This window comes from Leuciscus leuciscus (assembly GCF_965113295.1).
Source record: "Leuciscus leuciscus genome assembly, chromosome: 2".
Classification (NCBI taxonomy): Eukaryota; Metazoa; Chordata; class Actinopteri; order Cypriniformes; family Leuciscidae; genus Leuciscus; species Leuciscus leuciscus.
This window is the reverse complement of record NC_138726.1, coordinates 12,772,162-13,015,954: the sequence shown is the minus strand read 5'-3', so window position 1 is coordinate 13,015,954 and position 243,793 is coordinate 12,772,162. Positions and strand designations below refer to the sequence as shown.

Here is a 243,793-nt window from a genome sequence, read left to right as displayed (position 1 = left end):
AAGAATATTTGTACCAAATTTCATGATAGCAGCACCATTTGAAAAAAAGATGTAAGGATTCAAGAGAAATGGCGGCCATCTTGAAAACTGGTAGCCATCTTGAATTTTTGAGGGACAAGCACTGTTTTCCAAAAAAACATTCTGAAGAGAGTATTTTCACAAAATGTTATGCCTACATCACTGTTTTAACAATTGACATAATGAACATTTTACAGAAATAGCGGCCATCTTGAAAAAATGGCCGCCATGTTGAATTTTTCGGTGGCCAACGCCTTTTTCCCAAAAAGTGACCCTTAGAGAGTATCTGTGCCAAATTTCATGCTTCTATACCAATTTGAACGATTCTCTTGAAATATGCCATTAATCTGCTGCACTAATGGAACGTTTCACGTTTTCACCATGAACGAAACTGTGAAATGATCTTCTTTAAGTGCTATTTTAAATAAACCCGTAAATAAATAGCATATCATTACTAATTTCGGCAAATACATTTTAAAAATGCCAACAACAGAGCAAAAAACATTAATAAAAAAAAGTGATAGGCCTATAACATTTGTTTAAAAAAACTGACATGATTATTACAAAATCACACTGCCTGGGGCCTCTGGAGAGCTGTTTTAAAGGTGCAAGGCTACTGTGTGAAAAGTTTCCTGATTGTGACGGATAGCCGAATTCACACGATGACACATTAAATTAGCATTATACGTGCCATAGATAGCCTCTGCAGTGTCTGATGACGGGAAGAAGAAGATTCGAGGAAAAAAGGGGATAGGCCTAGAGAAAGTGATGTAATTAATGAATAGTAGCCTATATCTAATTGCATAGAATGGTAAAATAGCCTACAAGTGATGTTCGCTAATTATGTCAGTTATTTTGACCCTAAACTTAAACGAAAGCAATGATGTCTACATTGGATGTGACGAGAGGCGACGCGACGCGACACAATTTTTTTAATTGCACGTTCTTAAAAAAAATTGTCAAAAAAAAACTGAACGCGTTCTATTTCTGAGTGACGCATTTCAAGCACTCGCTGGGAGGAGGACGATTGATGCGGCGGACCGGGATGATTTTTTTTTTTTATATATATATATATATATTTCTAATTAGTATTAAAATAGAAAAAAAAAAAAAAAAAAACTTGTCGCTGGCCGACCCTTTCAGAAACTGCTCTAGTCGGGGACAGAACAGCAAAAAAGAACTGTCCCGTGGAAAACAGGGATGTGGTCACTCTGTATGGTTATCTGTTCTCACTATCATTGAGTCTATCTGATTAGATGAAGAAACAAAAACTGAGACAGACTAAATCCACAAGAACTGTGGCAATATCTCCAAGACACTCGGTACTTTGATGGCATATAGGCTATGTCACAGTCTCAAGTCGGACAAAAATTATAACCGGCATGCACTGCCAAGTCAGACACTGATCGGTCTACGCACTATACGAAGTGCCGCATCAAGATGAACACAACTACAGGGCAGGATTTGATTTTGTCCATGGGGAATTTATTGGATGGTTGGAAATTTGTGGCTTGCTGGTTGCTTAAAGGTGAACTAAGTAACTTTTTTTACCTTAACTGAACAGCTTCGGAGTCATTGGAATGGTTACATTACTTATTTCGGGTTGAATGGTGGTCGTTTCGCACCCCCCTGGTGCCCGTGAGCGGAAAATACCTATATACGCACTTGCAACTTTGAGCCGGCGGGCCGCCGGCCGCTGCGTCAGGAAGTCTCGCGTGATATCAGGTCTCGCGATGTAAACAATTGCTTTACGGCCAAAAGAAATCTTCTAAAATGCTGTCATTATTGCGCTCCCTCACGCTGTCCGAACCCGAATGAAGAAGACGTTTTAAAGAACGTCCCATCTGCTTTGATGTCGTTGATCTATAGCCTCTGGTGTCTGAGAATCACCAACGAGTTTTTACGACAGTGTTGTCAAATATCTATTCCGAAGCTGTGGGGGGAGCTCTAGAGAGAAACCTGCGAGCAAAAAGCGAGAATACAGCGAAGAAAGTGCCATAGCTGAGTGCTGCTTTAATTTGAGTGACAGGTTGTCCCACCCTCGTGCCAGTAAACACGTCATCAGAGAAGAGAAGAGAAGAGAAGAGAAGAGAAGAGAAGAGAAGAGAAGAGAAGAGAAGAGAAGAGAAGTCGCTGCAAGATGGACGGGAAGTTATTTTGATTAAAGATTATGAGGCTCATAAAAAAAAAAAAAAAATGAATGAACAATGACATATTTGATAATATTTTAATGAACACTGAAATATTTAATAATAGCCTATATATTAAAAAAACAAAACAAGAATTGTCAAATACAACAATACAGCCAAAACTTTGCAAGTTTCTGCAGGATTAGGCTACATAGTCATGTAGAACTAGTGTCAAAGAACGTCAGAGAAAAACGATGGACCCTTTAGGCTTTCATTGTATGAACAAGAATAAAAACCCATAGTTACTATTCAAATGATCTTTTTTTAAAGAAGATCACAAAGGAAAAAGTCATACAGAACGACATGAGGATGAGTAAATGATGATAGAACCTACATATTTGGTTGCCTTGACTAAATACAGTAGGCCTACCCACACAGCAAAAGGACTCCACGGCGGAACCTCCGCGGAGGTATCGCGGCTTCCGGAACGGACTCGTATCAGCGTCTACTTCGCTCAGTGACGGATCCGCAACGAAGGCGGATCGCGGACGCGGACCCGTCGTGGCTCCGCGCTGCATCCGCGATTAAAACTTTATCTCCGCAGCGAGTTCGCGGACCTGCAACGGACTCATACAAATCCTGGCTCATCTGGCCCGGCTCCGCTTTGTACCCGTTTATCTCATTTTCAAAATTCCTTCTGTTCTTGCTGTGGGATAAAATAGGATAAACTAAACTATAGGATACAACTAAAACTAGGCTCTAGACGCTAGGCTACAGCAATAAAGGCCTAAGCTTAAATCTGCATTGCCTTGTATTTTTAAATAATTTACCTTATTAATATTTCGTGTTTTCTTAACAGTCTTTTTTAAAACACTAAGTATTGAACAGAAAAACCAGTTTAACACCAGTTTCACTCAGTATCAGCCAGGGCTGGACTGGCCCATTCGTTTTGTTTTGCTTAATTGGCGGCGCTGGGTTTGTGCCGGTGTAATGCAGTGGTCAAAAAAGTCAGTGTTAGTTTTTTTTTTTTTCCTGACAGACCAGCCCATGAAACACTTAGTTCAGCGGCCCATTGGTTCTTTTCTTGATTGACACTGGGCTGGCCCAATCACAACTTTAAACGAGTGAGCGAGCGTGCAGCAGTGTCAGTTGTATCTGTCTAAATAGTCTGCGAGATGGAGAAGAAACGCAAGGATTGTGCAGCGAAATAGCGTGAAAAAATAGAACCAGGCCCTTAAAGCAGACACTGTAAAATGTGTCAAAATATATGTTTTCTGATGATTGATGATAGTGAGGAGGATCAGGAGAGAGATGAGAAAGTGTAGAGCCTGCGGTAAGCAGAACTACTTTCAAAACACTTAAGCTATGTCATGATCGAGTGTAGGAACCCATAACCCAGTTACCGATTATTTCCACATTGCATACTTGACGATTACATAGACAGTATAAAGACGATTACCGCAATTCACTAGAAATTTAATGAGAGGCGTTTGTAAACCATGTTTTCCGCCAAAATAAAAGCTTGATGCAGTTAGCGTCAAAATAAAAGATAATGTGCTTATCTCTTTCAAGTATAGAAATTGGAACAAAACTAATTATGAAAGTTTCCTTTATTTTTTAGTGCATTTGTTTTACAAAATATGGCTATTACTGTCATTGGATTAATATTATAACTATTACTATGTAGTAGGTATAATGTAAATAGACACTGTAACTAAAAGAGGTTTGAATTTTTCGTTTAATTTGCACACTGAATATGGGTTGGAGCTTTTAATTTTGAACTCTCAAAGTGCACCAGATTGATGAATTTAACATTAAAAGGCTCAATTTTCGCATGCCCCCGGACCCCCCTAGAGAAACCAAGGTACACCCACCACAGTTTTACCAAAAATCCTGTGAGAAACACTGGTATTGCTATGCCATTGCAGCTTATAGCTTGTTTTAGGATTAATCACTGTGGAGTAGTTCAACTGTATTAATTAATAGGCCTAAATGTCAAATTTTCACTCGTTCCTATACTCACTCATTACATGGCATTAGTGGTTTTAAGGAATAGGAGTTGGTATGCATATAATTAAGGGCGTGCAAAGATGGGTGGTGTTTATGATCATATAGTGGGCCAGTCTGGGCCAAAATGCCCGGGCCGATTTTTTGTCCCAGTCCAGCCCTGCTCAGTATCTGGCTCTGAAATTCACAGCATGTGTGTGCAAAATAACTCCTGTGTCATAAAGGTTCTAAATTGGCATCGATGGTTCCACGATGAAACTTTAAAGACCCCCTGTGGTGAAAATTAAGTTTTTAATGTGTTTATAGGCATCTGTGTGTTTTTCTAATGCTTTAAGACACACCATGTTCAAATTTATAAGTCAACACTATTTCAGAGTATTTTCTCCTTAAAACTATTCGGACGGGATTAATTTACAAGGGTAGATGGAGTAATGTAATTTTACCACAGGACGTCTGTAATATTAATGGCCAATTCGTACGGGATAAGATATTTTGGGATAGATTGGATTGTGTTGGTAAAGGGCACTTACCTAACGCTAAAAGATGTTTCGTGGCTCTAACAAGTGCTTTCGATCTGCATGGTATGTGGAAAACACTTGTGTTTTGCCACAGACTTGTCCCAGCGTCTAGAACGCAACTGAATGCTTTTTCAAGCGTCTCCGTACTTAAAAAAACACGGAAAACTACTTTTAAGCAGGAAATGACGAAATATTTACATACATATTTACAGCAGGTCTATTCGCACGGCATTAGTATACTTGAGGTAATTTTTCCGGACCTTTTTACTGAAGGTAAAAGTTGCTGTAATCTTTACTGACATTGTCCGTATGATTACTGAGATGGCACATTCGGACGGGACTAAAATCACAGAGAAGCTCTGGTAATTATTACTTTACCCCACCTCTCCATGTTAATCTAGTTCCGTCCGAATAGGGCTAAAGACAGTATCAAAAACACGGTTTGAAATCGCACCTGTTCTCTACGTCACAAACATGTTGTAACCAATCACATCAACGTGCGGGCAGGCTTTATATCATTCATTACTGCGATAATCATTTGCTGCTATAAGCAGGGGAGTCTCGAGAAGCCAGGTTATCCTGGTATATTTTAACTGGCAATATAACCGGTGAATTATTACGATGAACTATATGCTTTCTCCACTGACGTGCTAAGTTGTTCAAAGCGTTTCTAAGGATGCTGAGTTTTAGAAGGCAGATGTCTGACTCAGAGATGGAGAATGGGGAACATGGTTTGTGTAACATTAGCAACACATTATTAGCTGTTTGATAAAGTAGTCAAGCAAAAGGCTAATCATATATTAATTACCGTTATGTGTCCTACATAGAGAGAGATACATAAAACGCATTACCATTCTGATACATTGACTTGTAGACAACCTTGTATAATTTCCACTTCCATTGTGCAGCGTTTACTAGTACTACAGCTCATTTGCATATTCATGATTCCAATACTAGGGTGTAGTGTTACATTCAATCTGTTTTAAAGCATGAATAAATTATTTTCAGAGGAAAAAACATTTCAATATGTAATTTTTGTGATCAAAGATGAGTTTTAAGGGGTAAAATGATTGACTAGGCTACAGGGGGACTTTAACATCCATGGAATATTTCCATTCCACAAAAGGTTCTTTATAGTGAAAAAAGGTTCCTCAGATTATTAATGTTCTTCACACTAAGAACAAAAAAGGTTATTTTAAGAACTGTTCACTGAAAGGTTCTAAAGGTTCCAATATTCTGTGACATCAATGCAAAAGAAAAGAGTGTTTTTAAGAGTGTAGTCAGTGTTTCACTATATGGCCCACTTTCTTATTATTTGTAGATATTTACACTTTTTCTTTGGTTTCTCTTCGTATGTTACTGTTTGGCATTGGAGAGAGGTATTGAATTGGCTGCACCCACCCACTCATACACAAATCTCTCAAACACTGAGAGAGAGAGAGAGAGAGAGAGATGGGGGATGGGCGACTTTGAAAACAAGAGGAGGAGAGATGTTGTGAAATACACTCCTGCTATTGGATCGTCTGCATGATTATTATGTATAAGCAGAAGGACACTGTCATGCATCATCTCTATCAGCGCTGACTCTGCAAGAGCTTTTATTTTGCCATTTCTGCTTTATTTTATTTTTTGTCTCCTGTTGTAGATCGTACAGTCAGGATGCAGGTAAACACATGAACAAGGGCAGAGAGATACAGTGAGAAAAATGCAGCATTCATCAAGGCGTCATCATTATACACTGGACATAACAGTGAATGGAGAATACTGGAGCTGCATGTGCTGCTGTCATTGAATTCAGTCTAAACTGACTTCAAATACAGCGGCTCGAATGGCAGGCACTGAAATATGAAGAGAGCTTTGACCAGATGTAAACACAATCCCATGCTGCACTGCTCTCAGAATGGACTCAAACGGTGATGGCAAAGAAGAATGGACGGAGGAGCAATGGGAGAAATGGTATGAGCTTATTTTTCTCTATAATAAGCAAAATTTGTTGTGCTAGGAAAAAATACTGCTTTGTTAGTATACATGTGTTTTGATGAGCAGCAGATACAGCACACATAGTAGATTGTTATTTTTGTTGCATAGCAACATTCATTATGTCAGGGATCATCTATTATTTTTTATGCAATATGTTTTACAGTATTGAAATGGGATTTTTGACATTTGCCATTTTTTTATTCATAGATTGAAAATTATATAAATCTGTAAGGGCATCATACTATTGTCTTCACCTACTGTTTTATTTTTATTTTTAAATAGTCGACTTTGCAATGCAGGTTTTATTTATTTCAGTGTCAGACTGATGCCGTGACAAAAGACTTTTATTTTGAAAGGGAATGAGAATGTGCATGTGCACAGCATGAATCTCACATACAGACACAAGCTGCTTCTGTAATCCTGTCGGTACTATTTTTGATGAAGAGCTGTTAGTAAAATATGACTGTGTGTAGTATTAATACAGTGCACGCATAGATCCACCATGGTGACATTGTCATGTGACCTATGACGTGAGCCATGTCACTGTTCCTGAAAATATTCACCCCTTTTTTCACATTTTATGCTTCACTTCACCCTTATGCTAAAATGCTTAAAATTATTTATTTTTGCACTTCAATCTACAATCCAAATCCTATCATGACAAAGCAAAAAACAGATTTGTAATAACTTTGCAAATTTATTTAAAAAAAATCACATTGGCATAAGTATTTACACCCTTAACGCAGTACTTAGTTGAAGCACCTTTGGCAGCTATTATAGAGTTTTTGGGTATAATTCGATTGGGTCATCTTTAGGCCGGTGCGAGTGGCACAAATGCATCAGGTCCTGTGCTTTAGGGGCCTCTTTCTTGCAGAGTTTTGTTCTAACCCAAATTAAAAGCATGAACCAGCTAATCAAAAGGTGTGTTCGACTTTGGCTTGCGGCTGGATTCGCTCAGCGGGATTTGCAGCTTGCAGTCGAGGGAGGAGTTGAAAACAGAGGCTGTATTCGAAATCCCTCATTCAATACCCTCATTCACTATTCCCTATACTACAAATAATATAGTCCACTTGAAGGAGTGAATGAAAATGACTGAGTGAATTCGGACACTAATTGCACCTGAAGGGCTGTCACTTTTGCATAGTTTGTGCATACAAGTGCCTGGATGTACTGAAAAGCATTTAACTAAAATGTACTTTGTAATTTCTTTTGAAACTTGTATGTCATGCATTTAAATATATTTGAAATGACACATTTGTAATGATGAAGCTGCCATTTAGTACATTTAAAAGATATCAATAATGATTTCAAATTTGAAGTAAAACTTTTTAATTTGACATAATTTGCACTTTTAAAAAGTGCACTTAAGTGTGTTTAGTAACAATCATGAAAGTGCACTCTCTTTAAGTACACTCAAGTGGCCTTTTATTTCATTAATATTATATTATATACAAGTAGTTTTTTAAATAGACTTTTAAGATTTGAAGTACACTACAAATGCTATTCAATAAATCAAGCACACTTCTTTTTCACAAGGGCATATTGTGCAGTACATTTAAAAACAATTAAACAAACTGCCCACTAGTGCCCCTGACCAATAACTTTGGTGGTTCTTTCTATAGGCTGACCCATGACATAGGGTTGGATGGATTTGAAGATGAGGACCTGTCTGAAATCACAGAAATGACTGATGAATTTGAATTCAGGGCCAGGCGACACAACTCTGACATCAAGGTGAGAACAGGTCTTGCCTAATGTGTAAAATATTACAGAACAATTTCAAACAACCACTGGGAATTACAATGCATCTAGCCTTTGTGTACTTTTGTTCTGATTTTGTACAGTCTCTTGTTGTTTTGTGTTTTTTTTCTGTTGTCATGTGCACTACATCATTAGACTTGTAGGTGGCAGTAATCACTGCCAGGTTTATGTCTGTTAGAAATTACACTTTTTTCAAGTTTCAGTTGTTGTACTTGCTGACACATCCAGTTTTTTTAAAATATTTTTTTCAGAGTCAGGCACCACAGAGAAAGCAAGCCGGTGCTTAAATATTGCAGCGATCAGAGAAAATGACTCACTTAACAGTTTTAATGCTCTTTTATTAATGTGAGCACCTGTGTGGCCGATGCTCTTGCCTCACACAGTCCAGCGAACCTAAAACTTCTGGAACTCCTTTTTCCTAGCCCCCGCCAACACTTAACTGTGCAGGCTCGTTCTTCAGAAGAACAGCCCACGCCTTAAAGCCCCACACAACCAGAACACATAACATGCATCTAGATCGCACCTGATATTGAAGTCTTTAGACTTGCTACATGTTATCATTTTTATGTTTTTATTCCAGATTCCACAAATGATCCTCTTTACCGATGTTTACATCACTAGATGAATTGTTAACCATATAACTAAAATAAAATAACTGTCAACTATAGCATTTAAAGTTGAAAAGACTATAGTCAAAAAAAAAAAAAAAAAACCCATGAATTAAATGGAAATGTGCATAAATACATGCATAATGTCAGGATTTTGTTTTCTTCATTGTATTTTGGTTTGGTTCTGTTTCCCTGCCATCCTGTGTCCTAGTGTGTGCCAGTTTGTTCCCTTACTACATTCAGACTGTCAGTCCAAATCAGATTTAGCAAGTGTGAACGGCAAAAAATGAAATGAAATGTGATTTTTACTAATCCTTTTCGAGCTACATTCATATGATGACAATTGTCATGTTGTAAATGAGACAACATGTTATAAACTAGTTATAATTAATAATCAATATTTAGATCAGATGTAAGAATTAACTTGATGAAGCAGAATTAATACCACATTTAACTAACCTGTTTGTCTAGTGAACACTCAGTGTTAATTTTTTATTAATTCTAAGAAATTTTAGAGAAATAACTTTCTTGTACAGTACTACTCAGAGCATATAGCCAAAATCGGCATTATTAGGGACATGGGGGCATCTATTTCAGCACAAGGGCTGACCGACCGGGCATGCACACGAGGAACTCGATTCAGGGTTCGCCGAGAGAAGAACTCAACTGAAGAGCAAAGTAGGTGCTCGTATCCCCCCTTAGAGTGGAATGGGGCTGCAAGTGAGCTAGCCTTCCCGCACATTACCTGTTTGTACCCAACACACAGGAAGAAACTGGCTCCACCCACAGATTGTAGAACCTCGCAAAGGTATTAGGTTTCGCCGAGGATGCAGCTCTGCAGATGTCTGTCAGAGAGGCGCCAATGCCCAGGAGGAAACAACACCCCAACCTCTGTTTGGAGACAGCCTCTCCCTTTTGCTGACCTCCAAAGTAGACAAAGAGCTGCTCCGAGCTATTGAAGCTCTGCATGCAGTCCACGTAAACACGCAGTGTGCAAATGGGACACAGCAAAGCAAAGGGCTGGGGAATTCGACATAGAGGGGCTGTTGCGAGGAGCATAAGGTCCGAAAATCAGGTCCGGGTTGGCCAGTAAGGCGCAACCATCAAGACCTGCTCCTCATCCTCCCTGAACTTGCACAGTGTCTGTGCCAGCAGGCTCACTGGGGAAGAGGCATACATGCATAGGTACTGGGGCCAGCTGTGTGCTAGTGCATCCGTGCCGAGGGTGCCCTCAGTCAGGGAATAGAACAACTCCTGGGAGGCAAACGGGTCTACCTGTGTGTCCCCGAATCAACTCCAGATCAGCTGGACAATCTGGGGATGGAGTTTCCATTCTCCCTGAAGCATTAGCTGTTGTGACAGCGTGTCAGCAGCACGATTGAGCTTGCCTGGAATGTGAATGCCGCAAAGCAACTTGAGCCGCTTCTGACTCCAGAGGTGGAGATGGTGGGCGAGTTGTGACATGCAACGTGAGCATACCCCGCCTTGGTGGTTGATGTACGCAACCATCGCAGTGTTGTTCTTGCAGATCAGCACGTGCTTGACATGAAGCAATGGTCAAAACCAGCTCATGGCGAGCAGCACTGCCAGTCTGCCACTGCACTGTAACTCTAGGCAATTGGTTTGCCAATGTAGTTGAGGTCCTGTCCAGGAGCCCGAAGCTGCATGCCTGTTGCACACAGCCCGTTCTGGAGGCATCTGTTGTAACAACAACATTCCTGGACAATTGTTCTAAGGGCACTCTGGTCCATAGAAAGGCAGGGTGTGACCAGAGGCTGAATGTTCAGTGTGATGACCACACGGAATGTGCCGCGGCACCATGCCCATCTGATGCCTGATGGCCCAGCAGCCTGTGTTCACATAACAGATCTGGAGAGTGAGACTGTCGTCGAGATAGTTCAAGATGCGAATGCCCCCCTCCCTCAGCGGGGTAAGGGCAGCCTCAACGACTTTGGTAAAGTGAGGGGAGACAGGGACAGTGGGAAGACAGGGACAGCCCAAAGGGGAGGGCCTTGTACTGATATGCCCAACCGCCAAAAGCAAACCGCAGAAACGGTCAGTAAAAGCAGGGCACTGCTCACTGCCTGACCAAGCCCTATATGGCCCAGAGACTGAGGAAACTGATCTTTTATTGAAAAAGTGGGTAACAGAAATAAACTATTTTAACTGAAACTGAAGATTCTCCACCTGGCCCTCCTTCAGGGGAAGGAGGGGTGAAATCACCACCTCCTGGTTAAAAGCAGCTCCCTCCATCTCTGGGATGCTTGTCTCAAAGCTGCTTTAATGGATGCTTCAAGGGTTTAGCATGGCTTGAGGGATGGGCCATGTCGCCCTTCCTGCAGGGGCTCAACTGGGCGGCCGGGTTGACGTCTCCGGTCGCGCCTGAACTGATGTAGACACCACAGGGGAACGCCCTAGGCAATGAGAAGACTGCGGGCCAGCCCATGGTTGCCTGGTGGCGGTGGTATAACGCCGGGGCAGGATATGCTTTATTGCCTCACTCTGTATCTGGACAGCTGAGAATTGTTGGGCAAGGACCTCGACAGTCTCATCAAAGAGGATGGCCTGGGAGATGGGGGCCTCAAGAAAGCAAACTTTGTTGGCATCCTTCATCTATGCCAGGTACAGCCAGAGATGGTGCTCCTGCACCACCAATGTGGACATTGTCTGGTCAAGGGCCCGGGCTTTGACTTTCGTTGCCCAGAATGCAAGGTCAGTCGCCGTGCGCAGTTCCTGCATCAACCCCGGCTCAGAACTACCCCCATGCAGCTCTTTGAGAGCTTTTGCCTGATGGACCTGCAGGATGGCCATGGCATGCAAGGCGGAGGGCGGCCTGCCCAGCGGCACTGTAAGCCTTAGCAGTCAGGGCTGATGTCGTCTTACAGCCCCTGGACAGGAGGCCGGGTTATTCTGCCAGGTGGCAGCACTTTGCAGACATAAATGCACCGCAATTGAACACTCCACCTGTGGAATCTCCATGTAACCCTTGGCAACCCCACCATTGAGGGTAGTGAGAAAGGAGGAAGCTGCAGAGCGGTTTCGGGCAGTAAAAGGTGCCTTCTGTGACTTGTGATCCTCCATACATCTCCGGGAAGAAAGGCACTGGGACGGAATGTGGCTGTGAACCGTGTTCTGCACCCAGGAACCCGTCAACCAACTGCAAGCGCTCCGGACAAGGTGGAGGGTTCCACTTGAGTCCGATGCCCGTGGTGGCCCGGACAAGCATGGCCGTCAACTCTGAATCTGATTCAGCATGAGCAATTACCCCTGAGGGGGGAAATGAGAGCATGAACCATCCACAAATGCTTTCCCAGCATGCTCTCGGCCCAGACATGTGAGACAGCAATAGTTGGCCGTCAGAGGAAGCCAGGAAACGACCGCATCCAGAAACACACGGACAGAAAGGCATCTTTAAAAAAACGCTTGCCGTCCGTGCTTGCTCTTTTAGGAAAATCTGCTATTTTGCGGCGAAGCACCAAGGGGTGAATCGCTGCACTTAAAGCGTATGTAACCAAGGTTACCAGGGAGTAACAGAGAACAAATGTACTGTTATTAATATAATGATATAATGATGGGAGAATTATTGAAAACTAATCAAAAGTAGTAACTTTATGAAAGAAAAATATTAATTTCATACTAATGTACATTTTCATTTGGGTAATACTGTGACCAATGGTGATGAGTTTTGAACTTGAGACGAGCCAATGCGAGCGCAGTATCTGGCGCAGCGGAAAAATTAATTTCCGGGTTTTGCACGAGGTTAATGCGTGAAGTTAGAGGCAGCTCTCTCTCTCTCGTGCACGGATGCCTGATGAGCACGGTGTCACGACGCTCCGGGAAACAGAAATAAAGAAAATAATCGTCTAGATGAGTTCTGTCTATGGATATATGGTAAAGAGAACGATTTTAACGAGACGTGCTGTGCCTGCACCACTCTGGAATTTTCTGTGAGTTTGACGATCTCCTTGGTCAGGTTTTTTTTCTGTGGTTCTGTCTTCCAAATTCGCTGTGTATACTGGATTTGTCCTGGCCTTCTTCCAGTGGTTCTGAGGAGGGTTTGGACTGGCGAGCCTCCCTTGAGTTTGTTCTTGGATCTTTCAATTGAGGAAATCAAGTATTTGCACTGATTTGAACTGCGAATGGTAGGAAAAAGAATACCTTTCCTCATCTTTTGTTTTTCTCGGATGGACATTGTTTCATTACCAACAGATAAAGGACACTTACGTTTTCTACAGATTTTTTTTTAAAGAAACTCTCTTCACAAAGACTGAACATTCTGAATTGAATTGAAAAAATATTGTTGTCCAATTGGGTTACACATTGTTTATTTGGGGTTTACTTGTTGAAATCCAAAGAGAAAAATGGAGATCTAAAGAAACACATCTACATTTTATTTTGTTTATTTTATTTCATTTTATTTGTTTATCAACCAATGTAATTCACCTGTTGTCATTCACTTGAAAATACAGTGTGTGTTCAAACGAGTATTCACTGTTGTTGTGGCATCTTTCTCAGTAGCGAATCTGATTCTTCTGAAACGCTGGTCCATAAATTGCATTAGGTAAATAGCCAGAGAGTAAGCGCTACAAAAAGTTGGCGAGCCAGTCCAGGAGATTGATTGCCTGACAACAACAGTGACTTCTCAGTACGACAAAACAAATCAAATTCTTACTGAGAAACAAGATATCCAAGTGTTAACAATATGGATATAGTGGAACGAGAAAATGTGAATGTTTCCAATGCTGTTATAGTGGGTGGCATAACACTGAGTGATTCTGACCAAAACCTGGAATCATGGCTTGTACGGTATGGCAGCATTAGTCGTACTCTACTTATTGATGACCCCACATCTGAATTTCATCGGCAGGCTATAATAGAGTTTGCACATAGCTCTGCAATGACAACCCTGAAGCTTCTGTTGCCTTTGAGTATTGTTAGCACTTCAGATGCAGATGTCATATTCACTGTGCGTGCCCTAAGCAGTGTATATACCCCTGTTGTTAAAGATAATTCTACAAAGGGTTATTTGGCAGAATTGAAAGCCATTGCCAATGCTACTGGCAAATCTTTTGAAGAAGTGCTTCAAGAGGAGCTGGTAAAAATGAGGTCAGTTGGCCCTACCACTGAGCAGTTGCCCGGCAGTCATGTAGCAGACTCCCAAACTCGGGGACTCAGCACTGCTAGTTCTTTCAATGGCTGTGGGTCACCTGCCACATCACAGAGAATGGGAGAAAGTAGAGATGCAGCTTTCTCACCAAACGTATCTCCATTGCCGGGTGTTGAATGCCAGAAAACTCAAAACCTGTCCAAGGAAAATGAGGAGAATACTGTACCTAATGCTGGTGGAATTAACAGTCCTTCAACCACAGGGATGTCGCAACCAGTTCTGACTATGGATATGATAGATCCTCCTGCTGTGCAAAGAGTCGTGGTTGAGCATGTGGTGAGGACAAGTGACGTGACAGCCCAGCATACTTCATTACGTCTTAGATCTTTTTCAGGGAAAATTCTACGTCCACCCAATGAGCCAGACTTTGAAACATGGCGAGCAAGTGTGAAATTTCTGCTGGACGATCCATCTGTTTCAGACTTGTCCCGCACTAGAAGAATCTTAGACAGCTTGCTTCCACCTGCTGCTGACGTAATCAAACACGTTAGCCCGCAATCAACGCCCTCTGTATATTTAGAGTTGCTAGAATCAGTGTATGGATCAGTGGAGGATGGGGAAGAGCTGCTGGCAAAGTTCATGACGATGTTGCAGAATCAGGGAGAGAAGCCTTCCAGCTACCTGCATCGATTACAAGTGATGTTAAGTGCAACGGTGAGGAGAGGTGGCATTGCAGAGAAGGAGCGTGACCGCAGTTTGCTGAAGCAGTTCTGTCGTGGGTGCTGGGATCAGGACTTAATTGTCAATCTTCAGCTGGAAAGGAAAACAAATAACCCACCTACCTACGCTGAACTAGTAGTGTCTGTCAGAACGGAGGAAGATAGGAGAGCTTCAAAGGAGGATCGGATGAGGAGTCATTTTGGGATGACTAAACCAGGTCTAGCCCCTTCCAAGTCACGAGCTGCAGCTCATCAGTTGTCTGCTCACTCACATGAGGTAGCCAGCGGAGCAGCCACTGAAACAGACTCCATGAGAAAGCAAATATCAGAAATTCACGCTCAACTTGCCTCCATGCGACCATTAACTCACCAGAAGTGCCAGCCCGCTTGTTCCAAAGTGATCGATGTGACTTCGCTAAAAAAAGAACTGACTGAACTACGAGCCCAGGTTCAAGCTATGGAATCTGCAGTCCCTCCAAAAGTCCAGAACAGAAGCTCCGAGGCTGAGGAAATTGCTGAACTTACAAGACAGGTTGCAGAATTGAAAGCTCAACTAACCATCTCAGATTCACAGAAGCATCAGCCAGGAAGAACATCTGGGTTCAGGATTCCTTCCACGGTTTCACAGCCCAAGCGAACTAGACAAGAAAGTGACTCAGTCAGTAGTAGCGGATTGACCTCAACTAGACCCCGTCCAAGCTACTGTTTTCGTTGCGGAGAAGACGGTCATATCGCCGTAAACTGTGAAAATGATCCAGATCCTGCCAAAGTAGAAAGCAAACGACATCAGTTGAGGGAGAAACAGGCTCAGTGGGACCTGAAAAACAGAGTTGCATCCCAGAGGTTAAACTCCAATCAGTCTCTGTAGCAGGGCGTACGGAAACTGAGGGAAGACCCACGTGCCCTAACAAACCTAGAAAAGCATTCAACAAGTGTCATGAAGTAATTCAGAGAAATCTACCGAGAGGATTGGTTGGAATGAAATGTACTGCTCAGTTGGTTGTTGAAGGAACTCCAGTGAATTGTTTGATAGACACAGGTTCCCAAGTAACCACCATTCCGCTTTCCTTTTACCAAAATCATCTGTCGAAACATCCTATGAAGTCACTTGAGTCTTTACTTGTAGAGGGAGCAAATGGACAGTCAGTCCCCTACTTGGGCTATGTAGAGCTCACTCTGACATTCCCTTCAGAGTTCTTGGGAGTAAAATCAGAAGTTACCACATTAGCCCTAGTGGTCCCTGATTTGATGCACATGCCCCAGGTCCTAGTGGGAACGAACTCCCTTGATGCTCTTTATGCAAACCATGCTCAAGAAGGTCCAGCAAACCTCAATCCAGCTTTTAATGGATATCGAGCAGTTCTCAAAATTCTTGATGTCAGACATAAACAAATGAGCACTGAAGTTCTGGGATGTGTAACGTTGGCGGGGACGACTCCAAAAGTTGTGTCAGCAGGGAGTGTAGCTGTTCTTGATGGAGTTATTAATCTGAGTCGCTGTTCTCCTGAGAGCTTGACAACATTAGGGCAGCCAGAAATGTCTTCTATGCCAGGTGGATTATTAGTGGCTAGTGGACTGTACACTTTGCCTGCTAAGCGCTTCTTTACTTTACCTGTAGTGGTGAGAAATGACACCCAGACTGACATAGCTGTTCCACCAAAAGCTGTGATCGCCGAAATGTACACTGTTCACCACGTGATGGAGACGCAGCCAAGACATGATGCTTCTCATATGCAAGTGAACTCTGGCAGCTCACCGATAAAATTTGATTTTGGTGATTCCCCTTTACCAGCAGAGTGGAGAACCCGAATATCAGCATTACTGAACACAATGCCTGAGGTGTTTGCCTTACATGACATGGACTATGGACATACGGATAAAGTGAGACATCACATCAAACTCAGTGATGAGACTCCTTTTAAACATCGACCTAGGCCCATTCACCCACAGGATGTCGACGCTGTTCGCAAGCACCTGCAAGACTTGTTGGCTGCTGGAATTATTAGAGAATCTGAGTCTCCCTTTGCCTCCCCTATTGTGGTGGTGAGGAAGAAGGATAATTCAGTACGCCTTTGTATTGACTTCAGAAAACTCAACTCCCAGACAATAAAGGACGCCTATGCGCTTCCCAACTTGGAAGAGGTGTTTTCCGTTTTAACCGGCTCAAAGTGGTTCTCTGTTCTGGATCTGAAGTCGGGGTACTACCAAATCGAGATGGAGGAAGCGGAAAAACACAAGACAGCCTTCGTGTGCCCGCAAGGATTCTGGGAGTTTAACCGAATGCCGCAAGGGATTACAAATGCTCCCAGTACCTTTCAACGGCTCATGGAGCGCTGTATGGGTGATCTGAATCGAAAAGAGGTACTTGTTTTCATAGACGACCTTATCATTTTTTCAGAATCCCTTGAAGAGCATGAACATCGACTAGTGCAGGTCCTTACCCGTCTGAAGGAATATGGCTTGAAACTCTCGCCTGAAAAATGTAAATTTTTTCAGACTTCAGTGCGATATTTGGGACATATTGTTTCTCAGCACGGTGTAGAAACAGACCCGGTGAAAATTGAGGCCATCAAGACCTGGCCAAGGCCACAAACACTCAAGGAACTAAAATCATTCTTGGGATTCGCCGGGTATTACAGGAGGTTCGTTCAAGACTTTTCTAAAATAGTCAAGCCACTCAACAACCTCACGGCTGGATACCCCCCAATTCGAAAAGGAAGGAAATGTAAAGACACTAATCGTCATTACTATGATCCAAAGGAAAAGCTGGGAGACAGGTGGGATGCTTCTTGTCAGCAGGCATTTGAGACAATTGTGGAGAAATTAACAACTGCTCCAGTTTTGGGATATGCTGACCCTAGATTGCCGTATGTATTACATACTGATGCCAGCACCATAGGCTTAGGTGCCGCTTTATATCAAGAACAAGGAGGCCATTTGAGGGTCCTTGCTTATGCTAGTCGAGGACTAACTAAGAGTGAAGCCAGATATCCTGCTCATAAACTGGAGTTTCTGGCCCTCAAGTGGGCGGTTACCTCAAAGTTCAGCGACTATTTGTACGGGGCTGAGTTTACTGTTGTAACCGACAGTAACCCCTTAACTTATATCCTGACTTCGGCCAAATTGGACTCTACCAGTTATAGATGGCTGTCTGGGTTATCAACCTATAATTTCAAGATCCACTACAGAGCAGGAACCCAAAACCAGGATGCTGATGGGCTGTCCAGGCGTCCAAATGGTCAACTGTTGAATGATCTGGAGTCTCAAAAAGAACAGGAGAGAATTAAACAATTCGCTCTAAATCATCTAGCTGAAATCGACGAAAATCTGTCTTTGATCCTTCCAGAAGCAATGAAGGCGGTGTGTGAAAAACATCAGGTTAACCATGCACAGGATGAGCATCACCCTGTCTTGATGACATTAGTGGAGTCCTTGACGATGGATGCTGGTGCATTGCCTCAAGAATTCCAAGAAGAATATGAAAATGGCTTACCTGTGATCCCTCACCTCTCTGAGGAAGATTTAGCAGCCCAGCAACGAGCGGATCCAGAGTTGAAGGTGGTCCTTGAGTACCTAGAGTCTGGTGAAAAACCCCTTGGTAGGAAGTCCCAGTCACCTACTATGGCAATGTGGATGAGAGAGTGGAGTAAGCTTGAAGTCAAGAATGGAGTGTTGTATCGGAAAAGAATGGATCAAGGTAGAGCGTTGAGCCAACTAGTGTTACCCAAGGATCTGCGAGAGATGGTACTCACCAGTTTACATGATGACATGGGCCATCTAGGGCTCGAGCGAACTCTTGACCTCCTTCGCTACCGGTTCTATTGGCCTAAAATGGCTGATGCTGTGGCGAGAAAAATCAAAACCTGTGAGCGTTGTATTCGGAGGAAATCTCCACCACAGAGAGCAGCTCCTTTAGTGAACATACAGACCAGCAGGCCCATGGAGCTGGTCTGTATGGACTTCTTGTCGGTAGAGCCAGACAGTAGCAACGCAAAGGATATATTGGTCATTACAGACCATTTTACGAAGTATGCCCTTGCGATACCTACAAAAGATCAGAAGGCTCGGACCGTGGCCAGATGTCTCTGGGATCATTTCTTAATGCACTATGGCTTTCCTGAAAAATTGCATAGTGATCAGGGCCCAGATTTCGAATCACGAACCATTCAAGAGCTGTGCAAAGTCGCGGGTATCCGTAAAGTGAGGACGACCCCCTATCATCCAAGGGGAAACCCAGTGGAGCGGTTCAACAGGACCTTGCTGCAAATGTTGGGAACCCTGGAGAATGCCAAGAAGGCCCACTGGAAAGAATTTGTTAAACCGCTTGTGCATGCATACAACTGCACAAGGAACGATGTTACGGGGTACTCACCTTATGAAATGATGTTCGGACGCCAGCCTCGATTGCCCGTGGATCTTGCTTTTGGACTTCCAGTCAATGACTCCTTCCAGTCTCACTCACAGTATGTAAAATCTCTGAAAAATCGGTTGGAGGAGAGTTACCAGCTTGCAACTCGCAACGCTATGAAGGTAGCGGAGAGAAACAAAAGGAGATTTGATAGGAATGTAGTTGCCTCCGTTCTGGACATAGGTGATCGAGTCCTAGTAAGGAATGTCCGGCTAAGAGGAAAACACAAGATAGCGGACAAATGGGAACCTGACATCTATGTTGTGTTAAAGAAAAGCAGTGGTATTCCTGTGTATACAGTTCGCCCAGAAGGAAAGGAAAGTCCAGTGCGTACTTTGCATCGCGATTTACTTCTGCCCTGTGGGTTCTTGCCCAGTACTGCTGTTGAAGAATCTGTCCAGCAAAAAGAACATCGTAGGCCTAGGACAAGAGCCCAGTCTGGAGTTAAGGACGTTGCTGAAGCAGAGACGTTGTATAGTTATTCTGAATCTGAGAGCGAATCTGTTCACTTTGATATACCTGAAGAGTCTTTGGAGTTCACTACTAGAGTTGTTTCTGAAGCAAGACCAATTCATGACTCAGAGAATTCATTGGTCACAAGGAACGTACCTCAAGTTGAGTCAGAGAGTTCATCATCTGTCGTCCTGGATCCGTTAAGTGATGATTCACCTGTTGAACAAAATTCAATCAGTGATGGAGTAGAGAGAAGCTCACCTGTGATGCATCACATAGAACCGCACACCTCTGGGGTTGAATCTGAAAGAAATAGTGGAGACGGATTTGTGAAAGTAACTTCAGAAAAAGAATGTTACCAATCAAATGAGCTACCTGAATTATTTGAAGTGGTGAATGAAATCGGACCTGATGCACATGTAGAGAACACCACTTTTCATCCTGATTTTCCCCCGGTCAGACAATTTCTAGATATTCCAACTGTGGACGATGATGCAGGAGACATGGGTCCAAGACGTTCAAAAAGACAGAGTAGACCACCAAACAAGCTGCAATATGCACGGCTGGGAAATCCATTGATTTCAGTCATTCAGTCTTTATTGCAAGGATTGAGCTCTGCACTTTCTGAGTCAGTGGAGGAATCAGATTATAATAAATACAGCAACTCTGGATCCAATGCAGCTTCACTTGTGTGACTTAACCACTCCCAAGCACAGGGACGTGCTTTGATTCAGGAGGGGAAAGTGTAACCAAGGTTACCAGGGAGTAACAGAGAACAAATGTACTGTTATTAATATAATGATATAATGATGGGAGAATTATTGAAAACTAATCAAAAGTAGTAACTTTATGAAAGAAAAATATTAATTTCATACTAATGTACATTTTCATTTGGGTAATACTGTGACCAATGGTGATGAGTTTTGAACTTGAGACGAGCCAATGCGAGCGCAGTATCTGGCGCAGCGGAAAAATTAATTTCCGGGTTTTGCACGAGGTTAATGCGTGAAGTTAGAGGCAGCTCTCTCTCTCTCGTGCACGGATGCCTGATGAGCACGGTGTCACGACGCTCCGGGAAACAGAAATAAAGAAAATAATCGTCTAGATGAGTTCTGTCTATGGATATATGGTAAAGAGAACGATTTTAACGAGACGTGCTGTGCCTGCACCACTCTGGAATTTTCTGTGAGTTTGACGATCTCCTTGGTCAGGTTTTTTTTCTGTGGTTCTGTCTTCCAAATTCGCTGTGTATACTGGATTTGTCCTGGCCTTCTTCCAGTGGTTCTGAGGAGGGTTTGGACTGGCGAGCCTCCCTTGAGTTTGTTCTTGGATCTTTCAATTGAGGAAATCAAGTATTTGCACTGATTTGAACTGCGAATGGTAGGAAAAAGAATACCTTTCCTCATCTTTTGTTTTTCTCGGATGGACATTGTTTCATTACCAACAGATAAAGGACACTTACGTTTTCTACAGATTTTTTTTTAAAGAAACTCTCTTCACAAAGACTGAACATTCTGAATTGAATTGAAAAAATATTGTTGTCCAATTGGGTTACACATTGTTTATTTGGGGTTTACTTGTTGAAATCCAAAGAGAAAAATGGAGATCTAAAGAAACACATCTACATTTTATTTTGTTTATTTTATTTCATTTTATTTGTTTATCAACCAATGTAATTCACCTGTTGTCATTCACTTGAAAATACAGTGTGTGTTCAAACGAGTATTCACTGTTGTTGTGGCATCTTTCTCAGTAGCGAATCTGATTCTTCTGAAACGCTGGTCCATAAATTGCATTAGGTAAATAGCCAGAGAGTAAGCGCTACACGTAACTCTTGCCAAAATGCAACCTAGGGTCTTTTTGTGTATCAACCCGAGGCAAACTTTCATTTTAAAGCATAATTAGGATGGAAATGCCATTTTCAAGATTGACCGTATTTTCGTTTTCGGTCAAATTGCCTTTTGAATGGGAGTGCTGGGGGCACGACTATGATAGCATCAAAACCGCTATTTTTAAAACACTAAGAAGGCTCGACACAACATGAAACTTTGCTCGAAGTATCACCAGGGGCTCTCTACACATGAACTCGAGCATTGAGAACATTGTTTGTGTACACAGAGTTTACTAAAAAGAAAGGTTTTGAACAACTCACTGTAGCTGTTGTTGTTTCCAGCCAACGGCATTTTGTCAGTCAAAAATAGTCGATCTCCGAATCGAATGAACTGACTCTGAATTTTAGTATTGTTTCTTATATGAGGTAGGGATGGGCATTCGATTACATTTTCTTAGTCGATCGTCGGGAGAATTAACGATCGACTATCGATTAATCATTAATATTTTTATATTGAAATTCATTATTTCTTTAACTTTTTATAAATTAAAAATGCAATGAAAATACAAAAATACAGTTTGTTTGTCCTCGATGAGATCTTTATTACAAGAAGATCAACTTGTGGCAGTGAAACTGGACGTTCGGTAGACTTGAAGATTCCTGCGGTGCTCTAAACCAGCGGAACCTGCAGCTGCGAGCCGGCGTTCTTAAACAGAGACCCATGGCCACTTCATCCGTTTTCTGTGATCGGATAGCTATCCGGTCGTGAAAAGACCAAATCTAAATGCCCTCCGAAACGCATTCGAGACGGATTTAAATCCGATCGCTCAAACCACTTCAGGAGGAGATCTGAGACGCATTCCAGACGAAACTGGACAAGAGTAAATGCATCTGGTTGTTGAAACCACATATGTAAATTTGACTTATCCCAAAAATGATAAGAAATAAACGTGTGAGAGCGTGTTATAGGCTATATGTCATGTTATATCCAGATATGACGACGCTACTTCAACACGCATCACCACAGACGAGCATCTATTCATCAAGCCAACGTGCAAACTATCGCAAATCAAAGTGAAAGTCATTCATCAACACACAATCATCTTCATTAAAAGTAAAGAACCGAAATGATCTTACCAGGGCTGTTGCCGCAATATCTTGTTGCGGTCTTTGATTTAGACATTTTCGCTGATGATCAATAAAATGCAGCTCATATCAGTTGCTTTCGATGACGTGCAACAATTTAAATATGCATATAGCGCGGGAATTCAAGATCGGATTTATATCCGTTTTGCAAAAACACATTTATGTGACCAGTTGTAAATGGAATCGTTTTGATAAATCAGATAGCTATCCGATCTGAGAAAACGCATGAAGTTCCCATAGAACTTCTGCACCAGTCTACTGATTTCTGTTGAGAAAGATAAGCATTATGTTATAAAGACTGTGCATGATGTTGACATGATCTGGGATCAGACGCGACCGCAACCTGGTGACAGCCAGTCCAGCCGCCGAAAACACCCGCTCTGAGGGGACTGACGTGACCGGGATGCACAGGTACCTCCGCGCTAAAATTAATTCCATTGCTTCAAGACTCACACTACGCAACGCAACCTGCATTAGTTTAATCGATAACAAATAAACGTGATCGACGAAATTCTTAACGATCAATTATCGATCGTCGATTAATCATGCCCATCCCTAATATGAGGATCCTTTTTCAAATACAAGGTTAATATTGATTTTCACTAACAACAAAACAACAAATTATCCGTGAATTTATATGGAACTAAGCTTTAGGAGCTTTCCATCTTTACTCTCCTCCCTGTTACGTTGCATTCGGAGATCGACTATTTTGATGCTATCGTGCCCCTAGCACTCCCATTCAAAAGGCAATTTGACCGAAAACGAAAATACGGTCAATCTTAAAAGTGCCGTTTCCATCCTAATTATGCTTTTAAACGAAAGTTTGCCTTGGGTAGATTCACAAAAAGACCCTAGGTTGCATTTTGGCGAGAGTTACGCTTTAACCGTGCAAAAGCTCTTTTAAGATGGCGAAACACCACTGGATGCGCTCTCACACCAGCAGTGAGACTTCCTTTCGAACAAGCTCTCTTAGATTGGAAATTCAGCTCTTTCAATCAGGAAACAAGCTCTTTGTCAAGATAGGATATTGAAAGAGAGCGATCACTGTACGCAACCGCTCGGCTGCGAAGCAAAAATGAGCGAGCTGGCCTTATATACCCTTATGTCCGGGTAGGAGTGAATCGGTATGCAAATCTCACTGGTCAATATCCATTGGCTCATTTTGTTACCACTTAAAGGTGATTGGGCTCCCAAGTGAGACCTCAATATATCAGTATCGACATAACGTCGAACATGACTGACTGAATGGGAACAGGGAATCACATGACAAAAACAGAAAGTATGACAAATTCCCCAAAAAAGTCAAGAAAAAAATTTACTGGAAAAATTAAACAAGAACAAACGTGACAACATGCAGTTTTTTTTTTTTTTTTTTTTTTTAAATACTAGTGCGATGTAAAAACATATGAACACAATAAGTGCATTGAATCAAATTATTAATTGAAATGTTAGTACATAGTAGTTAAATACACTTAATATAAAGTGGGACCCTGATAAAAGCTGTATATTATTATGTCTTTGTTGAAGGTACACTTTTCATATTTTCACTCCACATGATTTTTTTCACAGCACTTACTTTTATAATATCATCTCTAAATCAAAATCTGTACAAATCTTGTGAACTTTTGCATATAACTGGAGCTGAAAGCATGTGTCTCATTGTAATGCAGTGAGTAAACACCAACATGAATAGTCTTTGTCCGAAACCCCTCCCCCTGTCTCTTGTTCTCGTGGCTTAGCCGGCACCAAAAATGCCAAAGTCTGATGTCATTGCTTGCTCTAATGGTTGGGTCAGTGGCCCTCATCTCCCCTCTTGCTTTTTCATTCACTCTCTTCTCTGATTGACAGTCTATCTTTCCAATCCCTGCAGGACCATGTGATTCAAGCACCCAATAGTGGCTTGGACAAGGTGGAGGCAGGCGCAGTGGGTCAGATCCAGGCAGAGACACATCCTTTACATCTTACTGATGCTGTCGATAGGAGCCAAAGAGTGGCTTGTCGATACGACAGCAAAGCATCTATGGATTCTGCTGTTCCTTTCACCATGGATACCTACCGTCCAAAAAGACCAACCACTCTCAACTTATTCCCACAGGTGCCCAGGACTCAGGTAATAAACAGTATGTAAAGATATGACTGTAGGTACACTGCAGGTGCATTTTCTCTGACGAGGCAAGGGAAGCAGTGCCTCCTAAACAATTTAAGAAAATAAAATAATTGACAGTGATAGCATCCAATAGCGATGTCAATCGATAAAGTTTCAGATGGAGGTAGCGTCTCTTTTGAGCTCATCATGTTCTAATACAGCAAATTGAGCTGATAGAGCGTGGTGTGATAATACACTTTCAAAAAGTCAAGTGAGAAGAGGTGATGCCTGAGTGCATTGCGATATGATTGACTCATTACACTCTCAATGCAATAGCGCTCGCCTATCAATCTTGCAACAGGTCAGCACAAATTGGTCAAAGGTGTCTAAATGGATTGACTAATTTAACACATCAGTTCTGTCATCATCACGTTCTTTCACATTTGAATCTAAATTAACTTGAAATGATTATGCTTTTAGTAATTAATCAGTTCAGTTAATTTAAAACTGCACCTCTGTGTCTGATCATCATGACATTTTGCAGAATTTACCAAGGATTTGTTCACTAATGATCAGAACTGAATTTTAAAACGTGTGTGTGTCCTGGTAAACACTACATTATGGGGACAAAATATTACTGGCAATATCCTAAATTCTTGTTCTTGTGGGGAAATGTTTTGGTCCCCATAAAACATGAAAACACAACACAACTTTGGGCTTGTTTTCCATTAATGTCCTCTTTCTAGAATACAGTCATGTGTTTGGGCTTGTTAGTGCTTGGCCCCCATTGAACAAAGTATTACCACTTCATTGTTATTTAGAGGGGTTGATGACGTTCCTTTGTTATTATCTGTTTGAATAAACACTGAGTGAGCACTCTCATCAGAACACAAGCAGGAATGCTGAAAGAGAAACAGTGTTTGCCTCTGACATTTGCTTATTTTGTTTTGTCAGAACCAGTTGGTTATTTTTTTAGGAAAATAAGTAGTGAACACAGTTAGAGCAAAAACGGCAAAGTAAAAGTACAGCGTTTTAAATAAATACTAAACAAAGTACAACTCCTGAGAAAAGCGACTTAATTACCCTCTTAAAAAAGTTCTTCATTGGCTTTGATAGTTCCATGAAGAGCCTTTAACATCCATAGAACCTTTTCAATCCACAATTTTCTTTATTGTAGGGTTGTCACGATACCACAAAAATATCTTACGATACTACACCAGCTGAAGTATCACGATACCAAGTATTATCACGATAACATGCAATATTGTGTTAAGTCATAATTCAACTCTACAAAATGGACCAAATTTTCATAAATACATAGGTGTAAATGAAAACTATTAGACTAGATTTTCCTCTGAATACTTTATTACTGAGAATGATTAACTGACTGTTACCAATTAAATGAAATCAGTGTAAACAAAATCCATTTTAACACTGCAGAAGTGGCACAGAAACTGCATCTGAAGGTACATTTACAGTAGATGTATTTACACTGACAGTTGACTGCTCAGAGTTGGTAATAATGCATCTATACTGCAATTACTATTGCATAAATATGTTATGAGATTAATGTTTTAAATATAAAATTCTGGATATAGAAATATGAAATGTTGAAAAAGGGCCTACTTTTAAATGGGAAACTAAACCTGCCAGTAGGTGGCAGCAAGTCTTAATGATTGAGTCACTGAATCACTCATTTTAAACACTTCATTCAAAATGGCTTATTCATTTAGGAACGAATGACTCAAAAACACAAAAACATTTGCTCAAAAACACGGATGCATTGAGAAACGAAAAACTGTTCTGCTTTGTTTAGAACTTTTCATTGGCGAAATAAGCGAAAACAACAATATTGACAATGTTGTGTCTTAACTGTCATTTAATAATAACTTTTTGCTTATTGAACTGTTGTGTAAAATCACATTTGCAATCCTGTTGATATTCAGGAAAACAGCACTCTGTCATATTGTCAAATAGCACACATACATCACAGAGACATCTATTTGATGTGTGTGTTTACATCTGAAAGACGTATTTTTTTAGAGTGTTTGCTCATCTGCAATACGTCTGTAGGACGTTTCCTGTCAGCTGTCAAATAGACATTTAGAAAATGTCTTTAAGATGTTTAAATCTTAAAGACGTCTATCAGATGTTAGTAAACAGCAGATGCTTTCCAGATGAAGTGATCTTTAACAGACATCTTGCAGATATACATGTGCTATATGTTATAAATAAAAATAAATAAAAAACAAGAACTCACAGTAGCATGTTTTGCCCCCATATATTGATATCTTGAAATATCCGACTCTAACTGGAGGAGAGTATATTATAGCATATAGATTCATTGATAATGTTAAAATCACATTATAAGTACTCAAATGATTGATAAGAACTGAGTGCAAATGCTGTAATGAAAGGAATTAATTGCATTCGTCATTGCAAAAATAATTCTAGAAACAAACCATTACACCTGTTCCAGAAGTGATCAAATGAGCGATATAGGTTACTCAAATAGAGTAACCTCAGCTCATACAACATTACTTATGGTACTACCGTGGCTCTACCATTTTAAAACTACAGTGGCATTGCCAGTATTTTGACGTTTTAGTATCATGACACTACTGTAGTATTGGTATACCGTACAACCCTACTTTATGGTGGAAAAGTTTATTTTTAAAGTGGTTCTCTGAGGAATCAAAATGGTTCTTCTATGGCTTTGCTGCAAAAAATAAATAAAATTAAAACCTTTATTTTTAATTGTGTATTGTAATGAGTATATGTAATCTGTTACTTAGTTTACACCTCTGCTTTTATTAATGGTGGAGAAATGATTTAAAGCTCATGGTCTGTGTGGCGAATGTTAATATGGGTCCGTATGGACAAAAAGAGTGGGCATTATTGTAAGAAGTGTAAGAGGTATTGAGAGTGAGAAAGAATCTGAGAAAGAGAGGGAGTCTTTTGGAGTCCATTAGTAACCAAAGACTTGGTTTTAAATGCAACACATTAACAGAACGCTCTTGTATTATTTAACTTCATTCAGGTGTTTTATTTAGCTTTAAGTGTTCAGGGTACAGTACCCAGTGCATCTGGTTGTTCGATGCATACAAAAACATTTGCATGCTATGAACAGTTTACATACACTATATTGCAAGACCACTATGAAAGTATGCTATAGCTTATCTGTTGCATCTCATCAACAGGACACTTTAAACAACAACTCATTTGCGAAGAAGTACAGCTGGCAGCAGAAAATCTCTCAGACCTTGCCGCCGCTTAAAACAGGTGAGTGTAGAGACCTTTGTTTACGGTGTACGCACTTATTAGCCTAAGTCTTAGTTGGGAAGTTGGCGTGACATCATTACAGTGACAACAATGTTCTCCACTTAAAACGAGCCTGCGTCCGAAATCACATACTTCCCTACTATATAGTAGGTGAAAAACAGTATGTGACAAAAGAAGTAGGCCTGTGTCCGAATTCACAGTACTCATAAATGAGTTGGCAAAAAGTACCCGGATGATTTACTTCTTCCGGCGAGATTCTGAAATGTGCAGACACTTTACTATCCCATGAGGCCAAGGGAGAGGATTTGTGAATGGCAGTGAAGCGATGTAACTGATGCTGGTAGGTCACATGATAATGACAGCATGGCCAATGCAGTACGTCCGGATTACATTCATACTAAACACATTCATACTATATATAACTTACTTTTTTTAGCGGTTGTGAAGTAGTTACTTATTGAAAATAAGTACCTACTCAAGAAAGTATATGATTTCGGACGCAGCCCAAGTTATTTTATGCACTTGTAGTGTACTTCAAATCTTTAAAGTATATATTTTTAAAAACTGTATAGCAGATAATGTAATATTAATTCAATTAAATTAACACACTTATGCACACTTTTAAAAAGTGCACTTTGTAATATGAAATTTAAATCATAAATCATACATTTTAAATCATAATGTTTTAATTATCCTGTGTTGTGATTTGAAAGACCTTATTTTGATGTGTTGACTAACATACTAAAGCACATGTAAAGTACTTGATTATAATTTTAACTATAGTGTGTTATTTGATTTATTTTGATTTACACTATTTGATAGTTAATATATTTTAAATATACTACATTGCAACTTCATCATTACAAATGTGTAATTACAAATATATTTAAATACATGACAAGTTTCAATAGAAATGTCACTTATGAAATTACATATACTAAAGATGTTTAAAAAAACAAAAAACACTTTAAGGTTCAGCTAGCTGCATATAAATTTAAACAGTAATACATTTTAATTTAGTTGGTATTAACATGCAAATAAGTGTCTAAAACATTAGATTTAGTTACCACTTAAGTATATTATTTTAAAATATATAATTTCAGTAATAAGTCAATTTTGTGAGTAATTTGACAGATTATGAGCTAGCTCATTTTATGCCAAACTTCCCTAGCTCTGTTGTCTCAGTGACAAAAGGGCATCAGTGGTTTGCTGCCAACTATGGTCATGTGAATTTGATTTAGTCTAGTCATCTACAAAAACATGTTTGCATGTGCAGTCTCGCCAAACAATGGGTCTCACAGCACAGGCGTACCTAACTTGTTGGTCCATCTTTCCGTTTCAAGAACAAAACAAGCCATCCATCAGAATGTTAGTAGCCTACACTTTTATCACTGACCTCAAATTATATTTTTACTAATTAAAGTGCACTGCCATATATTTGTGTGTGTGTGTGTGTCTGTGTGTCTTATATATGGTTTATAAGGACACAAATGTGTATAATGACAAGAAGTGTCCTCTTAAACCAAATGAATTAAAAACATACTAAACAGTTTTTTTAATTAACAGTATAAAAATCATTACACCTATATGGAGAGTCCCCATAAACCACATACAAGTGTGTGTGTGTGTGTGTGTGTGTGTGTGTGTGTGTGTGTGTGTGTGTGTGTGTGTGTGTGTGGATGCATTATATGGAAGCTCGTTTCTGCCTCGAATTAGAAAAAAAGGTAATAACTTTTTATTTAACAATTCAGACACAATTCTCACAATTGTAAGTTTATATCTCGCAATTTCCAGTTATAGCTAAATACGTAATTGCAAGTTCACATCTCGCAAATTCGTAATTCTGCGTTTATATCTCGCAATTCTGTTGGTGTTGTTGCCCTTGTTCTCACCACAGAACAAAAAAATTTCTGCGGAATTCTGAGAAAACAAGTCTGAATTGTGAGATAAGTCACAATTACCTTTTTTATTTGTTATATACCATAGCAGAAGCAAGCTTCCATAGGATTGACTCTATTGGTAATCTGTCAATTAACTTTTCTTGTGTTTGATCCTGCTGCAACCAGGTGAACTGACTCCATCTCGTGAGCACACGTGTCTAAGCGATGAGGAGAAGCACCAACCAGGCGGCGGTCGGAAAGACTGTGGCACATCTACTGACAAGCCCAAACACACTCAAGCTCCTGCTCCTTCTGCTGTACTATCTGTCCAATGTAAAGCCAGAGAACTGGGTCACTGCGAGAAGATCCGTTATCATACGGACGTTCGGCTCGAGCCTACAGAGGAGATCTATCTGACACCAATACAGCGTTGCACCGAGGCTCTGCAGAGTGAGAAACCGCCAGCGCTTTCCCAGGTCACCGCAGTCAGCTCTGACAATGAAGCCCCCCCTCCATACCATGAGCAGGATCTGCAACCCCCTTCCTATTTTTCTTGTGTGAATGCTTTGGCCGCTGACAGTAGCGGTGAAGAAGTAACTGGAGCAGAAGATCTGTGTTTTAGAGACTGCGGTGCTGGCGAGGATCATGCCCATCGCGAGAGCTTGTCGGGAACTCTGAAAACGTCCATGAGCAACTCAGACGCAAGTGGACTTTCGTACGATTCGGTCAAATACACACTGGTCGTGGATGAGCACGATCAGCTGGAACTCGTCAGTTTAAGAGAGTGTTATCGTGGCTACAGCGATGACAGTGATTCGGCCACCATCTATGATAATTGTGTTTCCTCTCCATATGAGTCGGCTCTCGAGAAAGAGTACGAGGAGGATGAGAATGAAGACAAAGGAAGAAAACGAAGCGGGATCAAAGCTTCAACGTGTCTGTCAGAGGACTCTACCCCTGAGGCTGACATGCCATTTTCTCGAAAATTTGTTAATGTTTTCATGAATGGCTGCTCACGCTCCTCCAGTAAGTGCTATGCTTTTATATTGTTTTTTAAAATAATTTTTACACTATTGGTCCAAATTTTTGAATAATTAAGATGATCACATTAAAAAAGATTTTTATTTTAAATACATCAAATATTCCTGAAAAAAATAAATGTTTCCACAAACATGTTAAGCAAAAAAAAAAGTATAATATTAATACCTGAGCACTAATAATATGATTAATAATAGGACCAAAAGTAATGAAAAAGAGTAATGATGCCGAAAATTCTACTTTGCATCATGTATACATTTTAAAATGTATGCAAATAGAAACAGTTATTTTAAATGGTAATAATATTTCACAATATTACTGTTTACTGTATTTTGATCAAGTAAATGCAGCCTTGGTGAGCATAAGAGACTTCTTTCAAAAACAAAAAATCTGAATTATTCCAAACTTTTGACCAGTTGTGTATATTTTTCTGTTTCAATCAAATCTAGATAAATAAAAGAAATAACAAAAACGATTTTCTTATCTACATTTGACAGTTTTTGCATGTTTTGCTGATTGAATGATGATGTTAATTTTTGTTCATGTTTGTAACATATTAACAGTAGACTTCATTAATCTATGTTGGTCCTATTATTACTCCTATTATTAATGCTCAGGTATTATGGTTAAAATTGCTACACATTCAAAATCATTGTATTGATTTTGTGAACGGGTTTGTATCATAGGCGTTTTGCTTATGTCTTTAGGTACAGAATCTTTTGGCTTGTTTTCCTGCATGATTAATGGAGAGGAGAGGGACCAGACACACAGATCCGTCTACAGGTGAAACTGATCGGACACCACTGTCAAAAATTACACACATGTGTAACTGTTGAATGCATTTGTATTTTTAGATGATCATGCTATAGATCAAAGTCCTCAATGAATGCATGGCCAGTGGATACTGGGTCATTCTCAGAAAATGGCTCCATTTGTGACTCATCATTTTCAGGAGTTTTTTAAAATATAAGATCATTTGAAAAGGCAATGAACTAAATTTTCAAGAATGCAAATTCCTAAATATGAATTGAGTAAAGCTTTGCAAAGTATGAGCAGTTGGTTATGTTTTATGATGTGCGTTATTTCAGCCCCATCAGTCTGTTATTTCATATACAAAAATAAATAAATAATAATAATTCTATTTATTTCTAAATTTATATTGGAGGAAATTCTGATCATAAGATACACTTACATCTGTTTAAACCACATCTGTTTGTCACTCTTAAATTTGATTTTCAAAAGATAAAACCATTATTTTTAAACATGTAAATGGGGAAATTATTCAATTATGCTTCCTTGCAACCCAAATGTATCAGTGATTAGTGGGGGCATGCAGATTGGTTGATAGGACAAAATAAATATCTAGAAATTATATATATTTGCACTACACCTATATATGCAAACAAGATTAGTCTAATCTAGTTAATTATATCAGTAGTAAGTCAATGGGACACAAACAAGACACACATCTGACCATCTGAGAACTGACCAAAGATTCCTCACCTCATGGATGTGTTTTTCCCAGATTTGTCCCTCGTCACGACGATGAGCTGGAGCTGGAGGTCAACGACCCTCTGCTGGTGGAGGTGCAGGATGAGGATTACTGGTATGAGGGATACAACATGAGAACAGGAGAACGGGGGATCTTTCCTGCCTATTACGCCACTGAGGTCTTTAAGGAGCAACAACTTTCTTTAAATGGTAAGAGTTGGAGATTAAGATGGCATATCTATGAAAATATTTCACTTTTCAAAGGGCTGGAATTAAGAGTACAATATCAGTCAAAAGTTTGTAAAAAAAGTTATATATATATATATATATATATATATTTTTTTTTTATGAATGAATGAAGTCTCATCTGCTCGCTAAGGCTGCATTTATTTGATCAAAATTACAGTCAAATAGTAATATTGTGAAATATAATTATAATTTAAAAGTTAATTGAACATATTTCAATATTCCTGTGACCCAAAGCTGAATTTTTATGGAATTTCCTTTGTGTCTTTTTTATGCAATCAAACATACTGCGTTTGAGAGTAAAACTAATTATTTTGTAATTTTTTTTTTTTAAAGATTGCAAAAAAGTCTTCATAAGGCTCAAAAATAAAGAAGTTGATCAAATTATTTGCAGTGCATGTACATTTTTTAAAACCTTTATTTTCTTTTTTTTTTTATCTAAATCCTGTCTTGCTAGATAAGTGCATGTAAAACAATTTAATCTATATATTATTAACGAAAGAAAACGTGAAGTAATTTATATTTATATTATGTATATACTGTATTATGTACATTATAAATGTCTTTAATGCCACTTTTAAAAAACAAATCTTGTTTCACTGTTTCCCAAAAAAACAAACAAAAAAACAGCACAACTTTTCAACACTGATAATAATAAGAAATGTTTCTTGAGCAACAAATCAGCATAATAAAATTAAGGATCATGTGACACTGGAGTAATGATGCTGAAAATTCAGCTTTGAATCACAGGAATAAATTACATTTTAAAAGATATCCCAATAGAGAAGAGTTTATTTTTATTTATTTTATTTCACAATATTATTGTTTTTATTGTATTTTTATTAAATAAATGCAGCCTTTTAAAAACATGAGAAACATCATCTTAATTATTACAAACTTTTGACCAGTAGTGTTTGAATCCACAGTGTTTTAATTGCTTAACAATCCTAACTGTTTATATGCTCTTTATATCTCTGTTCTCATTAGCAAAAAGTACTGAATGGATGGACAAATATACAATGAAATTCCTTGGCTCGGTTCAAGTGCAGAATCATAAAGGCAGTGATGTTCTCTGTGCAGCTATGCAAAAGGTTTGTATAAGATTACATTTTATACTCTTTAAATTTTAATCTTTTGCGTTTTTTAACGTACAGACGACAACGTTGTCAAAACGATGTCACATTGTAAAGAAACATTATGTGCCTATAGACTGAACACGTAATACGCATGCGCATGACGTCACCATTTTCACAGATTCTCGTTTTTGTAGTTTACATGGAGATGATAAAGGTATCATTTTCAAAAACTTGCACTTTGAAACCCGTTTTCAAAAGATTGCTAAATGTTCTTTATAAAGGTCCTAGCACACTGAATCCGAAATTTTCACATGCGTTTTTTCGTATCCGTCATTTTGTGGCTCTAAACTGTCAAAACACCATTCAAACGCTTGTTACGGATGCGAAAAACGCAGAAAATCGAACCCGATCCGAATTTTGGTGCAAGTGTGATTGACATAACGTGAGGTCGTATTTATTTTTTAACGTGCGAAAATTTCGGACGCGAATTTCGGACTTTAGGGGCCGTTTACATGACACTGTTTTCAACTAAAATATTTGAATGCGTTTTGGCCTTTCTTTTACTCGACAACGGCATTTTAGGAGCCTGAAAACAGGTTGCAAAGTGCAATTTTCTTAAAACGATACCTTTATCATCTCCGCGTGAACTTTATAAACGCGAATTTGTGAAAACCGTGACGTCATGTGCATGCGTATTATGTGTTCAGTGCGTAGTGTTTCTTTGCAAAGTGACGTCGCCAACTACTGGTCTGGGATGAAGAATACACCGAGTGTTTGTTTTGTTTTTTGTCGTTTTTGCGGATCCGTGTGAACGGAGCTCATTTTGACAACGTCGTCTGAACACGAAAAACGCAAACGTTTTTAGTCCATCGTAGTTGTTTATAAATGTCCCATTGCTTCTTCTTGATTGATTCCAGATTGCGATGAACAGGAGACTGACTGTACATTACAATCCACCGTCATCCTGCATCCTGGAGATAAACGTGAAGGGACTGAAACTCACAGTGCAGGATGATTTCGACATGGTAAAACCACAAGCAAGAACATTTGTTTTATGATCGCCTTTAAGCGCATTTTTGTAAACATCTTAACATTCTGCTTTTTAAATTTCAAGACTTTCCAAGAAAGTGAGTAATGAAGAGTAATACTGTTTATTTGTTGACTGTTTAGTCGATGAAATGCACAGTAACAGTAGGCTACCCATGGACTGGAAAAACAGAACCAAACGGATTAGAATTTTATTCCATATAATTACGTGTAGCTAGAAAACACATGGGAATTCATTGGTGAAAAGGCGTGAGAACCATATAGAACCGAAGCCATTTCAGCATGTGTGTAGGGTTATAGGTTTGTGGACATGCAATATAATCGTTTTATAAATTTGTTTCCACAGAGTAGCCAATATAGTCACTTTTTCCATTTGAAAAATGTCTCATTCTGTGGCTACCATCCCAGGAACAAGAAGTAAGTCAATCATTTAATCTACATCCTTTGAATTCTCACTGACAATGATGATGGTTTTCATATTAATATATTGTACACTACTGTTCAAAAGTTTGGGGTCAGTAAGGTTTTTCTTCAATTCACAGGAATAAATTGCATTATACAATATATTCACATAGAAAACAGTTCTTTTAAATTGTAATATTTTACTATTTTTACTGTATTTTTGATCACATAAATGCAGCCTTGGTGAGCATAAGAGGTTTCTTTCAAAAAACTAAAAATCTTACCGAACTCCAACATTTGACCAGTAGTTAATGCATTTGCTCTGTGTGTTTTATTTACCAGTGAGTCTATTAACATATGGTACGGTATCTCTGCAGGTATTTTGGCTTTATTACAAAACATCCCGCCGATGAGAGATTCGCCTGTCACGTCTTTGTGTCTGAGAACTCCACTAAACCCCTTGCAGAGTCCGTGAGGTCAGTTTTATTTCCCTTTTCTTTATGTTCCTTCTTCTACGACTCGATTTGTTTAATAGTCAGTATATTCTCTGTCTTCACTCACAGGAAAGCATTCCAGGTGTACTATAAAGAGTTTGTGGAGGTCTCGTGTCCAACAGAAGACATTTACTTGGAATAATCTCTGATTAAAATGAGCTGCACAGCAATGTATGAAACAGCTATGCTAAATGAATATATGAGAAATAATAATGTGTATATAAACAAAGACTAATATATCTGACAAAAAGGACCAAACAAGACGAAGAGACTGACGGTTGTAAGGTGATGCACACGACTTGATTTTGTGTTGGAATTCGTCAGACGACGAAATATTGTACAGGATAAAAGGCTGAAATTATTTTCATGGATGTTGAGGATTTTGGATGCTTTGGATGAGTGTTTCCCAGCTAACCGGGAACGTTCTCAGAACGTTCTGGCAAGGTTCTCTCAAAGTTATGAACAAACGTCCTTTCAGTAACATTAATAGAATGTTCGTTCAAAGTTATCTGGTCTTTAATAATGTTCTCAAAATGGCAACATAAAAACATTAGCTATACATCATTCACGAAACAATCTTTTTAGTTGGGCCTTCGTCTAACATTTATTTTAAAAGTTACTACTGTTCAGGGAACATTCAAAAGTAACGTTCCCATGTTTGCAAAATGGAATGTTCCCTTAACGTTAGCATAACCAAGAAAAAATGTTTTCAAACTCAGAATGTTCAGAAATACCGTTTTCATAGCTTAATGTGAACGTTAGCAAAAGGTTCTTGGAACATATTTTTGTTAGCTGGGTTTCATCCGTTGCTCTGCTCTTGCTGCTGCGCTGTGGTTCTGTGTTTGCTTCAGGCTAAATAGAGAATATTTTTTCATAGCACAAAATACAGACTATACATTCAAAGTATAACAAATCTTCCATTTCAGCTGTTTGTGATGTCTTGATGTCTGCTGCGTTTTACAGGTATACCAGCATTATTCCTTCCTAAAATCTGCCTGTAAAGTGGTTCATAATTTGAAATGGCAAAATAGGGCTCATCAACTTGTTACCTAGTTAGTCACCAAATAATAGGCATATCCATGAACAGTATATGGCAATGTGATCATATTAACAGAAGTCATTAACAGTTTTAGAAAAAAGTTTTAGGAGATTCAGTATTCTTTTTTGATCATCCACTCATAAATATATTAATAATAAACTACAGTGCCATGGGGTTCCTGTTAAAGCTTGGGTGACTATGAAGGTAATTGACGTTGGAAGAGATATTTTGGCTTGCCTTCTGTTTGAGGTCGACACATGCCCTTTATTTGAAAAAAACGTATGAGGTATTTCTTGTTAAAGCAAGACCTTGTTACATTAATATGAACAAATTATGTACGAATGATGTGCTCATTAAAGACTTGTTCAACAAGATACGCTTGTATATCACTGGTTTTATTTAGATATACCATGAACTACTGCTAAATATATTTAATGAAAACAATACAATTATAAATAAATATATACATTTGTTGTTAATATAATCTCCTAATTCTGTGTACATTTCTGTGCAAGCCTGACTGGCTCAAACACTGCTTATTTTTTTTTTTATATTTTAAACAAAAAAACATGGTGAATTGATCTTTATGTTGGGTTAATAAAGATATTTTTAAATAAAACAACAACAAAAAAAAACTACTAATAAATAATTTTAAATTAAACATCCCAAAAAAATCCACAGTAGAAAGATTTCAAAAAATATTTACAAAATATTATTTTAATTTAATAAAATAAATACAAATGGCAAAAGAATCCCCAAATACAAAAAAAATATATAAAAAAATTAACGACAATAGTGAAACTAATTTCCGCCCCTAGGTTTACCGATAAATGACAAAAAGTCCCCAGTGAATAGTGTAAAATTAAATGTGGCATCGATCACATTTGAATAAATCTGTTCACTCCTTCAGAAAGCTTCATTTAGCCATCACTAGTGATCATCGAATACACACGGTTAACACACGTCTGAACCGCTCAACAGACTCAAGGACCAATGCTATGACACGGAAACATTTATTGTGACATACAATAGATACAACCATAGGCAGCAACTCACTGCTCAAGACAAAATTGGAAAACTTTATTTACATGGTCTTAAGCGTGAAACCTGAACAATCATTCCTGATTCACAGAAATGGCATGTTTTTACAGTCTTGGTAAAACATCAATGGTGTTGATCCTAAGTACGGTCTGGGGTTGAATAATGACTGTAAAAGATAAGAGAAAAGTTGAATTAATGCACTGGTGAAAATATCAAACTATAATACACAAAACATTTATTTGAGTGAATATTTTGCAATTAAATTCCTGCATACTTCTCTTTTTTTGGAATCGATGCCTCTTCCAGAATCTCATGTGAACCATCGGCCAAGACTCAGTCTTCTCAAGGACTGTAGCGTGAACTTGAACTAAATCACAGCTGAGGACCAAAAGAACAGAGTAGACTGTGACAAGTGTAGACATCTGATGTGATCAAACTGGACATTACTTAAATATTCCTCAGGGTTTCATAGAGGTAGATTTAAGAGCTTTTAAAGAGCTTTTTAAGACCGAGTAATGAAAATCTAACGGCCAATTCACGCCGCACCGACAGAGGGCAACAGACACTTCGACAAACCTGTATGAATTTCTTTCTTCTGCTGAACACATACGAAGACTCTATTGACTTCCATATTATGGGGGAAAACTCTGGTTACCGACATTCTTCAAAAAAATATTATTTATTCAGCAGTAGAAAGAAATTCATACAGGTTTGGAACAACTTGAGGGTGAGTAAATGATGAGTAAATGATGACAGCTCTATCCCTTGAAGGGAACACAAGATGTCAAAATGTACAAGTTGTACAATGTTGAAAACAGTTGTGCGGCTTCATATTTGTGTCAAAACCATACAGAGCCCCTAATGGGACATAGTGGTTTAAAAAAATATGGGATGGGAGGAAAAAATATTTTTCAAAGCTTTTGCGTTCTTGTGAGTTTGGAGAAACACTTCCTGTTTGATGCCCCGCTGGCAGCGTTTCAGAGAGCTCTGTACGTTAACAATGGAGCGGTTCAAAGAGTTTTATTTTGAACTTGGACTTCAGAACGCAAAAGCTTTGAACAATATTTTTTCCACCCCTCACATATTTTTTCCCACCACCATGTCCCTTTAAATGGCTCTGTAAAAGCACAACCCCCCCCCCAGGAATCTTTAATGAAAAGAATGTAAAAAAATAAAACAGTGTTTATTTGATATAGAATATTTTTTGTTATTGTCACTTTTGATTAGTTTATTGTGTTCCTTCTGAATAAAATAATTAATTATAAAAAAATAAAAAAACGGATCCCAAACTTTTGAACAGCAGAGTACAATTGTTTCTATTACAGTAGTTTATAAATACCCAGTGTCCCTGTGTGAAGTAATATTATAAGGACTATATTAGGCAGGTTTATCAAAGCACTAAAAAAAGATCAACACAAGAAAATGAAAAATGCACCAAACTCTGTCCATTCTACCATATCTGCATACACCCACAATACAAAATAACATTAACAATGTCAAAAATGTGTAAAACTCTGAAAACCAGATACCTCTAAAATAAAACGTTATTTCTAGCAAGAATTCAATGATTCTTCAACAGACATTCATGATTTCTGCAAAAAAAAATGTGTTTGTTTATATGCTGTATACACTTTTAATTTCTTAGAAGATGACAGTTTGAAACAAATATGAAGTTTGTACAATCAATGTAGAAATACATTTTATTTGATATCTTACCTAAGAAGTGGCTTTCCAATAAGAGTGAAATCACTTCCTCCAACTAATAACACCTGGAAAAAAGAAGCATTAGCACTATGAAAACATCCGATTATCATAGAAATATTGAATTCTGTGTTGCATGTAAGTGAAAGTTAACAAAAACAAAATGAAGGAAAGAAATACATTTAGCCTAGGTGTGATGGCATTTTGTCTTGCATAAAATGTGGGGGTCTCAACTGAGAAATGCTAGTAAAAGAATTGTCAAAGTTTGATTTTATAGCTAGGCTACTGTAGATTTAAAGAGGACATATTATGCCCTGTCACGAAGTCTTGATTTTGTTTTTAGGGACTACTAGAATAGGTTTTTATCCAAAGAATGTCCAACGGAAGACTAATAATAATAATCTGTGCATCTCTAGTTCAATAAGCTGCACAGGAATCCATGTAAATCTGTAAGAATATCTGAATGCAGTGCATGAATGTATGAGAAAACATGAAGCCGAAGTCGAACCTTTTCCATTCTTATCCTGTCGCCACATGCTGCATCGATGTGGTTTTCGATGAGGATCAGGTCTTCATTCGTCACCTTCCACTGATGGCCAGCAAAATGAACTACAGCAAACAAACGTCCATACTCACCCTTCTCAATCAGGCCCTTCACCTTTTCTACAACCACTGTGAAAACAAGGTGGAAGAGGAAATTAATGGAAATCATAAAAACTATCCCATTCCATCTTAATCCCGGTCTCTGAAATGAATCGTTGTATTCATTAAAGATGCTGTAAATTGATCAAAGGTGACAGTAAAGACATTTATAATGATTTACAACTATTTCAAATTAATGCTGTTCTTTTGGACAGTCTTATTCATTTATCATTCCTGGAATTTTTTTTATCATGGTGTTAAATGTATAATGGTATACATATGAATTTAGTGGTTTAGTTAGAATTTTCAGAAGAGACACGATCACTTTCTATGATGAACAGATTGAATTTAGGCTTTTATTCACATGTAAACATTCCTCAACTCGCACATCAGTAAACAGAAGCTCAAGCATGAGAACCACAGCATGTTTGAGCTTCTGCAAGAACCAATGAGGTTTGTTCTCGCGTGTCAAGCATGTACGGTTGAACTTCTGTCTGGTCAATGTTTATATGAGAACAAAAGCCTAAATTCAATCTGTTCCTCATATAAAGCGATCGAGCCTCTTTAGAAAATTTGGAATAAACCGCTCAGTTCACATGGGTTACATAGATTTACGATCTTAATGATCTAAAGTTTCAGTTGCGTAGCTGTCGATGGAGGGACAGAAATCTCTCAGATTTCATAAAAAATAAAATAAAAAAAATTGCGTTCTGAAGATTGAACGAAAGTCTTACGGATTTGGAACGACACAAGGGTGAATTTTTTATTTTTGGGTGAACTAACCCTTTAAGGACATTTTAAAGGGTCCATTTTCAGACTTGAGATGCATCACTGAACTTCTGAATATAAATGAGAAGAATCCATCATTTTTTGTCGATTTTGATCATTTTTTAAAGTTAACAACCAAGTGTTAAGTGCATCAACAATCAACAAATTCAGCTTTCACTGTTCAGCTCAGACCAGCCCACTTGCCTTGATGCTTTTTTGCCTCTTCTTCAGGATCAAACACTGGTAGCTCAGGCCACGGCGGTCTGGATAGTGATGTCGGAGGTACATAACTGAAAGCACAATCCATTAAGTTAGGCCTCCTGATGTCACTGTAGTGCACATACTGTACAGCATCATTCAAAACACAACCACAAAACACGGGCGAGTACAAAAGATACATAACATGAATTACACTCGAATAAGATACATGTCAACCTGAAGAATATTACGCTACTTATGAAAATATCTCAAGTCAACTTCATCAACAAGTCAAACAAAATGAAAATATTCTTTGTGTAATGCAGAACCAACCAGACTTTTTTGTCAATGAAAAGCTGCCATTAACAGATAACAGGATCATTTAGGGTGATATTATATATATATATATATTATTATTATAATATATATATTAAAACCATTACAAAGAAATCAATTTGGCAGAAAGAGGCTACAGTGGGTACTGATGGTACATTTGACTAATAATTTTCTAATGCATCATTTCAAATGGGTCATATTTGACCTTCCAGTTCAATAGGCCTGTGTTTTATATAAATTTAAATTATATATTTTTTATATGCACACTGGAAGATGTTTACCTTGCAGGATAAATGATGCTTGCCGAGCTTTGAAAGCGGGTCAGTGCAGGAACCAAACCACCTGTAAGTTACAGTGACTATTTAGCCAGTTATACAGCTTGAAAACATTGACACAGGATGTAGATACACACTTTAACCTCACATGCTATATACACATCTATACATATGCATGTTTTTTTAACTAGAAATGTCTCCGGTTTTCTTCAATGATACCATATTAGTGATATTGATACCCTTTTAGAGTAAATATATGAGTGTGTGTGTACTGTACATATAACAGTATGAATCGCATCTGATAATAACACTGCATGCATGGTACCAAGCTTTAAATCTCCTAAAATGAGCTGAAGCCTGCATTTATTTGATCAAAAATATAGAAAACAGTAATATTGTGAAATATTATTACAATTGAAAATAATGGTTTTCTATTTGAATATACTTTAAAATTTAATAAATTTCTGTGATGCAAAGCTGAATTTTCATCAGCCATTACTCCAGTCTCACATTATCCTTCAGAAATCATTCTGATTTGATACTCAGTTACTATCAATGTTGGAAACAGTTGTGCTGCCTAATATTTTTTTTTTTGGAAACTGATACTTTTTTCAGGATCACTGATGAATAAAAAGTTAAAAAGAACAGCATTTATTCAAATACAAATCTTTTCTAACAATATAAACCTAACTATCACTTTTTATCAATTTAGCACATCCTTGCTGCATAAAAGTACTAATTTCTTTCAAAAAAAAAAAAAAAGAAAGAAAAAAAATTATACTGACCCCAAAGTTTTGAACAGAAGTGTATATTGTTACAAAAGTTGTATTTTTTTAACGTTTTATTTATCAAAGAATCCCGGGGGGAAAAAAAGTATCACAGGTTATAAAAACATCAAGCAGCACAATGTTTCCAACATTGATATAATTTTTTTTGTTTTAAATCAGCATATTAGAATGAATGATCATGAGACACTGAAGACAGGAGAAATGGCTGATGAAAATTCAGCTTTGAATCACAGAAATAAATTATATTTTAAAGTACATTAAAATAGAAAACGATTATTTTAAATTGTGATAATATTTGCCAATATTAGGCTACTGTTTTTTCCTCTCTATTTTTTATCAAATAAATGCAGGCTTGATGAGCATAATACTTTTTTCAAAACAATAACAAAAATAGTAATGTTTCCAAACTTTTGACCAGTACTATATATATATATATATATATATATATATATATATATATATATATATATATATATATATATGTGTGTGTGTGTGTGTGTGTGTGTGTGTGTGTGTGTGTGTGTGTGTGTGTGTGTGTGTGTGTGTGTGTGTGTGTGTGTGTGTGTGTGTGTGTGTGTGTGTGTGTGTGTGTGGTGTTATCAGATGCAAATCATACTGTTGTACAGAAATATTACTGTTGTTGACATTTGTCCATAATAATTCTGAAAGATTACAATAAGCTCTTGAGCTCAACATCAGAAAAAGTCCACATTCGCTTTTAATAAAATACGTTTAAATGTTTTTACTCCCACAAAAAAAAGTTGAAACTGACAACGAACAGAAGAAACAACACATCACATGGCACATTGCATGGACATTAATAACAACAAAAAAGATTTGTGCAGACAATTTATCTTGATGTATAAAAGCATACAGACGCTCGGTCGTGGCTCGTGATAAATGCGCTCCAGCGGTCCTGAGAAGCCGCAGCATCCCCGCGATATTCCCTCGATTCAAAGTCATCGCCATGGCGAGAAACTAAGTGCCGGAAGCACAATGTGAGGGCTGAAAATACCTTCCTCCAGACACATAATCAGGACACAAAGGTTCCTAGCTACAAACCAAAGAGGAGCGTTCCCGCCACCCACAGGACCGGAGTGTGAGGCGCTCGAAGAGACATCCAGTCCAGGTTCTTTCAGATAAGCCTAATTTATCCGTATTTTCACAGTTGCTTTCAAGTATGTGCACATAATGGTTTAAACATACAGTGGTAACAAACTTATGTTAACATTTAACTAATGTTAACTAATGAACCTTAACTAACATTAACTAACCATGAGTAATACATTTGTTATATGTTTATGTTTATCTTTCTCTTTTTCATGTATGTTGTATGTCATGTCTCTGCCTTCTGAATGGACCATGAGTCTGGAATAAAAGTTGATGAGTTACTGATAATCTTTGTTAACGCTAGTTAATAAAAATACAGCTGTTCATTGTTTGTTCACAGTGCATTAACTAATGTTTACAAGATTTTAATAAAGTATTAGTAAATGTTGAAATTAACATTACCATAGATTAATAAAGGCTGTATAAGTGCAGTTCATTATTAGTTCATGCTCACTAAAGTCGTTCACTAATGGACCTTATTGTAAAGTGTTACCTATTAAATATTAATAATAGTCATAGACTAATAATTAAGAACCTTTGCTTTACAAATAGAGAATGAAAACTTCTAAGAGACTGATCATTTTCCCAGATATGTAGCAAATACGTTGAATGAAATAACTAAATATCATAACTTCAGGGAAGCTTGTTTCTGCCACTGAAAAAAAGAAGGTAATTGTGACTTTTATACCACAACTGACATTGTAACTCGCAATCGTAAAAAAAATAAAAATAAAATAAAAAGGTAAAAACTGTGAGATAAAAAGTCGCAATCAGCTTTTTATTTTTTATTCCGTGGCGGAAATAAGCTGCCATATTACACGGTCATGTAAAAGTAGAAAAATAAAATAAATCATTCTATTTAAACCATTTATATCAACCAAGATAAATGTTTGATAGAGGTGATAAACTGAAACACAGCACAGTTTGACATAAGACAGAGGAAACCACTGTTCTGTAATACATCAATATTTTATTTTTGTGACACAGAAACTCCTGAACTTCAACACCTCTGCAGATTCATTCACTCATCAGTGTTACGTTCCATACGCACAGAGGTAAGACTGGATAAAGTTAATGCAGTCATAAATAATTGTAATAAATATCAAGTAAATGTACAACACATATTTCACTGCATTCAGCTTTTTGTGCGGATGTCTTTTCATAGACTTCACCTACTCCTCTCCAAAAAGACAGCAAGAAAAATGAAGAGACTACCTTTGATAGCAGCAGTTAACCATTTCAAAATTAATATAATAATAAAAATAAAAATAATATACACGCACACCCACAAAACCCTATTATAGTGCTGAAATGCTGATATTTTCAATGAAGTACATCTATAGTAGCATCAAGTGTGTTTGTAATGATGGCTATATATTACAGAACTCATAACGCAATTAAATGGTTCACTAGAAATGTTACAACTGATTTCCAAGAAAGAATAGGAAATCCTATAAAGAACATCCAATTTATATTTCAATTTCCAAACGGTATTATCTTTTAAAGACACAGAAAAGAGATTAAAAAAAAATTAAAACGGCTTTTTAAAAAAACATTTTCTCTTTGGGAGGGGAGGGGGTAAAATATAGACCTTCAACAAAAAACCCCCCGCCAAACTAAAGCAACTCGACTGTAAATGTTGGCTATCTTCAATAGACATTTCCATGCACTAGAGTATTGGGTGCAAAATCATCCCTCAAAAGCAATAAAACTGACTGCAACAGTGCCATTGGGTAATGTAGTTGGCAACCTAAAAGTATGTAAGGAATGAATGTCGTTTTGGCAAACAAGACCATAAACATAGCACCACTCCAAACCAAAGAGCATGGCAGGTAGGATCTTGCATTCAGTTTACAGCAATCCGCATCGGAAACCACTTGAAAATGAAAATGGATACAATTCACTGCTCTTTATATTACTATATAGCTTGTTTCTGAACATGACTTACCTCAGATACAGACTTGAACAGCATATGCACCTTTAATAATATAGGCAGATATTTGTGTCGTAAAGCAATCTTGCCATTTATAGTTCAGATTCTTAAATATGCTCGACCACATGCGTACTTTTAGTCCCTGGACAGAGCCTGTAGCATCAATATTTCCATGAAATATTTTAATCTTCGGGGGCATAAACCCTTTCAAGCCTCTAAATGGGTTAATCTCACAAAATCTGTCAAGAACATTTTCTGGCATAAAGAAAATGAAGCATAATTTAAGACCATTGTTGTTGTTGTTTTTTTGCCATTACATTCATGAGGATTGATTAATTGCAAAACCAAAGTGTCTGGTGCATTGCCTGGTCAATGCTTTTAATTTAAAACAACAACAAAAAACTAATTTGCTTATGGTAATGGAAATACATATAATAATAATAATAAATATATATATATATATATATATATATATATATATAAAATTATTTATATATATATATATATATATATATATATATATATATATATATATATATATATATATATATATATATATATCTAATGTGCATTAGATTAATGAGAATGGGGGACAACGAAAAATGAAAGGAAAAATTCTCAGGTGCATTAGGTTAATGAGAATTGGGGGTTGATGTGGAGTGGGACAAATGCAAAAAAATAAAACATCTTTATGCAAATAAAAATTTTGACCTGGATATGTTCTTGACCATTTTCATGAGATGCACCCAAAATGTTGTTATCGAAAGTTGCAAGTATAACTTTGATCCGCATGTTAAAGTCCTTTGCAAGGCTAAAATCAGCATCTCTCTAAATGAATGTGCGTCAACAATCACTGTCACTAACAGAGAGAAGGCAGTGGTTGAGGCACACAGGGAATGCTAAGATGACAGACTGGTTAAATGAGAGGAAGAAAGAGATTAAATGTTTAAAAAGGGAGAAAAGCAGTTGCAGTGCCACTTCCTTTAAATTTGTTGATGGACAGCATATGTACATCATTTTATAAAAGTGTGGCTTACTCTCTGCCACCACGAGCTGCTGTCAAACTCACTGCCCTCCACAAGAAAGCGCTAGTCTTTGTAAAGGCAAATTGGTCTGGGCTGTTCAAGTTCCTTCATGACTGTTTGTTTTTCCTTTCTTGAAAAAGAACTGAGGACTGATGTAATCACTTAAGGTTGCGTGGTGACAGTCTCAGACGTGGCCGACGGGGATTCTGAGAAATCACAGCAGGGTTGACTAGCAGGTGAAGTTTAACCGCTGAGAGGATCTTCGCGATAGTGGATAGCATAACGCAACTTCTCCAGCATCACGTCAAGGGAAGAGTACTGGGGCAGCTTGACCATGAACATGCAGGTCTCCACACGAATGTAACGCAAATCCGGTGAGCCTACGACAGATTGAAAAGAAAACAGTTAAAACACTTCATTACATGACTTTTCATACATGGGGAAATACTGTGATATTAATCAGGGTGAGGGACCACTGGCTTGAGCAAACACTTCCTTTGCTATCACTGCAAATCCTTCAAAAACAGTTGGTCAAAAGTAACTTTTGTGCAGGGTTTGAAGCATTTCATATTCCTTTGACCATTTCTTTATTTAAATAGTCGAGACCAATAGCGTTTTAAGGGAAGATGTTGTTTTAGAGCAGATTCTTTATGGCCAGTTTGTCATTTCAAAGCCGACTTTACGCAATGGTTGATACACTTTTTAGTTATACAAATAGTCAACCATCTATATAACTTTTTTTATTTTTTTTAATCATAAAACAGTAAACAATGTTTTGTTTTAAGTGAAACTCTTTAACACTTTAAGTGCCCCTATTATGCTATTTTAATGGTTCCTAATTAGTTTTTGAGGTCTCCTACAATAGGTTTACAAGCATCCAAGGTCAAAAACGGTTTAATTTTCTCATAATATACATTGAACATCATTTCTCGGAGTCTGAAAACAGTTAATTCAAAGATTCAGTCGTATCAACTGACAAATACACAGAACAATAAGTCAAAATGTCCTCGTAAACAGTCGGTTATGTCTTTAGTGAACGTAAACAGTTGACAAAGAAAACACATGTGTAACAGTATATTGGATCCGTGCAGATCTTAAAGTGACAGCAGCCTAATATCCCTGTTGCCGTCTCTATAATAACATTAATCAAACTACAAAAGACAGAGAAAATTCACTCGCTGTTCTTGACTGAATAACTTTTGTAACTATATTTGCAATGTATATTTTAATCATAAAGTGCAAAGTTATTTCTGTACCCGAATACCTGAAAATGTTATAACACTGTTTATTTCAATCGTATCTTTGTTCAGTTGTATTTATAAGTGCAATTGCTCATTTATTTCTTTTTTTAATTACTGAGTGTTTTCTTGTCTGTAATAACGCTTTAAATTTATATTAGTTAGGCTAGTTGTTTTTGCCGAGGTATTTCTAAATCATAGACAAAAGTTCCTTGTGTAAGTCTTTCTTTAGCCTGTTACTTTTTGGTATTCAGCTAAAATGAAATGTTTTGCAATAAGACTTACAATAAATGTGAATGATATCTATGTTTTTTAAACCTAATTTTGGAATCGAAGCAGATTCAGAATCGTTAAAATTCAACCGATACCCAACCCTACTTACCACCAGCCTACTCTGTCGGCCCAGTTTGTTCTGATTGGTCTAAGACTAAAAGTGCGTGTTGGAAACTAGAATGAATTCTTTCTTTTAGGAGACAATACATTTATTTGTCCTGCACTTTGATCTTTAAATCTTTGCAGACCTTTTACATTCACAGACAGCTATATTACACACGGACACTGCATGAAATGTAATATTGGAAAAAGCTGCAAGTAGATTGAACACTCCTAGAGTGCTTTTATAAATATTTTTGCTTTTTGGGAGTGAAACCACATACCTGAGGCTTGGCTACACCCGATACCCATTTAAATCAACAATCTTTATTAATGAAAAAAAAAAAAAAAAAAAACACGTCTGTGCAGCTTACAAGAATATGGCGTGCCTTAATTTCAACAGACTAAACAAGTTGAGAACCATTCATGAATTAGAATAGCATTTTTACGTATTACAAATCAAGATTTCAGCTTGGTTATCTTAGCAGTATGAAAAACAAAATGATAATTTAAACTGTGAATAAATTATATACAAAAATAGAGCAAATAACATTCCCCATCTCCCATTCTCATCACTGAAGCTGAATAAACTGCAAATACTTGCATAGAATCTGCACTTTGTTGTTCATGATGATAGAATTCGAGAGAGTGCAACATTCATGCTTTACTGGTGACTAATGTAAATGCCTCTGACTGACCATTGCATTCATATGCTCAACAGAAAAGTGTGATTGGTTTTAATGCTCGATACTGTAAAAAACAATGTGTAAAAAGAAATCTCAGATAGATCTGTGAATTCAGGGTGATTGGGACACTTTTTGCCATTGAGATGACTTGGGAAAAAGTGTCCGAATCAACCTGAATTCACCCTAATGCTACAATCTTTTCATTCATTTTCACATTTCAGTTTAATCCCAAAAAGTCATTTTTGTTGAATTGTGTTTTTTACAATTTTGTTTAATCTCATTTATTTTTTTGCACCCGTATCTTGAATTTGGGGGGCATTTTGAAGGCAAGCCTTTTTCCCAAAGCCCGTTAATTTCTGACCCTGATCTGCACTGATCTCATACATGTCTCTGAACAATTAAACTCAGGGGTTAAAGTTGTATGAGGCATTTCTTGCCCCCATATCTTAGATTTTGGAGGAAACTTTTGTTCATTATGACACCATTTGTGCCCCAAGCCTTTGTTTATTTCTCACACATGACCTCTCTGCAATCCAACTGATGGACATCCGTCACAGCAATGGAAAACTTTAATCCCTTTTTGGGACACTTACCCACGGCCCCATCTGGAGGGGCGATCTTCATGGGATAGGGGGGCACGTGAGCGGTGTCCGGGCCACCATCTTTACAGGGGCAGGTGAAGGGTATACGCTCCTGGTTGCAAGCAAACTTGATGAACTTGCTGAGCTCCTCCTGCGTGAACATCTCGAGTGCGGACCAGAAGAACTCAATGTGCTGGTCAGTCTCCATCAGTCCTACCTGGTACATAGTGTGAGCCTAGATGAACGTGATGAGGAGAATGGGTTTGGTGAGTAAAGTAGTCACAGGTGTTTGTATAAATTACACAGTTGTTTATAAATTACACAGTTGTAAACTTCTGTTTAATGAGTGCAAGTGACCATCCCAGTGATTTTCTATATAGCTGGGTTAGTTTGGTCTCTGCACTCTCTCTTCTAACACGATTGATGCACAAATCAATATTTCATGTCTAATGTTTATTTGGTGAGCCACCATGTAATTTGTGGGATAATGTACCGTAAATTGGTCGCAAAATAAACCCCTTCAGGGTGACACAAGACTAGGTTCATTTCATGATAATTACCACTGAATTGTCAAAAAAGGGAAACTGATCATAGTAAAAATGGTGTAAAGGCTTTTTACGTTTTTTATTTTAAGTGTGACTGTCATTTAATTGAACGTTGAACTGCATTGCAATGTGAAAACAGTTTAAAAGATATGTTAAGGGTGTGAGATGAATATATCTCTACACATAAGCTACTCCTTCTGAAAGAAAAATACACTTTAGCATACTAGCGAAAGAGTACTTATTACGGAAATAATATACTTAAAAAGAAGTTACCTTTTTTAGGTAAAGAATTAACTTGAAATTAAGTGTAAATTGAATGTAATGTTTTTGGACACTTAAATGAAAATGTGTAATAGTTTAAATTTATATTAAATGCAATTAGCTGAACTTTAGAGTGCTTTTTGATGCACTTATCTAAAACTTAAGTACATCTTTATATGTAATTTCATAATTACTTTTATTGTCTTTGAAATAAAGTTCAAATATCCTGTCGAATGTAAAGACAATAATTTTATGGTAAACTAAAATAACGCAATAAGCCCCGCGAAGCCGTGATTTACAGTGAATTTAGAACAGCTGAAGGGCGTTGTTAAGCACGACGCGGAGCGAAGAAAGCTTTTCTGGCTTTTTTTTTTAGAAACGCTAACCTCCTTAGCTGTTCTAAATTCACTGTAAAACACGGCTTCAAGGGGCTTATTGGTTTTATAAAACGGTTACTCAATAAAAATATTCTTAAAATTATGTTATTCATAAAATAAACACCAGCAACAAAAAAATATAACATTATAACACATTTATTCCTCCGCCAAGCAATGTAGTTCCAAAGAGGTTACAGATACAAAGAATCACAAACGGCAGTTGTGCAGTAATACTAATATGATGCGGTCACAGGTGTATGTTTGTTGAGTAATTTACAATGGCTTTGAACACGGCTCAACCAATCAGAATCAAGGACCGGAACTATCAATTTTATAATATACTCTTTTCCATTTTCTATTGACATTTCAATAGAAATGCCATTTCTATTAAAACTTGTATCAAGTATTTAAATATATATTTGTAATTACATAGTTGTAATGAAGTTGGAATTTAGTAAATTTTAAATATATTAAATAATAATAAATGTAATTTCAAATAACACACTACAGTTAAAATTATAATCAAGTCCTTTAGGTCACGTCTGTTTTTGGTTTGATTTCATGGAAATGTTTTCATGTCTTTTATTTTTGAAATGTGTTCATGTCATGCGTTTCCCTGTTCCCCTCATGTGATCTTGTCATTTGGTTCCTTAGTATACTGTATGCGTCATGTTCTAAATGGCTTATTTTCTTGTTATCAGTTCGGTCTTTTCATTGGTTCATGTTCTTTAGATCCAACTTGCCATTGGTTGTTAATGTCTTGTGTTTCCCATTGTCCATGTATTTAAGCCCTCATGTTTCCTCGTCAAGTGTTGTTGTTTGTGTATTCTACTGTCGATGAGTCAAGTCAAGTTCACATTTATATTCATGTTTATGTTATATTCAAAGTCTTCTTTAGTTATAAGTCATCGTCTTGTTTTGTTCACTTTGGTTTATGCAAATAAACTGCACATGGGTTCATCTCAACTCGCCTTCAGTGGACTAATGTTTCACTTTACATGTGCTTTGGAGTGTTAGATAGTCAACACATCAAATTAAGTGTACTTCTTTAAAGCATCCCAAAAGATTATTAAAACATAATGGTTTAAATCTACTTTTACTTTAAACTTTTAATTTGACAATATGCACTTTTTAACAGTCTATTCAAGTGTGTTAAGTAACAGAGTCAAGAAAGTGTAATCTCTTTAAGTGGCCTTTTAATTAGTTAATATTATATTATCGGTGAGAACAGCTTTTTAAAAATAAAATTAAGATTTGATGTACACTACAAGTGCACATTCACTACAATTAAGCACACTTCTCAAGTCTAAGATAAAGGCAAGAGCGTTAAATAAAAGACCGATCTGAGCAAGAGTTCAGTGGTTCACCTTGAGGAACTCCAGGTTGATGTCGGGCAGGCCGCAGGTGCGCAGCTCCACCTCTGCAGGGCTCAGTAAGGTCAGCAGCTGCAGGGGTATGATGGAGCCCAGACCAGCACGCACAGCCGACATGCACTCCACATTCTGCAGCTCTCGCAGGCGTAACTCACGCACCGCCCGCACGTACACCTCTTTATTCTCCCAGCTGAACAAACACACATATCGTATATGAATGACATATTTTGCTCAATCTGTTAACTTTCCATCGCATTCAAGAAGCATTTAACATTTCTTGATTAGGCAATCCCTACAATAAAGCATGCAGTTGTTGAATCTAATACAATATAAATGTAAGCTTCATGAACAGTATTATAGAAATCGGTCAATGGCTCCTACCTGACAGCGATGTCACGACCACCATGGCACAGCTCTACCTCCTCTCCAGTCATAGTGATGTAGGTGAAAGTGCAGCAGGGGCGGCTTGGTGAATCAGGACTCTCACCCAAGTGGCTCTGCGACGATACATCAGCACATAGCACTTCCAGCTCCGCCTCATCAGCCAACTGTGAGGACGAGAGATCAAGGCAAAGGGTTCAGCGTTAAAGCGGAAGATGAAAAGAAGTACTTATTACAGAAACAATCTTTAAAAGAATAAAGTAAGGTAAAAACTAAATGTAATGTTTTCAGACAATTAACTGCATGTTAAGTGCAATTAAATGAAAATGTATTATAAGCCCTATCCAGGCGGTAATTGTTTCTCATAGGGACATAAGGTATTTTAAACATTTACAGGGGCTAGTCTGTGATTTTTATTGCCATCCGAATTCACAATGTCAGTGTTTTTCTCCCACCACCCGCGTAAAAATCCCCGGCTGAATTTCCTACTGTTATTTTTACAGACATCCAAGTAGGAAAACAATTATCCTCTGAATAGGGCTATAGTTTACATTAATATAGACTTTGGTAAAAACTTTACTTTTTTTTTTGCATGTAAATTGTATTTAAATTAAAACTAATTTTAGTCTAATTGCATATTAAATGCAATTAGCTGAAAATTAAGTGTACTTTAATTAACATATTATCTGCAAGTAGTTTTTTAAACATATACTTTTAATATATGAAGTGCACTAAAATGCACATTCAATACAATTAAGCTCACTTTTTTTTTTTAAGGGTATTGCTATGGATAAATGCAGAAACCATGATATTGGGATAGTAAAACCAATGACATAATTGTGGTCAATGTCCATGTCACATCACACTCGCTCCAGAGACGAAAAATAAAGAAATCACATTTCATTTAAAGAAATTAAAGGCTATTCATTGTATAATATATGAATTATAATTTACATTCTCAAACTTCTTAATGTGGCTGTATGTGAGCAGGTCCGCTTCTCGAAAGTCAGATTCTGGGTCCAGCGCCTCACCGACCAGACCCTTCCAGAAGGAGCCGAGCAGATCCAAAGGCAGAGGAACATCTGCCCGGATAGCAATACCAAGCAGCTGGCCAAAGAAATTCAGTAGCTGCTCTTCAGCATAAGTGATGGGGCACGGTGTCAGAATGTACTTCCCCTGAAACACACCCACAACAAAAGTCAAGCTGTGTTCACATGTACCACAGGATGTAGCACAAAGGAAGGTCAGGAACAGATCAAACATGCAAGCAAACCTTATTGCGATTTGCTGCAGCACTGGGGCAAGGGAGGAGCAGTGAGAGCGCTGAACTTTGCAGCTCCTTACAGACTTGCCACAAGAAATGCCTGAATGATCCACCTAAGCAAATATGACATGTAAGAAGCATCTAAACTTTTGTTTTCGTAAATGGAAATAAAGCTGAAATAGAATAAAATATAAATATTAGATGAAAAACTGAAACGAGTTAAGCTTGAGTTGAAGTAATCAAATTACTAAAACTAAACTGAAATGAAATAAAATAGAAATATTAGATTAAAAAACAAACAAAAAATTGAAAAGTTGCCTTTGCAACTAACTGATTTGAAATAAGTTAAAGGCAGGGTAGGTAGGATTTTTCTAAAAAAAAAAAACATTCCAAATTTGTTTAAACTGTCTTTATATACCAATATTAAAATGTAAGTACTCTGAAAAAGAGAGTATAAAAATCGAGTCTCTGTAGACCTTTTAATCTGCAATAAACACAGCTCATTATTTCCATTCACTCCACCCCCTCCCTTCTGAGCTCCTTCCAAAGCCACGCCCCCAAAACACATGAACGCGCGACGCCAAACGCTCAGGATCAGCTGGAAGACGCATTTATTTACATACTTATTTATTTACCTGAGACGAGTGGAGAGGAAGGAGCGCAGTGCATGTAGTGACATCATGTCAGAATCACATGTAATAAAATACCTAACTTTATCACTATAAATATAAACAAATAAGATGGCTTTTAGTACTCACTATCAAGCTAGCATATTGATACTGGTAAAGTTTAAAATATATTTTGTTTGATTCGGTAACGAGCTATATTTAGGCTATAGGTAACGAGCTATATTTATAAGGCAAAACTAAAAACAGGTTGCATTGATACACTTTTTTTCCATTACCATCAGTTACACTGTGATGAAGGTGAATTTCGTGTAAGATTCATAACATATACGGTGTTTTGCATGTAAGAGTTTCCATGATGAAAACATTGTTGACTCTGATGAGGACTAACGTTACACTCCGGAGACAAGCCTACCGCATCGTCGGTTTGAGGACAGGTCCGGGGTCGAGGGCGAAGCAGAGGAGGTCGTTCAAGAGTGCGGGCAAACAGGGTCAGAGGAAGTAGTTTTTGCCTTGTTTGCCTTCGCTGACTGCATATGCAGGTGCTTTGAATTTTGAATGCTCTTTCTCTGCCATAATTTTACTCTTCGTAGGTTCCGCGCCTCTCTTGCACTCCTCAAATCAAACGGGTGCGCGTGCATATGGGCAGATCTTGTAGCAACAGGGGTGGTAGCCATGGTTGCGAGAGTGAGTGACAGTCGCCCAAACCAATCAATTGTTTCGTCCCGGATGGAAATAATGAGCTGTGTTTATTGCAGATTAAAAGGTCTACAGTCACTCGATTTTTATACTCTCTTTTTCAGAGCACTTACATTTTAATGATTTATTGGTATATAAAGACAGTTTAAACAAATTTGAAAAATTTTTTTTTAGAAAAATCCTACCTACCCTACCTTTAAAGTACTAAAATTATGATTATAAACTAAAACAATAATTGAAATAAAGCTGAAATAAAATAATATTAGATAAAACAAAAAATGTACCTTTGCAACTAACTGAAATACTAAAACTGAATTAAAATAAAGACATAAATATTTAAAAAATAAAAGCAATAAATCACATAATATTTATGAAAATAAAAAGGTAATTTAAAATATTTATAAATACTACAATAGTATATTAATACTAAAATAAGACTCTCCAACACTAGTTATGCCCATGTAAGAAAAAAAGAAAGAAAAATACATCACACAAGGAACATTTGTTATGTTGGGACAGTGATTCGGATTTAGTGTTTTGCATGAAAGCAGTTTGTAACACTGACTGGTGCCATGGACCTCCTCCCCGGTGAAGCGGATGTTGAAAGCATAGGTGGGGTCTCCTCCACTGGCTATCCGGACACACAGCTGAGACGACGGGACACATGACAGCTGGCGTGCAGCCTGGCAGAAGTATGTGTTCTCTGCTGCGCGCATCTCACCTGTAATACACAGGTGTAAGTGTGAAGAACTGATAGCACAAACCATCTTCTGTGTGAGTGATGCTTCATTCAGTTTACCTCCCACTATCTCCAGTGGATCGAGTGTGATCTCAGGGGCAGCGTGGTCCGCAGTCCGCTGTACTGTTGCATTCAGAACCCGGTTCATAACTGTCACTTTGGTGTCGTAAAAAATCAGGCCTACAAATGAAATAAAGAGGAAAAAAAGAAGCCTTGGGAAAAAGAAGTGCGCTCAATCGTTTTGAATGTGCAATTGTAGTGTACTTCAAATCTTAACAGTACGCAAGTCTAGTTCCAGCGGAAGAGTGACCTCCGTAAAAGATGTAAATTTCAGTACTGTGTTGGTAACAGCACAGCGATAGTATCATATGGTAATACCATGTTATGACTGCATGATATATCGTTTTGGCATTGACATTGCGAAGTGCGCATCCATGATAGCCACATCGCAGGATGTGCTTAACCATCATAGAGTAAAAGTTCAAAGAGTGAGAGATTAAAGCATTCAAGCGCAAGACATTGCTTAAAAAAACTCAATTCAGATCTTGCGCGCTGTTTTCTGTGCGAGCACAAAGAGCTGTGCAGACAGCATGCACCGAATTCAGTTCTCTTTCTCATCTTTTTGTGCTTGAAGACACATACACGCAAAATTATGTCAAAAAGCACATCTCGGCAAATATCCTCATAAACAAACAGTCACTTGTGTCGAAAGAAAGAAAGAAAGAAAGAAAGAAAGAAAGAAAGAAAGAAAGAAAGGAAGAAAGAAAGAAAGAAAGAAAGAAAGAAAGAAAGAGAAAGAAAGAAAGAAAGAAAGAGAGAAAGAGAGAAAGAGAGAAAGAGAAAGAAAGAGAGAGAGAAAGAAAGAGAAAGAAAGAAAGAGAAAAAGAGAGAGAAAGAAAGAAAGAAAGAAAGAGAAAGAAAGAGAGAAAGAAAGAAAGAAAGAAAGAAAGAAAGAAAGAAAGAAAGAAAGAAAGAAAGAAAGAAAGGGAGAAAGAAAGAAAGGAATGAAAGAAAGAGAGAAAAAGAGAGAGAGAAAGAAAGCGAGAAAGAAAGAAAGAGAAAAAGAGAGAGAGAAAGAGAGAAAGAAAGCGAGAAAGAAAGAAAGAGAAAAAGAGAGAGAGAAAGAGAGAAAGAAAGCGAGAAAGAAAGAAAGAAAGAGAGAGAGAGAGAGAGAGAGAGAGAGAGAGAGAGAAAGAGAGAAAGAAAGAAAGAGAGAAAGAAAGAAAGAGAGAAAGAAAGGAATGAAAGAAAGAAAGAAAGAAATGAAAGAAAGAAAGGAATGAAAGAAAGAAAGAAAGAAAGAAAGAAAGAAAGAGAGAAAAAGAGAGAGAAAGCGAGAAAGAAAGAAAGAAAGAAAGAAAGAGAGAAAGAAAGAAAGAAAGAAAGAGATAAAGAAAGAAAGAAAGAAAGAAAGAGATAAAGAAAGAAAGAAAGAAAGAAAGAAAGAAAGAGAGAAAGAAAGAAAGAAAGAAAGAAAGAAAGAAAGAAAGAAAGAAAGAAAGAAAGAAAGAAAGAAAGAGAGAAAGAGAGAAAGAGAGAAAGAAAGAAAGAGAGAAAGAAAGAAAGAAAGAAAGAAAGAAAGAAAGAAAGAAAGAAAGAAAGAAAGAAAAAGAGAAAGAAAGAAAGAAAATGGAATTATATTGGATCTGTGCATTGTCTTAAAGTGACAGTAGCCTAATAAATCTACTGACGTCTATGTCATTATGTTTATCAAACAACAAAGGGAAAACAACAACAACAAAAAAATCACATCTGTAGCTTTAACAAAGATTAATGCAGTGTTATTTTACATTTGATTATTTAACTTCAGTACCTGAATACTGTTAGACTTAAAAACAAAGCACTGTTTATTTCCTTTCTATCTTTGTTCTAGTGTTGTCAAAAATATCGATATTTCGATAAATATCGATACTGAAATATCTGAACGGTACCAATACTAATGTCCCGAAGTATCGATACTCCCATACTAGCCGAGCTGTCACTTTAACTTCTCTCCAAAGGCGCGTTGACAAACACCACACGTCACCGCACTCGTCTCATTCGCTCTGGTTAAATAGCAAAAGTGAAGTGAATGGAAAGATGGCGAGTGCGGCGCCCTCGCGACCGGCTTTGGTTGATAAAGAACACCGCGAGCGGACATGTCGGAGAATAGCGCGGACACGCGCTTCACACTGCAAGCGGGCTGCAGGCACCCAAAAGATTGTTTGGCTATCAATATCCCTCACATCACTCATTTTTTTAAATTCTGAAAACAGACTTGACGAACAAGCTCCAGGGGGACCATTTAGCAACATGTACCTGCTACTCACCATCAATGGGTCACCTCTTTCTGAATTCCCCTATAACTAACTGTAACTTCCCATGTAACTTCTCATTTTAACTTTTCTGAAACATTAACCAAGATGGCCTAGTATTGTTGTTATTAGTGTGTTGTCTCGTTTTTCCACTGTAATTCTTAAAGTTAAAATAATCTGATTGAGGAATATATTATTTTATATAAAATATAAAACATAAAACATAAAAAAATATTATTTAATTCTGCAATTTGCCTTCATTAGCGATTATCATCAATTTGATTACACACATATAATTAAACTAAACTGAGCTAGACAATGACATCTCTGAATTCAATAATGAAATGCCTTTAACTGAAAATTGAATGTTTAATCTTATTATTATACATTACTGACACTCTATCCTCCAATTTGATACTGTTAAGTGCTTTGACTCAATCTTTATAGTTAAAAGCACTATATAAATAAAGGTGACTTGACTTGACTTCATGTCGATCGAGTGAGCATTGTTTTTGCGTGTGATGCACACACGTTTGTGTTTAAATCTATTCATCAAATAACGTTAATGTATTAACCAGAATTTATGACCGATAAACAATGCATTTGTTACAGTATATTTTAATCTTTGATAACAGTAGGTAATAAAAATACAATGGCTCATATAGCTCATATAGAAAAAATATGAACAGATAGAACTCAGGACATTTTTGTAAAATATACCTCATTGTCATGTTCTAGACTTGTTATATTCAGCTTTAAATAAAAAAAATACCCCCTTAATATTGTGGCAGTTTTTTTCTCCGTGGTATCGAAAATGGTATCGAATATCGATATTTTTTAAGGTATCGTATCGAAGTTAGAAATTCTAGTATCGTGACAACACTACTTTGTTCTATTGTATTTATCTATGCATCTTGTAATTTGTTTATTTTTTATGCAGATTCACTCCCCTTCAAAGTCACCCCAATCATTCTAGGATGATTAATTCATTCCAAATAGAGCTATTCAAGTCATCTGGTGAATTTTCATATATTTGTTTTCATATTACAATATATCGCAATGTTCGTTTTCCAATATCGTGTTGCCGTAATTTGATAATATACTATGGTACTTGACACTTGACATTTATAAACATGGTTCTCCAAAGGACTTCAAAGAATACTATGGTACTAGAGCATGTAAAATGCCACACAAGGACTTCCATGAACATTTTCGAATGATGCAAACAAATTGGTGAACCGATTTATAGAAATGAATGGAACTCTTTTGCTACTGAGGTGTAAGACAACACACGAGTTATAAGCGGGCATGACACTTCTCTAATGAAGTAGTCTTGAAGTAGGGAAACTTAAAGGCCAAATAAAAAGCACATGGAAATCATTACATGTATATTTACAATGGTGCTTCATTTCATACTGCCAAGAAAATAATAATCAATATAGTGTATTCCTCAGCCTGTTCAAAAACACAGTACTTTTTGGCACTTTTCTATTTAGGTACTAAAGAAACAATCCCGTAGAAAAAGGCCTGTGTGAATGTTTATGTGATGACTGACCTTTGGCCTCACACAGAAGGGTTGCTATGCTGTTTTGATAGGTTTGCGTCAGCCTTAACTCCACTAATGGCAGGAAGAAGCTCTCCAATGTGCTGTTGAGTGACTGCAGTAAAGCAAACCGCAGTCGCAAACTCTCGACTGGAACACCTGTGTGATCAGAATTACATTCAATGTATATCCGGGCTAAAAACTTGGTGACTGTATAATCTGCAATTGCATGAAAACATCTCATAATCCAAATCTAACAGCATAACATAATATGGAGATGGACTTGCCTAACAAGCATGCGACTTGGGGATCAATGGCATCCCTGGCGTCGACGTAAACTTCATGTGGATGTAGCCGGGCAGGTGTGATGGCCAGATGTCGGCAGAGACGGTTCACAAACTGGACCAACGCAAAGTCCATCTCGAAGGTCCATTTTCTACTGGCTTTTTGAGCATGACGGGAGTCGATGCATGTGCATCTAAAACAGGAAGTGTTTTTACTTTATAATGACACCACTGAGAACTTTAAAGAGTTACATTCATTATTCTAGTCATTTTAAAAGACTATTCCAAAATTCCATCCATTTATTCAGAAACTAGACCAAGTGAGACCTGCAGAAACATGTACGTAGTAGTATGGAAGCAGTTTTGAGGCGGGATTCACACAAAAAAATTCGGACATTATTTAATATAGTGTACAGCGGTTTGTGATTGTAAAAGGTCTGCAAAGTTTCTAATATCAAAGTCCAAGACGAATGTTCTTGTCTCCCAAAAGAAAGAACCGATTCTGAACTGCTTGAAAGAGTCGTCAGTAGTTAGTCTTTCCTGCAAGAACCAACTTAAGTTTGTAACAAATTTGCACAATGCCAGCCTATGGTCTACATTGGCTCCCCGCAAACAATGTCTACTTTGATCCGCCCTCAAACACTGTAGTTGTAGCTGAGGCCTAGAAGAGTTTGGTTTGTGTTGTCGACATGTCGAGAAGACGCTGACATGCACTTTTAAAGATTGAGGACTGAGTTGCCAGGCTCGCATTGATTTGGTAAAACAGACAGCATTGTTACTGTTTGTATCACTGTCTATACAAGTGCTGAGGAAGCTCCAGAGATGAAATTCAGATATGGTAATGAGCTTATCTTATCTTAAGAAATTACTTAACTTCTTTCTTAAGAAAATGATCATGAATCTGGCCCATTTTCTATAAAAGAGAAGGTACAAACCTTTCAAAGTGCAGGTCATAACCGCATGCCAGGATTGCACGCCAAACACTGCGAATATCCTGCTTGGCTCTGTCTAGAGTAAACTTATGGAAACCTTCCAGGGTCAAAAACTTCTCTTCTGGCACTACTGGGATAGAGGAAAGGTGAAATGTTAAGATACATGAGAGATAATCAAAGAGCTTAAAATATATTAAAGTTTACATTTATATTAAATGAAAATAGCAGATTTTTTTTAACAACTTAAGTAGGACTTAAGTACATCTTTATATGATATTTTATAGTAACCTCTGTTGTCTTTGAAATATGGTTAAAGTGAACTGCTGAATGTACTGGCAAACATTTACAATAAACTAAAATATACTTTAATGTTATTTCTAGTGAAACTTGTATTTCATACATTTACATATATATTTTTAAATTACAAATGGTTTAATGGTGAAGTCGCAATTTAGCATATTTAAAATATATAAAGTTAAATAATATTGAATAAGACGCAACAGTAAAATTATAATCAATTACAGTACATGTGCTTTACATGTTCGTTAGTATGTTAGTCAACACTTCAAAATAAAACAATGATTTTAAAGTGCACTTTAGTGCCTCTCTTTAAATACAATTAAGTGGCCTTTAATTTCATTAATATTATATTATCTGCAAGTACAGTTTATTAAAAATATACTTTTAAGATTTGAAGCACACTACAAGTGCACAATCAATACAATTAAGTTCAGTTATTTTTCCTAAGGTAATCATGTACTAGGTTTATGTTCATTTGTACAGACACAAACTCAGAAACCAAGAATGTTATAGTAGTAACCTTCAAGCTTTTTGGCAGGAGACTTTTCAGGGTCTTTTTCATCAGGCTTGGTCTTCTCTGGAGATTTTGGCTTGAGGACTGTTTTTTTCTCACTTAGCACAGTTCTGGAGAAACAACATTTACCATGTTGTGAGAACCATTAAGAAGTTTAATCATAACTTTATTATGCATTTTATGGTAAGGGATGCTAGCATTAGACAAAACATTAAACATTTTAAACAATTTAAATAACTGTTTAGCTTTTAGTGGTTTACCAAGTTAACGGAAACTGACTGGATGAGCCTAATGTTAGTACTCACCTAACACTGTTAAGCATGGACTTCTCTTTGGTCGGGGGTTTGGTGATGGGTCTTTTTGTGCTGACCACTTTGCCCTGGTGCTGCTCTTTGCCTGCCTTGCTGTGCTTGTTCTTGTTGGGCTTTACTGTGCCATATTTACGGAGAATCTGCAGACACAATTACCAAGGTTTTAATAATTTCTACTTTGGCCCAGTCAAGAATTTTGTCTGTTCAACTGTTTCCTAAAACGGATGTAATGGTATAACACAAAGGTGTGGATTACAAGTGCATGTAACAGACTTTTTAATTATTAATATGTTTTATGTGTTCATGCATCTTAAAATTAAAATTAAGAAAGTACCCATATATGTGATACTATATGTGTAGATTACATCTAGGTAAGTCAATTTTCAGTAATCGTAATGACATTAATCAATCATCATTCAAATTTAGCAAAATGCATGTGGAAAGACTAACCATATGCATTTAGCAGACTTTATAATTATAATAAAAAATACTAAATATGTTCAGGATAAATTAATAATTTAATATGATTAAATGAATGACTATTCTGAGGACATCACCTGAGTGAGCTGGTCATCAAGCACCTTCTTGGGAGGCCGTACGTGTGTAAAAAACACATGGAGCAGGTTGCCTGGTGTCTGAGAGTTGATCTGCTCTTTGCTGAGATAAATGTCCGATACTTTCACAGGTTTTGTTGGAATGGGGCTCAGCACCTGCTCTGCATATACGCAGCTCTTAAAGATGTCCGTTAGCACATCACGTGCCCCAGGAACCAGTTTGTCTCCTACAAGCACAAAAACTAATAAAACATCTAACAAACTTGATACATTTAAAGCAAAACCTTGCAAAAAGAAACAGAATGAAAGTCTAAAATAACACACAATTCTAAGATAAAGAAAGAAACCAACCTCTGATAGATTTATCAAGGAAGTACTCTTCAAGGGCAGAACTCCCTTGAGTGTCAAATAAACTCTGATTTACACTTGAGGCGGTGAGGATCTCCTCATTGGTCATCTCCATTAGCTCCTCCTCCCTTTCAAGATTGGAAAGGCCAATGAGATCACTGCTGTTGAAAAGACTGGCCCGAATCTTCTCAACCTGGGCCCGTGCCCTTACCTGTACAACAAAAGCAAAAACAGTAACATTATTGGATATCTAATTTCTTTTTAGAAAGGCTGCAAGCAAGATTTAGCATAACACAGGAAATGAAGCACATCTCTGTCTTAAAAGTGGCCTCAGGATAGTAAGTGCACTAGAGTTGTCAAAAGTACTGACTTCTGTACCAAGTCGGTACTGAAATTTAAAAAATGTGACGATACCAGCATTTCCCTCTTGCATTTTAAGCGCTGTTGAACGGATTCTTAAACACCTCTGATAGGCCACTGCTCAACATATATGTCTCTGATTGGCCATTGTGTTGATTTTTAAACTTCAGTACCGACTTGGTACCGAAGTCATACAGTACACTGTGCAAATGGAACAGCCCATGAAATAAATGAATTTGAAACATGAACTAATTTAACCCTAACTATGAAAAATAGTAATAATGATGCTTGCAAGCGACTCATATTATTGTTTCTGGTGTTTTATAAGAGCAAATGTCCCACCCACCTCTATGACAGCATAGCCTTTGATCGGTCGTGTCACGCTGGCATGGATGTCTGGCGAGGCAACAGTGTACATGGAGCTCCCATCTGAGACTGACGTTGCACCACTATCCAGCTGCTCCCCAAGGCTGCCGAGACTACCTTGACTCCCTGTGCTACAAAGAGACACATCCAGACTCTCCTGACTGGACACCGTGTGGGGATCCAGGGGTGCTTGTGGCAGGGAAGGTGCTGTTTGAGAGGTCACCAACTCTTGGTTTACCAACAGCTCCCCAGCAGCCCTGGAGGCTCCCTGTAAAGACGCCTGGCTCGCTGAAGCTGAGGCGCTCATTGCTGGCGTTGTACTGTTGCTATTTGGGCTTCCTGCAGTGCAATCTCTCTTTGCATCTTGGGGAATACATGCTAGAGTTTCAGCTTTGGCTTTTTTAGGGTCTTCCTCCTGAACTGGAATAAAGATCTCGTCCTTGAAGAGACCACCGTGCGCATTGCAAGCCCTTCGGATTGCATTGCGAACCACGGATTCCTCCAAGTGAGTTGGGATTCCTGAGAGCACGAGCAATCGGCTGTGAGCAGTGGAGCCGACCAAGGCTTGGCAAGCATCTGCAACGGCATCTCCAGTGACGCCCAGACCTTGTGGGTCTTTGTTAGCAAGGTGGCGTAAAATCAAGAGTAATGTCAACCCACGGTGAAACCACAACATGTCTTCTGGCTTCCCTCCAGCCATGTTTAGTAGTTTAGTAAAGCATTATCACATTCTGACGGTCTTGCACCACTTCCGGAACCATGTTTCCCTGAGATGGCAGTTGCTGAAGCAACAGTGACTGCTGCCCGTTCTCGCTTTAGCTTCACTTTTTTGCGCTTCGAAAGCAAACTCGGACTTTGTGGCGTCTGGCCAGGGGATGATGACGAAGAAGACGAGGAATCACTACAGTTTGCGGTGCTCGTAGACGAAGGGGCGCCTACTACCGACGTCCCTGCACCCGTACTGAGTGGCAGAGTCACTTCAGCGACTGCCAGGCACACCTCCATCAGAGCATGGAAGTACGTCGAGAAGCGGCTCCGCTCGGCAGAGAGCGCGATTGCTCCACCGCTACCCGTTGCGGAAGTGCAGGAACCGCCGCTAACTAAACCCCAACTTTGGGTCTCATGGTCGTAAAGCTTTCGTAGTTCCGTTTGAAGAACCATAAGGACTGTTAGGCAGGGGTTGAGAAGCAGTGTAATGTGGCTGGACAGGCCCGAAGGGGTCTTGCGCCGCTCAAAGGCATGGATCTTGCGAAGAAGCTCTGCAAGCAGGTGGAAGATCAGCTCCTTGATGCACGGAGCAAGATCAGTGGTCCACAAAAGGCCACCTAAACAAAGATAAAACAAGTGTGACACACAAGCAGCTTAAGTTATTATTTTTTTTACATAAAAAAACCTACAAAAAAAAAACTGTATAGCTAGGACACATTTCTCAATCTTCTTCAAAACTCTTCACACAGTTCTCCTAACCAGCTTTCAGGTTGGCACAGCAGTAAATTTTACATTCAAAATGTCTGTAATAGTATGTTTCCTGGGATCCTCGGAGCAAAATGAACATTTCTCACCCAGCAACTCCACAACCTGCATAAGCACAGAAGTGGGCACAGTGTCCAGCTCATCCTCAGAGCGGTCAATCGTTTCTCCTACTGTGTAGGTTAGCAGCTGTTCAGCAAAGGCCATAGCCAAGGGAAACTCAAGAGGCAACGAGTGCAATACCAGCACTGCACCAGGAGGGGGAGATACACCTGCTGACAGGACCAAAATATAAATTAAAGTCGGCATTAAAACGAAAATTCACCCTCTGTTTTTTAGAAGTGTTTCTGATTGATCTCATCCCACCGTCACAATAGACATCAATAGATTAGACTTCTACAGACACTGCAGCGGTTGAAATATTGTGTCACACTCTGAGGAGTGTAGAGGAATAACTTTTTAAAAAACATTAAATATTTTGAAATTTTGGACATACAGTATTATATCTACACCACTTTACTGCAACACTGCAATCCTGCAGATTTAAAGTTTGCGTTCTTTTAATTCGGCTAAGAGGTGAGTCACGAAAGTCAGAGTTCACCAAACTTGAACTTTGGAATGCAGCGAAATTTGCACGAGCTTGCATTTGCATTCATATTATTAGAAATCAAAGGAATGAAAAGTGTAGTGTAACCATTCCTTTATTGTGCTTTATTGCTCCTTTATTGTGAACAATTAACAATTAATTTGTGTATGTTTTAGTTAAAGAAAAAAAAAATTGAGCTAGTAATTTTTAATCAATATGTCATAACTCTTCAGTGAAACGTCAAACTTCTCTCTGGTGCAAACCAATTGCAAAGATCATATACAGAATATATAATTGATTATAATGTGTTTTCCAGGTATGTGGTATATAGCATCCCTTGTGAAAAATGAAATAGTTAGCATACTTTTCAAAAAGAGTACTTATTATGGAAATATTATACTTCAAAAGAATATACTTAAGTGTGCACTGAATGCAATTTTGTAGACACTTAACTGCAGGTTAACTGCAATAAAGTGAAAATGTATTATAGTTCACTTTTATATTCAACTATAGACTGAATTTTGACCCACTGAAGTAGGACTAAAGTACTTCTTTATATGTAATTTCATAATTACTTCTATTGTCTTTGAAATATGGTTAAAATATACTGCTAAATTTACTTGAAGATTTCATGGTAAACTAAAATATACTTTAATGCCATTTCTATTGAAACTTTTATGATATGCATTTTAATATATTTGTAATTACATATTTGTAATGATGAAGTTACAATTTACTACTTAAAATATATTTATGTTAAAATGTAATATTGAACGACACTACAGTTAAAATTATAATCAAGTATTTTACATGTGCTTTAGTATTTTAGTCAACACATCAAAATAAGTGTACTTCTTTAAAGGATGACAAAATGTTAATAAAACAATGATTTAAAATGTACTTTTAAGTTAAACTTTTAATATCAAATGCACTTTATAAATGTGTACTAAGGTTAAAAGTTAAGATACACTACAAGTGCATTTTAATAGACTTAAGTATAATTTTTTTTTTCACAAGGAATACCCCTGATGCTGATTTAAGTGGCCTCTTTGCTTACTTTTGTACATTAGCAAAGACATTTTTATGTTTATTGAACATACTGAGTACAACCTTACGAGTAGCTGAAATACGAAAATGTACAGTATGTAAGAATGTAACACGTTTTTGACATGCCTAGTTTGACATGCACTTTGTCAGTGGGGATGATGATGCTGGGATACTGGTTGGCTGTGGGTGGAGGAGTGAGTCCTGTGTTAGACGGGGAGGCGTCTAGTGGGTAGCACACTGCTTCCATCAGATTCAACTGGCCGTTTCTTCGCACCTTGTGACCAAGTCCATACACCATTACACGAGTCCAAGGGGCTTTGTATAGAGAGGAACTAAGAACAAAATACAAACATGAGCATATAGAATATTTAACAGAAAACTGAGATTTTACTTGTTCTTTTGAAAATAAGTAGTTTTAGACTTTTACTTTGCAAAGCTCCCTGCTTAGTGCAACTAGACTAATGAAAGTAAGAGGCAAAAACAGGTAATTCAGAAATAATATTATATACTATATAATGAATCAATATGAACTCACTCTTTGCGGCAGCTGGCTTGGCTCTCTTTGCAAGAGACGAGCACAAAGGCAGCACCGGGGAAGTTCACATCCATGCTGACCTTGGACTCAGTGATGGGAAACTCTTCCAGTGTAAACTGTTCAGGTGCACTCTGAATTTTCAGCAAACATTAAAGAATATAACTAAAATTGTAACAACCAATACTAATTTAACATGTTTGGTTGCACTTTATTTTATAGTATGTGTATTTACAGTGTACTTGCCCAAGAAAGTACTGGGTAATATAAGGTTATTACCCAGTTATTGCAATTGATATAATAAGTAGTACATAGCATGTACATGTGGATCAGGAATGTATAATAAAGTGGAATGTTACTTAACACACTTAAGTACACTTCTAAGTCCACTTTGTAATAATGTCAAATTAAAAGGTTAACACTTTATTTTAAGGTGTCCTTGTTACAGTGTAATTACACATTTAACATTTAAATATCACAGATTATAATGGTGGATTTGCAGTGAATAATGTAATTAGCTGCCTGATTCAAAATGCATTCAGTAATGTTCTAAATATCAAAATTATAGATGTCTTTCTGATCACAAAAAAGAAAATAATATTAAGAGTAAAATATAGTAAATTTCCACTATTTCTAATTTTCAAAAAAGTTCTATTTTTGTTGCAGAATTTTGTTCTCTTATTTATTTCTACTTTCTGCCTATGACTTTTATCATATACAAACCAAGGGGTCAGTTGTTCAAAAAGTTGAATCTGGATCAGAATGATCTGGATTTGGAAATCCCATGTTTTGCTATCCAGGATCAGGTAATCCATCTTACTTTTGTGCCGGTTTTTCAAAGCAAAATTGGATTGGATCACCCTGATCTGGATGTAAACTTTTTCCGATTACCAAATCTGGATTACTGGTGCGCTACGGAACCCCCAAAGGGACATGGTCATGTAAAAAATATGAGATAGAAAAAAATATATATATATTTCAATGCTTTTGCGTTCTCATTTTATTCTTTTTCTCAAAAGTTTCATATAGCGTTCAACAAAAACGTTGTGCTCGCTTGCAAAGATCTTTTGACTGGTTCATCTCTTATGATTGTGCCAATGTAGTTTAGAAACATTGATAAAACACTTTGAATTAAATATAATATTTTTGTTTGATTTTTACAGCTGTTTGGGGATTATTTAATGGCGCCTCAAAATCTCTTTTTTACAGTAGGCTACCGAAAGGCTTAATATGTAGCCTAATGTCTACTTCTAATGTATTACTTTAACAGTTAAGCTAATCAAAAGCAAAATAAAAATATGAGTGTGTGTGTATATTACATGATACAAATGTTGTATTTTTGACCAATTTTAAAGTTTTACTACATTTTCTTCCAGAAATCCACCTTGAAATCCTACCCCCTGTTGGGATCAGGATAATCCTGTTTTTTTGGATCAAAGTTATCCAAATCCTAGCTTTGAACAACACAAACTGAAGGTTTGATCCAGATTAAAACTAGGATTGGATTCCATGATCTAATCTGATTTCAGATTCCTTCTTTCCCTTTTGAACAACCCATTTTCAAGATTTGATCCAATCCGATAACCAAAATCCGATCAGCTTACCTTTGAACAACTGGCCCATGGTGTTCAGAATAATACACTGCTATACTGATATAATGGGCACAAATAAGTTGTGAGGCACTAGTACCTGAAGGAAACAGCAGATCTGTTTAGTGAGTTCGAGAAGGCTGTCTTCGCCCTGGTGCAGAGCTCTGCTGATGGCCACCGTCAGCCATTCACGGATGGCCTGGGCGTTTCCCTGATAGAAGAGCTCAGTCGGAGAACAGCTCTTTCCCTGGAGCTCGTGGAGAACAGACTGAGCCAGCAGGATAGAGTTAGAACTGATTCTGCCATCTACAGAAGCCAAAGGGGAATGAACAAATACACAAGAGTTTAATGAAAAAATGTTTTACTAGTATATATTAGGTAACACTTTACAATAAGGTTGCATTAGTTAACATGAGCTAATATAAGAAAAAAAAAAAAAGTAATCTGATTACATAATGCATGTTACTTGTAATGCGCTACCCCCAACACTGTAAGTAGTTACTTATGCAAGTTCAAATCTAAACCTGTGTTCCTCAAAATATTTGTATCACATCACCTGGCAAAGGTGGAGCCAGCAGCTGATTGGACAAGAGCTGCAGGTGCTCAAGTGTGATGTCTCGTACAGCGGGAATGTGGAAGAGACGTGTGAATGTGTGAGGGCTCTTGGGAGCAAAGATGTTGAGCAATGCCATGCGGCAGTACAGGCGCGCGAGAGCACTTTCACAACGCAGCAGCTCCCTGAAACACACAAGCACAGAGTACTGAACATTCGGCTTTAGTGTTGCCTTTGAAATATGATGCTTGAAAGGTGAACTCTTTCAGTAAAATTCTGACATTTTTTAATCTACAATAGGAAAAATGTCTTAAAAAAATGCATTACCGATGAATTTGGATGTTGCTGCTGTCCAGAGACACCAGGCCATTTGCTGCAGCCCTGCGGGACCCTGCTGGCGGCCTCTCTAGCATCTCAATGGGGTACCAGTACCGGACTAACACACCCTCACTTCGGAGATACGTCTCCACCTGGACCAGTTCATTGGCCTGAATACACACAAATGAAGACATTTCAGCGAAGTTTCAGATTTGTTGCATTTTGAAACAAGTGCATTTAGAAGAGGTTCAAATGCTAGTGTGTATATAGAATGAATATCACATAGCCTGTCAAAATATGTATGGGCTATTTTAATTTTACGAACAAAATAATGCAATGCGGGACAAATATTTACATTTATATGTTTAAAATGTGAAGCATTTCACATTATTATCCCTCAATCATGAGAGTATTATGCTGCTTTATGCTGATTTCATTAGGGATTTTTTTTTTCTTGGATCCGGATGATTCTCCTTACGTCATAAAGTTATCAAAGTTAAAATGGGCAAAGTAATAAATCTAAATAAATAAATATGAATAAAATATATATATTATTTTTTTCACATGAAATGTGTCCTTTTTTGATTTTTGCTGATTTTGATCCCTTTAAACAGAGTGATTTGGAAACTGAAATTTGACTATTGTGGATACCCACCGAGTCTACATCGAGCACGACACCATGCAAGCCAAAAGTCTTCAGCATGCCCCGGATGGCAAACTTTGGTAAGGCTGTTCCACCTGTGCTGCTACAGGTGTTGTTTCCCTCTGGGCAGCGGATGCCCACTGTTAAGCCTGTGGGGAAAATGGTTAAATTTTTAACCTGTTATTGTAATAATAAAATAGTACTTATCGGTGCAGTCTCATCAATGCAATTCTGACTGGTGCAATTATAAAATTCTGTATATATGCATGTACAGTATATGTATGTATAGAACCAACGTGTGATCTTCACAATAGACCAAACAAAATTAAGTGCATAGATCCTAGGACAAATATTCATGTTAACATGCGCTTTCACACAGACCTTTGCGGACTTTGTCGATGGTGAACTTATTAGCTTCATCTTTTATGTCCTCGATGGTTGGAAGGTAGAGGTCACGAGGAATACCTCCATTCTCTTCATATAGGAACTCAACAGTCTGACGTGCAATGTCCACCATTCCTGCCAGGAATAACAGCATTATTCATACTAAACTCATGCAACTAAATTTTAAAAGCATAAATAAATATCTAGTTCAGTCATCAAGAGGCCGCAGGGTGATAGGTCCTTTACATGCAATCTACAAGCAATCACATCATCACCGCATGGAACAAGCTGATTGGTCTCTGTTGATCCTGCAGCCAATGAGATTGCTTGCTCAAGGTTGCAAGCAATCTCATTGGCTGCTACAGTGATTAAACCTTATGAGGCGACGAGAAGTTTTTTGCACACAAAAATAAGACTTTATTCAACAACTTATTCAACTTTATTCTCTTCTGTGTCAGTCTCTGAGGCTGTTGCTATTTTTATTTTTGCATTTTTTTGCACACAAAAAGTATTCTCGTCGCTTCATAACATTAAGGTTGAACCACTGTAGGCACAGACTATTTTACCGATGTCTTTACTACCTTTCTGGGCCTTGAAAGTGGTAATAATGTCGCAGTCAGTCTATAGGGGGGTCAGAAAGCTCTCAGATTTCATCAAAAATATCTTAATATGTGTTTTGAAGATGAAGGAAGGTCTTAAAGGTTTGAAATGACATTTTTGGGTAAACTAACTCTTTAAACTATAAAACATCTTCATTCAATTGCAATTAATATGCTATTAAGTGTCCCAAAACATAACATTTATTTCACACTTAAGTATATTCTTTTAAAGTATATGATTTCTGTAATAAGTACTATTTTTAAAAAGTATGCTAAAGTTACTTCTTTTTCACGAGGAAATGTCTACCCAGCTGGACATACTGACCACACTGATTGAATAAATGAACAGGCTGAGAGGGACTCTTCTAGCCATTGTAAATAAATAAAAGAGACATTCACCGAGCTGAAGTGCTCCTTTGATCTGATCCAGACCAGACTTCCTCTCTGCTTCATTCCTGAAACGACGCCGAATGGTTGGAAAAACCTTGGTTTCCCACGCTTTCACTAGCAAGGCATAGTGATCCTCCTTTACAAAGAGACAGCAAGAGAAAAACATACAAGATTTCTTTGAAAAGACAGTTTGCTTACACTATGTTAGGGGTGTAACTTTCAAATTGCTTTAGAGAAAATTAAGGGCCTAGTTATGAGCTCTCCATACCCTAGGAATGTCTTCATCATCTTCATCATCACTCTCATCATCAGCAATTAGTGGCGGGTGGGCGTTTGGCCCTGAGACGACCAGATTCTCATAGCTAAGTTCTACCTTGTAGTGACAAGAGGCATCACTATTGTATTCTGTAAATAAAATCAGACCACAAGAACCAAAGTTTAACCCACATGAATCTGATATTCATTACTGATTCAGTCAGATAGCAAGTTTTATTTAGAAGAGGGAGAGACGACATTCAAAAGCAATCTAACCTCATGTACAGTACATGCATACAACTTTTCAAGCTAAAAGTATTAATATTAGTTAATGTTTAAGTCGACACTCACGTTGCTGTGCTGTGACGACCGCCGCAATGCGACACGGAGGACCATGAGAACCAGAATCAGACGCCACACTAGTGCCGGCATCATTGTCGCTGTCGGAGGCCATGGCAAAGGGCAGAGCCTCAAAGTTGGCACTGATCTCCTCTGAGAGGTCCATGCAAAGGTCGGCAGCGTTTCGGTGAGCCTGTCCCTCTGCGTACGCAAACAACCGGCAGCCAAAGTTTGCGTGGATCTTTGTATTCTGAAATTACACAATGACGAATCATCATTAAACATTTTTATTATTTATAAAACAAGGCTAAGGGGCGAATAAGGAACCCAGTGTACAAAAAAGACATTTATAACTAACAATTACATAAGCAACAGTCTCCTCAAATAAGTGTTTGGATGCTTAAACCATACATACATAAAACTTAATAGAAAAAAAAAAGTCAACTTAAAAAAAAAAAATACTTAAACTGAAATAGATATAAATAGAATAAAGCTAAATAGAAATATAAACAAACTTTACTAAATTGTAAACTAAAATTTAAATGAAAACTAAAAATATATCTCAACTAATAATAATAAAAAAATGTATTCAAAATATTAATGAAAACTATAGTATTAAAATATTCCTAAAATAACACCATTTCCTTTTTCATTAGCATATTATTAGTATGCTTTCTGCAAAACCTCTTGCAGGGATTTGTTTCCCCTCACAAATGTATCCAGTAAACCTATAAATGGACTGAAACCATTATGAATCATGTTGAACTTTATGTGCACCATTGATATGCTTTTTATTTATCTTTTGTTTGCAAACCTTCTTCTGAATGTGGACTACAGGCCACATCCCTCCAGCCACATCCTCCAGATAAGGGGCGAGACGTTGACCACAGTAAGTGAAGTAAACCCTCCCTTTAGGAGGCTGACCGGGTGGAGGTGGAGTGCCTTCCAAACGCTCCCAACCTATACCAGCAACATCACCTGTGTCAAAACATACAAGACAAATCATCACTGGGGAAGCTTGAGAAATTTTCATCAAACCAAAAAAATGTCATTAAACTTTGTGAGTGATGACAAATAGTGGCATTTATAATGTTTTAAAATGGTTGCCTACCAGCGTTGGGGAGTAACTAAACATAGCAACCCTACTAACAAGCATTGGTCTGGTCAAAACACTACATTGTTGGTTTTTACAGTATACTTTTTTTTATCTTACTCAGTATTTTTCATAATTTAAGCATAAAACCATGAAAACAATGTTATTTTGCTTCTCAAGTAAATGTGTCTTGATTTATTTATTTTGTTGTTTTTGATATTTGCATTGGAAAACAAGCTAAAAATACAGAGTGAGAATCTTTTTTTTTCAGACTCAGAGTATGTGATATTTCATTAGGCACACAACTTTACAGATGAGAAAGTTGAGTCAATATCAGTCAATAACAATAATCATCATGCTCCTACAGTATTAACACTCAATTTCAGATCTTTAAACACAAATTTTAGTTTGAAGTTCGACTGCGTTCAATAATAATCACCCAAGTTCAGGGAAAAAAAATGACAATGGGAAAATACAAGTGAAATAAAGAGTAATTAGGGAGCGCAATAGGAGCAAACAGAAAGCATTAGTTATAGGAGTTAGGGAATAGCATGCCCGACTCGCCTTACATTTTAAACCATTGTGTTTTAATAATCTTTTGTTGTGCTTTAAAGAAGTGCACTTATTATGACGTGTTAACTAACACACTACAGCACATGTAAAGTACTGGATTATACAGTAATTGTATGTAACGTGTCATTTGATATATTAATATATTTTAGTTCATATATTTTAAAATGTACTAAATTGCAACTTCATCATTCCAGATGACAAACAATTCCTACTAGGGGTGGCTCGATACCACTTTTTCATGTCCGATACCGATACCGATACCACACAATTGAGTATCTGTCGATACCGATACCGATACAATACCATATATTTTTTTCTTAATTAAGCTGTTAATAACACATTTGTCAGGAGGATGCACTGTGCTTAACCTAGCCAGCTTAAAAGCATCATCATGCTCAAACAGTGCAATAAATGTTCTACTTTCCTAAAGGATGAAATAAGTAGGCCACAACATGACTCAGTTGTGCAATACTGCTGCTTAATTTTTAGGAAAACAATTTTTAAACAGAACTTGTAGCAGCATTTTTAATTATTCAGCACCATTCAATTAATGAAATTTAAAGTGCAACTGTGCAAATAAAACAAAAATTATAATTCCAGTGCCTCTTATGTAGTCATAATAATAGGGCTGTACCCGACTATTCGAATATTCGTTCGGTGGGTTGGTATTCGATTTGAGAATTTCACATTCGAATATTCGTTTTTTTTTTTTTTTTTTGCACACCTGGCATCTCCCTCGAAATGGTTCTCATTCGCGCTTGCATATGTTCAACACTATAAAATCTGACGAAATATAGATAGACACACAAGACGAGACACGTTCAGAATGAATAAACTTTTAATAAACTACAGAACAGCGGGAGTGGGAAGCGGCGCGCCTCACGCGGGCAGGGCTTATATGCTCCGATAACTCTTTTTTACAACTATCTTATAAAGCCTAGCCATTTTTAATAGGATGGACAGTTGAAGGAACCCAACCTCGTTATTTGATGCTTCTTGGCCAGTTGGCCTAAAGTGTTCCTGCAACGGGAGTATTCTCTGGCTAGAGCGCAGAACAGTGGAGTTTGTAAGGACAGAAGTGCATGCCTGCGAGCTTGTATTTTGGGTTAAGCTGCGTTGCTTTGACATTGAGGAAAATAGAATAATAGAAACAAAATGTATTAGACTTTTTACCCCTTATTATCAATCTAAATTAATCTCGTTTTTAATTTAATTTAATTTAGTTTTTCTTTATTTAAATTCGTTTTTTTTCTTTAATTAAATTTCGTTTTTCTTTATTTAAATTTCGTTTCTTTATTTAAATTTCGTTTTTCTTTAATTAAATTTCGTATTATTCTTTATTTAAATTTCGTTTTTCTTTATTTAAATTTCGTTTTTTTCTTTAATTAAATTTCGTTTTTCTTTATTTAAATTTCGTTTCTTCTTTATTTAAATTTCGTTTTTCTTTATTTAAATTTCGTTTTTATTTATTTAAATCTACCCTTTACTGTGTCAGTAATTTGTTAGTCAGAAAAATATTAGACTACCTTATTAAGTATTGCTTAAGTTAACAGACGTGTGTGTGTGTGTTACGTGCGAGTGTATTTGCTTTGTGTTGTTCATGGGGAAGATGCGTTTTATATAACTAGTGCAGTAATCCGTTTTCGGAGCATAAGCCGTGCCGCTTCCTGCTCGCGCTGTTCTGTAGTTTATTAATTATGAACATATCGCGTCTTATTTGAAATAACTCCACACAGCTGACATGATAACTTAATTGCTGAGAGGGCTTGCCTCACTCACCTCTAGCTACCGTTCACGTGATGCCAGTGTTGCCAAGTCCGCGGTCTCTCCCACCCCGAAACGCGATTGGCTATTTTTAAGAAGCAATTGGACGGGATTTGTATGTGAAAATCTGGTAACCCTGCGTGACGCGTGTTGCTCATCTCTCTTTATGGCATGTCTCTCAGGTGTTGTTAAGCATTTGTATGACAATTTAGGACTAAGGGACGTGATCGTATCGGATCGGGTTATACTCCCGCGATTCATGCAATATCCGATCCAGTGATTTTGGCCAGTATCGGACTAATACCGATACCGAATATCGGATCGGCGCACCCCTAATTCCTACAAGTTTCAACGGAGTATAAACGGAGTTAAAGTCTATTTTAAAGGTGCGGTGTGTAAATATTAGCGGCATCTAATGGTGAGGTTGTGAATTGCAACCAATAGAAGTTACGGTGGCCGACAGGAAAGATGTCGTCGTCTGAGACAGCACAGAAAAGCCAGTAAAGCAATGAGGTTTCTTTACAAAGATAAATTAAGAAATTAGATTTACTTAATTATTCAGTAAAACGATATGGTATTGTGAATATTATTGTTACTTCATCATTGTGTCAGTTTTTTATTCGCTGACTTAAGCTAGCTTCTTTGCACGAAGAACAATATAGTGACAAAACGCGCAGTGTAGTAGTTTGTCCATTTAGGTCAACTGTAGAAACATGGTGTCGCAAAATGGCCATTTCAATGTAAGGGGACCCACGGTGTATGTAGATAGAAATTGCTCATTCTAAGGTAATAAAAACATATTGTTCATTATGTAAAGTCTTTATACAACACTGAAAACATTGTTATGTATATTATATTGCATTTCTGTCAACAGATCCTCCTAAATAGTACACAATGCACCTTTAAGTTACAGCAGTAAATTTGAAGTAATTATGAAAGGACATAAAGATGTACTTACTAAAGTCCTCCTTAAGTTCAAAAAAGCACTCTACAGTTCAATTTTGAACTATTATACAATTTTATTTAATTGCAATTAAGTGTCCGAAAACATTACACTCAGTTCACACTCACAGTTAAGTATATTATTTCAGTAATAAGTACTATTTTTATAAGTATGCTAAAAGGTAGGGTAGACAAATTGTTTTATAAACACTTTTTGTTAAACTGTTTGAAACTCTCTTCACATCCTAATAGCAATCAATAATAGAAGTGGTCTAAATATTAAAACATGTACAGATATTCTGTGGAAGCCTCAGGACCAATAAATGTCCCGTCAACATATGTATTTCCATACCTCCGCGCACCCGGCTTGCACAGACATCACACGTCATAAGATGTGCAGAGTTGTAGACTGTAAGCCACCGAGAGCCAAAAACAAAGAGCAGCCACCTTTTACAGTTCCTCCTGAACCAAAACAACGATCTTATGCTGCGTTCACACGCCATGTCATAACCGTAATTACGAGATGGCGACCCGGAGCTGTTCAAGTCCTCAGACACCGATTTATGCGTTTCTGTCATCACTATCAATGCCGAAACAAATCTCGAGCAGTCAAGTGGAACAACTAGAGCTCGGTAAGTTGTTTACGTTCATTATAATGTTATGTGCTTTGAGACATGAGGAAATTGAACGGCCTCATTCATAACACTTTACAGACTCTGCTGTGCTAGAGTTCATGCGTTCATGTGTTTTGGAGGAGGCGTGGCTTTGGAGTTTCCCTGCGCTTGAATACTTAAATAAATTAAGAAAGAATTTGGTATGAAATGAGAGTGAGTAAATGATGACAGAATTTTCATTTTTGAGTTCAATAATTAACTGAGGTTGTAGCTTGGGAAGCTGCAGTTTCCAAAGTAGCTTCCCCAACACTGTTGCCCATAAAGGCAGTCGGCTTGAACAACATAATGTGCTTGTGGTTAATGTCTGAATGCTCAAATGAATAAAGGCCACGGATGGAACAAGGTCCTGTCTCACCAGGAAGTAGAGCCACGTCTAGTCTCACACTCTTCCACTGCAGCAAACTGGAGCCATTATAGTGTACTGCCCTCCCATTACTGAGCGGGAGAGAAACAACAACAAGGACGACATGTAAAAAGAAAGGGGTTAGGATGGGAAGCAGAGAGGAACAGAAAGAACAGGTTGATAGTCAGTATGAGTGAAAGACTATTAAATGAGAGGATAAAAAGACTGGGTCAGTACTTGTGGAATAGACAGGTGCCGACAGGATTCGTCCAGGCACCGTCTCTCTTCTCGGCCTCCGGGGAAAAACCAAACGACACTATAGGACCGCTATCATCCTCCGAATCTCCAAAAGAAACAATCTCTATTTCCCAGTAAAAAGATGGAGCCTGGAAACCAAAAAAGAGAGAGAAAATAAGAAAAAGATACAGACAACTCTTATTGGCCTTACACTACTGTGGTCATGTTTTTTAAAGAAGTTCTTTATGCTCACCAAAGCTGCATTTCTAAAATACAGTAAAAACAGTAAAATAATAGTATAATTTAAAATATCTCCATATTTCTCTACTGTAATACATGTTAAAATGTCATTTATTCCTGTGATGCAAAGCAGAATTTTCAGCATCATTACTCTAGTCTTCAGTGTCACATGATCCTTCAGAAATCATTCTAATATGCTGATCTGATGCTCAAGAAACATTTCTTACTATTAACAATGTTGAAAACAGTTAATATTTTTGTGGAAACCTTGTCATTTTTTCCCCAGGATGAATAGAAAGTTCAAAAGAACAGCATTTATTAGAAATAGAAATATTTTGTAACATTATCAATGCCTTTACTGTCACTTTTGATCAAATGAATGTGTCTTTGCAGAATCAAAGTATCTTTTTTGAAGTGCATGTGCCAGTAACAGGCTGTAGTTACCTGAACAGGCACAGGTGAAGTGGCATAGATGAAAGTTCCTCTGGGAAGGCCTCCACCCGCGCTTGGATCTGCCAGAAAGGTCACAGAAGTCAAGTGTGAAGAAAACATGCAGGCCCGAACCGGAGGGAAGACGCGTGACGGACACCATGTGATTTCTTTAGGCTGTGGAGAGAGAGAGAGAAAAAAAAGTGTTGTGTTTGCAAAGCAAGGTATTCACAAATCATAAAAAAACGGTCATATTATCTGTTCATCCAATCAGAAGGCTTTGAGGAGCTTTGTGTCTGCCAATCGTTTTGTGTTTACAGGGCAGCCCATAATTCAAGCAGAAAGCTGAGAGAATGGTATAGATAAATGATAATATCACACTTCAATCAATCAATCTTTTAAAAAAACAAAACAAAGGCTCAACTAATGAGGCTCAACTCACCTGTCTTTGATCAGTTTGTACTGGAGGTGGTGGAGGACGAGCACAGTCTCGATAAAGCATCCTAACCCTCTCACACTGCACCTCAACCATCACTAAACGCTCTCCTACAAACACATACAGAATTACATTTCATAACTGAATACTGTCACTTTCGACTTGTTCATTAGGGTGTTAGAAAGGTTGTTCATTTTTATACAGTGGTCTGGGTGAATACTCGATTCTGATTGGCTGCAGGGTGTTCATTAAAAAGTGATAGAGGACACCTAGTAAAGGAGTTCTGGTGAAACTGACTGTTTACCGTTCAAAATTAATAAATAAATGCGCTGGCTAAATCAGCTGTGAGTAACCATAGCAACAGGCAGTCAAAGTATCTATACGGATTATAAATCGAGCGGACTATAAATATCTCCGGTTGCTAAATAAACCGTCAGGCGTAACCAGGGAAACCAAGTTATTGTTTGTAAAAACTTTAGATTTCGATTGTAAAACTAATTAAAATATAAACTAATCTTTTAAAAATGTGTTATTTGGCAAGTGACCATGGTATAAAGCGGGTTAATGCCCTTCGAGGTGTCCATTGTCAGGTATTAATGGACCTCTGTTGCGCGTCGGACGGTTCACGCCTCGCCGTCGTCCATTAATACCTGACGATGGACACCTCGTCGGGCATTAACCCTTACTTAGAAGGCAGCTGTCTGACTCTGAGATGGAGAATGGGAACATGGTTTGTGTAACATTAGCAACACATTATTAGCTGTTTGATAACATAGTCAAGCAAAAGGCTAATCATATTAATTACCAATGTTGTAAAGAGCGATACCATTGTGCAGCGTTTACTACAGTAACTTGAGTCCAGTTGATAGAGTGGATCTCTGAGCTGGTGTGAGTGAGTGGAGGCGGGGCTAATTTACTAAATGAAGCAAGGGTGTAGAGTTAAATTCAAGCTATTTTAAGGAATGAGTTTTTTTTTTTTTTTACAGGAATGTACACATGTGTGTGTAATTATTTTAGGTTCTTGGGTGTGCATACATTTATGAATTATAAAGACTCCTTATACCATTTGGTTATTTGGTGTCCTTTCGGAGTCTCCAAGTGTCCTTTTTTAGAAAGACACCTACATTTACTTGCAAAAAATACAGTTTTATGAGAATCGTCCTTCAATCTGATGGTTTACTTTGGTGGATATAACCAATGATGAGAATAAACAAGATAAATGGTGTATGCTTAATTTCACGATAAGTGTGGGATTAATCACTATTAAAAAATGTCATCTTACATAATTAAATATATAAAAATATATATTTTATTTAAACTTTTTGGGTGTAGAGGAAGTGTATCTCTATTGTTGTCAGCACTCACCAGGACTGCACTCCTGAGCTATCAGGTTAAGCACCTCCACTGCTGCTGGACACTGCTGAATAAACTCTTCACAAAATGAGCTGTCCTCAAGCAGCTGCGCCATCACCAAACACGCTCTGACAAAGACACGCACAATAAATATCCCATATGGGTTCATAGCACTACTGTACAATGACACATTCTTCCACATTCTTGTTTTGGCTGTGCTATGTCACAATATAAGATGCACTGAGGTTCTGACCTAGTTCTGATCTCGGCCAGAAGACGCACCACAGCCATCACAGGACTGGCTCCGTCTCCAGACGCAGGGAGGGACGTGTGGATGGACAGACTGCCCTCCTGTGGCAGTAACATGGACTGCACTGCTTGAACAACCTTCTCTGTGATGGACAGCTTATGCAGCGGCAGAGCCTTTCAACAAACACACAGAGCTCCAAGATTAAGACAGGACATCAAATACCTGAGCTGCTTTAGAAATGAACAAGCTTGATAAGTCCTGAGGCAAAGGCAAGACATGGCAAGGGAAGTTTAATCATATGTCAACATGGTATTTAAAAGCATCTGTTTTTCTGGCTTTACATTTGTTAAGTTTACCTTTTGGTAAGTAAACATTGAGTTGTTACTCAATATATACGAACTGGGGCATGTTTGTTAAAATCACTGTGGAAAAGTTCTAAGATGATTCCACATCATTAATAACAGTAACTATTAAAGATGTTTTTTTGAAAACTGAAATAAAATTAAACAAATATAACATGAAAAACTTAAACTTAAAAAAATTAAAGTACTAAAATGAAATAAATAGCAAATCTAAAAAAATAACTAATAAAAAAAAAGATTACAAAAGTACTAAAAACAAACTCAAATTTAAATGAAAACTGAAAATATAAAAATGAATGCTAATGTAAAACATTAATAAACGCTACAGTAGTATAAAAAATAATAATACTAAATTACCAATGAGACAGTGATCGATCACTGTGTTCAAAGTTTTAAGTGATCAGAGACAGAAGACAACCAGTCACAATTAAGATTACCCACAACATTTACACTAAATTGTAATTAACATGCAAAGAAATGTCCGAAAACATTACATTCAGTTCACAATAAGTATATTATTTTCAAGTATATTATTTATGATATTATGAGAAGAAATATTTTTTAAAGTCTGCAAAATTTTTAAAAGGAAATAACAATGAGAAAAAAAAGGCCCTCTATGTCATACAGTTGAATAGAACGGTAGATTATAATGGGCTGTGAATGATACTGTAAGCTGACATTTTTTTATTGTTTAATGCAAAAAATAAGAGCATAGTATATGTGACATCGCTAACTATATGACATCAAAATTACAATTGTGCAGTTTTACAGTTATTTGAGAGGTGCTTACCTCAGAGCGGGGGGTGCAGAGGCGGGATATGGGTACAGTGAGGATATCAGAAGCCTTGCTTGTGCGGCGGTAATCGCAGGAAGGAAACTTGACAGTGGCGATGCCCTCTTGTTCATTAATGGATATAACCACACCAACACTATCCGATACACCTTTACCCACCACCTGACACAGAGAACAGACATGGACAGAGGCAAATACTTCAGCTTGCAACGTAAGCCATTGAGATTATTCATCTGCTAAATTGTGTGTGTACCTGTTAACTGTCAGTTTCATGGTAGCATGACACTTGGCACGCTTTTTTTGGCCCAAGCCAACCAATAATCAATTAATTAACCAATAGTTTTAAAAATAGATTTTGAATGAAAACAAACATAACACATAAAACAGTGCTGAACTTTATTACAAAGATTTAAAAACAGTACTGAACCATTAATATGTACTGTAATTTTTACATATAAAAAATATGAATATTAAGTATACCTTGATAATTCATGTTAGTTCATTAACTAATGTTAAGAGAAACAACTTTAAAATGAAAAAATGTAGGCCTATTAGTAAATGTTGAAATTAACAATGACCAATACTTTTATTAACCTCAGTAAGTTAATGTTACTAATGGACTCTAATTGTAAAGTTTTATCATTTCATATAAACCAAACAGTCATGCTTAAAGGGATAGTTCACCCAAAAATGAAAATGCTAATTTTTATCTTTCTATCTTTCAATATCTACATATAGCATTGAAATTAGACATATGTATATTGTGTTTACTTTGATACATTTGCTTCTATTTTAGAACACTTGATTATCTTATCAAAATAACATAATATGTATTACAGTGAAAAGAAAAAAGAACAGAACTCGGATGCATTTCAGATGTGTGTGTGTTTCGGTCTGCAGCATGACGATACAGTTTGCTTTTCTCATGTCGCTGGCTTTAAATATGCAACTGTGCTGCAAAAAAAAAAAAAAGCTTAAAAGCGAACAAATGGATATAAACTAATTCAAATAGATGGTAACAATCCTGACATTAAACATTTGGGTCGTGTGTTTTTGTCACATTGTTTTAACCACTACTAATGTTAGCATCCTCAGCCTCAACATACTGCTGTTCTCCACTAATGCAGCATCTAGTCGACAACTTAATGAATTTAAAATGATTTGAATTTGAAACCATGCATGTTAGTTCCAGCAATCGGTTATCGGTGCTGATTAAACAGCAAAACCAATCAATCGGTTGACCTCCACTTGGTATGATATAAAGCATGTATAATTGAGTTAATTTGCTCTACAGTAAACTTAAACATCTATAACATTTTAACGTAAAGTGCTTTCACTTCGGCAATAATCTGAAAGCATTCATGAATTACAACTATTTAAGTTTGGATAATGCATTTTCAGGTCTGTGCTCAAAATAGGGGGAAGGGGGGGGTGACAGGTTAGATTAATAGGTCACCTGGACTTCAGAACCAATCTTGATGGTCTCCTTGAATCCACCTAGAGCACAGAGAGCCGCCACAGCCTGTCGGCCAATCGCCTGCAGCTTGGATAACTTCCTGCCACTGCTGTTACCGCTCTCCAGAATACTCTCAGCATATTTGCCTAACTGAGGGATGAACATCAAGGCCCTGGACAACACCTGAGGAGCAGATGGAAGATTTCAACACTGTTGTGCGTTTCATTGAGCACTGAAACTCAAGTAAAATTTTAATAGGCCAGTTGTAATGGTACCCTTGTTAGAGCAGGGCAAGAATCAAGAAGGGCAGCTCACCTTTTCTGCTGTGCTGGTCCATATTTGAGCAGTGTTGGATTCAGGTGCAGTCAGAAGACTGTGGAGCAGAGCGATAACCTCAGCAGCCATGCTGTTAGCCACGTGACCGCTGATGAAGGGCCGCACTGGATCTGATCTGTGTTTCGGAAAATTCTGATATTAGAAAAGAACTACAGTGATGGTCAAAAAAAAAAGTTTGGGATAATTAAGATGTTTTATTGTATTTGAAAGAAGTCTCTTCTGCTCACAAAAAGACTCACAAATAAATGTAAAATAACTTTTCTATTGTGAAATATTTTAAAATGAAATTTATTTTAATATGTCCTTGCTTGATAAAAGCAATCCTTTATTTATTTAAATCTTACTAACCCCAAAGTTTTGGATGGCAGTGTATCACACAGCAAAGTCAACACTGATAATAATAAGACATTTTTCTTGAGCAGCAAATCCGCATATTAGAATGATTTCTGATGGATCATGTGACACTGAAGACTGGAGTAATGATGCTGAAAATTCAGCTTTGCAACAGGAATTTTAAACTTTTAAAAAATAGATTCAAATAGAAAAGTTATTTTAAATTGTAATAATATTTCACAATATTACTGTTTTAACTGTATTTTTGAACAAATAAATGCAGCCTTGAGCAGAAGAGATGTTTTTCAAAATGTTTTAAAAAACAACAACATAATTTCACACTTTTGAAAATGGTAGTGTTGTTTAGGTAGCAAAGTTTTTGTAAACAACGTCAATGTCTAATGTTATCTATCTAATGTTCAATGAACATTCGTTAAATATCTAATGTTCAGTAAAATGACTGTAAGAACTATTATTTAAATAAATAAATACGGCAGTTACCCCTGAACACAAAGCAGCTGCACTTATAGACACTACTTTATTATGCATCCAATGCAAAATTCCAACAAAACTTTCCTGAAGACAGTCAGTTTCCTTTCAGATATTCAAAAGGTAGCGAAGTATATTTTCTTACCGAGCCAATTCACCATTCCTCTCTCGGCACACAGTAGACTGGGCAGTTTTCTTCTTGTCACCTGTATTGGATACCCCAGAGTTCTCCTGGCCAGTGTTCTCTATTGGTGGCCCCACACTAACAATAAGCCCAGATTGAGCCCACTTATTGGCTTTCCGCAAAGCAGAGGATGCCTCTTCTGTGATCACCTCACAGCAGCCACTCTGCAAAAAGGTGAACAGATTTTACACATTCAGCAAGACTGATTTTTGCTCTCCAAAAGAGTGAACAGCCACTAAACCAGAGCTGACCTTTGTCATATCTCGATCCATCTTTACCACCTTCTCCATGTTCGCTCCAGTGCCGAGACGGAAAGGACGACCCTCTGAGCTGCTGCAAGGTGCGAATACTGACATCAATCATAACTTTTATAAAATGGGTTTAATTTACTTTTTTAAAAATGGGTTTCTTTTCTTTCTTTTTTTCAGAATCAAAGAATACAATGAGTGTGATGTGTTTTGTAGTGTGGCCGCCCAGTGTTATTACCTGAGTAATGGCTGAAGCACCTCATGTGATGACTGGTCTTCTCTCTTATGGATGAAAATGGACAGCTTGCCATCCACTGCTTCACCCTCCTCACTAGCGTCTTTATCAGTCTTAGCACTGCTCTTAGGACAGGCCCGTGTCAGACTAGTGTCAGGCTCAGAAGCACTTGGGGAGAGCAAAGTCTGGCAACCTAAGTGAGGAGATAAAATAAAAGTAAACTTGCTGATAAAGCAGGAAAGAAAGAAACAGATTTAAAAAAATCATATATATATGAAGACCTCTGATGCAAAAGCCTCTAAAAGCCACCTCTGTCAAAAATGAGATAATAATATTGAGTGAATGCTCTCCGCACATAGTATACGTTCATCAAATACTTTCACTTCAAACTCACTAAATCCCATAGCCTGGGAAAACCCAGACAACTTCCGGCAAATTTAGATTTGCTCTGCAAGTAGTCTGGCAAAGAGCTCATTCAAGCCCATTTCTAATCCGTCGAAATCGCGGCACCAATCAGAAACGTTGAGGCGGGCTTTACACGATGACGATCGCTCTGATTGGTTTTAGGTCTATCCAATTGCGCCCAGAGGCATTTGAGCGACGTCTGTTGGTGAAGCGCACTAACTTTTAAATGCATTATTATATTCAAATTGCAAACACATGAGGACAGTCTCCATGAAAGACCCACTGGCAGATGAAAGTGCTACTACATTTCTCTCTGAAACGGTAGGAAATTAAATTAGATTTAATAGAGGATTTTAACTGTGACAAGATGATTGACAGGGCAGTTTACGTGACAGGATGCACGCGACAGATCCGTCCGATAAAGATGACGAAGTAGTATGTCCCAAAGCTTGCCTACTTTTTTGCTACACATTCAAAAGTAAATACCTTTTCTTCACAAAAAGAGTACATACTTTTATGGCGTAGTGTAACTTAGGCGAATTTGGACGCAGCATATGGCTTTACACGATGACGATCGCTCTGATTGGTTTTAGGTCTATCCAATTGTGCCCAGAGGCATTTGAGCGACATTCGTTGGTGACGCCCCTTTGGAAATGAGTTATTAATGAAACTTTGCCAGACCATAACTCAGTTACTACTGAGAATGGTCTGGTTTTAACCAGGCTATTAATCCCAGCCTCAGCCTATTCAGAAACGCCGGTACTTGGGTAGAAACCTATACATAGGAGCCTGATAAAAATGTTAATAATAAACACAAACTTTAGACGGACTTAGAGGCTTTTGCATCTGAAGTCTTCATATTTTTACCTGTGCCCTTCCTTCCTGTCTAACAGGTAGGACATATACAGAAATAGAATAAAGTTATCAAACAGCATAAATTATAAATTAAATATAGACTAATCCTTATTAAAGCTACAAAAGTTATTTAGTCAGGAGCAGTGAGTACTTTTCTCTGTTCCCTTTGTTCTTTGATGAACTTTACTGACAGGCAGCATTATTGGCTGCTGTCCCTTTAAAACCAGCCGCTGCTGAACATGACACGGATCTCACACGCGCCTCATTCTCTCACAACTCTTTACGTTCATTTAAGACTTTAACTAATGTAAGACTGCTCTTGAGCTCTGAGGATACTCAACAAAACGGACATTTTGGCATAAATGTGTGTTGACGCTGTCTGTGCACACGATATTGGTGCACGTCTTTCTGTGCGCCCCGTGTGTGTGTCTGTGTTAGGACATTCACAGGCAGCGCGTTCTCTTTTGTCTTGTCTTGCTTGAATGGTTTGAAAACATTTTCATGAAGAAGAGCGTGATCATATAATATAACGCTAGCCAAAGGATGACCGAAAAAAAAGATGCTGCATTAATTGTGTTAAATCTTAACATGCGTTAACACGTTAACATTGACAGCCCTAATATATATATATTTTTTTTATTTTTTTTTGGGACCAAAAAAACACTCTCTCATACCTGGCACCACATAGTCTGCCAGCTTGGCCAGTAGCAATGATGCGATGCGGAAGGCAGGATCATTGGCGTCTTGCTGCTCTGCATCCAGTGCATTTGTTGAGTAGCTCCAGGAAGGAAGTGCTACATTCCCACAGTCCTCCACACTCATAAGTGGAAGCGCAGCACGGCATAATTGCAGGATAATCAGCACCAGTTTGGGCGAGGGCCGCTGGTCCAGGAGCAGTGACAGAAGCTTGGACACACAGGCAGGCTGGCTCAGGATGGTCTTGCCTATGTGGCTCCTTGGAAGAGGAGAAAGGGCCATGCAACAGTTGAAATGAGTTCAAATCAACTAAATCCATTTACTCCATTTTCCATAATGTGTAACTAGTTGAAAGTAAGGCACAGTTTAATTGATGGACTTGTTTTTTCACACATATGAAACCTGTATTGTGTCGTGTAGTATGAATCATGAATGAGCAGACTCAATCAATCAAAAATATTTACAAACTGAATTGACATCTTACTCGTCTAAGCTTTTATTTATGTCACACTCAAATTGAACAGATAACAGTTACCATTTTCATGTGTACTCAACCCTCTATGGACCACACTTTAGGAAATGAAACTTAATTACAATTAGTGACTGGTAGGGATGCTCCAAAATGAAAATTTTCAGCTAAAACAGCAATTGTCATATTAAAGCACATGTACTATAATTTTAACTGTAGTGTATTATGCGATATTAATACATTTAAAGGTAATATACAAATGAGTGAAGTTAAATGAGAGAAAACCGGGAATTACCTGGACAGATCGTTGAGCAAACTGAGCACATCCTGCAGGGCATCATTCCCTGCCGCTTGGTTACCGCAGCAATCTGTCGCCCGAGCCAGGTGATTGGTTAATAAGCTAGACACCTGTCGTGCCAGTCCAGAATGCACTGCGTCTGTGGAGCCTCCTATTAGACAAAAATGTTAGCGTCTGTTGTAATTAAACAGGTTTGTAGTGGTTTGATCGGTAAACTTTCCTCACCTTCGACTTTCTCCCACTCAATGCAGCGGTTGGCCAGCACCTGAAAAGCAGCCCAGGCCATCGTGGCTACTTTCTGTTTTTTGGTTTGTTTCTCATTGGAGCTGCAGTCCCTCTGACTGCTCAGGCTACACAGCCTGTCCATAAGCTGAACCAAACCGCTGCGAACGAGACACTGCTCCTCACTCCTGTGGACACCATCAGATAACACTTTAGATGAAGGATTCTTATCTTAGATCGACTTCAGATGTAACTCCAAGTCATCTGTCATTATTATGTTTCTAGCATGTGTTTGGGAACAGTTCATCTAACTCTAATTGATGGAGTGTGTAGCTTTTCATTTCTTAAACAACCATGTAGGAAGACACAATTATGTGATTTAATTTCCATCAAGAGGTGCATACATTTTTGGTCAAGATCTTGTATTGTCAATGCAAGAGTCCAGCACTCTGTAAAGTCTCCTCCAGCACATCCCAAACACTTTCACTGAATTTAAGGTCTGGACTCAATTTTATGGGAAAATGATTCTTCATGCTCCCTCCAAACCATTCTTTCACAATTTGAGCCTGATGAATCTTGACATTTTCATCCTGGAATATGGCCATACTCGTGTCTTCCTACATGGTTGTTTAAGAAATGAAAAGCTATACACTCCATCAGATAGGGTTAGAAGAACTGTTGGCAAACATATAACATGCTAGAAACATAATAATCACTGCACTAATGATCCAGCATAGACTCTTAAGTATTTGCCTATTTAAATCCAAACAGCAACTTTTTTTTTGGCTGGGCAGTGTATTTTAGTGAACATGAACTAATGGAACCTTATAGTAAAGTGTTACTATGTTATTTTATGTCTAGTGTTGACGTATTTCCCACTGTACAGTGTTGTTATCGTTAACTAAAACTATTAAAAATAATTTTGGTTGATTGGAATAAAGCTGAAATAAAATAAAACACAAATAAATATTAGATGGGAAAATTAGAAATGTAGCCTTGCCAACTAACTGAAATAAAATGAGTTTCCGCTGAAGTACTAAAATTATTAAAACAAAAACTGAAATAAAGAAATAAATAATAAAATAAAATAAATAAATTAGCTAGATCGAAATACTGGAAATAAAAATTACAAAAGGACATAAAATTACTACAACTGAAATAAAAATGAAAAATGAAAACTGAAAATATGAATATTGTAATTTATAAATAATACTAAAATAACATTGCTACTGTAACAGTAGCTTTTTAGGATTTTAAATTTAACAAATCAAAATTAGCACCATTTACTTTTTTAATACACTTTTTTACCGTCGCTGTGCATGACTAATTGGTGCACACCCTTTTCTAAAGGTGATGTAATTTACTGTTGTATAGCATGCAGTCGATTTAATAGGAACTTGCACTACTGGGAGTTTAGTGTGAGGGCAAAAGATTTCCACACACAGATTTTGTATCGGGTTCAAGCTGGTCAAACCACCACACTACTGACAATAGATTTTGTCACACTACCCTCAAAATTTCACTACTGTGACTAAGAAAAAATATACCTCTGAAACAACCTTTCCTTTGCGGTCACCTAGGTTAAATAACATGGTCTGCAAACCACAAAAAACATGTGAAATCATGAGGCTAAAGTTGCTTGCCTGGTGTAAGGGATGGTGCACAGCAGGCCGATGCTGTTGGCACAGGCTATGGGGTAACGGGCACAGAGAGACACCACTGATGTCATGGTCTCTCCAAAGGCCTCCTGGACCTGCTCCATCATGCCTCCGCAGGTCAGTTCCTCGACTCTACACACACGCACATTCATATGGACAACTTAAGCTTCATGGTAGAGATGCAATCCATCTAGCAATATTAAATTAAAGACTGCATTTATTTGATCAATAATACAGTAAAACAATATTATTGAGACATATTATTGACATTTAAAATAACTTTTATATTTTAAAATGTAATTCTGTGATGCAAAGCTGAAATTTCAGCATCGTTACTCCAGTTTTCAGTGTCAAATGATCCTTCAGAAACCATTCTAACATGCTGATTTGCTGCTCAGCTGCAATTGTTGCTTAATATAACCGTGGTAAAAAAAAACAAAAAAAAACAAAAACTGGATTCTGTGATTCATAAAAAGTTTAAAAGAACATATTTTTTAAAAACTGAAGAATATAAATGTCTTTACTGTTAGTCGTGATTAATTTGAATGCGCCCTTGCTAAATAAAAACATTAATTTCTAAACATTCTTACCCCAAATTTTTTAATGTCAGTGTATCACAGTTTCCACAAAAATATGAAGCAACACAACTCTTTTCAACATTGATAATAATAAGAAATTATTCTTGAGCAGCAAATCAGCATATTAGAATGATGTTCAAAAGAACAGCATTTATTTTACTAAAAATATTTTATAACAGTATTTACAATTTAATGCATCATTGCTGAATTAAAGTACTTATTTCTTAGAAAATTCTTACTGACCCCAAAGTTTGAACAGTAGTTTGGCAGCAACCTGAGGTTAAACCAGTTTAGAACGTACCTTGGTCCACCCTGCAGCACCATGGTAACTGGGCCGACCAGATGTGTGACCCCTCCCACCCGAACAGCAGCGGTGAGCAGCTCTCTCATGTGAACCAGAGCCTGCTTCCTCGTGCGACCTCTCCTCCAGCGGGTCTGAGCTGCTGACAGGAAGCTGGTGCTGGAAACCTGCAGGCATAAGACTCAGTTTAGAAACATTGCAAGTGAAGAGCACTGAATGGCTACAGTTGATGTTTGACAAGTGTCCTGCTGCATGTGTCTGATCTTACAGTTTGATCAGGTGTTGTTCCTATGAAGGCAAACAGCTGTCCCAGGAGCACGCTGTACGTGGGCTTGTCCTTGCTGTCTTCAATGACCAATGACTGTAGCAGAGTAAAAGAGCTGCTCCGGTGACTGGATGGGTTGATGCGCCTCCTAGACAGACAATTAGTTACTACAATTTGTACAACTTTTACCATAATATAAACTTTAACCATATATACATACATATATACATATACACGTACACATATATAAGAATATTTAGGGGTGTAACGGTTCTCTGTAAAAAAAAAAGTCAAATCGTACCGTTCTCCACCCACGATTCGGCACGCACTTGCACCACGGTTCATCTCAAATTTGATGAACAAAACGCTCACTCTTTGTAAACTTTTTATTCAATTCAGGTGTTGATAGCGCACAAGCACAAGCAAGACCTGAACAGCACATGTTGCTATCTATGTTTAAACTAAACTCATTTAAGCCATGCCAATTTAAACATTCAAGAGCAAGACACGAAAGTGAACTCACAGGTGCTGTGAGAAGATTTGTGTCTGGGCACTCATCCAAAGCGCGCGCACGTCTCAGATAGCGCACAAATATTGAGCCGTCTTTTAAGTCTAGCGCTTCAATGGATAAATTCACACAAAAATTGTGTCAACATGCCCGTCTTAATGAGTATCCTAGCAGACATAGTCTGTCAGTGAACTTGTACAGTCGAGAAAGATGTAATCGTATCAGTATTTTGGATCTGTGCATTATGTCTTAAAGTGACAGCAGCCTAATATTCCTGCTGCGCTGTGTGTTTTTAATGTTAATCAAACAACAAAAGACATGGAAATCACTCACAGTTCTTGATTGAATAGCTTTTGTAACTTAAAGGATAAATCTTTAATTTATACAGTCAAATTTGCAATGTTATTTTACAATTCATTACTTTTTTCAATTACTGTACCTGAAAACTAATGTTAGACCTACTTGAAAAACCTGAAAAGCACTGTTTATTTTATTTGTATCTTTGCTCTCTTGTATTTATTGTGCGGTTGCTGGTAGTTAGATCATTTGTTCCTTTTTTCTTAATTTTTATTTGACAGTGGTCCTTTTTTTCCCTGAACATAGCACATACCGAACTGTAACGAAACCGTGAACCTAAAACCATGATACAAACCGAGCAATTTGAACCATTACCCCCCAAATAAATAAATAAACAAACAAACAAACACACACATTTACATATATATATATATTAAAAAAAAAAAAATGTTTTTTTACCAAGAAACGTCACCAAATTGACTTTTAAGCTTTTTGAGAAATCAAATTTTGAATGACTTTTAAAGGACCAATTAAGCTGGCATAGGAGAAAGTATTTTAACATAAAAAAAATGTATGCATAAATAAATATTTGGAAATGTATAAATAAATAAATGCATGAAGATAAAAATAATGAAATAATTAAAATTAATAAATAAATGATTAATAAATAAATTAATGAAACTGTAATGTGGTTTATTATTCTGAATGTAGGCTGTCTGTGGTTGTTATATAAACATTTATATAAAAATTCAACTGATATGTGCTTACAGGTGTGCGCATATTGGAAATTTTACAAATCAGAGAGTTGAACCTATTCGTTTTATAACTGTTATTTGATGCTTCTGCTGTCACAGAGGTACCTTTGTGCTCCATGTGTAAACTCCACATCGTTGTTGGCAATCATTTCCAAATCTGAGGGAGCGGACATACTGCGCAGGAACACAGGCTGCTTCACTATAGGAGCCATCGATTTAGCGTCCGATACTGACTTACAGGCTGTAAGAAGGACAAGTTAAAAGGGCTGTTAAGCGCATTTGTAAGCTTATGCAAGTGTGTGCATGTGTAAATGCGTGCACAAATAACCTGGTGTGCATGTTGGTGTTGTAGACAGACTCTTGCATTGTGGTGCTATAGTAACATGTAGCAGCAGTTCTGAGCGGTTTATCAAGCTCTTCACAAGCGCTTTGGTTTTAGCCAGTGGAACGGAGCTTCTTTGCTGCTGCACGGCATTAACCTCATGGAAAAACTTCTCTCTGTCCAAAACAAAACACAGGCAATAGTTTCATAAGTACACTATTGTTCAAAATGTTGGGGTTGGAAAGTTGGTTTAATTTGTTGTTTACAAATACATTTTTCTATTTGAAAATGTAATTTAATCCTGTGATTTTCACCATCGTTACTCTAGTCTTTAGTGTCACATGATCCTTCAGAAATCACTCTAATTTGCTGCTCAAGAAACATTTCTTATTATTATCAATGTTGAAAACAGTTGTGCTGCTTCATATTTTTGTGGGAACAGGATTCTCTGATGAATGGGTGTAACCGACAGCTTTGAGAACAATTTAGATTCACTACAGGGAGTCAGAATTGGTTTCATGTCATACCTCAAAGCCATCACTGCATTTTCTGGATCTGTGCAGTCCAGAGGAACCTCCTTGAGCGAACACAGAAGTTCCAGCTCCTTCATTTTGTTCTGTGAGCCACAAGACACACCAAATTAAGCAATTTTCTACTTAATCTGGCTACAATATAAGCGGAAACAAACCACTGCATACAGTTTGTCAATGCCTACACTTCCTGCAGCTGTTCCAGTACAAATGATTGTATTATTCTTTAAAGAAACTAGCGATTCTGGAAGATTACACTTAATAATCATTGGTGATGATCAGATCAAATAAAAACCAAATGCAGTGGAACAAAGAACTTTAAGGACACACTACAACCAGAAGCTTTCTTATTTGTCATGCAAAGAATACCTTTTATTTCAGAAATGTTCTTCTAGCTAGGTTGCTCTTGTAATGGTGAATTTTGAGCTAATTATGCCAATTTAACATTTGTTGAAATATCATGGTATTATCTGAAGTACCCTGGTGTACCAAGTAAATACAGCAGTGGGTAAAAGAGATGTTTGACCTAGGAAAATTTGCTTCTCCTCACTTTATATTAAATATTTATTACATATTTTGTATGCCTGATGTGAAGTTGTGCCTGGAGTGCAAAACTAACGTAAGAGGAAAAGAAAATTACATTGAAAGTTCAGTTCCCTTCCGAGATACATTTATATAAACCCCGCTCACAATGCAATATTTATATTTTTCTTCTAATATTTCGAGCATCGCGAAGAGTTTCTGCGCCTGGTACAGTATTTTCTCTGCTGATGCAATCTCTGTTCTCTGTGTCCCAGAGCTACTTGTCCTGTCTCTGTCTGGCCTGTGTTAACGTCCTATTCACAGACTTGACATTTTGGGAAAATATTGCAATGCAGTTTGTGTGCAAGTCTGGAATATAGGTCAGACAAAATAAAACAAATATTTGGTTGACGATCGTGTGTTTGGAGCAAAACCGATTTATGGCCGGTCAACCGGTGCATCTCTAGACCACACTTTCACTTTTATGTAAGGTCATAACATTTTTATTTATCACGCACAACCATATTTCAGACAAATAGAGAAATGATGAAATTACATATAAAGAAGTACTTATGTGATAATTTTTTTAAAAAAATTCTAAAGTTCATTTAATAAAATGTTATGTAAACTATACAAAAATTGAATTTAATTGCAATTAAGTGTCTGAAAACATTACATTCAGTTCACACTACATTGCACATTACTTACCTCAAAGAAGTGATAGTCGTGGAAGAAGGGCGAGTTGTTCTCAAGTTTTCCCTGTTGAGCTTCATCTACTTCATTCTGCCACTTCTGCTCCAATTCAGCTACACTCTGAAACAAACACAGACACAGAATATAGTGTTACTCTTCAACAGCATCACACAATACGTTTATGAAAAGCCCTACATCTGTGGCTACTTGTAACACATACTTGTAACTGTCTTTCCATTGCATTGATCTTCTTGAATGTCTCGGCCATGATTTTGCAGAGCAGATTGTGTTCCTCTCTGTGCACTTCTCTGTACTGGAAGTTCACCAGCGACTGCAGCGCATCTACCAGACCCAAGTGCTTTATTACACACGACACAATCACTTCCTCCATCACATCAGGACGGATCACCTCTCTGAGAACAGAATAAACATACGATCAATCAACTATTATTCTATATTTCTGATGCAAGAAGTCATAATGTTGTGGTTTGCTGCCAAAAAGGTCAAACCTTTATGGAAGTGTGAATAAAAAAAATATCATAAACTAAAATAAAATACAAATTATTTGAAACCAAAAACGCAAATAAATCATGACACAAATAGACTCATAACATTAGTTAAACACTGTGAATTAACATGTACAAACATGAACAATTGTATTTTTTAGCTAACATTAATCAATGCTGTAAAAAAAAAAAATGGTCACTGTTAGTTCATTTTAGCTTAAAGCATGAACTAATCTTAGCAAATGGAACAAATGTACCAACATATTTAAAATGATTAATTCATTATCAATTCATAATATATACATTTATATATATGAATTCAATCATTTTAAATACGTTGGTACATTTGTTCCATTTGCATTTGTTCCAATTAAGTATATATATTTTGTAATTGTATAAGTACATTTTTAAACAAAATAAATGAAACCTTTAAATATGTCCATGTATTAGTCAATTTGTAAAGTGTTTTGTTTGTATTTTTATGCATTTATGATTAAGGTTAAATGTTCTTCTAACGTAATTGCATTCCACTAATAGGTAAACTCCCTATCACATGCTTACTTGATGCTGGGGCGAAACTGAGGCCGGGCTCTTCCAGACAGCTCCCTCAGGCGGCCCATAATGCCCTGAGGTAAGTGGATGCGGGGCAGCTCACAGCAAGCCCCAGGCATTGGGCCTGGAGGTGGGACGAGGATGTCTGAAGGATAGGTGAACTCTCTCTCCTCATCAATGGTTAACGGCAGGGGAGACGGAGATGGCGTGAGAGCAGGAGATATCGCACCATTAGCCTCCACTTGCCACTGACACCTTAGAGAGAGCAGGAACAAGAAGCAAAAAATATAAGAACCAAATACACTATGATTTAAGTTAAGAGTGCAATATTCTCTTAACTCAGGTGATATTTATATTTATATTATTCATACTACTCAAAATACTGTAAATATGTTCATAATCTGTAACATGCACTAGACTCCCACTGTCTAGTGTAATATTCTCTAACTCAGGTGATATTTATATTTATATTATTCATACTTCTCAAAATACTGTAAATATGTTCATAATCTATAAATGTTTATTCAGACTAAACCCAACTGTGACCCCTTTTTTTACTTTTTATACTATTTATTTTTTATTTTTTATATATTTTATTCTTAGAATTTGTATTACTATGTTTCTTGTTGTATTTGTATTTGTATATGTGCACTGGAAGCTTCAGTACCAAGAAAAAATCCTTGTGGGTGCAAGCACACTTGGCAATAAAGCTCTTTCTGATTCTGATTACAGTTATGACAACATGTTTTACATTGCTTTAACTCGTCAAAATAAGTTAAGCAATTTTCAACTTTTTTTATACAAGTTATACAAGATTTTTTTTTTTTAAATCAGTTGAATGTAATTCAAGTTGAAATGACTTAAACATCCAAGTTGGTTGTACTTAAAAATAAGGCAGAAACTTTTTTTTGTGTATAAGAAGGCTTTTTAAAAAGAAATTACACATTCATTTGTTCAAAAGTGACAGTAAAGACATTGATAATTAATGTTACAGAAGATTTATATTTCAAATAAATGCTGTTCTTTTGAATTTTCTAATCAAAGATTTTTTTTTAAATTTTTTTTTTAAATGCATTCAAATAGGAAAATTTGTTATTTTACACTGTGCTTTTTGTTTAATTTTCTATGTAAATAAAGATAAATAAGGATTGCTGAAGTGCATCTCAGCATTTTGGGCCTCACGTCCTGCACCAAACCTGACATGATCAGCACACCTCTGCAGTAGTTTGGAGCAGAGAAGGTCATGGCAGGCCTCCTCCTCTCGTGTGATATCAGGGCCATTATAGAGGATGCGTAGCATAGCGCAGGCCAGCACTGATAAACCCAGAGCTAGATCAGCCAGGAAGGGCAGCCCGCCGGACACATCCTCGGACGACTCCTGAAATCAACATAATTAGAAGTAAAGCCAAGAAAGGTAATTCAAGTTTTGCCATTTCAGTTCCTTTAGACTTCAGGTTAGCATTAGTTGGTGTCTGCAATGCTTTTGCTCCACATTGTGTGTCTTTATTGTCCACCAAGGTGGAAAATTGTCTTTGGCTCACCAGCACATAAAATAACTATACAGGCAATGGTATAAAAACAAAACAAAAACACAGACAGATTCACATTACATAGATATAAAAAATGCAGTTCATACCACTGTCATTTGGTTTATCAATCACTTGCGGAGTTGAGAATTTTACAAAATTATGAGAATGTCCACAAAATTAACTCAAGTCTGTGCATTCAATATCAGTAACACTTTTGTTGAGTATTAAATTTCCGTTCCGTTCCGTTCGTAAACGGAACAAAATATTTAGAGCAATGTAAATTATATGTTTGCTGCTTTTTTAAATACATGTTAGTGCTTTTTTTATTGATATGGACCTGTGTCTGAAATAATGTATAAAGTAAATAGTTTTAATCTACGTTTTAGTATACAACTATAACCCTGCATCCAAGACATTTGTAGGAAAACACATTTGATGAGCAAAGTCAATGAACATCTAATAAGTATTTAAAATTTTCTCTGTGAATTTTATGATTGGGATCTATTTAAAGGCTTATGTAAAGTTTTAAGTTAGTACCTGTGCTCGGACAGTGCATGAGAAACCCCACATGGCTTTATCTGGGGTATTGTGCTCACGTCCACTTCTCATCTCAAAAGAGAATGTCACAGTATCTCCTTCCACCTGAAAAAAAACATACGGTTAAAAGTGTATTAAAGGCGCATACAGAACTTTAATATCTGTAGATTGTTTGTGAGTATTGAATGTGCACTCTTGTGTCTTAATATATTTTAAGCACACCATTTTATCCATCTATTGGACCTTTAGGCAAAATTTGTTAAAAAAAACGAAATGTATGTACCACATTTGATGCGTCATGCTTTTATAGTCATAAATAAATAGTTTTTCTAAAAAAAACATAAAAAAAACTTTTCATTGCATTTACCATTGTTGAAGCATTTCTATTGATTCAAATCTTAAAAGTGTTAAAAATCTTAATTAAAAGTGTGTGTTTTTTGTTTTTTTGTCTTTAAATACCATTACTTTATCAAAATCGGCTAAGACATTTTAGCAAACAGATCTGTGTATGGAAGTTTGAATTTTAAATTGACAACATTAAAATTATATTTCCTTCATAAAGAGCACAGATAATCACACATGAATTAGATTATATACCAGTTTTGCCATGTATCAAGAAAAAAATTATTTTAAAATATGTTATTACAAGTTAACACATTATTTTATGTTTTTATCCAGCTCATCTTTATTCTTGAACACTGTCTGATGTTATGGAGAGTGCTTTTCCTCACCTTGACAAGATCTTTGGGCCATCCAGTTCCCAAGACACTACGGCTCCCATAACCCATGGTGTTGCCTCCATACTCGCTCACTTTTCGGCTATTTGTGTTGGGCCCGGCATAAATCACCAGCTGAATAAAGAGAGTTTATGAGTATGCATATTCAATTTCATTCCACTATGAATGAGAACAGAAGTTTCACAGAATCGAAAGTTCAAACCTTGTCATAGTCATATTGGGAGGAGCAGCGAGGGTCAAAACGGAGGTAGAGACAGCGCGCACCAGGTATGTGGACTGTATCTTTAAATTTGTAGTTGTCTCGCACTGGATGAACAGTTTCCACTGTTTTCCCAGCGGCCCATGGGGCAGGGATCTTCAGGCCGGTCAAAAAACCTGGCTCCTCTCTCTCTTCCAGAATCTGGAAACTGAATTAAATACAACATAATTTTGTGATTGAGTAATCAAAAGGTTTTTGTCCAATAGTTTCAAGGATAGATAGAAAAAAGCATTTTTACCCATCACTTAATGAGGGTGGATTAGGGCCTTGATTTAGTGAGGAATCCTCAGAAAATAATGGTGAATGTGTCTTCAGCAGCAAAGCGGTCTGTTGGATAGACAGATTCAGAGCAGTCAATGTTAACAATACCAACGGTTTATGATTTATTATTTTGATCTACAAATGTACTTAACCCTCTACTGCATGAATTTTGATGACACATGATAAAAATTATTTCACATCATTTCCTGGCTCATTTGGGAACATTTTATTGATTTATTGAAAAATGTCCCTCCCCCAACCCCCCCACCCCAAAATATTTTTTTGTTGCCTGAGGGCAACGTTATGCAACAATGGTAAAGAATCATAGAGAAAATGATCATTATACAATTCTCAGAGAGCAATACAAAAATACAAAAAATTATTAAAAAATGTCAAGAAATCATTTAAGTAAAAAGGGAAAAACACTTGAAACACATCAATATACTTGATTTGATACAGACATAGGTTTGTATCATGTAGTGCGTCATGTCATATCATGTACTTCATGTATCCTAATCAACCCCATATACACTACTGTATAATGACAAAAGTATTGGGACCCCTCCAAATCATTGAATTCAGGTGTTCCAATCACTTCCATGGCCACAGTTGTTTAAAATCAAGAACCTAGGCATACAGATGCTTCAACAAACACTCTCAGGAGCTCAGTGAATTCAAGCGCGGTGATAGGTTGCCACCTGTGCAATAAGTCCATTCGTGATATTTCCTCACTACAAAATATTCCACGGTCAACTGTTAGTGGTATTATAACAAAGTGGAAGCAATTGGGAACAACAGCAACTAGGCCACAGAGTGGGGTCAGTACATGCTGAGGCGCACAGAAGTCGCCAACTTTCTGCAGAGTCAATAGCTACAGACCTCCAAACTTTGTAGAGAGCTTCATGGAATGGGTTTCCATGGCTGAGCAGCTGCTTCCAAGCCTTACATCACCAAGTGCAATGCAAAGTGTGGGATGCAGTGGTGTAAAGCACGCCGCCACTGGACTCTGGAGTGACCAATCACGCTTCTCTGACTAGCAATCCAATGGACGAGTCTGGGTTTGGCAGGAAAACGGTACTTGCCTGACTGCATTGTGCCAAGTGTAAAGTTTTGTAGAGGGGGGATTATGGTGTGGGGTTGTTTGGTGGAGGGGGGATTATGGTGTGGGGTTGTTTTTCAGGGGTTGGGCTTTGCCCCTTAGGTCCAGTGAAAGGAACTCCTAATGCTTTAGCATACCAAGACAATTTGGACAATTTCATGCTCCCAACTTTGTGGGAACAGTTTGTAGATGGCCCCTTTCTGTTCTAACATGACTGTGGATGCTGCACATTAGTGTCACTTTGGTGACTTTGGGTGTTCCTGTGCACCCAGGAACCCTACATCTTCCCTACTTGTAACACATTATTTGCCATTGTGAGGTATTGTCCAAGACATCCTTGAAAAGTACCCCTTATCGCATAACGTTGCCCTGAGGCAACAAAAAGAAAAACTGAATTTGTGAACATGCAAAATAAAAAGAAATTCACAAAACCTGCCAAAAGGCTTCTCTACACCTTCATACACACACATATTTTTTATGTACAGTTCATGTCATTTTAAATATGATTACTAAAGCAAATAATCTTGCTTTCATCTCACACCATGTGCTCCTGTGACCATGTGTCAGAAAAGGACGTCCCGCCTTCAAATGGTGCTTGATAGTGACTCCCAAACCTTATTGGACTGTTCTTTGATACTTTTTCAAAAATTCTAATTGGTTGCAATCATTTAAAGAAAAATGTACTGAACACAGGGCTTAAGAAAACTTTCCGTTGCCTGGGGGCAACGCTATGCACACACACATTAATGGAAAATCTGACATTTTTCATCATATTTTAATTTAAAATAATCTCAATGTACACTACCGTTTGGGGTCAGTACGATTTATTTATTCATTTTTTGTGAAATTTTATTCAACAAGGATGCATTTAATTGATCAAAAGTGAGTCATGACATTAATAATGTTACAAAAATGTCCAATAATGCTGTTTTTTTACTTTCTATTCATCAAAGAATCCTGAATATTTCCACAAAAATATGTAGCAGCTGTTTTCAAACTGTTTTCAACATTGATAATAATAAGAAATGTTTTTTGAGCAGCAAATAAGCATATTAGAATGATTTCTGAAAAATCATGTGAAAGTAAAGACTGGAGTAATGATGCTGAAAATTCATCTTTGCAGCACAGAAACAAATTACATTTTATATATATATTTATAGAAAACGATTTCACAATATTACTGCATTTTGATCAATAAATGCAGCCTTGGTGGTAGTATAAAATATTGACATTTATGTGCATCGATTAGAGCTGGTTAATATATTTAATATTTACAATATATTCACTATTATTTGGGCTGGTGTTATAACGTTAACCAACTCTGCAAATTTTTTTTGATTATTAGCTTTTTATTTGTCCATTACATTTCTTAAAGCCTGTATGAGAATGCTAAAATATTTTGTCTGATACTAGCAATAGAGTTTAGATTTCTATGCTATTTGAGAGCAAATACATAAATACTGAGATGCTTTCTATTTCAAATATTGTCCAAATGAAGAAAAATACATGTTTTTAGCTACATCACCTTGCTCTTCCATCCAACAATCACATATACACACCTGACTAGTATAGAGGACCAGTTGGACTAGCTGTGGCATGAGAGCATCAGCTAGTGTGAGGGTTTGTAGGTTTGGGTGCATCAGTGAGGTCAACAGAACCGGCAGCAAGTGACCCAACATTGTGGCCTTCGTTACCTGTTCCAGTCCTCTCAGTCTTCACATTAAAAAAAATTGAAAAGATAAGTAAAATAAAGCGTTTAATTACATGTACAACATACAAATATAGAATCATCAAAAATATCTAATATAGTAATGCACCTGGTCTCTCGATCACTGATGTTGCTGTTGATAAGGGAGCTGGTGACTTGCTGAAGGGTCTCCAGAACCTCATCACACCCAACCAGGATCTTCGAGGCAAGTGATAAGATGCTCGTCTGCAACTCCTGAGGGGAACACGCACATTCAACACACACATTTCTTTGAGAACATCTAAAGCTGGTACAGAACCCTTGCGAAAAAGTAGTACACTTCAGCATACTTTTACGTATTACAGAAATAATATACTTAAAAAGAATATACGTTCACACAGAACACGTTTTTCCATTCCAATGCGCTATTTTTCCATTGTTTTTCTATGTAATCACGCGCTAGATGGACGTGTATAACCGCTGCGCTCCCGTCTTGCGTCTTTTGCAACGTCTCGAGCAACATCTCGAGCATGACACGACATTCTAAAAATGCGTTAAGTTAAAATCAGTTCAACTTTTGAAAAACGCATCTGCGTTTTTCCCCCATTCGACTGCCCACGTCTTGCATTTTTCAAAGCAAAAACGCATTCTGTGTGAACGTGCCCTTAAGTGTTAACTGAATGTAATTAAAATACATTCATAAAATTTATTAAAATTAAATAAAAAAGTATTATAGATAATAAATAATACATTTATAATAATAAATGCAATTAGCTGAACTTTAGAGTGCTTTAGTAATTTCATATTTACTTATATTGTCTTTGAAATATATTCTGCTGAATGTACTTACAAGCACTTTAATGTCATTTCTATTGAAATGTCGTGAATTGAAATATATTTGTAATTACACATTTGTACTTTCAATGGAGTAAATCATGGTATAGTTTTAATTTTGGGTGAACTACCCCTATAAGAAACTTGGGGCCAGATTTACTAAAGACGGCAAATTAGCGTGAGCGCAATTCCATAAAAGCACTGATGGGATTCGAAAGTTCAGTGCATGATCTACTGACAACGTGGAAATTAAAAATGTTTGTTTAAGAAATCAAAAGCTACACACACCATCGATTAGGGTTAGAAGAACTGTTGCCAAACATATAACATACTAGAAACATAATTACTGCAATAATGATGTTTCTAGCATAGCATGTTATATGTTTGGCAACAGTTCGTCTAACCCTACTTGATACACACACACACACACTTTGAGCTACAGAACAGAGCACAGTATATTGAACTGTTTTAATTCCTGTTTGTTTCATCTTTCATGAATGCAGCAGCTGTCGTCATCAGTCCACACTAACCAATCAGAGATCATAGGGTTTTTAAAGGGGATGTTTACCTGTACCTTCATTGTTTCCCCTTGTAGGGAGCTGTCACTATCATCAATGTCATCAGGGTGGAGCAGGATGGTGTTGCTGAGCAAATGGTTCTGCACAGCCATTAAGTAACGCAAGCTTGGTGACACTACCTGTTGATGTGGAAGTGCTGTGGGTTAATTGGTGATTCAATACATTTGTGAAATTATACAGACAACTATTTCAAATTATGATTGAATGTATACATTTAGATACACCATATAAACAAGGTCCAAAATAACACTCGGCAAACCAAACATGTAAAATTGGCTTTGCAAGAAAATGATCCTGTTACTAGCAAGATGGCTTTGTTAAGAACTTCAATGTAAACATACAACAGAATAGTAAGAACAACATTGTGTGTGCAGTTAATTGGCCTTAAAACATCATGTGCTTGAAAAAAACACAGACACCACCAATGCGAACAATCACCAGATTACATTACGTCACTTCTCAGACATTCCATGACCTGACAAATTCTGATTCAACATGTTCAATCGGCAAAAACAAGTGCCGACCAATGCCAACAGACACTGACAGAGGGAATACACTGATCCAACAAAACACAACAACGTGTCTGTTGCCATGGGTCGGCGGAAGGGAAAATGTTAAATAATTGGTTTGTTATGGTAAAATGTTTCATAGAAAAAATAAAAAAATAAATCTAAAGTTATCCCAAGAAAATTAATGAACAGCACAATCTTTTTTTCATTAATTCATTTAGTTTGATTTCCCTTGTAAAAAAGAAGTGCACTTAATTGCATTGAATGTGCACTTGTACTTAAAAAAAAACCAGTACTTCCAGATAATGTAATATTAATGAAATAAAAGGCCACTTAAAGAGAGTGGACTTTCATGACTGTTTCTTAACACACTTAAATAGACTTTTAAAAAGTACACTTTGTAATAATGACTAATTAAATGTTTTACTTTAAAGTACATTTTAAATCATTGTTTTATTACTTGTTGTAGTGCTTTAAAAAAAGTCAAATTATTTTGATGTGTTGACTAACATACTAAAGCACACAGTACTTGATTATAATTTAAATTGCAGTGTGTAAAATTGAACTTAATTTGTACTCAATTTTGTACTCAAACTTCATCATTACAAATGTGTAATTACAAATAAAAACAGAAATAATATATTTTAGTTTACCATAAATACTTGTCAAGCGATACTAGTAATTAAGAAATTACTTAAAGGTATAGCGGAGGATCTTTCCAAATTTTAGATAAGACCCGCCCTCTCCACTTTTTGAAAAGTTTGATTGATTCACCAGAATGATTGACAATTAGGAGGACCAATAGTTTAGACTACCCACCAGGAAGTAAAACATCCTCCGCTATACCTTTAAAGATAAAAAAAAAGAAAAAAATCACTCTAAAGTTCCGCTAATTGCATTTACTATAATTGCAATTAAATGTATGAGAACATTACATTCAGTTTGCACTTAATTATAAAGTATATTTCTGTAATAATTGCTCTTTTTAAAAGTATGCTAAAGTGTACTTCTATTTCACAAGGGATATGAAAACAAATGGCTTGTAGAGCTCTTTTAAGATTAATTCAGTTAAAAACTACATACAGAGTAACCAGTCACAACGCGAAAAGTTTCTTTACAAAGAAATGTTTAAATGCATGTATGTGGAAGTCACATACAGGTACAGTGGAGAGAAGCTTCTGAAGGTCTTCCTTGGAAACGGTTTGACATTTGGTGACGAGGAGACATGACTCTCGCACTACAGTCTTCAAGATACACTGCAACAGTTCATCTTTCAGTCTGCAGGGGAAGACGAGAGATACATTTTTGTTGAGATAAGGGAGAAACTTGTATGTTGCGATCACAAAAGAATTATGTCGATTTTTTGTGTTATGCATGACTAGTAGAGTATACAGTATTGAACAGATCTAAAGAGCCGTGAAACTTGTTACCTGTAGTGGTCATCCTCCTCACTACCAAAGCGGTTCTTCTGTAACTGGTTAGCGAGGTTGTTTAATATAACATCACGTAATTGAGACAAACCACTGTTCTTCTCCCCTGCAGAGAAATTTTTTTTTTGTTATTACTGGCACTATTGCTTATCCATTATGCAATTGTGCAATTACAGTGAGCCAGTGATAACTCACATTATAGTTAAACTTGATTTCTGTACGATGTGTATTTATTTTCAATTCTTACCCTCAGTGAAAACAAATTTTAGCAGGTTGTTCAACTCAGATTCGCTCTGGTACAAGGTGTTTAAACCTGAGCTAATAAGAAATAAAGAATGGAAAAATGGTTTGTAGTTATTGCAGATATTGAGGCCAGTTGCATAAAAACTTTTTGAAGAGAAATGAAGATTCCCTTTGTCCCTTTGCAGTCAAAAATGATATCCCTTAAATCCCATTTTTGATAATCAAAATGACATATTTAAATATTTTTGCAACGTGAAAGTATTTTCTTAATGCCTTAAAATAGCTTGAATGTAACTTGAATGTAGACCTTTGCTTCATTTAGTATATGTGAATGCATGAATACGCAAATAATTTTTTTTTTTTTTGGAGATTCACCTGATGGCAAGACACACTTCTCTTTGTATCTCCGGTTCTATCTGATCAGGAGGAGCCATAAGTAACTGCCACAGCAACAATCCAGAACGCTTAACACAGTCCCGGTTCTGCTCTGAATTTGGATTAAAAAACTGGAACACCACCTGGAAAACACAAGAGAGAATATTCCTCCTTCAAGTGGGTGTCAACCTATTCACTGCGGATGAACAAACTCAATCTCCAATTGCAAAAAGGCCATCACTTACATTGTTTTAAGTTAAGTCATATGTATTACATACAATTCTGGTATGACACTTTTCACAATACACATTATTTCAAAGCAGCTTTGCAGGAAGTTATATTGTAACAAAGTCATACTGTAGTGTTTATAATGTAATTCAAATGTAAATCTTAAATATTTTAGCAAAACCCCACCAATTATATCCACACCTGAAAGACGACCAGAATGCATCGGATGATGCACGTGTCACCATTGACCATGGCCTTCTCCATGACGTCACATATAGAACTAAAGTGGCAAGCCTCCATGGGTTGTTTTCCTATGAAGGTTCCCAGGTGTAAACTACTGCTGGCTGCTAACAGATTGAGCTGGTGGATGCACATAGCGCCAACATGATGGAGCAGCTGGTTTATCACTTTGCCTGTGTCTATCATTTCTTCTGTAATAGAGTCAAAAACATGATGGGGAAAACGATGAGCACATCTAAAAAACAACTTTGCATAGTAAGCGTCCTATACACAAAGTCCTTGCTAAAATATTTGCACAGGTATAGACCTTATGTAGCCCCGCCCCTTTTCAGCGCTGCGCTCGTTTTCTTTTGACTTCCGGTCTGTATTTTCACAGCGATTTTGCGTGTTTATTAATGAACGGCTCGTTTTAAAATCTTCCCGGTCGACTGACATTTAAGTCATCTGCTTTAAACATTACAGTCCTCATGATAACTTTCGTTAACTTTACATTAAGTAAATCCACTTCAAAAGCTAATTACTCCTGGACAGCAATGCCATAGAAATATACAGAGCGACCGCAAAAACGGAAGTTAAAAGACAATATTCTAAAGATGGCGGCGCACTCGTTTCTCTGGCGCATAAGGTCTATAGCAATGAAAAGTGACCCCTTGTAAAAAAGAAAAGAAAAAAAAGTGCTTTATTGTAATGAATGTGTTCTTCAAATCATAAAAGTATAGTTTTTAAAACTGTGCAAGCCTTGCAGATAATGTTAACAAAAAAAGGCCACTTAAGTGTACTTAAAGAGAGAACACATTCATGACTATTTTGTAATAATGTAAAATTCAAAGTTGTACTATAAATCATTGTTTAAAAAAAAATTGTGTGCTTTAAAGTACACTTATTTTGATGTGTTGACTGTTGACTAACATACTAAAGAACATGTAAAGTGCTTGATTATAATTTGAACTGTAGTGTTAATTAATAATACATTTAAACTTAATATTTTTTGTATTTAATTATTGTATGTATTAAATTGCAACGTCATCAGTAAAACTGTGCAATTATAAATATTTAAGTTTACAACATACAAGTTTCAATAGAAATCACATTAAAGTATTTTTTAGTTTACCATAAATGCTTGTCAGTACATTCAGCAGTTCACTTTAACCATATTTCAGCAGTACACTTTAACCATATTTCAGCAGTACACTTTAACCATATTTCAGCAGTACACTTTAACCATATTTCAGCAGTACACTTTAACCATATTTCAGCAGTACACTTTAACCATATTTCAAAGACAAAAGAAGTAATTACAAAAATTATATATAAAGATGTACTTAAGTCCAACAGCACTCTAAAGTTCAGCTAATTGCATTTAATATCAATTTAAACAACATTTAATTTTCATTTAATTGCAAATAACATGAAAACATTGTATTCAGTTGACACAAGTATTATCTTTTAAAAGTATATTATTTCTTAAAGGGGACATATCATGCTAAATCCACTTTTTTAGCCCTTAAATGCATTTTGTTGTATATTTGGAGTGTTTAGATGTACAGAAAAGTTGAAATTATTCTCTTCAGGTGCTTCGTTGATATCTTTATATTCTGTTTTGGTCATATTTTTCAACCTGTTCCGATTTTTCTGTTCTCTATGACGTTTTTTGAACTAATACGTCACAGTATTTGCAGCGGAACTGCCAAATAAGGACATTGACTCCCGGCCCAACACTTCCAGCAATCCGCCATTTTTATTTCTCGCTGCAATTTTGTAGTCCAAGCTAAAGGATGCAGAAGTTACGAGAGGGTAGCACTAAGTTAAAATGTTCGGTTGTTGGATGTAGTAACCCACACGCTTCATTACACCGTCTAATGTAGATGAACTGCCGCGCTTGTGACAGGGTGCATGTTTAACTGAAAGAACGAGCAGAACGATTAGAGAGAGAGACCCGGTCGCGCGCGCGCGCGCACTCTCTCTCTTCGGAGCCAGGCGAAAGTGTAAACAAGACTTCACCGTCTCCAAACTAGACGCTGTCTTGCTCTCTCTCCCTCGCACATATTAATCAAAATAAATCGACACGGTGGTAAAAGGTCGGAAGACCAAAGTTTCATGTGTAAATACAGTAACACACCATTGCGATACATACATCCATATGAAGACGTTGTTCTGCAGGTTCGTCGTCTTCATTTTCATCTCCCTCCGGCTCTGACTCTGGCCCGAACATGTAAGGCTGGCTGGACAAGTCTTCCGTTGTTGACATTTTGTTAATAACGTGTGAATAAAACGTTTCTGTGCCGCTAGATAATCGTATCTCTGCTATCAAACTACAAAAATGGCCGAACGGGGTGGAGTTGAACCGAGTGTCACCTCTGCAACCTGGAGAGGGGGCGGGGTATGAAGTGTCTCAATTGCATTTAAAGAGACCACACCAAAACGAGTTGCTCTCAGACGCACATCAGAAAAGGGGCAGAAAAGGGGCCTGTGGAGCTATAATAATGAGGAATTCAGACCCAAGCATTGCAGTTCCGCTTTATATAGACTACAAATGTATGATTTATACGTAAAAAGGAACGATTTAAAAGCATGATATGTCTCCTTTAAGTACTCTTTTTAAAAGGTATGCTAAGTACACTTCTTTTACACAAGGGAAATTTGAGCAAAATCAGCTATTGTCACTATAATAGCTAAAGACTGTGCCTGGTTGGGTCGTGGTGTAATGAATGCAACCTTTTGAAATGTTTTGTTGTGCAATATGAAAATCATCCAAAAAAAATCAACTCGAGTATACTTTTTGTTGCATATGTTAGAGCTCCAGTTTCAATACCTTTAGGCTGACTGATGACGTGACTGACGCCAAGTCGTTGGCACACATGATGGAAGGCCTGGTTTCCAGGGTTACACCATTGGTCCATGTAGTCACTGGAGCACGTCCAGATTAAGTTGTTAAGTGCATCATAGCAGGCCCCTAGAACAGTCATTATACAATCAATTATATGTGACACAGTGTTTTTTGTTAATAGTTTGAATTAGCTTTTATTTTTATATTTTAGCTTTTATATATATTTTCACATTAAATGTAGTTAAAATTTTAGTAGTTGTGTTATGTGATTTTTATTAGGTTCTTTTAAATTTGTATTTAGATTCATTTTAGTACTTCAACTTTTAGTTTTCTGCTAAGGCAACATTTCTAATTTTTGTTTAAATTTAAGGTATTCATTTAATATTATTTTATTTCAGCTTTATTTCAATTAACAAAAAATAGTTTTAATAGTTTTAGTTAAAAATAACAACATTGATATGATGTGCTCCATCAGAATCAGTCACAAACTTAGACTTTTCTGTTGATTTTGATAAAAGAAATGTCAATGTTGCAGTGAAAATATATATATATTTAAATATTGTTTTGTTTGTTAGTGTTGTTTTTTTCTCTTAAATGTGGTGTTAAATTGCAGCAAAAAAACAACAACAACACCACATGAATGGACATCAGAAGGTGTGTTGAAAGATACAGTACAACCTATTGAAATGCATCTCTCTCATGTAATCGCCCAATCAGCGTTTCAACCGCAGAAAGACGTCAAAGTAACAGCTTGAGAACATGACGTTACATTTATCTCAGGAAAGTCATTTAATGCTCACAGCCTGTTAGTTAGTTACAAAAAAGAACTTTAGAGAAGAGCATATCACTAAAATTGTAAATATATTGTTAAATATCTTTTTATTTATTTAACCTGTTATTGGTGTCTTAATTATGTAATGTTTGTTTGAATAAATCTGTTAATTCTGTTTTAAATGAGCTGAAAATTGTATAGAATCCTTTTTAACAAAGTTTTTTAACATCTAATATTTAAAGGGGTACTTTATCGCTGGAAAAATGGGCTTTCAATAAAACTTGGCTGGCTATAAAGTAGAAAGATAAAAATAAATAGGTTCTACCTTACTAGAGAAAACAGAAAAAAAGGCTGTTGACTTCCCTTTGCCAAATAGGTAGGAAAACTTAACACCCATAATGCACTGGGCATGTTGCCATCCAAGGCCACTCCCACCATTCTGCTATGGATACGCTTGACCAGAGTCAAATCCGCCTTGCTTTAGCAGGAAACACTTCTTAGCAGACTTTTAGTCATAATGGTGTGGACTTGTATTGTTCTCAGGTGCCGGATTTTAAAGAGTAAACGTTTAGCGGGAGTGGGTTACTTTCAGTTTCCAGTGAAGGAACTAGCGTGTGGCTAAAGGCTGCAAAGAATCGTAAATACAGAGACAAATCTGTTCTGCATCATCCGGCAGACTTTTGCTCACAAATAAACGTACATTTCTCGGTACAGGTTACACGGAGAACGAGTAAACATTGTTCATTTACATATACTACATTGTAACAATACAAAGCGAAGTTGAACAATGGCTCCATTGATCCATTTTCCAAAAGGGAAAGACTGAACATTTTAAATGTGTGTATGTGCTAGGTTTAATTTTATTTAAGGAGTAAGAAAATAGTCAACAACAATGTATTAAAATTCCTTAAGTCCAATGCATATTCATTTCGCTCTTGGAGAATACAGTCCATTATGTCTGAGATCTGTTTTGATTTATACAGTACATCAAGTTTAGTGTGAAAGGGGCTTGATGTGTGGAAATGTCTGATTCTTACCCAGTCCTGCAACCTGAGCCCCACGACCCAGAGAACTTCCTGGAGCATCTACGAGGTCTGCACGATTGCTAAACTGACCATCAGTCAGGTTAAACACCAAACTAGATGCCAAGACTAGGAAAAAACACATGGGATTGACTGAAAATGTTAAGAAGACTTTGAGAATGTCAAATAAAAGTACTTTTTCGCTGCCACTCTCGGTTGCTTTTTTAACAAGAGGTTACTAAATGATTTTCATATTTGTTCCACAGAAGTAAGAAAGTCATATGGGTTTGGAACAACATGAGGGTGAAATAGATGATGAAAGACTTTTCATTTTAGGGTGAACTATCCCTTTAATTGTTATATGTTTGATTTTAGGTAACAGTGGCAGCAAAAATAGATAACGTTAAATGATAAATCACTATTCGGACACTATCCATGATAGAGATTATGTTAAAATGTTTGATTAGGGTATAAAGATCTTTCCCCTCAGAATAAGAGATGATGACTTACTCTTGAGTGAAGAAAGGCCACTGGCACCACCAAACAGCGAGCGGGTGGCAGAGCTCCCAGCTACACCTGGAGTGGGTGCCAGCATCACTAGGTACGTTCCACACACATACATCGGCGTTTTCCTCAGAGTTTTTATAGACAAGCCACAACTTGTGTTGACTACTGGGACAAGAAAAAACAAACAAAACAAGAGACCAAGATCAACACTGCGAGTTATACTATATTGAAGAAATACGACCAGAATTATCATTTGTTTATCCAATATATATTTTTCTAGCATAAGTTCCGCTTTCATCAGAATTATCAACACACACACACACACACACACACACACACACACACACACACAAGATTTGGCACAGGTGTTACACCGGATGCCCTTCCGACTCACACACACACTCTGACAGCCAATATGTCAATATGTCCAATCCATCTAATCTAACCCAAAGCACCCAGAGGACACCCATGCTGACACGAGAACATGCAAACTCCACACAGAAAGGACTCCTGGCTCATCTGGGGCTGGAACCGGGCAACCTTCTTGCCTTCTCGCCCCATTTGTTAATCCAATATTATCAATTAAACATATATTCTATTATACAGATATTTGTGAAATAAATTTAAATTACTTTTTCAAAACTTTCTGGGTCATTTATTTTTTCAAAACTTTTCCAAGCCTGGAAAAATTGCCATTTTTAAATTCCATGACTTTTCAAGGTTTTTCATGGCCGTACGAACCATGTCTTTAATACAGCACCAGGTATGCTTTCCAAACATCTTGAAGTTGGTATGGATTATGGTATATGATATTAAGTATGGATTTCTATTGAAAATTGTATGTCATACATTTAAATATATTTGTAATTAATTATGAAGTTGCAATTTAGTATATGTAATATATCAACTTTCAATGTAATATTGAATAACACACTAGAGTTAAAATTATAATCAAGTACTTTACTGTTTTGTTAGTCAACACATCAAAATGAGTGTACTTCTTTAAAGCACAACAAAATATTATTAAAACATAATGATTTAAAATGTACTTTAAAGTAAAACTTTTAATTTGGCATTATTACTAAGTGCGCTTTTAATCAGTGTACTTAAGCGTGTTAAAGGGTTAGTTCACCCAAAAAGTGAAAATTCTGTCACCCTCATGTCGCTCCAAACCCATAAGACTTTCGTTCATCTTCGGAACATAAATGAAGAAATTTTTTAATGAAATTTGAGAGGTTTCTGTCCCTCCATTGACAATCTACGCAACTACCACTTTGACAATTTAAAAAATGTTATAAACAGATAGTAAAACTTATCCTTATGAATAGAGCGGTTCAGTCCTAATCTTATGACGAGACTCGATCGCTTTATATGATGAACAACAGATTTAATTTAGGCTTATATTCACCAACTCACACATCAGTTGTGGTAAACCTAAGCTCAAGCATGATCGCTTGACATATGCGAGAATCAATGAGGTTCATTCTCGTGTTACGCAGCACGTTTGAGCTTCTGCAAGAGGTTTGTTCTCGCGTGTCAAGCATGTATGGTTGAGCTTCTGTTTATGTCCGCTGATCAATGTTTATATGTGAATAAAAGCCTAAATTCAATCTGTTCATCATATAAAGCGATCAAGTCTCTTCAGAAAATTTGGACTAAACCGCTCAATTCATATGAATTAGTTTTACGATCTCTTTATGAACGCTTTGAAGCGTCAAAGTTGTAGTTGTGTGGACTGTCAATGGAGGGACAGAAATCTCTCAGATTTAATCAAAAATATCTTCATTTGTGTTCCGAAGATGAACGAAAGTCTTACGGGTTTGGAACACCATTGAAAGTGAGTAAATGATGACAGAATTTTCACTTTTGGGTGAACTAACCCTTTAAGAAAGAGCCATAAGAGTGTACTCTCGTTTATTTAATTAATATTATATTATCTGCAAGTACAGTTGTTTAATACTATACTTTTAAGACTTGAAATACACTACAAGTGCACACTTAATACAATGAAGTGCACTTCTTTTTCATAAAGGCGCCCATTAATATAGGAACCAAGCCAAAAAAAATTGTCTTTTGGAACAGCCGAGGCACAAACAACATACAGCAGTATTACCCGACTGCTCCTCTTTGACGGGGTTGGTGATGGCAGAGCCGGTGAGGGCAGCCAGTGTGGAGGAGTGGGAAGCACGGAAGCGAGACATGCGGCTCAGGAGCAGCTCATTCAAACACTTAGATGACTCGCCTTCCTTTCGCGACAGAATTACCCGATCTTGTATAGGACTGGCCACACACAGACCAGACTCAGTCTGCAAAAAAAAAAAAAAAAAGAGATAATGGGAGCTTGTGAAGTGAGTGTTCAGGGAAGACTGAAAGAAAATTATTACATTTATAATAATTCCCTTGTGAAAAAGAAGTGTACTTAATTGTACTGAAGAGCACTAGTAGTATAATTAAAATAACTGTGCAGAAAATATAATATTAAAAACATTAAAGGCCACTGTACTTTACACTTTCATGACTATTTTTAAAACTATTTTTTACACATTTAAGTACACTTAAAAGTGCACTGTGAAATAGTCAAATTAAAAGTTTTACAGTACATTTTAAATCATTATGTTTTTACAATAGCACAAGTACTTGATTACAATTTTAACTAATGTATTTTTCTATGTTACATTTAAAAGTTAATATATTTTATATGTACTGAAATGCAACTTCTTTACAAATATGTAATTACAAATATATTTAAATACATGACATACAAGTCCTACTTAATTGGGTAAAAAAAAAAAACAATGTAAAGTTTGACTAATTGATTTAAATATAAATTCAAAACAATGCATTTTCATGTAATTGCAATTAACATGTAATTAAGTGTCCAAAAACATTAAAAGAATATACTTAAGTGTAACAAGGTAAAGTATATTTTTTCCATAAGTGCTTTTTAAAAGTCTGCTAAGATGTACTTCTTTTTCACAAGGGTTACCAGTCAATGCATGCAATAAAAAAAACTTTAACTACAAAACTCCACTGAGAACATAATGAAATTAACAAGTATGATATTACAAAAATCTTCACATAGAAAGAGGGTTTTTTCTGCATTGAAAATATTTTGGTGGGCACCAAAATTAATCTTTGTCTTGCCATTCATTTAATGTTACCTGCAGTTTTACAGTACTGATACCCACTGACAGCTGGCTGCTTTAAAACGCTCCCGTGTTTGTGTAAGCATGTAAGCTCTGCGAAGAGCGTCAAAGGTTTCTATTTACAATGCGTTTTTGCAGCACTGAACTTTGTACCCAATCAGAGACATAGCTGTTGAGCATGTGAATGCATGGCCAATCATATGTGTTTAAGTTAGTCAGAATCTGCTCAACACCGCTTAAAATGGCGCGAGTTCTGCACGAATCCTTTCATTATAACCAACAAAGTATAAGCACAATGTTAATAAGAGATTCATTGCACAGTGTAGACAGCTTCATTGATTATAAGGGGAGCGCAGCTTTGTGTATGTGTACCTCGCGTTGTAATTGAGAGCTTCATAATGGTCATAATGGCAGCGATCTTTGCTTGTTTTCTGTGTATAATATATATTTTTCATGCTGCACATTGCAAAGTGTCTGGATTGACACTCATATTTAAATGCATGATTGAATCCGATTGACAGTGATAACCATAGGAATGGACGGAACAAAACAATCTGATACTGTATGTCAAATGATCTCAGAGTATAAATGCAAAATAATAGACCTACCACTTTTTCTGTGTAATATGTTACTTTGCCATTCATTTTATTACTAACTTTTCAGTCACACTTTAGTTTAAGGTCCAATTCTCACTATTAACTAACTATTAACTCAGACTTTTGCCTCAATAAACTCCTAATCGCTGCTTGTTAATAGTTAGTAAGGTAGTTGTTAAGGTATGGGGTAGGATTAAGGGATGTAGAATATGGTCATGCAGAATAAGGCATTAACATGTGCTTTATAAGTACTAATAAACAGCCAATCTCCTAATAATATGCATGCTAATAAGCAACTAGTTAATAGTGAGAATTGCACCCTAAACTAAAGTGTTACCAACTTTTCAAATGAGTCACTTACAGAATTTTAAATATAAAATAGTTCTAAGCACTTTGTTTTATGATCCGTCCAGACAGTGATTATTTTTATTTCATTAATAAATAGGATATGTTAATATTATAAAATGTTTCTTTGCATTTACTTTGGATTTATTGTCAGTACTTGGCTCGCAGTTCATATGGGAAGGGTACTGTACTGTGTGTGAATGACCGTGTTTGCCCGCCACCACCGAAAAATCCTGACACATTCTTAAGTTAATACCGTTAGCTGGAAGACATCCATGAAGACAGAGTGGCCTTTTTGTGTTTTCTCATTGATGCTGACAGGTGACCAAACCCAGTAGAGGTAGGTACCATCAGAACACAGACGCAGGGTGGTCAGGCAGCTGCCCACTGGGAAATGATGATGGGGCATTGCTACTACTTGATAAACCTGCAATAGAGAAAGGAGAATTAGAAGCATCCACAAATAAAGCATTTGAAAGGGCGAAGTTAATATACAAGAACTTATCATAGATTTATTAAAAATATTACACATTTGATATGATTCAATAAGGGAACCAGAACATGTCATATATAAATATAATTATTTAAAAAAATAAAAATAAAAAATAATAAGATTTTCTTCTTCATTAAGATGCCAATGACATTTTTTGGGGATAATTGACAACTAAATGTTACAAACCGAGGTACACATAGGGCCAAATTTCCACCATTTGGAACTCCAAAACTGCCTGTCCAAGTCATAACAAGCCTCCAAACAAAAGGCAAAATAATTTTAATTCGTCAAAATGTTTTGTCGATATATACACCAATGAAATTGTAAGGCATAACCTATAATAACGAATTGACGTAGGCTATGTTGTGAAAGTCCAAAATTAACAAACTTAGTTGACATTCAGCATTTTCTTTTGCCAAAATGATGAAAAATCAAGAGGAGTCATATTCCAAAATTCATATTGCATCAGTAATATGACAATCATGTCCACAGCTGATACAACTCTTTCATTTTACAACATACTTAGAAATTAGACACCTACTAAGAATTCTGATTAGAAATATCAGAATACATACTCAAAGCACTGATACCTGTAATACTTGTAACCAGCGGCCGGTTGCATGAACATAGCCATAATGTTAGTGTCTTAAGTTCTAGTATGACCTACTAGCAATTAGTCAGGGGCAGTCAGTCTTAGTTTTCGGTATCAAAGTAGGCTTATCTACGTTTTTATGTAACTGCTTTAAAAAAGCTATGAACCGTCTTAAAGAAAATAAATTGATGTCTAACTTGTAAGACTAGTCTTAGAGGTTTATGCAACCGGGCCCAGGGCCTAAAAATAACATTTGCCAAGTGCCAAATGCGATAAAAAAAAAAATCGGTGTTGGCGAGTATATGAAACGGTATCAGTCGCCAGTTGGCCAGTAACAATTTGTTTAATTCTAACAATGCAATGTTGTGACTTTTAACATGAACGTGAACAAACGTGAACAACGCTCTGTACAGTTGACGGGTCAGTGCTTCTGCTACTGTCTGCATTTTTAATGTTAACTAGACAACAAAGGACAAAGAAAAAACATCACTGCTCTTGAGCTTAAAAAAAAAAAGATATGAAGACTATGCAGTGTTATTTATTTGATTAGACTTGCTTTTAATTTGATTGTTTGTTCATATTTTATTATGACTGTTTACTTGTCTTTAAAAATGTAGGCTATTAAATTTATATTAGTTAAGCTAGTAGTTATAGCTGTGGTATCAAATTGAAATAGAGGAATGTGAATTTTCACTGGTACCTAACATTTTGGCACCATAACTACCTGATTTTTGTGTCACGGCTAGTAAAAATATATATTTTTGGCAGGTAAATTTCAGCCATTGGCAGGTCTTTGAAAAAAATTTGTTTGAACAAAAGTTTTAGGCCCTGCTTGTAACACTTCATAGCAGAGTTCATACCTGCAGTGTGAAGGGGTCGATGACCTGGCACAGCTGATGAGGTTTTGTGTCAAAAGAGGCAGGACGGTGGAGCAAAAAGCCACTACTGTGCGCCACCCACCCTGCTTCCATTTCCTCATTCCGACAATAAACAAAACCCCTGTGAGGAAGACCAAAAAAAAGTTTTAGCTATTAAAGTCTTGAATGTAACTCTACATCCTTGCTCCAATTAGTAAACACGGAGCCATGAATATGCAAATTAGCCCCACCTCCACTCAATCACACCAGCTCAGGGGTCTCATTTATAAAACTGTGCGTAGGATCCTTACTAAAAGTGTACGTGCACCCGAAAGTCAAAAATGACTTATAAAACAATGCGTACGCAAGAACCTGCGCATAATTCCCTTTATAAATCCCAGTCAGCGGAAGATTGTGCCTACATTGCATCCACAACAAATATTTCTATTTATTAGAATTTTTTTTTTTTTTTACTTCTCGGTAATGATTTCATGTAATTTAAGTGCTTAACTCCATTAATGAGAATGACATATTTCATCTAAATGTGTATATCAGATGTAAAACATAGTTTAAATCATTCTTTTATTTATTTAAACTGTTATTGTGAACATGCACTGTATTTCAGCCTTAAGTATAAATCAGCCTCAAGTCTAGCGTGACCGTGGCTTTAGACACAATTAAGTTTTGCATTTCTAGTCATTTCTATTATCTTCTAATTACTTAACTTATACTACTTATATCAAATTAAACAAGAGAATATGTTGTTTCAGGTGATACACAATTTGCCATTCATCATGAATTAGTCTGATCACAAATCAAATTATAATTCAGATACATTAGAATAGTTTTTGTCCTCTAAATCCTAATAAACTATATCTTTACATAGAAACTAACAACCTCCACTGTGACTTCAGAAGGACGGTGTTCATGTACGATAGTGATTTTAACCCTGCAAATAAAAGAAGTGGTTAAACTGGCGTTACAATTACAAACATCCCCAGTTTTCGCTATTATGTTAAAAATTCTTAATGCAAAATGGGATTTCTTATTTTTTACATTTTGGTTGAAGTGTCCAAGATGTTTCTTCATGAGACTGCAAGTAGTTGACATTTATGAGAGGAATGAAACAAAGTCCAATGACACAGCAACATTTCACAGGGTTCAAAAGTCCAACAAATATAGTTGCTCACAGAGCAGAAATGAGAAAGACAGCAGGACAAAGCAAGAGCTGTAGAAAGAGCACAATGGTAGCCTGGAGGTTACTGGTACAAACAGAAAAGCAGGGTAGGAGGTTAAGTGGTAGTTATGTAGTTTTAGAGTTACCTCAGCGTCCCATGCTGCCCTGAACCCAGCTTGCTTAAGCCCTTTCCAAAAGAGTTTGTTGTGTAGAGATAGAAACCATCTGTGGCAAGGCTGCGTCCCAGGTCTGTGTCTGAGAGAAAAAGATGTTTTAGCGCCTGATGAAATATATTTTTTTATTTTTCACAAATTCAATTTTATAGTGTCCTAAATTCTGTGTTTTCCGTTTAAATATTTACGGATTCCATTTTAATAGCTTGATCGAATTTTAATAATTAAAAAGGATGTCTAATCAGTTGAATACATAAACCTTTAACAATTTCATAATTTTCAAATGCCCTATGAAAAAAGGTGGTAATCAACATAACTTTTAAAATGTTATCAATATGTAATTTAAACAATTCCTTCAATTTTTGGTCAAACAAAGTGCAGCACAAATTGAGATTTACTTATGTAGAAAAGAAATGTTGAAAAAAAAACATTGTGTGATATTCATAAAAAAAAAAAGTATGTATTATGTAAACTGTATTTTTATTACTATTATTGATTAGAGAAGCACATTCTACTATATATTTTTGCCATTTTTTTTTAAGTTAAACAACGGGTTGTAGTGAAGACTATAGAGTATCTGTGTTTATCTGACGATAGTTCTCAAATGGAATGGTAAAATGCTCTCAGAGCAGCTCTGGAGATGAAGATCATGTGTTCATGTCCTCATATAGTGAGACAGCAGACACTGCCGAAGACACCATGAGAGTCACACGGGCATGATTTTGTGTAGTAGGCCAAACTGGGACAAGCGGACTTCAGATTTCAATAGCAGTCTTTAATATTCACAGACACTAATGTCGCTATTTGATTAAGGGTGCTTTCACACTGGCAATTTAGTTTGAAATGTGGCACAGTTCGCATGAAAATTAAAAAAAAATTCACAAAGCAACACGGACAACATAGCGAGTGTAATCAGGGCAGCAAATGGATGGCAATCAGCAGTCTCCTCTTTTTACAAAGAATCCATTTGCAAGCAGCAGAAATCCACCTTCATGCGACACACATACAGTAAACCCAAGTGTTGTGTACTCTGCTGCGCATAATAGCACCAAATTAATAAAAAAAAAACAATATATTGACCGCACACTGTTTTTTATCATGTGGCGCGCCCGTTTGTGATGATGTAAGATGCGCAAATGCACCTGGGTTCGAGAGAATCAAGTTAAGTGTGAAACCAGACCAACGCTTCGGGGAGCACGGGGAACAATCGCGGAAACGTGGCAGTGTAAAAGCACCCGAAGTATACAACTCTACTTTTGATTTATTCATTAAAAAAATTGCCAAATTCCGAGACGTTCCGCGTTATACAGTAAATTCAATTTTTATCAATGGATTTCTGTGATTCCATCTGCATTTTCAACACCATGGAAATCATAGGGCACTAGTGTATGAAGAGGCAAAAGACAGCAACGCTGAGTTGCAAAAGAGCAGGGATTAGTGTGTTATACTGATATATGTTGTAGCATTTTGAAACTGAAAAAAAAAAAAAATCTCTTAAATGCTGTGTTTTGTGTCAGTTGTTTTGAGTGTTGAGGTTGACAGACCTATAAAAAAATATTTGATTAATTTCCAAGCAGAATTGTATGCTTTCAACTTTGTTACAACAATCTTTCTTTATGCATGTAGAAACATTTGCCAGCCATCATAGACACACCTTTACTCTCTGGACCAGTGACGCTGCTCTCTGGAGTGGGCAGCATGTCCTCGAAGCCCCACGACACACTGTGTTTCCCCCCTAGCAAACAGGAGGGTGAGCCTGGACCTCCCTCAAGAAGCAGCAGTCTGCAATTGAGTGAATTAAATTGAACATCTTAAAGTTTCAAACTCTTTTAATCCTATACGGGTTACATTTGTGAAGAGTATAAGAGAGTTGTTATAATATTCTGAATTGGTGCATTAATTGGTGAATAATAATTCCCACCGCAGTTGAATATGAAATTTGATAGTGGGGATGCACAATGTATCGCCACCAGAATGGTATTAGCCGATATATGTTCATTTTAATGTTATCATTAACGGCCTAATAAGAAAATTTGGCCGATATATTAAAGCCAATAAATAATGGATTATTTCCTTCAGCTGAGACACTTCAGATGCACACTGTTTGCCATGAGGGTATTGAATCGCTTGAAATATGATTGGAATCACTTCAAAAAAGGATAATACAGTTAAAGGGATAGTTCACTTTGAAATTAATTTTTGGTATGTTTTAGCTTACCTCAAAGGCATCCAAGATGTAGGTGTCTTTTTTTCCGGAGTAGTTTCAATTTTGATATTTTTAGGTCAAACCGTTCTTGTCTGTCAGTCATATAATGCAGGTCTATGGTCACTGTCTCAAAACAGCATGCACAAAGTCCAAATTAAACAATTCCCCATCGTCCAAATTAAACAATTCCCCGTCGTAAGTACACATTGATGGCTTAAGACACGAAACGAGCGGTTTGTGTGAGAAAACGAACAGTATTTATATAGTTTTTGTCCTCTTGTAAACACACACACCCAAATGATCAGAGGACGCGGGTGCTTCGGTCTGCGCAAGCGCCGGAAAGCGCCGGAAAAGGTCAGAGGGCGCGGGCGCTTCGATCTGCGCAAGCGCCGGAAATAATCTCTCGCGCGTGTACGTCACTCATGGTTTACACAGAACATAGATTGTAGGTAAGACGGCTAATCGAAATGGTTCTAATTTGCGCTTATCCAGGATGTTTAAACCGACGTAAAAGGAAACAATTTCGTATGCTCGCGCAAACTCATCCGGGAGTGGTGAGTTTTCACGAATTCCCAATTTATAATCCTTCCCTCTTGAAGTTATGGTTGATCGCTCTTCGGCTGGATATCAACACACCCATAAACGTACTAAAGTTGAGGAGGGTCTGCAGCGATCATTTTTCCCCTGATGATTTTATAAACCAAGGAGAGGATCGCATAGTACTGACATCATCAGCTGTGCCTATGGTGTTTTCTCATCCAACGGAGGTATGTGAACAACGTCTTTGTATGTGTCCTTTGTATTTGTAAAGCTGGCATTACATGAAATGAGCAATAAAATGTATTTCTGCACCATATATTTGGTAAGAATGGTTTTACATGAGAGAGTTATAAGATATGTTATAAGAAGAGAAGATATGTGTAGCCTATACTAAGCAGCTGCTAGTCAAACCAATGTGAAACTATGTGTACTACTCATAAGGGTGCAGTCAATGATACTACTACTACTACTAGCCTAATAATAATAATAATAGTAATAGACAGTGTGGATTCACGAGAGATAATTTCCGGCGCTTGCGCAGATCGAAGCGCCCGCGCCCTCTGACGCTTTCCGGCGCTTGCGCAGACCGAAGCACCCGCGTCCTCTGATCATTTGGGTGTGTGTGTTTACAAGAGGACAAAAACTATATAAATACTGTTCGTTTTCTCACACAAACCGCTCGTTTCGTGTCTTAAGCCATCAATGTGTACTTACGATGGGGAATTGTTTAATTTGGACGATGGGGAATTGTTTAATTTGGACTTTGTGCATGCTGTTTTGAGACAGTGACCATAGACCTGCATTATATGACTGACAGACAAGAACGGTTTGACCTAAAAATATCAAAATTGAAACTACTCCGAAAAAAAAGACACCTACATCTTGGATGCCTTTGAGGTAAGCTAAAACATACCAAAAATTAATTTCAAAGTGAACTATCCCTTTAACATGCAACATGTGCAGCGCAAGTCTGTCATAAAGGCTACATAAAATTATAATGAGAACATTATAAACAGGATCTCAATGTATATACAAATTTTAATTTAGATTTATCGGCCAATATTTCGGTCATCGGCTTTCAAATATAAAGAATAATCGGTATCAGCCAAAATGTTCATATTGGTACACTATTTGGTCCCTATTTGATAGTTAACAGAAGTAGTTTAACGCTGTATCAGGGCTTGAATTTCGCCGTGGGATTACGGGTATTGCGCATGATTTTAATCTCACGCAGGAAATTCCCGCAAACATTTATTCACTTTAGCATGTAGGTTGTATGAGTAAATTAATCCACACAGATTATAAAATCAAATCAGTCATTAAAAAAAAAAAAGTACATTTTTTAGCACAGGCCCTGTCCTGTGTATGTCTTCAAATATTAATTGTATGACACATCTCACCTATAGAGAACATCAGCCACTGGAAGTTGACCCAAGTCTGTCTGTTTCTGCAGCAGGTGGACAGTATGAATGAACGTTTTGAGGGAGCCCCTGCAAGCAGACACAATAGAAATTGTTTTGAGTTTCCTTTGTTATTTTTCATTTTTTTGACTGACATAGAGATGTATGTACTGATGACATCAAGAGATACTCTCCCCTAGACATATCAGATGAAAAGTGGTCGAAGGAGATGCATTAAGACACTTTAGTACGAATTGTAAAGAGCAATGTGTCTCAGCTTACAACTCGTGACTGATTCGGAGACAAGGCCAGAAATACATTGAGAGAACCATACTTAGCAATTGGGGCAATTGTGCTGAGAGAAAAAAAAAAAATTAACTAACGTAAATCACCGTAATGTGCCCAGTTGATTAATCTCAGTACATAAAGACAATTGTTTTGTATTACAAGTGTTCAGAAATATTCAAAAGTTCAATATGCAAATGATGCATGTACATATATTTCCAGAACTGAAATCTGAACACTGGATAAAGCCAGGTTCAAAATTCTAGTTGAACTTTTCCTAGTTTAATTTTGGATATCTCTTCTTATCACTCCATAAATCAGAAAATATCATCATCTTCTACTATGATATAAATTTGAATTGTGTAAATTTGAATTATTGACAAGTGTAATTAACAAAATTGAATTTTATGTGGAATTTTAAATAGTTCTGAATTTGATTTCTTTAAACGAATATTGAACATTTGAAATTTTACGAATTTAAATGTTTTTATGGCTGAATTTTATAGACGTATTTTCAAAGAGCTGTTTTTTTGTTCTGAATTCTAAGACTGCAAATAGTCAGTTTAAAAAAAAAAAATACAGATTCAAGTTTTCAAGATGAAGAAGAAATTTGGAAATTCAAATTCAGTTTTCTAAAATTCAAACCGTGGAAAATTCAGATCGTACAGAAAGTAGGTCACAGATCATCCACAGGGAAGAGTAGAGGATCTCAGAAAAGTCGAACGGAGCATTTTGGCTGCACTGCAGTAGTTTTCTGGCGCAAATGTCGTTTTTTGATTTAATAAGAGTAGAACAATTTGAAAACAGCTTGAATATTAGATTTCTAATATTCTAATAATAGTCCTCCGCTGCTGCAGTTGCACGGAGCTTTTATTGCAACTAGGCTACATTTCATTTTCTCATAAAAAAACTAGACTAAAGAATGGCACAACGGAAGAGCCTAGACAGGGCTTTCTTCTGTGTAGACCAGCAGTTCTTAAGTGCCAGGGGGTCCGTGAAATAATTTGCTATAGCCTAACCTACAGTAGCCTATTTTCCAGACTGTAACAAGTTTTTTATCATGAAACACGCTGTTATTTATTCCAAAGTGACTCAGGCATATATAATGCATTTAACATCAAATAATCTAAATGTTGACTTTCAAAAGTAGGCGCGCCAAGAAGGCTATTTGTTGTATTTTGGTTCATTTTTGGTGTGCGCCAGAAAAATCTTCCAAGGAGACCGAGACGCGCTAAAGCAGCGCATCATGTTGTTTTATGTATTTTTTATGCCAAGACATGACATTTTGTAGTCATTTTGAATGTACACAAATAAAAATATACATTTTACTGTTTCGAATGATGTCATATTATCTGTATGACTAAATTATGGAGTATTAAGTTATTTCCCTGATGAACAAATCCAAGTGATGGCGCCGGCGCATCGCACACTCACACAACATAGTATCAGTTCTGGCATTGCTAACTTGACATCGCAGACTGTTCATTATCAAAATAAAACACAGTCAACCAAACATATAAAAACTTATTCTGCTTCATTTAATTGGTCTGTTGTACAATATAAATAGCAAGGCTGTGCCGCACAGTCCAACTTGTTATTCCAAACATTTCCCTTGCTGTGAAGATGCTGATTTAGCCTATACGTGTATATTGGGACTCGACTGAAGTATGAAGCCTTCTTTATATTAATAGTTAACATTCAAATGTTACATTGCAAATATGAAAACTTTGGACCGAATGAGAGATGCGCAAACTCAACATCGGTACAGTTTCAGTTTCGATTAAAATACATTTGTTTAGGCTTGTGTTTAAAATAGGCTAAATGTTGTTTGTAATAAAGGGCACAATAGGCTGTTTTTATAGGCTAGGCTACTCTGTATATATTATTTTATTATACATGGCTACTTATTTTTCATTTTTGTTGTTTTCTGCATTCATTTAGGGATTTGTCATACGGCGAGTAAGGGAAAGTAAAATACACATAGCCTACATGTTAGGCTTAATCACTGTTATTATTAGGGGGTCCTTGGAAATTTATTTTGGTGTAGACAAATTCTCTTATGGCTAACTCATGTAAGAGAAATATAGGCTAGGCTATAAGTGTTTATTTCATAAATATGAATGTACCTCTCCCGGACACTAGCCATTAGCCTACTTCTTTGGCCTATTTTGTTTAGCTGGCCAATTCTCAAAAACTGTGTGGAAAAGCTGCGGGACGCAGAGAGAACGCACAATGGCTTTGGAAGTTTTTATTTGATTTTTTTATTATTATAATTTTTTGGAAGTTTAGTTGGGAGAGAAAATAACACACAGTCTTGCTTGACATCAACTGATACTCAATATTAATGAAATAAATAAATGTAATGTCAGAGAATGCACAAAGCGCATCCTTTTGAAATATAAATTAGCATAAATTTGAATAAAAATGAAACAAGGGCTACATCATAAAACTCAGAAGATTATGTATTTTAATATCTCTGATAGTCAGTCTGAATGAAAGTTCATGCGTGAACGTTATGCCTATTATATACCCAAGTCAATGCATTATTCTTTCCTTTTTGTATTAGTGTTTAAAATATTGAACTTACTACTAATTATATTGATTTATATCTTAATTTCTTTTTTTTTTACTTACTGGGTGACTATGCAGGCTATGACAGCTGTCATTTAGCCCACCCTGCCATACTCAGCTGATGCAAAGCGTAGATGAATTTATATCTACACAGAAGAAAGCCCTGTCTAGGCTCTTCCCCGGTACGGGTTGTGTTGAGCCATTGGTTAGTCTGGTTGTTTGATGAGAAAAAGATTAAATGTAGCCTATACATTTTTACTACGTAGTTGCAATAAACGCATTAAGAATCCATGCAACTGCAGCAGCGGAGGACTATTATTAGAATATTAGACATCTAGGCTTATACTCAAGCTGTTTTCTCATTTTTCTACTCTTAATATTAAATCAAAAAACGACTGAACGAATGATACACGGATTCTCTTGAACCACCACCGCGTTTGCGGCAGAAAACTACTGCAGTGCAGCCAAAATGCTCTGTTCGACTTTTCTGAGATCCTTTACTCTTCCCTGTGGATGACCTGTGACCTACTTTCTGTAAGATCTGAATTTTCTGCGTTTAGAAAACTGAATTTGAAGTTCCGAATTTCTTCTGGATATTTGCAGTCTAAGAATTCAGAACAAAAAAACATTTCAATTCGTAAAATTTAAAATGTTCAATAATCGTTTAAAGAACTATTTAAAATTCCTCACAATTTTCAATTTTGTCAGATTACTCTTGTCAATAATTAAAATGTACACAATTCAAATTAAAATCATTTTGTCATATTATAAGCTCCATAATCAACAGCCAGAAAAAAAAAAGGAAAAAAAGAAAAAAAAGAGTCACCATGTCACCAACAAACCCCTCTGATAAAACCTTTAGAACATAGGAATAAAGCTGCAATGTTTGTTGTATGTTAAGTGCTGCTGAAGTGGAGATTTCTGATGCATTGCATGAGAACATTTTTTTTATTTTTTTTATAATAATTCAGCCTTTAAAGATATGTATTGTAGCCTAACTGAAATGTTATGTAAGCAAAATAGCCCAAAAAGTGCATGAAAAAAAACAAAAAACATTGATTTTGCCTATAGTGTCTCTCCTTAGCTTTAAAAGGATAGTTCGACCAAAAATAAAAATTTTGTCATCATTTGCTTACCTCATGTCGTTTCAAACATGTATGATTTTTTTGTTATGTGGAACATAAAAGAAGATCATTTAAATCATATTTAAATTGTAACCAAACAGTTGTGGGGCACCATTGACTTCCATTGTATTTTTTTTTCCCCATCCTATGGAAGTCAATGGTCCCCCTCAACTGTTTGGTTACCGACATTCTTCAAAATATCTTCTTTTGAGTTCAGCAGAGGAAAGAAATTCATTCAGGTTTAGAACGACATGAGGGTGAGTAGCCTAAATGATGACAGAATTTTCAGATTTGGGTGAACTAAGCCTTTAATCCACTCCATCTTTTGACCAGACTTCCAGCAAAGACTCTTCGTCAATTACATTTACCTTATCAAACAACAATAAAGGCTAAAAAAGGAATAGCCATTGTGCTGCGCTCACCTTGCACATGATAGAGCCACTAGTGCAGCAGCTGCATTCTGTCTCTGCTGTTGGGTAAGTAGTAGCCTCGCCTGTGCCAGACCTTCTGGCTCATTCCTCTCCTCCAGCCAGGAGCAAAGCAATCTCTCCAGGCCATTTAGGCAGTCCGCAGGCTCCTTGCCTAGGCTCAGCGGCTGGCAGTCACGCAGACACGCGAGCAAGACTTCGGCGGTGACACCACAGAGTGCAGGGTCGTGCCGTGTTTGTGACTGCAGTAGCGGAAAGACCAACAGGAGGCCGACCCGTGAGGTAAACGGTGCCTGATCAGAGCCGGTGGGCATCGGAGGGTGGTGAGGATGGTGGTGATGTTGAGATTGCAAGAAGCCCTGTCGCTTAAGCAGGGCCAGCGCCTCCTCGTCGGCCCCTCCGCCGGTCCCCGGGATGACTCCTTCATGCTCCTGCTGCTCCTCCAGGGCCAGCTGTCGCTGTGCTCCCCACAGACCGCGCAGTGCATTGAGACGGTACTCCAAAAGTCTTGCGTAAGCGTTGCTCTGGTTTCCACAGACTGCTCGCAGGCGCTCGGCCAGCTCCACTGGGTTCTTGGTCTCAAACGTCAAGATCTGCAAGAACAAAGAATTTGATACTAGTTTTTGAAGCTTATTTTGGCCAAAGATGAATGAAAATTAGTTACTCGCGTCATTGCTGTCTAATTGGACCCCAGTTACACAATGGAACCCAAATACTGTATCTAAGTTTTTGTGATTTTTTTTTGGAAAAAACTTAAAGGGTTAGTCCACCCAAAAATTCTGTCATCACTTACTCACCCAAGTTGTTCCAAACCTGTATGAATTTCTTTCTTCAAAATATCTTCTTTTGTGTTCAGCAGAAAAAAGCAATTCATACAGGTTTGGAACAAATTGAGGGTGAGTAAATGATGACAGAATTAAAATTTTTGGGTGAACTATCCCTTTAAGCCCATTTAAAATCTATATTCTAAAGCATCTCTATTAGACAGTCTGCCTTTTTAGGTTGTGGATAGCCTTCCATGGCATACTGAAAATCTTTCTGCCAACTATATAATTATTCAATATAAATGAGTAATAAATCCAGATATTACACTATAAATCCTAAAGTAAATTTGCTCAGTGTGTTTGACAGGTATAAGTAGTAAAATGTAAAGCTTAGTGGTTCCATCATTTAGTAAAGACATTGGCTTAAGTTTCAAGAACCTTTAGTACACAAAATGTTCTTCATTTCACGATGGACATCAGTGAAAGTAATGAGTCAGATGTTTATGCTGTTACTGGATAAACATCTGACTCATTACTTTCAGTAATGTGCACCACAAAACTGAGCTGCATAATTAATAGTAATAACGATTTATGCTTCTCCCAATTTATTAAAGGGGATGTCTAATACTATTTCATACATTCTGACTTATTTACACTGTTAAAGAGTTGGATTCTTATGCTAAACATGGCCAAAATTAGTTGGACGTATGATGGAGTATTTCTGTGCCAAATACACTCCTTCAGGATTCGTATACGTTTCTGAAAGTTTTTTCCGAGTATGGCCCTGTATGACGTCATAAAGGGCAGAACTCCTTGTATGGGCACTTCTCCTGAAAGAGTGTGTGCACACAACAACCAGAGCGAGAGCAAGAGCAACGACCATCAAAGTGTAACACATGTTCGGGTTACAGAGGCCATCGGCAGCCCTGTCATTTTGTCTTTAGACAACGAGATCAATGTCACCAAAGTGTGTTTTTGGTTGTGAGGGAAAGATAACCTTGTTCAGCTTCCCAAAGAACCCACCGTTAGGAGAACTGGATGCAGTTCGTTTTTCTGGGGCAGCAAACGGCATTTAGGTGACAAATGTTTTATTAACAAGGCCCGGTTCGACACTGGATTTGCAGATCATTTGTAACTGAAAGATGGAGCGGTCCCAGCGATAAAATATCCCGGTCATGAGTCGGAATTGCAGGCGGTAAAAACATAAAATGTCGGTGTTTTGTTGGCAATCAGCATTTAAGTGCATATAATGTAAACAACACGAACATATAGTGAATCAAAAGTTATCCAGGGATAATGCGATGATGTATGGTGCGTGACTCTTTAGCTCCGCCCACAGCACGCCTCCAGGAGCTCGGCTGTTTTCAAAAAGAATCCGTACAGCGTCTTTTAAAAATCTGATAAAACTAAAGACTCTTCGGAGATATGAAGGATGCAATACTACTCTATAGGTACTCAAGATCAACATGAGATTGGCAGAAACTGTGTGCGTTATGTGCCCTTTAAAAATAATTCATTCATTGTGAAGACATTTTTCAGTAACACGTTTTCTTTTGAGTGTGTTCTGACATCTTGAAAAAGTGAATGCTGCATATAGGGAAATTGCACATTATATCACCCATTCTAATCTTGTAATTTGCATTGTTTTCATTCATCAAACTTCAAACTCAATGCCACTTTTGGCCGTATGCTGATTAGATGCGCTATTGCTACCTGTGTGCTGTCCGACCTGTAGAATTTCACTTGTAGAATCAACTAACAGACAGACATTTTAAAAATGTTTGAAATTGGCATTCAGCAAGCTGGATGTGATCAAAATAAAGGCATACAACAGATTGAAAGTGCACAATGGCAATTGTATGGCAAACACTGAAACAGCAAGATGGCAGCAAGATGGCAACAAACAAGAGGCAAAACAAGCAGATGGATCTAAAGGAATAGAAATGGGGTTCTGGAGATGTTTCTCTGATGGGCACGGCCTGTATTTGGAGTGCTTTGTAGTCTTGCTATTCAGTGTCACAAAAAGCAAACAAACACAAAAATTAAGCTGGGTAAAAAGCAAGAAAAATCCCCCTTCTAAATTACAAATGTTGATATAAGTTGCCGAGTTGTAACGGTGGAAGGGCATTTGACCCATTGCCGAAACACTGATCTATATAATGTAATATAGGCCTAATATATCATCTATAAATAGTGAGCAGAAAGACTCAGTTTGTTTCACATTGTGATACCATAAATAATTATTTTGAATTCAGATGTGGGTTTATTGGTTTATTATATCACTCAATTATAAGCACAACAGTTAAATTACGCTGTCTGTTACATGGGGACTACTGAACAGCAATCTACAAGTTTTATAATTTTAAAGTGCAAAGTATTGAAAATCAATTCAATTGTGAAAATCAATAAACCTCTACTTTACTTTCATTTACAACAGTATAAGGGCCAGATCACACAGAATGCTTTTTGCTGTTAAAAAACGTAAAGACGCAGGTTAGCAGAACGAAAAAAAAGTAATCGGTCTACAGATGTGGTTTTTAAAGGTTGAACGTCTTTTCACTTGAGCGCCACATTTTTAGAGATGCTGCAAAGAATGCAAGACACAATGGTCAAACATACCCGACTAAAGCGTGTTTACAAAAGTAGCGCAGAGGAATGAAAAAACTTGTTCTGTGAACAACCCCTAAGTTTGTTGTATTAGGTAATCAAAAGGACAACTTGAACACTTGGGCCAAATACAGCAAATACGTTATTAGTAGACAAGTTGTCAAGTGCAATGACCGCAAGTGTGGTATTGGGACGGACCCTGACAGTAGGTGCATCCCAGTTTGGCTTCTATTCTACGTTGGTGCTACCCACCATAAAATCGAAGACTGACACGGAAGAGATACATTTCGTCCCTTCATAACATTAAAGGAGCACTCCACCGTTTTTTTAAATAGGGCTTATTCACCTTCTTTCCTACATTTAGATAGGTGGGCAAATGCATTTTTGTCTCAGTGCATGCATTGTTTTAGTTTGACAGGGTCGGCGCTAGCTTAGCTTAGCTTAATGAATGGAATCCTTTGTTGCCAGCTAGCATGTCCTGAGTAAAAGTGATAAAAAACAAACAAAAAAACACCTAATTACTTCTTGTGGCCTGCGTATTCACAACGAGTACAAATAGCGATGCAGATTAACACTAGGCGATTTCCTAGGCAGATATTGACTTGGGACTATATTAGGGTGAAGCACAGGCGAAGCACTGCTACTTGGGCGCAGAGATATCACGCAACACATGAAATCCCACGACTTCCGTCAACATACCGGCGTGAATAGTAGCTGGCTATTTTTCCTACAGTACATGAATGGCGATGAACATGGCTGATTTTGTGAGAGACGAAGAGGGTGACTTCTCAGACAGTCAAGATCCAGAACCATACCTCTACGAACCAGAGTTTTCAGAAGATGAGCTGCGTGATTTGAAAATATAACGGCAGGAGGAGGAGGAGGTTGCGATCGCTCAACAGCCTGAGGACGTGAGGATGAGAGCCAACACGAACTGGTGGTGTGAATGTGGGGGAATATGCCAATCTATGCCGACTGACATTGGCCCTGTCCCAAATGGCACACTCCGAACTTGTGGACTTCCTCAGAGTCCACACTTTGGTGACGTCATGTAGTGCAGACCTATCGGGCCCTTGGCGCGAGTCCACGAGGGCGCATTGAGAGGTATTTTTGGGACAGACTCGATCGTCAAGCCGGAAATAACGGTCTGGTTGTTGTTGGACAGGAGAAATCAAATTTTTGCGCTCCGACGTCTTATCTGCATGTCCACTACACAGCCTAATTTTACAGTTCTATATTTTGATATTGTGCATATCAACTGGGCATTAGACAATAGATATATCATGCTTATTTAAATGATGTATACAGTTGTACATAATAATACATAATGTTCCATTTGAACTAAGATTACCATTTTAAAACATATTTTTTTCAATTTACAGGTTTCAATATTCATACTATGTTAACATATGACTCAGTAAAGCCCTGCCATTCGGTTCTATTTATTTAATGAATCATAATGCGATCGTATTATTAAACGCGCTATTATTATGTTTGAGACATCAACCACTGCTCGATGACCATAATGTTTGTATTTAAACTGTAGGTAACAACTGGTAAAATGTACATTTAGGTCATAAAAACCGTAATATTTTCTTCTCAGCCATGTCAACAATTATCCTTGAGTGAAATCTCCTCCCATCCGTTGTCTGATTGGCCTTTCGCAAGGATTCCTGGGTAGTTAAAGTGCGTGGAGCCTGCTTCTATGCGGGCTTCGTGGAAGACGCTTCAAGGGTACAAAGGGGGCGCTGCTGAGCACACTTCAGAGCGTTAAAATGCTGAATGGGACGGCCTACGGACTCGTAGACTCAGCGAGCACGCGCAATTCAAGTCCACGAGACCAAAAGTCCGCATGAAGAGCGCCATTTGGGACAGGGCAATAGAGTGTCTGTGCTGTGGCGAGTGGGACAAGTTACTGCCATCAATGACCAGGCTCAACGTGTCAGATCAAGATGAGCGTGCTGCATGCCCGCAGTTGTGTCACGAGGATTTCACGCCGTTGATCCATCCTGCAGTACTCGATTTTTTCCCCCGGTGTGATAAAGTGAACTGGAAAAAACACCCCACGCCGAATGGACCAAATGGACAGCTGTCCACAGAGTAAGTGATTATTTTAAACATGACGCATTTATAGATCGACCCATATTATACCTGTGAGTAGGAATGGGACGATTACCGGTTTCACTATAAACCACGATAAAATGTTCTGACGGTTAGTATTATCGTTTAAAATTTAATTATCATTAAAACCGTGTTTGATTATCGCGATTTTAATAACTCACTGTAAATCCTGTTCAGCCAGCAACAGGCTGACGCTGACGCTGACGCAGGCGCAGCGCGCAATGTTGTTTTTTTTATTCGAGAAGGAATGACGGAAGGCAGATTAATGTTTTAAATCTTACATGATCACAAAAATATTATCAAACTCAGTAAGCAATAAATCAACTCTGATTTCATTTTCAATACAATCGAAAAAGGAGACGCAAGATGAGAAGTTGTATTTGAATGAAACGAGAGAGCGCGTCCGTGATGTGCGCTGTGTTATAATGCGTTGCTATTGACGACGGTCATTATAAGGAAGGAAATGCCACTGAATATAATCTTGCTTAAAAAAGTGCATAGAGCTGCTTGTTTTATTTGTTGTTTGTTGATTTTCAAATATAAAACTTGTTGAAATGTTTTCAGTGTGAGCATCAGTTCTTTTTGAACACTTTCATCTCGTTTTAACAAAACCTTGATAATATTGATAATCACGATAATTTTGATCACTATTATCGTGATATGAAATTTTCATACCGTCCCATCCCTACCTGTGAGTTCACATTCACATATTATACCACATATTCACATTTCATGTGTTGCGTGATATCTCTGCGCCCAAGTAGCAGTGCTTCACCTGTGCTTCCCCCTAATATAGTCCCCAAGTCAATATCTGCCTAGGAAATCGCCTAGTGTTAATCTGCATCGCTATTTGTACTCGTTGTGAATACGCAGGCCACAAGAAGTAATTAGGTGGTTTTTTATTATGTTTTATCACTTTTACTCAGGACATGCTAGCTGGCAACAAAGGATTCCATTCATTAAGCTAAGCTAAGCTAGCGGCGACCCTGTCAAACTAAAAATGCATTTGCCCACCTATCTAAATGTAGGAAAGAAGGTGAATAAGCCCTATTTCAAAAAACGGTGGAGTGTTCCTTTAAGGTTGAACCACTGTAGTTACATAGACTATTTTAACTAGGGATGCACAAAATATCCATTATCGGCCACCATATCGGTATCGGTCGATATATTTTCATTTTTAATGTTATCATTATCAGACCGATAAGAAAATTTGACCGATATATTAAAGCAGATAAATAAATGGATTATTTCCTTCAGTTGAGACACTTCAGATGTGCGCTGTTTTCCATGATGGTTTTGAATTGCTTGAAATATGATTGTAATCACTTCAAAAAAGGAAAATATAGTTAAGTGCAACATGCAAAGTCTGTCATACTGGTTACATAAAATTATAATGAGAACATTTTAATTGTGTGCTTGGGACATGGCTTTTAATGGTGAGACTTTTATGTAATCAAGCTCTCAAATAAATAAATAAATAAAAAATGGATTTAGATTTATCTGCCAACATATTGGTTATCGGCTTTCAAATATAAAGAATTATTGGTATCGGCCAAAATTTTCATATTGATGCATCCCTAATTTTAACGATGTCTTTACTACCTTTCTGGGCCTTGAAAGTGGTAATAACATTGCAGTCTATGGGGGGGTCAGAAAGCTCTCGAATTTCATAAAAAATATCTTACTTTGTGTTCCGAAGATGAACGAAGGTCTTACGGGTCTGGAACGACGAGTAATTAATGACACAAATTAAATTTTTTAGTGAACTAACCCTTTAAAGACCAGTCGTTATATATCAGAATAAAACGGCCATAATGTCAAATTCTGTTACTTATTTTTTACAACCATTTTCTCTGAGTTGAAAAAAATGGTGTAAAAATGTATAAATAAATAATCAAATTAAGATAAATAATTTCATTACAATAAAAAGGTTAATAAATTAGTAAATAAATGAATAAACAATACATCTAACAGTACAGTAGATTACAGAATTTTTTTTTATTTTTTATATAATTAAAATGTTTCAAAGTATAAACTGGGTCTTTTTCCGGTAAACTGTATAGCTGCCTTTTAAATTATTATTATGGGTTCCTTACATGAGGATGATCATATTTGGGGGTCCGAGGCATCTAAAAGATTTAAAACCCCTGCGGTACAGTGCATAGTGTAGGCTAAGTGCAGAGTGTAAGTGCATAGTGTACCATGCGTCATTTGAGACACTACTTGTGACTCAAATTACAATTGCACCTCCGATATATGATACACAAAATATGATACAGAAGCAGAGGTTTCCTTTAATATAATAATCTTTACCCACACAAACCCACAATAAATAGCAAACCATTCTGGTATCCTTCGTTTCAGCCTACTATTTGGGACACACTAAGTCTAATCTCGGATACTACTTAGGGTGGATAGTATGCGAATTACAAACAACGCCTTTTAGCCGTGACTGTACGACAATAATCGCAATTTAACACGGCTATTTTTAAGTTATTACTTTAATAAATTACTTATGGATGAAATGACATTGGTTAGGACAACATTTGTGTTACTATAACAGTGAGCAACATTACATGTTTGGGGGAAACCCCTAACGTAGAGGTAGCCTAGATGTTACTATTATAACTATAGGTTGTATTTAACATTAATTTAGTATTTTTGACGTCCTGTGTTAGAATTGTAACCGATTGTAACATGAATCCTACGGACAGGTCAATAGCTGCCTGCCACACGCCAGTGAGAGATTCAACTCCTCCTACTAGCCTGTCGAAGCTATGCTAACGCGTCAAACATCAGAGACAAGCAAGAACTGTGTAACTGTCATTATATACGGCACAGAAATGTGCAATAACAACCTCAAGGCAGGGTTAATAAGCTGCATTAACAACAACGTAAATCGTTTGGCCGCTAACATCTATGTTTAGCAATAATATATGATACTTCACTCATAACGGGCTTGACAACAGCCCGCGCATGTTTACACGAACTAACATCAACAGAATGACACGATAAATAATTTAGCACGTGTTAAAACAATTACGTGCTTCATTTACTTGAAGAAATACAACAACAACCTCTTATTATTAGCATACTGCTACCTGACAAGCCTGTTTTGGCCGAACATTACCCAACCGAGTTAGTTAACTTTAGTGTTAAGCTAATCAAGTTCACATCTAACGATATAGAGGTTCCTCTGAATGAAACAAATATGATAAATGCACACCTCCTGCTCGGATTCCCCTTGTTCAGACACTCCGATTTCACTGGGCAGCTCTGCCAGGTCCGTGACCCGAATTAGTCCATCGTGAAGGAAAATAGTCTCTTCCTTCACTGACAGCCACTGGGAAGAATCCACAGCACCTGATCCCATCTCTTTCTCCTCCGAGGCAAAATGCAAAGTGGTCAAACATCAAATTGAACGTACGACGGGATCAGATTGAGCTTGAGCCGGCGACAGATATCCTGCATCATCACTGAGCGCGCGGCGCGATCACGGTGTACGACGCCCATGCGAGGCCTCGCTTGAACGCTGCAGATCGATTCGCCAGCTCAATTGGCTCCAGTGTTATCGGAAAGGTGGGCGTGACACAGGCACAAATTTCGCTGGGTTTCCAAACTTGAGACAATTGCGCAGTTCCTGAATTGATATTCGCGTATAACTAACTCGAGACTGAGCGCTGACTCTAAAGGAATTAACGGCGCTTCAGTCGCATTTATAAACCTTCTCCAGCTGTCAGTCAGACACCATACTAAACCAGTTCGGATTGAGGACGCCTATAAGATACACATTGGATTTCATGAAGTGCCTTCAGTTATGTATAATTGATTTCATATTATTTTTTAAAAAATCCAACGATGGATCTAAATGTTGGAGCATTGGATGTTTGGATGGGTGCTCCCCTCTCACTATGGAATCAAAATGACTTTTTGATGACAAATGACAAAATTCTTTTTTTATGGAATATTGTGTAACAGGGAATTGTATAGAATTAATATTGTTTATATTCTATATAGGGGCTCTTATATTTTTTTAAGGCGACCTTTATTTTAGAACGTATTTTAGAATTATAAGAACTATTTCCTTGGTGACATGCAGCCACATGACAGATTATGTATATCGTGTTTATTTTGTTTTTCCTTTTTTATTCAAAATATTCACAAACTTGTTAAAAAAAATGTTTTATATATATATATATATACATATATATACTCACCTAAAGGATTATTAGGAACACCTGTTCAATTTCTCATTAATGCAATTATCTAATCAACCAATCACATGGCAGTTGCTTCAATGCATTTAGGGGTGTGGTCCTGGTCAAGATAATCTCCTGAACTCCAAACTGAATGTCAGAATGGGAAAGAAAGGTGATTTAAGCAATTTTGAGCGTGGCATGGTTGTTGGTGCCAGACGGGCCGGTCTGAGTATTTCACAATCCGCTCAGTTACTGGGATTTTCACGCACAACCATTTCTAGGGTTTAAAAAGAATGGTGTGAAAAGGGAAAAACATCCAGTATGCGGCAGTCCTGTGGGCGAAAATGCCTTGTTGATGCTAGAGGTCAGAGGAGAATGGGCCGACTGATTCAAGCTGATAAAAGAGCAACTTTGACTGAAATAACCACTCGTTACAACCGAGGTATGCAGCAAAGCATTTGTGAAGCCACAACACGCACAACCTTGAGGCGGATGGGCTACAACAGCAGAAGACCCCACCGGGTACCACTCATCTCCACTACAAATAGGAAAAAGAGGCTACAATTTGCACGAGCTCACCAAAATTGGACAGTTGAAGACTGGAAAAATGTTGCCTGGTCTGATGAGTCTCGATTTCTGTTGAGATATGCAGATGGTAGAGTCAGAATTTGGCGTAAACAGAAGAGAACATGAATCCATCATGCCTTGTTACCAGTGGTGTAGTCTAGTTTTTTGTAGTGAGTATACTGTAATCCCCCCATTTGTGATGTAAATATGTCCTGTAACTACCAGATAAACAGTAACAGACGCGACTGAAGAAGTAAGTGTCCTCTTTCTTTTGTGAAATAGACCTAACGGTAATTTAATTCTGAGTGACTAATGTGCAATTTTGACATAAATTAATTCATTATGATCAATGTATCACTTTTTATTGTAAACCTGTGGTAAAACATCGATGCTTGGGTTTTAAATATTCAAGTAAACAACAAAAATGCCAGCAAACGGCCGCTTTTATCATGTTTGTTTTCAACATTGTTTCCAGTGATTTCTGATTAGTTTTCTGATAAAACTTCCATTTGTTGGTGAATGGGTTAGTGTGATGTTGTTCCAGAGAGGCGTGTTACGGGCGTGTTTTAGTGAAGCGCTGTGGAGCTTCTGGCCCGACAGTGGAAACGCAGGCCCGGTGCTATTAGCCCGAAGCTATTAGCCCGGCACGGCCCGTTTAAAGCCCTCGCTCGCACTGGCCCGACAGTGGAAACGTGGCTATTGAGCGCTCATTCCCAGAGACGCGTAGAACAATTGCAGTCTCTTTTAACTTAAATATTCACAGACACTAATCCATATCGAGATTTGATTCATTGTACAGCCCTACTTTTGATTTATTCATTCAAAAATAGCCTAATTCCGTGACTGGATTCCGCGATTCTATCCGTGTCGCTTCGCAAACACAGACGGGGTGAATTTATGAATGAAAGTGTGAAAGTTCTGACACAAAACGAAGTTGTTACATATCCTCACGCTTTTTTTAAATCCTTGGCCTTTCCTAGTGGGTATACAGCGTATACCTGCGTATCACGTAGACTACACCACTGCTTGTTACCACTGTGCAGGCTGGTGGTGGTGGTGTAATGGTGTGGGGGATGTTTTTTTGGCACACTTTAGGCCCCTTAGTGCCAATTGGGCATCGTTTAAATGCCACGGCCTACCTGAACATTGTTTCTGACCATGTCCATCCCTTTATGACCACCATGTACCCATCCTCTGATGGCTACTTCCAGCAGGATAATGCACCATGTCACAAAGCTCGAATCATTTCAAATTGGTTTCTTGAACATGACAATGAGTTCACTGTACTAAAATGGCCCCCACAGTCACCAGATCTCAACCCAATAGAGCATCTTTGGGATGTGGTGGAACGGGAGCTTCGTGCCCAGGATGTGCATCCCACAAATCTCCATCAACTGCAAGATGCTATCCTATCAATATGGGCCAACATTTCTAAAGAATGCTTTCAGCACCTTGTTGAATCAATGCCACGTAGAATTAAGGCAGTTCTGAAGGCGAAAGGGGGTCAAACACAGTATTAGTATGGTGTTCCTAATAATCCTTTAGGTGAGTGTATGTATGTATGTATGTATATGTAGCGGGTAGGGTGGTTAAGATGGGAAGTGTACCTTTAAGGCCTGCTCACTGGCACTGATTATTAGGATCAGGTGGCGTAAGTGATGTGTCCCTTTAAATGTGTCGTGAGCACTGATCTATAATAGAATGACATATGTAATTATATAGATCAGTGGTCGTGAGACATGAACAGAAAAACATTAATGCGGTGTGAGTTGAAGAGTGAGCCTCTTGGTGTATCGGCTGTGTAAACAGGAGAACTTCGGTTTGGCGTCTGCGTGTATGGCGACCAGTAAATGTACCAGCAGTTACGAGTCTACAGAAACTTGCTCACATAATAGCGAGTAGTGATTCTACACGGGTTTGCAGCAACAAGCAACACTGAGAGTGTGCACAGCTATTAGTCATCCACACCGTTTAACTTTATTGTTACGGGGCATATAGCTGCAATTCATCTAGGCTGGTGTCCAAAGAAAAACGTGGGCCTAGGATGGAGTCTTGCTAGTGGTAGCTGGTTATATGTTTAGTTTATTTGTTTATGTATTTTTTGTTTGTTTTGTTTCTCTGTTTGGCAATCATCATATTCCACTATTCGGCCATTGGGCATTGTGCAATATCTCCTTTGGGGACAGTCTATTTTGCAATGTTCACTAGTGTGAAGTGTGAAATGCTGTGTAAATGTATGCACGGCAGATTTGGTTTGAAGTGTCTCTTGCAGTGTTGGAGTGTGTGTATGTGAACAGTATATATTTATTCGACTTTATTCACTGTAGACTTGATATTGTTAGACTTTATATCCTTTACCTCATTTATTATGAGACTTTTATTCACTGTGATTTATTTATTGTAGAATTGTTCACTGTTACCTACGGGGAACATTTGTTGCTCTGGTTGCCAATCAGTATATTGTCTAGTGTTTAATAAAATTATATTTGATTACATCAGTCCCATTTCTGTGCCTTCATTGGATACAACCTGCCTAAATAGTTTAAAGGGGAGCGCTGTTTGGGTTTTCTAGATTAGATATCCAAATTGTGTGCGTTGGAGCGCCCCCTAGGGGTAATATATATATATATATATATATATATATATGCATATGCCTGATTGAACTTAGGAGTAGGCCTATGTGGTCTCTGCGAAACAAAAGTGGGCGTTTCTAAATTTGTGGTTCTAAATTTGTGTTCTAAATGGCCTCTCCCACTGATCTGGTAACTGCTATAACTGTCCTGCAGAGGTGCATACATGGAAATGGGGGCTTTCCCTTTAATTGTTGTGATGTCACAAGCCAACATAATTTCCCCTCCTCTTCCCTTTTGCATTAACTGAATGGGAGAGGGAGGTTTCTTTTGACTTCCTGATAATCCTATTTAATCTTTATTGTAATTATTGCTTTTATATCTATATTTTCACTCCAATTTATGTGTGTAGTGTTATTTTACTTAACCTGTGTGATTCTTTTTTGTCATTTTATCCTTAGATTTCTGCCTAATTATGTGGAAATGAGAGCACATGGTGACATAAGTGTACTTAATTTATTTAATAGAAAACATTAAGGGCAATTCACTCAGAAAGCTGCTTAGTTGTATTTTATATCAGGTATGTTTTCTGTTTTATACTATTTTCTTGTTTAATGTGATTTTCCATTAGGCTACTTAATTTGTTTCATGCTCTTATTTTTTCTCCTTTTCTGCATGGGAGAGAAAACAAGGGCGATTCACTCTAAAAAGGCATCTTATTTGTGTTTTGTGTCAGGGAAAAAAGATCCAGTGAAACCGCGATCTGCCTGCTGTCCTGCCCTGTCCCGCCCTGTCCCAAATGGCACCCTAGGCACTCGTGGTCTTCCAACGAGTCCGCACTTTCGTGAAGTAATGCCGCTTTGACTGTCGGGAAGAAGTCTGCTGCGGGGCTCGGCAAAAGTGCGCATCGAGGGCGCATATCGACCGCAAAGGGGGAGCTTGCGAGCACTCTTCTGAGGCCTAAAATGACAAATGGGACACCCTACGGTCTCACGGACTTAACGGACACCCGCACGCGGCAGTCATTGTAAGTCAACAAGACCAAAAGTGCATATGAAGTGTGCCATTTGGGACAGGGCCGAAAAAAGCTACACAACGCAAGTGTTTTACAACTGGTGTCGCTGGCGTACATCACGCACACATCACGCTTGGCGTCGCAAGCCACCGTTTACAACTGGAGTATTTATTATAAATTATTTATCTATGCACATAATTATGTTCTGCATACAGTGCGCATTAAGCCCAGAGTATAGCCTCTACTACATAGATTTTCTGCATAGACTAGGTATGTGCGTGAAGTCCTTCTTAGAATTTTACAAATAGGGCCTACACTAGGCATGTGTGCAGTTTGCATCACGCCTAAAGTACATTTAGATATTACGCATACACTAGGGTATGCGTAAAGTGATCGAAGAAAAAATAATACTTTATGTTTTTTACATGCACAAAAGAGTATGCATAGAGTGCACAGGATGCCAAGATAATACACTATTGGTTTGTATGTGTACACTAGGGTTTGCATACAGTGCGCGCGAGTCCCAAAGTATACTTTGGGTTTTTACGCATTTGTAAGGGTATGCATACATCGCATGCAAAGCACAATGTATACTTGAATTTTTTACGCATATACCAGGGTACGTGTGCAATGCACACACAGTGCTCATGAATCAAAGTATACTTTCAGTTTTTATGCGTAAGCCATAAAGGTTGCGTGTGCACCAGGGTATGTGTTTGGTGCGCGAGATGAGTCCAGGGGTCGGGAACTTTTTTGGCCGAAGAGACATTTTTTTTCATTTTTGGTTAGTGCATTTTTCCAAATTATTTTTCAATAATAGTAACTTTATTAGGTCCCTAGATAACTAAAAACAAACAAATATGCAACAAACAATAAATAAGTTGCAATATGGAACAGTGTTTTATTACAATCGCTAGGGGTCCATTTCTTAATTGGATCACTTTTTCAAAACTCTTTACACGGTAATCACAGCAGGATATGTGGGCTAAACTGTGGATCTTTTATCACTGCTTTGGCACAAAATACATTCAATGACTACATTTTCCAAATGACATGAATACATTTCTCACAAAACACTGTTTTTACCTTACTTGCCTAAAGGGTACATATTAGTACCTAGATGGTGCACATGAGTACATAAATAGCAATTGAATGTTCAGTGGATTAAATTCAAATGTCACCCCTCATTTCCAATATGGAGTAGATGTATAACATCTGTAAGGTAAAATCAAGTTAAATTAATGTCTCTTACATTTCTAATATTTCTTTAAAGTGACGATTCTCAATTCACTTGACTGTGAAACGTGTTGAGTCTGATTTGCAATCTTTACCGTTTAAATCATATTTTGGAATACCATATTTTAGAATAATTTGATGGTTTTAAAGCAATAATACATTCTGTAAGCTGCTTCTATAATGCTTCGTTCTATAGGAAAAGTCTAGGGAGTCAGATCAAATATTTCCAATTAAAAAATATGTACGTATACGTCAGGTGAGCATATAATGGGATGTGGATGAAGATGAACCGGCAAGTGTACACAGGGGCGCCACCAGGAATTTTGGGCCCCATGACAAAAAAATCTAATTGGGCCTCCTCTGCGCAGCTGTTGTCACCACATCTCTAGGACCTAACTGTCCCATCAAACGCTTTACATAACTCTAATCAAAGGCTTTCAACTGTCTTGCTTCTTGTGGTTCAATACTAGTACTAGCACAATATTTAATGCTGTGATTTGTAAATGCAAGTCTGCAGTTCACTATTTGATGCAAGATTAAAAGCCACCATAAAAATGTCCTTAAGGCAATCCTTTACACATTCTCAGTGTATTTTTATTTTAAAATTAATGAAAAAAAAAAAATAAACTAAATATATATAAACTTTTTAATTAAAATAAATTAACATCATCATCTCAAAACAATGAAAACAGCTGATTTTTTTAACATAACTGCACATGCCAACAACAAAATAAAGTTGATGTGTAAAAAGGAATTTCCACATCAGGGTTATTATAGTGCTACAAAACAGATCAAGTGATCACTAAATCAATAGGTTTTGAGGTTTGGAATGATGGGATTAATAAAATCTGTATCTATAGATGTAATTTAATGGCCAAAATTCAGTCTAAATGAACACATCAAACTGGATTATTTTAATATTGTCTGTAACTTACATGCAGGTTGAGGTAAGCTACTCATTGTTTCTAACTGCATCCAGTACAGACAGGAGGTTGTTTATTTATTTATTTTTATTTGGCATGATGGTCATTATGTGAGAAAATAATGTGTTTGATTTCTGTCATTAATAAATATTTCATTTTCTTTTTTTTTTGTTATGGGAAAAAGAGCAAAAGAGAACCCCACAGACTCCCTGGAATGATGCTCACCTTCTTCACTGGGACAGGGAGGGGTAGTTATGGGGGAGACTGGGGTGCTGCTGACTCGTTTGTTGTTTAGTCTGCTAAAATGGGCATGGACAATGATTTAATATGAATATCTTGCTAAACGTTTCCCTGCACTGATTAAATGTTGATGAAATGTAGGCTAACACTAGTCTGCAGCTAGTTCAGATTATGACGCGTTGCGCTCTGTCTCTATACGGCGCCCATGTACATATATAATAAAAGGAAGTTGGAGGCCTTATGATAATCTGTTCATTTGCATATCCAAATAACTTTGAATGTCTTTGTTCAATGATACATTAATATGTATGATTTTACAGAATAAATACTCTGTTTTGATTAGAGCTCATTTTGCAGCTCTCTGAGATATGTTTCGGTTGTAAGAGAGACAGCCTGGATCGCGATTTCAGACAAATACATTTTATTTATTTTTTAAACTATACTTGACTATAATTTTATTGGTGAATTTCCACCACAATAGCAGTAAATAAATGAAGCTTATCACTGAATCCAATACTGTGGTGTCATCATCTGCTGTCCATGAGAATATCCACCTGGCAAATACTTCAAATGAACAAAATGTTTAGCCTGCTCTATGAGTAATGCCAAGCATACCACAGTAAATTGCAGCAACAGTTATTTCTTGACACTTCAGGTGAGGATTATGCTTTAGTATTCCAGTTTAGGCCAAGTTTCTGTCAGACAGCATATCAAAAGTATCAAATTCTATAGCAGAAGAAAATTGCTTCACGGGTGTTAAATGTTACCTTGACTGGAACTTTTTGGAGAAGTGACAGTAAAATGAGTGTCTTGGATGTTTCATAGTGGCGTCCCAGTGTTAGTTAATACAAATTATATTTGCTTCAACCACATATACAACAATGATCTGTCTGTAATAATTTCATTAAAAACACAAAAGACTACTGAAAATATATTTAATGCTATTGTCAAGGATCAAAATCCCCTTAAGAACTTTTTTCTTCTTTTTTTCTTCTTTTTTCCTCGTTATACACTTGTCTCTTTTAGTATGTTCCCTTACTCAAAACAAAATATATATATATAATAATACTGAAAATGTAAGAGTTTAGGATTTCATTTAGGATTTTGTGCCTCTGTGTTTGAAACCGACAAACAAAACCACTGCTAGAGAAAACAAGCATTTATGAAACTGGAATTCAGACAAATCCTTTTTGTCCTTTAAATATTTATATATTTTTTTGACTATATGCACAACACAATTATGTAACTCCTACATTTTAACAAAAAAAAAGAAAAAAGAAAAAAAAAAAAAGCTCACAGAATTAGGCTACTTTATAGAGAATTTAAGTAGAATTAATAAATTAATTATAGTGATCTAACACATCATTATGGACAGTATTAACTGCAGTTGTTATGCACATAATTAGATTAATTACATGTATTTTGTTGGCATCTGCTGGTTGAATCCCCAAACTGCCAATGCAAAGACTTTTTATTGACTTTGTGGCAACAATAGATGTGGTTCTCAGCACAATGCACAATGAACTTCTTTTTTTTCTCATAACAAAATTAAAAATAAATTAAATGTAATTTTTAAAATAATTTAAACATAGCAAAATTAGGTTTTGTGTTATTTACAAGGATCTGTTAATAAACATGCATGGTCTAAATGCATCTGCCCACGCATTACATATTGAATATATTGCCACATTTGTTTTACAGTTTTTCTCATTATTACCACCTCCAAACAACGCATAGTGAGTTTCAATATGCAAAATAAAAAACATCTTCAAAGCTTAATGCAAAAAAGAAGTGCTGCATGGGGTGTATAAAATCTCGGTGCTCTTTGGTTGTGGGATAGTATATCTCTGAAGACAAGAATTCCAAGGCACTCGAATGTTAGTGAAAAAAGTTAAAAAGCCTTTATTTCATTCCTGGCTTACTTGAAAATTGGTGAGAAGTACACCTACGCGTTGCGGCTACATGCCTTCATCAGGGTGTGGTCTCAGTTCATTTAACAGCAGCTAATTAATTAAATTAGAAACACCAGGTCACTCTGTGTAAAGCAGCTCGTCAAAAAAAAAAATAGAAAAAAAAAAGGAATTCAAAAAGCATCTCTCACACAAAAGTCATAAAACATGGAAATATCATCATAAATATAATAAAAAAAAATTAATTAGATTTAAGCAACATCTTCTTTCAGGAAAACTATCACATTCCTTCTTCTATTCATGTTAATTGTAAGTCATTTCAATAATCTGTTTTCAGTTATTTTCAAGTTAATTTGATTATGCTTTTAGCTACCAATTAGTATTTTCAGCTGTAAATTGCTGTGTTATTTATTGTTAATATCTTAAACTAGAGAACATTTGCTGAGTCCCTTGCAGAATGCTCAATTTAACAGTCGTGACAGTACATCACATGCCAAGTTTGTGTATTCATTGAATTTTCAACACAATTACAGAGCTACAGTATATTACATTCATATTTTCTAAAGTATTCTGTAATTGCACCATTTACCTGAAAGCCTTTTATTGTAGCAACTGATAGATTATTGGAATATTGGTCATATTACTATGCCAATATATATTCTGGGCATAACTTAAACACCTAATATAAAAATAATATATGTCAGTGACAGTGACACCCAAATCTGGTCTGTGGTTCAAATCTAGCCCACCGCATTCTGGACTTCTTGTTTTAGGAATGTTTAAATTGTCCAGATTCAATCAAACTTACATTTAACTGTAACATTCTATTTAATTGCTAAAAATACAGCTGTACCACAATTTATTGAGTCATATTTGCTTTTTATTAATCACAGAACATGCAAACAGGTGTACAGTAGAGATCAGCAGAAAAAAAAAGAAAAAACAGCCATTGCAACGCCGTTCAAGTGAGTAAATTTTTCCGGAATGTAAAAATTCTGGAAAATTTCCGTTTTTATCATTTTTTGTGAAATTATTTGGCAGTCAGAGGTGTGTGTGTGGTTGGGGTGAGATTTGTTGAAGGGGGGAGGGGCGGACCACTGCGTTTGAGTTTGAGAGCCACTGTGTTATGGGAACATCTTCAGCGTGCGCCAGTGTCTGAATCACGTGTACACATGCGCCAATACCATTGGCCTTGGGCGAAGTCAGGTGACGCTATGTTGTATGTGACTATGTCTATAAAATGGCACCTGAACACAGCGTCACAAGCTTCTTTGTCTTCAGAAGAAGCTTGTCTGTATTGTTTGTCAAAAGTGTCTGTCTCAGTGTGTTGTAGAGCAGGAGCTTTGATTAAAAAGTAAAAAAGTTCAGGAGATGTGTTGTGTCATGCACCGCTATGTTTCAGGAGACAAAATTCTGTATTGTATGTATGGCAATCGAGCACGCAAGGTCAGCTCTCGAGGGAGCGGACTATCCTCACTGCAAGAGTAAGTGGCTAGTTAACTGGGAATAGAATAGAGTAAACTTTAAAGTTACTTTCACAATGTAAATCTGATATGAATAAAACGTGTTGTCTAATTATAATGGAAAGGATTATTATTGCCGCTTCCATAGACATCAGTGTGTATTTTACAAACTCTAAATCTATTGTTTTTTTTTAGTACTTATGTGGATTTAAATGTCTGAAACTTAAAATAAACATTATGAGGTTGAAAATACTGAATAGTTGTGATATATGCTGAGCGCGTCTGTCTCTGGTTCAGCGCCAGCGCGCGAAAGCACATTTGAATTTAGCAGTTGATCACGTGATGCACATTCTAATCACACCGACACCAACACCAGTGTGATCGTATGCTCCAGGGACCAGCCAAGAATGATCACACCAGTGTGATCGTACGTACGAAAGGGTTAAATCATGGGGTTCACAGATGGAACTCTGGACGAATGTGATAGTGTTTCGCAATGATAGTGTTCCCATAGTGCCAACGCAATGACGCAGTGTCTCGTTCACATCTCCCATAAAGACTTTAGCACTAAGCATCCTCATATTATATGTTGCCGACTGTACTATCAAGTTTATACTGAATGGAGTCTTCAGACTATAAAGGTAAGAATGAAACTTATCCAATTGTCATGTTTTCTGTCACCATTTGACATTTTTCACTTCAAACAGGTGTCTGTTTCTATGGGCTGTTATACGCAAGCCATCTGCCATATTGGAACGGTCAAATCCGGTCCATGACCACTCAAAAGCAAGTTGACTGTGCATCTACAACCTAGTTATTCACATGTATGAATATCTATAGATGGATATTGATTTTCACAGCATTTAATTTATCATTAATGTGATAATTCTGCATATGGATATTGTATATTGAGTTATACATAAAAAACACAAACCTGCACATTCTCACCTCTGTAAGGTTATCCCATTTCATCTGGAATTTATAGCTCGGTGGTTTTACAGCCATAGGCTACACAATGCTGTAAAATGTTCAATGAAATTGATTGATTTGTTAGTGCGAGTGATGGCAGCGTCATGTTAACCTTTGCAAGATGGCGAACGCGTTAACATGTCTGGAGTGGCCAAATGTGGATCAGGGTTTCATAACCCCAGGTAAAAAGCGGTGCTAAGCCCGATTCTAAATTACAAGTGTGAAACGTTCCTTAACCCAGGGTTAAAAGAGGGGTTTAGAATGACAATAACCCAGGGTAAAGCGCAGTGTGAAAAGCCCTTCTCATGTCACACATAATTTAATCTAATACCTGATAAAAGATCTCTTATCTTTTGAAAAATAAGAACCTTTGCATTTCTGATGATTGAAAGTGAGCATCAATGCTTTTGGGTTTTAATTCGTTTTTTCTTCTGGCTCTTTCTGGATTTCTGGGTTTTGTTTTTACCTCTTTTTCTCTTATTTTGAAGTGTCCTTGCTCCTGATTTATTTGCAGATATTTGTTTGGACTGATTGACTATCGTCTTTTGAACCAAGAGTAATTTTGTTTCAGATGAGGTTGAAGGTGAGTGAGTGACACTTGCTTTTGATGTCCTGTGGATGCTTTGAAGAATAGTTACCATTTTGAACTTTTGAGTTATCCTTTGCTTCTCTTTAGATGGCTTCCTTTGGGGAGCGAGGGTAAATGTCAACAATGAGTTTGGCTGCACAGTTGTTCTTCCTTTTCGATGTCCAGCTGTTTGTAGATTCTTCCGTTTTTCAAATGGGTTCACCAACTTTTGACTAAGCTGAGATGTTCCCCCTTTTGCATAGTCAACTGGAGCGCAGTTTCTTTGGTCCTTTGCCAGTCTAATTCGTTTAGATTTAGAGGTTCTTTGTTTGCCACTATGTGACAATTTGATTGGCACTTCATTGCATGGAAGGTCAGCGGTGCCACTTTTCTCATTACTTAGATTGGTGGAATTGTATGGCGTTGAATCTTTCAATACTGCCACAGGTGCGAGCTGAACCATTGTGCACCTGCAGTTAGAGATAAAAAAAATCAGTTACACCAGCATAATGTTACTCTGGGCTAGAGGACAATACTAAACATACTGCTGTCAACATTTTTCTCAAAAGTGATTCACTACAAAAAGTTAGTAAATGGAAAATGGCTGAGGAAACAAGTCCTATATTTTCAACCAAGGTTTCAAGCAGCCCTGTCAATTAGTGCAAGCATAATAGACAAAATAACTGCTTTCACACATTAAACTTGGTAAATTACTCTAAAATTGTTTAAGAGAGGTATTATTCTGATCTCAGATCAGATCATTCTCAGATCTGTATTATTCAGGGAGTTCATAACTGTTTGGGAAAAGTAACCTCTGCATGGTACTTTGAGAGTGACTTTCTTCGCAGGACTCAACATGACTTGCTTGAGGTAAGCCATAGCCTTGACTTGTTTTATTTTGTGCACTGCAACTTGAGACTTGACTCGACGACTTCTTTTCTTATGACTTCAATGTGGGTAACTTACTCCCACCTCTGGCACAATGTTATTAAAGAGAAACTCATCCTAGAATGTAAAACCAAGATTATAAAGTAATGTCCAAACAAATATAAGTACATATCGGAGACAATCTAGGACAGTGAGTCCAGTAAACTTTGTTAATTGTTACAGGATTCACATTTAACACAGAAACTGGAATAACAGGCTGAAAATCTATGAAAGACTATGAATGAACATACTATAATGATGCCATACAAGTGATTCAATGGAAGTAATTTGGTTATGTCAATGAAGACAGCTGTGTGAATTATATAATTATATATACAATTACAGTGTTTTTATCCATTCTGCATTTTTGCTTGCAAACAGAAGCATGAAGCAACATTTTTGGAATGCATTATTTAATTTCTTGCACTCACATTCCAAGCCAGTTGTACTGTGTGCATTGCCTCCTTTGAATCAGCTCAAAGCAGCGGAGTTTCAGGACGTTGAAAAAACTGTAGCCCACCATGTTGGAGATGGTGTCATTACCATTGAGAAGGCATTGTTTAAATCTAACAGAGACAGGAAGATACAAGACAGAAATAAATATGATTATCATGAAATCTTTTGTGTCTCAATGTCAGCTAACCCTTCCATTAAACACATGCTTAATGTATTTACATGTAAGATTTTAGGATTTTGTTTTTATTTAAATCAACTTTCAGTGCATACAATTTATCAGTATTTGTGTTCCCTGGGAATTGAACCAACGACTAAACCGGTAAACTAATTCACTCTAAAAAAAACATTTAAATAAATGCATGGTTGCAAGTAAAAAAAAAAATCTAATTTATTAATTGAACTAAAATGTAATTGGATTGAATTGATTTAAGTTGCAAAAATATTTTTAGAAGAGTTATGTTGACAAATTGTTGATTACTACATCAATTTAATATTGTTTTTTAATTTAAACTGCAAAAAAATACAATTCAACTTAATGCAACAAAGGAATTGTCTGTGGATTTTAAGTTCCCAGCATGCTTTGCATATGATAAGTAGAATAAATATTGAAATTTAGTGTTATTTTGTGTTGTGACCTGTTAGGTTAAGTATACTAGCAGTTAAAATAAACCACATTACATTTTTAATAGTTCCCGAACCACCACTCAATTATGTTGAAATGAATTGGAACAACTTTTATTTAACTTAAAATGTGTATTGTAGTTTGTTGGTTAGAAGTTGTCATACCTCAAATAGATTGCTGTGTTAATTTTTTTAGACAAAACTTTTTTCTTTTCTTTTTTTTTGCACATCAAAAGAAAGGCCTTTCTACATAAATTACAGGCTGTCCTGCTGAAGATATATATTCTTTTTCTATTAAAACATGCAGTGTCCTAAAAAAACTTATATGAGCCATATAAGAATAACATCCATAAAGTGAACAAACAGAAAGGATGAGTTATGACTCTAAAGAGTCTCCCCTGAGGATCTGAAAATGCCTCTCATCTGTGGAATGTGAAAGACCCCAGAGCTTATGTGCTCACCTGTGGTCACAGTCACAGTGGGAGACTGTGAAGAGGTTGGGATTGAAGACACCAAAGTTCACAGAGAAGGAGCGTATGATGTGCTCACAGTGATCATGTTCTCGGCAGCATCTATCCGCATGCACAAACATACCTGATAAGAGAAGAAAAATGTAGTCTAAATAATCAAATAACAAATATAGATTATTTACAATATTGTAAAATAATACTGTCCTCATTATTATGTAGATTATCTGTAATAGAATACAACTTGTAACATCTCAGTAAAATGTAATGCGCAGGGCACATTTCGGTTTTGCGTTGTTTTGCACAGTAACTCTTCCGTTCTTGACTGGCATGACACCCTCTGTAATTATATTGATTTACTGATGCACAACATAGCTAGTATTAACTGTAATAACCAGGTTATGTTGCAGGGACCTCCCATGTCTTTCGAGGACATTCACAGATAGTCAGCCACACAACCATCCATGACCCTGGCATGAAAACTGCACTTTGATTTATCGCTCTCAGGAAAACCGCTTAAAATGTAGCAAATAACGAAAATAGAGCTTTTTTTCACGCCGATAACATTCCTATTTGTAAAAAAAGAAAGAAGAAAAGACTCGTCAGCCCATCGGCTAATCTTCAACATGTTTGTTCTTAAACATTCATTTTGGATTGATCTATTTTTACACCGAAAAAAAATGTAAATGCTGCGACAGGTATGATTTAGTTTACAGCATTTCTCATTCATTTCTGTGGAATCAGCAAACAGTGATTGGGTGTTTCTCAAACGGAAGCTACATCCTACGAAGGCTGCATATCTCGGCTGCCACATCATCAAACGTCGCTGAAGGCCATCTCAGTTTGAAGGATCCTTGGAAGACAGCCTTCGTTTCACTTCCTTAATTCGGCCTGTTTTGAAAGATGAATCGGATGTATCCTTCGTGGCCTTAAATCACCCACAATCCTTTGCACACATTTAAATTAACGAAAATAAATGGAAGGAAAACAAGTCGGTACTGAGATTGTCTGAGTTTATTATGAAATGCAAGACAAAAAATATTTTTTCGGACATGAAAGCATATATGTTATCTTTTGTTTTGCTGTAAATTAATCACTAACATTAAACTGACAATAATGTAAGCCACTGGGAGACCACAGATGGCTGTCATGGCTGCATTAATAGAAAGCCAGTTAATATAAAGATTTGTAATACAAAGTATTTTTCCAAAATTAAGTTTTAATAGTTTTTTTGTGCAGTGACCGTGAGGGCGGGAACATGTGTGACATAGCCATGCACACTTACTAGACCGTCTCATTCTAGCATTTAATTGCTGAGGAGGAGTCTAGCCTACAAGCCTCAGAAGGACTGAACTAGGAAGGACACAATCTCGGTAGGATGCAGCCTTCCGTTTGAGAAACACCCATAGACTGCCGCACAACTCTGAACGAAATGCAATGGCGTCAAAGCTGTAATGTGATTGGTTATCAAGGCACACATGATCCAAGTTAGCCGTTGCTTTTTCCCCAATGGTAGAGCCACGGACCCTCGTATCTCCCAATAATAAGACTATTGCTGGGTCCCAATTCGCCTTATACTACACCCTCGTGTAGTATGTACACCTTTAGTGAATAAAAAGTAAATACTTTTGAGTGTGTAGCAGAAGAGTATGCAAGCTTTGGGACATACTACTTTGTCATCTTTAACAGACAGCTCTGTCGCTTAGTTACATACATCCTGTCACTGTTTAAACTGCCCTGTCAATCAAAACTTGTCACAGTTCAAATCCTCCACATTCAATTTCATTTAATTTCCTACCGTATCGGACAGAAATGTAGTAGCACGTTGATCTGCCAATCGTGGGTCTTTCATGCGAAGACTCTCCTCGTGTGTTTGCAGTTTAAATATAATGATGCATTTAAAGTTAATGGCCAAACGTATCATTACAAAAGTTTACAATGCTGTTGCAGATGAAATATAATGTGGATAACATTGAATAAATATATTTTCTTCAGGTTAGATACTGATACGAATTCACTCAAACCCCTTTATCTAAACCTCTCTACTTAACCTTTGGACTCTCACATCCATCATGTTTGAAGTTTTTTAACCCTTTTTATTCGTGTTTGTAGTTCTAATCGAATCCTTGTCCAACCTTGTCCAATATTAGCCTTTAGAGTGTGCATCGATGTGCACTTCAAATTCTAACCAGAAATAGTAGACCATCCGGGTATCTTTGGAATACTCATTTCAACATATGATTTGGGATGCACTAATTCTATTTTCGAATACTATTTAGGATGGATAGTATAAGAATTGGGACACACCACATCTCTGGTTTCTAACAAATCCTGAAGACCTTGATTAGCTGGTCCAGGTGTGTCTAATTAGTGTTGGATCTGAACTCTGAAGAACAGTGTCCCTCCAGGAACTGAGTTTGACACCCAGCACATGCTCTAAGGCCTTTGTAACATGAATACTTTGCATAGTGTTACAGAATATTTGATACACTCAACAGCTCCAGCAGCATTTTATGCAAAATGCTTAATTTTGTACTGGTATGAACAACAAAATTAATTCACTAGTAGGGGGAGACCGGAGAGTGTTGTAACATGGTGTCAATTTAACACTGTCAGTTTGACAGGTCAGAAAACAGCTGTAGTGATGGCATAAAAGTCATACCTTTTTGAGTTCACAGGAGAAGTGGTATGTGACTGAGAAACATTGTAGATTTTATGACCAACAAAACAAAAACAAAAAACACATTCAGGAAAGAAAGTAACTTTTTTTTTATCAAGACATTGATACAATTATTTTCATAACCTAAAGTATCCATTTATCTAGTTTAATTTGATGCTTTGCATTCCTGCTAACTTCAAACCCACATGTTAAAACAGTTAAATCACATTTTATGGCTGTTTGGGCTAGGGATAGGTCAAGTTCACGAAAAATTTGTGTTATCAATCAAATCCTCTATTGAGGCAGTCACATGAGTTTTTTGTTGCGCATCAAGGGATTTGTGTGGTAAATGTGTTTTCATTTAGGATAAAAATTATCTAAAAATTGTAGGATAAAAATGATCTGCCTCAGATGAGCTTATAGGTTTTTTGTGCACATTTTTAGAATGTATGCGCATCTTGGCGTTTCCGTCCAGGGTTTTTTTTGTGTGATATTTCAAAGTTGACATAAAAATAGATGGATGGCAAGCTAGTTACTGAACCCTTGTGTGACAGGAGTAATACACACAAACAAACACACAGAGACACCGCAATAGTTTTTGTGCTAAATTAAGTCCTAAAATAAATAAAATGGTTTTTTTTTGTTGATTTTTTTATTGTTCACTTTATTCAAAACTAAGTATTCTTTGTTCTTCAATGAATGTATTGCATAAATTGGATAGTATGGATCTTATTTCAGCAAATTACCAGTTTTTGTTACATCTATCCCAAGCTAGTGTTACAACTCAACCCAGTAGTTGGGTAGGTTGTGACAACAGAACTCTTTGTATTTGATATTAACTCACATAATCTGTGATTGTGTACATGTCTAAGTGAGTTTTATTTGTTGTAGGTGGTTACTGCTTATTAAAGTTTGAGAGACAAACTTTTATAAGTGAACTGAACAACACTTTTAAAATATAGCCTTACAAAAAAATATATTAAAAAAATCTTAGTGTGACGAATATTTTAATAATTCACTATAACCTTTTGTGCAATGGAAAGGTTACATGGACGTTAAAGGTTATTTATGGAACCATCAATGCCACTAAATAACCATTATTTTTAAGAGTGAAGGCATAGGAATTTATGGATGCAGACCTACCCAACTGTTCATAGTCATTGGCGCTTGTGCCTCGTCCACACCAAAGTGTTCCCGGTAAAACCCATGCGCGTTTATAGCGACTTTTTGCTCTTGAATCCATGGGCTGACCTTGGTTGACGTCTTCTTTGAGCAAAGTGAAATTTAAATATGAGTTCATTTCACACAGCCTGGCATCTTCCAATAGCGCACTTATGTTGAAGCGGAAAGGTAACTTTTCGGCAATGTCATAAGCGCGCTCTTCACGGCAGAGTGACAAATAACGCGTAACCAGGGTCCTGTCGCTACTCATGATACAATCTTCAACGCGTTTCTCTGATGTCCACTTGCTCCAGTAAAAGAGTGGAGGTGCTAAAGCGTCCAGTGAGTGAGTGAGAAAACTAACCTGATAACTCCCATGTTCAGATTTGACAAGGAGGCAAAATGGTGCACGTTTCTGTGGTGTTACAGCACCGCAACAGCAAACCACTACTAAAAGCTTAACAGCAAGAAATAGACTTACGATACGCGCGTCTTGCAGATGTAATGACATAATTGCTTAGATTTAGCCTTTAGCTCTACGCTTTGTTTAGGGCTAGAAACAGTCATAAATAGCACGTAGCTAATTTTTCAATCGGTTTTAATGACGTTGATACCAGGAAAAATATGCAAAATGAAAATCAGTTAAACTCAGATAGTCACCATCAGTCTGTTTTAGTCCACAAAGTGGACCCCGCATGAAGAAGAATTTGCTCTGTGAATGATCAGTTGAATGAAAATGAATTTGCTGGTTCTTGACTGTCTGTCTGTTCACAGATGTCGAACTGAAATTTGAGTTATCTACAGCCAGGTTAAAACTTGTAACCAATGTGGAGCTGAAATGACACTAGTCACATGACTCGAAAATCAACAGAACTCCGTTTACCGAGGATTTGCTGTCCAATGACTCGAGTTGAATCCAACCAATAGAACAATCGCAAGATTCCCAATTGAGACATATTGGCTGTTACATTGCGATGCAGCAGAAATCTGATCTTTTGATACAAATCGTTTTTTTGTTCTGTCACTTAAAGTCACAAATGGTCAATACAATTTGTAATGGAATACTAAATAAACTTTAACTTGATTAAATATATTTTTATAAAACTTAAACTTGTTTTATTAATTTATTTGACTAAGCAACATTTAAAATGTTCATTTAATTTAACATGAGGAACTAAAATAGGCCTACCTAATACTAAAACTGAAATAAAAATGAAAGGGGTGGTATAATGCGCTTTTTACAAGATGTAAAATAAGTCTTTGATGTCCCCAGAGTGAGTATGTGAAGTTTTAGCTCAAAATACCCCACAGATATTTTTATATAGCATGTTAAAATTGTCAGTTTTTGAGGGTGAGCAAAAATGCACCGTTTTGTGTGTTCCTTTAAAGGATTAGTTCACTTTCAAAAAAATGTTTTTGCTTATAATTTACTCACCCCGATGTCGTCCAAGATATCCATGTCTTTCTTTCTTCAGTCGAAAAGAAATTAAGGTTTTTGAGGAAAACATTCCAGGATTTTTCTACACAGAATAGACTTCTGTGTAGAAAAATACACAAACACGGTGAGTAATGTCTTGTCCTGTTATTATCATGCGTCGCGTCTGAATACGTTGTTGTTTTTGGAGCTCTATCGATTTGATTTATAATTCTTGATTTTTCTCGCTGCCTGCTGTGAGTGTGTCTGCTTCGGTGCTGTAAGCTCCGTCTTAGCCTCGTATTTCCTTGTTTTGAACCATCATTTACTACAATTTCTAGTTGTTTATATTACTACGAAATACAGCTTACCCAACCCTGACATCGCTAGCTTCACATCACCCTGACATCACAACACGCTAGTAATTCGCTAGCCTGTAAACACGCCACCCGTGTGCGCTCAGCTATTTTTATTTATTTATTTTCTCTCGCGCGCTCGCGCCTTTGAGTTCAGAAAAGCTCAGGTGAGTAAGAAACACTCAACAAACACGGTGAGTAATGTCTTGTCCTGTTATTATCATGCGTTGCGTCTGAATGCGTTGTTGTTTTTGGAGCTCTATCGATTTGATTTATAATTCTTGATTTTTCTTTTTAAACTCGCTTACAACGAACATTTTCTACTTTTCCTCACTGAGAAGCACTAATGTTACTGCTCAAACCTCATTGTTACAACGCGGACTGTTGAGCAGACGCGTCTCAAGCCTATTAGTGATCCAACGCTGCATACTCTTAAAGGTTACGTCCGTGGATCACGGCTGAACGCGTCTTCTCCACACTCACTTATAAACAAACATTTTTTTTTCGCCTATCGTGCGTCTACTCTACACCCCTACCACTAAAAAACCTAAAAAACCTCATAGTTACAACGCGGACTGTTGAGCAGACGCGTCTCAAGCCTATTAGTGATCCAACGCTGCATACTCTTAAAGGTTACGTCCATGGATCACGGCTGAACGCGTCTTCTCCACACTCACTTACAAACAAACTTATAATATAAATTAGTATTAATATTGATAGCATCACTGGTAGCTTCGTTGCTAACTCACTGTCCATCTGTTAAAATGGCGAATATATCAGATGTAAGTAGTCTACCGCTTGGTGCAGGTGAGGACACATTTGAGCTTCACGCACTGCAGTCTGAGCTGGAAGCTGTTGAGAAACAGATCCACAACCTTTTATTGAGACAGGCCGAGCTGAGAGACCGGTGTTTGGCTCTTGAAACATCACGCGCCGATGCACACAAATCAGTGTTTAACGTTACTAACCCGCTGACTCCGACCGCGTCTACTCCGTGCGTTCCTCAGCATCGGTCGAAATCAGCCATGGTCTCGTTCACTCCGGCTCCAACACGCCACCACGAAGCCTGGGTGGTTCCGCAGCGGAAGACGCGAGTCAGGTTTAGACCAAGACTTTCTCCGACCCTCCCGGTTTTCGAGTTATCGACACAAAACCGCTTCTCCCCTCTACGCGAAACAGAACGCGATGCTGTGATCATCGGCGATTCCATCGTTCGGCATGTACACGCTACGTTAGGTAAAAGTAAGGTGCAAAGTCACTGCTTTCCTGGTGCTCGTGTTTCTGAAATCGCTGCTCGCGTTCCCGAGATCCTGAACGGTGACGAGCGCGTCGGAACTGTGGTCCTGCACGCGGGAGTGAACGACATCAGGCTGCGCCAGACGGAGATTCTGAAGAAAGACTTCAGGAATCTAATCGATACGGTACGCAGCACATCGCCTGAAACAACGATCATTGTGTCAGGACCGCTTCCCACGTACCGACTAGGGCATGAAAAGTTCAGCAGATTATTTGCGCTAAATGAATGGTTAATGTCATGGTGCAATGAGCAGAAACTGCTCTTTGTAAATAATTGGAATCTGTTTTGGGAGCGTCCTAGGCTTTTCCGTGCTGATGGCTTACACCCAAGCAGATTCGGAGCGGATCTTCTGTCAGATAACATCTCCAAAATGTTAAATACCCTTTGACTAGTAACCAAAAGTCCAAATCATAGTCTCTGCTGCACCAATTCAACTGATATAAATACTAGTGTAGAACATTGCATAGAAACCGTGTCTATTCCTCGTTTAGTGAGATCAAATAATAAATCTAATGCAGGATCTAGGAAAAATCTAATTGTTATTAAAACAGAAAATGTTGCTATTAGTAAACAAAAACTATTTCTAAAGCTAGGTCTTCTAAACATTAGATCACTCACACCTAAGGCAGTTATTGTAAATGAAATAGTCACAGATAATAGCTTCGATATACTTTGCCTTACTGAAACATGGCTTAAACCAAATGATTATTTCGGTATTAATGAGTCTACTCCTCCTGGATACTGTTATAAGCATGAGCCCCGTCTGATTGGTCGTGGCGGAGGTGTTGCAACCATTTATAAAGATATTCTAAATGTTACCCAGAAAACGGGTTATAAGTTTATTTCATTTGAAGTACTTGTACTAAATGTTACGCTCTTAGATGTTAGAAAAACATCCCTATTCTCTCTAGCCTTGGCTACCGTATATAGACCGCCAGGGCCTTACGCTGATTTCCTAAAAGAGTTTGCAGATTTTCTCTCAGACCTATTAGTCAATGTCGATAAAGCACTAATTGTTGGAGATTTTAACATACACGTAGATAATCCAAATGATGCGTTAGGAGCTGCGTTTACAGATTTATTAAATTCATTTGGGGTCAAGCAAAACGTCACCGGACCAACACATCGTCTTAATCATACACTCGATTTAATTATATCACATGGAACCGATCCAACCGATATAGATATCATTCCACAAAGTGATGAAGTCACTGATCACTACATGGTAACTTGCATATTACGTACTGCTGTAATATGTCATGCGGCGTCGCGTTATCAACCAGGCAGAACAATCCTCCCATCCACCATAGATAATTTCTCAAATTGCTTATCTAATCTGTCTCAGCTGCTGCCTGAACCCAAACAAACAGATGAACTAGAAGAACTAACTAGCACTATGAGCACCATTCTCTCTAGAACATTGGATGTGGTTGCACCTATTAAATTAAAAAAGGTCAGAGAGAAAAATAAAGCACCATGGTATAACAATACTACGCATGTTTTAAAGAGAGAAACGCGTATTTTAGAGCGTAAATGGAAACAAACTAATTTAGAGGTCTTTAGAATCGCGTGGAAAGACAGTATGTCACGTTATAAAAAGGCCCTAAAAGCGGCCAGGGCTGAGCACCTCCGCAAACTAATAGAAAACAACCAAAACAATCCAAGGTTTTTATTTAACACCGTGGCTAGACTAACAAATAAACAGACGTCACCCGAACAAAATATCCCGTTACAGTTCAGTAGTAATGATTTCATGAACTTCTTCACTGAGAAAATAGAAAGCATCAGAACCACAATTGTAAACGTTCAATCTTCAATCGCGCCTTATAATTCAGCTTCAATTATCACCCCGAAAGAACAATTACAGTGCTTTACAACTATAGAACAAAAAGAGTTAAATAAACTTATCACTTCATCTAAAACAACAACATGTTTATTAGATCCTATACCAACTAAACTACTGAAAGAAGTGTTACCTGTAGTGGAAGATCCTCTCCTCAATATTATTAACTCGTCTTTATCTTTAGGTCATGTTCCAAGAACATTTAAACTGGCAGTTATAAAACCTCTCATTAAGAAACCACAATTAGATCATAATAATCTAGCAAATTATAGACCCATTTCAAATCTTCCATTTATGTCTAAAATATTAGAAAAAGTGGTGTCCGCTCAACTGGGCTCTTTCTTGCAACAAAATGAGATCTATGAAAAGTTTCAGTCTGGATTCAGACCGCATCATAGCACTGAAACTGCGCTCGTTAAAATCACAAATGATTTACTTTTAGCTTCTGACCAAGGCTGTATCTCAATACTAGTTTTACTTGATCTTAGTGCTGCGTTCGATACTATAGATCATACATTACTCTTAGATCGACTACAAAATTATACTGGTGTTCAAGGACAAGCACTAAGCTGGTTCAAATCATACCTATCTGACCGCTACCATTTTGTCTATTTAAATGGAGAAAAATCGATCATAACTCCAGTAAACTATGGAGTGCCGCAGGGATCTGTATTAGGCCCTCTGTTATTTTCAATATATATGATGCCACTTGGAAATATTATAAGGAAACATGGAATTAGTTTCCATTGTTATGCTGATGACACTCAAATATATATTTCATCACGGCCGGATGAAAACGCAAAATTTTCCAAATTGACAGAGTGTGTTAAAGATATAAAAGATTGGATGACCCGTAATTTTCTTTTATTAAATCCAGACAAGACAGAGGTAATACTTATCGGTTCAAAAAACCGCCCACAAAACCTCGCACAATACAACTTTAACATCATAGGATGTCCTGTTACTTTATCCTCTACAGTAAAAGACCTGGGTGTTATACTCGATTGCAACCTGTCTTTTGAAAATCATATTTCATATGTTACAAAAACAGCATTTTTCCACCTTAGAAACATTGCTAAGCTACGTAATATGCTATCAGTTTCTGATGCAGAAAAGTTAGTTCATGCATTCATGACCTCGAGACTGGATTACTGTAATGCTTTACTAGCTGGTTGTCCTGCATCCTCAATAAACAAGCTACAGTTAGTCCAAAATGCCGCCGCTAGAGTTCTTACTAGATCAAGAAAATATGATCATATAACACCGATTTTATCATCACTGCATTGGTTACCTATAAAGTTCCGTATTAATTATAAGGTATTGCTACTGACTTATAAAGCCCTAAACGGCTTAGCTCCAGTCTATTTAACGGATCTTTTATCACCCTATAATCCATCGCGCTCTTTAAGATCACTAAATGCAAGGCTTTTGGTCATACCTAGGATATCCAGAACCACCAAAGGAGGGAGAGCATTCTCACATTTGGCTCCAAAACTCTGGAATAGTCTTCCTGATACTGTTCGTTGCTCAGACTCGCTCTCCCAGTTTAAAACTAGATTAAAGTCGCATCTCTTCAGCCAGGCATTCATATAATCCTACAGTTCAAACTACAATCCGGCCTCTAGCTCATAAATGCCAGAGGAGAACTGGCCCCCGACTGAGCCTGGGTTCTCCCAAGGTTTTTTTTTTTTCTCCATTAGGTCACCTGATGGAGTTTTAGGACACCATTAGGTCACTTGATGAAGTTTTTCGGTTCCTTGCCACTGTTGCCTTTGGCTTGCTCAGTTGGGGATATTTTGGGGATATTTAATTTAATTTTATCAATCAATAAATTCCTCTTGAAACAAACTTTGTTGTATTATTTTAATTTAATACTGTGAAGCTGCTTTGATACAATCTGTATTGTGAAAAGCGCTATACAAATAAACTTGACTTGACTTGACTTCAATGGCAACCAACTATTCCAATGTTCAAAGAAGGTTCAAATGTCCGTCTCAATGCAGCTTCTACACAAGTCTCTACACAATCCCAGTCGAGAAATAAGGGTCTTATCCATAGACTGTAAAAAAATATGGACGTAGTGTCCGTGACGTCACCCGTAGGTTTCTGAAGAGCATTTTTGAAGCCTAAAGTGGGCGGAGCCGGCCGTCGCCATCTTGGCCTTGCGTCACTCCCGGATAACAGAAAATAGGCAAACAGGCGGGGCGTGAGTGGAGCTAAGAAGCCTGGCCATAGATATGAGCCTGGCTATCTGAAATCACCTAGCTCGACTTGATCGAGTTAGCTGATGATGTAAAGCCAATTAAAAGTTCCTATTTTTGCCCTTCGAAATATTATAATAGTTAAAAGACATGGCTACAAGTGAGACTGTGTATTACTTCGAGAGTGTTTGTGCGTGACAGTGATTTATGTGCATAACGTTACATGTCAGTCACTCTTTCATGGTCCGTCAGCGCGGCATCGCTCAAGTTCGTAGAGAGCTTATTCAGTCCATTTTAAATTCTGATTTTGGCCGCCTCTCAAATTGGTTAAACCGTTAAACCATAGATATATTGCCTTTGAAGTGCAAGTAAATGCGCTAGAAAATCCGCGCTCATTCATGTGCATTTAATGCACGGACGGAGAAAGCGCCGACGCCTGCATGATTTCATCTGACAGTACATAAGCATATTATAATCCATCTGTTCCATGATAGCAGAATGAACGAGCCTTTATTGACGTTTTAAATTTGAGAACCCCAAAAAGCAAAGAAATTGTCAGACATCCATCCATGTTCACAGAGGAAAACAACTGAAATACAGCGCTGGTTGTTCTCTCAAACGATAACGACGGAATCCAAAGACGTGGGCTTTGTACCCAAGTATTAAATTTTATGAAATAATCCCGAAAAAAAGCACAAACACTGCAGAGAAGGCAAGTTCAGCAGCTAACATTTGCTGAGGTGAAGTGACGGCTAGTAACAGCAGACAAACGGCTAGCATTGACAGCGGCAATCCATCTGTCACTCAAGTGGCCACACCCTTAAATTTAAATATTAATCAACTAAACGGACGAGTTATAAAAAAATTCACCCCCCTCACAGTTGTTATGAAGGGCAAAATTAGCTGTATAGACCAAAGCCACATAGAGATCCAGGCTGTAAACATGTTTTTTTCTGCTGTAAAGTTGGCAATTTTAACATGAGGGAGATACAGATTTGACTCACTTCTGCAGCCAGGCCAAGCGGCCAGTTAATGAATTGCAGTTTAACTCACTTCCGTGTTGGTTTCAAGAGAGAGACGGGGAGGTTGCCGCTTGGTCTTATCTAGCAAAACGATCGGTCATTTAAAAACAAAAAACAAAATTATATATATATATATATATATATATATATATATATATATATATATTTTTTTTTTTTTACCACAAATGCCCGTCTTACCCGTCCGTCTTACCCGCCCGTCTCTAGATGCGCCACGTATTACGTCATCATGTTGAAAAGGTCACGGAAATAAATAAATAAATGAAAACAAAGAAGTCGGACGATTTTGAAGTTGGAGGAGAAAATGAGATTAAATTTTTCGCCCTTCCCTACATAGTACACAGACAAATAACTTAGATAGATGACGTGACGCGTGACCTTTCCAACGTGATGATGCAATGCGTGGCACATCTCAGAGATGGTATATGGTGGAGATCAAGGGCACTCCAGCTGGTGGATGTGTGACATAGCCCCCCACCTAGGGAGTAGATTCCAGACACTCCTCAAACAATAACATAAATCCAAGAGGGAGGTGGGATGGAGGCGGATCCGGGGTCAGGATGGAGGGCCAGGTCCATGGAGTGGAAGCACAACTGGAGACTGAGGTAGTGCAGGAGCAGGCTGAGTAAGTGGCCAAGGTGCAGCATGCAGTACAAGTGGCCAGGGTGGAGCAGGCTGAGCAGGAGGCCAGGGTGGAACAGGCTAGATTGAAGACCACCACAGCAGATCAGACAGGACTAAAGACCCCCATGGCGGAGTAAAAGACCGCTTTAGCAAGACTGTGGACCACTACGTGGCTGGAGACCACCAAGGCATAGTTGACAACCCCCAAGGGGATGTAGTTTGTGATGGAATGGTAAGGAACTAGTGAGGAGTGCCCTATGGTGGAGATCAATGGCACTCTAGCTGGTGAATGTGACAGATACCAATTAACAATGCTTAGTGATGCGGATTAAGTCACCATGAAATCAAAATGGACAATTCTTGTTTTTTTATACATTTAATATTTATTTTCTTCGCAGGCCAAACAGTGGTCGCCTGAAGTTCACACCGACCCCACAGACAGCCAAACCAACGCCGCCGGTTTCTCAGTCCCATCCAGCGGCTGAAACCAATCGATGCCCACGGCCAGCTAAGCGCTTCCCGTTCCCGCAACGCCAGGGCCCTCTGCCTAAAGTTATGCTGGACCCTGAGCCTCGGAAGCCTTCCTGGTCCAAGGACAGGAAGGAAGAGAAATGGGTTAAGTCTCACTGCGGCCGCACCACCCCCGAAGAGAGCTCATGTGCTTCCCCCAGACCCCTCTTTAGTTCAGGCGGCTGGAAATGTTCCAATTTCAACCTACGGGCCCGTTTCAGTTCACGCACCCTTGCAAACAAACGCTGTTTCGACAGCAACAAAAATAGAGCACAAAAAAATTTTGCCCACCCCTAGACTTCATTCAGCCCCTAGTCACTTGGGCCAAGGCCTGGGAAGCCATCCCTGATGTGTCAAAATGGGTTCTGAACACGGTAAAACGAGGTTACTCGCTCCAATTCGCTCGCAGACCTCCGCGCTTTCATGCCGTGGTCGAAACATCGGTAAGGAGCAAGGTGGCTCACGTTCTCTGCACCGAAGTGTCATATCTAATAGCAAAAGGATCTATCGAGACGGTTCCCCTGTCACAAAGCGAGTCAGGCTTTTACAGCTGTTACTTCCTCGTCCCGAATAAAAATGGCAGCCTCAGGCCTATTCTAGATCTCAGACACCTGAACAAGGCCCTAATGAAACGGCCATTCAGAATGCTAACAACCAAACAAATCCTCGCGCAGATTCACCCAGGAGACTTTTTGCCAGTGGATCTGAAAGATGCTTATGTTCACATCCAGATAGCCCCCCATCACAGGCCATTCTTGAGATTCGCCTTCGAGGGGAGGGCTTATCAGTACACAGTCCTATCATTCGGACTGTCACTGGCAACTCGTACATTTACAAAATGCATAGACGCGGCTCTCTCCCCCCTGAGACAGGGAGGAATGCGCATTCTGAACTACCTCGATGATTGGCTCGTTCTGGCCCAATCGGAGGTCGAATTACAAACCCACAGATCCTGGCTCCTCAGCCATCTAGAATGCCTTGGGCTCAGGATCAACTTCTCCAAGAGTGTACTGTCCCCCAGCCAGAGTATAACCTTACTGGGAACAATTATCGACTCTGTTCAGATGAGAGCTTGGCTCATGCCAGACCGTGCTCTCTCCATTCAACAGCTAGCTGCTTCTGTGGTGTTCATAGTTAACCACAAGGTGGCAGTGTAATGCTTAAGTGTTGAGGTGATGCTGAGGAATCAGAGAAGAGAAGTAATCTGCTCTGTGATGACATATGTTGAATAAAAAGCCTCGGAGGAGTTATTCTGGTCTTGTGCTTTATACTACAAGACTTGTTCTCGCTAAGAGCAGCGCATGTACCGGGCATACTGAACCAGGGTGCAGATTGAGACAATGTCCTCCCCGGGTAATGGTCTCTCCACCCTCAGACGGTTCATTTAATTTGGAGTGTCTTCGGGAGGGCAGAGGTAGACCTCTTTGCCTCAGACTCAACTCTCACTGCCCAACATTCTTTTCATTCTTTTGCCCACGAATGGCCCAGCTGTCCTCTTTACGCATTCCCTCCAGTCTCGATGCTCCCTCAGATCATCGAATGGATCAGAGAGAACAAGTGTCCAGTCCTCCTAATAGCCCCTCTCTGGCGGACCCAAATATGGTTCCCCGAGTTGATGCAGCTGCTAGAGACAGCTCCCTGGCCAATACCGCTGAGGAAGGACCTCCTCACGCAGGCGAACAGGACAGTCTGGCACCTCCATGTATGGCCCCTCAACGGGTATTCGGGGACCTCCCGGAAACAGTCCTAAGCACTATCACAGAGGCTTGGGCTCCGTCAACGAGACGCCTCTATGCCCTTAAGTGGTCAGTGTTCACCGGCTGGTGTGTAGCTCGCAACCTAGACTCCTACTCGTGTGAAGTACCACTGGTACTTACATTTTTTTACAAGTGCTTTACATGCGATTTACAAGCGCTCTCCATGAATGCTTCCTGCCTTGAGTTTGGGCCCAATGACTCCAAAGTCATCCTCAAACCAAGACATGGCTATGTACCCAAGGTGCTCTCGACTCCATTCAGAGCCCAGGTCACTTCGCTATAGGCCCTTCCCCTATCGAAAGCGGTAGAGAATCAAGTCTACTCTGCCCTGTTAGGGCTCTCAGAGTTTATTTAGAGCGTTCTGCCCCGTTCAGACAGTCGGAACAGCTCTTTGTATGCTTCAGCGGTCGCACCAAAGGGCTCCCGGTCATGAAGCAGAGAATGTCACGATGGATAGTGGACGCTATCTCTTTAGCCTACACCTCAATGGGCCTTCAATGCCTCATAGGCTTCAGGGCCCATTCCCCAAGGGGCATGGCCTCTTCATGGGCATGGTCCAGTGGTGAACCAATAAAGACATTTGTGCGGCGGCCGGTTGGTCCTCCCCGTCCAAATTTGTACGATTTTATAACTTGGAAGTGTCAGGAACGTGAAGAGAGAACTCAAACGCAGAGGATTCGTGCAACAGTTTATTAGGCACAACAGAAAATCCAATAAACATCCAACGTGTGAAGTGACACACACATGAACAGAAAACTGGTGCAACAACTCCAGAGCCGTTCGTACAGAAATCTGCGGACACAGGCTATGGAGACCACCTCAGGTGCAATGCCCAAACGGGACGTGGAACGAGATTGAGGATAGCGGGCACACGGCCAGCTGAAAGACTCCTCGTCTAGGCGTCCTGAGCACAGCAGCGGAAGAAGGTAAAACACAAAGATACAAAGATACACAGCACAGGTACAACCATACATCTTGCTTCTTGCTTTGGCTCTCAATGAAGGTCGCATTTTTTCTCCCTCTCCTCCTCCTTACCTCCCCTGCTTTGCTCCTCTCATCTTGTACTGTCTACTTGTCTTGTACGTTGAGAGACTCTCTCCGCACTGCTCTCCAAACTAAGAAATCATGGATTTGATCAACTGGTCTCTCAACGCAATTGACACCATCTTCTCGACGAGAAGCTTGGGTTCGGGGGAACCTGACTGCCCTGCCAGAACGTTCGCAGCTGGCTACACGATGGACGCGTGGGAGAGGTGGCGGGTCGTGTGTCTGGCGGCTCTTTCCGTGGAGGACATTGAAGATATCTACCTATTCGGAACCATGATAACAGGTTTTCTGCTGATTGGATTAGGCATGGCTCTGGTTTATCGAGGAATTAAGAAGACGGTGACAGCTGTCCAAAGCCAAAGGCTGCCCGTCATGATTGAAGCAGTGGGCAGAGCTGTCAGCACTCAGACTGGGACTATGAACCACAATATAGATAACATCATGGAGAAGCTCACAGCTTTGCAAAGGCAAATGGATCGATTCGGAGACCAAAATGGACCAGGAGAATAGTTGTGTAAATTGGAATGCAGCTACTCGCCCCAAGACCAAACAATCCCAATCTTATCTGCTTTCGGCCCCCCTCAACCAGCACTGGCCTTGGCCAAGGCCGCTGTTGGAACAACAACTCCCCCGGAAGAGCACTGCAGTGAGACGCTCTTACGTTCCTTCCCCCAATCCCCAAAGACACAGGCTGACTGTTGACTCTGTCTGGGACCTGATCAAGGTTAACTCCATGGCAACTTGCTGTGTATCGCTATGACAATCCTGCGGACTGAGGCACCTAGATTATGATGCCAGGCGTAGACATACACAAACTCTTACATATATATACAGATATGCTAATTTCGCTGGTACTTGTGACTAAGTGACAATAAAGGCTACTACTACTACTACATGAACAATAGCACAAAATCTGCTGACAACAAGGGGCAGACACAGCAGAGAATATAAGGGAGGAATGGAACAAGTGACAGGTGAGGGCAATCAGCTCGTGATCTGCACACACCAGCACTGAAGAATCAGCGGTTACTAACGAAACCTCGGTTCCTTGAGAGTAACGGGAACGAGTATTGCATAGACGGCTGTACTATTGAGCTTTATGTTCAGGTACTGTCGCTTCAGTCGATTTAGCCCGATTCCTATGGCGAATTGGGCCGCTTATATAGTCAGCAGCCATGCCCATTTTGGCGGGTTTCGGCACGCGCAAGGCAGGAAGCGCCCTGATATGTTTGCGTGTCCTCGCCGCTTCACCATAGCTTCGTGCAGTTCCCACAGCCCAACCAATCAGCACTCTATACAGCACTACACTGTGCTGGCTGTGCAGCTGCACTGCATTTTAAAATAAAGACTTCAATATTCTTGAGAAAAGGAGTTTTCCTATAGCGTCTAGCAGACGCAATACTCGCTCCCGTTACTCTCAGGGAACCAAGGTTACGTTAGTAACCGAGTACGTTATTGCTTCACATCAACAGATTTATTCAGGTTTCATCTTTTACATTTCATTGCTGAACTTCAATAGAATATATATTTACCAGCATATTAGCCATATTTCAACAATGAACAAAATAAAATTATAGCCATAGGCCTACCAGTCAAATCTCAGTAGTCTAACACTTTGGGCCAGTGGAAAATAAATGTTGGAATGGGAAATATTAAAATAAATGTTTGAAGAGTTAAAGTTGTCTACTTAGCCTAATTAGTAGTAGTATACAACAATAATCAGCGAATATATATCATCTTAAAACGTTTAAAACCACATGCCTTAAACTCTTCCTGCCTCTCTCACGATGTTCCCGTCGGTCAGCCAGCGCCGTTGCGGGAGGAAAATACTATCAGCACGGCTGAAATGGGAAATGAGCGCCCGCTTCAATGTTCTTACAGATATATATTAACTCAAACGTATTTATATCTTGCAAATAACATTTGGATAAAAAACAAATAAAGTGATTACATGTGTTTTGAAGTATACCTACCAATTTAACGTCTACTCCAGTCCTTTATAATCTACTTTATAACGTCTACTTTATAATCTTTACGACACTGCAGGAGGAAAAGGCCAGGAAATTAACGCTTGCTCAGATATTCTTAACAAAAACGAATTAACTAAAACGTAGCTTTACATATTGCAAATAACATCAGAATAAATTTTAAAAGTCAAAAAAATTATAGTTAACCTACTCTCTGTTTCAGAGCAGTTTCGTGACAGAAGACCTCACCAGAATGGATCCAGCAGTCTGTTTAATCCAGCTCTGTCAGGGCAACTGTTCCCTTGAGGACCACACCAGAGACTTTTTGGACATTGCGTATCTCACAGACTTAGCATTCATTAACTTTTACTGCCATGGACTCAACCAATACCACGGAGGCCACGGAGCATAGCCCGCCATGTTTTCCAGAATGTCCTGTTTTGATGGTGCTCCCAACATCAGAGCCTGTTCACAACATGGCCGCCACACACTAGAGCCTGTTCACAACATGGCTGCCACACACTAGAGCCTGTTCACAACATGGCTGCCACGTCAGTGTTTCTGCCCATCCTGAACGTTGCATCTGAAGCTACCAAGTCTAAGTGTTTGGACTGACTTCCAGTTTGGCTGACACACCGCTGATGTTGTTGTGAGCAGCTGGCATCTCTGTGGTGGTTGCAAGTCAGGGGGTCACAGAGGTTCTCTGTGCTTTAGGAGAAATACTGTAAATACTGAAACTATCCTTTAAATTGCATTTGCATATCTGAATATCAAGGGTTAAATTTATCTTCAATTCCATGTCAAGTCACCTTATTTATATTGTGCTTTATACAATACAGATTGCCTTAAAGTAGCTTTACTGTGATAAATTATTCAATGATCCAGTTCATTTCGGCTGTACAGCAGCTCTAAAAAGTGTAGTGTCATTGTTCAGCTGAAGTCAGTTCATTGTTGATTCAGGTTCATAAAGATACTCAATTACTAAATTGGTTTGTTTAATCTATAAAGCAGCTCTGCACTGTATATATCACATTTTCTATACGCACTACAAAGGGATTAAATAAGTCTATGAGAATACTTTCTCATTAATAAATGTTACACTAGTGTACCAGTGTATGCTATGGCAGTTGCATAGACTTTTTCTGTCTTTGTTTACATGCAAACGTTTTTCTCTTTGAAATCTCATTTGGCTTACATTTACAGGTTTTTTTTTCTTCTTTTTTTCATTTGCTAACAAACATTGTTCAGTACTGCAGCCACATTTTCAAAACTCTTCATACAGTCTGCAGTACCAAGATGAATCTTGGCCAAACAGTTAACCTCACCCCTAAAACTCACTCAGACCAACAAAACACTTCATATGTCTCAAAATAAGCTCATTAACACTGGCAACAATTCTCATTCAGAAAAAATACGTCATTCATTACACACTGACCAAAAAAACCTAACAACAGGGAGCATTACATTAATGATGAACTGCGTGTATTATCTTTGAAGTTTGAATGATTTAAAAAAAAAAAAACATTCATTATATTATGATAATAAGATCTTTTCATTTTTACTGACTGTATTACAGCATAAAGAATGAATGAAAAATGCAGCAATTTGTTTTGTTTTTCTATATCTTTACATATAGTAATTTACAAGCAAAAAATGTAAAGTTGAAACAACAACAAAATCCTGAAGCAATAATAATTACAAAAAAAAAAAAAAAAATATATATATATCAAAAAACATGTATAGTATAATCACATATTATGTGCAATATTGGAGTCCCAGCTATGTAGGAGGCCTTACTGTGTAGAGTTTGTATGTTCTTTCCATGTTGACGCTGGTTTCTGGGTTTCCCCACAATCCAAAGACAAAGAACAGGTGAAATGGAGACTGTAAGTTTGCCTATAGGTGAGAGTGTGAATATGAATGTTTGCGAGTGTGTCATCCCTGCTGGACTGGCCATCTGTTCAGGGTGTTTTCCTGTCTACGACCCGAGACGCTGGGAAAGACTCCAGCCTCCCATAGACCCTATATAGGACAAATGCTTTGGAAAATGGATGGATGGATGGATGGCTATAAAGTACTGTGAGGGATCTAGTCCTCCCTCTCTCTGCCACTCTTCTTTTCCCACTAGTGTGTCTTCCTTGATCCAGGTTTTCAGACAAAATCATTCTGAAGCCATCCCGATTCCCCCCCCCCCCCCCCCCCCCCCCAAAAAAAAATAAATAATAATAATAAAAAAAAAAAAATATATATAAAATAAAATAATACTGTAAATAGAGACTAAAAATAGGACACATGGGAGGGTTTCAGCTGAAATTGCAATTAGTTGTGTTTGTAATAACCAACAATAACAATAAAATTCAATAATAATTATCAACATTCTTCAAAATATTCCACACTTTTATGTTCCACACACAGAAAGAAAGTCATACCGGTTTTGAACGACTTGGGGGGTGAGTAAATGATGATAGAATTTTAATTTTTTGAAAATTCTTAAAGAGAAAAAAAACTAAAAAAACATGGGAGCATCAGAGTTAGAAAAATGTTGAGTTCTCTTCTAAAACCTTAGAGGAGACAAATGTGAGAGGGTAGAGTATTTTTTTCAGGAGGAAACTCTGAGAAGAGGAGACTTCAGCAAACATCTACATTTGAAATTTATGCTAATTTCCGTCAAGGACAAACTTTTGTGGTGTTAAAGAGATCTCATTTCTGATCTTTCTTTTCTCTGTGTTGGATCATGCATACACATTCTTTCATTGGTGTAAGCATGTCGGCCAAAGCATGAATTGAACAGAATGCTTAAAAACTGCTTTTCATTTCATAGCACACTTAAACTAAAAATGCCACTATATCTTGCATGATGTTAATCTTCTCCTGTGCAGAAAGCCAATGAAATGGTTCCATGTCATCAGGTTTCCCCATCACAAAAAAACAAACAAAAAAACAACATTGTACAGGACAGCATCCATTCCTTGTTTTGCACGGAGCTCTCAGAAGCATCCGTGCAAGGATAAAATACTCAAGAACAGCTTTTCCCACAGGCCTCCAAGCTATAATCAAAAGATCTGGCTGAAGATTCTCCCCATCATTGTGCAAGATGCTGCAAGAAGTGACTAATTCTGCTCTCTTTAGCTGTTAACTTAAAAAAATGTTGTGCATTATTTTATTGTAGACATTAAGGAGGGTTAGCTGAGTGAAACTGTTCTGAAGACAAATCCCAGCTAACAGGGGACGTTCTCCAGAAGCTCCCTATAATGTTCTGGCAAGGTTGTCTTAAAGTTATGAACAAACATTCTTCCAGTAACATTTGTTCAAAGTTATCTGGTCTTTAATAATGACCTCAAAACGTTAGCACATAATACATTGTTCATGGAATGAAAATTATTTTTTTCTAAAACATTTTAATTGGATGTTCACCTAACGTTTTTTAAAGGTTAGCCTACTATTTTTTTTTTTTTTAATTCAGAGAACATAAAAAAAATAAAAAAAAACACTCCATAATGTTTGCAAAATTGACCAAAAAAATTAATAATCTTCTATCATAATTTACTCACCCTCAAGTTTTTCCAAACCTATGCGAGTTTCTTTCTTCTGTTGAACACGAAGATATTTTGAAGTGTCGGTCGGTAACCAAACTTCCACAGTAGTTTATTATTTTTATTTTTTTATGCTATGGAAGTCAATGGTGCCCACAACGGTTTAGTTACAAACATTCTTCAAAATACATTTGTTAATGTTCAGCAGAAGAAAGAAATTCATACAGGGTTGGAACAACTTGAGGGTGAGTAAATTATGACATAATTTTCATTCTTAGGTGAACTTTAACGTTCGCATAACCATGAAAAAAAAAAAAAAAAAACCTTTTTAAAACGTGTTTTAAAACTTTCCAGAGAACATTCAGAAATAATATTTTCATAACTTAATGGGAACGTTAGGCAAACGTTCTACAGCCTATGGCATAGTCTATTTTTTGTTAGCTGGGACATATCTTTCTCTTCTCAACACATTTGTCAGTACTGGGGTTTCCACCGCAAGGCATCACGGGCGTTAAAATAAGTAAAGAGAGCTCCATGCAAAGCTTAGAAGCGTCTGCTGAAAAGAAAATCAGGAAAAGAGTAGCCTATGTGGATTTTGATGTGCACAAGCGTTTTTAATGCCTCTGATTTAGACCCGCTCTCTTCTCTATGCGCAGCCGCTGATTCCTCTCACTACTGACCGCACTATAGTCCGCATTGTTTGCAGTCGCCTTCCTTCAAGAGTGGGCGGTTATTATCAGGTAAGGATATCAAGACATTTTCGAAATTATATTTTTCTCACTTAGCTCTATTTCAGACATGTTGAAACAATGACAGCATTTTCTAATCGACAAACATGCACATTATGTGCATTTGGGTCTCACCTAAATCCTGATGACTTTTTGGCGATTTATTTAATACAAAAAATCCTGCATGACAAAAATGCAATGGTATCTTTTGATTTTACATGGATGAGATGGCAATTGAGCTATATTACCGCCGGTGAAGTCTGTACGAATGTATTCTGCCCACAGTCATCCGTAACCATAGGCTATATACAATTATATCGACATGATGGCTGAACAATGGTTTGCGGTAAAAATGTGAATTTATGTAAGAAAATAGCTTTCTATCGATGGATGCGTATCCTGTCTGACTGTAAGAACCTACATGCTTTTGTATTCTATAAGATGCGCGTAAGGTGTGTCATCTCGATGCGGGTTTGCTTCTGTTTTACGTTGTGAGATGCAGGTGCTTTCACTCGAAGCAGCTCTAATGGTAATAAAGACATGATCCGCGAGCGCTTCGACTCCTATTGCGCAGCAAGGCAGCAGTCAATTTTCCCTCGTGCATTTTAGGGAATTAAATTAATACTACTATACCATCGTTCCCCCCTCCTCCCCCTCAATGGGAGTAGGCTATATGACCAGGCACTTGCTTTCAGGCGTCTCCAAATAAGTGTTTTCTGTATGATTTTTGCTGATATGACCTAGACTTATCGCATTTTATATTTAGTCATTCTGCTTGTTTGCGGTGGAGTTTTAAAATAATATTCTCTGAATCAATCTGCTTATTTTCTATGTTTGAGAATGATAATTTAAGTATTTTCCTTACAGTAACACTCAATGTGCACAGAAGGCGTGGATTATTGCAGTCAAATGACTATACAAAAATATAGGCTACTGCTGTAGTTTGATGAGATAATTTGACTGCTATGAATTATAAATGCGAGTTATCTTTAGTAATGTACTTACCTTTTCTCAAAATAAACTTTATGTTGTACATTTCCAGGAAAATGATCAGGAAATAGCATGGTAAATGATTTATAAGATGCATTAATGAGGCATAGAGCAGTGATGTGGAAAGACATGAGGAAAGGGTATTAAATATGTAGGCTATGTTTAGACATGGATTGATTTATTGATTCATTGCGTTCAGACCAAGTAAAGTTGTTACATTGTTGGCTTTTTAGATTGATTCATTGCGTAGAGGGTAGACCGAGTAAAGTTTTTTTTTTTTTGCTTTTTGCTGGAATGCATAATGGTGTCCTGCTATGCTGTCTATATAAATTATAAATTATATTATAAGTCCATATAATAATAAGAATAATAAAATAAAATGAGCTAAATTAGATATTAAACCAACATGTACAATATACAATGAACAATATATTTGCAGGAAAGTGGACTATGCTCTTGACATTTTCCAAATATAGGGAGAGCATGCTAATGTGAATAGGTTAAAAAAAAAATTGTGAGAGGTGAAATATAGTGTTACTGTTATAACTGATCTCAGTTTGAAGATAATTATTTTTTAAGAACAAAAACTGTTTAGAGTTTTAATGAGATCTAAGTCTAGACTTAGTCTACATTAGTGCAGATTACCTTATATTACCTTAGATTACCGCATGTTTTCTTACTCATATCTGAATAGCTCTCTGATAAACTGGGTATAATAAAGCAAAGACAAATTTCACCTTATTACACTTTAGTATAACTCCTTATGTTTTGTCAAAATAAATTACTTTTTATTTTATTTTTATTGAAAATATGAAAAGTCTGGACTGGGCTTATTAGGTAGGCTACATATACTACAACACTATATGGCATTTTTAGCATCCATTACAAAAATATTTTTCATCTTAAACTAAAAAAAAATTGAGTTACAGCCCAAAACGCATTCGCCTTTGTTGTAGTGCCCTCTATTGGTCGTGTGGAATGAGTCTTTGCACCTGAGTATCCAGTAGCACCATCATCCCACCAAGTTTCAAGTCTCTAGCTCTTCTTAAAATTGTCAATGAGGCTCCGCACCTCTGCACATTTCGTAATTCTCCCACATCTAGCACATCTGATTCAACTCATCTGCAGAGACTTCAAGACCTGAGCTGCATTCCGATTCACAGGGTCCCTGCGCAGTGCTCACTGCTCCCTACTCACTGCGCAGGCGATATCTGCTGTGATTCTCTTCACTTGACAAAATGTGTTCATTCAAAAACCCTGCAATGTCATCACACAGATGAAATTTGAGTCTGCATACAGTATTAGAGGAGTTTGAGTTAGGATTAAATAAATATAAAGTAAATATAATTCTTCTGTAAATAAAAATACTCAGTGCTTCTCAAAAAAAATTACAATCTGGTTTTAAAGAACAATTTCAATGTTTTAATTAGCTGTGTGTGTTTTGCATTGGATTAGATTTTGGTGTGTTTGTTTATTTGGTGGTTTTATGTACTTCTTTGTAATTTTTTGTTTTGTTTTTGTGTTGAAAAGATACAGTATCTCAACAGGACCTTCCTGGTTAAATAAATAAATAAATGGAAATAAATTACCATGCTCTCACTCACACGCACACGCACGCACGCACGCACGCACGCACGCACACACACACACACACACACACACACACACATCCATGTGCCTTATTTAAATATTTATTATAAATGGAATGAGTAGCCTATAATGTGTCATATTGTCACAGTTGTGTTCTGTTTAGTTTGTTTTCATTGGACTTGTCATCACGTCACCTGTGGTCTTCAGTCATTATCAGTTCATCTGTATCACCTGGATTAGTTAATCATCATCATCATCTACATCACCTGTGTTCAGTTAATCAGTGTTCATCTGTGTTAGTATTTAAGTTCCTTCAGTTCAGTCAGTCTTGGTCTGTTACCTGTTGTACTAAGTGTCTGTGAGTATTCTGTCTGTTTGTACCAGATGGAATTTATATTAAGTAAAAGTTTGTATTGGAGCCTTTTGCCTCTTCGCCACCTTCAGCCTACACCACACTGTGACACATAATCGAGAGCCCTAAACTGAATTAGTGTACTTGCGATGTTACTATGAAAATACATGTGACAGGCATGGTGAATGATGTATTTACTGTATGCAATTTTCCCAAAAAAACAAAAAAACATCCCAACAGCTTTAAAATATAAAACATTATTATAGGTTTATTAAGGTGTGCCTGGGTAAAGTGAAGACAAGATGGATTTTTGCACTCATTTAAATTGCAAACAATTCCCAATTAAAACTGCTGAGTTGCCAATTTATTTTTCACAGTACTTTTTGATTATTTCATCATCTTCATCACTGTTATTCATTTTTGTGTCACAGTTTCCAGTGATTTCACAATGACAGATGCTGTGATGGGCACAAAGGGTGTCCACGTGAAGTCTGGGCCTCTTGGCGCTGAGCTGACTGATGAAGAGAAGGAGATCATCAACAGCGTAATTGTCCGGGCAGAAAAGATGGAGGCAATGGAGCAAGAGAGGATTGGGTAAGAAAGAGTTCATTGATGAACAGCAAAACATTGTTGTCACTGCCACCTTGTGAATTATACATTAAGGTTCAACAAGGCCTTCGGTTGAATACTTTCAATGTGAACAGTTTAGTTTTTATCATGTGTGGATAGCCTGAGGAAAATCTAAAGTGTGATAGATTTAATATATGATGTGAGAAGCATGTATATTGCTTTAAATAAATGTTTGATTATTGTACATACTCAAAATGATAGATACAGCAAAACATGCAGCCTATTTTTATGTTATATTTATATGCTGACCAATACATATGTATGCAGTTGACATGTGAATACTGTTATTTATGATAGACGTCTGGTGAATCGTCTGGACACCATGAAAAAAGCAGTTTGTGGGGATGGAGTGTCACGCTGTCTTTTATGTGGCGAGCAGCTGGGTGCAGGAGGTGATAGATCAGTGGTCTGTGAGGACTGTAAAAAGGTGAGAAACTAATCAAAATAATAATTATTTAAATTAAACCTCATATTTAAATCATTTGAATTCTAATGGGATTGTATATACTGTTTTTGTACATGCAAAATCCTAAATAACTAACAGCAAGTAGAGCAACACATTTTTGTTAAAGTCACCATTAATTCAAATTTGACTTTTTTAAAATAGAATATTGCAGTATTTATTTTAAATTATCCATCCCTCTTTAATTAAAATCTCTTCTCTTCTCTTCTCTTCTCTTCTCTTCTCTTCTCTTCTCTTCTCTTCTCTTCTCTTCTCTTCTCTTCTCTTCTCTTCTCTTCTCTTCTCTTCTCTTCTCTTCTCTTCTCTTCTCTTCTCTTCTCTTCTCTTCTCTTCTCTTCTCTTCTCTTCTGCGTTCTACCTGTCACTCACATGAGATCGACCAATAGCAAACCACAACTATCCAGTCAATTCCCATTTTTGATGAACAAAATCAAGTCCCGCCGTTCATTCTTTCTTATTCGAGAAGCCGTTTCACTCTGACTTTGTCACAATAGGGAAGAATTAGTCTTTCGAAATTTCTTTTTCATGGCAACTTCAATGCAATACAGGAGGATTCTAAAACATTAAATAACATTTTGAATAGTTAGAACTACAGAAGTTTTATTCTTCTAGTTCTATTCTTTTTGTTCTACAGTTGTTAACTGTTTTAATGAAATGCATGTTACTTCTAGTCTGTTTTTCTAAAACTATGTCCTGTTATTCCCATCAGAACATGTGCACCAAGTGTGGAGTGCAGACTAACACTCGGCCACGGTCTGTATGGCTCTGCAAAATCTGTGGTGAACAAAGAGAGGTGAGGGAAATAACAATATCATAAGGAAGTAATCTAGAGTACAACTGTCTGTAAATGTTGGTTGCATATTTTTCCATGAAAGGTATGGAAACGATCTGGAGCCTGGTTCTTCAAAGGTCTCCCTAAGCAGTTCTTACCCTCACCTATGCCCGTTTCCAGACCTAAAGATCCCAGTCCTCGGCAGACCCCTGCAACACCTCCAGTAACTAAGAAATCTCAAGCACCGGTCACAGGTGAGGTGGACAAGCTGAGATTTCTGTATCAACAAAATCCATCTTTGCAGTGGCCTTTAGATTTATCTACACAGTCTTTTAATGCAGCTGAGAAGTGATATGAATAAATTTACACGGCTGTTACAATTGCATAACTAATGTTATAAGGTTAATATTTTAATTTCAATATTTTGGATATAGAAATAAAAAATGATGTGAAAAATTAAAAATTGAAATATGAAAAATAAATAAATACTTTTAAATATGAAACTAAAATAACCAGGCGGCAAGTGACTGTCTCAATGAGTGAGTCATTGATTCAGTCGATTCATTAAAAAAACTGATTCGCTCAGGAGTGAAGCAAGTGACTGTGTTTATGAGTGGGTCACTTAATCATTGACTCAATTCGTTCAAAAATTCTGATTCATTCAGTAAGAAAACACAGCTGTTGCTCGGAGATGCCAATTTGTTTAGAACTACACTGTATGGACAAAAGTATTGGGACACCTGACCATTACACCAAAACATTTTGGGAATACAGACACTCAACATGTTACAAGATATTTTTGAGATGTCTATGATACAGCAGGCCAATAAGATTTTATTGGACCCTTCACATGTGTTGTATCCAGAGTATGTGTTGATGAACTCTGGTAGGAGATACAGGGTCCCGATATGCAAGCATAATCACTACAAACATTCGTTTGTTCCATTGTTGACAAAATTGATCGATCAAACAACTCCAGTGATACAACTGCATGTATTGTTGGCGGATTAGAGGTAATATAAAGATAGGAGTTGCATGCTTTTTTATTTTTTTATTTTTTTTTTTAGGGAAGAGTGTTTTATGTGGAATGGACATTAATGTTTGAATGATGTATGTTTTTGGTGGCTTGATGTTGCAGCAGTTCTCTTTTCCAAAACAAATTTCTCCTACGGGAGACAATAAACAGTACCTTGACCTTGAAAAGGGACAGTAATGACATTGCATTCTAAATACATAGACAATATGGAGTTGGTCCCCCACCCCCCGATTTGGGAGCGTTTCTGTGGGAATTTTTGCCCATTCATCCAGTAGAGCATTTGTGAGGTCAGGAACTGATGTTGGATGAGAAAGCCTGGCAATCTCCATTCCAGTCCCTTCCAGGGCTCTGTGTGGGCCAGCCAATTTCTTCCACACCTAACTCATCCATCCATGTCTTTATGGACCTTGCCTTGTGCACTGGGGCACAGTCATGCTGGAATAGAAAAATGCCTTTCCCAAACTGTTCCAACAAATTTGGAAGCATAGTGTTGTCCAAAATGTCTTGTATTACAACGCTTGCCTTTCACTGGAAGTAAGGGACCTAGCCCAACCCCTGAAAAACAGTGCTGCACCATTATCCCTCCACCACCAAACATTACAGTTGGCACAATGCAGTCAAGTAGGTAACATTCTCCTGGCATCCTCCAAACCCAGACTCGCCCATCACACTGCAAATTTTTTTCCCACTGCTTCAGAGTCCAGTGGTGGCGTCCTTTACACCACTCCATCCAAGCTTGGCATTGTAATTGGGGACATGAGGCTTGCATGCAGCTGTTTGGCCATGGAAACCCATTCCATAAAGCTCCCGCCGCACAGTTTTTGTGCTGATAATAATGCCAGTGGCTCAGATATGGAATCAGCAGAGAGTTGGCAACTTTTACACACCATGTGCTGCAGCACTCGTTGACCCTGCTCGCTAACTTTTGGTTAGTGATGTGACGTTCGGCACCGAGGCTTCGTAGCTTGTGTAAAAAAAAAACTAAACATCTCACATTGAAGCAGTGTATCGGAGCTTAATTCGTTTTGCCATAACCACGTGATCTGTGACGTCCGAAGCTTCGTTTCCACACACAGTCATGTGACTGCTTCGTATTCAGATTCAAATTTTTTATTTTATTTTTTTGATTTATATATGCCTACATGAGCCTTGCCTAACAACTCATACGATTAGGACTGAAGCTAAAGTTTGTGAATAAGGCTGCATTTGTTGATCAAGGCAGATTCATAAGAATTGTTTCTGTACAAGTTCATTTGTCTGATTTATACATTTTTTTCTTCAGAAATTCATTCATAGAGTTGTTTGTTCATACATTGTGTAAGAACTACATCAACACTAACACATGAATTATGAGGATTAATTTTATTGCTTAGTGGTTGGATGGGTCTTCTGGGACAGAAAGGCAGCTTTTCCACCTTTTGACCACAAGATGTCGTTAGTGTGGAACGTGTTGAAAAGCTTTGAGTAATGAGGGGGAAAGCCCTGGTGCTTCACAAAGCTTCATTTCACCATCACTACTTTTGGTCTTTCACTTCTTGGCTGAGTTGCTGCTGTTCCTAAATGCCTCCACTTTCCAAAAATACCACTTACAGTTGACCGATGAATGTCTAGCAGGGATGAAATTTCATTAACTGACTTATTGCTAAGGTGGCATCCTATTACAGTATCACACTTGAATCCACTGAGCTCTTCAGAACAAACCTTTTTTTCACTAATGTTTGTAAATGCAGACTGCATGGCCAGGTGCTTGATTTTATACACCTGTGGCAATGGGTCTGATTGAAACACCTGAATTCAAGAATTAGAAGGTGTGTCCCAATACTTTTGTCCGTATAGTGTATTTTCATTGGCGAAATAAAGCAAAAAAGATTGAAATGTACATTTTTTTTTAAATCACTTCACTTGTGTTTGTTGTATAAATGTTTTTGTATAAAACAATTGTTCTGATATTTGGAAAAATAGCAGTCTTGCTCATGTGATGTTTCTTAACTATATATATTTATTAGGGGAATTTTTGCTCCAATATCTCAAATTTGTTGCATTTTTGCACCAAGTCCTTGTTAATTTCCGAACCCGTTTCTGATAATCCAAATGTAATATTTTCAGTTAATTTACCAACAACCGCAGCTCATGTTAACCTGTTTCACAAACATAATTACAAAAAAACAATCTCTGAACTTTTTCCACGCTTGCTCTGTTGACTGAAGTCATGAAAACCAGCCAATTGTATTGTACTCATATTCATGAGGTTCAATCAGGTCACTTGCATCGGTGCACCTAAATGTTTTTTTCACAGTCGCACACAGTAATTTTCAGTCTCAAATGCGACTGAAATGGTCGCAATGTAGAGCCCTGAAATGTGACTTGACTTTTGAAATGTTACTGTGTGAAATAAATGCAGCTACATCAGTGCTTCTCAAATGTATACTGCTGAATGTGTATGTTTGTTGTATATGCTCCAGAACCAACAACGGATCCACCAATCACCCAAAAACCACCCGTGGCTCCAAAACCTGCTTATCTTAAAAGTCAGAGTTACTCCGAAGCAGATGGAGAGTCTGCAAGCCCCCAGAATACTCCAGTGATGATGAAAAAGACTGTGAATGTCCATGCTGCCAGACCAAACTCATCCAGCACATTCCAGCCAGGTAAGAACAAACATTGACTTTAACCCCCTTAGCTGTTCTAAATTCATTGCAAATGATGGCTTCACTGTGTTTACCTGGCAAGGTTTCATAAAATAAATACACAGACACAAATGTAATGCTATTGATAAAAAAATATAATTCTTCCGCCAAGCAATGTAGTTCTTCTGATGCGGAATGGTTGCCAAGCAACACACAGATGCAGTAGCACAGTAATACTGATGTAATGCAGTCGGTCACAGGTGTATGTTTGTAGAGAAATTTACAACGCCTTCGAATGCGGCTCAAACAATCATAATCAAGGACATACTTAAGTGTGTTAAGAAACAGTCATGAAAGTGTTCTCTCTTTAAGTTAATTAAATTGCCTTTTTTCATTACATTTTCATTACAAAAAAATATACTTTTGGGATTTGAAGTACAATACAATGCACATTCAATACATATAAACACGTCTTTTTCACAAGGGTAGCAACATGTTAAACAACAAATAGTCTTTAAACAACTACTCAAGGAGTATTTATTAATATGCTTGAAAGAATCTAAAGAGAATTGTATCCCTACCAGTTGCTCAGGAGGCAGAGAGAGGAGCCTACCAAACCATTAGCAATGCATCTAATGTTCAGGAAAGAGCTCATCCTGCAGAGAGGGAGGAGCAAAAGTCTGCTGTCATCCCTCGACCCGGCCAGCATCAGGCGGCTCCCTCAGTGGACGACGAGGAAGAGGCCAACAGCTATGACTCAGATGAAGCAAGTAAGCAGATTTTCACTGACGACTTGTTCTTCCTGGTCTCTGTCTGGAAGAAACATATTTTAAAATTATGATACATCAAATCATTGTGAGACTGTTGCTGTCCATTTTCTCATTTTTGGTGGAAAGAGGCCTTTGTGGATTTTGTTATAGGAAGTTAATAATAATCACCTGTTGGATTTATTATATCCTCATATTAATCACTAAGTGTGTGTAGCACCAGAAATAATTAAGCAGAGTTTATAACTAATGCAGAATGTGTCGATCTATGTCTAACTTTAATTTTAAGTTGTGTCATTGGTATAGGATTCTGTGGAAGTCAATTGAGAATGTTGCTGCACCTTTATGTGCTTGAAATTATTTTTACCGAGACTTCTGTTGGATTTGCCAAAACAGCTTGTCTTTACACCATTAGATGTCGCTGTTGCATTAAAATTTAAATATTGTGTGTGTGTGTTCATGTTTTTCTATCCTGGTGAGGACTTCAACCTGATTAGACACACACTCACAGGGACTCGTGTCACCATGTCTCCATAACCTGAATACACACACACTCACAGGGACTCGTGTCACCATGTCTCCATAAGGAAACAATCTTATAAATCATACAGAATGAGATTTTTGGAAAATGTAAAAGTGCAGAAAGTTTTGTGTGATGTGTAAGTTTAGGGGTAGGGTTAGTGTAAGGAGATAGAATATACAGTTTGTACAGTATAAAAACCATTACGTCTATGGAGGGTCCCCACAAAGATAGCAAACCAGACGTGTGTGTGTGTGTATAGGTTTGGCTATACTTGAGAGGGCCAAATGTCCTCACATGTATAATATTATGACAACCGACTAGTGAGGACATGTTACTGATCCTCACTAGTTAAAAATGCTCATAAATCAGCCAAAACATGTTTTATTTAAATCTAGTGTTGTGCACGTTTCTGTGATTGGTATAGGTTTAGGGGTATGGGGTTGGGCTTGGAGATTACCTCATATCATTAACCTGATATAAAATCAGTGGGGGTCTATGCAATGTCCTTACTAATATGGTGAAACAAATGCGTGTGTGTTTGCGCGCGCATTTCAATCAAATGAAATGCAACAGGAAAAAGGCAGCACAATTATTTATGGCATACACTTAAATGTTGACCTGTGAGATTTTCCTCATGCATTCAAACCTAATGAAATGCTTGTGTCTAATGCAATATATTTTGTTTGTTTCAGCAACTCTGGGAGCTCTGGAGTTCACTTTACTATATGACCAAGGGAACAGCAGCCTCCATTGCAACATTATTAAAGCAAAGGTATTTTCAGTATTTTCATATATTAATATTAAGTCAAATTATTGCACACAAACAAAAAGAACTATAAAATTCATGTGGGTTAATTATGTTGTAATATTATTGTGATTGTTATCATCATGCAGCAGTAATTCCGGACCTTGAATGTGATTGCCTGAGCAGTATTGTGCTGATATATATATATATAGTCTTGTACTAGCCTGGAAATCCAGACCTAAATCTAAAAGATTAATGGTCTGGCGTCGACTAATGAAGATCGGCAAGCTCGAAGGGCGGCACCAAGCATGCATTTGAAAATCTCACTGCACGCAATTGGGTAACACTACGACCAATCACAACAAGTTATCGCTTAGCTACCAGCGGAGCTAACTGGTAGATTAGACTCTTACCGTATCCGGTAGGGGTGTAACGATACGCGTATTCGTATCGAACCGTTCGGTACGAGGCTTTCGGTTCGGTTTTCGGTACGCATTACGTACCGAACGGTTCGTTGGACCATTTTTTTCTGCCGACCAAAATTTCGTTATTTCAAATGAAGGCGCGTCGCGGGTGGCAAGCGCGCTCATAGAGGCTGGCGCGACCACAACATCAACTGGCAAATGCAATGTAAGGAACGAAACTGAGCTACTCTTATTGTGTTTGTGTGGACCGTTTATCAGTTTTGACATGTGAAGCGGGACTCGCCTGATCAAGCAACACCACACAGCGCTAAGAGATCCAGACCAGTAAAGAAAGCATTTGAATTTCAAATGCTTTTTGAATTCGCCACTGAAGTAATAACATCGCTGCGAGATCTAGTGAGAAGCATGCACATTTCTCTGTTATTAACGGATCAAACAGCGCTGACGTGGAAACCAGGAAGAAACATCGTGCCATGAATGAACTGGCCGGTGTCCACAGATCAGCAACATTCACCGTGGAATGGTTTTGCTGTAGTAACACTAACTGCAAGGTATGGAAGTTTGGCAGGAATAGTGGGCTAATGCTTTCAAGTAACATTACGTCTGTTTTATTTTGACATTATGAATACAATTGCTGCCCTCAAATGATAATCTGAACTAAAATAAACCTTTGTTTAACTAGCCTACTACTACAATATTACATTTCATTTTGTCCAAGGAGCTGTTTTGTTTTATATGCTCATACGAAGAGTCAAGTATAGCTCCATTACTGCTCAGTAAAAAAAGCAACAATTTTTTTATTAAAAAATCATACTTTATGATGTTAGTTTCATTAAATAAAAGAATAATAAAAAATAAAAAAATAATTCAAGGAAATTTCTCTGGCATTTATTTATTTTTGCTGTAGCCTATGGAAAACGTACCGAACCGTGACACAAGTGTATCGTATCGAACCGAACCGTGAATTTTGTGAACCGTTACACCCCTAGTATCCGGTCGGCATAAAAGCAAAAACGCCCTTCTTGCAAAGGAATGATTCGAGCGCCGTCTTCTATTCCTCTTTTAGAGAAAAAGGTCTAAATCTTTAATTGTAGCGGCCAAAGCCGTTTCAAACAAATGGTGTTCATCCATAGCCATCTTGCAATGTTTACTAATGACTTCGACGTCGCAGCGCTGTCGTCATCTCGCCTCTGGCCCGCCTATATCAGATAACCCGATGTGATTGGTGCAGCTCAGATAGAGGGGCATATTTAATGAGCATCATTATTCGACACCAGAGTAACTCGCTGAGCAAATTCAACTTGTGCTCTCGCGAGAACTCTGGATTACCAGGGTAGTCTTGTACTGGGGCTTTTCACTGTTTGCTTATATATTTACGAGTCTTAACAGACCAGAATGACAATCTTGATCAGAATTTGAAATGTTATATCAGTAATATTGCACTGTGCTTGATTTTTTTTTGTTTTTTTGTAGGGTTTAAAGCCAATGGATTCAAATGGACTGGCAGATCCATATATTAAGCTTCATCTACTGCCAGGTGCAAGTAAGGTGAGATGGTGGGCTTTTTAATGTGCTGCTTGTAGCCCTTTACCTTTGCAATTGGTATTCTCAAATATTAATAATTTTGAACCATGTCTGTATTGTTTATTAAAGTAATAGAAGAGTACTTACAGTATATTACTAAAGTTACAGAATTTGTCTGGTGTTCATTATTTAAATTATATTTAAAACATTCTAATACTATAGAGGCAGGTCTCACCAAGCAGGTTTAAGAAGCTACCTTGTTAAGTTTGATTGTAGTTGGACCAGTCGTTTTTTGGTACTTTTTTATTATTATTGTGTTCATTTTCAAGTTAAATGTTGAGAACAACATGCTAGTCTACAAACGCTAAATGCATTAACCACGAGCAATTATATTTGAACAATAATATTAAACTTAATATTTAAATTAATATAAATATAAAGAATAATACAAATAAGGGTAACGCATTATTCCAAGTCCACTTTCGACATTCTATTAACTATAAGTATCTTTGCAACCACATGTCAACTACCAGTCATTAGAGTATTAGTAGACTGTCTGCGTAATATATCTGCTAAAGATTTATTTTGATGCTCAACAGACATTCTACTGACTATAAGTAACTATAAAAGTACTAAACATGTTAACTTCAACTAACCCTAATCTAACAGTCTACTAATACTCTGAGTTATTTGACATGTAGTTGCAAATTAATGAGTTAGTTGACATGTGGTTGCAAAGTTCCTATAGTTCGTATAATTGTCACAAACTCAGTCACTTCACACTACATTTCCCATAACCCCTTCTGGCTCACACCTGCACACATTTCACATCATCCACACCTGCCATCATTCACCCTCATCAGCTCCACTCCATATAAGCCTGCTTCACACACTCATCAGCGTCTGGTCTTGTGGTTCAACACTGAACTTCTATCTGAATACCTACCTGTGCATCAAACTGTCCCATCATTTGTCTTCTGTGTGTCATTGTCTGCCAGTCTTCAGTCCTCCAGCCAATTCTCTTCACTCCCTGCAAAAGATAAGACTATCATTTATATACCAGTATCACTATCATGATCTGAAATCCAGAGACTCACCTGCTAAATTCCTTTGTGTCATTCAATATTGCATCGGTTCATATTTTGCCTGTGTTTGCTATCTTCTGTTCTGTGACAATAATGTCATAAGTGGACTATTGAAATAAAGTGTAACCTAAATAGGCTTTATAGCTGTTATTGTCTATAAAAATTATTGGCAGTGTTATAAATTTAGTTTTGCAAAGTTTGCGGCTTTAGTTGTTGTGGTGCTGATTCACATTGTTTCTAGATTATTGTGCAGAGTGATGAGATTCATTTGAAATAATTGCAAAAAGCTTCATTGGCCAACACAACCCAAATTTCACTGTTTTTTGGCCCTGACACAAAATGACCAGCTAGCATAATTTTACTAATCATATATCATCTGCATATGAATTATAAGAGCAGACTGATTGCTATAAAAGGAAGAATGAAGTGCTTTCACTTATGTTCTTCTGTTAGCAATTGTTACCTCCCAAGAAAGACGCTTTGCGTCAAAATGGCCTGACATGCAAGGAAATTGCTGCAAAGAATATTGCACCTGTAAAAGAACCATTTACCGGATCATTAAGAACTTCAATGAGAGAATTTCAACTGCAGTGAAGAAGGCTTCAGGATGTCCCAGAGTGTCCAGCAAGGACCAGGACTGTCCCCTCATTAGGATTCAGCTTCAGTATTGTCACTACCAGTGCAGAGCTTGCTCAGTATTGGCAGCAGATGGTTTCGAGTGCTTCTGCATGCACAGTCTTGTGGCTTTTGGACAATGGCCGGGTTTCAAGAAGGGCAGCAAAGAAGTCACTTTTCTCCAGGAAAAACATCAAGGATAGACTGAAATCCTGCAGGGAGTACAAGGATTGGACAACAGAAGACTAATGCAAAGTTCTTTTCTCTGATGAAGCTACCTTCTAACTGTTTGGTACATCTTCAAAAATCAATTGTCCAGAGAAGAAAAGGTGAACGCTACGTGTCATGCTAACAGTGAAAGCATTGAGACCATCCATGTGTGGGGTTGCTTTTTTATCCAAGGGGGTGGGCTCTCCAAATTCTTCCCAAAAACTCTGAAAGGAATAAAGAATGGTATCAAAACGTCCTACAAGTGCAACCTCTCTCATTGATCCAGGAGCAATTTGGTGATGATCCCTGCATTTTCCAACATGATGGAGCAAGGGAAGTGTGATAATGAAGTGAATTTGAGATCATTACATTGAAATCTTGGATCTGTGTCCAGGCAATTCCCCCAATCATGATCTCATAGAGAACCTGTGGTCAATCCTCAAAAGGCATGTGGACAAGTCCACAAATTGTGGTCAACTCTGAGCACTAAGGAAAGAATGGATCGGCATCAGTCAGGATTTTGCCCAGAAGCTGATATCCAGCATGCCAGAGCAAATTGAAGAGGTTATGTAGAAGAAGGGTCAACACTATTGACTCTTTGCAAATATTGAATGTTTTTAACAAAAAAGCCATTCAAACTTATGAAATGCTTATTATTGTTTTCAAGTATACCAAATAATAATCTACAAATACTGAAGCTGCAAACATTGTGAAACATTTTTGTCACTGCCAATACTTTTTTGTTGTTTTTTAAGCATTTCAAATGACTGAGCTCATGTTTTCTCTTAAACTCGATGTACTGTATGTTATACTAATTATAAACTAAATACTCTCACTTTCATCGATACTAGCATAAATCTCTTTATCTTCAGCAGAGAAAGGATTCTTCATGTTTCACATGATTGACTGTTTGCTGTTAACACTACATTCATGTGCACACTCTACAGGGTAACTTTATTGCATGTACAGGGGCGTTTTGAGATCACTGATCCCGTTCGGTTTTGTCAACTCATAACCACTAGTTTCATGAGAAAGGCCTCAATTATGCAAGTTATACTTAATACTGGTCAAGCAATGATGGTTAAACAGAGCGTCTTTGTTGTCAATGCAGTCAACTAAATTACGTACCAAGACCCTACGCAACACTCGCAACCCAAACTGGAATGAGACGCTGGTGTACCACGGGCTGACAGATGACGATATGCAGCGCAAGACCCTCAGGTTTAAGTCTACTTTAGTTACAGTCACACACAGTGCTCTTGTACAGTTGCCATAGTTCTGCCATGTTGGCCACATTCAAAATAAATTGACATATTTTCTAATTGTGTGGAAGATGTGGGAAGATTTAGCTCAAATAGTAGAGCATAGCGCTAGCAACATCAAGGTCATGGGTTTGATTCCCATGGAAAGCAAAAACTGATAAAATGTGAAACTTAAATGCAATGCACATATCTTGGTCATATAGTAAATTAATTTGATAATGTAACAGGTTTTTTTTTTTAACTCTAAAACAACATCATATATCATTACTAAATATGTATAGCAGTTATAGATATTTTGAAGTCGCTTTTATTTATTTGTTTTTTGCTTTTGTATTTTTTTTTTATATTTCAATCTAGCTTTAATTTATTTTGATTTCAGTTTTCGTTTTAGTAATTTTAGTTATTCACCAGTTGCCACTGCATATAAGATTTTTTCATCTTATATTTATATTTGATTTTATTGCAACTTTATTTAAATGACTAAAAACGATTTTTTATAGTTTTAGTTTTAGTTAACAATAACAACACTGCCAGTTATAATCATAGACTAAAAAAGTATTTTGTTCTTGTGTTTTGAAAGTGATCTTTTTTTTTTTTTTTATGTATTGGACATTCAGTAATCATGGATACATGTTTAACTATTTAAGGGATTTTACTTATGTCTATGCAGAATATCTGTCTGTGATGAAGACAAGTTTGGCCACAATGAGTTTATCGGAGAAACCAGAGTTGCACTGAAAAAACTCAAGTTCAATCAGAAGAAAAACTTTAATGTGTGTCTAGAGAGGGTTGTCCAAGTGAGTGCTTCATGCTTCATACTCATACTCGTAACAGACATGCTTATTATTGACAACCATTGATGAATTAGCTGAATATATATTACTTTTAAATACGTAATGAATTTTTTTTGCCTCTCTTTGCATAGACAAAAAAAACATCAGCTGCAGGTGGTGCACGAGGAATCGCCCTCTATGAGGATGAGGTAAATATTTATACTCATATTTCTAGAGGTATATTAAATAACAATGTATTTACATTAAGAACCCTCAGGTGCTCTTCGGTCACTTCTGACTGGAACATTTTCTGTTTTGAATTTTAAAAAATCACAGCTTAATCGAAATGTTACGAAACTTGGTGACTTTTATGACATTAGCAATGTGAACACAAAAAAATTGAGGGCATGATTCGAGCAGGCTAAGTGGTCATAAAATAAAAAAAATAGTCACACTTTTGCTCTTCAGTCAAAAATGACCGACCATATAGGCAATAAATGGGAAATCGACAAAAACACAAAAATTCTCCACAAATCGGCCACGATGCAGAAAGTACAGTGCTCAGCAAGGGAGGGGTGAAACTCTAAAACATCAATAGTGAAAAACATAACATAATTATTATTATTTTATATATATATATATATTAAAAATAATAATAATAATTAATATAATTATTAGTAATAATAATATAAATAATAAGCTGTGATAAATCATTACTGTTTATTTTTGTATTTTTTTTATTGAATTGTAATGTTACATGTAACTGAATTTCTCTGTATTCAGTTTTGACTGTAGTAGTAATAATGCAAAAACGTGTCATTCACATCAACATTTTTTTTTTTATAAACCTTGACAAAGTATTATTTGAGAATATAAAATAAAAAAAAAACATTCAAATCCACATCTTAAAAGTAAGTAATTTTGTCCAAAAACAACTTGAGAATTCACAAGCCTCTACATAGAGAGCTATACAGGCATCTAGTGGTAACACTATGGAACGACATGCTTTATTTTATTTTCTATCAACAGATGGCGCTAATCTGACTTCAAAAATTGGATTTAAAAGGCCTAGTTTCTACATTAATCTGAAATACTGCATTAATTGAAAAAATATTTTAAAAAATTAGGAAAAAAAAATTGGTATTATTTTCAATGGCAAGAATTAACCATAAATATTGCATAAATATTAATAAGTACCATCAAATACTAAATACTAAATAAAAATATAAAAAATATGAATAAATAATATATTAATATAATATATATTAATAATAAAAAACAAAAATAAATTGCATTGGTTTTACTGGGGTGGAGGAAGTTTAATTTTTAGGACAATAACAAGAGCTACAGCCAAATGAGGAGCACCTAAGGGTTAAGGTCACATTCAGCTTGCAGTTATACTATTATTATACAGGCTACACTTTAGCATACTTTTAAAAGAGGAACTTATCACACAAATAATATACTTTAAAACAATATACTTGAGTGCAAACTGTACGTAATGTTTTTGGACACTCAATTGCACGTTAGTTGCAATTAAATCAAAATATATTATAGTTTAAAATTATATTAAATGCAATTCACTGAAATTTAGAGTGCTTTTTTTTTACCCAATTAAGTAGGACTTCAGTACATCTTTATATGTAATTACATAATTAGTAGTATTATCTTTGAAATATGGTTAAAGTTACTGCTGATTATACTGACAAGTATGTATGGTAAACTAAAATACACCTTAATGTAATTTCTATTGAAATGTGTATGTCATATATTTGTAATTATTAATTTCTTGTTTAGTATATTTAAAATATATTAACTTTAAATGTAATATCGTATAGCATTCTAGAGTTAAAATTATAATCAAGTACGTTACATATGCTTTCAAAAAAATTCAAATGAACTTTATTGGAAAACTTTTAATTTGATGTTGGAAAATGTACTCTTAGAAGTGGCCTTTTAATTCATTAATATTATATCATCTGCAAGTAAAGCTTTTTAAAAACATGCTTTTGAAATTTACACTGTACACATTCACTACAATTAAGTGCAGTTTTTTTTCTCAAGGGTATCATTAAGAGATGTTTGCAGATTTGACCAGATGACAATAAGCCCAACCCTAGTCTTTTTACACTGATTTTCATTTCCATTATTTTGTGTATCCTGTGTATTTGTATGTCAACTGCAAATACCAGCAGTAGCAGAATGAATTAACATCCATGTGCTATTTGTAGCATGAGGTATTTCTACAATAACTACATTTGCAATGAACACTCCTGTGCTATCATTATCATCCACACTTCTATTTTTGTACTTGTGTAGACTGGGAAGGATGGCACTGAGCTGGAAGAGAGAGGACGTATCCTGATTTCCCTTATGTACAACACCCAGCTGAGTCGTCTCATTGTAGGAGTTGTACGCTGTGTTCACTTAGCAGCAATGGATGCAAATGGCTACTCTGATCCCTTTGTCAAAATGTAAGTCTCTCTCTGCTCAGTGTTTATATACATGATACAGTATTTATTATATGCTTAGGAAACACTTATATAAGTTAAGGCATTAAACAACATTAAGATATTGCATTCATATTAAATCTGTTCTAAAGATTAAACCAATAACTTTTGAATTATGTGCACATTTCTATGAATAGATGTCTGAAACCTGATATGGGGAAGAAAGCAAAGAACAAGACGCAGATCAAGAAGAAGACACTCAACCCAGAGTTTAATGAGGTATGTTGTCCACTTGTAATGCATTTATGCACATATTTCTTTATTAATTAATCAAATAGTTGTTTATTTCCAGGTGTCTATATTCTGGATCAGGTTACAGTGATCCAGAGAAATGCAGACACAAATACAAAAGTTTGACCAGGTTATTCATACCCAAATACTAATTATTTAAAGGGTAAGTTCACCCAAAAATGAAAATTACTCAGCCTCATGTTGTTCCAACCCCGTAAGACTTTCGTTCATCTTCGGAACACAAATTAAGATATGTCTGATGAAATCTGAGAGCTGTCTCACTCCTCCATAGGCTTCTATGTTATTGAAACTTGCCTGCCCAGAAAGTTAGTAAAGACAATGTTTAAAATAGTCCAAGTGACTACAGTGGCTCAACCATAAGTTTATCAAGTGACGAGAATACTTTTTGTGCGCAAACCCCCCCAAAAAATAACGACTTTATTCAACTTTTCATTTTCTTCTGTGTGTGCCTCTGACGTGAGTTCACGTAGTGTAACAGCGCAACGTCAGAACGTAGGCTCACTATTGGCCAGCATAACACGAATCACACACATGACCAGCGTCGGCCAATAGTGAGCCTATGTTCTGACGTAGCGCTGCGCTGTTACACTACGAGGGTGAGTAATTACTGACAGAATTTTCATTTCTGGGGGTGAACTAACCCTTTAAGTTCAGGAGCAGGAGCCTGTTCACTGTACCTTGCTTAATACATCTGAGATTATGACAAATGCCAAGATTTTCTAATTGTGATAATTCATCTGTGGCTTATTTGGGTATTCAAATGCATTTGTGGATTTGATTAAATCTCTGGATTGCGTTGTCTGATATACTGTGCATTCTTATGTTAAAATTCCATATGTTCAATAAATTCAACAATCAAAATAAAACGCTTACAAAGAAAATTTTTTATATTTTATTTACCGTCATTTGACATGAACTGACATCAGAGAACTGTGAACATGAAAATTTGTTGTTAAATTATTGAAATATTAACTTAGAATCAGGGATGCTTAAATTAAATATTTTATGTTAAAGAAGTTCTTTAAAATTGGGAATCCCTGACTGTTGCCTTTGGCTTGCTCAGTTGCTCAGTTTGGGGGATATTTAATTTAATTTTATCAATCAATAAATTCCACTAGAAACAAACCTTGTTGTATTATTTTAATTTAATACTGTGAAGCTGCTTTGATACAATCTGTATTGTGAAAAGCGCTATACAAATAAACTTGACTTGACTTGACTTAGGGAAATGTTATTTGGGCTATTTTAATGCTTTTCTATCTTTATGTGGAAGGCTTTGTTTGGAAAATGCTAATTATATTATTTTGTTTTCTTTCCTTCAGAATGAACTAAATGCAATCTGACAGGAAAAACATAAAAATGTATACACTCTCAAATTTTAGCACTTTAAAAATATGTGATCAAGTGCGATCAACCGATTGATTAAATATTTTAATATACTGACAGCACTAGTAATTATATGTTCATGTTTAACATTGGAACATTGCTCGTTCATTAAATAAAGGCAGGATCAATATTAACTTAATTATTGAAATATTAACATAAAATCTCAGGGTGTCACAAACGGTTGTACAAATGTGAGGGAAAGGATCTGTTTGCAGCAGTGTGTCAATATGTTTATTAAACAAAAAATTGTAATTTCACAATGACAACTGAGAAAGAAAAAAAAAATCACAAGGCTTAAATACACAGAACAAACCTGATTGGCAAAACTTACTCAGCAAAATGAATGTAAAAACAATGAGTAACCAACTGAAAACACTAGAAACTGAACTAACCTAGTGAAAACCCACCCCAACATACAAAGAACACAGATCTCCTGTAACACAGCCATACTTATAGTTCCTTGCCACTGTTGCCTTTGGCTTGCTCAGTTGGGGATATTTTGGGGATATTTAATTTAATTTTATCAATCAATAAATTCCTCTTGAAACAAACTTTGTTGTATTATTTAAATTGAATACTGTGAAGCTGCTTTGATACAATCTGTATTGTGAAAAGCGCTATACAAATAAACTTGACTTGACTTGACTTGACTTAAATATTTAAATATTTTAAGTAAATATTTAATGTCAGTAATTTATTATTTATTTATTATTTTTCTAATTTTGGCTATTTTAATGCTTTTCTATCTTTAAATGAAAGGCTATGTGTGCAAAATGTTAATTACATATTGTTTTGTTCCCTTTCAAAAGCTACTCTCAATGCTGTGCTGATTTAAGCGCTTTGGGAAAACATCTTTGTTTGACCGGTGGTAAACACTTGTGGGAAACATGCCAAGAATTTGGCTTAAATAACCTCTGATGATGACGTCATCGGAATGCGCACGTCAGAGGCTACAAATAGACGTGAGACAGGTGCGCTTTCAGGTTCCTTTGTCTTCAGAACCGCATTGTGTGCCGTGTGTGCTACTACTTAAACTATCCCTTTTGCTAGGAGTTAGTTTTGTCAGGCAGGAATAAAGTCTTTCTCACTCTCGTTCTGTTTCTCTGCAACGGAAAGAAAAGAATTGGAAAAAAAGAGAATCATGTTGCGAGAATCCACAAAGAGATGTGTGCCACCCTTCTCACAGCCCATATCGGAGGATGATCTTTTGTATTGATTATCTAGGGGAGAAGCACGCTATATCAAAGTGTCAGGACTGCGAGTCATTTCCCATCAAAGTGCTCCGCTCCAGACTTGCCGCCTTTAGGGAAGAGCGAGTCTGCGCATCCTTGATGAGAAGATCATGGGGCTCGCGTGTCAATCTGGCTGAAGAGCAGGAGACGGGTCCTCCCCTTTCTCTTGCTCTTTAACCAGATCGTGAGGTCCTTGAGCACGCTTCTGGAGCACACTCCGGCACTTCTTCAGACCGGGCTTAGGACGTTTGTTCTCTTGGGGAAATGGATTTTGAGTGCGCTGCCTCGGAGCGCTCCTCTCGTGATGACAGATCATACGATGAGCTACTTGAGCTAGTCACTTGCGCTGTGGACAGTCTTCAGTTAGATTGGCCACAGGAACAAAAGACCCCCAGACGATCGAAGTTAGACAACAGATTTCTGTCGGGTGGCCAAGGGGAGGCACCAGAGAGACGGTCCCTCCCCTTCAAGATCTCCATGACGAACTATCAAAGTCATGGAGTAAACCATATTCTTTCTGTGTCTTTGTGCCCCCGACATCGGTTTATTCGACTATCGTTGGTGTGAAGGCACGGGGTTATACGATGATGCCCCAGTTTCTCGGGATATCTCTCCCCTGGCAGCGCATGATCACTTAAAAAGCCTGCACTTCCCTCCAGACCATGCAGAGTTACATCCACGTTGGTGTGGAAAGCTTTCCAGGTGGCAGGTCAGGCAGGTGCTGCCCTGGACACCATGGCAGTGTTGCAGGCGTACCAGGCTGACCTGCTCAAAGAACCGAGCACGAGCGGGAGAAACGTTAGTGAGGACGTGTTCACTGAGCTGCACCTAGCCACAGACCTGTCTCTGCGCACAACCAAGCAAATGGCCCGTACCATCGGCCATTCCATGGGTGCTATGGTCGCCATGGAAAGACATCTGTGGATCAACCTCACTGGCATCAAAGAGAAGGAATTTTGGATAAGGAGTTGCCTATTTGGCTACACCATTGTCAGTAGATTCCGGGAGGCAAAAAGAAAGCAGGCGGTTCTCAGAGTCATATTTTTAAAAGACCGGCTAAGAGACACTGGACTTCCAGCGGATGTAATAGAGACAATTTTGAGTGCCAGGGCTCCCTCCACTAGAAGAATGTATGTATTCTCTCATGCAGACCCAGTCCACTGCCAGATTGTTTCAGTGCTAGAGTAGCCGTAACCATTGGGTTAGGGATGCCATCATCCTAGCCTATGAGGCGCATGGTCAAGCTTTGCCTCGTTGTTACAGCTCATTCTATCTGGGGTGATGCTTCCTCCAGGGCTTTAGCAAGAGGCTTGAGAGACTTGCAGCAAGGATGTAATACGCCAGGCTGGTCCTCTCCGCACATATTTATTAGATTCTATAGTTTGGATGTTCATGTTACTCCGGGCTCACACATCCTTGAGTCAACATCCCAAACTCATGTCTGAGGCCTTTCTCTTGTTTGTGTGCACACACTACACCACCTTGAGGGGTCCAGACACTTCCAGTGTGATGGTATTAGTATTCTCGTTCCCATAACGCTTAAATCAGTGCAGCATTTAGAGTAGCTTTTGAAAGGGAATGTCTCGAGTTACTTGACCTTAAACCTGCTCCCTGAAAAAGTGGAAACGAGATGCACTGAGGGTGTGTTCAGGACGTTCTTCAGACAAAGTGACCTGAAAGCGCACCTATCACATCTATTTATAGCCTCTGACGTGTGCATTCTGATATACGTCATCATCAAAGGTTATTTAAGGAAAATTCTAGGTGTGTTTGCCACACGTGTTCACAACCGGTCAAACAAAGATATTTTCCCATAGCACTTAAATCAGCGCAGCATCTCGTTCCCGCTTTGTCAGGGAACAGGGTTACAGTCAAGTAACCTTAGATGTTTTTTTTTTTAAGTATATATAGACACATTTCTGCACTTCATAACAAAATCTGTGATTAATTGTGATTCACTTTAAAATATTTAATCAATTATTTACACGATTTTTCAATCTACTGACTGAACTAGTAATTATAAATGTTCAAGTTAAACATGGTGATCCTATTAAAGGGAGGATTAATATTAACTTAATTATTGAAATATTAACTTAAAATCAGGGGTACTTAAAGTTAATATTTTATGCCAAAGAGCATAAAATCAACTCTGACAAAACATTTTTGGGAATCCCTGACTTAGGAATTTTTTCCCCTTGATTTTATCTTAATCTTGGGGTATTTTAATGCTAGTCTATAATTATGTGAAAAATGTTAATTACATATTAACATGTAAATATGCGAAATCTGTGATTTAAGTCTAAAAAATTGTGTGATTAATCATGATTAAATATTTTCAATCTACTGGTAATTTTTGGTAAACATTAGTTTGTTTAAGTTTATGACCCTAATTGAGTAAATAAGCCTGCAATACAACTACAATGCTGACAATAATTTCCATTTGTAATCTCTTTCCTGTAGTTGTGTTTGAATAATCTGGTCCAACATTTTAACAATGTGAAGCCTTGTTAGTGTTCTGTTGCAATTCCGAGAGTAGTTCTTTGTGCTTGCTATTTTCCTGCTGCTTTGCTATTTTTACCATGTTTCTAAGATTCCCCTTGTTTGCCATGTGAACTGTTCTTTTGCAGGAATTCAGCTATGAAATTAAGCATGCAGAGCTGGCTAAAAAGACTCTTGACATCTCAGTATGGGACTACGACATTGGCAAATCCAATGATTATATAGGTATTTACTTTTATTTTGTAATATATATTATTATATGTCATTGTATTCACTTTTTCTTAATCTGTGTTTACACCTGGTATTAACATCTGTCTTGGCTGATCTGGTCAGGTTTGGAAATATGGAGATAACATTAGGAAGTGATATTTGTTTTAAATGACCCTAAAAGTTTGATTAAACCATCAAAATATGATGAAAATATTTTATATTTCCTAAATATTTCAAATATGAGGGAAGATCAAAACACTTAACCTAGTTAAGATATTTATCTGACAAAATGATTTGGCAAAATAGTCAATCTACAACTACAGGTTTTATTTGACCATGCAAAAAAAAGGCATAGAAAAGCAAAAAAAAGCTTGCAGGAAAAAGCATACATGGACTACAACATATTCATTTATTTGCATAAATTGATTTGCATGTGTTCATAATTTCTTTGTATGACAGCCTGGCCAAAAAATTTTTTCGCACAATTTGGCATGTTTCATTGCATTATCACAAATAAAACAATTAACTCCAAGCACAACTATGCCTGAAAACCTCTTGGTTACTGACGTAACCCTCGTTCCCTGATGGAGAGAATGGAGACATTATGTTGACTGACAAATGGGGTCTCACTTGGAAGCCCCAATCACTTCTGCCAATGGAATTGGCGAGTGGAATTTGCATGCCAAGCCACACCCTTCATACATACAGGTATATAAGATGGCGGCATACATCCAGGTTTATGCTATGGAGCCAAGACTGTGTCCCGGCCATTCAGTGGGTGGTTTAGGGTTGTGGCAGGGCAGACATAACATCTCCGATTCCTCCACCATTGAACGAGGGTCACATCAGTAACCAATACGTTCCCCATCTGTCAGTCACTACAACGTTATGTTGCCTGACTAATGAGGATCCCTATGGAAAACATAACAACCACTGAACTATTTTACGAGTGTTGGAAGTACAGATATTGGCGAGTCGTGCACTTTTGGCAACTGCTCCCATAAAGTCATAACCTACCCAGCTCCCCACGTAATCCCAAGTGATAGCCATCCATGCCAATGGGGCTTACCATGGAGACGGTCGTAGCTGCTGTCCTTGTGTTTTTGTTTCACGGGAAGAGTGCTTCGGATCTTTATTCCCCCTTTTTTTCATCCATTACCATTGTGTTAACGCTGGGGAAGTGCACCTATTCCAATGGAAAAGATGGCCACATCCTACCTGTAGGGAGGAGCATGTGGAAATACACATATGGACTGACCCGTGGGGCAAGGTTACATATGGAAAGATCTCTGCAGTAGGTCCTGCCTAGGCCGGGATGCCTCAGGTCCAGAGACCAGGAACCAGGAACTAGGTGGGCATGTAAGGCGCAACCATCAATATCTTCTCCTTGTCCTCCCTGACCTTGCACGGTGTCTGTGCGAGCATGCTCTCTGGGGGAAACGCGTATTTATGTAGGACCCTGGGGCAGCTGTGTGCCAATGCGTCCATGCTGAGGGGGGCCTCGGTCAGGGATTAAAAGTGCTGGCAGTGGGAGGACTCCTGGAAGGCAAACAGGTATACCTGTGCATTCCTGAATTGACTCCAGATCAGTTGGACCTCCTGGGGATGGAGTCTCCATTGTCCCAGGAATGTGAGCTGTCATGAGAGCGCGTTGGCCGCACGATTGAGCTCGCTCAGAATGTAAATGGTGCAGAGCGACCTAAGCCGCTGCTAACTCAAGAGGAGGAGATGGCGGGTGAGTTGTGACATGCAACGTAAGCATACAATGCCTTGGCCGAACGAATGACGACCTCAGCGACGAGCAGACTCGGGGGCATACCGTGGTTGCTGGGTGTAGTCCTCGACAGTCTCCCCGAAGAGGCCACCTTGTGAGATGGGGGTGGCAAGAAAGCGCCCTTTGCCAATTGCACGCTCCACCTGGGGAATCTCCTGGCGGCCCCACCTTCAAGGGTAGTGAGAGTGGAGGAGGCTGCGAAGTGGCTTCGGCTAGTAAAAGGTGCCTTCCAGGACTTCTGAACCTCCTCATGCACTTCCGGGAAGAAAAGCACTGAGGCAGAACACAGCTGTGAACCACACACTGCACCAAGGAACCAATCATCCAACCTTGAGCGCTCAGGACAAGGTGGAGGGTTCCAATTGTGTCCAAGCATGGCCATCAACTCTGCATCCGACTCGGCATGAGCGACCACGGCCAAAGAGGGAAGCTCAGCCTTATCTTCCTCTGCAGAGGACAATTATCCCGCACTCCAATGCAACTATCGACATCTAATTCTCACCTGGAGTGCCGAATGACACGCTGGGTCCACCGTGAGAAGGACCCGCGCCATCACTCAGCACCTCAATGGCACACAGCACTGCAGAGGAGCGGGAGGTCCGTGGGGACTGGCATGGGTAAAATGCTCCCACTGTAACCCTCAGGTCTCCCAGAATGTTAACCATGAGCAGAGGCAGCAAGCTGGGTAACATCAGAGGGGACACTAGCCTTCACGAGGAAGGAGAGTCGCGACCGCAATTTCGACATGGTCATGCCCTTGTAGTGCCTGTCTCAGCATGCTCTCGCCCCAGGCATGTGAGACAGCGATCATGGCCATCAGATGAAGACAGGAAACGACCGCATCCAGAAACACATGGACAGAAAGGCATCTTTAAAAAGATGCTCGCCTGCTTGATCTTTTAGGAAAATTTGCTCTTTTGTGCTAAAGCGCACAGGGGGATTTCGCTGCACTTTACTGTGCACTGCTCTCTTTGTGCCCACTGAATGTGCCCACTGAATGTGCCCTCTCCACCAGCAAGAGAGATCTCCTCCATTGCACACTCTTATCATTGCTTTGTGACTGGAAAGAGTTACCACTGTCTGCAACCACTCAGCTCCGAAGCAAAATCTGAATGAGTGGATGTGGGCCGGCATCTTATATACCCATTTGTTTGGGGGAGTGGCTCGGCATGCAAATTCCACTCGCCAACTTCATTGGCCGTTTTTTTAAAACTCAGAGGTGATTGGGCCTCCCAAGTGAGACCCCATTTGTCAGTTGACAAATCATTGTAGTGACTGACAGATGGGGAGCTCTTTAACAAATTTGTAATAATATTTGAATCAATCAAAATGTGTCAATTTAGATTTTTTTTTTTAAACCAATAGGATTTTTCAATTGGCTTTTGGATTATTAGAGAAAATAAGCTTTGTGACTTACAAAAGATTCTTGCACATTTTGTTCATCATGGTTATCTTCACAAACTAACACAACTTATGAATTTTGAAATTCAGATTATTACATTCGGAAGAAGTAAAAAGCTAACATATAAACGAACTACACAACTACACCACATATGACTTCAATGTCTCCAACATTAAGCTTCTGATAACTTTTCCAATCTTTATTTTAAAAAAATAAAATAATTTTCCCTGAAAGTTTCCCTGAACCTCTGTAGTCCCATTTAGACACTTGTTTGCAACTGCCTTTTTCAAGACCAGTAAATCTTTAAAAAATATCACAAGAGGGTAATACTGATGTATTTTGTCATAGAACATGAAAATAGCTTGAGCTTATCCTCAGACCTTATTTCAAGCATTTAACCAAAAACACTTAGAAAAACAAAATAAAAAAAAACATTGAATTCAGGGTGATGGAATCGAACCATTTGGGGGTTTTGGTCTTGATCCCATTTGCACATATATTTAGCAATGTCTACTTGTGAACCAGAAAAGATGCTGATACTAGGTGTAAACAGTTGTCATTATGGTTCAAATTGACCCTTCACCACTGACTTTCATTTCATTCTTCTATTGAAAATAAACATTGCATTGGTATGTTTTAATACTACTAATATTTCATGATCAGGGGGCTGCCAGCTTGGAATCACTGCCAAAGGTGAGCGTTTGAAGCACTGGTATGAATGCCTAAAGAACAAAGACAAGAAGATTGAGCGTTGGCATACTCTTCATAACGAGAATCACATCTCAAGTGATTAGGCTCTTTAAGCTTTGTGCATGCCTTTGACAGTTTCACTTCCTTAAGTTGTACTTGGCCCATTTGCCAACTCCATTCCCCTCCACTAATGCATATTTTGGGCTGTACCGATATTGTTCTTGTCCGGCTGACACACAATATGCTTTCAAAGAACAAAAAGTGATGTCTGGAGCTCTACTGTTCACTGTGACTTACATACAAATGACCATCGGTTAGCATTGAAAAGTAAAAGAACTGCACTGTTATGTCATGCCATGTTCTCTTATCTGGCCAAAGTAGCATTGTGTTTTTTTAAGTTAAAGTTTAAGTTGTAAAAACTCCAAATATTTACCTTGTTGTGGGAATGCGTTAATATCATGTCTCTTAGCAACCTCTTATTAAAAATAATTATTAAAGTCTTTCTCCTTAAAAAAAAAAGGCAGATACAGAATATATAAGCCCTATTTTAACCAGTTTTACCCAGTCTATGAATGTTTACAGGCCATTTAGAATGTCAGGTCAAATTAAAAATGTACACTTTAACAAAACTAACACTTTATTGACTTATTTAAACACCTTCAACATCAAATTTAAAGAATTATTTCAAACAAATAGTCAAACAGCATGTAGGGATGTTTACACAGCACAGATAAGACTAAATCCAAAGAATGTTTAAGAATTTTAAACCATTACAAATCATTTTATGTGATCTGTTTGACAAGGATACATTTAATATGACTTAGGTTAGATAATCTTCTAATGAATACAATTTTGTAACACATTGCTCTGTATGCCTGGTTTATAACAACATATGTAAGCACACTATTCCACAAAACCATTTCAAACATGCATCTTATTTTTGGTCTATAATATGCTGAAAATACAAATGCCCTTGTGTGAAGACAACAACTTCCATGGACAAATTAAATTATTTCATAAAAGAATAGACTAAAATAGTTTAATGGCTGTGAAGCAAGCCAATATTAATTTAATTAGTCACCTGCAGTTTGTCTTGTGACTTGTGACCTGATTGCATCAGGAAAGCACATTTACAATGGAATGACCTCAGCATTTCTATTCTTTGCTATTATAACCAGCTCTAATGCACGAGAGTGTCTGTGATCATTGTGAATGCAATTCGTTTTCTTTGTATAATTTACTCCCTGTTGATGAAATTACTGTTTACCAACAAATGCTTCACAGCGACACTTCCGGGCTGTTCAGGATCCCAGAAACAGAGCTGTTGCGCTTCAATTTGAGCTTAAAAATCTAAATTGAAGAGCTAAAACATGTTTCCAAAAGATTTTTGGAGCTTTGAAGTTTTTCATCAAGATTGCTGGATCAAGGCAAACTCTGGAATTTACACAAATTATGAGAATTCACTGGTCCTGGACAAAACCTCTGCTTTAGTATGACCAATTGCCCCACTGCTGCTCTTGGTAGATTTGCATTTCACCAAGGCATCACACAAACAGCTGATTTAACATTTTAAACCATAATTGTGGTGATAGTATGCTTTGTATAATACGTTTCATTCTAAATCACCAAAGGACCATCAGTGATCTAACAGGACCCGGTCTTGGCACTACTGTGGCACGTATTGGCTTTTTATGAAAAGATATGAGAATGAAAACTTTTCAAAGCAGAAAAATGCAAAAATGTTGTAGTTGGTTTTTTATGCTCGAAGTAACTGTACAATCAAAAACAGTGTTTATTAATCCTAATCAATATCAAATATTATTGTTTATGTGATCAAATATGTGTATTTAAACAAAAAAAGGGGTGGGTGATATGACAAATCTTATATCACGAGTAATGTTATTTCATGATAACGATATATATCACAATGTAATTATTTTTGCTTTAAATTAGGTTTTTATATCGTCAAAAATAAAAAATAAACATAGAAATTTCAGAATTCTTTTCACCAGTTTCAATCACAACAAACAAACACTAGCCTTCGTAAAAAATATACATTTATTTTTGTTAAAGTGAGACAAAAGTGATTTAGTCAAGAGCATTGAGAGATTTTCTCTTTTTTTGCATTAATGACAGATGACAGCAGGTTTATTAGGCTGCTGTCACTTAAAGACCTAATGCACTGATCCAATATACTGTTACACATGAGTTTTTTTTCTCAACTGTTTACATTCACTTAAGATATAAATGACTGTGTTTATAAGGACACTGGCAAAGACTGGGATTTTGACAAGTGTGTGTATTTAATCATTGAAGCCCAATTAGGCGGCAAAAAGAACTCAGTACCTGCATGCTCTATAAGCAGCGGCTTCATGTTTACACAACAACGATGTATTAAAAACAGAAAAAAAGTTATTTGTACAGATGACAAATGTTGTCAAAAAGATCTCCACTCACACGAATCAGCGACAATGACTAAAAACGCTGTATTATGCATGCCAGGCCAGTAGTTGGCGATGTAAATCTATAGACTGAACACGTAATACGCATGTGCATGCCGCCACCTTTTTCACAGATTCATGTTTTTGTAGTTTAGACGGAGACGATTACAGTATCATTTTCAAAAACGTGCACTTTGAAACCCATTTTCAAAAGTTAGCTTTTTCAGCCCCCCAAAACACTGTTGTCGTGTAAATGAAAGGCCATTTTTTGTTGAAAATGGTGTCATGTAAACGGCCCCTTAGACAGTACTCAAAAACCATCTCTCAGACATATAGCCGATATACCGCGATAGTCCAAAAATTGTGTCAACCAGTATGTCACCCACCCATAATGTCCACAACTAAAGCTCCAGAATGTTTTCAAATTTTCAAATGTGTATTCAAGCAATAAAGACGCATTGCTTATCTGATTTTACTTTTATGTCATTCCTTAGGCTTTAGAACATCCTGTTATACATCCAACAAATGAAATAATGAATAAAGTTAAAGCTATTTTTTGGGGAGAAAATACAGGAAAGGGACTGGGACATGATTTGAGCCAGGCTGAAACCTGGGTCCCCATGAGCAAGCCAGTTGTTTATATATTGGCCGCACCACCGTCTGTGCCACAGCTCCGACTAATGCCAAAACAGATCATTAGAACCGCAACACTGCTCATGTCAATCACTAAAAGCTGCTTGTGTGAAGAACCCAGAAGTGTGGTTGCCTGTTGTTTGACATTACAGAAAATTTGAAAGGGTCATGTCATGTGATATTATGATATATACTGTAAGAGGTCACTGTACTATAAAAACACTAAAAGTTTCAGAATTAAAACATCCTCCAAAAACAAACATTTATTGTTACTACTCAGCAAAATCAGCACTTTGTGAAATTAGGATATTTAAGTATAACAGTGGTCGTTGATATTGAAGTCTCAAAGGGTAAGTGTCCTCAAAGTGGAGTGATTTGGTTGTAGGGTCAGAGACTGGTGAAAAATGCTCACTTATTAATACATTTGGAGCAAGTATTATAAGTGAACCTCAATGAATATCATATTTTTTTTTTAAAAGAAAGAAAAAAAGAAAGAATGTGACATGACCAACACAATCTCATGGCAATATGTAACTATTTCACATTTTGTCGAATTGGTCGCAAATTTTGTGCGATCTCATTCGTATGTTTACACATGATTTCATTCGTATGATACATATCATACAAATTCATATGAAATTGCCACCTTGTAAAATAGTTGCGTTTTCCTGTGAGATCGGGTTGAACACAAACTCTAACCTTTTGTAGTCCAGATGAGTCAATTAGGTTTTCAAAATGAATGTGATCTTGCTGTATTTTTCATGACATCTTATTCACATACAGAGCTATCTATGATTGTATCAATGACATTTTCAAAAAACAAACAAAATAGAGCACACCAGTCTAATACTTAAAACCATATTTGCCAGTTTAGTTTGTGAATGATTATTGTATTCATTTTGTCTTTCATTCATGATGCAATTGTATATATATATAGTGCATGTACTTGCACAGCAGGGAAGTGTTTTGCATGTAAAGATTTTACTTGGAGTTCAAAACACAGAGGCCAATAAAAGTCAGAATAAACTGCAGTCATTTGTTTACTTCATTTATGTGCACTTCTTTCATGTCTATACCAATGTGAATAAATTAACGAATGAATGAATGAATGAATGAATACAGAAAATGATTGGATTTTTATTTTTATTTTATATCAGTCCCGTTTGGAGTCACTGTGGTAAGAATAAGTTTGTGAGCCCTTTGAAAATGTATGTATTTCTGCTTTGAGTGAAAAAAAAAAAAAAAGAAAAGTATCAGTGCAGGATGGAGAAAGTGAGAAAACATGAATTTAATAACAACCAAGCCTCCACCAAACGTTTTCTGTAGCTGCTTTTAAGACTTTTAACCAATTTTGGACCATTAAACCTCACCACAAATCTGTTTCAGTTTAATTCTTGTCACAGCATCTGAATTGGCTTAGGAAAACTCAGGAAAACATACTATTGAGAAAACCAGAACATTTGGTTTTGTTTCTACGTAATTTATTTATAGGAGTTTTCAACGTGTCAAATATTTGCTAAAGAAAAGGCTGCATAAATATTGACATACTGACGTCTAATTGCGTTGGTAAATATTTTAGGGCTGACAATTCATTGTCAGTTTTACAATACTATGAGTCCACCCATGTCTGGAACATTCACATCAAACATGCCTTCCTTTTCAATGAATTTTCCAAAGAAAATGTAGGGAATTCATTTTAATTCCAAATTTACTAAAATTGTGTTCTGCTACTCTTTGTGTTTATGTATTTAAATGTCACTAATCACAATCAAAAATACAATTAAAAAAATTTATGGATAAAATATGTATGGATATTTAACCGTATTGTCAATCTTTTTATCTTTACATTTAGGCTTATTGGTTTACTTATCAGGTAATACAAATAGTAAAAATAGTAATAATAATAATAATAAAACAAAATCTCTGTAACGGTAATGACATTGTTTCTCTTAACACAATATTTCTTTACAAATGTAAGTGTAAGTGGGGTAGACTGTCTGTATTCTAATAACTGTGTGTATTTTACAAATTGTGTATTTTAGTAACTCCATCAAATAAAATCATCCCTTATGGGCCACAAAAAATATTTCAGAAGCAGTTTTCTGTTTAGACTTTTTATTATTATTTGGTGGTTATTTTCAATACACAAAATTAAACACCATCCACAAATCAACAAGATAGTGGCACTATAGTATTATTTACATTATATATATTGAAGTTATTGCCTATAAAAATTGCTTGTAAATGTGATGCATTTAATGTTTTTTTCTTTTTCATTTCTAAACAATCGAACTGTAAACCCAATCTATTTTTGCATTTATATAGGTACTTCCTCAATGTGTGAGAAAGATGCTAATACAATTTCTCTGGAAGGTATTTAATGTGGCTTTTTTTTATGTGGCAAAAAAACTAATTCAAATATAAAAGGTAGGAGGGGGAGGGACCGAAATTCAGCTTGGGAAGCCTTCTGAGTGCATTAATCTCACCTCTCAAAACCAGAAGAGGCTGGCCAGTGTAGACCTTTTGTAGAGTGTGCTGGGCTTTGTGTGTGTATATTTTGTGCACAAGTCACACATTTACTTTGGTAGATCTCTGCATCTTTGACAATGCATCCATTTTTTTGTTTATGCTTTAACTCTATAAAGCCTACTGTATTATATTTGATAGACACATTTAAGGCCTTTAAATGATCAACATGATCAAAACTTTGCTTGAAAAACCTGTTGCACACAATCTACATGCCTTCTGTCGTCTGATTGATAGTGTATACTTTTTAGCGAGTAAAAGGCCTTTTAGTATAATTGTAAAAACGTCCACATTCAGCTTGTCATTCACGTGTCTTTGCTGTGAAATCTTTACTGGGTTAAGACATAAGAATAACTTTTATATTGTTAGTAATATTTCAAGATGAACACTTTACAACTTTACATTACTTGAGGTTTATTTGTTTATTCATACATCATTGTTTTTAATAAAAAACATGTTAAAATATGAGTATCAAATATGATCCATCAGGCTTTTGAGGAAGTTGAATCATTGTATTGCATTGCATTATATGTTTTAAAACTACAGAGCTTTGATCATAAAACTAAACATTTAAATATACTGTTATAAAGGTCTTGCTGATTTACATTACAAGCTATCAGAACTTCCTCTTACTTTTGGCCATAAATATTAGCATCTGCACTAAATTGCATATTTTTGCTCAGTTTGGGCCTCTAAATAAAACTGAAGCAAGTTTGACAGCAATTATAGCAACAAACGCTTATTTACAGCAACACGATTCACATCTCTCTTCTGCAGAATATTAAGAGATTGAAAAATAGCTGTCTATGAAAGAGGACAACTAAAAGAAAAAGTCTTTCTATATCAGTGCAAGTAAAAGTTGTGAAGTTAGTTACAGTTGATAAAGGTATAGAGAGAATTGAACATTTAAGCTCACATGTAGTCATTTTATAGTTTAATCTATTAATTCTAAAGTGTATTTATATTACCTTTATATAATTATGCATTTAAACTGTGCATAATAATAATTGATAAACAAAAATTGTACACGTGTGATCGATTAAGGGTATAATAATAAATCATAAATAATATCTAAATCATACAAAATTTTTATTCTAAATAAGCATTACTAACCTGCCCCGGACCAGGTTAGCCGTGGAGCGTAAGTTACTATGGCGATGAACACTGCTAAAAGCCAAACCACTTTCATGGTGCCTAAAACCCAGGGTTGGTGCAAACTGAAACATACCTGGCTAGCTACCTAAACCGGCTTCATGGTATAGGCCCCTGGACTCTCTGGGCCAGGCCTTCATTATCTCTATATTTTGCTGCATTCAGCTTTCCTTCTACCCTGACCATTCCCCAGTCCCTGCCGCTGAAAAACACCTCCACCTATTCTTTCATAGTTTATGCAGCCATTTTACTTCATTAATTGTTTGTGAAATCCATACACGCTTGCTGCAACATTGTGTCTGCCTGCTTGATCAGCTTTGTCTAAACATAGCATTTTATAATGACAGGTGACATTTTACAATTTTAATTGAATTATTTTTGGGAGTCTCTCACTTTGTTTAATCTCCTGGTCATAATTTTGTTCTGTAAAAAATATTTTACCCACAGCTTGAAGAAGAAGGACTAATGTTAATTAAAAACAAAATACACAGCTGACAAAACCACCACCTTCCCATGGTAAAATCCATATCTTGTATCTTGCATGTCATTGTTATTGTGACAGAATGTCTAAAATTGAGACAGAACCACACAATGTGGACCAATTATCTGTGCTGATCATTGGACAGTGCAACACATGACAACAACAGAATAGGCATCGTGACTCTATTTAGATCAGCAGATCTGTTTATAGACAAATCATTTTATTCAAACTATGTATAACATATACATGCTTGTGAGCTATGATTATTTTGCAGGTTTGTTTTATTTCCAAACTTTCACTATATGGCAGGCAGGTTTGATTGGGTGGATCAGTGTTACTCTCAAATTGATGTGCTTAAATTTCAATCTGGTCATAATACAAATCTATTTTGTTTCTTCTAAAGGCCTAAAATATATCAGTCAAGTCACATGGATTAATTTCACACTTCCTTCATGCTTTGTGAACTCTCGTAAAGCTTGTATTTCATTGAAAAAAGAAAAAAAGAAAACAGCTGAAATAAGAAAGAAAGCCATACAGGTTTGAAACCACATGAATGTGAGTAAATGAATATAGAATTAACATTTTTGGCCAAACTATTCCTTTATGCATCCATTATGTTAGGGCACATTACAGGGGTAAATGTAAATTTGAGCTAATTACAAACTTCTAATGCTATTCTCATTGATCTAAATGGGTTGCTGTTGATAAGAAACACAATAGAAAATAGAAGCAAAAGTGTTTAGTCATTAGTATTATTGGCAAACTATCTTTTTTATTAATATAATGCAGAGATTTGCAAGAATGTCACCTCAAAATGAGGTAAACGTGTCAAGTTAAAACACCTAAACATTTTAAAAGAGCTTAAATATTAAGAACACCTGAATTCTTTCAAGAGCCAAAACTTTCAAGTTTCAAATTCTACAATTGTTACCTTCCATTAACATATAAGTAATAATTTTGGTTATATCACATTGTAACTACAATCAAATAATTTTTTCACAGTTGTAAATTATCATTGTTATAAAATACTGTTTCAGTTTTTCATCTACAAAATTTCACATTTAACATTTCAATGCGTTACTGGCCGTTTATTTCTCTTTTTTTTTTTTCAGTGTACACTTTTGACATCTGCTAATTCCCCTCAGGAGATTAATAAAATAGTTTTCTACCATTGCATACTAATTGTGACCCTGGACCACAAAACCAGTCACATGGGTAAATTTTTTTAAATTGAGATTTATACACCAATGGCACGCTTATTTATTCAGCTTTCAGATGATGTATGGTTTGTTAGGATATGACAATATTTGGCTGAGATACAACTATTTAAAATATCTGGAATCTGAGGGTGCAAAAAAATCGAAACATTGAGAAAATCGCCTTTAAAGTTGTCCATTTATGTTCGCGATTGTGCTGCATTCACTCTCAAAAATAAAAAGTTGTATATATTTACGGTAGGAAATGTACAAAATATCTACATGGAACATGATCTTTATTAATATCCTAATGACCCATACAATGTATTGTTGGCTATTGCCACAAATTTACCCCTGCGACTTGTGACTGGTTTTGTGATCCAGACAGAGTCACAATTATGTACATTTTTTATATAAACAACATAACCAATCTACTTTGTTTGAAACGGTTTGATTTCACTTTTTTTTAAATGCCATAAAGCACAAGAACTTGTAATGTTTTCTTTAAAATGTTATATTATACATTTCATACATTCCTTTATTCTGAGGATTATTGACATTTTGACACATAACCATGTTCAGCCCCTCCTAGACCTTCACACAAAAGCGGGTGGTATAAAATGGAAAACACAAGCAGTTTCTCAAACATTCTCAAACACCTGTGGAGGGATCCACAAATCCACAGGGTAAGCATGGAGAGATGTACCAGAAAAGTGATATGGATGCTTCAATGGATAGTACTGTACATTGGACTAAGTGCCTCACAGACAGGTAAAATATACATATATATATATTTTATAAATATTACATGTTAAGTGAAGTAAATGAAAGTACAAATTCTCTTATGTGACTTTGATTGCTTAATCAGTTAAATTCCCTGCCCTGCTTTTCCAGTTTTTTCTATTGTCTTCTTCTATTGTGACACTATAAGCCAGAGATACAATTCATATTTAAGCAATCCTTAAGAAAGGCATTAGTATTTCTATGAAATAGTTAGAAGGCATTGTGGTACATAATCTTAGTTTGACATTGATCAATGATGTCAGCGGGACATAATTCATCAAATGACCACAATAAATGGTCTCAAATTATAAAAAGGTTATTAATTATATTATTATTAAATGGTAAATGGTAAATGGACTGCATTTATATAGATTAAGGTGTTTAAAAATAAAATATAAATGCATTTCAAATTTACTGGTAGGAATTTATGGGTGAACTATCCCTTTAATAAAGAACTGTGCAGCACCTTGGGCCAGTTTTGACGTAAATGGGGACTAAGTTACAACTTACACACTACAAAATATTTTTGCATTGCACCATTAAACTTAGTTGAAGCGTAACTCTATGTATAAACTAAATGTTGTAATAAAATAGCAGATAGACTTAACTGTATCAATAAGCTCTTGTTTTACCAGACAGACTTCAATCTTTTAGACATATGATAATGCTGATATTGCCACTCGCTTACATTTTAAGAGAGAAAACATATGTGAATAGATTCCTTTGTTAGCGGCTCTTCAACACGAACCAACTTGTGTTTTGCATGTCAAATTATTAAGTCATAATACATATTAATTTCGTTTCAAATACAGTTTCTGACTGTTATTTACATATAAAAACACTTATGTTATTCAAGGGAAACTTATTTTTACCGTTAGTTACACGAGGCAAAAAAAGTTAGAAGTTACTTCCCAGCAAACACAGGACGTTGGCACAACGTAGCCTACCCAACCTTCTAACAACATTTTAACAACATGGCCAAAAGGTTGCTATAACTACGTTGTGTGGTGAAGGTTGTTACAGCATGGTCACAATGTTGACACGTTTCAGGGCCATGCGTAAGGGTATCTGGACCATAGACCATATAATAAATACAGACGCCCTATTGGCTGCTGGATCGTACTTCAACGGCACCGCCATATTGCAGAGGGCAACTTTCCCATAACTCTCATAACGGGAATTGAGAAAAATGCCTGCTTCGTGTGCTGCTTGGGGCTGTACAAATCGCTACACAATTGAAAACAGGTCTCGGGGAATTAGTAACGTTAGTTGGCCACCGGAGTCAGACTTAGCTGTGAAAGTTGAGACATGAGACATTGACATGATTTATGTTATAGTTTTAGTTTATATAATATTTTATATTAAGTACATTTCCTGAAATCTAATTATTCATCTATATTTTCTTAAAACCGACTTTTATGACAAGAACTCGTTTCGGGTAGGTAGGCCTGCTAGTCACTATTTAATTTACTATTTTTATTATTGTCTATATTATTCTGCAATTGATATTACATTGTATTTGCTATTATTATTATTATTATATTATACCACTTGCGATTATCAATCTATTATAGTTCCCTTTCATGGTCACTACGAGTTATGTCGTGACGACGAATGGGGTTTCGCATAGAAAGCCTCTCACCTTCGAGAATACAAAAGAAAAGAAAATGCCATGGCTCTGTGGAATTTGCATAGCGTAACTCCGCCCCACCTCGTGGATATATAAGGAAGTACGCTGGCAACATGCAGATATGTTTTCGCTTCGGAGCCAGGAGTTTTCTTCACTCCCACAAGCCATTCTGAATTATCTTAACTCTACGAGATGAGCGGCTCTCCAGTGTGCAATGGTGCGTTCCAGTGAGATCACATTGCCTGCTGCTGGTCTGTGCAGTGATCTGTCGACAATGTGTGTGCTTCTCCCTGGGCGCTTCAGCAAAAAGCTAAGCTTTTTCTTCTCTCTAAAAGAGCTGCACGTGGCACGTCTTTTTCAAGACGGCTCGCCCGTGTGTTTTCTGGATGTGGGTGCGTGATTCATCAGCCACGAGCGGTCACGAGCACTGTTTGGCATGTTGGGCTTAATCACGCTCGGCAGCGCTCGTGGATGAGTCATGTTTTCTTTGCAGGAACATTACCATCGTGATGTTTAGATTGAGACTCAATGATCTCTGTGTGGGTAGAGTGCCACACCTCAATCTATCTCTTCCTCGAGAGGGGATACTTTGGCTGGTGGTCAGGGTGATCTGAGGGTTACGGTGTGGCACAATAACCGACGAGTCATTCCTCGGGCCACGCCCCCCTCCAAACCCTTGAGTTTCCGCGTGTGCCTGGTTCCTCTCGGGGACCCAGTGTTTTCATTCGGGGCTCCAGCAGATGATGTCATGTCACTCACAGCATCACAAGGCGGGCTTGATTCCTCTGGAAATGAGGATTCGGCTGCGTTGCCTCCCTCGAGAGTGCCATCGTTAGCCGAGTCAGATCCAGAGCTGACGGCCATGCTTTCCCGGGCAGCTGAAAGCATCAGTGACGCCACCCTCCCCCGAGCGCTGTAGGCTGGGCGATTGGTTCCTGGGCGCGGCGCGTGCTGCACTACCAGCACTCGCCCCCAGTGCCTTTCTTCCCGGATCAGGACGTGCATCAGGACGCCTCCGGGTTGCGAGAGTTCCCGTGACTTATCGCGGGCCGCGGGCATCCTCCGCCTTCAGTGCCCTCGTTGGTGCGGCGATCATGGTCTGTATGTTCTCTGCCATGCAGTGCTGTGCATCGTCTTCGCCTTCGAGGCAGTGCTGACCCGGGAGTTCTATCAGACCAGGCCGCCGTGGAACGCTGGTCCTTCCCTGGCCAACACTGACAGAACGCAGAAACTCGACCACGCCCCCACGCAGGGATGGTCGATCCGCCACTCACACTACTGATCTCGCTCTATGGGCGACATCGGTACCTGCGTGATCCCTGGGCCAGGTGATGTCCACAAGTGTGGTCCAGGAATGGGCTCAGCCAGGTTGATGTGAGGGTGTCTGGGAACTCGTTTTCTCAGCTTCCCCATGTCCCAGGCTGGGCTCTTCGGCGGTGTGGTTGAGGACTGCGCTCAACAGTCTTCAACCTTGCCAGAAGCAGACTGAGGCCTTCTGCACCGACAGTCATCCGTACGTGTGGTTTCCTTAATCTGCTTCCCCCCGAGGCCGCCTCCCTGCGGCTCCTCCCCTCCTGCTCCGAAGCCTTCAACGGCCCCGAGCAGGAGGAGGTCGCAGGAGGGCGGTACCGCCCGTCTCTGCCCCTTAGCCGGCCAAACGCCAGGCTAAGCAGCACTTCTGAGACGGGCAGCTTGGAGTTAGGGCTCAGTTCTTCTCAGGAGCTGGTAGCAGGACCACTCCTTCCCCCGGTGGAGGGCCAGGGGAGAATCTTTTTTCTAAGAACTGATGCCCCTTCCTCCGAGCCCCAAGAGGCCGTGGATGGCAGTGTGCGACGCTCTGCCTCGCCACTCTCGTCCCCCTCTGTCGCCAGACCCCTGTCAGAGTAGGCCCCAGGAACGCTGGTCCTTCCCTGGCCTCCTCTGTCAGGATGCGGCAAATGACCGTGCCCCCACACCGGGTCACTGGGTACGTCTGTGGTTCCCATGACCCTGCTGGTTCAGTTCTTGAGAGCCTGGCTAGAGATGAATCCTTGTCTAATGTCTTCACAATTCTTATCCAACAATAAAAAGCCAAATACATGACAAGCCTAAGCTTTGACAATTCCTTATTAAAAAAATATTTTATAAGTCTAACTATCGAGATTTTAAATAACTAGAGATGGAACTTTTTGTACACCACGCACAAACCACTAAAATCGGTGGATAAATATAAACGTTGTTTTTGTTTTTATCCTGAAAAACCGCAGCTCACCCGTTTTCTTGCATTTGTTTACAGCGCAGTCTTGCCCTCAGCAATATGGCGGACGCGTTGGCGTATCGCAGCAAGTTTCCAAAGCGGCCAATAGGGCGTCTACGTATATATTATGTCTATGGTCTGGACAACCACTGGACGACATATGTACTCGTCACTGCCCTGAAGCGCGAATATCAGCCTTTTAAATTTCAACCGATCATTGGACCGTCTCATTCTTCATCGAGCAAGGATACTTGAGTATTTCATTTAATTGACCTCATATAAATAAGATACGTAATTATTCAAACAACCTACAACTCCCTTGTCTAATGTGACATGTATTTGTTCAGTCTAACTGAAGGGACAGAATAAAGTTGGCTGACAATTCATGGAGTTTGCGATCTTGTGTAAATTACAGTAGCCTACCAGTGTATGCTAACGTTAGCTATATTTATTTTAGTATTCAGATATCCTTTAATTCTTAAAGGTTTTTTGAAATTTCTTAAAATTTGACATACATGAGGTGAGTGGTTTTCAAGGAAATCTGGTTCATCCGTCCCATGTTTCAATCGTCCCGGCTCTCCCCTAAGTAATTTTGGCTTCATACTTTTGGCATAAAGTTAAGTATTTGTCATACCTGACCAGAAGATGTTAAAATAAATGTCACATTAGACAAGGAAGTTGTAGGTTGTGTTTGAACAATTACGTATCTTATTGAGCTGAGGTAAATTAAACGCAATTCTCACGTAATGATGTTTTATTAACAAGGTTCGGGAGGAACACGTTCTAATGATCAAGCAATCAAGTCATTCCAACCAGCTGTCATCAATCAGTAATCAACAGGTCCACTCAATCAGCATGAGTTAAACCTATAAATATACGCAGTCGACTCACCCATATTTCTCGACAGTTTTCAGCATCCCTCCACCACCCCATCTCCTCACACTTGCATGGTTATCTTCCTAACCAGAGATGGAGGGTGTACTCTGGGTTCAGGCCCAATTTCCGATCACGGAGCCCTCCCCCTGGACAGCACGCCAAATACGCATAACCGTTTACTCTCTGATCATTCGTAAGTGTGAACTCGTGAATCCTTGCTTGATGAAGAATGAGACGGCCCAAAGGTCAGTTGAAATTTAAAAGGCTGATTTTCGCGCTTCAGGGCAGTGACGAGTACATATGTCATCCAGTGGTTGTCCAGACACCCTAGGCACAACCTTAAGCAATGGCCCTGAACGGGGTTTAATGTCAACACTGTGACAACGCTGTAACAACCTTCACCACACAACGTAGTTATAGCAACCTTTTGGCCATATTGTTAAAACGTTGTTTGAAGGTTGGGTGCGTTGTGCCAACGTTCTGTTTGCTGGGTAGCTACTGCCTTAAGAACAAATAATGCAACTGAATAAAGTACAGCATTAGTTAAAAACTAGCTAGTAGTTACTAAGCCTTTACTTTACATTCCAATTTAAGAAAGAACTTATGAATGGCCAGTGCAACACTATTCCCTGGACAGAGAGCGCACAGACAACAGAAAGGCCTTAAAACAGTTCCATATCATTATTTCAACAAATAGTAAATAGCCTTAAATAATATATAATGTTAAATAATTAAATAATATTCTGAACAAGTTTGTACTTTTTACACACGAGAAGTGCGTTCAACATGGCGCAATACCTGCTCGTAAAAGAACATATCCTGTCTGAGGCTAAATCACTAAATGTTGAGAGTGCAACAACGCGTATTATATTTTTCTAACTCCAAACGATCGGTCAATGATCGGAACCAGCTGATCACACATTTTGCTAAAAGACACGTGTGTGCTCAGGCCGTCAGAGGCGAATATGAAAAGCTGAGCAGCGACGGCATCTCAGTGTCCACCGGGCTTGAGTAAAATAATAATAATGTGGTTACAAGGTGTGTTTGTTCAGAATTTGTTCCTCTCTTCATTAAAGCTCCAGTTTGGTTGATATCACAAAAAAGCAAAAGCCCCTTAAAAAAGCATTATAAAAAACAGACATGGCCAAACTGTACCAGGGGAACAAATGTAAACAATATAAAGTAGTATTACCAATATAGGCAGGACATGTAATTTATTATAAATAAAATAGTTCAATATAAAATATTTAGATATTAGCCTATAAATTGATTGGATGAAGTAAAACAATAACATGAGGTTGAAAAATAATAATTCAACAAAACGTCAATTAAAGTTTAATTACACCTATGAGTTATATTCAATACCAATCAATTGGGGCAGGTTTTCTTGGAGGGAGGCTTCAAGGTCAATAATAAAAAAATAAAATAAAAAAAAAGTAAAAAATTTAACATTTAATTGTGAGATTCCAAAAGATTCCCAACCCTAATATACATAAACATATTAACACAGGAATGGTTATTCGATGTAACTGCTAAACACATCTAAAACAAATGTGTCATCCCACCTCTTAGACAAACAAGTCTGTAGCACATGGGGTAACTACCACTTCAAGAAATTTGATGGAGACATTTTCCACCTACCATCCACTTGTAATTATATCATGTGTGCAATGTGTGGGAGCACCTATGAGGATTTCAACATTCAACTGAGACGAAAAGTGGTAAATAACCAACCAACTATCACTAACATCACAATGAAGTTGAACAGCACCGTAGTGGAGCTCACCAAAAACTCTGTCAGAATAAATGGATCACTGTAAGTAAAAGTTATTTATGAAGGTGAAAGTTACAGCAACGTTTTTGTAAGGCTGTGATTCAATATATGTTTTGTGTTAGGATGACTCTACCCTTTAGCCACTCTGGTGTTCTTATTGATAAGAGTTCCTCTTACATCAAAGTCACTGCTAAGCTCGGACTAGTGGCCAAATGGAATGAGGATGACTCTTTCACAGTGAGTAGAATATCAATATGCAAAATTCCAGATGTTTAGCAAGAAAGAAGCTGTAATTGCTTATTTTCAGGTTGAACTGGACATGATGTACCAAAATAAGACCTGCGGTTTGTGTGGAGACTTCAATGGGATCCAGATACACAATGAGTTCATAAAATATGGTAACTAATAAATACATACATTTATTTATATATATATATATATACTGTATAGTTATACTCAAAACTTTCAGCTGTTTGCAAAGAACAAATCAAACAAAAGTAATTGAAATAGCTCAACAAAAACTGTTTTAAGTGGTTTCCTCAAATTCAACTAAAAATGCAAAATTATTCATCCCCTTCACGGCAAGCATCTTTAGTACTTAGATGAACACTCTTTTGCCGTTATGACCATCTGCAAACAAGACGTATAACCAGACACCAGCTTCTGGCAGCGCTTCTGAGGAATCTTAGCCCTTTCCTCATGAGCAATGGCCTCCAGTTCAGTAATATTCTTGGGTTTGCGTTCTGTAACCGCAAATCCCACCAGAGATTTTCTATGGGGTTCAAGTCAGGTGAAAGTGATGGCCACTGTAGAATCTTCCAGGACTTCTTCTGCAACCAAGCCTTGGTGGAATTTGAGGTATGCTTGGGATCCTGTTGAAAGGGTCAATGACTCCCATTCAGCCTCCACACTGATGGCATGATGTTTTCTCCTAGTATTTCCCGATACTTCAATGAATCCATCTTGCCTTCCACACGCTGCAGGTTTCCAGTGCCAGAGGATGCAAAGCAGCCCCAGAGCATCACCGAACCTCCACCATGCTTAACTGTAGACAGAGTGTTCTTTTCAGCATATGCTTCATTCTTCTTCCTCCAGACATACAGCTGATTCATAGGGCCAAAAATCTGCAGTTTTGTTTCATCGCTCCACAGAACAGAATCCCAAAACTTCGGTGGCATATTTATATGACTTTGAGCAAATTGGAGCTGACTTTTCTTGTGCTTTTGGGTAAGTGGTGGTGTATGTCTTGGAGTTCTGGCATGGAAACTGCATGCGTTTAATACGCGCCTTACTGTGCAAGCTAAAACCTCAGTGCCTGTTGCCACCAAGTCTTGCTGCAGGTCTTTTGCAGTCACTCTAGGGTTTTTCTGAACCCGCCTTCTCAGAAATCAGGTTGCAGCCATTGATAGCTTCCTTTTCAGTAATTACTGTTCCTCTAACTTTGAACTTGCAAACTATGTTTCAATCGATGTGCCTAGGAACATTTAGTGCCTTCGCTATAATTTTGTATCCTGTCCCTTTTTGTGAAGGACGATAAAATCTTCTCTTAGCTTTTTGGGCCATTCTTTTGACTTATTTCTAACATGCAGTCAAATGTGACACTCAACAAACCAAGCCAGTTGAGATATTTCATGTGTTCTAGCTCAATCACACCTGGTACAACTAATGAAGCCGTTGATTAGTTGCATCAAGTGTGCTTGAGACAACACCTGTTTTGCATATTTTTATTTGTGCTATTGTGAGTGATTCTATTTAGGGAGTTGAATCATTTTGAGACTGCAGAAGTCATTAAAAATTGCATTTTCAGTTGAATTTGGGGAAAACACAAAACATTTTGTTTTTGTTCATTGCAAACAGCTGAAAGTCTGTACATTTTGCCAAAAAACCTGATTTGCAATGGGGGTTGAATAATTTGAATTACAACTGTGTGTGTGTGTGTGTGTGTATATAACATTTGTGTGTATATATATTCATCACAAAATAGTTGCATAACCTGATACTTAACTATGAGTTTTATACAAAACAACCAGCCTAAAATATGTTTTATATGCATAATTATATGAAACTCAGACAGATCTGTAAATGACTATGGACACTTCGTAAAGATGGATAGTTCAACAGAGAGTTGTATGGAACAGATCAGTTCAACAAAGGCATGCAAAAAAATGGTAAGTTCTTTGTGTGTCTTCACTATTAGAAAACGTAATTTTTTTTGTTACTTTATTTTTGTTTTGTTTCTTGCCATTTTTTCTTCCCCAATGGCAGCTATATTAGCCCTACATAGGAAAGTACTGAAACATGGCACACTGAGCGTGACAACCATCTTAGCACCAGTTAAGAAAGAAAAAAAGAAAAAGAAAAAAACTTTTATTCTTGTTATAATTGTTAACAATTTCAAGCAAAGCCAGATGTAAAATCTAGATTTATTTTATTATATTTAAACTTTGCCCGATACACTGTCCACAGCATTTGAATCTGACATTAATATTTTTTCCTACAAATCTGGTCAGTGGCTCAGATAATTTCCAGACCAAGCCACACAGAACAGAATTTAGATTTTTGCTGTTGTTTAGAACTTATGGCATTGCTATGGAAGCTTGTTTCCACTACTGAATAAAAAATCAAAATGGTAATTGAGACTTTTTATCTCACGATTCTGACTTTTTTTTTTTCACAATTGCTAGTTTACATCTCACAATTCTGACTTCTTTCTCAGAATTGTGTGATATAAACTGGCAATTGTCAAGTCAAGTCAACTTTATTTATATAGCGCTTTTTACAATACAGATTGTATCAAAGCAGCTTTACAGTGATAACAAGAAAACAATGCAACAAAGATTGTTTCAGCTGTACAGCAGATCTAGAAGAAATGGCGTCACAGTCCAGCTTAAGTAAGTTCAGTGATGGTTCATTTTTGTTTTAAAAAAGTTATTTAGTCCATTTATATATATAGCCTCTCTGGAGAAAACAGTTATGTCATCGTCCAGCTCAGTTCAGTTCTAAATATAATGGTGTCAATGCAGGCAGATCAGTAATATTGTTGAATATTAAGTGTCCCCAATTAAGCAAACCAAGGTATTATTGGTTGATTATAAGGTGACAGTGGCAAGGAACCAAAACTCCATCAGGTGACAGAATGGAGAAAAAAACCTTGGGAGAACACAAACTCTGTCTGGGCGCCAGTTCTCCTCTGGCGAACGAACGAACAGTGTATGATTATGATTTAGGCAGTATTACAGGTCAGAAGTCAGATTGGATAATTATCTAGTTCCATCTAGTTGAAGATCGGAGTCATCACGCCGGTATGGTGAGTTATAAAGTCAGAAATGCGTGATAAAAAGTCAGAATTGTGAGTTATAAAGTCAGAATTGTGAGATATAAATGCGGAATTGCGAGATATAAAGTTCAATTCTGAGGGAAAAAATTCTTTTTTCTCAGAAATGCAAGTTAATGTAACTGGTCCTACTTGACCCGCTCTGAGCAGGATTTGAACCAGGGTCTCTGGAGTGGGAGGCAGGCGTGCTAACAAGGACAACACAGCCATTAGATTGCCTCTTGAGGCCAGGGGAGTGAGGTTTACATACACTGCTCTCACTGGCCTATCTGTTACACTCACCCCCCATTCCTCACTCCCATCCAGGTCACAGCACTAAATGTAACCGGTCCTACTCGACCCGTTCTGAGCGTGGGAGGTGGGTGCGCTAACAAGGATGCTAAAGACAGCAGGATGCTTATAATTCACAATTGGGAGTTTATATCTCACACTACTGGCTTTATAACTCGCAATTGCAAATTTATATCTCACAATTCTGACTTTATATTTTACAATTCTGACTTTATAACTTGCAATTGCGAGTTTATATCTTGCAATTCTGACTTTATAACTCACAATTGCAAGTTTATATCTCACAATTCTGACTTTATAACTCAATTTTGCGAGTTTATATCTCACAATTCTGACTTTATAACTCAATTGCGAGTTTATATCACGCAATTCTAAGAAAAAAGTCAGAATTTTTTTATGTAAACTTGCAATTTCAAGAAAAATAAGTCCGAATTATGAGATAAAAAGTCTTAATTACCTTTTTTATTTATTATTCTGTGGCAGACACAAGCTTCCATACATTGCAAATGGAACGATAGTGACCCAAAACGAGTGCTGTATCTCACACATTTTAAATTCAGTTATCTACCATTGCTAATGTGAAGCGCGTTATAAACAATTGGAGACATTCAAGAGTTTTGTTTGAGGAACTTATTAAAACATAAAGAGATGGTTTTGCATGTTTACCAATGAGAAATGTTAAAAGCCTAATTTTCCATGTTTGGCCGACCCTTTGACAACATGTGAAAGGATTAAAAGTGTGTAAAATGAGAGCCTCCCATTCTCTTATTTAACCTCCAATGTTTTAAAAAAAAAATTCTTAGTTATGTGAACGTTAGAGACAATAAGGGAATGTTTTATTTGAACATTTTGCAAACATTATGGGAGTGTTACTTTTGAATGTCCTCTGAACGGTCTGAAACAAGAAGTATGTAATAACATCTACTGTAAAAAAAAATTATTGAAAGCATGAAACTGTGTTGTAGATAAGCACAATTAATCTCTATGAAGTTGAGCACCACTATTTCTGATACCCAGTCTTTACCAAATGCTTAGCCCAGGTGTTTATGTTGCTCATTATGTATTTCAACATATCTTGCTTCATGCTTTTTCTAGACATCAGTATGTGAGCAGCTGCTCTCAGGCCCATCTTTCAATAGCTGTAAGGACCTTGTATCTCTCGACGTCTTCATCAAAGCCTGTGAATTGGACATGTGCTACTGCACCAACAGGACCAGATCCTTTTGTTTTTGCAGAACCATCTCAGAATACTCTCGCCAATGTAAACAGGCAGGTGGAAAGCTTGACTCGTGGAGGACTCAGCAGTTCTGTGGTAAGTTAAAACTTTTCAGCAGCCTGTTCCAACTCTGTTTTAAGTTGAAGTGTGAATGGCATTAACATTATATATCTCTTTAGGTAAATCATGTCCTTACCACAATATGGTGCACCAAGAATGTGGAAACCCTTGTATTAACACTTGTTCAAACCCAGACAGAGGTCATATTTGTAAGGACCATTGTATCGATGGGTGTTTCTGTCCTGCAGGTATAATCTGATTTTAAATGTACATTTGTCAGCTTTTACAATTTTTTCATGCAAATGCAAAATTATTTCCACATTAAGCAAATGGCTGCATGATATGTTGTGTTGTAGGATACCTGCTTGATGACCTAACTGGTAGAGGCTGTATTGCCAATAATCAGTGTCCCTGCATCCACAATGGAATGATATACAAACCTGGACAAACTTACAGAAGTAACTGTAAAGAATGGTGAATATATATTTTATGTATATGTTGCACATCTTCACAACCTTCAGTTTTTTGTATCCCACCTTTGAATCCGTTCCGGATCGGAATGTTTCTTTTTGTTTTGGTCTGTGTGATGCCGCCCACTGCCAATTTACCCATTAGTTTTCCGACAAACCGGGTTGCCAGTTAGTGGAAAAGACAGTGTATTACAGCGATGGATGGCAGGAAACGAACTGGTTCAGAGATCATAGATTATATCCAATCTAAAAACCTCAGCATCCATCATAAAAGCTCATTGACCCAGAGGCATATTAAAATACGGATAAATACTTGTGTTTGAGAGATGGAGACTTTAAAGCCCAGAAAGACTTTAAAACAAAATGCTGATTTGGTTAATTTCATTTTGATAGATAAGCATTGAGCTTCTGCCAATGTTAGCTATGTTAACGATGATAACAAAATCATTGACTACATTTACATGCATCCTCATAATGTGATTATAACGAGATTTAGGCAATTTTGAAATTAAATTTTACCTTATGTAAGCGCAATACTTCGATCAAATTTATTTAAGCTCAAAATCTTAGTAATCATATTAGTAGTAAAATATGTGGCTATTTTATTTATAAACAGACATATAAACACTTTAAATCACAATAGGAATGGCAGAAACAAAGCTTTTTGAAACTTTGAATAAATAAAACCAATTGACCTATCAGTAAGCCCCTCCACTCGAATGCAGATGAGCCACTGGCAGTTGAGTATCAGTTGCACGGGGACCGGAACTTGGAAATCTTTAGGTTTCAGCGCCATAGAGAAACATTGGAAGATCCAAAGCTCTTATCGGTTTGATGGTGTTTATGCTACAAAAATGGTCAAACGATTTGCCTGGGGTACTTGTGTAACCCCTCACCCAGGTCGTACTCGCCCCGCTCTGCAAGGGCCTCAAACCCGGGTCTCTGGCGCTCTAACAATGATGATAAAGACTGCAGCCTTCGTTGCACTCACGCCCCTAAACCTCACTTCCATCTGGGTCAGTGCACCAATGTAACCCCTCACCCAGGTCCTACTCACCCCGCTCTGCGCGGGCCTCAAACCCGGGTCTCCAGCGCTCTAACAAGGAGGATAAAGACTGTACCCTCCATTACACTCACCCCCCTAAACCTCACTCCCATCTGGGTCATGGCACCAATGTAACTAATGTAGGTGGCTAAAGACTACAGCCTCTAGCATTAGTCGCTAGAGCGCCTATTGAGATCAGAGGAGTGAGGTTTACTCGCACTGCAACTACTAGCTGGCCACCATACTTGTAACACTGATTCCAGGTATGCTGAGATGATTGGTAATGGAATTTATTTTATTCCATTTCCTAAACCCATACAAGATGTCTACTTTTGATGTAGGTGCAGTAACCTGGTTCCCTAAGGATTCAACCCCAATCCCAATGAAGATGAATGCGTTCATTTTCTGGTTGTCATACTCTCATTAAGTTACAATTAAAGTTAGTGAGTCCATGCTAACGCACAAACCTAAATATCTAACTGTTCTCACGTCATGTACAGACTGGTCTACAATTCAGTGTCTCTTCATATTAAACTGATTGAATGTAAATTAATTTAATCTTACCTTGCGGTGTATGAACAGTGTTGATCCTGGATGTTGTCATCTGCGATCGTGACGACCGTAACATAAGGCTTCTCCCGCTTGCATTGTGATCTGTAAACCCTCGCTTCCAAATTAATCTTGTTACCCACCATATTTATTTTAGAATCTTTTATATATCCCTCCATGGCATATTTAAGTCCCACATGAATGCTTCTCAACGAGAGGTGGTCCTTCTGTGTCCAAAATTTATCAAAAACATATTGGGACAAGGTTTTCACACTGACAGCTGTCATTGAATGACAGTTAACAACTCCATTTGTTTGTCCGAGTTCGCAACAGTAACTAAGGGGGACGGGGCTTACTGATAGGTCAATTGCTATACAAAATTATTCACTGTTTGTTTCGGAGCTCTCAAAATGCCACATGCTGGTGACAGCAGATCAGAACAGCATTAATACAGTGAAAACCTAGCCCAAACATGCATAAAAACACCTTTTACAAACCAACTGCAAATGTTTTTTCGAAGTCCTATTACATACAATTAACAAATCATCTAATACTATAAAATATGAAGTGTCTTTATAATATGTGTTATTTTATTAAATTGTAGGGTCTGTTTTGTTTGTTTTACGGAAAGCTTGGTTAATCAGATCAATAAGATACTTTTAACTACAACTCTTCTTTTATATTATGCATATGCGTCATTAAATGTCAACATTATTACAACAAACAACAACAAACTTATTAAATTGATCCGTGATCAGGTAAAAATCATATGTAGACACTGGTTCATGGGTTCACAGAGATCACCTCTAGCAGCAAACCATTGAAATTTTGCAACATTTTGAGGCAGTTGTTGGAGTTATGAAGCTTTGCTTACTGAAGTCATGTGACTTTGCTAGTTGAATACACACTCCATATTGCTGGTTCGAAACAAATCCCTATGTCCCAGATTACATTCATACTATATAGAATGTACCTTTTTAGTGGTCACAAAGTAATTACTTGATTCAAAATATATACGTACTCTAGAGAGTGTGTGATTTTGAATGCAGATTTGTAAACATAGTGGTAAAGAAGGCATCACATTTTTGGCGTGCTGAAGAAACGGAGTTCATGTTGACACAGTTTCGTGACATGAATGTAATGGAGTATATTGATAGTCGAAAACATCGAAATGAAGACGTTTTAGGCACTTAGGCAACAAAAAATCCAATACATCCATATAAATGTGTTTTGCATTTGATGGAAGTAGATTAAAACAGTGGCCAGTAACACAACTACTGTATGTGAGTTCATCATTTGTGCTGTAAATGATCGATGATATTAAATAGATAATATCTATCTATCTATCGATCTATCCATCTATGCTGTTTTTATGGGCAGCTATACGCAAGCCATCCACCATATTGGAACTGTCAAACATTCGAATATGAATATCTATATCTGCAATATTCTTCTGCAGATGATTTTGCTAAACTAACACAATCCAACAAGACGAAGGCATCAGCTAATATGACATTAAAAAGTTACCATAGTAAAAGTAAAATATTAGAAAGTCTCTTCTCAAGGGAAGAGGGACAGTCATCTGCACCCCGCGGCTTGTGTCCCGCTCAAGCTGAGGCGGAGAGGAGACTGAGATCATGGGGATCTCAGATGGAGCTCGCTGAGGAGTTTGAGAGAGGTGTGAATCTCTGTGCACTCCTCAGCAGCTGACGAGGGCGAGTTGCTGGGAGAAGATCATCAGATACGTCGTTTGGCCCAGCGCATGTGCCTGGCTCGAGTTACCATGGCGGTGCACAAGGGAAGAGATCGCTCGTGGAAGGCTGGGTGAGCGATTTCTTTCTGGCCATAATCCACCAGCTCCCGTGAGCATTCCATTCCTTCCAGATCTACATTTTGAGATTGAGAAATTCCTTCTCGATCTCAAAATCTCAAGAACCCATACTCTGCCCGCATCCACCGATATCAGCATGCTAACTATGCAAATACGAGGAAATGCGAGAGCACTGGTATGTGTCGATGCCTCCCATTGAAGAGACGTTTGTGATCTATCTCTCGCTGGGTGAGACATCGTCACTAAAGGCTCTGGCCCTGCCATCTAAGCCACTGAAAACTACATCACACTTAAATGGCAGGCCATATGCGGCAGCAGGTCAGGCTGAGACTGCACTGCACACTATGGCAGTGCTCCAAGCATACCAAGCCGATCTGCTGAGAGACTTGGACCAGGGTCAGGGTCTGTTCCCTGAAGCGGTGACTGAGTTGCACTGCACCACAGACCTGGTGCTCTGGGCCACCAATCCCAGAAGTTAGATACAGCGTACCTGTAACGGTGGCTGTTTCAGAGGAACGAGAGTGGGATCCAGATGCAGCAAACATTTATTCAAACAAACATAATAAAAGTAAATCCAGGCAAAACTGATAAATGCTGACACGGGCAAGTAAGGCAAACAAAACTGACAACAAGCGCACAAATAACATCCATAGAAGGATAACAACAGACAAAGAACATGAGAAACACTTGGGTATATACACACTCAAGGGGAGATTGGCGAACAAGACACACCTGGGAACAATCATGAACTAATCAACAAGAAAAACTACAAAGGACTACAAAACATGGCACAGAACAGGAAATAACATAAAAGTCCACACAAGACAAGGGGAACACAAGACAGGAATCATGACAGTACCGATAAGCAATAGAGAGAGGCTGAATACATGGGGATTTAAAGGAACCGCTGTGATGAGTGTCACAACTGGATTGGTGGCCTGCCTGAACTAACATGATGCTCAATTTTGCAAATATCATACCTGTTACACTGCTTTGGAATTTGCACTGTTGATACTAATTTTACCCTTTCATTCTCTAACACACTTGTATGCATCTTTATATATATAATTTTTTATATATATGCTCTTATCTTATGAGCTTTTTTTTTTTTTCAAGCTTGTCTGTTTTCTATTTGTACAATCTGCTCATGCCCACCTAAGGGTTAGGTTTAGAGGTGGACCTTCATGGTGACGTTTTACGTTCAAAGTAAAGTTTAAAATAAAGAATGATAAGTTGGATCATATACATTCATATGAAATCACCAACTTGTATAATACTAAGGAATACTTACATCAAGACTTATCTGTATGTGCAGTACCTGTAAAGGTAGGAAATGGCAATGTACCACAAACCTGTGCCATGGAACCTGCACAGTTTATGGAGATGGCCATTACAATACATTTGATGGGAAAAGATACACTTTTGATGGAGACTGCGAATACACATTAATTAGAGTAAGTACACAATAAATCTATACAAAACACAGTACACTTTGGTTTCATTTGCTTACATAAATTTCTGCCAACAAATGTTTTATGATAACGTTATTAAAATAATAATAATAACCATCATACTAAATATATCTGCAGTAGGTGCCACTATATAAACTGAATGACAGACCCCAAGTTTAGTCCAGGGATTTCCCTAATGTTATTAATAAAAATAAGATAAGATAATCAGAATTAATATACATACAGAGACAAATTTGTGTGATTTATACAGGATTATTGTGGTCATGCCAATGCCAGTGCTACTTTCAGTGTTCTCACTGAAAACATACCATGTGGAACTACTGGCACCACTTGCTCTAAGGCTGTCAGAGTCTTCCTTGGGGTGAGAGTCCTTGGATTTCTACAGTTATATTTCTGTTTTGTTAATACATATATTTATGAACAGATCACATGTGGCTGATAAATAAACATATTTTACTCTTTTAGAACAAGGAGATTAAATTGACAGATGCGGGTTATCAGATTCTTCATAGAGATGAGGGGGTGGACATTCCTTATCAAATTTGGATAAGAGGAATTTACATGGTCATTGAGGCAAACAATGGTCTAATTGTCATATGGGACCAAAGGACAAATATCTTCGTCAAACTCAGTCCAAACTTTAAGGTGAGAAATAAATTTAGAGTCAATGACTGAATAACTGCCTCAGAGACTAAAGTACAAATATATTTATGCCTCAGAGATTACAGTTTATTGTTAGATTTAGTTGTCTTGAAAGGCTATTGGATGTTTTTGATATATGATATATGTTAGTTAATATGCATTTTGTTCCATCACAGGGTACTGTTTGTGGTCTTTGTGGGAACTACGATGGGAACGCAAACAACGAATTCATGTTGAGAAGTCAGGAGGTGGTAACTGAACCCTTGGACTTCGGAAATGATTGGAAAGAGTCCTCTAGCTGTCCTATTGCTAGGGAAATTAGAAATCCCTGCTCAAATAACCCTTACAGGGAATCATGGGCTCAGAAACAATGTAGTATCATTAAAAGTCAAGTTTTTACAACATGTCATTCTCAAGTAAGTTAACAGCATAGTGAGCTTGTACAATACCCATTTGTTCTTGTATAGATAGTCAAATTGTATTTGTCTCATTAAGGTGGATCCCAGTCATTTTTATAATGCTTGTGTGAGAGACTCATGTGCTTGTGATAGCGGTGGGGATCGTGACTGTTTGTGTGCTGCTATAGCAGCCTATGCACAAGCCTGTAATGAGGCTGGAAACTGTATTGCCTGGAGAACCCCTAAAATATGCCGTGAGTCACTGATCATTTTCTCAGTTTAATTTGATTCACTGAAAACAAATTACATATAAGAGACCAGCACAAAGTATATTTCTTTTTCTTTCTTTTTTTCTTACAGCATTGTTCTGTGATTATTACAACCCTTCGGATGAATGCGAGTGGCATTACAAACCTTGCGGAGCTCCCTGTATGCAAACCTGCAGAAATCCAACTGGGCAGTGTTCAAGTCAGATACTAGCACTTGAAGGTAAAAAAATGATAGCATAACTAAAAAATTAAATAAAATTGGAAATCCAAAAAGCTATGTTGGGGTTCAGACAGAAAATAGCAACAGTTATGGATATTGTTGTGTTGGACTAGGATTGTCACGAACAACAGATATTCTCTACATAATTATCTTGGACAAAAGAATTCACAATAATGAGATTATTCTCATTCTAATAGCTATACATATTTTAAGGAAAAACAGAAAGAACACTATTAGTCAAATAAATTTTTGTTCATAACGTTTGCATGTATCAAATCCAATAAAGATAGATATGTGACGCAGAATGATGATGAAACACAAGATTAACCCTCTGGGGTCTGAGGTGTTTTCTGGGTCCTGGAGGTGTTCTGACATGCTCTGACATTTGTGCTTATTTCTGTTACTTGTGACATTTTCATGGCTAAAGTCTGATTACACTGTATTCAGCACAAACACTGCTACAATATTATGTCAGCAGCATGTATGTCAAAGTTTGTAGTTTTGAGATAATGACGTTTATGCGTGGTTTGTAAAAAAAAAAAAAAAAAAAAGAATTCACTGAAATAAGGTCATGAAACCCATACTGATTATTTGTTCACAAGACTTTTGAAAATTGTATCACGTAGCCTAGAATATTTGCTTCAAAACTATGTGAAAATCATCCATTCAGATAAAACAATATATTGATTTAAAATTTGTAAGACATGTTTTGTTTAAGAAAGCTTTATGCAAGGAGGCATTTTTCACACCTGAGAAAGACAAAGACCCTCCCATAATGGCCCTATCAGGTGCTATCAGGCCCTATCATTATGAGGAACCTTGCACAAAGATTGAAGAGAGTGTTGTGTTTGGTAAGGATTATACTGAATCGCTGGGTTGTCCTGCCAAGCTGAGGGTGGGGCTTGAGATGTGACACTTTGCGGAGACGGCTTGCATGCCACCGCGTGCCGTCACTGAGCAAGAAGGTGGCTGGGCCCAGCTGATGACTAACTTGGAGAGGGGAAGACCAATACGAAGCGAGTTTGTGGTCTCTGTGGGGCCTGCGAACCCTGACCCAATCTGCGGCCTGTATGTCAGGGACCTTTGCGTGTGCTGAGAGATCGAATTTCTGCTTCATCCGCCTCTGCTGGCGTTCAAAAGAGGCCCTGACCCTTGGTAGTGGTCCCTGAGGCAGTGCTGGGCTGAGCCTGTCGAGGGGAAGGTGGAGCTCCCGCACCACCTCAGAGCATGCCCGTGACCATATCCAAGGCTCATCCTTATGCAGCAGATGCCGTAGTGGGGCAGTGGTATCAGAATAATGTGGGAGGAACTTCAGATAGTAGCCTGTCATGCCCAAGAAGGAGGCGACCTGTGTAGCCGAGCTGGGTTTGGGAATTGCCAGTATAGCGTCTACATTTGACTGAAGTGGTGTGACGCCATCCGTCGACAGTCGGAAACCCACATACTCAATGATCGGTGCAGAGAAAACACATTTTTCAGCATTGACGATTAGTTTGTGTTCAGCTAGGGCTGCAAAAACTCTGCTGAGGCGTTCATCATGACTCGCAGGAGAAGGCTTATGGATAATCACATCATCCAGGTAAATGGACACCCCCAGTATACCAGCCAACACCGACACCATGATTTTTTGAAAGCAGCTGGGGGCGGAGCTAAGTCCAAACGGCATGTGCGTATAACGAAATACACCTGCATGGTCACAAAGGCTGTGAGGTTTCTGCTGCTGGGGTGGAGAGGCACTTGTAGGTAGCCCTGTCTGAGATCCAGTTTAGAGAACACGGTTGAGCCATGGAACTGAGCAGTGAGCTCTTCAGAGGTAGGCAGTGGGAACCTGTCCAGGATCACTGCCTTATTCACTGCTCGCAGGTCGACACACACCCGTAGGGCCCCTTATTTCTTCTGAGCTACCACCAGGTTTGAAACCCAGGGCGATGCATCCACTGGTTCGATAATACCAGCGTCCAGCAGCTGCTTAAGTTCAGCTGAGACACCATCACAGAAAGCCAGAGGAATGTGGCGAAGTGGTTGAATGACTGGTTTAACGGCGGGGTTCAGGAGAGGTTGGTGGGCAAAAGCAGTGAGGCAACCCAAGCCTTCAAACAGGGACGGCCATTTTTGCTGCCAAGGCGTGGAGACTGTCAGGATCGCAGCTCCCTTTGTGTCCACTAGGGAGAATCCCAGAGCTGAGAACAAATCCAGACCCATCAGATTGGCCCCGCGACGGGCAACATGGAAGGTAAAGCCGGGTACCAATTTGTTGCCATACCCAACAGTCACTTGCAGGGAACCCACTAGGTCAATATTTGAGTCGCCATAGCCACAGAGTGAAGCAGAGGGTGGTAAAAGTGGCAGCGCACTGAAAAAAAAAATGTATGTGTGCATGTTCAAGAGAGACACACTGGCACCAGTGTCCAAAAAGCAGTGGGATACACACATTATTTAGGTGCACTGAGCATGCTTTAAATGAGACTGGTCCAGAGTAGACATTGTGAATTATAGTGGGTGACTCAACTGGAGCCGAGTGACAGACTGAAGCAAAATGGTTTTTGTCCGTGACGCTAGTGTTTGTGGGCGTGGCCGAGACCGCTGTGGGCATCTCAGTAGCATAACTGCATAGGAGTCTGCTGCCGCCAATGTGTCGTTCTGGCCGGGCTGTAATATTGATGGGGGCATGGGGGAGGGCTCTGAAGACAGAGACTTGAACAGACAGTTTGTTGTACCTTGTAGGCATATACGTGTAGGGCTGCATAAAATAATAATAACATTAGCCTATAGCAGGCGGCCTATAAATCGTTAAAAATGAACACTTCAGTAACACTACACTAGAGAAAAATATGTTACTTCAAATGTTTCCATTTGTTATGACGTTATGAAATGAGATTAGAGTAAAAACATGAAGCCTAATGTTTGGCGCATTTTGCTTTTCAAACGCACAGTGCGAGTGACTCAAACTCACAGCGCGTGCAGAGAACATTTACTGAAGCGAGCCACTCTAAACTATGAAACATTATTGTTAACAAATTATACATATCTACGTTTGAGCAGATATCCACAAACACAGTATTTAACAGTAAACACGGGTCTAAACATTATAATATTCACCATATTAGAGTAAACACTCATACTAGCCTACTTTTATATCATGCTGTGTTTTATTATCGAACATAAAAACATCCTTGTGTTGTACATGTATATAAATTTAGCATTAGGCTTTTAATAGCATTAGCATCTCATTTCATAACGTACATTTTAGTCTGGCACCAGTTTGACTAGTTGCTACAATGTAAAGTTTATATAACAATAACATGCTTACTATTATGAGTGGACATGTCTTACCTTAAAAATCTTTCTCATCTTCAAATCGCGTTCTTCTAATTCTTCTGAGGTAAATCCAAGGTAAACAGGACAGCACAGCACAACACAACGTGTCTTCCAAACTCGATGAAAAGCAGAGGAGTAGGCTACAGTCTCTGATTCTTTGTTTTTGAGGTAATGAGGGAGTTTTCAGGTCTGCGTTCCTTCACGTGGACGTTTTGCATGTCAATTGCTCTTGCGCGCGTGGGCGTGGTCACATTAGAGATAATGAGCACGGACTGAAGAAACTGTACATGTCGTTGCTTTCATACAGATTACTTAAACAGAGAATATTTGCGAGAGACACTTAACCTACTTTGTCCAGTTTGAGCTCTTCAGACTTACTAGCCTTTGGCATAAGTCAGAGCAACTTTTTATTTGCTATGGGGCAGGGATGGCAGCCACCAAGCAAACGATGTCATACTGGGTGTGGGATAATATTGTTCTAGCCTATGAGGCACGTGGTCAAGCTTCGCCTCTAGGAGTAGGAGCTCATTCCACCTGGGGGGTTGCATCCTCCAGGGCTTTGGCAAGAGGAACCAGTATGTGATGCAGCAGGCTGGTCCTCTCCACACACAATTATCAGATTTTACAGTTTGGAAGTTCATGTTACTCCGGGCTCACATGCCCTAAAGTCGACATCCCAAGCTCATGTTTGAGGCCTTTCTCGTGTTTGTGCGAACACTCTACACAACCTTGAATGGTCCAGATGCTTCCAGTGTGGCGGCATTAGTATTCTCCTTCCCATAGCGCTGTCAGCGCAGCATTGAGAGTAGCTTTTGATAGGGAACGTCTTGGGTTACTTGACTGTAACCCTGTTCCCTGAAAAAGTGGGAACGAGATGCTGCGCTGACAGTGCTATGGGGAAACATCTTTGTTTGACCAGTTGTGAAGTATGTGTGGCAAACACACTAAGAACTTGGCTTTAACTCTCTGGGGTCTGAGGTGTTTTCTGGGCCCTGGAGGTGTTCTGACATGCCCTGACATTTGTGCTTATTTCTGTTACTTGTAACATTTTCATGGCTAAAGTCTGATTACGCTGTATTCAGCACAAACTCTGCTACAATAATATGTGAGCAACATGTATGTAAAAGTTTGTAGTTTTGAGAAAATGACGTTTATGCGTGGTTTGTGGAAAAAAAATTAAGTCACTGAAATAAGGCCATAAAACCCATACTGATTATTTGTTCACAAGACTTTTGAAAACTGAATCACGTAGCCTATAATATTTGTTTTAAAACTATGCGAAAATCATCCTGCCCACTCAATCACATAAAACAATATACTTCCCCTCGGGGAAAACCCCATGGTTTTCAACCACCACTGCAGGGCCCTCATGTGCAGCAGACCGAATGGAATGACGTTGGACGCTGCTGCCATGAGCCCAAACACTCTCTGAAAATGTTTTACAGTGATGGCTTGGCCTAGCTTTATACTGGTCACCATGACCGGGATGTACTCGATCCATGCAGGAGACAATTGTGCCCGCATCGTGACCGAGTCCCACACCATTCCCAGGAACTTGGTTCTCTGGGCTGGTGCCAACACACTATTTTCTGTGTTGAGTCTCAACCCCAGGCTCTGGATGTGGGCAAGACATCTAGATGCCGAACTGCCAGCTCTTGTATATAATTATAATAAGCCAGTCGTCGATATAAGCCAGCCTCAGCGGAGCTAGAGCTGCATCCATGCATTTTTTCTAGGCCGAACGGAAGAACCCAATATTGGAATGCTTCGCTCCCGAAAGCGAACCTCAGGAACTTCCTGTGAGATGGAAAGATGGATATGTGGAAGTATACGTCCCTTAGATCTATCATGACAAACCAATTCTCAGATTTGATCTGACTCGCGATGATGGGAATAGTGAGCATCTTGAACCTGAATCTCCTCAGAGACCGATTCAAATGCCTTAGATCTAAAATTGGCGCAACCCTCCATCCTTCTTAGGAACTATGAAGTAGCGGTTGCAGAACCCGGACTCCCTGTCTGGCAGAGGAGCACGCTCTATGGCCTCCTTTACCAGCAGGGAGTTTACTTCCTTTTCCAATACCCACTGGGTCGACTGCAGTCCACACCAACCCGAATTTCGGTGGGCGGAATCGAACTGCAGCCTGTAACCCTTCTCTATTGTGCGCAGGACCCAAGGAGAAATATTTGGCAGGTCTTGCCATGCTTTGAAATATTCTAAGGGAACCAGCTTCTCGAGACTGATTTCGGGTATTATTCGAGATTCGTTCTCGATCCTCTGAATCGGCTCTCCGGCAGGGTTTGGTCGAAACGATTATTGATGTGCGGACACGAGTGCTGCCTGGCCGCAAGCCTGTGAGGCAGACAGAGCAGCGTGCGTTCGCTGGAAACCGATGTGTCCCGAAGCGCACTTGATGCTGGATACAAATATCGATTTCCTGAGGGCTCCGCGGAAGAGCGATTCTCACTTGTTTTGTTGTCGAAGAAAAAAAGCGAGTCTATCCCGATGGCCGACCCCTGGGGGATAAATAACCGCTGATGATAACATCATTGGAATGTGCACTTTCAGACTTCCTGAACAGGTCCCCAGTGTGGCAATGCAGCGCAGCATCTCATTCCCACTTTTTCAGGGAACAGGGTTACAGTCAAGTAACCCAAGACGTTCCCTATCAAAAGCTACTCTCAATGCTGCACTGACAGTGCTATGGGAACGAGAATACTAATGCCGCAACACTGGAAGCATCTGGACCATTCAAGGTTGTGTAGTGTGTTCGCACAAACACGAGAAAGGCCTCAAACATGAGCTTGGGATGTCGACTTTAGGGCATGTGAGCCCGGAGTAACATGAACTTCCAAACTGTAAAATCTGATAATTGTGTGTGGAGAGGACCAGCCTGCTGCATCACATACTGGTTCCTCTTGCCAAAGCCCTGGAGGATGCAACCCCCCAGGTGGAATGAGCTCCTACTCCTAGAGGCGAAGCTTGACCACGTGCCTCATAGGCTAGAGCAATATTATCCCACACCCAGTATGACATCATTTGCTTGGTGGCTGCCATCCCTGCCCCATAGCAAATAAAAAGTTGCTCTGACTTATGCCACAGGCTAGTGAGGTGGACGTAAGTCTGAAGAGCACGAACTGGACACAGTAGGTTAAGTTTCTCTCGCACTGGTGTAGTGAACGACCGGATGCACGGTCGAGAACGCCACTTTAATAAGATAGTCAGGGTGAGGGTACAAAATAGCTTTGACCAGTCTAGGGGCAGAGTCTAAGCAGGATGGCGAAAATGACAGAACTAGCCCCTCGACTAGCCCCTCAAGGACTATGGCCAAGTCCCACGAGGGGATCTTTGCTCTAATGCCTCAGCTACCTCGCTCCACAGATGAGGCGGGCGATCAGAGTATGCTTCCCAACTGGAGCCCCATCAATCAGGACATGGAAAGCCGATATGGCGGCCACAAATACCCTGAGAGTAGTGGGGTATGCTGATTAGCACTGAAACAATCTGGCAGTGAACTGGGTCTGCACAGCGTGCAGTAAACCACCTGTCAAAGACACCCCATTTAAGGACATAGATCCTTCTTGTAGAGGGAGCCCTAGTACTCAGTACAGTCTGTACGACATCAGCTGGAAGCCCAGCTTCCCACAGATGGTCCTCCTCAGGGGCCAAAAGCAAATGTTCCAAAGCTTGGGGCAGAGTGGAAATATTGTCCCTAGTGCCTGAGACAAAAGGTCCTTCTTGTTCGGAATCTCCCAAGGCGAGCCATCGAGGAGGGATAATATCTCTGAAACACAAATCCTGGTTGACCAACAAGGCGCCATCAATAAGAGGCATAACCCTTGTTGATGGACCTTGGCCAGGACTAGACCAATCGGTGGAAATTCATAAAGACGCAGTCTTGGCCACGCATGGGCCATGGTGTCCAGCCCATGGGGGCTGGGTAATTCAAAGAGAAGTAGAGGGGAAGCGAGGTTTCTTGTGAAGCGAAAAGGTCCACTTCTACTTCGTAAAATATTTCCCAAATCGGATTGACTACCTCAGGGTGACGTTTACATTCTCTGTGTGTCGCGGCTTGACAGAAAGTCTGCTCCCACATTGAAATGCCCAGGGGTGTAAATGGCCCTGAGGGACAGGAACTTGTCCTGAGTCCAAAGCAGAACCTGCTGCACTAGCCTGTTCAGATTTACGTAGGCATGTGTTGTCCACCTGCGCTAGGATATGGTAGCCCCTTTCCTTTTGGAGGAGGTACTTCAGGGTCAGAAATACAGCCATCAATTCGTGGCAATTGATGTGCCAATTGAGATGATGACCTCTCCAGATTCCTTGGGCTGCACGGCCATCTACGACCGCACCTCAGCTCATGCGGGAAGCATCTGTTGCTAACATCTTACAACGACAACACATGGCTTGAGTAGGACCCAAGGTGAGGAACCGGGGTCTGAGCCACATAGAAAGGGTACGAAGCCCGCAGCATGTAACCCTTACCATAAACATGAATTTTAGAAAGTGCATGAAGCACTCAGCATGTGTGCTTACCATAAACGTGGATTTTAGAAAGGGCACGAAGCACTTGGTGTGTGCCCTTACCCTTATTTGCCTCTTGGGATTGGCCCTTGGTTGAAATCCCCTGGCTCTGAGCCACAGCAGAAATGGTCTCATGTATGGAAGGCCCAAAGGTATCACCGTGGACACAGTGAAAGTAATGGAAAGTAATTTCTTGACCTAGCCTAATATTGCTCAGAGTGTTTAACCCCCTGGGGTCGACTATCGCGCCGGCGCGATAGGCTCGCTTTTTTTCTTATCAGTGCAAAAGAGATTCAAAATACTCTTTTGACTTTGATCTTGCATTCAAGTTTCATACATCAATCGATCCTGTTAAGTGTGTATTTTTTTTTGTGTATACTCACAATAAAAACAACGTGTTGTGCTTTTTGCCAAATAAAGAAAAATAAACATGAAGTTCTGCTTTCTCTCTGTCAGTGAATTATATTCTGAAACGTGTCCGAAAATGAACTGTAACTCACCGAATACTCAGTCAAACAGGTATACAGACACACAGGCATGAAGCTTGAATTCTCTTCTTTTAAATGAAGTAATTTTTATAAAAAAACAAATATTCACAGTTTATGTAATATATATGTAAAGAGAGAGATGTCAGTCGTTCTCATCTCAGCTCATTATGTTTTAATGTGACTCCGCCCACGGAGAGCGCGCTATTCAAACGCAAATTATCTGAGGCATCCCATACAAACCTGTGAAACGCCCACATCAGCTGGATAACACACACCGCGAGTTCACTTTCAGACTCGTGTACTTTACGACGCTGTGAGGAATAATACTATCTTAATAATAATCCTGGAAAATTGACCTCAGAAGTGCTGGAAGTTTCATTTCGAGGAGCAACGGATCCGGCTGAGGAATAGGTCAGTTCTATATTTGCTTTGTTCTAATCGCAAGTGTCTGTACACGCAAAAAGACTGTTTAAATATGAATTGCGTTTATGTGTGTGAATGAATGAATGTACAGATGCGTGCTGTTGTGTAGCTACAGCTGGCAAAAATACTGTTTAACCCTCTGAGGTCTGAGCTGTTTCCTGGGCCCTGGTGGTGTTCTGACATGCTCTGACATTTGTGTTTTTTTCTGTTACTAGTGACATTTTCATGGCTAAAGTCTGATTACACTGTATTCAGCACAAACTCTGCTACAATAATATATCAGCAGCATGTATGTAAAAGTTTGTAGTTTTGAGATAATGACATTTATGCGTGGTTTGTGAAAATACAAAAATTGTATGACATAGCCTAGAATATTTGCTCCAAAACTATGTGAAAATCACCCTGACTGCTCATTCAGATAAGACAATATATTGATTTAAAATTTCTAAGACATGTTTTGTGTGACAAAGCCATATGCGAAGAGGCGTGATCATCTCATTAATATGTAAGCTTTTAACACCTGAGAAAGACAAAGACACTCCCCTAACTGCCCTATTAGGAGCGATCAGGCCCTGTCATTCAGAGCAACCTTGCACAAAGAATGAGGAGATTTAAAAAAGAATGGCTTTTAGATTGTTTGGATTTATTTACAACACAACACAATCCAAAAATACAAATGACAAAAGAGCACATTGAAAACAATGATCCAAAGACAGAGACCTTTGTGCCATTCCTAAAAACATTGTACATACCTTTCATTTCCAAGGTGTTTGATTTTCACTTTACCATGTTCATGTACAGAGACTCATGTGAATGTTGAAGTCAGCAGGACTCAGTTGCATCTGGTCCCTGAAAGAAAGAAAAAAGAAAAAACTGTGAACATACTGATATCAAGAGAAACTATAGGGCTGCACGATTTTGGGAATAGATTTTAGATTTTTCTGGTTAAAATTTCTTTTTAAAATTCACAGAATACACACACACACGTTTCCAACAATATATAATGAACACCAGGTTTGTTGTGCCTTGTAGGCATAGGCTACGCAGTGCTGCATAAAATAATAATAACAATAAATTAAATCTTCCAAAAGATTTCAAGAACAACTATGCTAGAGAAAAATATATTGATTATCATATGTTACTTCAAATGTTTCCATTCGTTATGATGATATGAAATGAGATAATAGTAAAAACATAAAGCCTAATGTTTGGTGCATTTTTCCTTTCAAACGCAATCGCGCTCCAAAATATGATACATTAAAACCCACAGCGCGCTCCAAAATATGATACATTCAAACCCACAGCGCGCTCCAAAATATGATACATTCAAACGCCATCGCGCTCCAAAATATTAAACATTATGGTTATACATATCTATGTTTGAGCAGATATCCACAAACAGTATTTAACAGGAAACACGGGTCTAAATAGTATAATATTCACCATATATCTAGCAACAGTTCAACTGCAATGTGAAGTTTATGCAACAATACCATAAACTAATAAGTAAGAATTTCTTACCTTACATCTTTCTTGTCTTCAAATCGCGTTCTTCTTCTTCTGAGGTAAATCCAATGTAAGCTCAGACGTGTCTTCCAAACTCGACGAAAAGCAGAGACTTGTGAAGTTTTTTGGTGTTTTGTGTTTGAGGTAACGAGGGCGTTCGCGTCCCATGTGGAGATTTGCATGTGAATCACTTTTGCGCGAGTGGGCGTGTCGAATTAAAAAGTAATTAGCAAGCGTTTGAGATACTGGACATCCTGTTGGTTTTATACAAATTACTTAAACAGAGAATATTTGTTTGCAGTTTGAATCCGATCATTTAAAAGTACACACTTAAATGTGTATAAAGGTATATGGCTCATAAATGTGTGAGAAGGATTCGCTGAGTTTTGTTTCAGTTTATAGACGTGCTCAAGAAAAAAAAGTTCACCGCGACGGAGAGGCAGAACGCACACCCTGTTTATTTTCTTTATTTTACAAAGCACAATGTTTTGATTTGATTGTAAGTGGACACATACAAAAGTAGAAATATCACAGATAATTTTTTTATATTTCTTTTTTCTGTATAACCATAAATGACGGAGTAATTTAAGTTTATGTTGCTGCTATGTGAAAAAAATCCAGCAAAACGCGTCGGCGCGTTTCTCGACCTCAGAGGGTTAAAAATGAATCGCGTTTTTGTGTGTGAATGAATGAACAGCTTTTACCAAACTCTATTGCTATACTGAGATGAGTAAAAATCGACTACAAAAATCAGATAGATTATAAAGTTTTTACTGTAAAATACTGCCACATCAAATAAGCTTATAATGTTGGCAATTTCTGCTCATATGTTAAATATATATATACTATGTTTTGTCAAAAATAAAGTCATCAACTAAGATGTTATTATAGTGTTTGTTCCAATGTAGGCTATATTCAAACTAATGAATCCTTAACTTTGAATTACGTATGATAAAATGTATACTTTAGTTTTTACAAAGAAAGATTACACTGGAAATATTGTTACAATTTTAATTGTTGTTGTAATTGTATAACCTTTTTAATAAAATAGCACAAAAAATATATATATATACAAGGATAGATGTAAACAAAATCTTAAAAGGTCAATATAAGCCTTCTCTTTAAATAATTTTGATTGTGTTTTATTAGTGACACATTTGGGTAGAGAATTATATTCCAAATCTGAAAATACAGTTTGAGAACAATTAACTGCACAATTACTAGAAATGTTTACCTTGGATATTATACAATTTGCAAGCACAATTGGTGGAAAAAACAACAACAACTGTGAACCAATTATATATATATATATATATATATATATATATATATATATATATATATATATATATATATATATACGTATATATATATATATATATATACACATATTTTTTATTTTTTTATTTTGTCCTTGTATTCTTTCTTGTGGCTCAGTCACACACCTGAATGAAAGGCTCATTATGTATGCAGCCTCATTATGTATGCAGCCTCATTATGCGGGTCTTTGTCTTCTCAGGTGTGAATCACGCCCACTCGCATATTGCCTTTCCAAACAAAAAGTGTCTTACAAAATTTAAATCAATGTATTGTTTTATGTGAATGATTAGGCAGGATGATTTTCACATCATTTTGAAGAAAAAACTCTATGCGACAAAATGCATTATTCACAAGTCTTATGGACACATATTTAGTATGTGTTTTATGGCCTTATTTCAGAAACTTTCATTTTTAGTTTTTTTAATAACCATGCATAAACATTATTCTCTCAAAAATACGAACATGTACATACATGTTGCTCACATATTATGGTAGCCTTGTTTGTGCTAAATAGAGTGTAATTATACTTTTGCCATTAATATGTTTATAAGCAACTGAAAAAAGCACAAATGTAAGGGCATGTCAGAACATCTCAAGGACCCCAAAAACACCTTAGACCCCAGAGGGTTAAGATGGACTCAACACTTGTGGGGGACAGCTGTACCCACATGGTGACCGAGTCCCATACAGCCCCTAAATACGTTGTCCTCTGGGCAGGAGAGAGAACTCTTTTCTTGGCATTGAGTCTCAACCCCAGAGATACATGATGAGCGAGGACGACATCCGATGTCGAAGCGCAAGCTCTTGAGACTGGGCCAAAACCAGCCAGTCGTCTATGTAATTTAAAAAGCCGATGCCCTGGAGTCGCAATGGAGCCAGAGCTGCATCCATGCAGAGTGTATGTGCAGGGTGCAAGGCTATGTTGAATTGAAAAACCCGATATTGGTAAGCTTCGCCCCCAAAAGTGAACCTCAGGAATTTCCTGTGTTGTGGCTGAATTTCTACATGAAAATATGATGTAAACTTTTGACCACAACTGTATGAGTGTGTGATTCAGTCAGTACTGCAGGCTAACTTCAGTGAGATATCAATACCCCTTATCATCCTCTACCATGTACTTTCTCATCTTGTGGAAACTGACACTGTTGGTTCAAAGGGTTCCCATTACCGCAGTCCTTCAGATGAATGGATGGGGCTGGGAACTGAGGATTAAACTGCATCTGTTACATTTCGGGCATGGCTGAAGGCTGGCTGGGCTCTGGGTCTGTGGTGGATTCGGGGCTAGTGATGTCCTCATTAATGGGGCAGACGGTGAACAGTGAGTCACACTGACTTGTACGGCTGTACCGCTGTACCACCTGACCACTGCAGATTCCTTTAAGAGTTGATAGTGGTTCTATAGAAACGCATAATTCCCAGTCCGAGGATGTGAACAGTTCCGAATAGAACGTCACATGTTGTCATCTTTAGACTACGTTGTTTCAAACCTGTATGAATTTCTTTTTTCTGCTGAACACAAAAGAAGATATTTTGAAAAATGTCAGTAACCAAACAGTTGATGGACCCCATTGACTTCCATAGTAGGAAAAAAAAATACTATGGAAGTCAATGGGGTCCATCAACTGTTTGGTTACCGACATTTTTCAAAATATCTTCTTTTGTGTTCAGCAGAAAAAAGAAATTCATACAGGTTTGAAACAACTTGAGGGTGAGTAAATGATGACAGAATTTTCATTTTTGGGTGAACTATCCCTTTAAGACATTGGGCCCTATTTTAACGATCTGAAACGCAAGTATCAAGCGCGAAACGCAAGTAACTTTGTGGGCGGATCTCGCTGTTGCTATTATACCGGCGGGATAAATGACTCTTGCGCCCGACGCAAATCTAAAATTGGTTGGTCTGTAGTAGCTTCATTACTCATAGGTGTGGTTTGGGCGTAACGTGAAATAAACCAATCAGAGCGACATCTCAGATTCCCTTTAAGAGCAGGCACGCTTGTTCCATGGCGGATTGCTATTATAACGGCGGATTTGCCAGGTGCACGCCAGGAGCGGTTCACAGCCGAGGAGACCGACGTTCTCGTCAGGGCCGTAAAGCACAGAGAAGTGACATTGTATGGGGATGGAGAAACACACCCAAATTAGCTTCGGTTAAACAGGCGTATAATAATTTGGGTAAATGTGTAAGCTAGATTTATGCCTATTTTTCACATCTTCATGGACACAACAAGATGTTCCCTCGTGTGTTAATATTTTTCCTTGTAATAATGTATGATTTGCAAAAATGAAAACTGCTGCTTCTGTGTAGATGAGAGAATCAAAGTGTATGCGCGTTGTGCACACGCTACATTGATTATGGCCAAGCATGCGCCCTTAAAATAGCATATGAATAACATGCGCAACGCTGGTCAGTGGCGGAATTGTTTTCTAAACCTGCAAAATAGCATCAGGGAACGTTTGCGGCGGAACACGCCTCCTCTTTGCACTGAACCGCCCCCGGGAGCGCAAGTTCATTCCCAAGTTTACCGACGTGCGTCTGTGGAGTGAAAAGTCTGCTGTGCGCAGGTGCAAAATGGGAATGATACATGCGTCGGTGTACAAAGTCAGTTGCGCTGGGTGCAAGATAGGGCCCATGGTGTGAATGCAGCATTAAATACATTGAGAATGATAATCAAAGAGACAGGGAACAGGTGTACACTAATCAGAAACCATAGTAACAAATGAATGAGAACTTAGGCAAAGACTATGACAAAAAAAAACCATGATCTTGAAACAGAACATGACAATGAAACTATTAAACTAAACAAGACATGATAAAGAAACTAAACACGACATTACTGTGATAATCTTTAACTTTTTTTATTTCATTTTGTTGTCTGGTGGGTGACAACCAGCATTAAGGTGCAATACTGTCATCTACTTTGTTGGAGTGTCAAACAGATACTGGTGCCTGATTATTTACTATAAAATTCTATATCATTTATGTAAACATTTCTATTCGCCCCTTGGTCTAATTTTTTAACATGTACTATAACATTGCTTATCTATCCCCTATATTAAGCTAATATACATTTTAGCTACCGTTGAGGATACAAATGTCAATTTCGTCTTAATTCTTTTGTTCTACCAGACGGTCTATGTGTTCACTGTGTGAATTCTGCAAGAAATATCACCCCCTTGCCCTTAAATATTTTTTGGCCAAAGAAGCTTGAGATATTTTCATTCTCAGTATTGTCCTGTTGAGATATTTTCATTGTCAGTATTGTCCATATTAGCCTACGTTGTCTTATTTGAGAAAATTGCTCCTTTGGACGGCTTCTCAGACAGCAAATTTAAATTTAAAGTATAAATAATTTATAATATATAAAATAATTTGGGGCCTGATGAGCCTTACACTGCCCCTGCCTAGCAATCTATGTCACATAGAGGTAACATAATTAATTCTGTGTTTTGTATTTTTTGCACATTTTTCCTTTTTTTATAAGGTTGTTACCCCAAATGTCCCTCTGGACATCCTTACTTTGATGAGGATACAATGA

At 37.9% G+C, this 243,793-nt stretch overlaps 6 protein-coding genes and 1 long non-coding RNA gene across 7 annotated transcripts; 4 read left to right on the top strand and 3 right to left on the bottom strand.

The window, feature by feature from the left end:
* The first annotated feature begins 6,136 nt into the window (after positions 1-6,136).
* Positions 6,137-37,501, top strand: mapk8ip1b (mitogen-activated protein kinase 8 interacting protein 1b). The gene is made up of 12 exons (XM_082152021.1): positions 6,137-6,628; positions 8,275-8,386; positions 24,556-24,795; positions 27,972-28,053; positions 30,120-30,959; positions 31,679-31,754; positions 32,497-32,672; positions 33,696-33,799; positions 34,702-34,809; positions 35,178-35,248; positions 35,611-35,709; positions 35,797-37,501. The coding sequence occupies exons 1-12, from the start codon at positions 6,573-6,575 to the stop codon at positions 35,867-35,869; spliced, it is 2,037 nt and encodes a 678-aa protein (XP_082008147.1). The 5' UTR covers positions 6,137-6,572; the 3' UTR covers positions 35,870-37,501.
* Positions 37,502-37,760: 259 nt separating this feature from the next.
* On the bottom strand, positions 37,761-43,546 carry mrpl21 (mitochondrial ribosomal protein L21). Its single transcript, XM_082153090.1, has 7 exons — positions 43,394-43,546; positions 41,734-41,794; positions 41,123-41,208; positions 40,017-40,180; positions 39,524-39,576; positions 38,082-38,185; positions 37,761-37,973 (listed from the first exon to the last, which is right to left on the bottom strand). Exons 1-7 carry the CDS (start codon positions 43,482-43,484, stop codon positions 37,912-37,914), a joined length of 621 nt encoding a protein of 206 aa, XP_082009216.1. The 5' UTR covers positions 43,485-43,546; the 3' UTR covers positions 37,761-37,911.
* A 2,582-nt stretch (positions 43,547-46,128) lies between these two features.
* On the bottom strand, positions 46,129-136,278 carry hectd4 (HECT domain E3 ubiquitin protein ligase 4). Its single transcript, XM_082153528.1, is given in 77 exon segments — positions 46,129-46,963; positions 49,473-49,695; positions 52,011-52,206; positions 52,398-52,564; positions 53,352-53,573; positions 53,671-53,774; positions 55,552-55,707; positions 55,786-55,905; positions 59,575-59,721; positions 59,850-60,040; positions 60,782-60,905; positions 61,599-61,702; positions 61,898-62,043; positions 62,461-62,684; positions 62,809-63,016; positions 63,512-64,246; positions 64,249-64,856; positions 65,094-65,273; positions 66,761-66,966; positions 67,170-67,300; positions 68,856-69,061; positions 69,312-69,493; positions 69,636-69,796; positions 70,282-70,418; positions 70,651-70,788; positions 71,652-71,778; positions 71,911-72,047; positions 72,249-72,486; positions 73,051-73,214; positions 77,638-77,717; positions 77,863-78,011; positions 78,547-78,708; positions 78,974-79,077; positions 80,333-80,448; positions 80,574-80,743; positions 81,723-81,887; positions 83,182-83,364; positions 83,497-83,632; positions 84,485-84,687; positions 84,775-84,856; positions 85,010-85,199; positions 86,941-87,221; positions 87,727-87,880; positions 87,955-88,139; positions 89,595-89,741; positions 90,489-90,655; positions 90,757-90,901; positions 92,419-92,554; positions 92,642-92,811; positions 93,163-93,251; positions 94,396-94,500; positions 94,601-94,793; positions 95,448-95,693; positions 96,653-96,816; positions 97,505-97,609; positions 98,236-98,355; positions 98,444-98,648; positions 98,739-98,827; positions 101,420-101,573; positions 101,678-101,802; positions 102,950-103,078; positions 104,626-104,746; positions 104,899-105,004; positions 105,146-105,216; positions 105,517-105,659; positions 105,946-106,175; positions 108,797-108,937; positions 110,621-110,734; positions 111,116-111,274; positions 113,226-113,418; positions 115,456-115,626; positions 117,145-117,283; positions 118,465-118,573; positions 120,146-120,273; positions 122,638-122,727; positions 127,040-127,638; positions 135,764-136,278. Coding segments are annotated over 77 exon segments (13,329 nt in total). The 5' UTR covers positions 135,911-136,278; the 3' UTR covers positions 46,129-46,826.
* Positions 136,279-146,055: 9,777 nt separating this feature from the next.
* Positions 146,056-155,253, bottom strand: LOC309490515 (group 3 secretory phospholipase A2). The gene is made up of 4 exons (XM_082159730.1): positions 154,471-155,253; positions 150,663-150,795; positions 149,556-149,690; positions 146,056-148,667 (listed from the first exon to the last, which is right to left on the bottom strand). The coding sequence occupies exons 1-4, from the start codon at positions 154,997-154,999 to the stop codon at positions 148,028-148,030; spliced, it is 1,437 nt and encodes a 478-aa protein (XP_082015856.1). The 5' UTR covers positions 155,000-155,253; the 3' UTR covers positions 146,056-148,027.
* A 17,343-nt stretch (positions 155,254-172,596) lies between these two features.
* Positions 172,597-205,430, top strand: rph3ab (rabphilin 3A homolog (mouse), b). The gene is made up of 16 exons (XM_082152194.1): positions 172,597-172,817; positions 176,169-176,331; positions 176,665-176,794; positions 177,540-177,623; positions 177,706-177,856; positions 181,101-181,286; positions 181,850-182,035; positions 183,248-183,327; positions 185,199-185,273; positions 188,271-188,380; positions 189,092-189,218; positions 189,347-189,403; positions 191,514-191,668; positions 191,842-191,923; positions 197,202-197,298; positions 201,123-205,430. The coding sequence occupies exons 2-16, from the start codon at positions 176,186-176,188 to the stop codon at positions 201,251-201,253; spliced, it is 1,797 nt and encodes a 598-aa protein (XP_082008320.1). The 5' UTR covers positions 172,597-172,817; positions 176,169-176,185; the 3' UTR covers positions 201,254-205,430.
* Positions 205,431-216,773: 11,343 nt separating this feature from the next.
* On the top strand, positions 216,774-225,670 carry LOC309492976 (mucin-2-like; the record flags this gene model as incomplete). The annotated part of the gene is made up of 9 exons (XM_082162004.1): positions 216,774-216,919; positions 217,000-217,114; positions 217,185-217,275; positions 218,948-219,045; positions 221,598-221,814; positions 221,898-222,026; positions 222,135-222,252; positions 223,149-223,264; positions 225,546-225,670. The coding sequence occupies 9 exons, from the start codon at positions 216,774-216,776 to the stop codon at positions 225,668-225,670; spliced, it is 1,155 nt and encodes a 384-aa protein (XP_082018130.1).
* A 1,330-nt stretch (positions 225,671-227,000) lies between these two features.
* Positions 227,001-227,666, top strand: LOC309486669. The gene is made up of 3 exons (XR_014201637.1): positions 227,001-227,127; positions 227,396-227,506; positions 227,611-227,666. It is a non-coding gene; the product is annotated as an uncharacterized lncRNA (long non-coding RNA).
* Positions 227,667-243,793: the final 16,127 nt, after the last annotated feature.

Coding starts and splice junctions, on each gene's coding strand:
- mapk8ip1b (XM_082152021.1), top strand. CDS start 6,573: ATGGACTCAAACGGTGATGGCAAAGAAGAATGGACGGAGGAGCAATGG. Junction 30,960..31,678: donor TGGCTGCTCACGCTCCTCCA/GTAAGTGCTATG, acceptor TTATGTCTTTAG/GTACAGAATCTTTTGGCTTG. Junction 31,755..32,496: donor ACACACAGATCCGTCTACAG/GTGAAACTGATC, acceptor TGTTTTTCCCAG/ATTTGTCCCTCGTCACGACG.
- mrpl21 (XM_082153090.1), bottom strand. CDS start 43,484: ATGGCGATGACTTTGAATCGAGGGAATATCGCGGGGATGCTGCGGCTT. Junction 41,795..43,393: donor ATCACGAGCCACGACCGAGC/GTCTGTATGCTT, acceptor TGTAACTTACAG/GTGGTTTGGTTCCTGCACTG. Junction 41,209..41,733: donor AGCATCATTTATCCTGCAAG/GTAAACATCTTC, acceptor TTGTGCTTTCAG/TTATGTACCTCCGACATCAC.
- LOC309490515 (XM_082159730.1), bottom strand. CDS start 154,999: ATGTCATTACATCTGCAAGACGCGCGTATCGTAAGTCTATTTCTTGCT. Junction 150,796..154,470: donor CAATGACTATGAACAGTTGG/GTAGGTCTGCAT, acceptor TTCTCTTATCAG/GTATGTTTGTGCATGCGGAT. Junction 149,691..150,662: donor CACTGTGACTGTGACCACAG/GTGAGCACATAA, acceptor TGTCTCTGTTAG/ATTTAAACAATGCCTTCTCA.
- rph3ab (XM_082152194.1), top strand. CDS start 176,186: ATGACAGATGCTGTGATGGGCACAAAGGGTGTCCACGTGAAGTCTGGG. Junction 177,857..181,100: donor ATCTCAAGCACCGGTCACAG/GTGAGGTGGACA, acceptor TATATGCTCCAG/AACCAACAACGGATCCACCA. Junction 181,287..181,849: donor ATCCAGCACATTCCAGCCAG/GTAAGAACAAAC, acceptor TATCCCTACCAG/TTGCTCAGGAGGCAGAGAGA.